Source organism: Saimiri boliviensis, chromosome 2, assembly GCF_048565385.1.
Source record: "Saimiri boliviensis isolate mSaiBol1 chromosome 2, mSaiBol1.pri, whole genome shotgun sequence".
Classification (NCBI taxonomy): Eukaryota; Metazoa; Chordata; class Mammalia; order Primates; family Cebidae; genus Saimiri; species Saimiri boliviensis.
Window position 1 is genome coordinate 91917262 of NC_133450.1, and position 288358 is coordinate 92205619.

General features: G+C 39.0%; 2 protein-coding genes, 1 non-coding gene and 2 pseudogenes across 9 annotated transcripts; 3 read left to right on the forward strand and 2 right to left on the reverse strand.

Moving 5' to 3' along the window:
• Nucleotides 1–6063: 6063 nt before the first annotated feature.
• AP5M1 (adaptor related protein complex 5 subunit mu 1) lies at nucleotides 6064–58578 on the reverse strand. 6 transcript variants are annotated; one of them, XR_012516302.1, is made up of 9 exons: nucleotides 58132–58578; nucleotides 52650–53295; nucleotides 48011–48238; nucleotides 46192–46331; nucleotides 45085–45170; nucleotides 44875–44993; nucleotides 41451–41547; nucleotides 26159–26241; nucleotides 6064–19472 (listed from the first exon to the last, which is right to left on the reverse strand). XR_012516302.1 is itself a non-coding variant. In XM_074393897.1 (8 exons), coding segments are annotated over exons 1-8 (1392 nt in total). In that variant the 5' UTR covers nucleotides 58206–58578; the 3' UTR covers nucleotides 6064–26239. The 6 variants fall into 6 exon arrangements, 2 of the variants coding, with proteins under 2 accessions (XP_074249998.1, XP_010339359.3); XR_012516303.1 differs by having other exon boundaries at nucleotides 6064–9345; nucleotides 19376–26241; XR_012516305.1 differs by having other exon boundaries at nucleotides 6064–17004; nucleotides 19376–26241.
• A 43-nt stretch (nucleotides 58579–58621) lies between these two features.
• On the forward strand, nucleotides 58622–124138 carry EXOC5 (exocyst complex component 5). 2 transcript variants are annotated; one of them, XM_003930489.4, is made up of 18 exons: nucleotides 58622–58895; nucleotides 80596–80690; nucleotides 81801–81948; nucleotides 84290–84484; nucleotides 88937–89001; nucleotides 91399–91427; nucleotides 92948–93057; nucleotides 94559–94603; nucleotides 94708–94848; nucleotides 95892–95974; nucleotides 96861–97070; nucleotides 98593–98740; nucleotides 107657–107765; nucleotides 111251–111371; nucleotides 112898–112984; nucleotides 114881–114989; nucleotides 115161–115376; nucleotides 116128–124138. In XM_003930489.4, the coding sequence occupies exons 1-18, from the start codon at nucleotides 58869–58871 to the stop codon at nucleotides 116314–116316; spliced, it is 2127 nt and encodes a 708-aa protein (XP_003930538.1). In that variant the 5' UTR covers nucleotides 58622–58868; the 3' UTR covers nucleotides 116317–124138. The 2 variants fall into 2 exon arrangements, with proteins under 2 accessions (XP_003930538.1, XP_010339357.1); XM_010341055.3 differs by lacking the exon at nucleotides 58622–58895 and adding an exon at nucleotides 69550–69653.
• Nucleotides 124139–240084: 115946 nt separating this feature from the next.
• Nucleotides 240085–240635, forward strand: LOC101029361 (NADH dehydrogenase [ubiquinone] 1 alpha subcomplex subunit 12 pseudogene; annotated as a pseudogene).
• A 31908-nt stretch (nucleotides 240636–272543) lies between these two features.
• Nucleotides 272544–272671, reverse strand: LOC120364160 (small nucleolar RNA SNORA25). Its single transcript, XR_005579503.1, has one exon. It is a non-coding gene; the product is annotated as a small nucleolar RNA SNORA25 (small nucleolar RNA).
• Nucleotides 272672–276068: 3397 nt separating this feature from the next.
• LOC101036865 (heterogeneous nuclear ribonucleoprotein A1-like) lies at nucleotides 276069–279062 on the forward strand (annotated as a pseudogene).
• The last annotated feature ends 9296 nt before the right edge of the window (nucleotides 279063–288358 follow it).

Below are 288358 nucleotides of genomic sequence, written 5' to 3' on the forward strand. Positions count from 1 at the left end.
TTACATGAGGAAATGGCTCAACTGCAAATGGATCCCCACTCCTGCCACCCTGCCTTCTCTCCCCCAGCCTTCAACAATGGCCTCAGGGAGAGTTCCCTATGAGAAGTTGACAGAGGAAGAGAAGACTAGGGCCTGGTTCACAGACAGTTCTGCACGATATGCAGGCATCACCTGAAAGCAGACAGCTACAGCATGACAGCCTCTTTCTAGGACACCCCTGGAGGAAATCCGTGAAGGGAAATCTTCTCAGTGGGCAGAACTTCAAGCAGTGCACCTGGTTGTGCACTTTGCATGGAAAAGAGAAATGGCCAGCTGTGTGATTATGTACGGATTCATGGGCTGTAGCCAATAATTTGGCAGGATGGTCAGGGACTTGGAAGAAGCCTGATTGGAAAATTGGTGACAAAGAAACTTGGGGAAGAAGTATGTGGATGGACCTCTCTGAGTGGTAAAAAACTGTGAAGACATTTGTATCCTATGTGAGTGATTTTAATAGTCATGTGGATAGGGTGACCTGTTTTGTGGACACCTCTCAGCCTCTTTCCCCAGTCCCCCCTGTCATCACCTAATGTGCCCATGAACAAAGGGGCCATGGTGGCCAGAATGGAGGTTACACATGGGCTCAGCAACACGGACTTCCACTCTCCAAGGCTGACCCGGCTATGGCCACTGCTGAGTGCCCAATTTGCCAGCAGTAGAGACCAATATTGAGCCCTCAATATGGCAACATTTCTCAGGGTGACCAGCCAGCAACCTGGTGGTGGGTGGATTATATTGGACCTCTTCAATCATGGAAACAGCAGGGGTTTGTCCTCACTGGAAGTGATGCTTACTGCTGATCTGGGTTTGTCTATCCTGCACACACAACTTCGGCCAAGACTACCATCTGTGGACTCACAGAATGCCTTATCCACCGTCACGGTATTCCATATAGCATCGCCTGTGACCAAGGCACTAACTTTACAGCTAAAGAAGTGCAGCAGTGGGCTCATGCTTATGGACTCCACCGGTCTTACCACGCTTCCTATTATCCTAAAACAGCTGGATTGATAGAGCAGCGGAATGGCCTTTTGAAGTCACAATTATAATGACCATAGGTGACAATATTTTGCAGGCTGGGGTAAAGTTCTCCAGAAGGCTGCATATGCTCTGAATTAGCATCCAGTATATGGTACTGTTTCTCCCATAGCCAGGATTCACAGGTGCAGGAATCAAGAGGTGGAAGTGAAAGTGGCACGACTCACCATCACCCCTAGTGATCCACTAGCAAAATTTTTGCTTTCTGTTCCCACGACATTACATTCTGCTGGCCTAGAGGACTTAGTTCCAGAGGGAGAAATGCTGCCACCAGGAGACACAACAACGATTCCATTAAACTGGAAGTTAAGATAGCCACCTGGACACTTTGGGCTCCCCCTGCCTTTAAGTCAATTGGCAAAGAAGGGAGTTACAGTGGTGGCTGGCGTGACTGACCTGGACTATCAAGATGAAATCAGTCTACTGCTCCGCAACGGAGGGAAGGAAAAGTGTGCATGGAATACAAGAGATCCATTAGGGTGTCTCTTAGTATTACCATGCCCTGTGATTAAGGTCAATGGGAAACTACCACATTGAGTAGGACTACCCAATCCAGGCAGGACTACAAATGACCCAGACCTTTCAGGAATGAAGGTTTGGGTCACTCCACCAGGAAAAAAACACGACCTGCTGAGGTGCTTGCTGAAGGCAAAGGGAATACAGAATGGGTAGAAGAAGGTAGTCATCAGTACCAGCTACTACCACGTGACCAGCTGCAGAAACGAGGCCTATGTTGTCACGAATATTTCCTTCTCCTTTTGTTAAAAACATTTGTGCATGTATACACTTGTACTAAGAAAATGTATTCATTTCTTTTCTTTCTTCTTTACCATGTAACATAAGATTTATTGACTTCACATCAGCATTTAAGTATTGTTAACTTTATGTAATAGTATTTGTGTTGCAGATTGGTGCATTTCTGGTTGTGCGAAGGATACTTATAGTATGTTAGGCGTAATTTTGACTTTATTATTGTCTTTATTTGAAGATTATGTATGATATCAGGAGATGCGTATGGATTCAAATTAACAAGGGTTGGACTTGTGATGGTTAATAATGAGTGCCGCCTTGATCGAATTGAAGGATACAAAGTATTGATCCTGGGTGTGTCTGTGAGGGTGCTACCAAAGGAGATTAACATTTGAGTCAGCAGGCTGGGGAAGGCAGACCCACCCTTAATCTGCATAGGCAGAATCTAATCAGCTGCCTAATCTAATCAGCGAGGCTAGAGTATAAGCAGACAGAAAAATATGAAAAGAGAGACTAGCCTAGCCTCTCAGCCTACATTTTTCTCCCATGCTGGATGTTTCCTGCCCTCAACATCGGACTCCAAGTTCTTCCGTTTTGGAACTTGGACTGGCTCTGCTTGCTCCTCAACCTGCAGATGGTCTACTGTGGGACCCTGCAATGGTGTGAGTTAACACTTAACAAACTCACATATATATACATATATATATACCCCGTTAGTTCCGTCCCTCTAGAGAACCCTAATACATTGGGTTTGGCATTAGTTGATTGTTTATTCTCTTGAGAATTGATCCAATATTCAAGGTTGTTTATATATCAAGTAACTTTGGGTTATATCCTTAACATTTTAAATATTATGTTGTGAGTCTCTGAGTCCTGTTTAAAATTCTCTGGAGAATATTCATTTTGTTTGTTTCAGCGGGCAAAAACCACATAGGTTTAGATTACAAATTCTGTCTTTGGGTAGTATTTCGAGATGGGGTTCATTAAGAGTTTTGACCTATGTGCTAATGAAATCTCCAGTTCCATACAACTGGGCCCACTCTCAGGGGGTGAGTGAGAGAGAAGTGGAGAGGAAAAATAATGGAGACCCGTCTTCACCCTTCACCACATGCATGCCATGCCAGGGAGACGCATGACTGGCCTCAGGTCAGGGCAGGGAGCGGAAAAAGAGGAAGATGAAAAACAGGGACTTCCTCCACACTCTTCCGTTTGCAGTGGTTTTTTCTTCTCAGTCTTCTGGCCAGAAAGTTTTTTTGTTGTCTGAATCTGCTGAGCAGTTTTCTGATCTGACCCACCCTCCAGTAAAAGCAAAAAGCAAAAAAAAAAAAAAAGCCCCAAATAAAAAATTGCCCACCCCCAAAGAAAGAAAGATCACCATTACTAACACCATTGCAGTTTTTCTTCAAGTTTTTGTTTTGTTTTCTTTTGTTTTGTTTGCGATAGGGGTCTCCCCTTGTTATCCAGGCTGAAATGCAACGGTGCTGTCAATGGCTCACTGCAGTCTAGACCTCCTGAGCTCAAGCTCAGCATTCCGTCTCAGCATCCCAAGCAGCTGGGACCACAAGCTCGTGCTACCAGGCCCACCTAATTAAAAAAATTTTTTTTTTTTTTTTTTTTGTAAAGACAAGATGTCTCTATGTTGCCCAGGTTGGTCTCAAACTCCTGGGCTCAAGCAATCCTCCCACCTCAACCTTCCAACATGGTGGCACTTGGAAGGTGTGAGCCACTTTGCACAGCTGTTCTTTGAGTTTCTTCCTCAAACTGTTTTGTTATATTTCTCAGAGTTCCCAGGCAGTTGCTTCTTGAATTTTGTAGTTTTTATTTATGTTCAGTGGGAGAGGTAAAGTTAAACATGTATGTGATTACTTACATGTAAAAATATGTGCAGTTATATATAATTTTTTTTAAAGACTAGGAGGTCAAAATTATCATCCTGGTTATTGTGGACTGGTGTCATTTTTTTCTCCCATTTCCTATTTTCTAAACATTTTATAACACACCTTCCTCAAACCTTCATCTTTACTCCTACTTCCAAATCTTTGGTTAGCCGAGTCTTTTCTGAAGGAGCTTACAGTTTGTAATCATTAGAAAACTATTAATATCTGTGGCCAGGCATGGTGGCTCGTGCCTGTAATCCCAGCACTTTGGGAGGCCGGGACAGATAGATCACCCGAGGTCAGGAGTTGAAGACCAGCCTGGGCAACATGGCAAAAGCCCGGCTCTCCTAAAAATACAGAAAAAAAAAGAAATTATCTTCATGTGGTGGCACACATCTGTAGTCTCAGCTACTCAGGGAGCTGAGGCAGGAGAATTACTTGAACCCGGGAGGGGGAGGTTGCAGTGAGCCGAGATTGCACCACTGCACTCCAGCCTGGGCGACAGAGTGAGACTCTGCCTAACAAAAACAAAGAAACTATTACTGTCCGTAACAACTAGAGTGCCTTCAGCTGCAAGAAACAGAAATGATCAACCCAATGGCTTAAACAATACCGAGGTATATTTTCTCACATAATAAGACATCCTCAGGAAGGGGATTGCAGGACTGACGCTCGCTGTGTGTCGTCCCTGACACCTTATGTTTGACATTGGCCTTGGGCTGGTTTTTCTCATGCTGACAAAATGGATGCAGCATTCCAGACATAACTTCTAGATCCAACAACATTTAGAGACTGAAAATGGACCATCTTTTTCTTTGTATTCGTTAGTATAACATTTGACTACAAATAACAGGAAATCTAAAATAACAGCCACTTTAGTGTGGCTTTTTTTTTTTTTTTTTTGGTTCCGCATACAGTCTTCCTTCCCAAGGTCATCCATGATCCAAGGCAGTTGTTCTACCTCCAACTACTACATCTACACAGCAGAATTTTTTAAAAAATTTTAAAAAAAACAACAAAAAAAACGGGAGTCTGGGTGTGGTGGCTCACGTCTGTAATCTCAGTGCTTTGGGAGACCAAAGCAGGAGGATCACTTGAGGCCAGGAGTTCAAGACCAGTTTGGGAAACAGCAAAACCCTGTCTCTATAAGAAATAAAATAAAAATTAGTCAAGTGTGGTGGTGCATGTCTGTAGTCCCAGCTACACAGGAGGCTGCAGAGAAGGACGGCTTGAGCCCAGGACTTCAAGGCTGTACTAAGCTTTGATCACGCCCCTGCACTCCAGCCTGGACAACAACATGAGACCTTGTCAGGAAAAAAAGTAGGTAAAAAGCGGCCGGGCACGGTGGCTCATGCCTGTAATCCCAGCATTTTGGGAGGCCGAGACGGGTGGATCACGAGGTCAAGAGATCGAGACCATCCTGGTCAACATGGTGAAACCCTGTCTCTACTAAAAATACAAAAAAATTAGCTGGGCATGGTGGCACATGCCTGTAATCCCAGCTACTCAGGAGGCTGAGGCAGGAGAATTGCCTGAACCCAGGAGGCGGAGGTTGTGGTGAGCCAAGATCGCGCCATTGCACTCCAGCCTGGGTAACAAGAGCGAAACTCAGTCTCAAAAAAAAAAAAAAAAAAAAAAAATGTAGGTAAAAAGCACCTGTCAGCTGTGTCTCAGAAGCTGCCACACTACACTTCTGCTTCCATCTCATTAGCCAGAACTTATCAGGCAACAGAAGAGGCTGAGAAATGCAGCCTTTATTCTGGACATCCATGTACCCAGCTAAACTTTCTGCTATTGTGAAATAGGTGGAACATGTATAGTGGGAACCACTATTCTTGAGGCTCTCAAGAAGCCACTGTCAGACTTCTCTCTTATGTCCTATTGGCCAGAAAAGTACTGCATACCCATTCATAAGCCAGCCTTGGCAAGGGAATGGTAGGTATCATCATGGTTAGCTTACATCAAGACTCTCAGTCTAAGCTTGGAATTAGGACTAGTCTCTCCTGAAGGATATAACTTCCAGTAAAAGGGAAGATACCTGAGTGAAGTCAGAATTCTTAGGAATACATAAAGGACATAGAAAAAAACAGGAAGGTACATATACACCATGGAATATTACGCAGCCATCAAAAACGATGAGTTCACGTCCTTTGTAGGGACATGGATGAACCTGGAAACCATCATTCTCAGCAAACTGACACAAGAGCAGAAAATCAAACACCGTATATTCTCACTCATAGGCGGGTGTTGAACAATGAGAACATATGGACACAGGGAGGGGAGCACTACACACTGGGGTCCGTTGGGGGGAAATGGGGGAGGGGCGGGGGGTGGGGAGGTGGGAAGAGAGAGCATGGGGAGAAATGACAGATACAGGTGCGGGGACGGAAGGCAGCAAACCACACTGCTATGTGTGTACCTATGCAACAATCTTGCATGTTCCTCACATGTACCCCAAAACCTAAAATGCAATTTAAAAAAAAAAGAAAAGAAAAAAAAAAAAACAGGAAGGAAGATGCTAAATCAGGCGTCCCCGAACTACGGCCGCCCACGGGCCACATGCGGCCCCCTGAGGCCATTTATCCGGTCCCCCGCCGCACTTCAGGAAGGGGCACCTCTTTCATTGGTGGTCAGTGAGAGGAGCACAGTATGTGGCGGCCCTCCAACCGTCTGAGGGACAGTGAACTGGCCCCCTGTGTAAAAAGTTTGGGGACGCCTGGTGTAGAGTGTCCTCGGTAGGCGCGGTCATGCACAGTGCTGTATGAAGTGCAACAGTGTCCAGGTCCCTGATTGCATGAAGGGCAACTGAGATGCTTACCTCTGATGGCTCCTGTTACCGTCCCATCTCTCCACACTGCCAGAACCAATCGTGGATTTAGTGTGTATACGTGTGGGAAGATGAGAAAAGGGAAGTTGCCCAATAAAATGCAGTTACTTCTGGTGGCTCCCCCAGTATGCACTCTTTCCTTCCGTGTAAAAGCTCATTTGAATTAAGTTCTGAGTATTGAAATTATTTGTATTCAAAAGTACTGATTCGAGAAATTTCCCAGGGAAAAATGTAACTGCTCCTTATCTATGGTTGACTAGAAAGAGTCTTGAAGAGTACAAAACAGAAAAAAGAAATGGCATTTCAAATTTAGGGTGTTACGATTAGTAATAGACACTCTTTTTTTTCTTTTTTTTCTTTTTCTTTTGCCACACATAAACTTTTTTGGGAAGAAGAAAGCCAATATAGGAAAAAGGATAAAAAATATAGATGGAGGAAAATGGCGATGAATGAAAACAGGTGAAAGAGAAACAGTAGCAGGGCATATGTGTGAGGGGCAGAAGGAGCGCTGTGCTTTTGTCATTATTATGTTGCTATGGTAATGAAGGAAAGCTGGGCTGATACTGCTCTATGGGTTTGCTTTGAATGAGAGGCCAAACATACATGTGCAAGCACACTGACCAATTAACTCTTTGGTAAACCAAAGGGACAATTTAATTGTACTTCATCTAAAAATTCAATGTAATTTTTTTAAGAACACCACATTCCATTGAAATAATAAGACCCAAAGAAGACTCGAAGACACACAATAATTTTGGAGTTTCTTTTTGTGAATTAGCAGTGAATGAAAACTTCTCAGTTATAAAGTACATATTCAGTGCACAAAACGTGTGAATATATAAAAGAACAAAACCGATGATGAAAAAGACACTCGATTCTGTCTGTTAACTTTTTGATGTGTAACTTTTTAGTCTTTGCATGGATGTGTTTTTACCAGGTGAGATCCCCCCTTACTATTGTATTTGTATGTTTAGGCTAATTTCAGTTTTCCACTGTTATAAATAAGATTGTTTTTCTTTTTTTTTTTTCAAAAGAGCATCAATTGCTCAAAATAAGATTTTAAGGAAAAGATTTTACATACTTTTGGTTGAACCTAGAGCTATTCTTGACACATTGTAGCCATTTGACAAATAAGAATTATTGTGATTACTGACAATCACTCATATGTACAGCAAAGTCAATAACTTTTTGTTGACTATCAATTGGCGTTGCCATTCAAATATTACAGAAGGTGCTCTGTAGGGTCACATTCAGGTATATGGCTGGAGGGGTTAGCAAGCCTTCTGCCAGAGAGTATCACAAAGCGGAATTTATTTTTCTCTGGCTTTCAAACCTTAGAGTTTGCAGAACGTGCATCCACCTACATAGTCAGGATTTGGAGATAGCAACTCATATAACTAAACCTGGTAGAGATGGCTGAATTAATACAAATTTATTAATTGGCAATGTGATATATTAATTTGCAATGTGTACCATGCCAGGAAGATGGTACATTTCCATCTGTACAACGAATATATCCTCTTCTGTAGTCAAACAGCTAGCAAAAAGAAAATCAGAAGTTTACAAACAGACAGAATCAGAGAGGATTTAAACATGTATGCAGCCTTGTCGTTCAGATGGGTTACGCTCTTTCCAGGACAGTTCACACAGTCTATCTTGGGATGATATAATTAGCTATATAAGATTTTCCTTTCTAAACATTTTTTCCGGGTCACCTTGATTGGGATTGTGTGGGTTCCCAATTGTAAGGGTTTAGGTCATAAATTTATAAATGATGTATTGGTTTACTTCCTCAGATGGCTGTTCATGTTCATTATATGTGGATACCGACAGTTTAACTCCAGGGGTAACTGGGTACCTTTATTTCTCTTTCTCATCACATTTATCAGTGGTCTCTGTGGGTCTGGTATTTTGGCAGAGAGCTAAAAGGTTTAAGTATTTTATTATTAAAATATTTAGAGAATAATTTTTAAAAATAGGGACAAGGTCTCACCAGCTTGCCCAGGTTGGTCTTGAACTCCTGAGCTCAAGCGATTCTCCTATCTCAGCTTCCCAAAGTGCTGCGATTACAGGCATAAGCCACCATTTCCAGCCTAGAATCAAATTTTAAAGGCTACAGGCATGCCTTGAAAATACCATTTGCTTAGCACATATTTACTGAGTACTGACTGAAAGAATAAACAATAACTCATCAAGTCTAGCAACTGTGAGATTTGTCTAATGGCTCAGAGAAGCTGCCATTTTAAAATTGTGGTGATCTTCCCTGGCAGCTTCTGAATTGTCTAAAGGGAGAGGATTTGGCCCACGAATGCAGTCTCGGGCAACTTTAAAACATACTTGGCGGTGGCTCACGCCTGTAATCCCTGCACTTTGGGAGGCCGAGGCAGGGGGATCACCTGAGGTCAGGAGTTTGACACCAGCCTGGCCAACATGGTGAAACCCCATCTCTACTAAAAATAAAAAAAATTAGCCAGGTGTGCATGCCTGTAATCCCAGCTACTCGGAAAGCTGAGGCTGGAGAATTGCTTGAACCTGGGAGGTGGAGGTTGCAGTGAGCTGAGATCTCATGCTGCACTCCAGCCTGGGCGACAAGAGCGAAACTCTGTCTTAAAACAAAACAAAACAAAACAAAACAAAAAACAAACATACCTGGTTGGGACGATGCAGAGGTAGTTGTGTGGAAGTTAGTGGGGCATCATCTAAACGCTGGCTTTTTCGGGGAAGACGTGTTGGCGACCGTGTGAATATTGAGGTCTGAGTCTAAGATCTTTCTGTATGGTCATGGTGAGTGTCTCCTATGTGTTTCTCGTGATCCTGGATGGTATCAAATAAGACCAAATATGATTTCCTTCTACAGAAAGGGAAGAAAGTACAGCTGGGAGGAACCTGGTAGGTGGGAAAATGTGCAGCAACCTGCAAACTGGAGTCCTGGATGAAGTTGAAGGTTAGGTAAAGTGAGTATGAGACTGGGAGTTTTGGAGACAGGGGCAAGATGACAGAAGGCTGTGTTTAGAACTGCAAGAACAGTGGAGGAGTTCCAGAATAATACACTTTCATGATGTGGTCATGAGAATGAGTTCTTATTAAGAAGATAATGGCTGGTATGCAGAAGGGTGTTTAGAATATTTTGTTTTGCTCTAAACTCTTTTATCCTCCAGAAACCCTAAGGACATCTTCATCCTATTGTCTCATTCATCCTCAGCCCAGGCAGAATTCTGCATCTTTCCCCACCCAATCTGATCTCCGTTCTGTATTGCTGGTCTCAGCACCAGCCATCCAAGCCAGAAATCTGAAAGTAAGTCATCGTCAACATCTCCCTCCTCCTCACTCAAACACAATCAATCACTGAACCATGTCAATTCTATTTTATAAACATTTTGCGGTTTTGTTTCCAACTCTGTATTTCCACTGCTGTGGCCTCGGTGCATATTATTATCGCAACTGTCACTGGTGCTCTTCTTGCCACCAGTCTTCAAAGCCTCCAGTCTGTTCTATCCTGTTCCCACCCCCACGCTGGGTAGAATGAGCTTTTTCCTTCAGCCCTTCAGCCTCCACGTGCTCTCCCTCTACAGCAGCTTCTCCGGACACACCCTGATCTCAAGCCACACTGAACTGCTTGAAGTTGCCAGAATCTTCTGCATTTTCTCCCTGGTCTAGGCTTTAGTTCAAAGACTAAAATGCCCCTGCTTTCTTTTTTCTTCCCGGCAAACTCCTGTTCATGCTTTAAGGTCAGGCTTATGGTTGCCTCCTCCATGCATTCCTTAGTGACAGCTTTCACCCTTTCCTCCCTGTTTGAGATCCTCCAGACAGGCTCCCCAGTACCCAGCATACTCTAGGAGAGAACTCTCTATTCTCTATTGTGAATACAGATTGATTTGTCTTTCTTCCCCATTAAGTTGCGAGTTCTTTGAGAGAAGAGACACGAGTCTTATTCAAATTGGTATTCTATTGCCTGGTTTGGAGCCTGACACATAATAGACCTTTAATAAACACCCACGGAAGAATACATGAATGAGTGAATCCAGGGAAGATCCATCACAACTATAATTCTTTCACCCTGTGAAGCCCACTCCCTTTTTGCACCACGATCGTTTTATGAAGCAATGTTAGATTGTGTCTTGTCTGAACACTAAATCCTCATTAAAACTTATTTATCGTCAAAGACTGAGATAGAAATGTAGTCAAGTGTCTTCATTCTTACAGAAGAAGAAACTAAGGCACAGAGCGGTGGAATGACATGCAGGAGCACACAGTAGGGCCAAACTGGGACAGGATCCTGGGCTCCTGTGTCCTGACTCCATGCTTTTTCCAACTACTATGCAGAAATACTTTTCATTGTGTTTCTTTGAGGAATGCATAAAGTGCTGCTACTTTTTTTTTTTTTTTGAGCTGGGGTCTCACTCTGTCACTCAGGCTACAGTTCACTGACATGAGCTCAGCTCACTATGACCTCTGCCTCCTGGGTTCAACCGTTCCTTCCCCTTCAGCTTCCTGAGTGGGTGGGACCACAGGTGCATGCCACCAATCCCGACTAATTTTTTGTATTTTTGCTAGAGATGGGGTTTTGCCATGTTGCTGAGGCTGGTCTGGAACTCTGTGCTAAAGTGATCTGCTTGACTCAGCTTCCCAAAGTGTTGGGATTACAGGCACGGGCCACTGTGCCTGGCTCGTGATGTGCTTCTAACCTCGGGAAACAAACACTCCCACCTGCAGACAACTTTGAGTAGATGTTCACCCTCTTTCTGAAATGATTTTACTCTGTATTTCAACCAAGAGGGTTAAACAGAATGCCTTCCAATTTGGCTGCCCCTGGCCTCCTTGGTGCACTTCAAAACTTCCGAGGAAGAAAAAGAAAGTCAGCTTTTCCTCTCAGTTAGCTAGGAGAGTGAACATGGTCTGAGATTGGATCGCCTTCGTTGGGTACTGTGCCTCCTTGGTGTATTTTTATAAATATCACTCACATGAAACTCACGAAACTAAAGCATTTGGTGCTGGAGGTGGCGGGGTGGGTGTTCATAAAGTAAAATGCAAAGCTCAGAGCTGTTCCCATCTTTTTTCACAGTAATATGGACTTCTTTTCAAGCCCAATTTGGTTTTAAGGGTTGCTTCTATTTTCCTCTTCCTTCCATTCTCTCTACAGATCTGCACCATCTGTTAAAAAATGATCCCTCCTGATTTTTTTCTTTAGTTTATTTCTCTGATCACTGAGCTTACTGCTTGTGGCATGTACACATGTTGAGTAAGTCAGCTTGACTGAGGTTTCCTTTAGTAACAGCACATAACCCAGTTTAGAGATTTGATTTATTTAATTGCTGCATTCAGAACACTGTTGGGCATTTCATATTAATACTGTTTTCAGTCTAGAGATCACCTATGCATACATTAATATTTTTTAAATGGTGTTTTATAGATCTGGCTAGTCTGTTTGTCAAATTACTGCCTTTTATCATCTCTCAGAAGTTTTCATATTTCTCTTGTAAGTCATTGTTAAGGATACGTACTCACCCAAATAATAGAGAAAAAAGCCATAAACCTGAACACTGGAGGGTAAACTGATGGCAAAGACTTTCCATTTTACTGAAGCTTCTAGGCGCTATGTTGCTCCGTTTTGAACCACAGTTGCACCTTGTGTGTATATGGTGTGTGTGTATGTGTGTGTGTTTGTATGTATATTTGCATATAAATGTGTAAGTATAGCCACCATGCATGCTTATTGAGGTTTCAGAACAAAGCACCCTCAGAAATATATTATCTACTAAGAAAAGAAACAATTTTGAGCACTGTGGGAGAATTCCAAGGAAGTCTAATCGAGATCACTGCATGACCAGATATCTCTTTTTTTTAATTGTCAGGTATTTATCATGGAATTTTAGCTTTCTCAAATAAAAAGACATACCAAATATTCACTTAAAAAACATTCTGAATCAATTTCTTGCCCACTTACAGTTGAGGGAACAATGAACGTTCTAGGTGATGAACCTGAAGTCTGTGGCTATGCAATAGAAAAGAAATGATTCTAACACTGATGATGCACTTGAATTCCATGGTGGCTCCACCTGCCAGGTGGAGGTTTGAGCAGCCTCACAGATTCCGTTTCCCCGGCCCATCAGTCCCTGGAGACTCAAGCTTCCGGTAGGGGGTGCTATTGTCTAATATAAGGCCTATACTTTGCAAAAGAATTTGGTTATTACTTCAGATCATTTCTAATCTTTACCCTTTCCCAAGATTTAATGTGTTTAAATTGATATTGGCCATTTGCTCTTCAGTTTACTGTGAATTTAATCTTATGCTGCTGTTTGATACATTAAACTGCCGTTTTGCTTGCTGCCACTGCACTGATTAGCATTTATTTCCCCCAGAATGTGTTCTGAATATCAGCGAGCTTGTTCAGGAAAATGAATAATTTTGTTGTTTTTAAAACAATGAAATATTTGACTACTTTGTAAAAAATGCATGAACTTTGATGAGAACGGCTTGGGAATTGGGAATCAAACTAAGACTTTTAGAGGAATTGAATATACAAGTTTTGCCTTTAAACTTTTATTTTTCTGCTGGTAGAGATGTGTTATATTTGCACTTTTGAGCCTGAATAATTTTAATTCCATTTTTATTGTACAAACCCAAGAGGAACATTTGCTTTGTTTTCACTGATTAGTTATACAATTATTCTCTTCAGATACTACATGAACCATGAACCGTAATATTATATTTCTTGTTAATAAATTTTTGGCAAAAGTATTTACATGACAACACAATACATAAATGTAATGACTTTCTCAAATGAGTACATTGTTGCCATGAAGCAATCACCTTTAATACAAGTAAAATTCATTAAAAATTTTCTCAATTAGCAAAGCGACTTCTCCAAATGAACTAGTGAAGGAAAAACATTTCCTGTTTTATCCTAGCCCAGCTGATTTGCTTTTTATTACCAGATGTCTATTTGGGAAGAAGAGGAAAAAAGAGGAGTGTTTAATTTTAATAAACTCGATGCAATGCTGACTCCTGGGGGATTAGGTATGGTTCTGATACACTTAGTTTCTTTTCAGTTAGTTTCAAAGTAAAAGTTAAATTTGAAAGCAAAAGCCTCTGAAGCAAAGATACTACTTTCAAGACTCTCTCATGTTGAAAGGTAAAAGTTGGAGAATCAAATGAACAAATCCTTCGAACTGCAAACTTAATTTAAACAAAAGAATATTTTATTTTTCTCCTCTCACTAAAATGTTTAAATCCCATCATAAGTCTAATAACCAGATTATGTCATTTGACACAGACAGTTGAGTTGAGCCCCGTATCTGTAAGTGCAAATGTAGCTTTTTGGAAAAAAATATAATTAACTTTGAATTTGCATTTACATTGGATAGATTTCAGATTAATTTAACTTAACTGTTCCTTTAGGAAGTAATTGTTTAGGCCTAGTATTTTTTATTCATTTTATGTGTAGAATGAAGATATCTTTTTTTTTCCTTAAGCTGCGTTTAAAAAATAAATGACAATAGCTGTGTACAGACTTAATGACTCAGAGTATGGAATTTGTAATGTATGTTAAATGTTCTTTTCTTTTCTTTCTTTCTTTCTTTCTTTTTTTTTTTTTTTTGAGACAAGATCTTGCTTTGTCACCCAGGTTGGAGTGCAGTGGTGCAATCTCACCTCACTGAAACCCCCACCTCCTGGGTTCAAGCAACTCTCCTATGTCTTCCCAAGTAGCTGAAACTAAAGGCACCTGCCACCATGCCTGGCAAATTTTTGTATTTTTAGCAAAGATGAGGTTTAACCATGTTGGCCAGGCTAGTCTGTTAGCTATTTTTAATAAAAATGTGAAGACTAAGAGTATTAATTATCCTATATGTTTATGTGGCCCTTGCTTTTAAGATACTTAGTAATACAGAATCTGACTCTTATAATACCTGGATAGTATTCTTCAGATGGATTATAAACTGCTAGTTAAATAATATTTCTAAGGGAATAAGGTTAAGAATGAAAATTTCAACTTTAGTAATGTTTCCCTAGGATAAGTGACAATTAATGTTGTCTCTGTCTTGTAGGAAGCCAGATTAAGATGTTAAAGTAAATTATACATTAATCATGAAGAAAGTAATTAGTATGTTTCTCCTTCCCTGATCTTCCAATATAGCTCTTAACGTTACAGAAGGAGTTGAGCCTTAAAAGAAATCACAGCAATAAACAAGAGGCATATGACAGACTCCCGTTAAAGGAGCCAAGTGCCTTAGAAAAATGGCTGATAATAGAGCTGATGCAGGGAATATACAAGATGGAACCTAGAGCATCTTGTAAAACTAGAGGGTAAAGAAGTGCTCAAAACACCAAACAAAAGAAATGAGGCATGTCAGAGGAACATAGGAGCCAAACTAAAGCTGCCAGTGGACAAATCTGGAATAATTTGGGCAACAAAATAAATACGGTAGTATTAGTATTACATCATAACCCAAAATATAAAATAAATATTCATGAGTCAAAGCTTGAATAAACAAATAGGAGAGAAGAGATAAATCTTTCTATATAAAAGAATTGCAAATAATTTACATAGAAACTCAACACCACCTCTCAAGTAGGCAGGATTTAACTCTCCTCCCCTTGAGTTTGAGCTGTGCTTAGTGACTTACTTGTGAGAAGTAGAATGTGGATAGAGAAAAATATGTAACAACAGTGGAGAAATGTATCACCTGGCTCCAAAACATCATCAGTGCAAAGTCATGTTGATAGCATGTTCTCTTTATTTGATGAGAACTGCACTTTACTTCCATTGTCTTCCTCCCAAATACTCATAACCCCAGTTGAACTGATACGGTTTTGCTCTGTGTCCCCACCCAAATCTTGTGTTGAATTGTAATCCCCAATATTGGAGGTAGGGCCTGGTGAGAGGTGATTGGGTCACTGGGATGATTTCTAGTGGTTTAGCACCATCCCCCTCATGCTGTCTCATGATAGAGTTCTCATGAGATCTGGTTGTTTAAAACTGTGTGGTGCCTCCCTGCTTCTCTCTTCCTCCTGCTCTGGCCATGTAAGACATGCCCGCCTCCCCTTCACTTTCCACCGTGATCGTAAGTTTCCTGAGGCCTCCCCAACCACAATTCCTGTATAGCCTGTGGAGCTGTGAGCCAATTAAACCTCTTTTCTTATAAATTACCTAGTCTCAGGTATTTCTTTATAGTAGTATGAGAACAAACTAATACATTAACCATGATTTAAAAAAAAAAAGGCAGACAAACCCAAATTGAAAGACATTCTACAAAATGTCTAACCAGGAGAATCTGAGAAATTGTCATAGACAGAGGAGGTTAAAAAAGACACGATGAGTATGTATGATGCGATCTCCTGGAAATACGATACTGGAATAGAAAAAAAATTAGTGAAACTGAAGAAACTGAAATTTCGTTGATAGTAGTGTACTGGCATTGGTTCCCTAGCTGTGATAAATGAACCAGGAGAAACTGGGTGAGGGGTATAATAAGGGAACTCTGTACTATTATTGCAACTTTTTTGTGAGTCGAAAACTGTTCTAAAATTTAAACATTTATTTAAAAAAGAAAAGACATTTAAGATTTCATTTCTATTACATAGATCTTGATAGGTTTGGGGGAAAATTCAGGATGTAGTATAGGAAAATGTGATACAAGAACTAACTCTCTCTCCAAAAAGCATACATGATTCGTGAAAAATGCCTCCCCCTACCCCCACATCCAAAGCTTTTCACCCTTCTGGATATTAGTAATCATATTGTAAGTTGGGTTTGAAGAAGTCCATGTTTTGTATTAAGCTGATGGTTAATGAGAAGGATTTGCCTAATCTAGCACAGGCTGGAACTGTGATTCTGATATAACCTGAATTGATCTTGTCATGCTATATAGCTGTATACAGGACTAAAGAAGCTCTCTATCCATTAATAGGAAAGGACTGACAATATATATTCTGAGATAAACAAAAATCAAGGTGAGGAACAATGTCTAATATGCACTTTTTGTGTTAAAATAGAGGAAATAGAGACATATTTGTCCATTTGCTTGTATATGGTTGCAGAAAATCTAAAAGTTTACATTTCAAAAATTAGAACCCGTGGGGTAGAAACTGGGCAGATAGGAATAAACTGGAGAGAAGGCATTCATTATATACCTTTTTCTTGAGTTATGATATCATATTTTTAAAAAGTTAGATTAAAAATTATTTTATTTTAGCCAGGGTGCAGTGGCTTATGCCTGTAATCCCAGCACTTTAGGAGGCTGAGGCAGGCAGGTCACTTGAGGTCAGGAGTTCGAGACCAGCCTGGCCAACATGGTGAAACCCTGTCTCTACTGAAAATACAAAAAATTACCTGGGCACGGTGATGCATGCTTGTAATCCCAGCTACTTGGGAGGCTGAGGCAAGAGAATCATGTGAACCCGGAAGGTGGAGGTTTCAGTGAGCCAAGATGGCACCATTGCACTCCAGCCTGGGCAACAAGAGTGAAACTTTGCCTAAAAACAAACAAACAAACAAACAAACAAACAAAACCCAAAAAACAAAAACCGTGAAACTATTCTATTGTAATCACAAATCCATATCAAACTAACTTAAGTTTGAAAAGGGTGTTGTATTGGCCTGTGTACCTGAAGAGTCCGAGAGCAGGACTAGCTGCATAAGGCATGGCTGGATAAATTAGGACTTTCTTTTGTTCTCTTTCCTCTCTAACTCTTGACTCTCAGCTTGAGGGTGTTGGCTGCATTCTCCTACAGCAGATGGCTGCCCCCTAAGATTCTGGAAATATGGCTGCAAGATGCATGAGTCACATGCCTACAGTGGCTACAAGCTATTACTATGGATTGCTAAGGAGGAAGAGAAAATATCTTTTTTCTCTGGTAGTAAAGTCCAAAAAAGAACTCTGGATCATCTTGGGCTACATACCCATCCTTGATCTCTGAACCAATCATTATGGTCAGAAGGTAGAATACTTTGATTGGCTAGGCTTAGGTCACATGGGGATATTTAGCTTGTCTTCACTTGTACCAGATAGAAAGGGGAGGGAATTCCCTTAAGCTAGGGGTGATGAGCCATGAACACATATCTATTGTAGAGCCAAATAGGCTCAAAGTTAAAACAGCCTTCCTAAATCCCTGTGGCTCAGATCGTTATCACAGACCCACTGTAGAACTCAGTGAAATGCAAGATGCCAGGTACATGGAAAATGACCATTAATTATCCAAAAATACACTCTCAATTTACATAGGCTGCAAAGTTGAGAATAGTATATGAAATCTTCTTTTAAGGCCCTGCCTGATTAAAGTTGCTATTTTGCATATCAGGAAACACAGTAAGCCCCTTTCCCTCACAAACTGTTTATTTCACTCAGGTATAAACTCAGCTCAAACTAAAACTGATGAGAGAAAAGGAGCATTACAGCAAGCTCTGATTTCAGAAATGCTGAATTCATCTTCACCAACTTGACAGATTTTTTAAAAAATAAAAACTCAGCTAAATTCATTAAAAAGTCATCTATTGGTCTGATGACTGAAGACAAAAGAATGAATATCCTGTAAGTCAGCTAATTTATGCATTCTGCAGCTTTTTCAGACCTAGGTAAAGTCAATTTACTTCAAGAGAGAATTCAGGTACACTCAAAAATTGCCAAACCTTATGCATTGTGTGATTCTTTGAAGGCTGAATCAAGCCACTTGAATCCGTTGAAATATCAGTTATGAAAATCAGTTTGAAATATCAGTTTCTCCACCTTTAAAACTGAGATGATAGTTTGGTTTCATAAAACTGTTGGGAGCTACATTAGTGTCTGCTATAAACTGAAGGTTTATATCCCTCCACAAAGTTCGTACATTGAAATCCTAACCTCCAGTGTGATGATGGTGTTGGGAGCTGGGACCTTTGCATGAGTGGAATTAGTGTCCTTATAAAATGGACTCCCAGAGAGCTCCTCTTTCCTCTGCCACATGATGTTACGTGAAAAGACGTCTGTCTGTGGACCAGGAAGCTGGCCCTCACTAGAGGCCAAATCTGTTGGCTTGATTAATGCTTATTTTAGGTTTCTAAGTTTTATCAATTCAGCAAGGTGTCAACCTTGCTCTTGGACTTCCCAGCCTCCAAAACTGTGAGAAATAAATTTGTGTTGTTTGTAAGCCACTATAGTAGTTTGTTACAGCCACCCGAGTGGATTAAGACAGTAACCTACTTAGTCCATCGGGTGGCTTGCAAATTACCACAAACATAGTAGCTTAAAACACCACAAAATTATTATCCACAGTTCTGGAGGTCAGGTGTCCAAAATGGGGTGGCAGAGCTGGATTATTTCTGGAGGCTGTAGAGGCAGAAGCCATTTCCTTGCCCTTTCCAGTTTCTAGAGCCTGCCTGCATTCCTTGGCTCATGGTCATGTCACTGACTTCTCTCATGCTTATATCTTCTTTTCTGACTCTGACTTTTGTGCCTTCCTTTTATAATGACCCTTATGATGACACTGGCCCACCCAGGTAATCGAGGATAATCTCACTCACATCAAATCCTTAATAACATCTGCACGGTCCCTTCTGCCATGTAAGGTAACATATTGACAGTTTTTGGTGATTAGGATATGAACATCTTTGAGGGACCCTTATTCTACCACCAGAGTATAAAATAAAATAATATCTGTGAAGGTTCTTAGCAATGTGCTTGCCACATAATAGATACTTGATTAATACTGATTTTAAGTTTCTAAGTTTTATCAATTCAGATGTTTGACCATGCATCCAGTCTAGCATTATATTTTTGGATGTTTAATATCCCGGGAGAGCAGAATATATCACAGTATATTCCGTGAATACCAACCTAAGTTTTCACACTTATGAGCTCTTTGTACTTACCTTGAAAGAGATTGTCAATCCAAAAATAAAGGGCAGTTCTTGGATGGAACTATTTTAAGCAGCAAAATTGCCACCATGCACATCCTTTCCAGTTACTCTGTAAAGGAAGACCAAATATAACCATGGGTTGTGGAGAATTTTCAAAGAATATTCCATGTTCTAAAGAATGCTCCATCTTATAGATAGTAATAAAAAGGTTATTTCAACATACACTGCAGGAGGTCAGGATTTGGGAGTATGGGAGTTTGTACCTTAGCAACTCCCCATTTGTGTGTAGGTTAACAGGCTTCGAGGGCATCTCAGTGTCCTTTTTTAGGGGGAGGCTTCTGCTGGCCAAAATCTGCTGGCCACTCAGCTGGCCGAGTGGCTCTGATTTAGGGGTGGAATGCTGAATTTTGATGTTTTTCTCCTGGCCTATTATACTCTAAGGCAGGCGTCCCCAAACTTTTTACACAGGGAGCCAGTTCACTGTCCCTTAGACTGTTGGAGGTCCGCCACATACTGTGCTCCTCCCACTGACCACCAATGAAAGAGGTGCCCCTTCCCGAAGTGTGGCGGGGGCCTGGATAAATGGCCTCAGGGGGCCGCGTGTGGCCTGTGGGCCGTAGTTTGGGGACGCCTGCTCTAAGGACTTTAATGGCCAAACAGAACACCCTACCATATTGAAAATGGTGCAGTGGACTTTGAGAGCCTCCCAAAATAATTCATGAAGCCTAGTCATATATCTAAAAAAGGTAAAGTTTAAGGCTTTATTAATTCTAGCGGAAAAAAATGAACGCCAAGAGGGGTCGATGTTTGTAGTAATGAAGTTTATATTTGGAATGATGGGCCATCCGTAGTATGTGTTCTTTTGGTTAATAATTGTCTCCTAGGAGGCAATGCTAATGCAATACTCACTGAGTTTTCTGCTGCTGGCTGGGAATTATCAATAGGTCATAAACTACCATCGCATAGAAAAGACAATAAGATTATATATACTACTACTACCTCCAATTACCATAAGAGTGACAATTACAAGGTTGTACTCCTACAGCCACCCTAGGGAGAAAATAAGGAAAATGTTCCATTAGCTTAATGAAGAGAGCAGGGCAGAGCCACAGTCACATTTCCTCACTATTAGCACCTATGGTGTGCCCCAGCACATGAGGGAAGCTCAAGTTTCAGGGTAACAATTAAACTTTCTGACAATTAGCCCCTGCAAGGTATGGTCTCTGAACCTGAAGGAGACATCGCAAGGAACGCCATTTACGTTTTTCTCACCTCTTGCCTCTGGAATTGGAGTGAGTCATTTGCTTGTGGAAATGGAGGGTGTCAGGGCGGAAAGTTCTTTTACAGATGACTACAAAGCATCATTGGCAGGCTTGCTAGAGAGCACACATCAACTGAATGCCCCCATTAGTAAAAGGGAGGGTTAAGAAAGGTGAACGATCTGCAGAGAAATGTTCACACCAACCCAATTAAGGAAAATATGAACTGGATCAATGTGAGTAATTTAGCTTCAGTGTTATTTGCGTTAGAAAGAAGATCACTGAAGAATAAAAATAGATGTTAAGGTCTGGCATTGCAATTGCCAAAGAGTCAGGCTTGCTCCTGGCAGGACTTGTATTAGAGGGAGAACAAGTCAGGCTCCCCTGTATTCACATTTTGGCTCTACCATTTACCCTCATCAAACCCCAATTCTTCTCCTCTGCAAAATGGAGGTACCAATAGAACAACCTTCCACAGGTTTGGGGAGGATAAAAAGAGAAAATCTACAGGGATTAATCACTAGTAAGTGCTTGACAAATGTTAGGTATTATCTATGTTCAGAATTAGCTTACGACACAATGCATTTGTACAGCATAAGTAACACGTGTGATGATGAAGACTCTCAACATTTCCTTTGCCAAAATTTCCATGTTCAAACTTTACTTGGGTGTTAGTAATTAAATATTTAAGATCCTCTTTGTTTAAGAAGAAGTACAGAATATTTATACAATTTGGAGATGTAATATGTCTGATCTGTTCTCCAAATTGTTCATAAATATATGGCTAGATATGGGGAAATAATGGGCTTTTCTCCCCATTTAGCCAAGACACAAGGGGCTTTTGTTTGTCCCAACTTTTCCACCCAGTTGAATGGAATACTGATGTTGACCATACCAGTCCACTACTGCTCTTGGTCCTTATTGCAGCCCAGAGTCTGTTTGAAAAGTGGGTGGTCTACTGCCTACCTTTCTGGTCAAGAGAAAGCGGTTCTTAGACAAATCCCAACTTCTTTTCCTTGGAACTGACTTTGACCAAGGTACAGTGCAGCTCTAATGTACACCCCTTTCTCTTTTATACCCCACATCCTCCAGGATACCAGTTGGCCTCAGCAAATTTGGATCAGTCACCTCATGATTACAGCTCCCTCTCCCCACAGTTTTGCTCAAAACACTCTCAACAGATTTCCTGAATTGAAAATTTCCAACCTCTGACTTCCAATTATAGCTAGCAATAGAAAGCTTAAAAAAAAAAAAAAAAAGTCAAATAGCAGACTCTCTTATTGAGAAACAGTCTTGCTTAGGATACAGGATTTCAAGCAGTATCCTTTATACCTGCGGATTTTACACTGGTGTTTCAGAAGGTAGCTGGCAATTGCAATTAGGCTGTAGGTGTTTTGTGAAATTACAACAGGATTTTTTTTTTTTTTTTTTAAGACAGAGTTTCACTCTTGTTACCCAGGGGAGTGCAATGGCACGATCTTGGCTCACCGCAGCCTCTGCCTCCTGGGTTCAAGCAATTCTCCTGCCTCAGCCTCCCGAGTAGCTGAGACTACAGGTGTGTGCCACCATACCCAGCTAATTTTTGCATTTTTTAGTAGAGATGGGGTTTTGTCTTGTTGACCAGGATGGTCTCCATCTCTTGACCTTGTAATCCACCTGCCTCGGCCTCCCAAAGTGCTGGGATTAGAGGCTTGAGCCACCGCGCCTGGCCTGCAACAGTTGTTTTTTTAAAAAAATCTTTTGAAATAGCAAGATATTGAGTTTGAGAAGTAGAAGTACTTCTCAATGATGCGTTCACCTGTCCTGTGATGCCTAGAGGTCCTTGTGGTGATTAAGCTGGGGTCACTTCTCTTTCCTGGTGTGTGGATTTTGCCTTCCCCAGTACTTGCCTCTCTTTTCTCAATCATTAGAGGGTTCACTTTTGCCCCCTGCCACCTGTCTCTCCCCCATTTTATGACCATTATACATTATGTTGTAAAAATTGTACCCCACCTTTGAAGGGACTTGGATGAATCTGGAAACCATCATTCCCAGCAAACTGACATAAGAACAGAAAGACAAACACCGTATGTTCTTATTCATAGGTGGATGTTAAACAATGAGAACACGGGACTCAGGGAGAGGAGCCTCACACACTGGGGGCAGTTGGGGAGGTAGGGGAGAGACAGCCGGCGGGGAGGTGGAGAGGGAGGGGAGGGTTGGGGGGGATAACAATGGGGAGAAATGCCAGATACAGTATGCACCTAAAGTAAAATACATAAATTAAAAAAAAAAATTGTACCCACTTCCACTCCTGGGACTCTGTCCTGATTCCCTCTCCCCCCTTTTTTTTTAACTCCAAAGAATTTATCACCACCTGATATACTATGTATTTTACTCATTTACATCTTTATTTTTTAGCTCCTCTTACTGTACTTAAGCTCCTTGAGATCAGGGGATTTTGTTTTATTCATTGCTGGTCTCCAGTGACTAGAATAATGCCTGGTACATAGTAGATGCTCAACAAATAGTTATGTATAGATAAAATTTATTAATTTTTAAAACTTGTGACCCAACCCCCAAAATTATACAAGGTGAAGATTTTTATAACTCGGCTTCTTTTCTTAACTATGAGCCCTATCATCATCACCATTACTTTCTGCTCATTAATTTATCTCATCTCTCAAAATTACATGGCTACTAACAACTAAATTTGATACCTCACTAATTTAAAGAGACCCAATTAAAAAAAAGGAAATTGACTTTATTTAAAAAGATGGATAAAAAACAGATCATCTGATCATCTTGCCTTGGTTCCACATATTTCAGATTTAGACACTGAAAACAGATGTAATTGTGATTGCACAGCTACTTGCACTATGTGGATCTTGGGGAGTGTTGTTTTCATTTTAAGATAGAAAAGCCACGTGACTTTATAAAGATTTGATAACCTGTCCTCATGAGGATAGAAGCTCCCATAAGCTCATGAGCCCTAACTCCCTGTTTGCAATCACAAGTAATAAGTTTGACTGTCCCTTTATCGAGGTGGACCACATGAGTAGGATGAATAAGGAGCTACAGATGCAGTGTAGTTTGAAAGGTATCTAACAGTATGGAGGCCCTATCGTCCAAAATATAAAACCCTCCCAATGTCAGAAACTGCGCCATTGGCCTTTTTGCTCGGCTTTACACACTTTGCAATTTTATCTGAAAAGCAAATCCTCTGATACTAGAATGTGTAAAGTCCCTAATACTTTAGTGGGGACACAGAGACTTGGAAGTAATTCCCAAAATCTAGGCACACACAAGTAATGAGATGTTAGGTATGAAGAAGGGGCAGAGTGGATACTAGTAATGCACTCAAAGAGAAAGCAAAAATGCTGAGGGCCAACTGCCCACCTAAGGCCTGCTCTGAATTTCCTCTCCAGTAAAATGGGTCAAAGGAACCTGCATAGTGTTAACGGTGGGATATGATGCAGAACTAATCAGGTTGTGTAGAGGCCCTGGGAAGCATATGGTTGACACACAATTATCTGAGAATTGTTAATTTACTAACAGCACCCTTGGATCTTCTTCTCACTAAGTGAATATTGATGAATTGACAATGTTCGAGATTGGTGCAGCACATCTTTGAGTGTTTTCTGCAGTTGGATGTCCCTGGCAAAAAACAAAGCATATTTTTGTTGGCAGAGATGAAATGCAGGTATGTAGTAAAGTGTTGGAGGGCACGGTTGTCCCCTCCTGATGCAGGCAAAGGGGATGCAATGTCTTTAGAGAAGTACATAGTAATAAAACTGACCAAAAATCTGTCTGCTTTTCAATAAAAGACCATTTTCAGTATCTGCACTCCTTTTTCAGCCATCTTTCTTGTTCCTTTCCTGATTATTACTGAAAATAATTTTGTTCTGCGGAGGTGGGTATTTTAAAAATCCACTTTAGGTGTCAAATACTCTAGATATGACACTAATACCCACAACATTGGTAATACAATGAGATCTACTCAGATCTCTTAATTAGCTGCAGCTTTGCAAATATACTTTGTACCTTCGCTGGCTGATTTTTCTAGTGATTGCTAAAGCAAGGAGCTACTTAAGACCAATGTGAGTTCCATTTAATTTTGGTTAAAAGATAAGAATTATTATTGCAGTTACTTTGTCTTGATTGGTTAAATTAGCATTCAGTTATTGGAGTTGCTGTGCAATATACGATATTATTTTACCTACTGTGTGTTCAAAGTAGTCTTGTCACAGTAACAGCATGCCAGCATAAGAAGCATTATAACAAATAGGTAAACACATGTCTTTTGTGAATTAAAGGGGGTAATTATGTCAGCCTTACTGCATTTGTGGGTGAATAGCTAACAATAATTAAAATTTTAAAAATGCCAAAAAATATTTAAGTACAAATAACCGTAAGATTGCCATAAGAATGAGAATGACCTGTAAATCATAATTTTTAGTTTCTCTTGATAGAGTATTTCAAATTAGAAAAGGAAAACATATACACAAATATTTTTATTTTCCCTTCATTTAAAGCAGTCCCAGTGCTAGACTATACACTACAGGCACAATTGCTGTAATTTTCCTGTCAAAATAGATATTTGCTATAAAAGCCTTACAAATAATTATTTTATTTTTACAATTTATCTTTATGCTTTGTACAAACAGAACCCAAAAAATATTAGTATTTAGAATATTTTGGCTTCCTAGAAACATGAAGGATTATGCTGTATGGGGTGTCCCTACTACTGAGATTCATTTAAAAACAAATACACCAGAACATGCAACTGAGCTTCAAAGTAGTCTTTGGTTAACTACACACTTATTCCAATGATTCTGCCATTGTGCCAAATCTTTCTGGGAATTTCTTTTCCTTTGTGAATGGCCTTTAAACCATGTGGCACATTCTTCCAAATATTTGATTTATTGAGCCTCATGAATATAAGGTGGTTTAATTATGTAAGATAAAATGGTTTTTATTTAAACAGAAGAGGAAATTATGAGGTTCATTTTTCTTTTGTAGCTTCTAAATTAGCTTCGAAGGCTTTTGCAAGAGAGGTCCCCTGAATATTGTTCTAGCTATGATACACCGGAATCATCTCTGGAGAAGGGTAATTTGAAAGACATGTATTTGAACTGGTAGAGTTGTTAATGATGCGAGTCCTCCTTTTCCTTTTAATAATCAAATAGATTTTAATGGCTATTGTTCTAAAGCAGCAACCAGTGGCATAACACAGATGTGTGTGAGCAAGAATGAAACGCTTAAATTTAGAAACCACCAGGGTATTATCTGACATCAGTTTTAGGATCACATGACATTTTTCCCAATCTTTTTTTTCTTAAATTTGGCTTAGGATATTACTCAGCAGTGGACTGACATTATTTTTGCATATATAATTAACCTCAGCCTCACTCCAAAAATTATTTGAGAAAACTATAAAGGATATAGTAGTATAACATTAATAAAGATCAGTACAATAGGATAGGGTAGTAGTACAATAGGATGCAATATAAAAAATAGATTGAGGGTGGGAGAGGTGACTCACACCTGTACTCACAGCGCTTTGGGAGGCTGAAGTGGGAGGACTGCTAAAGGCTAGGAGTTTCAGATCAGCCTGGGCAACATAGCAAGACCCCATCTCTAAAAAAAAAAAAAAAAAAAAAAACTTTTAAAGATTTGCTGGGCATGGTGTGGTGCACTTACAGTCCCAGATACTTGGGTGGCTGAGGCAGGAGGAATGCTGAGCCTGGAAGGTTGAGGCTGCAGCGAGCCATGATCACACCACTGCACTCCAGCCTAGGTGACAGAGCGAGACCCTCGCTAAAAAAAAAAAAAAAATTAAGACATTACAAAGCTATTAACAAAGCATGTACATCAAAACGCTTTGCAGACCTCTAATAAAGGAATTCAGCTCTCAGTTTCCTACTTACCAAACCAGAGAGGAAAATAATCTGTCAAGCATATATATATTAATGTGTGTGTGTGTGTGTGTGTGTGTGTGTGTGTGTGTGCAGGGAAGGTGGCACTGTTTAGCTTAACTAGATGAAAATCTAAACCTGACTTTGCCATTGACACAAACTTTTGATTTCTATGTGTTGTGGTAAACATGAGGATTTAATACTTGGCTTTTCCCGATTTTACTAGAACATTATAAACAATAATTGGAATGTAAATAATTGTGACCTATTTTCAGTTCATAAGTCATTAATTGAAACAGCTGACATTGATATTTGAGGGGAGTCAAAGGGAATGAATGAGTATGACCTATATAGCATTCACTTATGTGCTGCGTCATTTAATTCACACACCAATTTGAAGAGGTAAGGTTCCTATCTTATGAGGTCCCTGGGCCCCAGGAGATCTCTTTAAGCAGATATGGCATTTGAAACGTGGCCCATCTAATGCTAGAGCCAGAGTATATTCTCCACTGACTACACTGCTTACTAAGTCCTCCAAAGGCTTTACTGAAAAACTGCCTTAGGTAGCATAATAAAAAGTTATCTTTCTTTTGGATTCCCTAAGCATCAAGCTTTAGTTTTCACAAAGGCCCAAGATTACTGTGCACTCATTTGAGTTTTATCCTTTATGTTAGTTATACTCCACCAAAAACATTTGTTTTTTAATATGAATTCATTTAAAATTTATCTAAAGAGAACTTTAAATCACTATTAAAAATGTAAAACCAACGTGTCTGTCAGACATAGAAAACACAAAGAGAAGTAACTATTAAAGGATGGGAATAAATGTAGTTCCTACGATGCTCTGAGGCACCACCAACTGTGCCTCCCTGGAGGGTGGGGGGCCTGCTACGCAGGACTGGGATGTCAGGAAGCTCGGAGTGTAGTAGGGGAGTGGTCTCCGGGAGTTTCTGAGGGGTCAAATCCAGGCTTCAATGTCCTTCAATTTACTTTCCTACTTTCAAACATGAGAGAAACTTGGCATTGCAGCAGAGATGCAGCCCTAGGGAAGATGGAAAGAATATATCCACTGCCATCAGTAATCTGTAGCTGCAGCTTAGGATACCTTACTCAGTGGAGCAAATTTGGGCAAAATGCTGGTAGAATAAAACAAAATGTGTCTTTTTTTGTGAGAAGAAAACAACTTATCTTCCATTTCTTTTAGCATTACTGAAATTTAAGTGCCCTTGTTTTGAAACTTCAGATTTTCAGGAAGCTAAATTTGACAACTCAAATGTTTCACCACATGAATAAATCAAGCAATCTGACACTAGAAAACTTTATGTTGTCAATTAATATTTTTCTATTTTTTTATGAAAAAAGTCAAGAAATTCCAAGAGATTACAGCTGGTACTCAAAGCATTTCTACATCTTTTAGACTGTAAATTTTAGGAAAGCAGATACTTATTCTAATTGTACATTCCCTCACCCGCCCCCCGCAACCAGGCCCTGGTACATTATGTAATAATACATGTGTTAGAATATTCTGAACATATTCATCTCTTTACCAGACATCCAACTCAGGTTTGATCATGGTTCATCTTAAAAAGAAATGACTTCCACAAACAGGCAATTTGTTATAAATGGTACACAGACCATACGTTAGACAATGTAAAAGACTCCCAGAAGTTAATTGAGCTCTATCAATAGTCCCTGCATTATTACCACATTTGTTCAGTGTTCCGGTGGATGAATTTTATTTTCCCTCAATCCCACTTTTGGTAGAAGAGAACTGTTTTCTTATAATTTGTGAATTTTGAGTAAATGTCTTTCCATGAATAATGATGAATTGTTAACTTCAGTAAACTTTATAAAACACTTACACCCCCTCAATTCTACAGCCATTTTATTAACTCCAAAGATCCACTCAAGCAACTGAGTAGGCATTTCTGCAATACAGAGGTGAACATTCAAAACCAAGGGCACATGGACAATTCATATAATTTTGATAATCTGAAGGCACAGTCACAAAATTATAGGTAGAGACAGTTCCATGAAAAGGCCATTATAAATCTTTGCTATAGAAGGGAATGAACACCAATTGAATACCTGTGCACTTAGAACTTGGTATCATTCAATACTCACAGTAACCCTATGAAGTTGGGAGGAAACTAAAGACCACAGAGGTTAAATAATTTATCCAGGACCACCCAGCTTGCAAATGGCAGAGCTGGGATTTGAAATCAGGCCTGTGTGACTTCAAAGACTATTATTTTCTCTATACTACTATGCCTTTATGGTTAATGGAAATGTTCTAAATAATCACTTGGAATTTTTGGATACTGGCAACTCCATTTCATCAGTATACAAGGATCACTGAAAGCTGTGGCTTGGTCGGATAGGGAGAGTCATAGCATATCAGGTCATATTATACCAAACAAAATCAGGATTGACTCTGGTAAATAGCAGGGAGCCCACACAGCTATTGTAGAGTGTTTCAGAATGACATTTCTAAGACATGAGTGCCAAGTGCTTTAAGGTTCACTGAAGCATAACTGCAAGGAATGTGCCCTGTGATGGGCAGCCTCAGCTGTTGCCAGTCTGACAGTTTAAGCCAAGGCTCTACACAGTGTGTCTGAATATCAGTGTCATAAATGTCAACAAATTCTCTGAAAAGTGTTAAAGATGGCAATCACAGGGCAGAATTCACCTGTGCCCAATACAGATTGAACCACTGTTTGCACAATGGCTTTTGTATACACATGCAAAACCCTAATTACTCAAACATCACTAATTTGTTTTAGGTGACAGGACAATCTGCTTTATTATGCATTTAACATTTTGCTACTTTATTAAATCAACACTAAGCTGCTTTTGTGTTTCTAGTGGTACCAGAAATACAAAAATATGAAAATGAATGTCACTGTCCACAAGAAGTTTGAAATATTACGGAGGTAGGGGAAAGACTGGCACACTAATATAATCAATGTGAGGCCGCTACTCAGAGCTTGTATTTTTCTTGTTTTCCATACATGTACACACACACATATTCAAAATAAACAAGGCTAAGAATCTGTTCCAAGGTAGACATTCTGGGTGTGAATGTTGTGCCCGAGTCAAGGAATGTGCCACACTCTTGAGATTGAATTATGAGTCCTTTATTATGCCGGTGACCGAGAGGTGGCTAATGCCCAAAACTCTCCCGGCCCCTAAAAAAAAAGTTAGGTGGTCTTTTTCACCCTAGTTTTGAAGGGGAGGGGGAACCCAGCTGAAGCAAATTTTTCACAAAAGCAGAGTAGGTAAAAAAGTTAAAAGATAAACTGGTACATGAGAAATAAAACAGTACCAGGTGTGAGGGGTAAAGCTGTCATGAAAGACATACAAGTTACAGATAATGGGGGCTCTGGGCGCTCAACAGCACCTGCATTCCTAGGCTCTGCTGATACCACTTAACTTCTTATCAACAAATGCATTCCTGGAGGTGCCCAGTGCAGCCTGCCCTAGCTACATACTGTAGTTACATACTTAATGGTGGGAAAATAACTAAAATGAAGATGCTAAGATGGAGTCTGTCTGGTTAAAGAAGCTATCATGAAGCCAGAACAGCTTTTAGTCTGAGAAAGAGAGAGTTAGTTTTAGTTGGCAAAAAGCAGGTTGTTATCACATGAATTATCCTAAAAAAAATTTAGTTTATCAATTGACTACACATTAGGATAGTTGGTAAATTCAAGACACAATAGCATACAGATGTTAGATTACATAACATTTCTTCACATATATATTTTCTTCTAATTCTATATAGACATATTTTCTTTATTGATAAGGCAGCGGTAAATCTCATACTAGCAAATTGAGAACACATTCAAAATCAGTGAAGAAGGCAGAAGGGGAATCAGTGGGAGACATGTATACTTAGTATGTAGGAGTGTTTTTCTATTTAACTTAGTATTTCAGTATTAATAAATTAAGTATCAAATATAATAGTAATCACTTTCATTAGACATGTATATTTACCCTACATATCCAAACCACACATATCTGGAGGCAAAAAAAACCAAAACAAAACAACAAAAAACAAAAAAAACTCTCTCATGAATATACTTACTATAATCTTTATCTCCTGCTCTATCAGATGCTCAGGTTTGTGGGATTCTGTTTGCTAGAGATAGACCCATAGAGATATGCTGCCCCCACATCGTGCCCTTTAACTGGCTGGGGAACTTCAACCATCACCTTTTGGACAGTTTCTGTACTAAAAACATACAGAAATAGTCTTCTACACTACAATGCTAATATATTGCAGGAGGTACAATGTATCATTCAGAATATGGGACTGTTTTTTGTCTTTGTGTCTAATCCCAGAAGGGCATATAGTGAGCACAAAGCTTAACATTAATTATGAATTTTTATTCGCCAAAATACGGTCTCCCTCTCAACTATACTGCTCAGTAGTTTTAAATTCCAAGCTATACCTTATGTTCAATTGTGTTTAGACCTTCAATATTTAATAAAATAATGTGCTATTTTAATATGAGGGAAGTACTTACGGCACAAGACCACTGTTACTGATATTAAAAAGTCCTCTTGCTCCAGTCAGTTAACAAGCTACAAATATCACTAACCACTTCTACTAATTATTGCCTTAGCAAAAGCAGAATTAGAGGCATGGCATTCACTTTATTTTAAACATTTTTTGATTACAAAGATATAACTTTTTATTGTTTCTAGACTTAGAAATGGTAAGTCATGAAGTAACAGGCTGAGTTTCTTAAGAGCCTTTAGCAAGTGCTAATCTTTGATAACTGTGATGGACACCATGTTTAGGGTGAAATGTGGGAAAAGGCCGATAACTTGTCCTGCTGGTAAATCTAAGAAGATAGTTCTTCAAAAATCAGACAATCCATAAGGGATTACAGAATACTAAACTTGTATTCAATAATACTAACAGACAGAGTACTATATAGTATTTTAATCCCTGTTAAATACTATATTCCAACTTCTAAAGTATAAGTGATTTAAACTGTTGATTTTAGAAAGGTAAAAGCTAAAATTCTTTCTAAATTTTTAATTATTAACTTTCCCATTTATCAATGCACATAATAAAGATTGAAATTTAAAGGTCAGATTGGTACATGTATTGTTCAACGGCTTTTTCGTTTTCAATGTAGTCTTTATGAGGTAGTTCAAAATAACTGTAGCTCTCAAAAGTTATCATCATCAACTGAAATTTCTCCAATGCATATATTACATACTCAATTACATGCTCATTTCAGTAATTTCACAATTGTTTTCCTATTTTGATTATTTTCAGCTTATTATTTCTTATGTATTGTAGCTTCCAGGAGGAAAGTTAATAAAGCATCTGGAAGTAACTGGAAGGTATATTCAAATAAATGAGTTTCTTTTTTCTTTCTTTCTTTTCTTTTTTTTTCCTATGGGCTATATTTCCTAGAGACAAGTCTTTAGCAGGGAAGGTAACATTAACTTTAGCACTTAAATATTCTGAAGTAACATAGTTGAGAAATACTACATTAAAAGTTATTTATTTTTTCGGACTCATTTTTATTATCACTCATGCACTGTAATAGTCTGGAGAGGAGCAGGTTGCTTGAAGATGCAACAAATATTCTTTCAACACTTCAATAAACACAATGTAAACATTCACTTTAATAATGTTTCCTTTGTTAATGCAAAACTGAGTGCATTTTTTCCTTCCCTCTGGCTGAGCTATGACTAGCTGAGTAGCAACAGCAGAGTGCTGAAAGAATTTTTCAACAGCAATTTGCTTGTTCTAATTTACTTTTCAAGGTTGATGATCAGAATCATTATGTTGCTTGCAAAAAGATCTATTTCTATTAATTTGATCCAGTCATTCCTCTTGTTCTCATCATATTTAGTTTCCCTGGCAGCTTCACCAAGTAAGTTAATTGAATCAGAAGTGCCATTAGTACTTCAGTTCTAGTTTCACATACAAAATGAACTCCTATATCCTTTAGAAACAAATCTGCTACATCTGTTGAGAACGTATGGATGTACTGAAATGAGTAACTCATGTATTTCCACAGGATGGTGAGGAAACCTTTGCCATTTGCTCTTCAAATAATCTTGCTAGTTTAGTAGACCTATGTCTGCAACAGGCAGTACCAAAGCATTATCTGTTTCATATTCACTTTTTAAAAAATAAGAAATTCTAAGAAGGTCTGTTTTTTGAGCTAGAACACAATCATCACCATCATCATCAAGATCAAGAAAGAGAAATCTTGTGTAATTTTTGAACTATTTTCTTTCATGTAATTTTACATGATGCATGTTGAAAAGCAAGGCTTATTCCAAATGTGTAATATTCTACCAACATAAAGGGAAACAAGCTATTCCCTACATCTGCAATACATTTCAAAATAGCTGTTTTCCTAATCTCCTTTCTGTGAGGGAATGTGTGTTACTGTAGTTAAAATTTAAAGAGCACCAGCTAAGTAGTCTGGAAGTTCAGTGGTATCACATTCCTCACACTAAACACACCTATAAAACCAGTGGAGAAAAGAAACTCCAAAATCAACTACTGGCAATAGAGTCAATATAAATAAATTAGCTCACACTCTCTTTGAAATTGGATGTAAGCAGGCTATGTGTATGAAAGGGGAAAAAAAAATCACAGCGTTTAAAAATAGATATGGTCGTTAATTATCTCATTATAACCTGCAGAGGGCACCCAAGTCCCTTGAAGGAAAAAGGAAAAATTTAAGAGAAATAACTAATTTTTAATTTTTCATTATAATAAAATTTATAAACATAAACTATCATTTAAAAGAGGCCATTTAAAGCAAACAGACATGCAAATTTTCACACCCTACTGAAAAAAAAATTTAGCAGGTGGTTTTTATTGCGGAGCATTCGTCCGACTGTAAACACTTACGCATCATACATCAACATTACACTGATGTCAACGATACAGATCAGCCAGGGAATTAGAGAAATCAACCAGACCTTGCAGTAACCTGCTTATAAGGCAAGAAACTAGTGATACAGGTACAGCATTGTATTGTTCCAGGCTAAACACAAACACTAACGTTATATCAAGGAAAGTTAGCAGCTCGCTGAAAAACCTTCAGCTCCGAAGCGTTTTAATCACTTTGTTAAGAGTAATCTCACAAGTTTCTTGGCAATTTTCATTTTAATGAATCCTTTCACAACTATTAACTGGGTTTGGAAGAAAGATATTTGAATATTTGACCTTAAAATATGCCTCGTCTTACATTATACTAACATATTTCACAGGGAAACCAACCAAGTCAGACACTAGTGTTGTATACATTTACATAAATTCATATACTTGTATATATATGTTGTGGGTATATATATTCTGTGATGGTGAATTTTGATATATATTCTGTTTTGTTGAATAAATAGAACTGCATGAAATGTAATGATTAAAAACACTAGTTTCTTAGCAACAGAGCCATGGGAACCTGCCCTCCATCTTTATAGACCTGCCATAACTTGTATTTCCCCTGATCCTCAATTTTGCTGCAGTTTAGAAACTTGCTTTCAAAATGTATTTTGAAACTAGTTATTACATTGAAACTAGAGGAAGCTGGCTTAGCACAGACATAAGTTAAAGATATGCACTTCTTTGAGTAATTGTTTCAATTTATAAATTAGATCACAAAAAGTCTGAGCTAAAAAAAGTATAATAATCTAAATACATCACTTGTATTGCAAAATGCTACTAGAATTGTAATTACTAAGGATTAAAATGCTTTGTCTATAACTAAATCATTAATCAAAATCTAATCTTTAAAAACAGATTTTATAACAAATCATACTTTTTTAAAAAGGTCTTAAAATATAGTAGAGGAATAAATCCTCTAATCTGACACATTACAATGTAAACACTGACATCACTATTCAGTTTTAAACAGCAAATTGAGAAACCTAGCATGAAACATTAAATTTTTTTCCCTCAAAATATTGTGCAAAATTCCATATAATATTTCAAAGTTTAAAATTATGGAAGAAGAGCTACTCAGACAACTGAGAGAAAGGCAGGCAGAAAAAATTTAATTACTCGAGTATTTTGGTAATGCTGTCATTTTCTTTTGAAAAAAAAGTATTCTGAAAATGAATGCAATTATTCTTATAATGGAAATCTAAGAAGCTCCTTTGCCTCAAGAAAAGAAAGAGTTAACAAACAAAGTTTCGAAATCAGAAGTCTCAAAGTGGGTAACTGTGTACTGCAACACGTTTTCCTCAACTGGATTTCTTTATCACACAGTATGGCATTTTCAAACGGTGGTGGTAGGGGGAAAGGTGAGAAGAAACCATGCAGCTTAATAAAACAGAGGCATTTTCTTAGCCTAAGTTGTAGCCACTGGTTTGATTTTTGGGTTATCTCAGGACCAGTTAAGTATACTCTAGTGCATGAAACAAAACTAGAAGCAATACTTAGAATGTAGTCTTTGTTTCTGCTTTCTTCAAAGCCTGTGTTTCCTAATATCATTGTTAGGCAAAGCAAAAAGAAATGTTTGTTCTATTACGTAAGAAATAAACTTCATTTGGTATTCAATTGACTTTCTAACTTAGCAGACAGGACTTTACATCTTCAAATACTGAAAATAAATTGCATTCTTGGCCCTTGCTTTAAAAGGTTATAGAGAATAAACGCACACCCTGGTAGTGTTCTAGTGATCTCCCTAATCTCAGTTGCACTTTGTCAGAACGAGGTAACTGGTAGTTAAGTGAAATACCCTAGATCAAAGGGGGATTAATCACCAACTGAATCCTTGCTGAATAAACCTGTCATTCAAGAAAATTATTTCCACTGAACTTAGCAGAGGATTGAAGGTATTTGCATAACAGGGACCAACGTACTTCAGCCAGGTTAAAAGGTTCAGAATTCATCCCATGTTTAGCTTTTTGCCTCCTTTTCCTTTCAGCAGCCTGGTACAATGGTTTCTAATCTGATAATACAGCTAACTATCTAAATGATGTCAGAACAGGAAAGTATTGCAAAGTTTGGATGAGGGATGGATCAATTTCACTTTCAGTAACTCCTAAATCTGATTTGTTGGAATTTAAGATGTAATCCTAAAAAAGTCCCTTAAACCTGAGGACTGTTTATTAACACCCCTTTTTTGACCTTTGTCTTAGGAACAACCATTCTGTTGTGGCAGCAGTCCCTACAGAGGTCCTGGATGATAATTCCACCCACCTAGCTCCCAGGGGTAGTGTAGGAGTCTATGAATGTCTGTAAACTATTTTGAAATACTGTAACAAAAACCAGAAGAAAAACATTGGCAATTGTTACTAAGTATAAATGTCTGCCTTGAAAGATCTTAAATTATACCATGTATAAAACACCATAATTTTAATCCAGTAGAAATATTGAATTGGTGTGAATAAATTATTTTATGGGACACGCTAATGTTTAACAAAAAAATTTTTTGAACAAATAATTGTTATCAGAATTCCTGACAAAACTACTTCAAACTTCACATTTGAATCAATTACTTAAAAAGTTAAAAAAACAATTGCCACCACTGTAAGGGTATTGCCTAAGTACTATATTGCTGGCTTTAAAATTTTTTTTAATATTGTTTAGTAAAAAATGGAGAAAAGAAGTGGTTTACCAAAAGAGAAACCATCTTTTCTGTAGTTCATTCTAAAAAATTTAACACTTTTTTTAACCTTTTGAGTTTACTGAAGAATAATTACCTATGTGATAGACATCAGATTTCATAATCATATTTTGGCACTAAAAGGGAATTTAGCAATTTTGCATCTAGAGAAGGTCTACTTCACTGGTAGTAGTTGCTCACATTCACTGCAAATGCAAAGCATCTTTCAAGTTAAAAAATGCAAAGAATAGTTATCAAAGAAAATGAATAAAATCCATAGTGAGATAATTTTTTAGAAAATGATTGAAGTTTTAACCCAAGAAAGGACTCTTAGAGTGTCTTATAGCTTAGAATAAGAACATGTCAATCACGATTAAGCTTCTGGAATCGGAATCCCTTTGAAATGCAGCTGTTTCTTCTTTAATTGTGGCAGCGGACTCTGAAGAAAAGAAAGGTCCAGCCTTAAGGATGAGTAAGGAATACAAAATAGCTCAGGATTAGTTGTGGAGTTCAAAGGTCGCTAATTACACTAAGGAGTTCCCAGACACAGAGAAAACATTAAACAGGTCACCTACCAAACGGGAAACAGACTTTGTCTTCAGAAATTATCCTGAAGTGACAGGTTTCTAGACAAAATCAAAAGCATCACAGTGTGCCCAGCTGATCTCAATGGGATGAAAACCTAAGTTGGTTTAGTTCTGTAGCACTATGTTAGAATGGAATGGCAACAGATGGCATCAGGTTCCCCAACACCTCACCACTTTTCCAGGACACCCTAGATTTTCCTCCAGTTTCTAGAAATGTCAGATTGAAGATTCACTGATTTTTCTAACTACTTATGAAGTTTTGCCTATGGGATTATTATATTAACTCTTTGCCTACTCACTAGATAAATGCCTCTTGCTCACCTTAGTGTATTTGGTAAACATACAATCAAGATTCCAAATGACTCCATTATCATTAACTTATTAACATAAGTGAAATGTTAAGCTTTATTTGAGTTTAAGAGAGATCAAATAACTTACAGGGAATGGTATCTTCTTTCAAAAGGAAAGTTTTTACTGCTGATTACCTATGATTAAGCTAGAATAACAAGTTAAAGTCTTGGTCAGGCAGTTATTCTCTTTTCTTTGTTACCTGGGATGATTCTGAACAGAGAACCTTATGCCATGATAATGCTTTGCAGAAAATGAGTTTATAATGATTAGGACTGACCTTAATTAAAAAATCATATTTCAAATCCTAAATTTATATGCACTATCCCTTTAAACTATCATGCTCTCTTTTGAGGAGTTAGCAGCTTTTCTAAGCCTTCCCTTAGAAGACTCATTAAAAAACAGAACCAAAGACATAATTAAAATGAATATTAATCTTTAATGCATATATTTTTCTCATCTGTAAAAAGAACCTTGACATGAATATAGTTTCAAGGTTCTTGAGATATCATCTTTTCTTGCATGGTCACTTAAAGTCCAACTTGACAATGAACTGCTCTGAAAACAGAATATGACACATAATTGCAGAAGCAGGTAGAGAATAAAGATGATGACTAGATGGTTTCTGAAGAAATCAAGAGAATGGTAAGAAAGTGAGAGTGACAGCTTTAAGGAGATATGTACTACATGTGACTAAAATAAGCTTAAATCATACTCTCTACCCACAGAGTGCCTTTTGAATTTTTACCTGAATTCACTAATTTTAACCTAATAAAACACAGAAAGAGGAATATTATACCTAAATTATCTTTAAAAAATTTGGCTGCAGACATTAAACGATTACAAAACACTATGATCATCTTCTGAAGGTATCCCACACATCTTAATATGGCTATTGACATCCTAAGCAAAATGTCAACATGGCAGATTAACAAGCTTACTTAAAAACTAACTCTAGAACAGAGATTACACACTTTAAATAGAATTATGCAGATTCTTTATTAGTCAATAGGATAGTTCTGATTAAGAAGAACAGGTTACTATTTAAAAAATCTTCCTTTGTCTCGGTTGGCTGCTTTTGAAGAGGTAGTTGTTTCTAACACAGTCTCTGGTATTCTATAACAACACCTTATACTAGGAGCTTAGTATTTAGATATGGAAGAGAAAATAGTTTTTATCTTGCACAGAACTAAAAAAGAGGCTGACCCTTTAATCAAGGCTCAGTATAGAAAAGGAGCTGTAATTGATTGGCAATGTTTGCCACGGAAACGTTAGGAAACAAGTGTGGCAGGGTGACCCAGAACTAGTCTAAAATGAGCCCAAGAGAATAATTACTTTTAACATTCTGAATTATACTGGCATAAAATCAAAGGGTAACAAAATTGGAGACAATAGCTTTCAAAACATCCCTTCAAACTCTATCAGACTACAAACACTAAATAAGAGTAGTTTTACAACTGAATCATTCAACGGTTTTTCACTCATAGGTTATATGCATCCACATTAGAAATATAAGATTATGATTTCCTTTAAACTGTTATTATATAATCCAATTTAAAGATGAGAATATTACAGTAATAATGATCCATAAGTTACTGGAGCAGGGGCTTTAGAATTCCAGATGTAATAATCAGAAGAAATTAGTTTCCGGCCTAAAGAAGAGAGAAACAAATTAATGATAAGACTATTTTATCTTAGCAAAAATTCAATGAAAGCAAAGTTATGGTTTTTAGAAATTGTGAAATGCAGTTATCCAAGGCAATACTTTGAATTATTCATTTTAATTTGACATTGTCGAGGCTTTAACTTTTACCATTTTACAAATATGGACTCATTAAATATCTGAACAATCCATCTTTAACCTTATATGAAATATCTCTCATTTATGCCAAATCTGCCAATTTTATCCTCACGTTTTCTTTAAAATCTTTTTCTTATGGACTATTACTCTGACTGCAAAAACATTAAAAATTTTTCATTGGTTCCTTTTCAATAACCTTATCACCATGGCCCTGATTCAGGTCTTGCTATTCTTTACCCAAACTGTCAGAGATATAAAATAATACCCAACTTCATGGCAACATTCTAAACAGTTTGCTTCACTGGTTTCTTATTATAGTTATGATCAATTTAAGCCTTTTAAAGAATAGCTTTGAAACTCTAAAAAAATGGCAACCTATTTAAACTAAAGTTTTTTGATATGTAAAGTTGAGATAATAATGCTCATTCGCATTACACATGTAAATTCACACACACACACACACAAACACACACACACACACAAATATCCGATTCAGCCTTTTCTTTCTTCTTCGTGCCCTTCTTCAAAATGAAAAGAATATAGACTATATTGTCTTTTTGTTTTCTTCAAAGTTTGAGAACTCAGTAATAATGAGAGGCAAGACAGCATACTGTTAAGTAGACAGGTTCCAGAGCCAGACTGCTTGAGGATTTGACTCCCAGTTCTGCCATTTGCTAGCTACGGGACTTTAATCTCTCAGTTCCATCAATGACCTCATCTGTAAAATGGAGCTAACACTTACATAGGGTGCTGTGAGGATTAATGAGGTAATATGCATAAAACACTTAGAACTTTGTCTGGCATACAGAAAGCAATAAATATTAGTCACTATTTAAATTAGTATTATTACTAAACTATTTTTAAACTAAGTTGTATATTTTAAAAATAGATTTTATTGTCAAGATGACGGTAAAATAAAGGTTTTACATAATTGCACAAACTAGCAGTCACATTTTGAAAGTAACAGAGGAAAGAAACAATGGGTCACAATATTAATTTAAAATGAGTTATTTCATTCAATATATTTTGTATTAAGAAGCAGGTATATTTCCATCATGTATTATGCACTCTGGAAATTACTGCAATATGTTTTTTTTTTTTTTGAGACGGAGTTTCGCTCGTTACCCAGGCTGGAGTGCAATGGCGCGATCTCAGCTCACCGCAACCTCCGCCTCCTGGGTTCAGGCAATTCTCCTGCCTCAGCCTCTTGAGTAGCTGGGATTACAGGCACGCGCCACCATGCCCAGCTAATGTTTTGTATTTTTAGTAGAGACGGGGTTTCACCATATTGACCAGGATGGTCTCAATCTCTTGACCTCGTGATCCACCCGCCTCGGCCTCCCAAAGTGCTGGGATTACAGGCTTGAGCCACCGCGCCCGGCCAATATGTTTAATTAACATAAATAAGTTAAAATATTTTCCCATAGGCAACCTAAACTATTGGTCTGTTTGCTTTCAGTCTCCCATATACAAAACAAAAAATGATGTAACAGAATAGACAGGGTAAGCCTAGGGAAGTAAAGAATACTGATTTATTCTGGTTACATCACACAGACGTTATATTGTCATGCACAAGTAATTGCTTAGAATTCTGTAGTTCTGAGTTCTCTTAAGCCTCTTGAAATGTTCAGGTAGAGTCTTTTCCTATTCTTCTTAGAATCCTAATCCTTAGTTTAAGAAATATTTCTCTAACTATAATAATAAAACTGTGTGTAAATTAGGATTCTTTTCCACATATATAACAGCTTTATTCTCCTTAATGTATGAGGTAAAAAGATTCTGCTTAAGTTTAGATAATTCTACCTCATTCTAGCTACTTTTTTGTTACATATTTCTATTTTATCTGAATTAAATAATTTTGATTCATTTATAAATTGCTTTTTGTCTCATCATATTTTCCTGTGTTTCGTGTGTGTGTGCTTGTGTGTGTGCGTATACACAGAAAGATCCGTACTTTACCAACCATTAAACATACTAAAGACAGGAAGCATCTTTTTTTATTGTCTTCCTATTGATAGAATACAGAAGGTGTTAGATAATGCTTATTGACTGTAACATTTGCTAAAGATATTTAAAATTTTTAAATAAGAATCATCCCTAGTATCTACTAAATCTATACTATATGCTAAGCATCATACCAAGTCAATATAATCTTATTTAAACCTCATAACAATACTGAGGTAAATTGCACTATTATTTCCATTTTATAGACAAGAAAATTAGAACTTCAAGAAGTTCACTAACTTGCCCTAAGTTATACAGTTAATGAAATGGCTGAGCCAGGCTTAAGCTTTGTCTGTCCAACATCACAGTCTCTGTGAACCATCTCTGAATAAAATAACCAGAGAAAAACAAATCGAATTTTATACTAAAGTTCACCTCTATCCCAATCTTTGCTCAGTCAGACCACTTTATAAACAAGAGAAGGCAGAGGGCAGCATAAAGTATACAAACTGTTATATGGGGTAGGATCAGCCCAGAATTTTATAAATTGGGACTATTCTCCAATGTCTAAGTTCTGTTACATTCAAATTTTACCTTAGGTAATAACTCCAAACACCATTTTAATTCCCTTAAGTTAGTTTGAATCTGTATAACTTACATGCACTTATTTTTGGTTTTCCTGACGCAAAAACTTGAACCGAATGCTGATCTGCATAACACCCAGTAAGTGTGTAATCCAAGATCCTAAAGTGAAGCTAGAAAGGAGAGAGAAATGTACCAAATTAAGGTGATTATTAGGTAAAATAGATGGTTACATTTTTTCCCTTGACCCAATTTTAGGGAATTTATTTTACACAGTTCACAAAATAAAAAGCCTAAGTATTAAACTTGAATTGTGTATGCGAGTGTGTATGTGCATGCACATGTGTATACAAACACACAAATTTTTTTTTTTCCCTTTGCATTAGGGCCATTTCTTTGTAGGGCTGTCATAATGAAGTACTTAACATATAATATGCACTTCACTAACAGCTCTAATACATACTCCAAGGTATGCTGAGTGAACTGAGGTTCAAAGATGCAAGGAACTGGCATCCAGCAGAGGTGACATTTGAACTCACACCTCACTGACTCCAAAAGCTGGTGCTGTCTCCCCCTACGCTGCTGTCTTGTATACTGTATATTCTCTTCTATCCCTAGGGCTAAGTGGTTAGGATATATTCTAGATCATGTCTTTTATAGGCAGGAAAGTATACACCTTCTAGCAAAATAAAATGTAATTACAAAAACAGGAACGTCAGTTTAGCTTGTGTTTAAGGGGAATGAGCTGCTCTACTTAATTTTCCAGAAGGGTGGAATTTAACTTTTATAGAACTAAGCTTAGGAATTACCTTTTCCCTCACCTAGAAAATCTTTCTAAAACATACTCCATAATTCCTGGATTTCACTGACAATGTGGGGCTATCACTACAAATGTCAATTATCATACTGTGCCATAAGAGAGTGAATCATTAGTACCTCCTCTGAAGACATCGTACCAGGGTACCTCTAAGTTACAATGACATTCACATGGCCTACGAAAAAATATGTTTCATGGAGCTCTAATTCTCCTTTGCTGTGATTCTCCTCATCTCTGCTGCTAAACGCTCCAGATTTTTGCAGTATGCTGATACCTTTCTATGTATTTTTCTCCTATCTCTATTTCCTGCAAATTTCTCCAGTTTCCTTTCTCCATTAATTATCAAACTAACTGATCACATGCATAAGATGTGATTTAGAATGTAATGCAATTTTCAGATCTTCTCAGCAATTTTTTTCCTGTTGCAACTCAAATGATCACTGATAATAAAGGGCTTTTGCTTGCTTTTTTGGTATAATTCTGAATGCTAGAAGTTATGACAAGACTGACTTCCACACAACTAAGATATTGTAAAACACACTTAGATCATTCAGTGAACACAAATATGTACTACATGATTTCAGTGTGAGTGAGCAACTGGTTAGAGATGGGAATGAACAGAAAAATTATAATTCCTTTGAAGGACATACAATGTGTGGTAACATTCCACATGTTCTGAAAGGTATCTGAAGTAGGAATTTTTATAATAATCCTTAAAACAAAGCTTCTGGACATAGGTAAAGCCAAGATAGAAGAAATGAATTATCACCAGAATACTTCTGACTTCACGACTTCACCTAATCACCTGTACTTCTTGTCTTTGATTTCTTTACTCCATTTTATTTAGGTTTTCTTGCTACCTTTCTAATCACTCCTTCAATTCCTTCATTTGTTCTGAATCTTCCTGTATTATCTTACCTTTTTCTGATCTTATTTATTTCCACTGCCTCAACTATTTCTTCTCTGTGGATCATTCCTAAATCCTTGTATACAGCTGAGCCTTCTCTTAAGAATCAAGCTTTAGATTTTTAGCTATCCACTGAACATTTACAATGGGCTATGTCGCTATTACCAGCAAGAAATATGATATGAAACCCATTCCTTCCCAATTTTCAAGTATGTTCATCCAGTCAGCAAATATTTATGTGCTAGGTCCTGGATTAGACATTTGGAATAAAACAATGAATGAATGAATTCATGCCTCTACCCTCCTAAAAAGTGTCCAGTTTGGTTTAAGTTCCATATTATTTTGAACAATATCATTTCTTGTATCGGTATTTAATTAGTGGTCAAGGTTTTACTTTTACCATGGCTTTTACAGCACTCTTCACTTTTCTCTCTTCCTTTCTCTTTCTGTTGACACTACACTAACTCAGCATTATTCATTCATTATAATATTAACCTTTCATATGGAATACTAATATGCTATAGAATGACTTGTCTCTAGATTTTTACTTACCTTCCTTACATCCATTCCAGATTAACATTCATGAGGTATCACTTGTGAAGGACTACCCCCCCACTTAAAAAAATACACCATCAGCCAAAAGAATAAAAGTCAGATTCAAACCCCCTATAATTTGAATCTAAATTATGTATTCGGTCTCATATAGTACTACTATTTTTAGCATTGGTTTCTAAGCATGCCTTGTTTATCTTCACTCTTTCAAATAATTTCATTACCTAAACAAATGTTCGTCAACCTTCAAGTCTTCATATTCATGCATATTGAGGCCTCAGAGTTTGGCTTAAACCTCACCTCCACTGTAAAGCTTTCCACGACAACTTCAGCTATATGTAGCACTTTTTTGCTGAAATACCAAAGCTGCTGGCACTGATAAATAGTTGACATGCAACACTGAAAAATTCCTGGAGGGCAAGGACTACATCTTTTATTTTTTTATATATAAATCTCCATTTTGTTGTTGTTGTTGAGACAGAGTTTTACTCTGTCACCCAGGCCAGAATGCAGTGGCACAATCATGGCTCACTGCAGCCTCAAACTCCTCAGGCTTAGGTGATTCTCTTATCTGAGCATCCCAAAAATCTGTAACTAAAGGTGTGTACCACCATGCCCAGCTCAGTTTTCTATTTTTTGTAGAGGCAGGGTCTCACGATGTTGGCCAGGCTGGTCTTAAAATCCTGGGCTCAAGCAACCCACCCACCTTGGCCTCCCAAAGTGCTGAGATTACAGGTGACAGCCACCATGCCTGGCCCAAATCTCAAATTTGATAACCGAGAGCTGAGCAGAATTAGGTTAAGTTAGGGTATTTAGGTTAAATGCCTTTTTTTTTTAAAAAAAAACAAAGAACTCCTTTTTAAAAGAGACCTGGTCTCACTCTGCTGTCCAGATTGCAGTGCAGTGGCACAATTTAGCTCACTGTAACCCTGAACTCCTGGGCTTCAGTGATCCTCCTGCCTCAGTCTCCCCAATAGCTGGGACTACAGACACCCACCACCATGCCTAGCTCCTTAAAATGTTCAAGTATTAAGTGAAGTAGAATGATTAATACTAAACAATAACAACAAAAATCAAACAAAAATCCAAAAGAGAACTTAGCCCAGACAAAAAGAACAGAATTCTAAAATAATTGGTGGAAAATATAAAAAAATCAACTAGAAATATGCAATTTAGAAACAAAGGAAGGGGCTCTACTGTAGTGAGCCATATAAATATGTTTACCTTTAAATATGCTGTTTCTCCAATACAAATTGGGTCAAATGGCTGCTTCTCATGGCTCTTGGCTCCAAAAGTTACAGTTCCAGAAAGACTAATTTCCATTGATTTTGGGAACTTCTGGCCTAAAACACAAATTTATCAATCAACTATTCTAAATTAAGTAGATTCTACTGTAAATGATAAGAAAAAAATCAATAAACAAAACTTGCTCACCAATAATCCAGATCAATAAGCTTTTCTCTCGAAATACTTCAAGCTGGCCAAAACTAGTTTTGTATTCCAAATGTGTAATTGGACCTCTTTAAAAAGAAAAGGACAAAACAGAGAAAGATCACAGATAAAACAGTTTTAAGAGATCTAAGTCAAACTTGGCCACTGTTATTTAATACAAGGACATCATAAAAGCAGATCTGGGGCCGGGTGCGGTGGCTCACGCCTGTAATCCCAGCACTTTGGGAGGCCGAGGCGGGTGGATAACGAGGTCAAGAGATTGAGACCATCCTGGTCAACATGGTGAAACCCCGTCTCTACTAAAAAAAAATACAAAAAATTAGCTGGGCATGGTGGTGCGTGCCTGTAATCCCAGCTACTCAGGAGGCTGAGGCAGGAGAATTGCCTGAACCCAGGAGGCGGAGGTTGCGGTGAGCTGAGATCGCGCCATTGCACTCCAGCCTGGGTAACAAGAGCGAAACTCCGTCTCAAAAAAAAAAAAAAAAGCAGATCTGTATTTAAGTTTGCCGAATAGAACAAATAATGAATATTAAATATTGAAAAACACCAAAACCCACAGAAATATTTTTGGTGATAATATGTATTTCATTATTAATCATTAAGACAACTATGAAATCATACGAAATGTATTAACATAGTCACATGGGTTGCTATAACATTAAAACTATGATTTTACTACACATGTAGATATATTTTGACAAAAAAAAAACTATGCTGCAGAATAAATTTAAAAGTAGAACTGATAAGAAAGTAATATTATAACTGGCTAATTCACCAGATGTTGACAGTTTGGTTTGACTTGTATACAGAAAAACTGCTAGAAATAAAGCCAGTAGAAAAATAATCCCTGAGAAAGCTACAATGGCTTAAGAGTATAATCTACTGGTAAGTTTAACTAGAAAGATAAAGACATACTTAAAAGTAAACAGATTATTTTTATGACTGTAACATCAAAATCGGCATTCGTTTGAATAAAATAAAATTCTTTAGGCCTTAAAAATAAGCTAAAAGACAAAGACAATGTATTATGGGGCAGTGGGAATGTATTAAAAAAGGTAGAAATTATGGCAGTATGTATTTTATTCCTACCTATTGAAAAAAGGTATATGAGCTTCACAGAATTCAAAATTATTTTTCACACTTTCATGAAGTTTTAAATTAACAGTTATTCTTAGTTGTACTTCTTCCTCCTTCATTTGATAAAAACCCAAAATTGGTGGGACAGGGACCTAAAAAGAAACATAAATGTCTATATAATTCTCAGGTTAATGGGTCTAAACACCAAAAGTAACTGAGAAAATAATTACTTTTAATGACTTAGAGGTTATTCCAAATTGTTTTGGTAAGAACAATGATGAATCTATATTCGTTATAAGGATAATGATTCTTCTATCTCTTTCTGTTTTCAGAGGTGAGAAAACTGCTTTACAAAAGTGTCCAATGCATTCTTGTTCCTATACTTGCTTGTCCAGGCTCCCGTCTCCATGTTCTCTGACCTGCAGCATAGGGCATGCAGTAGGCATACTATACTGATCACTGCCAACCTGCCCATAGCTCCTGTTGCTCCAAATGAATCCCATAAATTCTCCAATCCCATAGTTCAGCAGTAACTTAACTTGGTTGGTCATGAATAACAGACTGAAGGGGAAACAACTTGTAGCCTAGGGTGAGCCAATCATGACTTCTAGTGCATTTGAAGTAAGACACAGAAAGACTACTTTTACAGTGCAAGTCCTAGAGCTGTAAGGTCATGTGTAAACAGAGAAAGCCAGCTGAAGGAGAAGACTAGAAGCGGAGATGTGAAGGGGTGGACTCTGAGTACAGAGTGGTATTGATATTAATTTTCTAGTTCTAGTCCCATTAGGAGTGGGTCTGCTTCTTTTCTTATCCTTAAATGGCAATGAGATTGCCTGTTGCATTCTCAAAATAAATTCGCTCTACTTAAGCTAGCTTGAGTAGGTTTTTCTAACTTATTCCTTCACAACTAGGACAAGAGATAAACGGTATAGTAGAAAAGGATTTTGGGAGTCTGAAAAATTTGGGTTCAAATACGGGTAGTGACATTTATTAATTATATGACCTGGTGCAAGTCATTTCACTTCGAGACTCTCTTCAGCTGTAAAATGGGGATAATGTCTACTCTAAAGACTATTAACAGTACTAGAGAAAATACATGTAAAGTGCTTAGGACAATGTCTGACACAGAAGCAGTTATTCAATAAACAATAAATAGCTATTAATAATAATATGTATCTGTAATTCAGGTTGCCTGCAATGAGAGGTTATTTTATGTTCATGGTTAAAACCATGACTAAATCGTACCAAAATCTATCCTATGACCATGAACTCCTTTTTAGGGAACATTAAAAAAAAAAAAATCAATATATTTTGAAAGCCATTTACAAACAATTACAGACACCAAAGAGGTAGCTTATTCAAAGAAGTGAATCTTCATCTTATTTTTTATTTTTATTTTTTTGAGACAGTCTCACTCTGTCGCCCAGGCTGGAACGCAGTTGTGTATTCTCTGCTCACTGCATCCTCTGCCTCCCAGGTTCAAGCAATTCTCTTGCCTCAACTGCCTAAGTAACTGGGATTACAGGCACGCGACATCATGCCTGGCTAATTATTTTGTATTTTTAGTAGAGACAGAGTTTCACCATGTTGGTCAGGCTCGTCTCAAACTCCTAACCTCAAGTGATCCACCCGCCTCAGCCTCACAAAGTGCTGGGATTACAGACATGAGCCACTCCACCCGGCCTGAATCTTCATCTTCATCCATCAATTATTGCCTGATAAACAGAACTTTTTCTAAGTTTTCATAACCAAGAGTATGAATTATTTACTTATCAAGAGTATTTATGAATATAAAGATGAGTAAACTCTCAATGATTCTAAGGTTGTTTACCTGGGAAGTGTAGTAGCATAAGTTGAATGACTCTAAAGGTGGAGTGAATGGAAATTTGTAAGGCCCACTAAATGCAGAGTCATCCACTGCATCAATGCTACTAGAAGTCAGAATTGCAGAGTCAAGAGAAGTTACACAAGGATGAACTAGAATATCTTGAAGTGGAGATCCATTGGTGGGGAGACTCAAGCTGATGGTAACATTTGGCATGATTCCTTCCAAATCGCACTGAAATGCAAACAGAAAGATTATCACCAAAATCTTAGAAGCAAATCTGTTTGAGGCTTTTCTAAATTTATCAGTCATTTTCCTCAATTTAACACACTTTTCTCTAGGTACTGTTTTCTTTGCTTTCTGTGTTATTAATGGTTTTATCGTGTTCTCAGACACCCAAGCCGCAGACCAGAAGAGCCCTCATATACTCCTTTGCTTATCTCTAAAACTCTGTTACAAAGATAATTTAAATCTTCTGACTTCTCTCCATTCCTGTTGAACCACATTGATATAGGCCTTTACAATTTCTGCCATAGCCCTCTACGTATTTCTGGATTTGCTTTCCCTTAATCAGTCCTCGAATCCTCCATCAATGCCAGAGCTATCTTAACAAAACACAATTTTTATTGTATTTTTTCCATGCTCAAATCCTTTCAGTGATTCTATTTCAATTCTGTATTACTTGTAAAGCCTTTCAATGTTTGGCTTTCATCTACCTCCTTTTTATTTCCCTTCAACTTTTATTTTAAGTGCTGGGGACATGTGCAGGTGTGTTACATTGGTGAACGTGTGCCATGGTGTTTTGCTGCACAGATCATCCTATCATCTAGGTATTAAACCGAGAATCCATTTGTTATTCTTCCTGATGCTCTCCGTCTCCCAGCCCCTACAACTGACAGGCCCCAGTGTGGTTGTTTCCCGCTTGTGATCATGTGTTCTCATTATTTGGCTCCCACTTATAAGTGACAACACGCAGTGTTTGGTTTTCTGTGCCTGCACTAGTTTGTTGAGGATAATGGCTTTCAACTCCATACATGTCCATGCAAAGGACATGATCTTGTTCCTTTTCATGGCTGCATAGTATTCCATGGTGCATATGTAACACATTTTCTTTATCCAGTCTATCACTGATGGGCACTTATGTTGATTCCATGTCTTTACTATTGTGAATAGTGCTGTAATGGACATACATGTGTATGTATCTTTATAACAGAATAATTTATATTCCTTTGAGTATATACCCAGTAATGGAGTAAGTGGGTCAAATGGTATTTCTGCCTCTATGTATTTAAGGAATCGCCAGTCTTCCACAACGGTTAAACTAATTTATACTCCTACCAATACTGTAAAAGTGTTCCCTTTTTTCTGCAATTTTGCCGGCATCTGTTGTTTTTTAACTTTTTAATAATAGCCATTCTGACTGGTGTGGGATGGTATCTCATTGCAGTTTTGATTTGCATGTCTTGAATGATCAGTGATGTTGAGCTTTTTTTCATATTTGTTGGCTGCATGTATGTCTTCTTTTAAGAAGTGTCTAGGCCGGGCATGGTGGCTCAAGCCTGTAATCCCAGCACTTTGGGAGGCCGAGGCAGGTGGATCACAAGGTCAAGAGATCGAGACCATCTTGGTCAACATGGTGAAACCCCGTCTCTACTAAAAATACAAAAAATTAGCTGGGCATGGTGGTGCGTGCCTGTAATCCCAGCTACTCGGGAGGCTGAGGCAGGAGAATTGCCTGAACCCAGGAGGCGGAGGTTGCGGTGAGCCGAGATCGCGCCATTGCACTCCAGCCTGGGTAACAAGAGCGAAACTCCGTCTCAAAAAAAAAAAAAAAAAAAAAGAAGTGTCTGCTCATGCCTTTTGCCTACTTTTTAATGTTTTTTTTTTTTTTTTTTTCCATCTACCTCCTTAATCATTTTCTACCGTGCAACTCACACGTAGTCATATTGGACTCTTACATTTCCATAACTAAATCATACTGTCTTATACCTCCATATGCACCTTTTCATGTGCTATTCCTTCCACCTGCAATGTTTTCTCCCTGTAAATGCTTTCATTCTTCAGGTCTTAGTTCATTTGATGCTTTGTGTGAATAAGCATTCTGTATCACCTCTACAGCCTACCTTTGCTATGCAGAGAAGCCCAGGATCTTCCCTATGTAGTGTGGGTTAGTTTGCCAATGAGAGGGGTACTTATGAGGGATTCACAAGGGAAAAGAAAAAAGGAAGTAATTATTCTGGAAAGGTCTTTAAAGCCAGATAAGATAGCTTCTCACACCTGTCCTTGAGCTCCTACTTTGAGGCCAAAGTGGCCAGATGCTGTGTTTCTGCAGACCTTTCTTTGAATTTCCACTGTGAGGTAGTAACAGAAATTTCTCAGACTTCTTTATGAACTTTTGCTCCTCCAGTCTCCAGACTAAAGTCTTTAGTGACTGTTTCTGAAAGGCTACAACTAGAGGACCAAAGACTTATTCCCTCAATGTCTCTTGAATAAGCCCTGATTTCTCTATTAAACATCTTTACTCCCATAAATCTTATAGTCGCTTTTTCTGGCCCAACCAGACTGACACACTTCACTTGCATTTGTGTAGGTAGTCAGGGTCTTTGTACCTCAACTCTAAATTCACCTCTATTAAAGCCTAAATCAAACTGACCAACTGAGCCCTATAAGAATTATTGATGTCTTCTGTTTCACCATAACTACACAATATTTTAAGAGTTAGTGAACTCTGAAAGCATAATACTTAGCTCCAAATGCACCATCATATATATAGATTACACCATACATTAACTGTTCATTATCTACAGGTATCTGTGTCCATTTCTCTCTTCAAGGTGTAAATTCTCTGAAAGCAAGAATCTTTACATTTTTCTTAGTATCTCTAGTGCCTGACACATTTCTGTGCATAGGAAACAATAATGAAAAACATTTGCTGAGTGGCTATCTTTTTCTAATTTCTAATATGAAATGTCTCACCTTTTAATGTTTTATCTACTGTTCAACATGTATGGGAATTCACTATGTATCTGCTATACATTGTAAGTACTTAAACAGCAGGCAGGCATTACAAAGAGTACTATATATAATAGGTGCCTTTTTAAGGTCTCTCAGTGACAATTACAATAATGTCAGTCACATTAAAAATAAATATGCCAAATAATCTTACTTTATGTGGTTTTTTTTTTAGACAGAGTCTCCCTCTGTCACCCAGGCTAGAGTGCAATGGTGCCATCTCAGTTCACTGCAACCTCTGCTTCCCGGGCTTAGCCTCCCAAGTAGCTGGGATAATAGGTGCATGTTGCCACACCCGGCTAATTTTTTTGTTTTGTATTTTTAGTAGAGATGGGGTTTTTACCATGTTCCCCAGGCTGGTCTCAAACTACTGAGCTCCGGCAATCCAACTGCCTCCACCTCCCAAAGTGCTAGGATTACAGGAGTAAGCCACTGTGCCGGGCCCTATTTTTCTATTCTCATTTCACTGAACTTATGAGAAAAAAGATTCAACTACTATAAAATTTAAGAATGACATCATCCATGAACACCTCAATTTTGGAGCCATTTGCAATAGTTATTTCTAATAAAGTGAAAAATTGGAATGTATTTTTGACCATGATAAATGTGAGTTTAAAACAGACACAAAAACTTTTAGGTAATTTTAACATTAAACAGGAACATAATAGACCTAATTTTTGTGTCAGGACTGTTCTAATTCTCTCCTCTTGAAATCTAGTTTTATTGATAAGATTTATATATGGCCACACAACATTAAATTTGATATATAAAAAGTGTACGTAACTACAGAGAATAAAGGAAGATAGAAAAATAAAGAAAGGAGAATACTATTAATATAAACTTGTAGAAAGTTTACTTGGAGGTTTTTTTTTTTAATGGATTTTATTTTTGATCATTATTCAACATGGCATTAATCACTGCTAACTGTATTGTTATTTCCATTGTCTTGAAGTTATTTGACACTACTCTTTTCATAGGTGGAGCCTAATTTCATGCCCCTTGAATATGGAGCACTTAGTGACTTGCTTCTAATAAACAGAAAGTAATGGAAATGCTATTATATAATCTCTCAGGCTAGGTAATAAAAAGAATAACTTCTGCCTACCTGTCTCTCTGTCTCTCTCTCAGATCTTCTGGTCTGAGGGAAGCCAATCACCAAGTGTGAGGACACTTAAGCAGCCAGTTGAGACGTGCATGTGGAAAGGAACTAAAGCCTTCTTCCGATAACTAGGACCAATTTGGTTAGCCATGTGAATGAGTCACCTTGCAAGTCAATCTTCCAGCCTCAGTCAGACCTTCAGATGACTATGGCCTCAACCAAAAACCTGACTGCAACTTCATGAGTAAGGCTATAGTGAAAGTTTCCAGCTAAGCAAATCCCCACAGAAACTATGAAAATAATAAATGTCTATTTTGGGGATAATGAGACAATTCATTACACAGTCACAGATAACTAATATAATTGGTAAGGAATATAAAAAGGTAACATTATAAAGTTCTATATTACTCTGCCATTTAACAACTGCTGCTTAAGATAAAAATAAAAAGTGTTATTTAAAACACAACTAGCAAATTTTACTTTTCTCTATATGTTAAATAAAATGACAAAGCAAACATTAGAGAAAAATCTCACCTTGCAAGTCACTGTTCCAACAACTTGCCAGGTATCTGCTACATCCTGTTTATCATATTGCATGGATTTTACTTTCTCGGTGATAGAAATAGAAACTTGTGGTTTTCCTTTGTAAGTTCCAGGTTTCCAAGCTGGCTGTTTCTGTGGCTGAGTCACAGATGCAAAATTGGTATTATCTAATGAATTCTGTAAGTTGGCATCTAATACAGTACCGAATGGACAGGCCTGCAGAAGCAAGTCAGGCAACTGGCTCAATTTTGTATTTAGCTCATTGTCATTTTTTTGACCTAAATAGAGAAAATCCTGTATTCCAAAAAGAAGTTCAAAGCCTTGTGAAACTCCACTAACACTAATTAATGGTGGACGAGGGGACAGAGTTTGTTCCACTAGTGGAACACAAGCATATATCATGTCATTCTTCAGAAAAGCAACAACTGGCCAGAGTTCTTCACCTCCTACCAGGAGTCCATAGATGGATGTTTTATTGATGCGTGAACAGCTATCACGACTCTCCACGAAGTCCTTATCATCATCCAATAATCTAAGTTCAAAGAGCAGTGCTTTAAGAAAGGGACCATCTTCAGGAATAGGCACATAACTTGCTCCGTTGAAGACTCTGGCTCGTTTTTCAACGGTTGGATACCGTCTACATTATGGAAACAGAAACATAAATAATTCTTCCAAGTAAAATGAAGATGAAAGAATTTTTTAAAACTCCCAAATATAAGGGAAACTGAAATAACAATAAAATACACAAGAAACAAATATATACACACATCCACAAAAGCCAACAACCAAAAAATTATAATGCTCATTAAGTTACTACTAGAGTAACTGTTTCATACTTGGTATAGAATCTATTATTTAAAATGCTTAAATCAGTTTAGTTATATAGCTTAAGTAGAGTACATGATTCTAATTCAAAATCCTTGTTTCTCAGCCACTCAGATTTCATCTTGGTCAGCAAGGAGCATATACTTGAACCATTTTAGGCACCTATAAGATTTTTTTTTTCCTTCTGATTCTATCTTAGAGTAGGACTAACAAAGTGGTTCAATTTAACCCTCCACAATTTTGGATTCATTAGTTGAGATAGTACAATTTTAAAAGGAATGTTCTATTCTACTCAATCTACAGTGAATGACAGGTATCCTGTGTCTTGCCAATCCCTACAAAAACATAAAAGATCATTTTAGTAATAATGGTTTATCTCTATGACCCTGGAAAAAACTTTTAGCAATAAAAAAGAATAAAATCAGAATGTTTTTGCATGCTCTGAGTTGCACAGTAAGCAGTTACGAATTTATCTTTCCTCTGGTTGGAAACGGAATAGAAGGTGCTTTTGCTCATTTACAGAAATCTGTTAAATCATAGTTTCTTAGTTCCAAAACATGTACTTTGCCTCATTCCTTCTCCCTCCACTCAAAGTCCAGAATAATGTCATTTTATCAGCTATTAACTTTTGAGTATAAATCACTTAACTTCCCTTAGCCTATTTTCTTGTTTGTAAAATAAAGGGGTAGCAACAAATCAGCAGTTTTTACGAAGAATCAAAAACATACCTGGCTAAAACAGTTTTTTACTAATAAAATATTGATGTTTACTAATATTTTTTAAAAACATAAATAAGAATGTATTCGAAGTTATCCATATGTAGGCTGGGTGCGGTAGCTCACTCTTGTGATCCTAGCACTTCGGGAGGTCCAGGTGGGCAGATCACTTGAGGCCAGGAGTTTGAGACTGGCCAACATGGTGAAACCCTGTCTTTACTAAAAATGCAAAAATTAGCTAGGTGTGGTGGTGCATGCCTGCGATCCCAGCTACTTGGAAGCCTGAATCAGGAGAAACTTGAACCCAGGAGGCTGCAGTGAGTCGAGATCATGTCACTGTACTCCAGACTGGGAGACAGAGAGGGACTCCATCTCAACACACACACACACACACACACACACACACAAACACATATACACACACACCAAAAACAAACAAAAAAACCAACCAGCCAATCAACCAACCAAACAAAAAACTCCCCAAAGAACAAAGTTATTCACGTGTAGGTAAATCTCACCTACATTCTGATGCATTTTCTTGACTGAGAAAGGGGAAGCATTAGTTAGCACACCAGTAATGGCATAGCAGGTAAATGCCATTTTTTTTCTCTAAGTCTCTGTATATGAATAGTAGAGATCTCTGAATGAAACTCTAGTCCAATCTCTTATTACCTAGTTTTCTAGAGGATAATTAAAGTTCTTAAGTATAAAAATTTCATGATTGACTGGGACCTTATACAATGCCTTAACATGTGTTAAATAAATATTTTGTTGGATGACTCAACCTATCATTTCAAATTTATTATATGCTTTTTCTAAAACAGAACTCAAAGTTTAAATGTCCCTACAACTACGGGGTATGATATCAACCTAAGCCAGATGTAAGCTGATGCTATTATTATCTGGACAGCAAATCTTTAAACCAGCATCTGAACCAAGTTTTGTTATGGGAAATAAGTACATAGATAAAGATCATTTGCCTTCTTAAATCTTTTTTTCTTTCTTCTTCTTCTTTTTTTTTTTTTTTTTTTTGAGACAGAGTTTTGCTCTTGTTGTCCAGTCTGGAGTGCAATGGCGCGATCTAGGTTCACCTCAACCTCGGCCTCCTGGGTTTAAGCGATTCTCCTGCCTCAGCCTTCCGAGTAGCTGGGATTACAGACATGTGCCACCATGCCCAGCTAATTTTGTATTTTTAGTAGAGATGGAGTTTCTCCATGTTGGTCAGGTTCGTCTCAAACTCCTGACCTCAGGTGATCCGCCCACCTCAGCTTTCCAAAGTGCTGGGATTACAGGCATGAACCACCGCGCCCAGCCTTAAATCTTAAATCCTGGCCACTTCCCTTTGGCATATATGTGGATGATGTGTCAGTGCATATCTATTTAGCCCTAACACCAGCCCCAACAGGTCAGAAAACTGAAAATATAATGAAATTTAACTAATTCATTAAATGATACTGGATTAAATTATTTGAACCAACTTGATACCTCCATAAACATGTTGAAAAGCCCATCCAAACATATCTGACTTTTTATTCTGAAATCATAGCCTCAGCACAGTGGAAATATATTCTGAAAACTTGGATTTAAGAAACTTATTTTTTTAAGCAGTAAAAAGGTCACCTCTGTGAGATATTAAGATAAGCTACAAAGCAACAGACATGGTATTGGCACAGGACAAAGTAGTAGAACTCAGACCAACATTTATATGAAGGGACATAATTAACATTACCAATAGCCCCACAAATTAATGAAGAAATGACATACTGCTTAAAAGGTGATGCCAGAAAAACTGGCCCACAGTACAAAGAGAAACAAAATGGGATTCCTATTTAACACCATATCCAAAGATGGACTACATATAGGTCAAAGACCTAAAGGTAACAGATGAAATTATAAAGTTAAGAGAAGATAATGTAGGAAGACATTTTTGGGAAATACGGACACAGAAAAACTTCAACCAATTCCTAAAAGTCATTAACTATTCTGATTGTATCAAAATCAGTGATTTCTGTTTAACCAAGTGCAACATAAAGTTAATTGACAATGGCAAATTAAAGAAAATATCTGGTTCGGACCCACCCAGGGACGCCAAAAAACCAAACTAAAACAAAACAAAACAAAACAGCAAGTATCTGTGCTATTGAAAAATGACATGGGACTAATGCCCAGAATACAAAACAAACTCCTATAAATTCACAGGAAAAAACAAGCAATTTTGAAAGAAAAAAAAAGGACAAGATGTGCACAGGTAATTCACAGTGGAGGAAACTTAAAGGACTAACAATAATTACTACATACAGAAATGGAAACGCAAATAAGATGTCCTTTACTGGCAAAAATTAAATGTTAGGAAAGAATGGAGATAGAGGAACCCCTTCTTGCTCAGGTGGCTGAAAGCATTCTGTGGAGCAGATTATTTGGCAGTACTTAATCAAACTCGGCATAGACATGGAAAGCGGATGGGTAAAATGTGAAGGATGTGAACCATGGAGTACTAAAGAGCAAGAAGAAACCATGGCTTAGATCTGCACTGTCCAACATAGTAGAACTAGCCACACGTGGCTATTAAAGTTAAATAAAAATAAATTAACATTACTAAAAGTTAACAATTGAGTTCCTTAGTTATGCTACTACAGTTCAAAAGCTAAACAGTTACTTGTGGCTAGTGGCTACAGTGTTAGCCTGTACAGATTAAGAACATTTCTCCTTTCGATCATCATAGAGCATAGGACATGCTGCTCTAGATGAACACAAAGTATCATGGATGTTTCTTTAAAATAATACTGAGAATTCTGACAAACTTAACATTAGGAAGTGAAGTATAAAGCACATTTAATGATGTAATCTGTAAAATGCATACAATGAAAAAGGGTAACATTGAACATGGAAGAGTTACCTGTGAGGGGAAGGGGAACAGCAGTTAGATATAGGTAACCAAAGGGAATGTAAGTAAAATGAGAGGTACTATGGATGGACTGATACGCCTGATAAAACCACAGACTAAAGAATGTTAATCTCCTGGATTTGAGGTCCAAGAAGAAATGATGGAGTTAGGGTTAGCCAGAAATCCTGGGGGAGAAGAGTAAACACCAACTCTGATGCCCTCAGGAACAAAAGCTTTTTAGGCTGCAATAAAGGACTTTTTCATATCTCTATTGCCAACCAATTTTCATTTAAAATTACAATCTTTTTTGGCCTCAATCTCAATTCTACTATGCTAACACTTCACTATAAGCTTTCTTCAGGGAAGAACGAATTGTGACAAAAAAAGAACTATAAATGGCTAGAGAATAAAAGGTGAAACAGATTACTCGATTGCCACCAACATTTTATAATTAGTTATTGTATAGTTTTCTTAACAGAGCTATTTTGATCACACAGGGCAAATTCTACAAGTGGGACCAGGACAACTTAACACAATCTATGAAAAACTGAATACAATTAAATTTTTTGTGTCTCTATTTTCTTCAACAATTAGGAACTGTAAACTGATGATTTCTACCAAATGACACACATTAACAAGATAAAAATAAAAGCCTGGTATAACTTATCAGTAGAGTAAGTTAAAATGTTCTAGAATGATTTTGTCAATGCAAGTTGAAAAATCTGAAACCTGTTCAGTGCTCAGTAAATTTTCTTTCTTTCCTTTAGTCATCTCCGCATCAATCCTAAGCAGACGGAGGTCATTTTAAAACACAAGACCAGTAGAAGACATATATCGTAATACTGAACAGGTAAGAGTCATCAACTCAATTCGCACAACACTGTAAGGCAGGACTATCAAAATCTCCATTTAACAGACGAAACAGAGGTCTGTTAACCCGCAAGACCAAGGTCACGCAGCTGTCCGTGGAGGATCTGGGCCACGAAGCATCCCAAAACTAAGCTACTTCATCGATCCATCACCCCCGAGGATTCAGATTTGCATTTACCTGGAGAATCTCACAGCGCCACGAAGTGGAGTTCCCGGTTCGTGGCTTATGAGCCACACTGCCCGCTGAGCCATGGTAAGCCTGAGATAAACTTTAGCTTATCTCAGAACTAAGGTGGCCACCAAGGAAAAGCGCAGACCGGCTTTCTCAGATGGACTCTTAGCAGAAGCCCCGGGGCTCCTCCTGCGCCACATCCCAGTCGCTCTCAGCAGAGAGGGTAGCTCCTTTAGAGGAGATGACTAACACTTCTAAGTTGCTACAGACCAACATATACCGCAGAAAGTTCTAAGAGCCCCCGCCTAAAACCTCGAAACATGTATCGCCCGCAACTCCAGGACTTTCTTCCTCTAAAGGCCACTTCCGGGATGGTGGCCCGCAAGGATCACAGTTCCTCACGCACCGCAGCGTCGGTCCTCTCTGCGGTTCGCCCGGCGCTCGTTTTCTTCGCCGGCCCCTCCCGACAACCTCTCGGGCGCGCGCAGTTCCACTTCCGGCGTACGAGGCGGTGACAATGGGAGCAGCGCGGGCGGCGCCGGGAGGCAGCTGACAGGCGTCTGCGGCTTCGCTTCATGGCCGCTCTGCCGGCCCGCCTGGGATCTGTGGGGAGTCGAGGAGCCCGCGGCGGCCTGGAACCGGAGCTGGCGAGCCGAGCGGAGACCTGTGCACCGCGCCTCTGAGGCGCAGCATGTGAAGCGGAGACGGCATCCAGTGCCGGGCGAGCCTCTCAGCCGGCCGGGATGGCTACCACGGCCGAGCTCTTCGAGGTGGGCCCCGGCGGCTCTTCAGGGAGTGGCAGGCCCGGGGTTTGCAGGCAGTTGGGTGGGCGGGCCGAGGAGCGGGCGTTCGCTGGCTGCCCAGGAGGAGCCCTCGGGAGAGAGGTGCCAAACCGAGGGGTTGGGGTGGCGGATCCGAGTCCGCGCGGGCGGAGCGTGAAATGGGGGAGGGGTGGCTCGGGGCCGAGGTGGGCTGGGAGGCCGTGCGGCAGAGAGGGGACCCCGGGCGTCCCAAGGGAGGAAGGTTGGTTTTGTCTGCGGGGGCAAGGGAGGGGGGGCGTCTGGAAGGTTCGGGTGTTGGAAGATGTCTACTCGGGATGAGGAGTGGGAAGAGCTGACTCAGGACGTGGAAAGAGCCAGGAGCCTCAGGTTGGGCGAGCCTTGTCTTGTCGCTGGGATCCTCGCGGCAGTAATAGGAGGAAGCCACTTGAGATCGGGACTCTTGGGGGCTTCTCCTTTTGAATAATTATTCCATTAGTGAGGTTGCAAGTGGCGTTCATATGCCTGCGAGTTTAACCTTGCATTTTTGAAAAGGCTGGGACTTTTTTTTTTTTTTTTTTTTTTGGACAATAGGACTACTTACCCCTTTCGACTGAAGGAAGGCAAACTTCAAGTGAACACTTTATTTCATGTAATAAACTCCAGGCAATTGCGTGTATTATAAAATAAAACCAAAATGAACACTATAAAACTAACGTTTCCTGTATATAATACACCTTAAGTGTATTATATGCATTTACGTGTATTGTAAAATCACCTAACTGCAAGCTAGAGAATCCTTAACACTTAATAATGCAAATACTAGTGTCTTTCCTTGAGCTTTTTCAGTATGTAAACCTTAAAATTTAATTTCGTGAAGTCCGCTGTAAGAAGCTGTGATAAAAGTTTGAGATAATAGAATAGGAAAACTCTTAATTGGACTACCAAACAATGAAACCTATAAAGCATCTCCTTGTGTGAAAGAAATGAAAACAGATAAAAAAGGAAAGACCCCTTTTTGGTGTGTGCTTGTGTTTCACATTGAGTAACAAAAGTGTAATAATTAAGACTAATCTACAGTAAATGAAAATGGTATCCTTTTTCTGCCTAAGATTCAGCAGTTTTTGTGGCTTACAATTTGCCACAATTTTAATAACAAATGGAACTTTACATTTGTTATTGTTACTGTATTTTGCATATCAGTCGTCTTCTGGATAGATAACACTTTTTTTGAGAGGAGTAACATGTTATTGTTATAATAAAAGACAGTAATTTGTGAATGAAGGATTGTAATTACAAGAAAGACTTAAGACATACTGGCCGGGCGCGGTGGCTCAAGCCTGTAATCCCAGCACTTTGGGAGGCCGAGGCGGGTGGATCACGAGGTTAAGAGGTCGAGACCATCCTGGTCAACATGGTGAAACCCCGTCTCTACTAAAAATACAAAAAATTAGCTGGGCATGGTGGCACGTGCCTGTAATCCCAGCTACTCGGAAGGCTGAGGCAGGAGAATTGCCTGAACCCAGGAGGCGGAGGTTGCGGTGAGCCAAGATCGCGCCATTGCACTCCAGCCTGGGTAACAAGAGCAAAACTCCGTCGCCAAAAAAAAAAAAAAAAAAAAAAAAAAAAAAGACATACTGTACTTTCTCAGATAAATGTTGAGAGATATGCTGCATTCATTTTTTGTAATTCCAAAATTGTGTCATCTGTTTATTGACACAAGGACGAAGAGACATTTTTCCTGTTAAGAACTTTTACTGAGTCTCTGGGCAAAGTACTAAGTAGTGCTGTGGTTCTTTGTTTTATTTTTCACATCTTATAAAGGGAGAAAACGATGAACTTGTTTGAGATCTTTAATTGATACTTTTGCTAACAAGCCAGATCTTACCAGAAAACTAGCCTGCTTGACAGTTTCAGTTGTGCCTTGGACCATCTTATGTATATTTTTATTTAAATGCTTTACCTTGTTTCAGTAACTTATTTGGAAATATGTTTCATTACCCCCCTCCCCCAGAGGGGAAGGGAAGGAGATGGGGATATACATATTTTACCGTTCTGGGGTCCTGCCATTAGGTTAAGTAGTGAAACCAGATTAGGATTTAACATAATTCAGTGACTTCAGTTACATGGTAGCCAGAAAGATTCAATGATAATAGAGACAGTAGTCCTTAGACTACCCTTAGGCCAGAGGATTTTTAGAACAAATTTAAATATATTTATAGCTCTTAAAACTTATGTGATTTTTTTCCCTGACTGTATGTAGCCTGTTGCTTCCTCAAAATTAAAAAGTAATAGTTACAATTAAGTTTTAATACTTACAATTAAGAAGTGCATCTATCTTTTCTGATAGGGCTATGAATCCAGCCCTCCAGTGGACTCGACTCTTGTGTAAGTTTTCAGCCCCAAGTGAAAAGTTGATCTCTTTGCTTTGGAGGGAAGAGGAAAAAAAAATCCTATCACTGCTCAGTTTCCTGCCATAGCATCTAAGTTGTAGTACAAGTCACAGGAAGTATCTTTTTCTCCTGCTTGCCTTTCTTAGTCACAGCTGGAGAGCTGTGGGAAACAGAAGGCAGGGTGTAGTCAAGGATATTTGGTTTTTATGCATCCTGATTTTCATGCACTATTATATAGAATTGTGCTTTCATTTTTCGTGTTAAAAGAAGTTAAATGAAAACAAAATAAAGCTTTTGAATCCATGAAATTTAATTGTGCTAACTATTCTTTTAAAATCTTGTTGGTCCCATGACTCTTAACAAAAACAACTTCATGTAACAAAATCAAACTGTAATGTTTTCTCAGTTGACCGAAATGATTTAGTAATAGATGATTTGGCTATTGTAATAGTGTATATCGTGGAAGTTTCTCGGAATACCTTCTTAGTTTCAACCTTTGTTGACAGATCTTTCTGAAAATATCCATCTACAGTGTTTTTAAATCTCAGGATGGACATTCTAAATAGGGATTCTTATGTGGTATGTTTAAATTATATCTTCTACATATACTAAGTGGCTGGACTCAGAAATTTTCAATTTTTTTCTCTTTTCTTTGTGTTTGAGACAGGGTCTCACTCTGTTACGAAGGCTGGAGTGCAGTTATGTGATCACTGCTTACTGCAGCCTCTACCCTCCAGGCATAATCCATCCTCCCACTTTAGCCTCCAGAGTAGCTGAGACTACAGGTGACTGCCACCACACCCAGCTAATTTTTAAAAACTTTTTATAGAAACAGGGTTTTACCATGTTGCCCAGGCTGGTCTTGATCTCCTGGACTCAAGCAGTCTACTCACCTTGGCCTCCCAAGGTGCTGGGATTACAGGCGTGAGTCACCGTGCCCCACTAGTTCTTTTTATGTTGTTGCTAATGTTCCTCTCTTGTTTTATTATACTACTGAGGACCTTCTTTTCTCATTTGCTTATTTTTTCCCCCATGATTCTTCAAGAATCTTCCCTTTTCTCTGTGTAGGCGACCATTATGGGAGAGTTCCTAGTTAGTAACTAGGGTTAATTATTCATTCATTCTACAAATATTTGTTGAGTAGCTATTAAGTTCAAGATAAGGTTCTGAACTTAACGAGGCTGCATGTCTCAAAGGGCATGTCACAGAAATATTAATCCTACGAGATGTGCTGCAGAAACTAAAAAGGGTTCAGTGACCAAATTAGTTATGGAACTGAGCACAGTCTGTTTCGTTGGAGATTTATAGTGTACCTTAATAGGTTAAAGATTCTGAGAAGTCCATTTTCAGAACTTTTTTCACAGTGAGACTGTTTTCTTTTTTTTTAGAGACTTTTATTTTTTATTGCCTGTTAATTTTGTGAATTACATGCTTTGGAAAATATTAAGTATAGAACCTGCCCTTATTATCAAATAGAGGGAGAGAAGGTAGCTAGATATTTGATTCCTTACTCTAACAATAAGGTTATAAATGGTTTCAGAGAGGTCGGGATAAAGTGCCATAGGTATTGAGAGGATGGGAAGATTACCTCTAGAAGAAGGAAAGGATCAGAAGGTGTCATTTGAATTATCTGCAGAGGATAAGTTAGATTTGAGTTTGTGGAACTGGGTGGAGGGACCTTTCAGTAAAGCAGACAATAAAAGCCAAAACAAAGGGAGGGTTTTGGCCCTGGAGTTAAGGGGAGTGTTCATTTTGGCTGGAGTATAGCACATATAAGGAGGAAGAGTGGCATGTAAGGTAAATTGGGGTTTAATTGTGGAGGTCCTAAATGTCAGGATTAAAAATTCATTTTTTTTTTTTTCTTTCTGTAACTATAGGTTCTTTGATAATAGTGCTTGAGGTCAGGTAATTTTGCTATGATAGCAATGGTTGTTGGACTTCCAAATTAAAGTTTGAATATTGAAGAACGCATTTTCCCACATTTATTTGTCTCAGTTCTTCAAACTAAATTAACAAAGCTATTTAAACAGACTTGTTGAAAATCATGTCTCTTGTTCAATTAGCTAGCCAGGTATATACTATTTAACATGAGATATACAAGGAAGGTGCACCCCATTACTGTCAGGGTGCTGAAATGCTATTTATTTTAACCATATTAGTTGTTAAGTAAGTGTTTATAGAACTTGGTTACCAATTGTAGTACCTTGTATATGATAAAATGTATTCATTCTGCAAACACTGAATGAACGTCTAGGCCAGACATCATTCCAGGTACTAGAGTTAAAAGAGGAAGACAGACATGTTAATACATTAATACAGTGGGAGTACAGAATCTTTTCCAGGTATTATTAGGAAATGTTTCATTTAATAATGTCATATAGAAATTGGATGTTCATGGATGACTAGAAACTTAAGGAGATGGGTATTCCAAGGCAGGGACACAAGGTGACTCCAGTTTGTTGTAAGGTGAGGCAGTTGAGAACAGTTAGGATGTGAATGTGCATGTTTTAAGAATAGGAGAGGTGGCAAGGCATTGAGACCATCAGTTTTTCTGATTTTTGAGGCAAGGTTTTACTGTCACCCAGGCTGGAATGCAGTAGTGTAATCACAGCTTACGGCAGTGTCGACTTCCCAGGCTCAAGCGATCTTCCCACCTCAGCCTCCTGAATAGCTGGGACTACAGGCATGTGCCACCATGCTTAGCTAATATTTTATTTTTTATAGGGACAGAATGTCCCTATATTGCCCAGGCTAATCTCAAACTCCAGGACACAAGTGATCCTTCCACCTCGGGCCTCCCAAGGTGTTGGGATTACAGGCTTGAACCACTGTGCCGGGCCTGGGGGTAGGGGGGAGTTTTAAGAAGGCCTTTTATACATCATGCAAGAGGGCTGACCTTACTTTTTTTGGGTAGGGTCAGTGAGACAAACAATTTTAATGTTAGTGTGAAGAAGAGCCTTCGATGGGGAAGAAATTGTTAGCTGGGAAAATAGGGATCATGGGCAACTTCACATAGTTTCTGTCATTTGGTAATGACAGTTCTTGTCATTTGCTAGTGTATCTATTGACTGATTAGGCAAGTGAAAGTCTAACCTAATTCAATGGAGGCAGAGAAGAAATTTGAAAAGACATTTCAGAGGAAGAATCAAAAGAATTTGATTACTGAGCAGTTAAAATTCCAAATTTGTGAACTTTGGAAAGTAAGTAGTTGGCGATTCATTAACTGTGACAGAGAAAATTAGAAGGACCCTTTCGGGGGAAGAAATAACACGTTCATTAAGAATATGTACATATTTACACTGAGTTTTTAGCAAGACTTTCGGGTAAAGAAGTCCACAAGGCAGATGGAAATATGAGTTAGTAACTCAAAAAGAGATCACAGTTAGAGATAGCAGTTTAGGAAGTATCATTTTATATGGATGGTAATTTAGCTGGGAGGTGGATGACATCTATCAGCTCTGTCCCTTACTAGTTGTGTGATCTTGGGCAAGTTACCCACCTCTTTGTGCTTCAGTTTTCTCATCTGTAAAATGGGGAAAATAATAATATCTACTTCAGAAGTTTATTTGATTACTAAATTGAGTTGAGAAATTTAAATTGCTTAGGAGAATACCATTAAAAGAGGAGTATCCATTTTGAAAAATTAAGTGGCAGCCTCTTTCAATTTAAGTGGATTCACATGAGAAATAGATTGAAGCTCTATTAGGGAGGGAAAGCGTTCAGTCTTCTCAGTCTAAGCTGACTCAGAGTAATTGATCTAAGAGGTAGGAGATTATAGTACGAGAGGGTTACAAAAAGGGGCTGTGGAAGGTTATATTTTTCAGGATGGCCCCAAGATCTGCCATTCTACATTGTGATGTTTATGCCCCTCCCATAGGAAAGTAGGGTCTATGCTCACTTCTTGAATCTGTACAGGTCTATGACTACAGTAGAAGTGATGCTTATAGGGATTTACAAAGGTAGGCCCCATAAACGGCCAGATGGATCACCTTTGATGACCTAACCCAGGCGTCCCCAAACTACGGCGCATGCGGCCCCCTGAGGCCATTTATCTGGCCCCCTGCCACACTTCAGAAAGGGGCACCTCTTTCATTGGTGGTCAATGAGAGAGCACAGTATGTGGTGGCCCTCCAACGGTCTGAGGGACAGTGAACTGGCCCCCTGTGTAAAGAGTTTGGGGACGCCTGACCTAACTTCTTGGACTCGAGCAGCTATACCAAGAGAAAGCCCAAGCAGCCCTTTGAAAGAACCAAGGCCCTTCATGCTTGGCTCTGGCTGAACTCCCAGCTAACAGTAAACATCAACTTGCCATCTTGGAAGAGTATCTTCTAGCCAAGTTGAGCAGCCCCAGTTGATTTCACCTGGAGCAGAGACCACATTTCCCTGCTGAGCCCCTCCCAAATCACAGGTTTGTGAACCATGTAATTATTGCTGTTATAAGCTGCTAAGTAAGTATTCGAGTGGTTGTTAGGCATCAATAGATAACTGGAACGGAGGCTGATTAATTTCTTATTTACACCGATATCTAATAACCTTATTCTGGTCCTAGTGGAGAGAGTGATAGAGGTAGAGGTCGATGCTTAACAATAATAGAATTCCTTTTAAGTATTTTATGCTTTGGAGTGGTACAGTCAAACCAACTTGGAAGTGAACTCTTGGAATAAGCAAGTCATTAAATTGAGGACAGTATTATAGAATGCATGTGTGTAATTAATCTAAGATCCTGAATTCCTGTTGTTCTCAGGAAATTAGATAGTTGAGGGGTGTGTGAGAGATTTGAATGAGTGATTGCCTTATTCTTTTAAAAGTCGATTGCAATTTAATGTAACACCCTGCAAATATAAAACATACAAGTTAAATGAAAGTTCTGGTTGACTGATATATGATTTAAAAGTTTGATTGTTAATAGTTTATATATATATATATATATATATATATATATAAAACTTCACAAACTTTTCTGATGCTATTTCCTTGAAGCTGAAATATGAAAATAATAAGAGAATATAGTTGTTTATATATCTTTGTTCAGGATGTAGTAAACCAAAGAAGCAAATGTTTCCTTGCTTCTCTTGTTTAATTTCATCTCAAAGGTGTTTATTAAATGGATGTGAAAATATTTAATGTGTAAATTTGTAAATATACTTAATTTTATTTGAAATGCTAATGGCAGATTAAATATTTTAAGTAATAATTTACACAGTCTATATAATGCTAAAGGCACTGTAATAGAGTGGGAAAAATCTCTGGGTTAGAATACTGGTTTAGTACCTTTTTGGACTTAAATTTCATTTCCTCAGTTTCCTTATATGTAAAAATGAGGTGAAAGAGCTGGGCTATGATGGTATTTAAATATTCTTGCACTACAAATTTTAAACCTAGTTATATGATTCTGCTGAGACCAGTATAAAAGGAATTGTAACATTTTGTTACCTCTCCCTTTTGGACATAGACATCAGATATATTACTTTATTGTTCAAAATGAGATGTAGACTAGCCTGGAAAAATATTTTGCTTAAGAGAATCTAAAACATTTTGTAGGACTCTAAACTACCATCATTTAGATAGTCTTCAAAACAATTTTGATAACATGGTTAATTGGCTGATTTCATAGTTTACAGGGCTTCAAGATTGGATGTTAAAATTGAGTTTAATTTTAAAAGGTAAAATTATTTATCTTGTAGTGTCACAAGTAGTTTTCAAATGTACTGTTTCAAAATTTGTCTTATATTTGTGTCTTAGTGTGTGTTATTTTTCTACCTTTTCATGCTATTTTTGAAATCCATTTTGCTAGCCTGAGACAAAACATTTTGTGGTGCTTTTTAAAAAATCAGTAGTCAATAAATTTGTTATTTGTTAAAATGCAGAAAACATGTAAAGAATCTCATTGAAAATCAAAGAAAATGGGGTTAGAAAGTAGAGGTCAAATGTAAAATTATTTTAGTTATTTGTTGTGCCAGAATTGTATTAGGCTCATATTTAGTTTCTGTTAGAATCTTGGATTGATAGTAGCGTGTAATGTCTGTTCTTTATTTCTGGGTTGTGGGATGGTGGTTTTGCCTTTTTGGTTTTGGATATATGGATCAGGAGCATGTCTTTCAAGACCTGCTGCAGTGGTTCCAGCCATGGCCCCCAACTAACTAGTGTTTTGGTGTGCTCAGCATTGTTCTATTGACTACAGCTGAAAAGCAAGAGAAATGTGTGACACAGCTCCCCTTGTTTTCAATTTAAGTATAGAGAAAAGAGTGAAACTTATGAAAATGATTATGTCAATAAATGACAAAATGACAATTAGTAATATTCTTTGTTGGGATTTGAACTTTTAAGCTTCATAGGGGTTTAAGAGTGGAGAAATCAGTGGAGACCATGTAGGGAAGGAACCCTTCAAAGAAGAAATGGGAATGAATCCAAGTTTTGAGTAATGGTTTAGCAGCATTTGAATTGTTGGAGGAGAAAGGGCATACTTGGTGAGGTGAGTTACCTAGCCACAGGAGTAGCATGGGCTTGGAAAGAAGACTCGAATAGTCTGATAGAAGTGTGGCTATTCGTTTTGAGGTACAGAGCAATTTGGGTGGGTGGTATAAGTTAAGAACCCTAAAGAGTAGGCATAAGAGTGTGACCTTGGCTGCCTGTGGTGGCTCACACCTGTAAGCTGAGCACTTTCAGAGACTGAAGCGGCTAGATCAGTTGAGGCCAGTAGTTAGGGACCAGCCTGGCCAACATGGCAAAACCCCGTCTCTACTAAAAGTGCAAAAATTTGCTAGGCGTGATGGTGCACACTTGTAATCCCAGCTATTCAAGAAGCTGAGACATGAGAAATGCGGAGTTTGTAGTGAGCTGAGATTATACCACTGCATTGCAGACTGGGTAATAGAGTGAGATTCTGTCTAAAGAAAAAAAAAAAAAAAAAGTGTGTGTGAACTTGATAGTATAGTAGCAATTATAAAGGGAAGTTTCTGACTAAAAGGAGGTAGTGTTTTAATGATTTGTTAGACAGTTGTATCCATAATAAATTTAAGGAAAATATATGATAGGTAGTATTTTTGAACCGATGGGTTAGTTGGTTTAACAGGATACAGAAATATCTCTCTGAAATGACCTGAGACTTATTTTTTTTTTTTTCTAGGATAGGGGAAAATACTCTAGTTTCTTTTGAGTTTGTGGATGGTTCTAACACAATCTATTGGATCTACTTTTGGGAATGGAGATAGAAGAAAATATAAAAGTTGGGTTTTTGTCAAGGAAGCAACATTGTTTAAATTAGGGATTAATTAATGACCAAGGGATTGACATCCAGGGGATTTTTCTGTAGAAATGACCACAAACACCATTTAAAAAAATACTTAAACTTCTGAGATACATGTGCAGATCATGCAGGTTTGTTACATAGGTATACATGTGCCATGGTGGTTTGCTGTACCAATCAACCCATCATCTACATTAGGTATTTCTCCTAATGCTGTCCTTCCCCTAGCCCCTTATCGTCTTGACAGGTCATGGTCTGTAATGTTCCCCTCCCTGTGTCCATGTATCTCATTGTTCAACTCCCACTTATGAGTGACAGCATGTGGTGTTTGGTTTTCTTTTCCTGTGTTAGTTTGTTGAGAATGATGGTTTCCAGCTTCATCCATGTTCCTATAAAGGACATGAACTTTCCCTTTTTTATGGCTGCATAGTATTCCATGGTGTATATATGCCACATTTTCTTTATTCAGTCTATCATTGACGGGCATTTGGGTTAGTTCCAAGTCTTTGTTATTGTGAACAGTGCTGCAGTAAACATATGTGTGGATGTGTCTTTATGGTAGAATGATTTATAATCCTTTGGATATATACAGAGTAATAGGATTGCTGGGTCAAATGATATTTCTTGTTCTAGATCCTTGAGGAATCACCACATTGTCTTCCACAGTGACAAACACCATATTTTAATCTTATATTTGGTAACATTTGTAAAGCATATAAAATCATATATAACAACCAATTACGTAAAGCTAAATTTCATGTGATAGTATTTTAGTGCACTTAGATTTTTGTTTTGGCTTGGTAATTTTTGCTTTTGATTACTGTAGTAAAACAAAGTGAAGCTATACCTTTGTCAGGCTTACAGTATTTTAAAATTGTAACCACTGCTACAGCTGGTCTCAGAGTTGCAACCGATATTCACTGTCCCTCACCTCTACTATGGATTCTAACTTTGCCTTACCTTCAGCCAGTACCTCTGATGTTCTTGATGTCTTAACTGGATTTTAAAAATTGTTTTACAGGTGTTTGTATTACAGGGAATTGTTTGAGCAGTCTCTTCGGAGGATTTGGTCATTTGGAGGTCTTAGGATGTGTTAATTTGGCTTTTTCTCGTAAGCACCTTTGCAGCAAGGTAAAGTATTAAAAAGCAAGGCATTAGGATTTATTTACTTTTATAAGCAGAATTTTAAATTTTTTTTTTGCTTTTTTAGAACTTCCATCCCTTAGGGATCAATTGCTGATTTCTCTTAAACCCTTGTGATCATTTGTCTCTGAGGATAACATGCACTTTACTTCCAGGACACTGGATCTCTAATTTTCTTTGGTGCTTTCCTTTGTTGGATTGTTTTTCTCCTCTCCAAATGTTTACGACTTTCTTCTTCCTAGATGATCTCATCCAGTCCTTAGGTAACCATCTATATGTTGATGATTCAAATTTTATCAAGCTCCAGCTTCTTCTGTATAGTACAAACTTGTTTTTCCATCTACGTGCTCTATGTTTTTCTTATATATCTAATAGGCATCTACAGTATAACATATGTGGAACAAAACTCTTGTTTCACTGCTCCCTCATTCATCTCCTTCACTGATCTTCCTCATCTCAGTAATTAGCACCACCATTCACAAAGTTGTTATGGCTGCAAACCTCTACCTCTATGAGTAATCTTTAATTTCTTATTTTTCTTAACATATCCAATCTATTAGCAACTTATATGAATGCATGCCTTCAAACCTCTTGAACCTGACTGTCAGCACCTTGGCCACTGCTACTTTCATCTGAGTCACTGCCATCTGTTGACTGGACTACTAAGGTGTTGCAGGTTGGATATTTTGGGAAGCAGACTTTGAGACAGTTTAGTGTGCAGAATATTTATTAGGAAGTAACCATTGATAAACATTTATGAGGGGGCAGAGCAAGGATGCAAGATTGGGCACGTGGAGAAGTAGAGTTACAGTATTGGTCCAATGGCAGTGTTGATGACTCCTGTGGGGAGGTCTGAAACTAAAATGACCTGTCAGAGTTGTCTCGCTTTGGGCCAAAGTGGTCTCGCCCTTATACTCCCATCTTAATCGGTCATTGGATATGGACTACATTGGGAAAGGCATGACATTGGGTGAAGTGGCTCTTTGCATCTGACGAGGTCCCTGAAAATACTGCCGGTGAAGGCTTTTTGTTGACAGCACTATTAGCAGTTAGGAAAGTCGCTTCTTGAAGGGCGATCTGGGTAACAGATCATTGTGTTCACCACAAACCACCCTTGTTCAACTGCTAAACTTCACTTCTTCATATGCATTTGAAGAGCAGCTCTTCCAACATTCTGATTGGGTCTTATCCTGGAGGAAAATTAGAAGAAGGCTAGTGAGATGAACTGTGGTCCCCACTGCTACAGCTGGTCTCAGAGTTGCAACTGATATTCACTGTCCCTCACCTCTACTATAGATTCTAACTTTGCCTTACCTTCAGCCAGTACCTCTGATGTTCTTGGTGTCTTAACTGGTTACAATACTGTTTTTAGGCCAGGGTTGTAATGCTTGTCCATACGTTTTCAGAATTGGTTGAGGGAGTGTTAAGAGATCCCCAAGAGGATCACCTGTGTGCCAAACATGCTGTTCTCTGCCCCCATTGTGTATTAGCAGCCCTGTCTCGTCCTGATCATCATGGGTGATTGCCCTGGCCAAAGGTGATCACTCATCTTCTTTTCCTTTATTCCCTGGATATAAGGAGCCAGTATGACAAACCAGTATTTATAGTTACAGTTTAATGACACTCTGTGTTCATAGGCTAAAGTATTCCTTCTTTGGGGACCAAGAATTCTAATCCTGAAGAACCTAGAGTCACAGGGATCCCAAGCACAAATTGGGAGTCATGATAAGTTAACCCACTTTCTGCTTTTACCCTTTGTTGCCGGACTGCTGTTTTTCCTATGGGAGTCACAACATCATATAAGGGTTTTTATTTCAGAATATACGCTGCATCTTGGAGGATAGTGCTTCATCTTAATAGAGTACCCCCTCTGAACTGGTGCTTCAGCTGTTTCTTCATCAGGCTGTTGCAGTGCTCTTTTAGTCTGCCTACCTTTGGTTGGTGTGGTTTATGATATGAGCAGTGAATCCCGTGATTACCTCCTTTGCTGTAAACTGGGTACCTGGGTCCTTTAGTCTGATGTGATATGTGGAGTCCTGTGCCAGAGGAACAAACACTCCCTCCGAAGAAAGGCAAACCCAACTCAAATGTTTCCCTTCTTACCAAAGTAAGATATTCTTTCTTGTGTAGAAAGGGCCCCGTGTAGTCAACTTGCCAACCATGTGGTTAGTCTTGAATGGGGCTGTTTTAGAGGCTTAGAGTTGGTCTCTGTCACTGTTAAGCTAGATACTTGGTTTCACAGTAGCTGGATCAGCTTTAGGAAGTAGGACCCCATGCACTTGGGGCCATATTCTATCTGACCTGTGTCTGCTTTGTTCATGTGCTCAATGTGATAATGCCAAGCAAAGTTATTTTTTTCTGCTTGGTTGCTTAGTTCCTCTTTCATGGTACGTATTCTCTGGTGCTGTTATACAAAGAATTTCATACTTTGCACCCAATCTCATATATCTGTGTGTCTTAGTCAGCTCAGGCTGCCATAACAAAATGCCATGGACTGGATGGCTTCAACAACAGAAATTTATTTCTCAGTGTTCTGGGGGATGGGAAGTCCGAGATTAAGGTGCCAGTAGTTGTCATGCTGAGGCCTCTTCTCTTAGCTTATAGGCACCACCATCTCACTTTGTGCTGATGTAATCTCTTTGTGTGTGCAGAGAGAGATTGCTTTTTCCTGTAAGAACATAAATCCCATCATGTGGGCCCCTACCTCATGACCTCATCTAACAATGATTACCTCCCAAAGGTCCCATTTCCAGATACCATCACTTTGGGAGTTAGGACTTCAACATAAGAGTTTTGGGAGGACAGTTCTTTCCATATTTTCATCCATATGCCTCTACTCTAGACATCCTTGTCCTTGGTCTTACAATCTTTCTTACTCCTCTGATAGCTACGCCATTTGCCATTTCCTGTGTAAGGTGGTATCTCATGGTAGTTTTGATTTGCATTTCCCTAAATATTAGTAATGTTGAGCATCTTTTTTTTTTTTTCTTTGAGACAGAGTCACTCACACTGTCACCCAGGCTGGAGTGCGGTAGAGTGATCTTGGTTCGCTGCAACCTCCTCCCGGGTTCAGGTGATTCTCCTGCCTCAGTCTCCCAAAATGCTAAGGTTACAGGTGTGAACTACTGCACCCAGCCAATGTTGGGCATCTTTTCATGTGCTTATTGAGCATTTATATATCTTTGGAGAAATATCTATTCAGTCCGTTCCCTATTTTTGAATCAGATTACTTGTTTTTGTTGTTGAATGCTTTTGCATTTGAATATCCCGTTTTCCTGTCATTGCTGAAAAGACTGCCATTTCTCTCTTGAATGGTCTTGGCACCCTTGTCAAAAATTATTTGACCAAGTATGTAAGGATGTTTTTTTCTAGGCTTCTTTCTTTTTCTTTTCTTTTCTTTCTTTTTTTTCTTTTTTTTTTTTTTTTTGAAGTTTTAAAGGTTTTCATGTTTATTTATAGTTACAATTTACATTACTCCAACAGAGGAGCCCCATTGCTGTGTTCTCATTCTTAGCCATGAAGTCCTACAAAAATAAACCCAAGCTTTGACAGTAACTTAATCAATACAGAACTGAAGCCTTTGTAGCTATTAGAAGGGTTTAGTTACCAGATGCTTATGTTCAACAAAATGACCTGTCACTCAGGACACATGCATATATTAAAGTTCTGACGCATCGAGTCATGTAACAAATGTAGACCCCAAATGTAGACCCTGCCCTCCCTCCACCCACCTTTAAAAGAAAAACTCAAAAGAACAATGTACAACAGAGGGGAAATATGCTCTTGGTCAGCTAACCTTGCAAAAAAGACTAGCTCATTTCCAAGTAGATGAGAACACCAAAGTGTGTGGCCAGAGTCCAGGAATGACTGACTGGCACAGGTCAGAGCCTGGCAGGGACCACCGAAGGGCCAAGGCGCCACAGGGGCTCATCCCAAGCTTCACCTCCGACCTGGAAGGTTATGGACACCAGGCTCTGTGCAGCAGCTCCATGGCAGGCATCCAGGGCCGCTGGCCACTATTCCCAAGTGCTTCTAATCCACCCACCCCTTGTCAGTCCCAACCTTGACAACATTACTGTGGGTGTCATCAGGGTGGTCTGGTGCACTTATGCAACATGATACATAGCACAACCCCTTCCGTGCCGATCACCCACCCTCCCCCCTTCCACACCTGTGCTTGCCCTGCCTGACTCCTGAGACCCCACCCTTGGCAGTGGGGGTGCCAGGCCAGCAGCACTAGGGGCCATGGTTACAGATATGCACTTGGCTGCCACATCTGCCAAATGAGATTTGGTTTCACTTTTAAAAGTCAAAGTTGTCATTAAAAAAAGTCACAAGTAAGGATTCAGCTTTAGCTATAGAAACCTTTTTGCAAAATACCAAAACCTTAGAATTAGGTTATGGGCAACTAAGGGAAACATAGGTAAAGATGCCTCAAAGAGGTTACTCATGAAATGTCGTGGACTGTCCGGGACGGGTAGGCACATCTGCCCGGGGGGTCTCTCGACCTGCAAGAGGGTCCCAATACCTGGAAGTGGGAGTGCGCCTGGAAAATTAATAAAGACAGAGAGAAAGCGAGGAGTCTGGAGGGCTGATAGGCTGTGCCTAAACAGCAAATTTTATTTTTCAAAGGCCAGGAATAAATACACTTTCTTGGCTCTGGTTTACATCATAGTAAGAGGAAATGCAAATGTATGCCTCACATGGCCTATACAATAGAGAAGTCAGATACACAATCAATGGTTGTAAAAAGTAACAGAATTTCCTACAATCACAAAATTTGTTTGCATCCAAACATTACTCACAAAGCTTGTTTACATCCAAACATTATTCACAAAGCTTGTTTACATACAAACATTATTCCTCCTGGCTGCAGGTATCTCTGGTTTTACCTTGTTTTAGAACTGAGATGTGAAAAGGTTTTTTGGTTTTGCTCATCAGAATATCTTTTAATCGGATTTTCCTTTGTCTACTCCTGACTCAACTTAACTCAACTTCCCCATTCAGGAATCTCTGAGTCAGGAATCAAAGCCATCCCTTATGGTGGCATTTGCTTTGCAAATATTGACAGTTAAACCATTATCTAGGGTACAAGACAGTCAGGTAAGGTTTAAGGCTTATTCTTGAAGAGTCATAAAAAGGTTAAAAGCAGGAACTGGTTGCTGGTAGGGGGTCACTCGTCTAGCAGCAACGCATAATTTTAGGCCCAAAACGATATTGTGGTTGATATTAGAAACTGATCATTCATCTTTCAGTTCCTATATTTCCGGATAGCTCGACCGCCTCCAGTAGGAAACTGTGTTTGGGATCAAACTCACCGTATAGTGAGACTCACGCCTTTTAGGGGTCTCACACGGGAGTGTTCCCCACAATGAAAGCCTTACCTAGGTTTTCTACTCTGTTTCGTTGTTCTGTGTGTCTGTCTTTATGCCAGTATCATAAACTGTTTGGATCAATGTAGCTTTGTAGTAAGTTTTGAAGTCAGGAAGTGTGAGCCCTGCTGCTCTGTTCTTTTCCAAGATTGTTTTGGGCTTTTTGGGGTTTCTTGTCTATTTTTTGAATAAAAGGAAAAAAGTCATTGGGATATTGACAAGGATTGAGTTGAATCTCTAGATCACTCTGGGTAATATTGACATTGTAACAACATTAAGTCTTCAAGTCTGTAAACATAGGATGTGTTTCCATTTCTTTGTGTCTTCTTTGATTTCTCTCAAAGTTTTACAGTTTGCATTGTACAAGTATTTAACCTCCTTGGTTAATCCTTATTTTATTCCTAAGTACTTAATTCTTTTTGATGCTATTGTAAATGGAATTGTTTACAAATTTCATTATTTTTTAGATTATTCATTGTTAGTATATAGAGATGCCAACTGATTTTTTCAGTTTTTCTTTCATCTAACTGTGTATTTGTATCTATTAACCAGCCTCTCTTCTTCTGTTCCCCCACTTTGCCTTTCCCAGCCTTTGGTAATCACCAATCTACTCTTATTTCTATGAGAGCAACATTTTAAAGTTTCACATATGAGTGAGATCATGTGGTATTTGTCTTTCTATTCCTGGCTTATTTTACTTAATATAATGTTCTCCTGGTTCATCGTATTTTTCAAATGACAAGATTTCCTTCTTTTTAATGGCTGAGTAGTATTCTGTTGTGAGTATATGCCTTATTTTCTTTATTCATTCATCCATTGATGGACACTTAGATTGATTCTGTGTCTCAGCTATTGTGAATAATGCTGCAATAAACATGGTGGTGAAGATAACTCTTTGATATACTGATTTCATTTCCTTTGGATATGTATTTGGTAGTATGATTGCTGGATCTTTACGGTATTTCTATTTTTAATTTTTTCAGGAACCTCAATAACGTTTTTCATAATGGCTGTGCTAATTTACATTCCCATCAACAGTGTGCAAGGGTTTCCTTTTCTCCACATTCTTACCAACACTTACCTTTGTCTGTTTGATAATGGCCATTTTAATAGGTGTGAGGTGATACCTTACTGAGGTTTTAATTTGCGTTTCCCTGATGATTAATGGTGTTAAGCATTTTTTCATATACTTGTTGGCTATTTGTATATCTTTTGAGAAATGTCTGTTCGTGCCCTTTGTACATTTTTAAAAATCAGATAATTTGTTTTCTTCCTATTGAGTTGCTTGAGTTCCTTATATACTTTAATTTAAACCCCTTACCAGATGTATAGTTTGCAGATATTTTCTCCTGTTCTGTAGGTTGTATATAATCACGTTAGTAATGCTGTTGAATTTGGTTTGCTGATATTTCATTGATGATTTTTGCATGAGTGTTTATAAAGGGATATTGGTCGGTAGTTTCCTTGTACAGTCTTTGTATGGCTTTGCCAGAGTAATGCTGGCCTCATAGAGTGAGTTAGGAAGTCTTTCTCAATTTTTTTTGGAAAAGTTTGAGAAGGCTTGATATTAGCTTTATAAAATGTTTAGCAGAATTAAACAGTGAAGCCATCAGTTCCAGGGCTTTTCTCTGTCCGGAGATTTTTGATTACTGATTTAGTCCCCTTACTGGTTATAGGTCTATTATTTTCTATTTTTTCAGGTAGATTTTATGTTTCTAGGAGTTTTTCTATTTCATCTAGGTTATCAAATTCATTGGCATATAATTGTTTATAATGCTGTCTTATAAGCCTTTTTGTTTCTACAAAATTGATAGTAATGTCTTCACTTTCATTTGTGATTTTAGTAATTTGAGCCTTCTCTTTCTTCTTGGTCTTTTTAGCTAAAGGCTTTTCAGTTTTGCTGATCTTTTCAAAAAACCAACTTTTGGTTTCATTGATTTTTTTTTTTTCTTTTTTTTCTTTTCTTTTTTTTTTTTTTTTTTTCTATTTCCCTGTTTTCTAATTCAGGCGTCCCCAAACTACGGCCCTCAGGCTGCATGCGGCCCCTTGAGGCCATTTATCCGGCTCCCCCGCCGTACTTCAGGAAGGGGCACCTCTTTCATTGGTGGTCAGTGAGAGGAGCACAGTGTATGACGGCCCTCCCACGGTGTGAGGGACAGTGAACTGGCCCCCTGTGTAAAAAGTTTGGGGACGCCTGCTCTAATTTAATTTCTGCTCCAATCTTTATTATTTCCTTCCTTCTGCTAGCTTCAGGTTTAGTTTTTCTTATTGTTATCGTTACTTAAGTTTTTCTTTTTCTAGTGACTTAAGTTTTAAAGTTATGTTGATTTGAGATATTTTTATTTTTTAATATAAATATTTCTAATTGTGAATTTACTCCTTAGCACTGCTTTCACTGTGTTTTACATTTTTGTATGTTGTGTTTTTATTTTCATTCATCTATTTTAAGTATTTTCTAATTTGCCTTGTAATTCCTTCTTTGATCCATTGGCTTAAATCCTCTGGCAGTCACTTTATCCAGAAGGAGAGGGGCTTGCAAAAATGGGGAAGGTCCAACAACAAAGGCCACCCGCCTCTTTATGCCTCTGCCGGCTGAAGCAGCAATTAGCCCTCAGAGAAGGGATCCCAGATATTTGGAGGACAGGGTCCTTTTTCCCCATGCTGGCTCCTACAAGCTGTGTGCAGGTTCCAGGAATATGTGCACAGCACTCTGCCACAGGGCTGGGGTGGGACCTGAGTAGCTACTATAGTGCTAAGAGCTGAAATTGACCAAAATTACCATGTTTTCTTGTCTTAGCCTCCCCCTGGGAAGATATAAGCCTTCATTATCCTACAGAGTTCCAAAACAGAAAGATTCTGTCAGTGCAGTTGCTACCTAGATGGGGAGACAGATTTACTCTGCCATCTTCCCAGAATCCTGTTTTGTTAATACATAATTGTGCTCATTTATGTGTTGTGTATGTTTGCATTTGTACCACAGTGGCAGAGTTGAATGGTTCTAACAGAGACTCTATGGTCTGCAAGCCTAAAATACTTGCTATCTGATCTTTTAAGAAACAAATTGTACATCTTACTTTAGATTTTTTTTTTTCCTGAACAGCGTCTCACTCTGTCACCAGGCTGGAGTGCAGTGGCACAGTCTCCACTTACTGCAATCTCCACCTCCTGGGTTCAAGTGATTCTCCTGCCTCAGCCTCCCGAGTAGTTGGGACGACAGGCATGTGCCACCATGCCCAGCAAATTTTTGTATTTTTAGTAGAGATGGGGTTTCACCATGTTGGCCAGGATGGTCTTTATATCTTGACCTTGTGATCCACCCACTTGAGCATGCCAAAGTGCTGGGATTACAGGTGTGAGCCACTGTGCCTAGCCTACTTTAGATTCTTAAGGGTGGCATGAATTTTTGCCACCCCACATGATTAACTACCTTGGCTGGACAGGGGCAATTTTAGAGATTTTTTACTTGGGCTTCCTCATTATAATAGTTCTTATTCTGTAGACCAGGGACCCAAATGTTGGAGTCATATCAGCTATTAAGTGTGTCTGTCACTGTTAAACATTTGTAGACTGCAGAAATGACCACTAGGTGTGCACATGGATATATTGGTTTGATTCTGCTAGATCTTGGACAGGAATCTATTACCTGGCCCGCATATGTTCTCTCTCTGACGTGGTCCATGATGCTTTTAGGGCCTATATCCAACAGATTTCAAAATATTTGCGTGTTTTCCTTTCCTTGTTAAAGTAAATGGCTGTTGCTCCTTTTGTGAGAAGGAATAGGATAGGAGAGTTATTGTGTATAGGCAGGAAGAAGGTAGGCAAGAACTGTGACTTTGTCACACTGGTCCTGCCACTCTTGGCACAGTGACTGCTGCAAAGTCAGGGTTCTCAAATTATTGGCTGAAGAAAATAAATATGTATAGCCATCTCTCTAGAGTAGTACTAGCATCAGTCAAAATGTGCTTTGAACCATGGTTACCCTTCACATAAGGCACTTTAGTGTGCATTAGGAAAAGACTCCCCCTCTGAGTAGGTGCACTGCAAAAAGGCCAGTCTTCTGGGCAGACCAGTTGGGAAAAGGCACATAAGAACTGATTACTAAGAATTTACACAAATATGTGTGACAGTAAAATGATAGGGAAAAGGAACATGATTACTATATGAAGTTTTTTAATGAAAGTATTATAGATTTTTGGAAGGGCTGACTACTTCCTCAAGTAATTTCACAACTGTAAAATGAATTGGTATTAGTAGAACCTACCTTGTAGACTTACTACTTACCATAATACATATTGAGTGTGATAAAAAATACTAGGCAGTACCTGGCACTTAGTAAGTACTTAAAAACTTTAGCCGTCACCACCATTTCATTATATAGGGCGTTTCATTTGATGGCCAGATTTTCTAAAATTTTGAAGTAGCTTAGTTTCTAAAGTTTTAAGTACTGTAAATATAAATTCATCTTGAGTCAATATTTCTCATTTAGATGTACATTAAACATTATTAGATTTACATCAATTCTTGTTTCATCGGAAGTGAGGCAGACTAGAGGCTGATTATCTAAATGATGATATGTTGCCAAATGAGTTCGTTGTATTTCAGGGTGCCATATTTTTTACTTTGCAAGGATATTAATTCATCCTTAGGACTTAATTCTAAAACATGTCAGTACTTTATATCTTTAAAAGTTGATGAAAAAACTTTGTAGATATAAAAGTTCAAATTGGAATCACTAGCAAATGCTGATCACTAGTTTAAGTTACATGCTAGGTAGGAGGCAATATGTGATATTCATTTACATGAAAGAGTAGATGAAAAGTATGTAAATTAGTGTGTATTAGTCTAAAAGTATATTATGTGCTGATGGTGAATATTCAAATTTCTATTTTCTTGATGGAACCTTCTCCAATAACCTTTTGAAAAACTTGGTTTTTTTTTTTTTTTAAGAAAATTGTAAGATATTGTATCTTGCTTTTTTCATCAGCCTTCACGTGTTAGACTTTGTTCTCATTTCTGAACTTTGTACATGATCATGATTTTAATAGGAACATTGTTTTTCATCCTGTAAGTTTACCCTAATTTGTCAGTTATGGCTTTGTGAATATTATTTATGTAAACAATTTCTTAGTATTATACATAATGCTCAATGAACATTCTGCAGAAATGTTTGCATTCATATATGCTTTTTCCTTAGATTTTGAAAGTAGAGTTACTGTTAGGGTGTGCAAGCATTTGTAACACTGTTGATGTTACCTAATACTTACCAGTGGCCTCCAAAAGATTATACCTGTTGATATTTCTAACAATAATGAGAGTGTAAATTTCAGTTTATCCTTTCCTGCCTTCCTCATTATAATTAAAATAAGAAAACTTTGTCAGAAGATTTTTAATTGAAAAAAAAAAAAAAAACCCTGCACATTTTAATAGTATAGATGTATTTAAATAGTAATTTAATTTCATTTTAAGATTGTACCTCGTAGAAGGTGTTTTAATTTTATAGGTAATATTAAGTACTTGTATATGAAACTTTGTTAAAGTGTATTTATTTTGTAAACTAGGAGCCTTTTGTGGCAGATGAATATATTGAACGTCTTGTTTGGAGAACCCCAGGAGGAGGCTCTAGAGGTGGACCTGAAGCTTTTGATCCTAAAAGGTGAAGTGAAAAAAGATTTTTCCCCATAGATCTAATCGAGTACACATGAGTGTTAGAATGGAGATGAGTATTGAGATTGATAACAAGGATTTTAGTTAACAATTGGCCAATAAAAGATATAATACAACAGAGCATTAAAAGCTTGAGGTTTTGTTTTTTCTTTGACATTCTTTTAAAGAAGCAGTTTAACTGGTATGCAGAAGGAATTTTATTGAGGATAAGAATTTAACATTTCTCCTAATGAGTCATAAAGTAGAAATGGTTGGTAATACTTCTAAAATAAAAACATTAAATATATTGTTTTAAATATAGTTGTACATTGGGGAACAGAAAGTCACTGAACTCTGGAATGTATATTTTTATATGGTACATTTACCTTCTTGACTATTTTAAAACAGCTATAAAATGTCATTCTATTCTCGGGGTTTACTGGGGATTCTGGGTGAGGTTTTCATTCACCTCTTGAGTTATTTCATCAAAAAGTCAATGAAGTCTGCCTATATTTTCTTTTCTTTCTTTCCTTTCATTCTTCCCTTCTTTCCTTTCTTTTCCCATCTTCTTTCCCTTCTTTCTTCTTGCTCTTGTTGCCTAGGCTGCAGTTCATTGGCACAATCTCGGCCACCACAACTTCCGCCTCCCAGGTTCAAGTGATTCTCCTGCCACAGCCTCCCAAGTAGCTAGGATTACAAGCATGCGCCACCATGCCCAGCTAATTTTGTATTTTCAGTAGAGACAGGGTTTCTCCATGTTGGTCAGGCTGGTGTTGAACTCTCGACCTCAGGTGATCCGCCCACCTCAGCCTCTCAGAGTGCTCGGATTACAGGCGTGAGCCACCGTGCTCAGCAAAGCCTGGCTGTATTTTCAAATGTCATGTTTGCTTGAAAGCCATGTGGCCTGGACAAAACTATGAGGACGTTATGAAGTTACAGAACAACTTTATCTTTTGATGAAGAAATTTCTAACAAGATGCTATAGAGAAAGTTAACATGATCATTCCAAGCTCTAGGAACTCTTCTTATTAAGACCTTCTTTATGATTATAAATGAACTCATCAGTTCCTAAGGATTAATAATAGTTAGATTGATACATATTCAAACTTTCCTCTATTAGATTATTAGAAGAATTTGTAAATCATATTCAGGAACTCCAGATAATGGATGAAAGGATTCAAAGGAAAGTAGAGAAACTAGAGCAACAATGTCAGAAAGAAGCCAAGGAATTTGCCAAGAAGGTACAAGAGCTCCAGAAAAGCAATCAGGTAAACATTTTGTTAAGAAATGAGTATTTTATATATGCTATAATATCTTCATTTCCTTCCAGTGTTAAGCTCTTTAAAAAAGTCTAGTCAGATGATAGTAACTGTCGAGATTTCTCTCTACTGCTTCAGTCCTATGGATTGAAATATTAATGAATTGTTACCAGGTACTCTTGGCATTCGCTTTCTATGGAGTGTTGGTTTAGGATCACAGTCCTCTTTTCTCAGGATGGAGTTGTATCCAGTTGAGTGTGGTCCTTGATTCTCCTCCAACAATGCAAACTTTCAAGAATGACACTTCAGTAGACTTCTAGTTTTAGGGACTCTATTAGCTTGGATATTTAGGTAGTCATTTGCATTCTCTTTAATCATGAAGTAATATGAAATAAGCTATTGTCTGGATTAAGTTTTCCCTAAAGAAAACCTGGTCTGGGAAGTTTCACAGAAGTCATGAGAGATAAACGTCAGTGAGAAGCATCAGGAAAAGTGTAACTATAGGAAAAACTGCCTCCATTTGTTTTGGAGTAAAACCAAATCACTAGATTGGTCCTGGGGCTAAGCAGGCCAAACTTCTTAGTCATCCTTAGGTCCTAGACTTAATGAGAACCTCCGAATCCCATTTACAGGCTGGGCTTTATCTGGAATTTGATTACCTACCCCCCCTCCTTTTTTTTTTTTTTTTTTTTTTTGAGACAGAGTTTTACTCTGCGCCCAGGCTGGAGTGCAGTGATGTAATCTTGGCTTACTGCAACCTCCACCTCCCAAGTTCAAGTGATTCTCCTGCCTCAGCCTCCTGAGTAGCTGGGACTATAGGTGCACACTACCACACGCAGCTAATTTCTTTGCATTTTTAGTAGAGGTTTTGCTATGTTGGCTAGGCTTGTCTTGAACTCCTGACCTCAGGTTATCTGCCTGTCTTGGCCTCCCAAAGTGCTAAGATTACAGGTGTGAGCTACTGCTTTTGGCCTTAGTCTAGTTTTGAAGATTCTTTAGCTTTGCTGCCTCCCAGGGATTAGCAAACTGATTTCTGCTAAAGTTTCAATGTTTTAGAGTCCATCACTTAAACATATGTGGCTATGAGAAATAAGGAAGTCAGTAATTTAAGATAAGGAATGCATTTTAAAGTAGTTAAGGTGACAGTTTCCAAGTACTTCTAATGCAGTTTTCCCTTGGTAATAATAATAATATTAATAGTTAAGCTAATAAACTCTGGAGCCAATCTGCGTGAGTTTGAGTTTTAGCTCTGCCACTTATCATCTGTGTAATCTCAAGCAATTTAACCTTTTCATGCCTCATTTTTTTTAAAATCTGTAAAATGTGTTGTTGAGAGGATTATATAAGTAACTACATATAATATGCTTAGAACAGTGTCTAGTCTGGCACAGAGAAAGTCCTCAATAAACGTTTACAGCTCTCCACCTCAATTTAAGGTTAGAACAAAAGTCCCACATTAGATTATCAGCAGTTCTTCTCTTGCACACAATTTCCATATGCCACAGGCCAATGAGTATACCCCATGAGAAGGGAAAGAATATTCTAGAAAGTAAAATATACTTTTGCCTTAGTAGTATAATTACTACTTTTCTGTTTTCAAAACTGGGAAAGAGCTATTTTACTTTATATGTAAACATCACTTTGTAAATATTTAAAATAAATTGGTATATTTTACTACTGACTTCTTTTTTTTTTTTTTTTTCTTTTTGAGGCTGAGCTTTGCTCTGTTGCCCAGGCTGGAGTGCAGTGGCACGATCTTGGCTCACTGCAACCTCTGCTTCCTGAGTTCAAGTGCTTCTCCTGCCTCAGCCTCCTGACCAGCTGGGGTTACAGGTGCCCACCTCCACACATGCTCAGCTAATTTTTGTATTTTTAGTAGAGATGGGGTTTCACCATTTTGGCCAGTCTGGTCTCGAACTCCTGACCTCAAGTGATCTGCCTGCCTTGGCCTCCTACTGACATATTTTTTATTCTTTTCACTTCAGTAGCAAGAGAGCTCTGTAGATGTGTGATCCTATTGATACTTAACTAATTGTTTTCAGAATCATTATTTGGGGCTAAATGGTGTTGAATTTTTTGTTAAAACAGGAAGAGGAGTAAATAACTGTTTTTGTTTGCTTTTTTGTTGATTAGTAAGTGTACTCATGATAAATATGATTATTTTTAATAGTTTGCAAACAGGTTTTCGGATCATATCACTCTAATGAGCATGAATTTTGTAGATTATCTCATATATAACTTCTATTATCATTAGTTAGTAGCAATGAGATTAGTGGTTTGGTTTTGATGTGTATTTACTTTCAAACTGAGTACACTGATTATATTTTATGCTTATGCACATTTTTCCTAGGTTGCCTTCCTACATTTCCAAGAACTGGATGAGCACATTAGTTATGTAGCAACTAAAGTGTGTCACCTTGGAGACCAGTTGGAGGGGGTAAACACACCCAGACAACGGGCAGTGGAGGCTCAGAAATTGATGAAATACTTTAATGAGTTTCTAGATGGAGAATTGAAATCTGATGTTTTTATAAATTCTGAAAAGGTAAGTGCTGTCAAAGGATAAAACCAATCACAACATTAATAACAGTGCCTTAATTATGAGCTGCAATAATAACTTTCGAGAGTTAGACTTCAAATCACTGAGTAGCTGACTTATTAAAAGCTTTTATTGTTCTGGTGTTTTTTGATGAAATTTCCTGGCTTTTTTGACAAAATTTTTTTGTGGCTTAAAATTGCTGTGGTAACTGTGTTCATAAGTATCTCACAGATGTCTTTCAATAATAACAGAATTTCTGTGGTCTTTAAATAGTTACAGTCCCGGCCGGGCGCGGTGGCTCAAGCCTGTAATCCCAGCACTTTGGGAGGCTGAGGCGGGTGGATCACGAGGTCAAGAGATCGAGACCATCCTGGTCAACATGGTGAAACCTCGTCTCTACTAAAGGTGCAAAAAAAATTAGCTGGGCATGGTGGCGCGTGCCTGTAATCCCAGCTACTCAAGAGGCTGAGGCAGGAGAATTGCCTGAACCCAGGAGGCGGAGGTTGCAGTGAGCCGAGATCGCGCCATTGCACTCCAGCCTGGGTAACAGGAGCGAAACTCCGTCTCAAAAAAAAAAAAAAAAAATAGTTACAGTCCATTGGGTGGTGATGTGGTGGTCTGACATAAATCATTGATAAGCTGAAATGCCATTTTGTAAAGGAATAAGGAATTCGAACTTCTACTTTTTATTACTTGAATAAAGATCTCTTATAAAGAATTAAAGCAGTTTGGACCAGGATGAATTGAAAAAAATTCTGAATTGTTTGTTAATCCTTTTCATAGCACTAGTCTCTTGCTCCTGGTCTAAGGGTACATGGTATTGGCTGCTCTACAATCTTGAAAGAAGATAATATAGCTCACTTTCTTCCCCTCAGGGGAAAAAAAATCAAAATGCGGAGAAAATGGACATTCTTATGGATCGTATATGTGCGTTGCAACATTGTCCACTCATGTATTGAATAGTCTTTCGGAATTATTCTAGATTTACTCCATAGAATATTTCAGATAGTGGAATGTAAAGGCTAATTATTACTGACAATAAGTTTGAATTAAGCAACACATTTTAAAAAAATAGAACTCTATAGGGTTATAGAATATATAATTTTTAGAGTTCTTTGAAAAATAGTTATGTGTGTCCTGATAATTCCTCTAAATAAAAGGTGTTTTTGAAAAATTTAGTAGTTTTTGGAGTACAGGTGGTTTTTTGGTTATAAGGATAAGTTCTTTAGCGGTAAATTCTGAGATTTAGTGCACCTTTCACCCAAACATTGTACGCTGTACCCAGTATGTAGTCTGTTATCCCTTATTCCCCACTCAGCTTCCCCACTTAGAGTTCCCAAAGTTCATTATATCACTCTGTATGTTTTTGTGTCCTCATAGCTTAGCTCTCGCTTATAAGTGAGAACATATGGTATCTGGTTTTCCATTCCTGAGTAACTTCATTTAGATTAATAGCCTCCAGCTCCGTTCATGTTGCTTCAAAAGACATTATTTAGTTCCTGTTTGTGGCTGAGTAGTTTTCCATGGTATAAATATACCATATTTATCTTTATCTGCTCATGGCTTGATGGGCACTTAGATTTTTTCCATATCTTTGCAGTTGAATTCATTTTTGGCCTCGTTCTACCACTTAGCCATCCTTAAGAACTCATATTGTATTAGATTGCCAATTATTAGATAAACTCTTAGCTATCTCAATTTCTGGACTCTGTACCAGTCACCTTTCCAATGGAAAGAAAAGGAAAGCACCCACAGAGCTAGACCAATGTGTGATTGTGGGAGGAATTAGAATGGGATAAGATATCAACACATCATGTTATTTTTCTTCTTGCCCCCTAGTCATTTTTGTTTTTTTAATGTTCCTTTTTATAATCTTGTCTGAGTATGGTGGCCCATGCCTACAATTCCAGCACTTTAGGAGGCCAAGGCAGGACAATTGCTTGGGCTTAGGAGTTTGAGACGAGCCCAGGCAGCATGGTGAAACCCTGTCTCTACAAAACATATATATATGTTAGCTGGTTGTTGTGGCACATGTCCATAGTCCTGGCACTCAGGAGGCTGAGGGAGGTGGATTACTTGAGCCCGGAAGGTTGAGGCTGCAGTGAGCTTTGATTGCAATACTGCACTCCAGCCTGGGTGACAGATAGACCTTGTTTCAAGGAAAAAAAAAAAAAGGGACTCTTCTCATCTGAAAAAAAAACCTTACTATATGTTTACCTCTCTTACATGTATGATGGGTTTTCTTTTTTTTTAACCTAGAGTGTCAGCTTACTGTTTTATTATGTGAATAATACTTGATGACTGTGATTATCTTTAACACTATTAGCAAGGGTAGTCTCTTACCTCACCCAAATAACAGTAACCACTAGATTATAGTTTTTGACAGCTTTTGTTACTTATTGTTGTAGTATGTTTTAACTGACTAAATGTGTCATACTATTGTAACCTTAAGAGCTACCTGTGCTTTACACAATTTTTTTTTTTTTTTTTGAGACGGAGTTTCGCTCTTGTTATCCAGGCTGGAGTGCAATGGTGCGATCTCAGCTCACTGCAACCTCCGCCTCCTGGGTTCAGGCAATTCTCCTGCCTCAGCCTCCTGAGTAGCTGGGATTACAGGCACGCGCCACCATGCCCAGCTAATTTTTTTTTGTATTTTTAGTGGAGACGGGGTTTCACCATGTTGACCAGATGGTCTCGATCTCTTGACCTCGTGATCCACTCATCTGGGCCTCCCAAAGTGCTGGGATTAACAGGCTTGAACCACCGCGCGCAACTACACAATTTTTATAAAATAATTTTATAAAATAATTATTTTAAAAAATTCAATAAAAACAAGTGCCATTTACCTCTATACTAGTTAGTACATTAAACAAAGTTTGCAAATAGCACGTAATGATGACTTCTTGAAATAACAAAAACAAACTCCTGATAGAAACATAGAGCAGGCTGTGTGCCAAGCATATTATTTCTGAAGGGGATATTGGTGAGGAGAAAATTATGGACTTTGCTAATACAACTAAATGGCATGGTGAGGACAGATACTGCAGTGGTATCTGCCCATATACAGCAGGACAGAGACTCTGTCTCAAAAAAAAACCTCTTTAAAATGTTATCCTAGTTAATTTAGGCTTTATCATAAAAACAGAAAACCATTGAAAATTAAGTAAGTGAATGACATGAACAATTTTGTGTTTTAGAAGAAGATAACTAGGACTGGGCGCGGTGGCTCAAGCCTGTAATCCCAGCACTTTGGGAGGCCGAGGCGAGTGGATCACGAGGTCAAGAGATCAAGGCCATCCTGGTCAACATGATGAAACCCCATCTCTACTAAAAATACAAAAAATTAGCTGGGCATGCTGGTGTGTGCCTGTAATCCCAGCTACTCAGGAGGCTGAGGGAGGAGAATTGCCTGAACCCAGGAGGTGGGCGGAGATTGCGGTGAGCCGAGATCGCGCCATTGCACTCCAGCCTGGGTAACAAGAGTGAAACTCCGTCTCAAAAAAAAAAAACAAAATTTAGCCGAGTGTGGTGGCACACACCTTTAATCCCAGTTACTTGGTAGGCTGAGGCATGGGCATAGCTTGAACGTGGGACATGGAGATTGTAGTGAGCCGAGATCACACCACTGCACTCCAGTCTGGGCCACTAAGGGAGACTCTCTCCAAAAACAAAACAAAAAAAAAGAAAAAAAAAATCTATATTGATGTTCTTAGCTCTTCTTTCATGTTATTGAGTCACTGTTTTTTCAAATGTAAAATAAAATGAATCTTCATAAAATCAGCTTTAAAATTGTGTCAAAGTAAAACTAAGAACTAATTTGAAATTTAAAGAATAAATGAACATTATAGAGCTCCCCTATACTATTGTGTAAATAAGCTCAGATACCTGCATTAAAGAATTTTAAAACTCTTGCCCAAGTTCCTTAGTTCCACAACTTGAATAAATACACACATTTCTGTATTATATTTCATCCAGGGGCTTTACATTAAACTTTATCTTTGCTTTTACAAGTGTTATAAATTCATATGATTATTAAATAATAGGCATTTAGCTTAATGTAGGATGTATGTGGCAGTATGCCCTAAATCATTTTTATAAATCTTGTTGATCCTTTTTGGATTCATCAACTGAAGAGATTTACATTTGGTTTCTAAAATTTCTTCAGAATAAACTTGAACTTCAGGTTTTTTGGGGAAGGGATTGTGGCATCAAAAAAATCACAGAATTTCAGTACCAGAAAGATAAATGTTTATGTTTTATTGACTCGTTATTGGTAACACCCCAAATGTATTCTTGTTGCTCATGAAGTTTTATTTGTTGTGGATTTTTAAAGGAAACTTTTTAAGGGAAGGGACTGTGGACAGATACAGGGAGATATTACTAATTTTAAATATATAATTATTTTTTGATATGATATGCCTAAAAGTTTTTTAATTGTTTTTATTTATTTTTTAATAGATAAAGGAAGCAGCAGACATCATTCAGAAGTTGCACCTAATTGCCCAAGAGTTACCCTTTGATAGGCAAGTACATTTCTCAAGAGTTAATTTGAATGTATAGTATAATTTATAAAATAAAATTGTGGTTTTTTCCTGTACAATTTTCTTTGCTCATTAATTAAACAAGAATTTATTGAGCACTTACTGGATCATTTACTTGCTAGTTCATTCACTTTGTACAAGGTGCAGTATAAAATAGTTTATTGAAATAATATAGTCTGTTCTTAATATCTAAATTTAATGATAGGCCTTGAAATAATTTCAATCTCTGTTTTTTTTAAAAAAAATTGGATGGAGGATTTTGAAATCGACTAAGGTAAAATTTGGATTTTCATATTTTGGACTTTGAGAACCAGGTAGGGGATAGAGAGACCACTTTTTCTATTTCTTGATGAAGGTTCTTATGCTTTTGGGGGAAGCTATCACCTTTCTTCAGGAAATTAAGATACTCAGGTTATTGTTTACAATTTCATGGAGTTTTAGACTCTATCCACAGAACTGTTCCTAGGGACTTCAGGTTAAGAACCCCTTTTTCAAAAATGCAGAGCCCCAGAGCCATTGCTAAGTTAGATTTCATCCTAAAATAAATTATCCACTGAGAAGGAGATTTTTTCATGATTTCTTCTAGTCTATGGAATGTCAGACTTTTTTTTTTTTTTTGAGACAAGAGTTTCGCTCTTGTTACCCAGGCTGGAGTGCAATGGCGCGATCTCGGCCCACCGCAACCTCCGCCTCCTGGGTTCAAGCAATTCTCCTGCCTCAGCCTCCTGAGTAGCTGGGATTACAGGCACGCACCACCATGCCCAGCTAATGTTTTGTATTTTTAGTAGAGACGGGGTTTCACCATGTTGACCAGGATGATCTCGATCTCTTGACCTCGTGATCCACCCGCCTCGGCCTCCCAAAGTGCTGGGATTACAGGCTTGAGCCACCGTGCCCAGCCTTGGAATGTCAGACTCTTTAATAAACTCTTGGTAAAATAGTGCGTCTTCCATGTGAATATTTGAAGGAAATATGATTTACTGTATTTCAAATAATATATATTAATAAACAGTTATTTTTTGATGATACTTGAAAATCTTAGGAACAGATAAAATACGATATATTGCTATACTTAAAGCTTAACCATTATCTCCCAAACATGCAGTGGAATTCCCCCAAAAATGTATCTGTTTTATTATCAAGTCTGATAACCATGAAAAATTAGCAATAATGATCATCTCTCATTCTTAATAATAATATGGTAGTTGCCCAGCTTTATGATTTAACTTACTGTAGTAATTTTTAAAGTCACCCACCAACACTTAACACTTCTCTTTAACTTTATCTCATTTCAGAATTGGACTATTTACTTAAATGGATAAAATGTCTAGCTCATAATAGGTTCATGATAATTATTGACTGCACCCCCCCCCATACTCTCTTCATTCTGTTTTTCCACTCCAGAACACACATGCATACACACACACACTCTCTCTCCCCCAACCCCGCTCTCTCTCTCATACTCGTATTCATCACTCAGGTACATACTTCTCTTATGGTTTTGTTTTAGCCTCTTCACCAAGCCTTGGAGTTGAATATATATCTTATTTCGACTCAATTTTTTCACACAGATTAAGATGGCCTTATATGCGATCTGATCTGCTATGACTTTAATACATCATTGTATAACACTCTAGATTTTTATTTCCTTCTTCATTTGTCTTTGGTGTCTCTTTTGGTAGCTACTCTCCTTTCTTCAAACAATTGCACAAGATCTTAAAAGATTTCTTTTTCATGCTGTGCATTTCACTTTGACATTTAATATATGAAAAAATCCTAATGTGTGGTATTTTAGCTTTTTAATTTGTAAAGGTTGAATGGCAACTCTGCTAGGCACATTGCTGGGTCCTTTTATCATTTGTCATTAATATTTCATTATAATATAGTATATTATTTGATCATCGATCATCTTTTTCTTTTAAATAATAGTGATAGAACTTTATTTTTAAAAATACCAACCATGGGGAGGAAGACAAATAATCAAGTGCATTTAAAATGCCAGCAAATATAAGAATAGTAACTCAGTTTCGGGACTGGCTATTAGTGCCTTATGCAGAGCAGTTGATTCTTTTAAAAGGGAATCAAATTTCAATGTGTGAATTTCCTAAATGAGAACCAGCTACCCCATCTGAATTACCTACATTCAGTTTTATCACCTGGCGTGCTTCCTATCAGTATTTTCTCTTCTGACTTTGTCTTTTTTCTTTTTACAATAACCATTTAACTTTATAATGGTTTTGGATTTACAGAAACATTGCAAAAATAGTACGGATGGTTCTCATATAACCTGCACTCAGTTTTCCCTTTTGTTAACATCTTAAATTGGGGTAGGATGTTTGTCACAACTAACGAACCTCATCGTTGGTTTTTGTCTTTCAGATTTTCAGAAGTTAAATCGAAAATTGCAAGTAAGTGATGTTGTATTTATTTTACTTTTCTATAATAAGTAAAAAAAAAAAAAAAAAACTACTTGGGTAAAAATAAAACAGCAAAAGGAGAAAAAGTGGGAATAATGTCATCTTCCTACCCGATCTCTCAGTTTGATTTCTCTTCCCTGAAAACAACTATTACCATTTTTTTTTTATATTCTTGCAGAATAATCTATGGATATACAGGCATAAGACATAAATTCTATATATATCTGTGTGCATATATGTGTGTATGTATAGACATTTATATGTACTTCTATCCTTATTTATTTTTACATAATTGCTACCATACTATGTGCATTTTTAATTTAACAGTGTATTTTGGAAATTGTATGCTTTCCATACATGTATCTCTGAATAAGATTCTCTCTCTTTTGTTTAAGATTATGTAAGCATTTTGGTATCTGTTTAACTCCTTGCATGATTAGTTTGGTTTTTGCCAGTCTTGTCTTTTATTTTAGATCATTCTAGGTTTTTGAAAATACGACTAAATTTGCAGGTTCCATGGTAGCCAGGGTGACTGTTTAGAGTGGGCCACTGCATAGAAGATTCAAAGATTCATGTATTTTCTCAAAAAAGTCTTAGAATAAGGATGACATAGCTAGTTAGACTTGCTGAGAATATTTTTTATCACAATAGATTAGTTTGAAGTTCAAGTGTTCATTAAGAACTATACCAACCTCAAGAATATAGTGAATAGGGCTGGACACGGTGGCTTACACCTGTAATTCAAGCACTTTGGGAGGCTGAGGCGGGCAGATCTTCTGAAGTTAGGAGTTTGAGACCAGCCTGGCCAACATGGTGAAACTCCGTCTCTACTAAAAATACAAAAAGTAGCCAGGTAGGGTAGAGGGCACCTGTAATCCCAGCTACTTGGGAGGCTGAGGCAGGAGAATCACTTGAACTCGACAGGTGGAGGGTGAGACAGGAGAATCGCTTGAACTCGGCAGGTGGAGGTTGCAGTGAGCTAAGATCACGTCACTGCACTTCAGACTGGGTGACAGAGCGAAACTCTCTCACAAAGAAAAAGGAAAAAAATATGAATACTGCATATTATCAGGATGAGATTTGGTGTTCAGTCATTGGTCCACTATTGTTCATGGTAGAGGCATCAGAACTCTGTAAAAAGAGTTCCGTAGTCCTTTTCACCCTTTCCATAGCTTCATGAGTAAGATTTTTTGTATATATTGCTATCAGAAATAGCATCTGGAGGATTTTTTCCAGTCAGCTGCTGGTTTAAGTAACAGTGGCAAATGATAGTCAGACTCCGGAAATCTCAGCAGTTTTACCAGTTTGGAAGTCTTTTGTTTTGAAATTGTAGATTCGTATGCTGAAGTATATAACGGGCTAGGTTCACTGCCTGTAATCTCATGTTGTTTTTGTGATTCCTTCAAAAGAAAGCTATATTCATAGTTACTGTATTTGTAAATAATGTAGATACTCTTAAAAAACTTGGATACCTTGTATGCCTCAGTGTAACTGAATGACTTTATTTTTAGGTAAATACCATGATTTAGAATGCCAGCTGATTCAGGAATTTACCAGTGCTCAAAGAAGAGGTGAAATCTCCAGAATGAGAGAAGTAGCAGCAGTTTTACTTCATTTTAAGGTAAATAGTAAGAATTATAAATGAAGACTAGTTTTCAAGGTTACGGAAATTTTCCAAGTTCTATGTATGATAGCCTCTAATTTTCCCCCATTCGTTATGTAACTATATCACAGTGGTAATTTTTATTGTTTTTGATAATTTGTACATTTTACACTCTGTAAGAGGTATTAAATGTTGGATATTTAAGATTTTATATTAAATAATACTAATTGAATTAAAATTGATTTATCAATTAAATATTTTTATAGTTTGATAAAGAAAATCATATTTTTTGCCTTTTTGCTTTTTGTTGGTTTTTTGTTTTTTTATTTTTGTTTTTTTGAGACAGAGTCTTGCTCTGTTTCCCAGGCTAGAATGCAGTGGCACAATCTTGGCTTACTGCAACCTCCACCTCCTGAGTTCAAGCAGTTTTCCTGCCTCAGCCTCCCAAAGTGCTGGGATTACAGGCATGAGCCACTGTGCCCAGCTTGCTTTTTTGCTTTTATGTATTATGATATAGGTGAAAAGAAAGAAATCTTAACCGTAAATATCTGGTAGAATATAGGAACCAGAGAGCAGGTGGAATATGACTAGTAAAAGACTTAAATCCAGGGGATGTCAGGAGGTAATACAAAAGAATGTTGTATTATGGAATTGTTTTCCTAGAATGTGAACTTGGGAGAGAATTCCTGTATAGGCATATATTTCTGCAAAAAAGTGCTTGAAGAAATGATTCATCCTTCAATTTGTTTATTTGATTTGTATCAGATTGGGGAAAGGGAAGCTATTTTTGTTGGACTTTTCGTTTTGATGCAGTCTCAATGAGTACTGAGAATGGCTCTTGAGACAGTAGTGCACTTCTTATGTTGCTCATGTTGCACATGGAGGCGTGTTCCTGTAGCCTCAGCTACTTGGGAGGCTGTGGCAGGAGGACCACTTGAGCCTGGGAGGCAGAAGTTGTAGTAAGCCAAGATCACACCATTGCATTCCAGCCTGGGTGATGGAGTGAATCCCTGTATACATACTTTTTAATTTATATATATGTACACACACACACACACACTTTTAAATACATAAATATTTTTATATGTATATAAAATACACACACACACACACACACACACACATATATGTAAAACCTTTCCCACTCATTGTGTGTGTTTGTGTGTATGCATTTTGGTAGGTGTGTGTGAGTGGGTTTGTTTTGTAGTGGAAGGAGATGGCTAGATGATTACAGGACAAAAATTAAAGAACTCAGTTATATACTTCAGCTTTCTTGTTTCAGTCTAAGGTTCAACAAGGATATGTACCAACTGATAAATTTCATCATAGAAGTCACTAGGGAGAAGATGCCTTTGTTAAGTTACTGGTTTTCTACAGTTAATTTTATTTAAGTCCAATAGCTGTTGCTATTGGCCATTTATTAGTAAATAGATATAGCTTTATGACATGTAACGCTTTTATTGAAATAATAATTATTATAATTGAATCAGAATAATAACAATATGTTTCTTCCTTGTAGGGTTATTCCCATTGTGTTGATGTTTATATAAAGCAGTGCCAGGAGGTAACATAACAGTACATTTTATTGGATTTTACTTTATGCTAATTGGTCTTTTAATATCATTTAGAAATTATATATTCACTGTGTAAAATAACTCTGCTGTTTAGGGTGCTTATTTAAGGAACGATATATTTGAAGATGCTGCAGTACTCTGTCAAAGAGTGAACAAACAAGTTGGAGATATCTTCAGTAATCCAGAAACAGTACTGGCCAAACTTATTCAAAATGTATTTGAAATCAAACTACAGGTAATTTTAAATAGTAACAAATAGTTCTTAAAGCAGTGTGTAATTTTTTTCCCCTATATTTTAAAAGTATCCTTAAAATTTAGTTTACTTATATAGTGACCTTAGAAATAGTAATGTAGTTAAGGAGAAAGGAATCCTCCTACTTTTAAAAAAAGTTTTGTTATTCACTAAGAGAAAAGTGCTAATCAATAAGTATCATCAGAGAACACGCTTGAAATTTGTGTTTCATTGTAGTAGTAATATAACATATTGTGGTAAGATAGCCTTGGGGATTTTTCTTTTTTTTTGGTCCCTGCCTTCACCAATAGATGTCATTTGTGAAACTGAATAAGAATTACAAGAGTTGTCTGTAGAATTTTTAATAATATGGTACTAATGTGAAAAGGGAAAACACAGAAATTTAATTTATCCCCCATATCACGGTACTTTTAGACAACATTTTCTAAACTATGTTTACCACTGGATTAAACAACATTCAATAAATTTTTGCTTTTTTATTTTTATTTTTTAACACAATTCAGGACTTTTGATAGTCTTTTAATGTACTAATGTGTGTTGTAATTCTCTAGAAATGGGGTTGTAATATACAGCATTTAACACATTTCCTGTCCAAAAAAGCCTATTTTAAAGCATGCCTGTGGATGTCTGAACACTATTGTTGCCTGGAGCTCAGTTTGGGAAATGCTGCTTTAAGGAATTCACTCTATTGTTTGTACTCTCAGTTTTGTTTTTTGTTTTTGTTTTTTTGATATACCTCACAGAGCAGAATAGGCCAGTTTAAAAGAAAAGGTATTTCTGAATTCTTAATACTTACTCCTAAGACTGATATAGATCCTCTACAGGTAAATATGAGAAGTGATAAATTTTTAAAACCTGTTTGAAAATTTTTTCTGATTGGTCTGTTTTCTGTACATTGCCTTTTTGATTGGATTGTAAGTCAGAAAAGTTCAATACTGTGGAGTGAATTTTAAAGAAAAATATCTTGAAAAGTTATAGAATTTAATATTTACCTAATTAACATACTGTTCACCTTTTTCTTTTAGAGTTTTGTGAAAGAGCAGTTAGAAGAATGCAGGAAGTCTGATGCAGAGCAGTATCTCAAAAATCTCTATGATCTGTATACAAGGTAAAATTTTTAATGATTAGAAAATAATATCAGATTTTTACTTTGATAAAAATGAAGTATTCAGGTATTTTGTCAGCAGTTTACCTTTTAGCATTAAATGCTTGGCTGTAGAGACTAGTATTGTACGATAATGTATTGTAGAACATTCTTAATACATTGAGGAGTTGGATATGCTTTATCTTGTCTCTAATTATTAATGTAATTACATTTATATGCAATCAGAACTTTAGAAACTGCAAAAGGAAGTGATGTAATCTTAACAAATGACAATTTCAGCTGTAGGAATTTGTCTTGTGCTTGTAAATGTCAATGTTACTCTTAGAGGTTGTCTCAGAAGCTTCATACATAGTTTTGTTTGTTTTTATTCCTTGACTTTTCCCAATCCTATTACTATTCTTCAGTGTCTTCATTTTGGGAGAAGGTTTTTCCAAATGAGGAAGTCCATGTCAATAGCAACACTGTTATGACCCTATTTTCGGTAATGGGAAATAGAAAATTAGAGGAAAGTCCACAGGGACAAAGACAAAAGAGGGTGGAGAGTAGACCTCTTAGTACTCTGTTTTGGGTACCATGTGATAAATAATGGCATTAGACAGACTTGAGGCCAGTCTGCCACTGCCACTATTTCTGGAGTGGTATACTGCCTCACATTTTCTTTTCCTAGGAATTTATAACAGTTCTCAAAACCATAAAGTTGCTCATAATATTACACTCTATATGTAACCCCGTAGAGTTGATTTCTGCATCCTAAGTACTCTCCGATAGTTTAAGAAATGGTGGCTTAACACAAGTCATTAAAGTCACATTGTAAAAATTTGTATTCCTTAGTATTGTTACTATACCTAAAGCATGTGTTAATGTTTTTCTTCCTCTTTTCCATGAAAAGAACCAGCAGTCTTTCCAGCAAGTTGATGGAGTTTAATTTAGGTACTGATAAACAGACTTTCTTGTCTAAGCTTATCAAATCCATTTTCATTTCCTATTTGGAGAACTATATTGAGGTGGAGACTGGATATTTGAAAAGCAGAAGTGCTATGATCCTACAGCGCTATTATGATTCGAAAAACCATCAAAAGAGATCCATTGGCACAGGAGGGTGAGTGTCTTTGTTAAATATTACCATTAAAACTAAAGACTTTAGTAACTTTATTATATTTGGGCAAGTTTATCAAATGTTGACTATCATTAGAATTTTCTATGAAGAGTTCTTTTAATTCAGATTGTTATGTTATCGATCAAATCTTGCTCTTAAACCACATGTTGAAATGATCTAACATAACATGATTAAAATGTAGGCTGGGCGAGGTCGCCCACACCTGTAATCCCAGCACTTTGGGAGGTTGAGATAGGTGGATCATCTGAGATTTCGAGTTTGAGAGACCTGCCTGGCCAGCATGGTGAAACTCCATCTCTACTAAAAACAAAAATTTAGCCGGATGTGGTGGCGGGCACCTGTAATCCCAGCTACTTGGGAGGCTGAGGCAGGAGAATCACTTGAACTCAGGAGGTGGAGCTTGCAGTGAACTGAGATTGAGCCATTGCACTCCAGCCTGTCTCAAAAGTAAAACAGAACATGGTAATATAAAAGATTCCATAGTTTTCTTTCATTTTTTTTTCTAGATAGAATAAATTCCAGGTTATTGACCAGGAAACACATCATTTTTTGGTTATTGTTGCAGGTGTGAAAAAAATAGAAAATAGTTTGCAGTTTAAGTATCTTGAATTGATGAGTTTTGTTCAGAGACTTTAGCGTAAAAAACTGTTAAATTAATACCTTAAAGCCTCAGTTGTTCACAGACTAGAAGAAAATAACTTGCTGTAAGAATAGTTGGCATCTCAGCTGCCAGGCTTTAACTGCCTAGAACCCAGTTGATTCTAAAAGGAGACAGAAGGACAGTGGAGTCACACATAGTCCAGAATCCCCACACATATGTATCCAAACCAGTTTCTTATTTCCCATTTTGTTGTGTATTAAATAATGATTAGAGGGAGTTAAAATTAGTAGTAAGAGATAATACCTGGTAGTAGCAAGGAAGGGAAAAGAAAAACTAATGAGTAATAGGAATTTTTTTTTTTTTAGTGAGTTTACGGTAGTCTGGAATTACACATCCTAGGAGCAAAAAAAGGTCTAACATTCCAAAGATACCCCATGTAAGTGTTTCAGGTGACCCTCAGTAATTAAGAATAGCTAAATTATGTTTAATACATCTTGTTTAATATCATGAATAAATGTGAAAAATCTTAAAATGACTATTAAAATTATGAAGTTTCCTTTTTAAACAGAATTATTTAGTTATTTAGAATGCTAATCTATTTGGAATAGCTGACTTCCTAAAGAAACCCAGCAAGTTTTGCTATTGAGTCAGAATTGTAAGGCTGAATTGTAAAGTGACTTCAGAATTAGAAGTCCAAATTTACTCATTTATCAGATGCAAATCTTCTGTTTAGAGATCAAGGCTTGCTTTATTTCACAAAACTAGTTACTGGAATTAGAACTGCAGTCTCTTGGCCATTGGTCCATTTTTGTTGTTGTTGATGTATATTAAGTTTAGAAGTACTTGAAGTTGAAATCTAAGTAAAGTGTTTTCTTTTTTTCATTTGTCTTTATGATGTACTAGTATTCAAGATTTAAAGGAGAGAATTAGGCAACGTACCAACCTACCACTTGGGCCAAGTATCGATACTCATGGGGAAACTTTTCTTTCCCAAGAAGTGGTGGTTAATCTTCTACAAGAAACCAAACAAGCCTTTGAAAGATGTCATAGGGTAAGAGTGATTGTAAATTTATTGAATATTTTTGATCTGTGGCTGGTTGAATCTGCTAGTGCAGAATCCACAGATAAGGACCTTACAGATATGGAGAATTGACTGTATGTAGTTGTGTGTTTTAAGTCTTACCTTGTTTTGCTAAGATATAAATTTACCCTCTGATTAGGAACAGCTATGTTTTGTAATAAAAGATAGGATTTTGTTTTGGAGAACAGAATAATTTTAATATTAGGGATAAATGTGAATATAACTTGAAAGTTGAGCAGATCAGATTTTTGTCCTGTAAGATTAAATGAAGATGTGAAAGTGTCAGACTTTTCTTACGAAGAAATGGTACATCAGGGAAAAGAATAGTGTTTCAAGAACATCGACATCAAAGAGAAAGAATGAACATATGGCTCTAGTAAAACTTAGAATTTCCTCTTTAATAAACACATTTTAAACAAAATAAACATGTTGGGTACCAGCCCCAACTGGGTATGTGGGTGAAGAGGGACTGAAAAAAGGAAATAAAGACAGAGACACAAGAGTAGAATTTATAGCATGGGTCCCGGGGACCAATGCAAGCCTGGGAACCCAAGCACTTTTTTTATGTGCATAATTTCATTGATCTTATGGGCGTGGAAGTAGAGGGTGAAGGGGTAGGTAAGATGGGGAGGGGAGCACTTGAGATCTTTCTAAAACATGCTAAGCTGGTGTTCTGAGCAATTAACAGTACTTGAGACCTTCTAAGATGTGCTAAACTAGTGCTCTTGAGTTTATCACCGATTGTTATCAGGGTGTGGCTGCATCAGAATCACAGGGGATGGCATCCTGTCTGAGGACACCCAGTGCATCAAGGGGCTTTTGTCTCCAGAGCATTGAGGACACAGAGCAATTAAAATCACTCCATATTCCAAGAACCTAGGCTGAGCCTGAGGTGTTCTGTGATCTCTGCCCTACAAGGGTTTTCTCCTTACCAGCTCCCATCTGCAAAGACCCTCCCGGATCTTGTGAGCAGAGGTAGCCTCCCTTCTCAGAGATCTTTGCATAAGCCTTCTTTACGAGACCCTCATGCAGTCTCCATGTTGAAAAGGTGTTCATGGGACCAGAGCAGTATTGCCTGCTCTGCAGCCACCCCTGTATTCCCCGGTATTACTGAGCTCTCACATGGTCTTTACCTTAGACCTCCTGTTGCTGCTTGATTTCTAATTAACTGCACTAATAATACAGTTTAGTGCGGTGTATAAACTTCGGTCTACTCTGAGCCAAGCAAGCTTATAATTATTTAGCTAGAATTAACATAGGTCTCCCCCTGGCCATCTTGACCCACAAAACAGTTAAGTCAGAATGAGAAAGTATTTGTGTGACATGGTAAAAGCCACATAAAACTGCATACCTCAACCATACCTCGGCTTTCTGTTGAAACTGCTCCCCATAACCCCTAATGTGACAGGCAAGCAGTCCAAACCCACGCCATCTTGGCCGCTGCGACTTGTAATAAGTAATTAAGGTCTGTGATTTCCACCCTACCCAGACAACATGTAAACTAACACTTATCTTGACTTTTATGAACCACTTAAGTAACAATCAGAATGTCAAAAGTCCCCTGGCCCTCAGAATGTCTGGAGCCCCTCACCCTAGTCTTCACCCAGGAGGTGATTTACAGAATCCACTAGCCCTCGGAATGTCTGAAGCCCCTCACCCCCACCCCTGCCCCTCACCCGCACCCCTGAGGTGGTTTTACGGGTATAAAATGTCTCGACACCCTCCTTTCAGGGCCACGGATTGGAGAGATGCGAGTCCTCCGTGGCTACCGGCAATAAAGACCCTGCAATTTGGCATACTTTTGTCTTGGTGTTGACTTTCTATGCTCGGGCCAGTACAACATTTGTAAATGATACTACTAGCAAAAGACTGTATGAAACAATAATAGCTAATAATTGTATAGTACATAATATGTTCCAGACACTCTTATTTTTGTTTTTGGTTTTTTTTCATTATACTTTAAGTTCTGGGATACATGTACAGAGCATGCAGGTTTGTTACATAGGTTTACACGTGCCATGGTGGTTTGCTGCACCCATCAATCCCTCATCTACATTAGGATTTCTCCTAATGCTATCCCTCCCTTAACCCCCCTAGCCCCCGACAGGCCCCGGTCTGTGATGTTCCCCTCCCTGTGTCCATGTGTTCTTATTGGTCAACTCCCACTCATGAGGGAGAACATGCAGTATTCGTTTTCTGTTCCTGTGTTAGTTTGCTGAGAATGATGGTTTCCAGCTTTATCCATGTCCCAGAAAAGGACATGAACTCAGTCTTTTTTATGGCTGTATAGTATTCTATGGTGTGTCTGTGCCGCATTTTTTTTTTTTATCCAGTCTATTGTTGATGGGCATTTAGGTTAGTTCCAGATCTTTGCTATTGTGAGCAGTGCTGCAATAAACATACACGTAGATGTGTCTTTATAGTGGAATGATTTATAATCCTTTGGGTATACACCCAGTAATGGGATTGTTGGGTCAAATGGTAATTCTGAGTCTAGATTCTTGAGGAATCACCACACTGGCTTCCACAATGGTTGAACTAATTTACAATTTAACTAACAGTGTTAAAGCATTCCTATTTCTCTGCATCCTCTCCAGCATCTGTTGTTTCCTGACTTTTTAATGATTGCCATTCTAACTGGCATGAGAGGGTATCTCATTGTGGTTTTGATTTGCATTTCCCTAACGACGAGTGATGATGAACTTTTTTTCGTATGTTTGTAGGCTGCATAAATGTCTTCTTTTGAAAAGTGCCAGACACTCTTCTAAGCACTTGAAGTGTACGCGTGTGTGTATGTATATATATCTTGCTTGTATGTAGATTACATACCTCACAGGGTGGTTATATGATAAAATAAGCCTACATGTGTGTATATATATAAATATATGGTTATACGATGAAATAATATATTCATAATATATATTACGTGTGTATTTACATCATACAGGCTTATCTCATCATATAACCATATAACCACTCTGTGAGGTTGTTATTTTGTAGATAAAGAACTGAGATACATGGCTCTTAAGTAGTGGATTGAGAGTTGAGACAGTCTTAATTATTTATGTTGGCATATATAATCTGTAAGTATTGAGACAATAAATTAAATTATACATGTGAATGTAAATCAATGGAAAACAAGTCAAAGCAAACACATAAGCAGTTTACAAAAAAGAAAATGTAAATCACCAGTACAATACTCAGTCTCAATAATAGGGAAATGCAACTTAGAGAAATACCATCCCATTTTCATTAGGTTGGGTTAAATTAAGAACTCTGATGACCAAGTATTGTTAAGGAAGTGGAGCAATAGCAGTTGTTGCACACCACCAATGGGAGTGAATTTAGTATGGTTACTTTGAGGACTACTTTGGCAATTTCTTAGAGAAACTTCATAGGTTCTTAATGATATGTCTAACATCATAACAGCATTTTTTGTCATGGTGAAAAATTGAAAGCAAACTCAGTGTCCATCAAAAAGAGAACTGTTAAACTGGTATAGTTCATACAGTAGAAGACTATACAATTTAAGTGAGTGAAGTAGAGTTACATGTATCAACATGAATAAATCTCAAAAAGACTATGTAGTGATATAACTGAATCATATGCTATTTCAAGAAACTGCCAAACTAATAGTGTGTAGTGATACCTCATTATAGTTGTAGTTTTCATTTTCCTAATGCAATGATGATTGATGTTGAGCATCTTTTCATGTGCTATTTGCCATCAATATATACTCTCTGGTGAAGTGTTCAGATGTTTTGTGCATTTTTAAATAAAATTGTCTGGGTTTTTTTTTTTTTTGAGCACTCTATTGTTAAAATTCATCAGATGTGATTTGCACTTTTTTTTCTGTCTGTGGCTCATCTTTTTATTCTAATCAGTATTTCAAAGGATAGATGTTCTTAATTTTGATGACATCCAATTTAATAATACTTTTCTGTTCTGGATGCTGATTTTGGTATCATATGTAAGAAATCTTTGCCTAACCAAAGATTACAAAGATTTCTTCCTACGTTTTCTTATAGCAGTTTTATAGTTTGAGGCTTTACATTAAGACATGTAGTCAATTTTGAGTTAAGTTGTACATATTGTGGATGAAAGTTCATAATTTTACAATTAGGCATCCAGTTGTTTCAGTTTCATTTATTGAAAAGACTGTCCTTTCTCCACTGAATTACTCTAGAACCTTTGTCAAAAATCAGTTGACCATTTATATGTGGTTCTGTTTCTGGACCCTTCTCTTTCATTGGTCTGTCTTCTTATATGCCTGTAGTATACCATCTTAATTGCTGTAACTTTATAATAAGTCTTAAATCGGGTAGTATAAGTCCTCTAACATTTTCATATAAATCATGTTGTATTATGTTTTATAGTAGCTTGTCAGTTTCTGGAAAAGTCTGAGTTTTTCATTGGAATTACATTGACTCTATAGTTCTACTTGGGGAAAGTTGACATATTTAGATGCTATTATAGTGTAATGTAAGTGGTCTTTTGAAAATTTATATTTAATTTCTAGTTTAACTTAGTTGTTAGTATATAGAAATACAGTTGATTTCTGTATGTTGCTCCTGTATTCTGTGTTAAAGGAAAATAAATCCCTGGACCCCAGAATCAATAAGCCAAAGGGAAAAACTCAAGCTGGGAAATATATCAGGCAGACCTGCCTCCCATTTTATTTCTAAATAAGATATCTATAAAGATAAAAAAAAAAAAAAAGCTACATATGTTCCTCACAGTTTGCCTATAAGGAAATTCCTGAGGGCCTCAAGATCTTTCCCCTAAAACAGTTTTATTGAATCACACCTTGGCAATGTAAATTGGTAGCTTATCTTCACAGTTGCAGGACAAAGAAGAGAACTTAAGTTATCCTTCAGTTCACCTAAGACAAATGCATATCTGATTGCTTCCTCTGTCCTATTGTTTATGTAAAAATATAGGTTCACTAATCCAGATTAAGGCATAAGTGATTATTCCTCTACCCAGGTGACGAACAAATTGTATATTCAGTGAAAGGGTGATCAAAGACTCAAAAGAATACAACTGTTTGTCTCTTGTCTACCTGTGACCTGGAAGCACCTCCTAGCCCTTCTAGTTGTTCCACCTTTATGGATGGAACCCGTGAACATCACACATAATGATTGATGTTTCATGTCTCCCTGAAGTGTGTAAAACCAAGCTGCACCCCAACCAACTTAGATGGGCACATGTCGGCAGAACTCCTGAGGCTGTGTGACAGGAATGGTCTTAATCTTGGCAAAATAAACTTTCTAAATTGATTGAAACCTGTCTCATACTTTTAGGTTCAGACCTGCAACATAACTAAATTCACTTGGTTCTATTTGCTTTTTTTTTTGTTTTTTTGTTTTTTTTTTTAAATCCACTGGCTTTTCTGTATAGATCATATTATCAGCCCACAAAGACAGTTCCAGTATGTATATTTTTTATTTTGTTCTTTTGCCTTATTGCACTAGCCACACTTCTGTTACAGTGCTGAATAGAAGTGGTGAGAGTAAATACTTTGCATTGTTTCTGATCTTAAGAATAAACCATTTAGTCTTTCACCATTAAGTATATTACTAATTGGGTTTTTCATAGATATTCTTCAGATTGAGAAAATTCTTTTTTTTTTTTTTTTTTTTTTTTGAGATGGAGTTTCGCTCTTGTTACCCAGGCTGGAGTGCAGTGGCGTGATCTCGGCTCACCGCAACCTCCGCCTCCTGGGTTCAGGCAATTCTCCTGCCTCAGCCTCCTGAGTAGCTGGGATTACAGGCACGTGCCACCATGCCCAGCTAATTTTTTGTATTTTTAGTAGAGACGGGGTTTCACCAGGTTGACCAGGATGGTCTCGATCTTTTGACCTCGTGATCCACCCGCCTCGGCCTCCCAAAGTGCTGGGATTACAGGCTTGAGCCACTGCGCCCGGCCAATTCTTTTATCCTACTTAGCTGAGTGTTTGCATGAGGATTAGATGTTAGATTTTGTGCAAAATTTTTTATTCCCTCTAATTACAGTGATTGATTTTCAAATGTTGGCCTTGCATTCCTTCTTTGATAAACTGCAATTGGTCATCAATTGACCTTTTGTCATATTTATATATTGTTGGATTAGGTTTACTAAGTTTTTGTAAAAAAAAAAAATTTAACATCTGTGTTCGTACGATACTGACTTTTTTTTTCCCCTTTAAAGTTTTTGTCTGGTTTTAGTATCAGGGTAATGTTGGCCTCATAGGATTATGTTGGGAAATATATCTATCTACCACTCCTCCTTCAATTTTCTGGAAGAGTTTGTTTAGAATTGGTATTCTTTCTTTAAGTGTTTGGTAAAATTCACAAGTGACGTCATTTGGGAGTGATTTTTTGTGTGTGTGAAGATTTTAAACTACAAATTCAACTTCTTTAGTAGATACAGAACAATTCAGGATATCTACTTCTTTTTAAGTCATCTTTGGTAGTTTGTATGTTTTAAGAATTTGTGTAGTTCACATAAATTGTTGAATTTATCGGAATAAAATTGTGATATTTTCTTGTCCTTTTAATATCCGTGGAATTCATAGTGATGTCACCTCTTTCCTAATATTAGTAATTTGTGTCATTTTTTTTTCTTATCATTTGGCTAGAGGTTTATTCATTTTACTGATTTATTTCCCCCGCAAGGAATCAGCTTTTGGTTTCATTAATTTTTCCCTATTGTTTTTCTGTTTTAAATTTTATCAGTTTCTATTCTTTATTACTTCTGTTATTTTGCTTAGTTGGGTTTTATTACCCCTGCCCCCATCCCCTGTTTTTTTAGTTTTCTAAGGTGGAAGCTTTGAGAAATTTCTTCTTTCCTTATCTAATACAGGTGTTTTGTCTTATAAATTTTCCTGTAAATACTACTTTAGCTGCATCCCCAGAATTTTTGTATGTTGTGTTTTATTTTCATTCAGTTCAAATCCTTTTAATTTTGCTTTTGCTTTGTTTTGGCCCAAACATGATTGAGACATGTTATTTAGTTTCTAAATATTTAGGAATTTGTTAGATATCTTTCTGTTACTGATTTTAAATTTGATTCCGTTGTGGTCGTGAAGCAGGAGCAGCCTTGAGAAACAGACCTCTTGGACACGGAACTAGAAAGAAAGGGGTTTTATTATTATGGCCTGGGAGCAAGGCCTTATGTTTTGTCCAAATGGCCAAGCTCCCCTAACAAAGAGAAGCTCTGCCTTTATATAGGCCTACACTCTACATATTACACGTGAAAGGATCTTAGGTTTACAGCTTTAATGGTCTTGGGTGTTTACACCTTTAGAAGTCATATATGAAAGGGTCTTGTGTTTAGGAATTACATGTGAAAGGTTTCTGGTTTCCAATGGAGGAGTGGGGTGGGGATTTGATCTTAAGTAAAAACGGTGTCTTCTGAGAGATTCCCCCATATCACTTCTGCTGTCTTATAGGAAGGTGATTCAAGAGGCACTGCCAGTCGGCCAGCCTTTTCTTCTATTGAAATGCAGTGTGGAGGTCAAGGGGGAGGTCCTAGATGCCTGGGTCTCCTTCCTCAGTCAGAGGACATACTTCGTATGATGTAAACCCATTTTAAATTTATTAAGACTTTCTTTTTTTTTTTTTTTTGGCCCAGAATATGGTCCATCTTTTTTCTCTGCACTTGAAAAAAATATATATTGTGACGTTGGATGGAGTATTGTATACATGTCAGTTAGGCTTAGTTGATTATGGTGTTCAAGTCTTCTATATCCTTACCAATTTTCCATCTGCCCCTTCTGTCTGTTACACATGGATGTTTGGATGTAAATAGGTGGAGTGTAAGAATGGCTTGTGAAGAAGATAATAGCATTTTTGAGCATCAGTGATTAGAGAGGGAGGGTGAATGTTGGAGTAGAAAGGCTGATGAGGGAGGGGTAATGGTTGAGGTAGTTATTAATAAGACCGCAAAGGAAGCTGAGTAATACCAAATCAGTATTTATAGTCAGTGGGAATTCAAAGTGGGTTATAGAATTCTTTATCAACTTCAAATTGAATGCATCAGATAATAAATAGTAACCCCAAGAGGGTACATTAATGAAGACTACAAATAGGTTTGACAGAAGCAAAAAGCAATGTATAAATAATATAGAAAGCAATTGTAAAAAGTCGAGTAATTTTCTGACTGTTAAAAAAGTATTTTATTTTCCCAGCATAACTAATAATTGTTTTATGAAATAGCTAGGTTAGTAGCAACAGCAGCACCAAAATGAATATTGTAAGCTCACTATGTGCAAATACTGTGCTGAAAACACTTCATGCTTTTTTTTTGTATTTTGTTCTCACCTCAAGGCTAGAATGTAAGTACTGCTAATATTCTCATTTTACAAATGAAGAAATTGAGGCACTAGTGGGGTTAAATTTCAAAGATTCACTTAATCAGGAAATGATAAAACTATTATTTGAGCCAGTCATATTTTATGGTGCATCTGTTATTAATTTCTCCATCTTTACTCCGCAATAAAACAAAGCATTCTTTTTGTTCTGAGTTTTACTAGACTGTTCTTTGCTCAGTCAGTTGCTCTCAAACCTCTTCGATCCACAGTAAGAAATGCATTTTACATGCTAGCCCCATGTATACATATATATTGGGGGGGGGATGTATTTTATGATAGTATACTTGGATTTTACTAATGGATTGTAATGCAAATTTGAAAAACATTACTCTTAAGTCAGGAGAGTTACAAACACATATGGAGTATTATAATTGTTTGTATGTGTGTGTGTGTAGGGGGGGTCTGGAGAGACCTATGAGTTATTTTGATACCTGAAATACTGACTGTATCTTATAAAAAATGGATTGCTTAAAAAATTGGTGTTTTAAAAAAGTAGACTTGAGGAGTGATATTGCTTGATTTTTGTTTTTAAGCTCTCTGATCCTTCTGACTTACCAAGGAATGCCTTCAGAATTTTTACCATCCTTGTGGAATTTTTATGTATTGAGCATATTGATTATGCTTTGGAAACAGGACTTGCTGGTGAGTGTATTTGTGTTACACTTTGTGTTAAATTCCTTTGATCCTGCTTGTTTAAACTGTATACAAAATGTTGTTTTGCATATAATCTCTGTATGTCAAATTCAGTTCAGTATAATGAAGTTTGAGCTTTTATAATGCAAGGATTTGCCAGGTGCTGAAAGCTATACAGAACAGTTCTCTGATATTGTTTACATATAGCATAATAGGATAATGAGCTACCTAAGTCACTACAATGTATGACACAATGTCTTACAATGCTGTAAGTTGGAAAATATCAAGGAAGAAAATGAAGGCAAAAACAATTGTGGTTGGGGAATTGAGCAATATAAGATTTAGAAAGAGGAGTATTCAAAACTAAGTCTGGAAAAAAATAGATTCAAATTAAAATTCTTATTTTGCTTTTGGTCTTTTGGGATTATTAGTTTGTAGTGTAATAATGACCTGTGTCCAGTCTCATTAATTCAGTTGTCTGGGGCCGGGCACGGTGGCTCAAGCCTGTAATCCCAGCCCTTTGGGAGGCCCAGGCGGGTGGATCACGAGGTCAAGAGATCGAGACCATCCTGGTCAACATGGTGAAACCCCGTCTCTACTAAAAATACAAAAAATTAGCTGGGCATGGTGGTGTGTGCCTGTAATCCCAGCTACTCAGGAGGCTGAGGCAGGAGAATTGCCTGAACCCAGAAGGCGGAGGTTGCAGTGAGCCGAGATTGCGCCATGGCACTCCAGCCTAAGTAACAAGAGCGAAACTCTGTCTCAAAAAAAAAAAAAAAAAAAAAAATTCAATTGTCTGTTTCATCTATTCAGTGGTCATCTCAAACTTAACATAGCCAAAGTGAAACTCTTTATTTTCCCTCTAAACCTGTTCTTTCTCATTCTTCCTGTGTCATTAAAAGGCATTACCAATATGCATGATTATTATATTTCAGGTTTTTTTAAAGGGCATTACCATTTTACCAGTTGCTCAATGACCCAAGAAAACTGAGGAGTTTCTTAATTCCTCCTTTTCAGAAATCAATTCTGATAGCCAGTCCATCAGCAAATCCTCTCAATATACTTCCAAGCATAAGTCAGATTCATATACTTTTCTCCATCTTCACTGATGTCATTCCTAATTTAAACACCATTTATCTCTGTCTGCTTGTTATTTATCTCCCTGCATCCATTCTTGCCTCTCCACGTTACTGACTCATGTAACAGCAAGTTTAATTTCATCTCCTTATTTAAAAATCTTTAATAGTTCCCTGTTACTCTTAAGGGGAAAACAACAGCAAACTCTAGAAAAACGTGACTTTTCATCTGGCCTAGTATGCATTGATCATCTCTCATTGCATTTCTTCTCACTGCCCCAGTCACTCTGACCCTCATTGTTTTTCCTTGCTTAGTCTTTTCGAAGTTGGTGTTTCCCTATCCCCAAAATTTTTTTGCCTCCACTCTTCTCTTGGCTGACTTTTTCAGCCATCTGATCTCAACAAAGATGTTATCTTCTCAGAGAAGCCCTTGCTGATCACCATAGATAAAGTAGCCCTCTTTTCCTAGCCTGGTTATCCTCATTATCTTATCATTGCATTAACTTTATTTATAGCACTTATAACAATGAAATTTTTATCTGTTAATGTCTGCCTCCACTCACCAAATTTCATTCATTTAACACGCTTATTAAATGCCTACTCCTTAACCTGTGGAGTTTACATTCTTGTGGAAAAGATAGCCAAATGATTAGAAAGTACAATGAAGAAAAATAAAACTGAGAAAAAAATGGGAAAAAAAAAGTGTAATAATTTTGATATACCCTTATTTTTATTTTGGAGACAGGGTCTCACTCTGTCACCCAGGCTAGAGTGCAGTGGCACCGTCATGGCTCATGGCAACTTTGAACTCTTGGGTTCAAGCAATACTCCTACCTCAGCCTCCTGAGTAGCTGGAACTACAAGTCCATGCCACTACACCCAGCTAATTTTCTTTTTTTTTTTTTTTGTAGAGATGGAGTCTCTCTTTGTTCCCTAGGCTGGTCTTGAACTCCTGGCTCCAAGTAATTGTCCTTCCACAGCCTTCCAAGATTTTGTTTTGATTTAAACTATTTTCCTAAAGGTTTCATTTCCTGCCAACTTATGCTGCTGCTGGACTATTTGTGTGTGCCAGTTTCTCTGTAATTATTGAATATTCTTTAAAATTTTTAATAATTTTGTGGTTAAAATCATACATTGTAGCTGAATTCCGATGCCTACAAAGAAAAAATACATCAATATTGCCTTAATTTTATGTCTTTTATTAATAACAAGGATTCATATTTTCTACATATATATTTTATTTTTTTCTCTTATAAAGTTGGAGCCTTCAATTTTCTTACAAGTTGGTAATCTTGGCTTTTATTGGGTGGGGGGGGGGAACACCTTTGTTTTCCTTTTTAAAATTTTTTTATTTTTTATTTTATTTTATTCTGAGACAGAGTCTCACTCTGTCACCCAGGCTGGAGTGTAGTGGTGCTATCTCAGTCCACTACAATCTCTGTCTCCCAGATTCAAGCGATCCTTCCACCTCAGCCTCCTGAGTAGCTGGGACTATAGGCGTGCACTACCACGCCCAACTAATTTTTTTGTGTGTATTTTTAGTAGAGACAGGATTTCTCCATTTGGCCAAGCTGGTCTCGAACTCCTGACCTCAAGTGATCCGCCTGCCTTGGCCACCCAAAGTTCTGGGATTACAGGCATGACCTACCGTGCCCAGCCCTGTTTTCCATTTTTAAGACCAAAAAAAAATCATTATAGAACAAAGAACTTTAGGTATCAAGCTTGTATTTTCTCCTTAGCTATGCATATCTTCCTTAGTCTAAGTCTTTTAATTTTAGCTAGAAACATAAACATTTAGGACCTTAGAGTTCATCTGTTATTCTTTACAAAGGAGGACTTGGAAATCCAGAGAGATCAGCTGACATTTGAGGTCAGAATATGGAGTAGCTTGATTCTCTTTTTATTTTATTCTGAACAAATTCCAGAATAAAATCAGAAATTTATTTTGTAATCAGTGAGGACATTTTGAGTATTGTTTGAGGAATTAGTGGAGAGTACAGTAAGGGAAATGTGTCAGTTTGGGCATATTACTATGGCAGCAGTATCTAGGATAAAAGATAAAGAGACTTGAATGAGGAAGACTAATGAGAAGATTATTTGAACCATTATCAGATATTTAAAAAAAAAAAGGCCTGTTTATAAGAAAAATGGTACAAGTGTATTCATGGCTCATGTGAATCATGAAGGCTAAGAAGATGGTGAAAATTGGGCATAAAAATAACTTCGGATGAGTTTTACTAATATATTAATAAGCTTAAGTTTGATTTTCCTCTTCTGTCCACAGAAGTCATTATCAATGTATTAAAACAGTGGTTACATTTATTTATGTTATAGATTTAAAAAAAAACATTTATTTTCTGTTGCCAAAATGAATTTCTTTAAGGATAATTCTAACATACGTGTGCCTTCCAATTTTAGGAATTCCCTCTTCAGATTCTAGGAATGCAAATCTTTATTTTTTGGATGTTGTGCAACAGGCCAATACTATTTTTCATCTTTTTGACAAGCAGTTTAATGATCACCTTATGCCACTAATAAGGTTAGTCAAATTATATTTATTAATATTTCAGTGAATAATACAGTATTCTACATAATTTTCTACATATATTTTTACTAAATTTAAAAAGTACATGTTCACAAAAATGTCAAATTGGACAAGTGGTATGAAATAAAAATATAAAAGTTCTTAGGAAATAAAATATTGTTTCTTCTTGCATTTCTGTTTCTCTTTCCACTATATTATTAATTTTGGTGTATTTCAAAAGATTTAATCTGTCACCTAAAACCGAAATGTGAAAGAGGACCTCCAGCTTAGTGAAACTCAGCAAATTTCACATCTTTTAAAAGAGCTGATAAACACAGTTCGTGTACCCACTTGATGTAAAGACATACAAATAATTTTCCGAGATTAATAGGACAGATTTTAATGAGGCATTAAGTAAGGTTTGGTTTGCATCTTTATATTAATTTATGTGAACTTACAAAGCTTATGAGAATTGAATAAGACGGTGTACATGTGAACATGCTTTACAAAACTATCCCTTTAGTGTTTTTATGGAAGAAAAATGCATAAGTTTTTTTGACATTTTGTTGTAGATATTGATATGCCAAGACAAGTCCAGAAACAGTCTCAAAGATAAGAGTCACATGTAAACCCTGAATCATATTTTGGAAGGAAATTTACTTTTTAAGAGCTGTTATACCACAAAGCAGAGAATTCACATAATTATTAGGGTTGCATATTTCTTGGTATTTTGGGTCTTTTGACATTCCGATAGCATTCAAAAGGCAAATATGTTTGTTAGGGTTTTAAACATTTAAAAATACAACTGGATTGGCTGTTACCCTCCAAATTTTATATTATGATTTACTGTGTTATTAAAACCCTGCTGATAGTCTATAACTTTTCTTATTATTACACTAGATAATTGTTTATAAAGAAAACCAAATAATTACAAAATTTTAAAGTCACATATTCTTGAGAGATGTCTTCTCAGAGATCAGAATAACAAATTTAAGTAGTCATTGTCTTTCCCTTTTTTGAGACAGAGTCTTGCTGTGTCGCCCAGGCTGGAGTGCAGTGGTACAATCTCAGCTCACTGTAATCTCCCTCCGCCTCCTGGGTTCAGGTGATTCTTCTGCCTCACTCTTCCGAGTAGCTGAGACTGCAGGCACACGTCACAATACCTGGCTAATTTTTGTATTTTTAGTAGAAACAGGGTGTCACCATATTGGTCAGGCTGTTCTCGAACTCCTGACCTCAGGTGATTTGCCCACCTCGGCCTCCCAAAGTGCTGGGATTACAGGGGTGAGCCACCATGCCTGACCCTTTCTTCCCTTTTAATTGGTTGTTTTTAGTCTTAACTAGTATAATGAATTGTGCATAGTGAATGCTAAGTAATTACTTTGCTTGTTATATGTGTCTTGGGTTTGTTAACAGTATTAATCTGTATATATGGATGTATTTATAAATATATATAATGTAATACCCACAGATACATGAAAAACTTACAGAAAATACTGGATTATTAATATGATTCCTTTTCCCTTTTAAATATACAATAGCTCTTCTCCTAAGTTATCTGAATGCCTTCAAAAGAAAAAAGAAATAATTGAACAAATGGAGATGAAATTGGATACTGGCATCGATAGGCAAGTTGTTGGTTTTGTCTCTCGCATTTTTTTAAATTATAAAAGCACCATATCATCACAGCATGAAAATACTTCTTAGAGGAGAAAAATAATTTGTCTTAATTCTACCATCTTGCTACAACATTTGATTTTATTTGTACTTACTGCCTTCATCCTTATTAGAATGTTGTTTTTATTGAATCCTGAAGTTTTTTACTTTGGCCTATCTTGACATTTAACATGCCTTCCTCACTAAACTTAATCATTAATAGCTTTTGATTTAAAGTGAGAAATATGTGATGTTTCTCAGTTGAACACTTAGAGGCCATTATAGGATTATTAATTGTCCTAATATCAATTTTGTTGTGTTTCAAGGAATAGGGAGCCCCAAGAAGAGGGAGAGAGACAGGGAAACAGCCATTAACTGGAGTAGTCAGAACACACACTATATTTATCACTTAGGTTCACTGTCTTATATGTGTATGGTTTGTGGTACCCAAAACAATTAAAACATCACAAGATCACTGATAACAGATCAGCATAACAGATTTAGCAGTAATGAAGAAGTTTGAAATACTGTAAGAATTATCAAAATGTGACACAGAAACATAAGGTGTGCACATTCTGTTGGAAAAATGGCACTAATAGACTTGCTTGACACAGGGTTGCCAGAAGCTTTCAACTTGTAAAAATAAAACAAGCCACAGTATCTAAAACACAATGAAACAAAGCAGAATAAAACAAGGTATGCCTGGTTATCCAGAAGTGGGGTTGTTGGATCATGTAGTAGCTCTGCTTTTAATTTTTTGAGGAATTTATGTACTTTTCCATAATGGCTGTACCAATTTACATCCCCATCAACAGTGTACAAATGTCTGTATGCACTCTTGACAACACTTGTTATCTGTTGCCTTTTTGAAAATAGCCATCCCAACAGGTGTGAAGTGATGACTGCATTTTCCTGATGACTAATGGTGTTGAGCACCTTTTCATATATGTGTTAACCATCTATATGTCTTCTTTCAGAAATTTTTATTCAGGTTCTTTGCCTCTTAAACTTTGGCTTGTTTTTTTGCTATTGTTTAAGTTCCTTTTATATTTGGGGTGTTCTTGTGTCTGTTTTATTGTTTGTTGTTTAACAGGCAATACGGGTATTCTGGTGATGTTACTGTGCTGTTTAGTTACCTTGAGCATTATTTTTTCTCTGTATTAATGACATGTTATCTTTTTTACTGTTAAGTACTTGTGTCAATAAGTGTAAGAAAATGATTGTTTATTAGTAGCATGTAAATTCAGTGTCAGGAATGATGGTGATGCCAGATAGCCATGGATTGTCCACATAGGTGGCTGAGTGACATCTTTGTTTTCCGATTGGCTCAATGAATGGGTTTCATGTACAAAACTATTAAAATATTTTAGTAAATTTCCCTCAGGCTACATGTATATGATGTATATTAAACATAGATGAATTTTATTTAGAATGGGTCCCATCCCCAAGGTATCTTATGTATATACAGATATTTTCTAAATTCTGAAAAATTCCAAAATCCAAAACACTTCTGGTCCCAAGAATTCTGGGAAAGGGATACTCAACTTGTATATAGTTTTGCTTTGAAGGTCCTTGGTTGTTAAGGAATTGAATTAGTGACAGGCTTCTAAGATTTTAGGATTTCCTTGAAATACTGCACAAAGAATCTTTGCTCTCTGTTTTGAGCAGAAAGATAATAAAACCAAGAGCTCTTTCATATTAAGACCTAGAGCTTAATTTTTCTAGTATCTAAAGTTTATCAATTGTAAAAGAGTTTTATGGTGATAGGAAATCAAATAACTAATTTAATTTAGTATAAATAATATAATTAAACAGAAACCTAGAATAAGTTAGATGGGTTAACTAATGTTGTGTTCTCAATTCTCTAGGACGTTAAATTGTATGATTGGACAGATGAAGCACATTTTGGCTGCAGAACAAAAGAAAACAGATTTTAAGCCAGAAGATGAAAACAATGTTTTGATTCAATATACTAATGTGAGTAAAATGACGGAATTTGTTAATATTTGTTAACATTTTTATTGATGTATCCTACTATGCCCTGGATGTTTTTCTTTTATACTTACAGATTAATGAGAAACTATATATTTCCTCTTTAGCTAAGCTGGTATATATTCCTATGTAATGAGTATAGAAAAACTTTTATAGGCCTGTGTAAAAGTCTGTGCTTATGTAAGAAAACAAGTGGAGAAGATTAAAAATTCCATGGATGGGAAGAATGTGGATACAGTTTTGATGGAACTTGGAGTACGTTTTCATCGACTTATCTATGAGCATCTTCAACAATATTCCTACAGTTGTATGGGTGGCATGTTGGCAATTTGTGATGTAGCTGAATATAGGAAGTGTGCCAAAGACTTCAAGGTATGTATACACAAAAACATCAAACTTGCAAATAGGCCTAGGAACATAAGTCGGATCATTAAAAATTGATATTTACTTATAATTAGTAAAAGGTTTATAAGTTTTGTTGATATTATATGAGATAGATTAACACATTCTACCTGAAAAAGTGTTGTTCCAATCATTTTTTTTTTTAATTTTAAATTTTTATTTTCTATTTTTTTCAGATGAGTCAGGATATCACAATGTTGCCCAGGCTAGTCTCATACTCCTGGGCTCAAGTGATCTGCTGCTTCAGCCTCCAAAGTGCTGGTGTTACAGGCATGAGCCACCACGCCTGACTCATCTATCACGCCTGACTCATCTATTCAATATTAAACACATTTTTGCTTCATGCTGCATTTTCAGTTCTACAGTCTCTGACTTACTGACACCCATGACTAATGCTGTATATGTCGTACATTAGGAAAATAATGTTCTGTCTTCATTTATGTCTTGAATTTTTCTGTAACATTTAAATTTTAGTCCACTGCAGTATATATAATTCTTACTATTGAAGAAAATTGACATATGAATCTTTTCGAAATATTACAGCAAGTTTATGTAGCTACTGAAATCTAAGTTTTAATGCTTTGCGATCTTTAAAAGTTCTAACATGTTGAACCCCTCCCACACTATTAAGTCCCACCTGACTATGTAAGAAGTTACAAGCTAATTGTAAAACTGGAAATTGTTTTGTTTCAATGTTACTTTCTTTATTCTCTCAATTCAGATTCCAATGGTATTACATCTTTTTGATACTCTGCATGCTCTTTGCAATCTTCTGGTAGTTGCCCCAGATAATTTAAAGCAAGTCTGCTCAGGAGAACAACTTGCTAATCTGGACAAGAACATACTTCACTCCTTCGTACAACTTCGTGCTGATTATAGATCTGCCCGCCTTGCTCGACACTTCAGCTGAGATTGAAGGAATTCAATGTCAATTCCTTTACACAGGAATGGCTTGTTCTTCAGTAGGCCTCGGTTGATAGAAAGCACAGGAGATCCCTTATGACACAGCCAACATTTTGTGAAACAATGACTGGAACAAAACAGCAGCCATACTTACCTTTGAGGTTTTATTTTAAGTTTGAATGCCGCTAGCTATATTTTGTTTTTTACCCCTTAAGTTGAATTTTAATTCCATTCTTGAATGTAGAAATTTCAGATTTTGTAAAACTACATGTCACTGTTTTCATCCCAGAAAATGTTGCTGTCAGAAGGCAAAGGAAATGTTACCAGTGTTTTCCCTTCTTGTACTTTAACATATTCCATTTAGAAATGTTGCCATTCTGTTTTGCATTAATAACAGTTGAAATGCAGGAAAACTATATTTATTAATCTTCAGTTTTTAATGACCTTTTCAGCATCAGTTGTTAATCAGATTATTTTAGGTTTTCCTAAATAATTTTTTGCCTCTTTCAAAAGGTTAACAATTAAGCATACTTTCTGTAGTTGGTTGTCCGGATTTTTTTTTCCTGAGGTACAACATTAATACTAGTCCAAGAAAAATGTCATAAACTAAACTGAAATGATGAAAAGTTTTATGTAGACATTAGGAGTGGATCAGAATACTTCTGCTTTCTGGGTAAAACTTAAAAGTTTACGATTTCTTATTTGGTAAATAGATTTTAAGCCAATTCTAGTAAGAAATTAATAAAACTACCTTATTTATATTTCACTTAAGATGGAGGACCTTAACTAAAGGACCATATTTATTCATTATTTTAATATAAGGGAAGTAAAAAAAAAATGAGGTATAGTCTAAATGGTGCATATAAGAAATATTGACAGTGTTTAGCAACAATGCAGCCCTTTAAGATTTCTATCATAATGCTAAACTTTAATAAGATGGAATGGCTGAACATATGGTTAGTCTTTTATATGTAGTGTTTCAGCTCTTATTGTGTTGTTCATAGTCTTCTAGGAACAGATAAGTACTCAATTCACTCTTGGCATTTTTTCTTTAATATAGTCTTTTTAGCCTATTTTTGGAAAACTGCTTTTCTTCCGAGATCCTTATTCTGAATGTCATCAACTTTACCAAACTTTCTAAGTCCAGAGCTAACTTAGTACTGTTTAAGTTACTATTGACTGAATTTTCTTCATTTTCTGTTTAGTTCACTGTTACCAAGGTAAGCAAGGGAATGAAGTATACCAACTTCTTTCAAAGCATTTTAGGACATTAAGGCAGCTTTAGAAGGCTGTCTTGTTTTCTAGCCAAGGGAGAGCCAGAACAGGTTTTGGATACTAGAGAAAGTCATATGCTTGTACTGTTGCCATTTTAGAAAGCTCTGATGTGAATTCAAATTTTACCTCTGTTATTTAAAGCCAACAATTTTAAGGCAGTAGTTTTACTGGCCACTTAAGTACTCTTTGTACAGTGTCAATTTGTAAAAAAGAAAAAAAGAAAAAAAATCTCAAATAAAACATGAGATAACATTTTAAGACTTCCAAATCAGAGAAGTGCTTCAAATTATTTTGTTTGGATTAATTTTTAAAATGTAAAGCATATACTTGTTGCTTATTTTGTTAATTATTTTCATGTTTGAATTCTGTGCAATATTTTCTATTATGTCCAATGATAGGACAGTGACAAAATTCATAAGTGAATACTTAATTTAGAAGTGTTAACATTAATGCTCAATAAACAAATTCCCTGCAGTTGTTTTTTTTTTATTTCACTCTTTTTATATTTTAGAGCCATCCATCCTGAATTTTATAAATGATTTTTTATTTAAAAATTTAAGATTTAAAAGATTTTTCACAGCATAGGTCTTCTCACTTTCCTAAACAAGACTAGAAATTTAGCCTAAACAGAGATGGTCTTCCTCTAAAGGGGTAAAAAAAAAAAAGTGTCATGTGAAGCAATATGCATTCTTTGTTTTCTGATTTTTAAAATATTTTTATATTTATAGCCATAACAAAATTTTACCCAAAGTTCATGGCTCAGAAGAGATGATCAATAAGTAAAATGTTTTTCATTTGCACATGGTAGAATTTTAGGTAGAGAATGGAGCTTTGTATATTGGTAACTTTAACCAACATTTAAATAAGTGCAATCTTTGCAATATTCCACAGTATCACATAAGCTAATATGCAATATTTAGGTAATGCATTGAATGAAGTTGAAAATAACACTCTAACACACTGCACATTGTTCTTCTAAAATTTAAGAAATATCTGAATTACAGAATACGAGTTTAATAAAGGAAGCCTACCTTATGTAAATTATGATGTTGAAAATGACAGTCAGCGCCGGGCGCGGTGGCTCAAGCCTGTAATCCCGGCACTTTGGGAGGCCCAGGTGGGTGGATCACGAGGTCAAGAGATCGAGACCATCCTGGTCAACATAGTGAAACCCCGTCTCTACTGAAAATAAAAAAAATTAGCTAGGCATGGTGGCACGTGCCTGTAATCCCAGCTACTCAGGAGGCTGAGGCAGGAGAATTGCCTGAACCCAGGAGGCGGCGGTTGCGGAGATCGCGCCATTGCACTCCAGCCTGGGTAACAGGAGCGAAACTCCATCTCAAAAAAAAAAAAAAAGAAAATGACAGTCAACCAGAGTAGATGAAGTGTCCTTATGAAGAATTATTAAATAATAGCTAGAAGGATCTTTAGACAGATGACCACCTGACCATTCCAAGACAATTTTTGGTCCCATTTTGAGGATTGCCATAGTTGCAAGTCCTTAGGATCTTGTTTTAAAAAGAACTGTCAAAGTAGGTTAAATTAAAATCTAATTTAAATTAGGTTAATTTATATTAAATTTTAGATTGTTTTTTTTCTCCTTTCACTTCTAAAAATTTTGCTTTTTAAATACTAGCCTTCTGGTTCACAGTGAAATAATTTAATTATCAGTCAGTAGATTAATTCTAAGTGGAGATTTCACTGCTTTCCTAAAATGCCTTTTTCTTACCTGTGATGGTACATATTTACAAGGATCTGGATAAAGAGATTTTGATTTTTGAAATGCCACAAAACCCCTTAAAGTGGTTAGATTCCTAAGGTAGTGGCTAAGGTATGCTTGAACTGCGCTGGAGAGACATCAGGGTTCAGTGAGTACATAATTTGTTACTAACAAAGCTCACATCTGGAAGATTTAACTTTTTTTAATTCAAAAATATTCTGCACATTACCCATATATTGTTGAATTTTACATACAAAGCATTTTGTGCTTTCATTCAATTAGTTTATATTCAGTTTCTGTATTATTTCTCTCTGATCTGCCCTGTAATGCATTATTATGTAATTTAGAAGAAAAAATCAGTCCATATTGTTAGACTGAATAATTATACATAAAGTTAAAAGTTAGGAACTTAAAAAATTTTACTGCATAATAAAGATAATTATAGTTACATGTATTAATTTAAGTCTCACACACTGTGCTAAGTCCTTTGCATATATTATTTGATTCTAGAGCAACCATAGGATTTGGATACAATTACTTTCATTTGACAGATGAAAAACCTAATGCATAGAAAGGTAAGTAGACCACTCAAGGTCTACAGCTAGTAAAATCCTCAGATTGAAACCTAAATCTTTTCTCACTCACTTTTAGGTTCTATATGCTATTCTACTTATGTAACATTAAATTGATCCTTTAGTTGGATAGGTTCATTAGTTTTGCTTAATCTTTTCATCCAATGTGAGTCTTCCTGTAGCATTTATATTATGTGTTCGCATACAGGGTCAGGATCTAATTTTTTGTTGTGTTTTTCTTAATATGTTCAATGTGTGGTCATACTTTTTAAATCTGAAATTTAAAATTTTATAAGTGGTCATGAAGCTTTAATACTAAGTTTGTACCTAATAGAAATATGTCTATCACAGATTTTATTGCTATTATTTTATATACTTTTCCAGCTTGATAATTTTCACAATAGAAAGAGACCAAATATTTTGTACTATATTTGTGACATAGAAGTAAATGACAACTCTACCTTGAAGATGTGAAGAAATCAGTGTTTTTATGTTCCAAAACTATTTTAAATGTCATAGGCTTGCCAATTGCGTTAACTATTTAGTGCATTGGTAATTTCTAAATAGCTAATGCTGCAGTGAAAATATAAGGCAAAACATTTAGTATATTAACAGTAGGTAGTTATTTTTATGTAACCAAAATTGCATGCTAAGGGTTTTAAAGGCTGTCATGATTCCTATTCCTACCACTGATTATTCTCTTTACAAATTTAGGGAGGAAACAACTGTTCAAATGTATATGGGAAGGAAACCTGACATTTAGAGAAAAGAAATTTTAATTGCCGAATTAGAGCAGCTAGGTTACTCCTGGGCTTAACAAAATTCCTATTTTTGAACTAGGCATTATGTATTTTATCATTATTATTTGATAGGTACCATTAACTTTTGTTTTTATGATTACTTTTGGGGGGAAAGATGAGTAATTAAACACACTTGCTCATTTTCTAAGTGGCTTAGAAGGTTGCAGTCTGCTTCACCATACAAAGCCAGTTTAAATATGAATACATCACATACTTCAAATAGCAGTCAACCTAGAGGAAAGTCATTTATTCAGAAGGCATAGATTTGTGCTAGACAGCAGTGATGCATTACAAATATATAATTATTTGCACTAATATTTGAGCAGGTGGAATGGATTAGAACATGGTCAACATTATGCTGCTGATAACATGTATTTTTCTATATTAATATGTACTGTGCAACATGTATTAAATTGTCAATAATTCATTTTAGCCAAGATACTAATATTTATATTACTGTGTTTAAGAGACAGTATCCAACTGAGCCACTTTTAATTTAAAAGTCTGAAACTGGAATTAAGTTTACTTTCAAAAACCACTTAAATTATTTTATAATCAGTGAAAGGTCAGTAAAACATAGAATTGTGCCTAGTGACTTAATAGGAGGAAATATGGAGGTTTAAGAAAGGAAGCAGGAATCTGGAATAAGAAAGTTAAGTTTCATTTTTGGCTCAGATGAGTGACTTTTTTTGTTTTCACCGTTGGGAATCTTAAATGAAGAAAATGTCATATCCCTTCTAGCGTATCTTTATATTAATAAACTAAGTGAAGGTTGGATAGAACTAACAAAGGAATTAATCCCCAATGATGGACTTTCAGAGTTTTGAGATTAAGCTTTGAGAGGTGAGAATCCTTCCTGATGCCGCTGTACATCAATTGGCAGATGCCTTTGAGTAAGGCCATCCTTCTTTGCCTGCCTATCATTTTAATCTTTATGCTGTAACTGGTTCCTTTCAACTCTGGCCTTTAATTGTAGCAATTTTATCAAGTCTACAGCTTCCCAGCTACTTGGGAGGCCTAGGTGGGAAGAACACTTGAGACTAGAAGTTCAAGAACAGTCCTGGGCAACATAGTGAGTCCGTGTCTTTAGAAAAATAATTAACTCTTAGCTTTTTCCTGTAGAAAATCTCCAAATAGAGTCTGGACAATGCTGGATGTAAAGAAAACTGTCAAGCTACCTCTAAATATATTGTTTGTAAATACTATGTACCATTTAGAGGTTAACATGGGGGATTCACATGAAATTATGTGAAAATATTTTATGAGGAATAATACCTAAGTGCCTCTATTACAGTTCTCCAGTAGAATGTATTTTCATTTTTTGCCACAAGAGGGAGAAGTTATTTTTATAGTAATATGTACATTTTTAAATTTTAAAAATAGAATTCACATAACTACAGCATCTAGGAACATTCTGCTATCCTAATTGCATGTGTGTGCATATTTGTGTGTATGTGTGTTTAAACAAGATTCAAAAAGTCATGCATGACAAAAATTTCTAAGGAAATTAATAACAAAACCAAAATAGTTTTGAAGAACATGTGCACAATGGACACAGGAACTGAACAAAGTTTACCATGATTAAAATTATGTTTTCTTAGTTATATATCACGTTGAAACATCATCTGAGACTTACAGAAGGGTTGTAAATACTGTACAAATAAAATTACTCCCTTTTGAGAATAAGTCGCTGTCATGATGCTGTACCACCCTCAAGTACTTTTGTATTTCCAAGAAGAAAGAATGCTCCAGTATAACTACAACACATGAAAATTAGGAAGTTCACATTGACATATTACTATTATCTAATTCTCAGACCCCAATCAAGTTTTACTAGCGGTCCTGATTCCTTTTAAGGATCTCAGTTCAAAATCATGTGTTGCTTTAGGTTGTAGTGTTTCTAGTCTCCTTCATTGTGACACAGTTCCTCAATCTTTCCTTGACTTTTGTGACTCTGGACATTTTTACAGATTATAGAGAAGCTACTTTGTAAAATACCCCACATTTGGATTTCTGTTTCCTCGTAACTAGATTCCATTTGTGCTTTTTGGCAGGAGTACCACAGATGCAATTCTGTTTACTTGTTGCATCCTGTCGCGTAGTACACAATTTCAGTTTGCCCCATTTCTGTTGATGTTCAGTTTTCTTAAAGTACTGTTTACCAGGCTTCTCCATTGTAAAACTATTACTTTTCCCTGTGTGAGTATTTTGGAGGTAGATAGATATTAATCGATACATTTATTTATTTATTTAGAGACAGTCTTGCTCTGTCGACCAAGCTGGCATCCAGTGGCGCTATCTCAGCTCACTGCAGCCTCTGCCTCCTTGGTTCAAGTGATTCTCCCACTTCAGCCTCCCAGATAGCTAGGACTACAGGTGCACACCACTATACCTGGCCAATTTTTGTATTTGTAGTAGAAGTGGCATTTTGCCATGTTGGTCTCAAACTCCTAGCCTTAAGTGATCTGGCCACCTCGGCCTCCCAAAGTGCTGGGATTACAGGTGTGAGCCACCTTAACCAGCCATCATATGTGTGTGTGCGTGTGTATGTATGTGTGTGTGTATATAAATATATATATTCTTCTAATCAGAATTCTCAGTATCACTATGTATTCATAGTTTTTTGTTTGATTATCTGTTATTTTACCAAATCTCAAATTATCCCAACTTTAGTAAGTAGGAGCCTCTTCAGGTTGTCTCCTGTGTTTTTGGCATGTTCCCATTTTTATAGCACTTTCTTTTAGGCACAACAGGATTTTCCAAGTTCATCTTGTACTTGCCTTGCCCCAGCTCCGTAATCAGCGATTGTACCTTTTAGTGAAACTGGCAATTAGAAACCGATAATTGTGCATGAGATGTGGTTATTATTATTGAGTCTGACCCTATTCTTTCTCAGTAGATAGTGCTAGAGGACTTTATGTGTGTATGTACACACATATTTTAAACCTGCACACACACTCTCCTCTGCAACGTCTTCCTCACCTCACTTGAACTTCAGTACCCCATACTGGGCTTCCCCTCTCCCTACTCAGGAGGAGACCATCCTCATCTCATTTAGCTCTTGAAGCTTTTTTGGCTTTAGGACCAAATTGAGGGAGTAAGAATGGTCATTCTAGAAATTATGTAAGGATTTTAAAATAATAAATTTAAAAATCACTAAAAATTTTATCACTCAGAAACAACTGTATTTTTGGTGGGTTTTTTGTTTTGTTTTTAATGTACTGAGCAAATTAGTAAAGCTGAATTGAGGAGGGTCAAGTGTTATGCCAAAGACACAGACCTTACATTTTGAAATAAATTTGAAATGCATACCATATGTTTTTCTATTATATAATCTCCTTGCTACTGTAATTGCTATTTAATATAAGAGTGCATCAGAGAAACTGTATGAATGGAAACCTGACCATTAAGCACTGAATACCAATAGGATATTTTTACTAATAAAGTTCAAAGGAAAAATGATCATACAATTGTTGTTTTTGTAGGCCACTAAAAAATGTATGTTAAGTAAGATTTCATGTGAGAAAGGAGTCTCTATCTGGGCTGGATCTATTACAGTACATGTTACAATAAACTTAATGTGAAGTAGGAGTCAAATGGAGGCACAAATAAGTTAAATTCTTCAAAGTTACATATCTAAAAAGTAGTAGAGTCTGAATTCAAACTCATATCCTTAGGCTTCCATAGCCTATGTTTTAACCACCTTGTTACCTCTGAAGAAGATTTCACAAAGGAAATAACGTTTTAGCTGTGCTTTAAAAAGGCAAGTAGCATTTCATAAGTGGGGAAGGAGAAGGAGAATTCTAGACAGAAGTAACTTATACTTGCAAGGAGTGGAGGCACGAGTCACTGGTATATTGTCTGAATGGGAAAACTGCTGTGTGAGTAGAGCTCAATGTGTGGGGTCCATCAAAAGGGCAAGTAAAACAAATATTTGGGTTGGGTTTAGCTTATTAAGAGTCTTTAGGCCTGGTGCGATGGCTCACGCCTGTAATCCCCAGCACTTTGGGAGGCCGAGGTGGGCGAATCACCTGAGGTGAGGAGTTGGAGACCAGCCTAGCCAACATGGTGAAACCCCCTCTCTACAAAAATACTAAAATTAGCTGGGCATGATGGTGGGTGCCTGTAATCCCAGCTACTCGGGAGGCTGAGGCGAGAGAATCGCTTGAAGCCAGGAGGCAGAGGTTGCAGTGAGTCATGATCACGCCACTGCACTCCAGCCTGGGCTAGAGAACGAGACTCTGTCTCAAAAAAAAAAAACTCTTTAAAATGTTATCCTAGTTAATTTAGGCTTTATCATAAAAACAGAAAACCATTGAAAAGTAAGTAAGTGAATGACATGAACAATTCTGTGTTTTAGAAGAAGATAACTAGGGCCGGGCGCGGTAGCTCAAGCCTGTAATCCCAGCACTTCGGGAGGCCGAGGCGGGTGGATCACGAGGTCAAGAGATCGAGACCATCCTGGTCAACATGATGAAACCCTGTCTCTACTAAAAATACAAAAAATTAGCTGGGCATGCTGGTGTGTGCCTGTAATCCCAGCTACTCAGGAGGCTGATGCAGGAGAATTGCCTGAACCCAGGAGGCGGGGGTTGCAGTGAGCCGAGATCGCGCCATTGTACTCCAGCCTGGGTAACAAGCGAAATTCCATCTCAAAAAAAAAAAAAAGAAGATAACTAGTCAGAATGTATGCAGTGGACTACAGGAGAGAAGAGAGCAGAAACCAGGCTACTGTATTAATCTGGTGAAGGCCTGAACTAGGGGAGTAGCACAGGAATAAGGAGGAGGTGATGGATTCAGGAAATATTTGGAAGATTAAACCAATAGGACTTACTAATTTTTGCTTTATTAGATGTGCGGGGGTGGGACGCAAGAAAAGGAATCAACGATGATTCCAAGATTCTTAGTTTACGTGTCTTGGTGAATACCAACACTATAGACTTAAGAGTATATACATTGGGAAAAGTAGGTCTAGCAGGAATGTCAGTGACTGCTGAAAGAACATCTCTTTTGCTAGAACTTGTTTCAGGCCATGCAAAAAATTTAAACTTCATAATCTGTTAGAAGTTGTGGCAGGAGAAAAAAATCCATCTATGGCTTTGAAATAGGAGAATTATTTTGAAATTTTAATAATATATGATTTGATAAATGTATAACTGCTTGTTTTTTACTGAAAGCAAGAAAAAAATTTAAAAGCTTTCTAGCAATTTAGTGCTCATATATAATGGGTAGACTCAAATGGAATAACACCTGTTGCCCCTTTTGATGTCAGTCCTTCAGAGAGTGTACACTGGAAGGTCTAAAGATGATTTTCTCTGGTTGGATTGTTGACATGTTAGGAATGCTTTACACTGTGATTCAAATTCTAAGCCAGAATCTTCCACTTCAACACTTAGGACGTCAAGTATTCTCTTCCAGGAAGATACTGCAGACCTTGAGACCCTGCAGATCTATAACACAATTATCAACCATCAACTATAATCTCATAGGTTGCATGTTTATCTTAGTAAGGTCAACAAAATGACTCCTTGGCAATATTGTGTGGAAAGTGTAATTACAAATTATGGATATACCACAAACTAATTTTCTTTGACTTCATGGATTTCAGATAGGTGTTTTGAAAGTACACTTAAAAAAAATTTTCACGCCTGTAATCCCAGCACTTTGGGAGGCTGAGGTGGGAGGATCATGGGATCAGGAGTTCAAGACCAGCCTGGCTACGATGGCAAAACCCCATCTTTACTAAAAATACAAAAATTAGCCCGGTGTGGTGACAGGCACCCGTAATCCTAGCTACTCCGGAGGCTGAGGCAGGAGACTTGCTGGCCCTGGGTGGCAGAGATTGCAGTGAGCCGAGATAACGCCACTGCACTCCAGCCTGGGCAACAGAGCAAGAGTCCTTCTCAAAAAAAAAAAAAAAAAAAAAAAAAAAAAAAAAAATCATTTAGAGGTTTAACATAATCAGGTTATTTAAAGCAGGCTACTAGTTAACCAAAGGATTAGATTACTTTGGGGGTAATTTTATTGTCATTCTTACATTGCAGATGCTTTCTATTCTACTTTAAGAATTATATTAATGCAACAAAATGAAATTACTTTTAGTGTGATTACTAATGGCTTCAACCAAAAGAACATTTACAGAATATTGAATATTTTAATAGCTAAAAATTTATAGCTATAAACCACTAAAATTCTGAAAATACGTTTAGTCAATATTTTAATTTTAATGCATATTTAACTTTCGTTAGTAAAAAGAAATGTGTGTTTAAAGTAAAAGTTTTAATTTTTCTATTAAGGAGATGATATAAAACTAAAAATGTCACATAACCACAGAGTACACATTCATTTCAAGTGTACATGGAAATTTACAAAATTATGTGCCGGACCGTAGTCTCCTAATAATTTGTAAAAACTTGAAATTATTCAGAGTATGTCCAGTGACTACAGTGGAATTAAGCCAAAAATAACAAAAAGCTTACTAAAGTTTTTTATACATTAGGGAATTGATGCAATTTTAAATAATGTAGAAGTGAAAAAAATTACAATGGAAATTTTAAAATTTTTTATTGAATTATACAATTTATCAAAACTTGTGGGATGCAAAATGCTCTACTAGGAAAAAAGGAAAACTGAAAACAATTATTTAAATCTCTTAAACTTTCAAATTAAACATTAAGGAAGGAACGAAGGAAGGCAACAAAAATTAGAACAAAATAATAAAATATCAACAAGTAAGAAAGGAGAAACAAAAGTTTATTTTTTTTGGTGAAGACTAATAAAACTAATAAACCTCTGGCAAGACTGATCGAGAAAAGAAAAAGAGAAACCACAATCAACCAATATCAAAAATGAGAAGGGAAACTTCCATTTGTTCTACAGATACTAAAAAGAAAAAAGGTTATCACCAACTCTGGCCAACAAACATAAAAAAAAAAATTTACCCACATTGATATAAGATAAAATAGAAAATATTAACAGTCATATCAAAAATAGTGAATCCATAATTAAAGACTTTCCTGTGAAGACAACTTAAGCTCCAATGACTTTCCTGATAAATTCCTCCAAACGTTAAAGGGAGAAATAATACCAATATTGTTAAACCCTTTCAGAAAGTAGTAAGGGAGAGAGAACATCCCAGCACGTTTTATGAAGCCAGCATAACCTTGATGTGAAAAATTAACAAGAGAGAACATCCCAACACGTTTTATGAAGCCAGCATAACCTCGATGTGAAAAATTAACAAAAGACATTATAAGAAAGGAAAATTACAGAACAGTCTCTCAGGAACATAGATGCAAACATCCTTAACAAAATATTAGTGACCTAAACCCAGTAGTATATAAATTAGAGAATAAATTGCAACCATATCAGACTTATTTCAAAAGCAGGTTGATTAGATATTTGGAAGTTAATGAAATTTACCTTATTTAAAGAATTAAGAAAAAAATCATCTCAATAAGAAGAAAAAACAGCTAGTGAAGTTCTATGCCCATTAATTATTTTTTAAAGAAACACAGCAAATCAGGAATCAAAAGGAATTTTCTTAATATGCCAGAGTATCTGCAAAAAATATATGGCAAACATTACAATAATGGTGAAATACTGAAAGCTTTCTTCCAGAAGTCAGCAATTAAGCAAGGATCTTTGCTATCACTTCTGGTTAGCAATGTGCTGGAGATCCTCACCAATGCAATAAGGCAGAAAGGAAGAAATAAAACTCACTATTTGCAGGTATAACTGTCTACATAGAAAGTTCATATAAGATAAACTGTTAAATGAATTTAGCAAGGTTGCTGGATACAGAGTCAATATACAAGAAACTAAATATTTCTTTACACCAGCAATAAACAATCTGAAGACAAAATTTTAAAAAGCACCAAAACATCAAATATATAAGTTTGTGAGAAACTATAAAACGTTATTGAGAGAAACTAAGGGAGTGAAAGACCATATTCATGAATTAAAAGACTCAGTGTTATGAGTCAGTTCTCTACTAAGTGATCCATACATTTAATAAAATCCTAATCAAAGTCAGAAGATTTGTTGTGGAAATTGTCAAGCTGATTCTAAAATAAGAAAATGCAAAGGTCCAATAATAGCCACTGGATACCAACACTTATTTTAAAGTTACAACAATTAAGACAGTTTGATGTTGGCCAAAGATAGATAAATAGAACTATTGAGCAAAATAGGAAGTCCAGAAATAGACTGACAAAGGCACAGATAATTGGCACTGCAGTGTAGTGAGGAAGAGACGGTTTTTTAAAAATCGTCTACTGTTTCTCATTCTAGATCTTGAGCCCTACTTAATAGTATACACAAAAATAAATTCTAGGTGAATAATGTACCCAAATGTGAAAGATGAAACAATAAAGCTTCTAGAAGATGACTTCTAGAAAATATTCATATAAAGCTTCATGATGGTGTAGGCAAAGATATCTTCATAGGTAACAAAACAACAAAACTCAAAATTAGGAACTTCTGCTTAGATCAACTTGTGGACTCATCTGGACTTTGAGAAGTCCCTTCTACTATGGTAGAATTTTACCGATTGGATTGTGGGAATCAGATCCCCCTGTGAATGGGTGGGTGGCTTTCATCTGGAAGGAAAAAAAGTATTCCCACTCCCAGTTATCCTAAGGTAGAAAATGAATAGACTTTGGAATTAAGGGTGAAGAAGTGGGATTAAAAAGGGCCTCTGAATTTTTGGGACCAAGAGGTTAGGGAACTGGATTTAGAGGTATAAAGATTCGTGAAAAGTTTTGTTGATAGGAGTTTAAGAATTGAAAAGGCAAACAAATATTTGCAATATAAAATATAGTTGACAAAATATTCATATCCAAAACATGTGAAAAACATATAAATCATTAAGAAGAAGACAATCCAATAGAAAGATGGGCAAAACATTTGAGACTCAATCCGCAGAAGAGAATATCCAATGCCCAATGGACATATGAAAAGGTGCTCCACCTCACTGGTCATCAGAGAATTACAAATTAAAACCACAATGAGATGCCATTGCACATCCCCGGAATGGCAAAAATTAAGAAGCCCTAACAATTCCATGTGTTCGTAAATGTGAAGAAAGTGGAACTCATTTATGTTTCTGGTGAGAATAGACAGATATAGCACTATTTGGATAACTATGTTCCACTCTTTGAAAAGAAGGATGGTGTCTGAAGAGGGCAAGAGGGTAGCTTCTAGGATGTTTTATTTCTTGATTTGAGCAGAGTTACATGATTATGTTCACTTGGTAATAATTCACGGAGAATACATTTACAATTTGTTCACTTATGAATTTAAGTTACATTCTAATAAAAAGTTTATTTTAAAAATAATTGAAACATAACTACTTCAGTTTTTTATTCATAGCCATTAATGGTGCTGTAAAAAATACTGTAGAACCTAAAGGCACATTTTCTAGAACTTTCTGGATAGAATACAACTCCTAGCTTGTACGGCTTGTTAATAATTAACATAATTTGTCCTTAAAGCATAAGAGCTATTGTAGTAATTCCTGTAGATGGATTAAAACACATGTATATATAATATTTTTATATTAACAATATATTTTTTCCTGTTATCCTTTCATTGTACATGCTATAAATACTCCACACATTATAGAAATATACAGTATAGTATAACCAGAAATAGATAGTATAGTGTATTCCTGCTTTATTGGCTTGGCCTATGAAAGTCCAATTTTTATTAAATATTAAAATTGTGACAACTCCAATCCAACACCCTGAATTCTCCTTAAACCTAAGGTTTTAGTGGTTAATAAAGTTTTACTGCATGCTTGGGGTATAGCTCCAAAGTGATTTACTTTGCCATTGGCAGTGATTTTTCTTCATTTCAACAGCCCCAAATTTAATATCAGGGACCCTCTGGAGTTTCCAGATGTTGAGATCAACTTAATGCCCATCAACAAAACTCTCCAAGAACTTTCATGCTCCAAATCCAGACTCAGAGAAGCTCTTTCTGCCCCACCCTGTCAGTCCTGATTTCAAGGCCCGTTCATTGTTCTGCCTTGAAATGACTGAGAGTGGGCCCAGAAGGTCAGTCACAATAGAGTGGGTCTCTCATATCTTGATATTAAAATCAAGTTAGTTCATTTTAATATCACCACATAGGAACACTGAGAGTCCTCTGGAGAGGAAAGCACATCTCCAGAGCTTCAGCAGCCCAGCACGGCCAGCTCCATATCCAGGTACGATACAGAACTCCTCATGATGACCACTAACACTCATGGAGTATGCTCTGTGCCAGACGCTAGTGTAATGATTTCATATTCGATCTACACAAAAATTATATGAGGTAGATGCAAATACTGTTATCATGAGTAGAGACATGGAGAAACCCAATGTGAATCCACCCAGGTAGAGGATTGAACATAGGCAGTCAGACATTGGCACCTGTTCTATTGTACACTTTGCTGCATTTGCAAAATAAGTTGCTCACATTATAATTTCGGGATTTGGATTTTCTATGACTTCACATGTTCCTTCAAGATCAACTAATGAATTAATAAACTTATTTTGTATAACAAAAGAGCCTATTCTGAATAAATTTCCTCAAACAAACTGAACTTCTCAGAATTTAATAGCTGTATCTATTATCAGAAGCCCAAACTATCCAGCAATACCCTAAAAAGCAGATCACTTAAACAAAATTTAAAAAATAGAAAATCCCAATAATCCTGCCCCTCATAGCTGAGCCCTGTTAATACTCATGCCACAAATTTTGATTGACATAACTTCCAAGACTCTTCTTTACTCTTGGAAAATCCATGCTTTTCATGCTTAAATATGGAGCAAGTTTAATATCGATGTGGCCCTTCATAGCATGAGCAGAGGTTAGAAACATCTGCACAAACAGGTAGAGGTTAGGGAATAAGGCTTTTCTTACTCCTGTTACTTAGAGAGTAAGCTCCTTTCTAAGACACTGGGTGAAAATTAATGGGCCAGTAGGTAATAAAGTTGCCTGGATGTTGAACTAGGCTAGCCCCAGAGCCTCTTCTGGAGTTTGGTTTATTAGTTTGCCAGATCCTCAAGCTTGGTCCGGGTTTAAAGATGAGCAATAATGACAACTTGGGCCTAATATAAGGCTTTTACTCAGTTGTCTGACAAACCAGCAAATGAGCAACAAAACAAGTGGGGGCGGGGGGATGGAAGAGTTCCCCAGTGTCTCCTTTGCTCTCCATGGAAGGGTGCCCAAAGTTCAGAAGTCCATGCACACATTTCCATTAAAGCATCACCACAAGACTCTACCTCACAGGGTCTTATGATCCTAGGATAGATGCCCAATTAGCATTCAAGGGTTTATCTTATCAGTTGTTCAATTCAGTAAACGTTTATTGAGCACCTCCTACGCACTGTCCTAGGCATGTGAGGTACGTCAGTGAACAAGGCTGCACACATTGCTGAGCTTACATCCTAGCAGCTGGAACCAGACAATCAACATAATTAGTAAAGCAATTCTACAATACGTTAGAAAGTGGTAAGTGTTTTGGGAGGGAAAAGTAGATCAAGGTACAGGGAAAAAGAAGAGTTGGTGGGGAAGAGTTTCAATTTTAAATATGGCAGCCAGAATAGCAGGGTAAGCTTTATATGTGTGCGACCTGCATGGTTGCCCAGGGCTCACTAGCCTCCAGAAGAGTCTATACTGGGTGTAATGCCCTGCTGTCATCGTCCTGAAATTCTTGATGATTTTATCTTGGAAACTATGTTCTGCTAACTTAAGTCTGAGCAAGCAGAGGACATACACACAATATGCATGTCTGCTATGGTTTGTTGACATTCTAATTGAAACTACGCTGCAGTGGTATATTAATTTGGAGGAGATTGGTATTTTCATAATATTTAGTTCTTTCCGTCATAGAATATAGTACATCTCTTCATCTGGTTTTATGTTCTTTAGTGATATTATTTATATATTTTTTAAATTTAACATTAGCACATTTTAAACTTATTTGAATTTAAATTCTACTTGGGCCTGGGTGCAGTGACTCATGCCTGTAATCCTAGCACTTTAGGAGGCCAAGGTGGGTGGGTCACCTGAGGTCAGGAGTTCAAAACCAGCCTGGCCAACATGGTGAAACCCTGTATCTATTAAAAATACAAAAATTAGCCAGGCACCTTAGTGTGCACCTGTAGTCCCAGCTGCTCAGAAGACGGAGGCAGGAGAATTGCTTAAACTCAGAAGGTGGAGTTTGCAGTGGGTGGGGATCACACTGCTGTACTCCCGTCTGGGTGGCAGAGTGAGACTCCATCTCAAAAAAAAATCTATTTGGGTTTATTCCTAGGACTTTGAGAAACAGTTGTTTCAATGCAAACCCCATCTTTTTCATATTAAAAACAGACATTTTGTCCTTTGACATATAATCATAGAAGAAGAAAGTTTTGGAGAAAAGATTGGAAACATGCCTGTTCCCTGGCATGTTGTCTTTCTAATTAACCTTTGCTTGCAAGTTTTTTTTTTTGTTTTTTGTTCTTTGTTATAATGAAAACCTTTCAGAAGACAGATCAGCAAGTTTCACAGAGTAGCAATGGGCAAGACAAAGCCAGTGCTGACCATGAGAACAGATTGCCCTGTGTGGTTATTTCTTGTTATAGTCATGGTTGTCAGTAAGGCCAAAGAGAAGTAACCAGCGAGGTCATTGACCTTCTGACTTCTTGGGTGGGGTTTACATATGTACTTTTGACACTGATGGCCAGTGAGGAGTGAATGCTAAGAGCAGCACAAGCAGGGGCCACAGGGGCTGATGTGATGTGTGGTCCAGACATGATCTGTGCAAACCAGAGGAAATGGAGCTCACGCCAGATCAAGCCTGTAAACCTTACTGTAAACCACAACAGACACATTAACTTGGCAGAATATTTTGCTTCAGCAATGTGGAATGTGCCGGGGCACAGAGATGGGAAAGCTAGATGAAAAATAAGAGAAACAGCATCATGGCAGAAAGACGTGGACATTCTAGACTAAAAGTAAGAGGATACAGAAATGTTTAGTATGCTGCTACAGCCCTCCGGCACAGTGATTCACGAAAGCAATCAGCCAGGCTAGGGCAAGCAGGGACACAAGAGGAGGAAAGTCACAGAGAGGAAGCACAAGACTAGGTCCGAGACTGATTCTGTCTACTCTGGGCTAGAAGATAATACCTAGCCTTAGGGAAAATGTATGGAAAACAGTGTATTCGTGGTCCCTAAACCAAGTACCTTAGTGAACCCACCTGTCATTTACTCATACAGATATCATTTCGTACCAATTTATTTCTTTGTTTACAGTGACCAAAATCTTCATTCAGAGGTTAGAATAGAAACAAAGAAATGTTCCATCCCAACTAACTTTCAAGCCATAATATTTATTCCAACCAGGACGTTTAATTATCAGGCCCCAGTTTTGCAGACCACTGCAGATTTGAGGTTATGGAAAGGTAGAATGGGAGGGTGTTATTCAGATACAGGAATGCCAACACTACTCTTACGTATTCATTTTTCAGCTGAGCAGTGAGTGAGCCACAGGCAGGAAAAGAATTAAGTATGTCAAACTGCTTATGTGAAATAACAAAAAGGGAGAAAGAAATGTTACCAGCATATCTGTAAACAAAAGACAGGAAAATGGCGACTCTTCTGGTTATGGAAAAAATTTTTCTTTTCCTACGTATGGAGAGCTAGAGGGGGTTATAATTGAAAATACGGGTAAAGTTACTGCCAGTTTCTGCTGGTACTCATGTTTAAAAAGAAACTATGGAAACCAGGAGAAGGAATATTAATTAAGTTCAAATTTGGAATGTCTTTGCCAGGAGCAGATGAATGAATTCAATGAAGCAACCTGTTGGGTTGTAATTCAGTGTTTTGTTAGCATTTTAATAGAATGCTGAACTTTTCATAAATTAATACTTTGTTTTAGTAATCTTATTAAAAGGTTATTTCTTGATAAGATTAATCCCGGAATGTGATTTTTTTAAACTTAAAGAACCAGTATATATTTTTTCTTCTTCACAATTTTAAATATTCATAATTTACTGAAAAATTGTTGTAACTAAGAAAAAGTTTAATGCATTTAAAAATATTGACACATTTACATGTCAAAAAAAGGACAAAATAATAATAGACAAATAAAATGTCTTTCCCCCTCTAAACTTTCAGTCTCCTCCTACCTCTAGAGGAAGAAATCTGTTATCAGTTTCTTGGGGATACTTTGGAAAAGTTATTTGCACTTACTCTTGGTCTACATGGGCTTCAACTACTTTGAGGCCCTTTGATAATTACATCTTTTGAGTATTATTTGCTAAGAACACATGCTTTTTAAGAGAATATTTTCTAGTAGTGAAAGTAATATGGATGGCTGGAGAAGGTAATGCTAATGAGAAAATACAAAATGGGGAAATTATTCACCTGAATAAACCTGGAGAGTTTACAAGTAAAGCTTCGCTGGTCACTGCAGGGTTTAAAGGAAGTTTCCACTTTACAATGTAAATATGTTGTGGTCGTCTTAGTTCTTAGACTAATTTGCTTCTTTCTGGTGGGGAGGATAGCAATGTTGAGAAAATACTGACTAAACTGAAAATCGGCTCCATTTAAACGTGAAGCTGCGTTCTAAACACAAGCATAGTCTGCTGAAGGGCTCAGAACATTAAGCTGCATGCCTTGCTGAGTTTTATTCCAAACAGACAACAGCAGATGGTAACAATGCACTTCTCATAGATGGTAGGAGGGAGGCAGTCTTGTTTCAAGTAATACTATTTCTGGGCGATAATCCAAAATGCGCAGTAGGCAGAAGTTAAAAGGAAGCGCTTGCTTTTAGGTTTTAAAAATATATCCCTTAATCCTGGGTGATGATTGACAATCATGATTTAGAGTATGAGGGGCCTCTCTTTAATCCGTCAAGTTTGATGTTATTTGCGTATCTAGTAGGGCTTTTATTCAACTAAAACTAAGTGGAAGCCTGTGCAATTGATGCTGCATTTCAGAATTGATTCTTGGCCTGGTACTCTATTTACAGATTAGTAAGTACACAGGATCTGTCCTCCTCCTCATCTTTTTGAAATTTAAAGGTTCTAAAAGGCACATTTACAATTAAAATATTTCTTGCTGTGTAAGAGTATGACCAGGAGATGACTTTTTTCTGTATAATTTAATTTCTTGAGAAAAGCAGTCTATAAGATTATATTAATCCTGATTTGATTATCAAAATATGATATTAGCTATTGGTATTAATAAATGATTAAAATGTTGTCATTACTGGCTTCATGTGGTTTGTTTGTTACAAGTTCTTTGGAGAAATTTTAATGAATTACCTCCAATCCTCTTGCTCCTATTATGTTTCTAGCAAAGCTTTTCTAAGGAATAGATCGATGTTCAGCCATTATATTACAATTGTTTTATTAGCTGTAACAATAATGTGATTTAAAATCACATATTGAAATAAAAGTAGTTAAACTGTAAACTCCAAAACAAGATATCATTAAGAAAGGAAAATATACAGGAATGAAAGTTAACAGATGAATTTTACAGCAGTTAACTGGAGTGATTTTTTTTTTTTTTTGAGTTATTTAAGCACTGCGGTCAATGTCTTTGTCACAGTTCCATTCAGTAAAGTGAAAGATACTACATGTGAAGCCCAAGTGATACAGTGTCTTTCCTGTATTCTCATGATGTCTTAAATTATGTAGTTTTTGGAAAATTTTTAAGAAGTTAAATGGATTCATTACAGAAAAATTGGAAAATACTAAAAAGAAAGTAAACATTACCTTCATTCCCAGCAGTCGCTATTGTGCATCATCTTTTATTTTTGATGTTTTTATATTTTGTTGCAAGGTTTTAGATTTAAGGGCTGAAATATGCTTTCCAGGAGTCATCCTGGCTGCTTGGAGTGTGTGGAAGCGTTCCGAAAGGGTTCCTCTGGAGTGGGGGTGAGTGACACAAAGTGCTATAGGTTTGGTCTGTGTTTTGTAAGCTGCATCAGCAGAGCTACTAAACCCCAGTGATGGGATCTTATGTGTTTAGAATATACTCTAACCTAATAACTTTAGGTTGATAATAACTCTTTCCGTTAACATTCCAAAAGCCCGTTTTGTTGTAGCATCATGCGTTTGATATTAAATGCATTTGATATTTAAAAGCTAATCAAACAAATCCAAGTGATAGAAAAATACTAGGAAAATTCTAGTTGTATATTCATTGCAGAATAGTTATTTAAACCAATTTTCTTTTTGCCTTTGGACTCATAGTTTCTTGCCAGGAAATTATTGAGTGATTGCTACAATGAAAACACTGCTTGCCTACAGCTTTGCTCAATTAATTCCTAAGGACTACATAGGTAATTCATTAAATCTTAATGAAGATTTGGATATAGGAAAGTATAGTAGTTGGATCTAAATCTACAGGCTCAAAAATTAAATCCCAACCCCTTAGACTGCCACACCCAGAGACAAGTCCAGGCCCTTTCTCTCCAGCCAGCAATGGCTATCACCCTAGAAAGCTAAACTGTGGCATGGTGTTTCCTCTGCTTGGAATGCCCTTCTCCTACCTGCTTCCCACCCTCACGTCTCGCACTGCAGCCCTTCCTTCCAGAAACTGCCCAAGTGTCTCCATGAAGCTTTTGGCTACTGCCCCCCTCCTTAAGGTCCTGGCTCCGTCCTCTCCACTGCCAGGGGACCATAACACACACACAGACACACACACACACACAGACACACACACACACACACACACCCTCCACGCAGCTCTCATCACCTCTGGTTTCCATTATTTGTTTACTGTCCGTCTGTCTCCTTACCTGTGAGCTCTCACCATCTAGCACAACATTAAAAAAATGGTTTGTTGACTGAATGACTTACTAAAATAGATGAATAAACAAGTGGATGGTTGAATTTGCTCATGAGATAAGGGTACCCACCACCCAGCATGTGTCTAGCACATAGTACACATAGGAGCAATGACAATCTCTGATGCTATTACTCTCACTGAATAGTTATCAGACATTGCATTCAGTGCTTTAATGACTTGCTCATTTATGGTAATCTTATTGCTGTCCATATTTTCCAGAAGAGGCAAGTCCAAAGTTTAGAAGTAGTAAATCACGTGTCCAAAGGCAATACAACCAATAGCTCACAGGGCGGGCACTCAAACTCATGCTGTCCCATTCCAAAGTCTGTGTACTTGCCAATATTAAATACTGTATCACTGCACTGCTTTTTTCTACAGCAGGCAGTCAATACTCGAATGACTGAGTGGATGGATGCTTCCCCTCTATGAAAGAAGCGATGGTAAGAAGTGACAGTAAGCACGTAGCACGAGGTGCGCAGCAAGTGCCTCGCAAACGGCGGTGCTATTGGCTTTGTTATTTTATCATACGGCCTCCCTCAGAACCACCGGTCCAGATAGCATCACTGAAAATCAGACATGGTATTAGGGCTACATTGAGATATCTAAGCACCAAGTATGTTGAAAATCATGGTTCAGCATCTGTTTAGTGAGGAGCGAGCCATACTGGCAAGGATGTTTTGTCTTGCTTTGTTTTCTTTCCCTTCTCTCTTTTAATCTCTTCTGAAAGGTCATCTACTTTAGTAGAAATGGGACCATGATACATTTTATCCTTTATGTTAGGATGCATATATAAAGAACTGACTTCACTGGCAACATAATTCCATTCTTGTTTTTGTTGTTGTTGTTGTTGTTGTTGTTGTTGTTTTTGAGACGGAGTTTCGCTCTTGTTACCCAGGCTGGAGTGCAATGGCGCGATCTCGGCTCACCGCAACCTCCGCCTCCTGGGTTCAGGCAATTCTCCTGCCTCAGCCTCCTGAGTAGCTGGGATTACAGGCACGCGCCACCATGCCCAGCTAATTTTTTGTATTTTTGGTAGAGACGGGGTTTCACCATGTGGACCAGGATGGTCTCGATCTCTTGACCTCGTGATCCACCTGCCTCGGCCTCCCATAGTGCTGGGATTACAGGCTTGAGCCACCGCGCCCAGCCCTTGTTTTGTTTTTTTAGCATTTCTAATACATAAGCGTGGGAGGCATTTGTCTGATTGACCCACTCTATAATCTGGCCTTGAATAAAGAATGATGTTATGACAAGTGCCAAAAAAGTTCTCAAATGTCAGGTGTTCTAGCTGGCTCAGAGTTTCTCAGCCCTAGTTTTGAATCAGCTCATTTGGGAAATTTAAAAAATCTTCAGATTCCCAGCGCCCAATCTCAGAGTTTCCGATTAAGGAGAACTGCAGGGTTATGGTTGACACATGTACTTTAAAGTAGCTCAGTCCTGTGAATTGGGATGAGCAGACTGTGTCCAGAACTAAGGAGACAAAGTACATAGAGGCCTCTTCCATGTCTGGCATGTAAATACAAATACAAACCTTCCTTGCCTGAAACGCTGTAAGTAGAATGGCAGACAGAAAAAGACAGTAAGGATTTATATCCAGCCTTGACGGGGGAAGAGGGCAATTTGACTGTGGCTATGCAAATCATTTGCACAGACATAGTTCAATTGGAAGGACCCTCTAATTGCTGAGGTTTCACAAACTTGTCTTTTTATTGGAATCACCTGTGATAGTTTAAAAATTAATCTGCAAAAACCATAATCTGAGTTCATTGGCAACACGTTTCTGTAGTATTTTTAGCATTCCTAAGATACAGATGCCATGGGCTCCCATCCCTGGGGATTCTGACCCAATTGTTCCAGGGTGTGGCCCAGGTATCAGGATTCTTGAATGCTCCCAGGTGATTCGAATGTGCAGAAGATTTTAAGAACCACTGGTCTGGTGGAGGAGACTGCAGCAGACATGGAGTCACTGACTCCTTTCGGCAGTTTCCTTTCAATGAAGATATCCTCTCGGATTATTCTTTCCGCCACTCTTGAAGCATACCTCTCAGAAAGCAGGCCTCCGTTTCAAAGGTAAGAAAGGAGTGCAGTAAGTATGGCTAAAATGTCGGACTCTCTGGTTTCCTACAAGTTCTAGACGGGACTTCTGGAAGCATTTTTGTGGAGGCATTTCTTTGATATGTATCTTTGCTCCATCTTTATCCTCACAAAGAGAGCTCCCGACTTTGTAAGCTAAGGTGTTAGGCTGGCCAAGAGGAGGAGTCCATTTTGCAGTCAGAGATATCAGTAAAAGTGAGTACGGTAGGGTTGTGACTTGTGTGGTAGATTAGTATGAGCCAGCTCACGAGGGCCTGATCACCCTCTGGTAAAATAATAAAACTGTGGATCAGAGCCTGCAAAACTGAGAACCAGACTTTGCTTTCTCAGTGATCCTAACAAATTGCCATCCCATGGAGCTTGTCAAGAAAACGACAGCCGTCCCAGGTCACCTCTTCTAGAGAATGACCTGGGAACCATCTCCAAAGCATTTACTGGTTAAATAAATCATGGCACTTTGCTCTCTTAGCTGAATGCTTTAAGCTTTAGACAGGGATTTGGTCAAACCTAAGAAGGAAAACAACCTGCCATCATGGGGAGAAAAAAGAAATAGCTGAAGGTTCTATTTGCCACCAACATGAACACCAGTGAAAGGATGGTGTGCCTGAGAGGGAAATCATGAGATGGAGTGATTCTAAGCCAAATGCAGGTGTCTGAATGATCCTCTAATTGCTGAACCCATGAAGCTCACTAATTAAGATGACATCCACCTCTGCAGGGAGCAATTTCTTTTGTTTTTAGGGGTGTGTGTGTGTTTTATTTATTTATTTTTTTGAGATGGAGTTTTGCTCTTTTTGCCCAGGCTGGATGCGATCTCAGCTCACTGCAACCTCTGCCTCCGGGGTTCAAGTGATTCTCTTGCCTCAGCCTCCTGAGTAGCTGAGATTACAGGCAGGAGCCACCATGCCCAGCTAATTTTCTATTTTTCAGTAGAGGCGAGTTTTCTACATGTTGGTCAGGCTGGTCTCGAACCCCCGACCTCAGGTGACCCACGAGGCCTCCCAAAGTACTGGGATTACCGGCATGAGGCACTGCACCTGGCCAAAAGGGAGCAATTTCAACAAATGAGTCTTCTCTAACTCTTCCTCTTTTTCATCAATCATGTAGCCTGCCTAAAAAGCCACTAAGACTTCGTTATGATATAAAATACAAATATTTTAGGAAAGAGTAATAAGCCTTCTCATTAATGTATGTACAGAGATTTCCAACCCTGGCAGCAGGTTAGACTCGCTTGGAGGAGAGGAATTGGTTTCGTTTGTTTGTTTGTTTTTATATACTGATGCTAGAGCGTGGCTGTCGGAGATTGTGATTTCACTAGTCTGGGGTGGAGCCTGGACATTGTCTTGTTGTTGTTAAGGTGATTTTAAATATGCAGCCAAAGTCGGGACCCATTGGTCTAGAGCGTGAAAAACATCATATTCTTTCTGGAGGGCAGATTTTGACTGGGAAGGAAAGAAAACTGAGTCTTTAGCCAAAAGGACGTAGGAAGAAGTACCTGGGGTTTTTATAGAGGATGGAGGAAGTGGAGATTAGGAAGAGAGGTAGTGCTGAAAATAAACTTTTTTTTTTGTCAGTTTTGCCTAGGGCTGGCTCTAACTCAGGACATAATAGTGATAAGAAGCACAGAGGAGAAAGAGCTTATGAGAAACGTGCATCTTAATGAATACACATTTTTTCTTTTTAGAGATGGAGTCTCACTCTGTTGCTTAGGCTGGAGTGCACTGGTGCAATCTTGGCTCACACCAACCTCTGCATCCCAGGTTCAAGTGATGCTCCTGCCTCAGCCTCCTGAGTAGCTGGGATTGCAGGCACCTGCCAACACACCCAAATAATTTTTGTATTTTTTAATAGAGACTGGGTTTCACCAAGTTGGCCAGGCTGGTCTCGAACTACTGACGTCAGGTGATCCACAAGCCTTGGACCCCAAAGTGGTGGGATTACAGGCGTGAGCCACATTGCCCAGCCATGAATACATATTTAAAGCGGTCTCAATAAGTATTCTTTGAGTTTCTATCACTGGAAACTGACCACCTTCAACAAAAGCAGTTTTAGTTCCTATAGAACTTGTTCTTCCTGGATAACCCTAAAACAAAAATTTTGGCAAAATTGAGAATTAAAATATGTCTCCTGGAGAGTGGTGAGTGTTCTGCTTAAGCATCTCTCAGGACAGTTTATGCAAGAACCTTTAAATGTGCGCTCAGAGAAATAAGTCTCAATCTGTCATTGTGAAATCACAGTGCAAATGTCTGTCTTTTTTTTTTTTATGTCTTTTTTTAAAAATTCCAAGTATATCTTGTTTTTGTTTGCTTCTCCATCATTTTCTGGCCAAACTGCTTGCCCCTTGGCCTGTTGTCTTGTTACTTGGCCAGGCATGAAGAATTTTAATTAGTTTTTTTGGTTGACTTTTGTTCGGAACCATTTCTCAGGGCTGCTGTTGTACGTCTGTTCCTCGGCCTCTGAGAGGCAGTGTGGCATCATGCATCGAGCTTGTACGGTCTGGGTTTGAATCTCGGTTCTCTGACCTTGGGCAAACTTTGTTGGATTTCTATTTCCTCATCTGTAAAATGGGAATGATACTCACACTAACACTCACAGAATTGTGAGAACTGAATGAGAATACATGTGAAAATTGCTTTGTCAACCATAGCATGCTGTGCAAGGGATTTTTCTCCCCCTTCATTTCACCATCCCACAGGGAAGAATATTCAAGTTCTTCAGAAGCAGATAAAAGAAGGACAGTCTATTTGGGTTATTTTTAAGGTATCAGCTCTTGATCTGTGCATCACTTCAGAACAGAATAACTGAGATCATCCTGTAGCCTGTCTGAGGTCACGACTCAAGGGTCTTCGGCAGCAGCCTCTGGGAACATCATCCATTGGATGCTCTGCCCCAGAATCTGGCATCAGATTTGTATGGGCTACTGGGTTTGTTAATATGACTTTGGGTAGGGCTGTAGATCGAGTCACTCTAGCTTTTGTTAATCAGACAGTGAGCTGTGGAGCTTTTGAGGATGTCAGACCAGAGTTTCCTCTTAGAATCAACATCTTAGCTGTGGTTCTACCCGTCTCTCAGCTCTTAAAGGACCCCATTCTTGATCCATAACTTCCTGGGGTTATGAGGGTCTACCAAGGCATCAATGCAAGGCAAGCTTGAAGCAAAAGCTTTATTGTTAGGATTTGTGGTTGTTCATCAATATTATGTGATGGAATCTGACATCTAAGTACAATTCAGGAGGAAACAGGGGTTTATCTGTTCGCATTCCAAGGCTTTCCTAGTGTTGATCTAGAACAGCCATGATTCTCAAAGTTCGATGCCCAGGCCAGCAGTATCAGCACCAATATCAAGAGAACGTGTTAGAAATGCAAATAAATCACTGGCCCCACCCCAAGTCTCTTGAATTACAAACACTGAGGGTGAGGCCCAGCTGCCTGTGTTCAGCAAGCCATCCAGATGATTCTGATGCTCTTTAATGAAGTATTGATCTAAAAGCTGTGGCCACCTGTGTTTTCTCTTGGTTCTTTAGACGTAGAGATGATGAGCTTCGGGGGATTCTCTCCGGTACCTTCATTGTAGTCACCTGCTTGGGGAATTGAGCTTTATTTGAAATGTTGCTGTCTACCATATTGACACAAAGTTGTAAACTACTTGAATTTGCAAACTATGTCTTTTCTTATAGTATACCTCAATTCTTTCAAAACAGTGAATCCTGGGGCAGAACTCTTAGCCTGGTTGGTAGTAGTGGGAGAAGATGGGATTAGGCGGGAAAAATAAAGCATTGTCTGGAATTCTGTTGTTCAGGTATGAATCCACTGAGGAGCGGGAGGAGGACTGGGATGTCAAAGAAGCAGTAAGAAGTTGTAGGTCCTGTTTACCTGGATAATTGGCTGTGACAAAGGACAGGTTTGATTAGAGTCATAAATTGTTTTTTAGGCTGGGCGTGGTGGCTCAGGCCTGTAATCCCAGCACTTTGGGAGACCGAGGCAGACGGATCACCTGAGGTCAGGAGTTTGACCAGCCTGGCCAACATGGCAAAACCCTGTCTCTACTGAAAATACAAAAATTAGCTGGGCATGGTGGCATGCACCTGTAATCCTAACTACTTGGGAGGCTGAGGCAGGAGAATCGCTTGAACCCAGGAGGGACAGAGCTAGACTGTCTCAAAAATTGGTTTTTTTAAAAGTTGATTTATTTTTGTTATAGACGGATCCAGTTTTTAATTGTATATGGTACAAAGTGATGCTGTGATTTATGAATACAATGTGGAATCACTAAGTGAAGCTAAGTAACATATCCACCACTTCCAATACTTACCATTTTTGTGATGAGAACATTTGAAATTTACTCTGAGCAGTTTTGAAATTCATCATACTGTGCAATAGATCTCAAAAGAAAATAACTTATTCATCATATCTCCCTGAGGCTTTGTACCCTTTAACCATCATCTCCTCATTCCCCCACCTCCTTACCCCTGGTAACCACCATTCTACTCTCTGCGTCTTTGAGTTTGTTTTAGATTCCACGTGTAAGTGAGAACGTGTGGCATTTAGCTTTCTGTGCCTGGCTTTTTTCACTTAGCATAATGTTCTCCAATTTTGTCTATTTTGTTGCAAATAATAAAATTTCCCTTTTTTAAGGCTGAAGAGCATTACACTGCATATACATGCCACGTTTTCTTTATTCATCTGTTGATGGGCACTTAGGTTCTTCCATAACTTGGCTGTTGTGAGCAGTGCTACACTGAACATGGGATGCAGGCGTCTCTTCCACATTACCAATTTAAAATCTTTTGGGGAAATGTTTATTGGGATTGCTGGATCACATGATAATTCTATTTTTAAGTTTTTGAGGAATCGTTATACACTTTTCCATGACGGCTGTAGTAATTTACATTCCGACCAATAGAGTCATAATTTCGATTCAGTTCCAAGGTTTAGACATGTAAAGAACAGAGACCAGGACAGCCTGCCTAGTTAAGTTTAATTTCCGATCATAATGTTATATCCATGGAAAGCATTTCCTTTCTTTTTCAAGTCAATTTAAGCTCCCTGAACTAGAGACAATATAATTGAGTAGAGAGAGAACTGACCTGGGTACAGAGCCATGTGTTCTAGTCTTGCCTCCCCACCAGCTTGCTGTGTATCGTGGGCAAGGCAGCTCTCTGGAGTCTGTCAAAAGGGATTTGACTCCATGATCCCTCAGGTCGCTCTTCCAGCTCTGAGATTCATGGATTAATTTCTCCGTATCCCAAAAGCTCTTTGTACTAATCTCAGTTGTCTGCTTCCCTCTTAATGGCACAAACCATTTGATCCCACCTTTTCACCACCTATTTTTTCTTAAAATGAATCGTGTTTAAATGTGATGAGAGGAGCACAAAGACTCCCCAGTCCTGTGTGGTGGCTCCAAGGGTGGCTTGTCACAGCAGCCTTCAGTGGCCCAGCAGTGGGTATCCATTGCAAAGCCCCACACAGCTTGGCTGCCAGAACCCTAATGGCTGATGAAGGAGCTGTGATCAATGCCCTGTGCTCTGAAAGCAGCCTGACCGGCTGCCACGGTATTCTCCAACTCAGGAGCTGTTCTGTGAGTGTCGCTTCATCAACTTCCTAGGTTCAGCTGCTTTGACTTTCAGGACTCACAATTTTGGGAAGAAAGGCCTATGATTTCTCTTCCTGGGTAAATGTGCATTTTGTTATCTGACCTCCAGAAATAGCATGAAATTAACTTATTTCCCCTACCCTTGGTTAAAAGAAATGTAATTTTGTTCTGTGGCTCTTCACACGTTTGGTAATATCTGACCATAAATAGTTTTAGGAGTAGAGAGGGTCAAGCAAATAAAACAGCCTTGCCCATAGCCTGGGAAAAAAATTCTGCCCAACAAATTTAAATTGCCTTTCCTTTGATCATAACGCATATTGCTGGCCTGAAGGGGGATAGTGCCAGTGTGCTGAAGGCTAAAATTTCCATTTCTATCACTTTCTCTTTACTCATTGCAGTGGCTATCTGAAGGACTGCTGGTCATACTCTAAGTAGGGCTCTGTGTCAGTTTCTGCTTTCAGAATGTGCTAGAGATCTGTGTAAAATGGCACTTTTCAGCGACAGCTAGTAATGTATATTTTCTTGTTTTGCATATGATCACCCCTCTGATATTAATGACTGACTAGTCACATTTGGCATAGAAAAAACACATTTCTTCCTTTATTATTGTTCTTGAGCCCTAAAAGATAGTTTCTCAGGTTCCAATTGATAAGACAAAGAGATATTCAGGACCTAAAATTCAAAGGTGGTTTCTGAATGTTATTCAACTCTAAGATTCTATGAGATAAGTCGAAGACTAAGTAAGATTTTCCTCTCCATTTAATAATGAATTCAAGATTATACCGTGTGGTATGAGCCCTGTATCAAAGCTTTAATGCTAACATGAAAATACTAGATTCTTTCATTTCCTTGCCAACAAATACTTAAGGGAGAGACAGTGATTTCTGGCTTTCGCCCCATTTGAAGCCTTTCTTTTGTCATTACCCATCATAATGTGACAAGTGGGGGTTGAAAAAAATAAATTGGCTGAAATATGGGTCACAGGGTTATAAGAAAATGGCCAGAGCAAGCTTGTTCAACTAGCTGCTGGGTGCTGAAAATGAACCATCCAGATCCATCCCTTTGCCAGCTTGCGTTGGCACCACCCATGATTTTTTTACTCTGGCTTATGTTATCAGTAGGAATAATTCTAGGTCTGGTGGCTGTCTAGGACTGACAGGAAAATGACAATTCCAAAATTCTCCCGATAGTTGCCTCTTCTCTCTTTGGCCAGTGCTGAGATTGGCCTAGGAAGATCACGGAAGCTGGGGTCCCACTCTCTTAAGTCCCTGCTTCCCAGAGTTTTTCCCTGAGGCCCTGCCCTCTTCCTAGGGAAGATAAGAACTTTGCCCAGCCCCATCTGAGCATGAGAGCTGGGGGAAGACAGGACCAGTTGCCAATCCTGGTATATTTGAACTAATGAGGGTTTCCTGTATTTAGACTGCTAGCACAACAGGAGGTAAGAAAATGCTCAATTTATGTTTACACTGAAGTTGAGTTATGTTTAAGTTGAGTGGCAAAAATAAGTAACATACTCCTGAAAGAAAAATTCTAATTTTAATTAAACATTTAATTTATTCTCCCTCATTTTCTTTTACATGATGGTAGGGTGCTGCTGCTTTTGTGATCTTTTTTTCAGATGAGAAACCTGAGGCACAGAGTAGGCAAATGGCTTGTCTGAGATCACACAGCAAGACAGCAGTGGAGATGAGATAAGAGTCATTGCTGGTGATTAGCCCAAGTCCTTCTCTACCTGTACCTTGAAGCAATGAACATCAGGCAGCATGTCAGTTGTATACCTGAGATGCTGAACATTTTTTTTTCCTCCTCCCCACACAAAGAAGTTATCCACACAATGGTCTAGCATTAATAAAAATAGACACACCTTGTTAAAATAACAAATGTGCATTGGACTCAAAAGATGACATATTTTTATATATGTTCCGAAAGTTTCAGAGATGGTTTTATTCACGGCCGTGAGCCCAGCACATGCTTTTATAACTTCCCAAGCTCTGCTTCTGCAGCCCCAGTACACTGCAGCCTCTGCAAGCCCCCTGGTTACCTTCTTTAAGTTCATAGGTAAAGCTGTGTTTCATTTTGTTTATTGAGAATGTTTTGAAATTAATTTGTATCTAGGAGAGATTGCAATGGATTGGAAACCATTAACCTGTCTCATTACATAGCCAAATGCTATTTAAATGAGCAATTATTTAAAGTAGTACAAAGCAGTATTTTTTTTTTCCTCTAAGGAAGATTCAATTTTATCGCTATTTCTTTTCCCAACTCTTTTATCTTCACCTTCAAAGAAATGAAGTGTTTTTTTTTTTTTTTTTGAGATGGAGTGTCACTCCTAGGCTGAAGTCACCCGGACTGGAGTACAGTGGCATGGCCAGGGCTCACTGCAGCCTTGACCTCCCAGGCTCAAGCAATCTTGCCACCTCAGCCTCCTGAATAGTTGGGACTACAGGCATGTATTATTTTGCCTGGCTAATGTTTTTTCTTTTTCTTAGAGACTGGGTCTCACTATGTTGCCTAGGCTTGTCTTGATCTCCTGGGCTCAAATGATCCTCCCACCTCGGCCTCCCAAAGTACCTGGATTATAGTCTACTGCATCTGGCCAAGATTTTGTATTAACCAGTTAATTCCTTTTCTTCTGTTAATCCTTTTTATTTAAATCAACCAGGCAAATATTAATCTTTCTAGTCTGAGACTATGGGAATAAAGAATGAATGATTTGATCTTACTACTTGGTACACTCTGGAGAAAGTAAACTGGTAAAAATATCTTAGTTCAAGGTTGAGATTTCAATGATTTGACTTTAAAGTGTATGGATAGAAAATCAACTGTTCAGAAGAGTGTATCCTGAGTTCTGTGCTTCAGGTGTGGTGTTTTTGTTAGGCTTAGAGCAGACCTACCAAGAAGCTTCTTTTTCATAATAAAAATCTGTGTTGCAAGCTGTGTCCCATATTTTTCATCTAGGACAGGGGTCAGCAAACTTTTCTAGAAAAGGCCGGATAGTAAATATATTAGGTTTTGTGGGCCATAAGGTCTCTGTCACAACTGTTCAACTCAGGCACTGTGATGCAAAAGTAGCTGCAGACAATCTATAAATAAAGGAGCATGGCTGTGTTCCAATAAAACATTATTTACAAAGAAAAGCAGTGGACTAGGTTTTGGCCCATGGGCCATGGTTTGCTGACATCTAATCAACAGTTTCTTAAGATAAATTTGTTGTATTATTCTGTATCCGAGGAAAACTATGAAGGTCAGTCAGCTGTAGACAAGGAGTTATCACTTCACAACTCTAACTCCTATGATTCAGTCTCCAGAACTCTACTTTCCAAAGAGGGACTTCCTGCCTTGAATTAGGAATTAGAATGAGTGATTAAGAGAATTTTAAGGGATTCATTTAAATATACAATGTTTAAATGGGGTTGTTTCTCATAAAAAATGCATTACATATGTGCGTGTTTATGTGTCTATCTCTGTTGTATATGGTTGTTTATACATCTAAAGTATACCTGTTTAATATGCTGGAAACTCTATAATGACTTTTGCAAACTTTATTTGTGTTAGCTACATTCACAAATAGCAAGACTGGGTCCCTCCTTGTCCTTCTCTAGGCACCAAGTGAAACAAACATCCCAAATCCACCATATGTCTGTCTGTGATTCTGGGATTGGTCTGTTCCAGGTGAGAGCTGTCCACAGGGCAGAATGTGGGTATCTGTGGGGCTAAGACTGCTCCCTGCCAAAGTGGTTGTTTGCTAGGTTGTTTGATCAAGGTAAAGAGAGAGTAATCAGAGCCCAGGTCATGAATGCAAGAACTGCAGTCTGGTAATGGCTATCAAATGGACAAGTTAGATGGATGGGTAAGAGAGGCTTAGCAAACTGAAAGAAGAAAGAGGGAACAAGGTATAATACTGATGAGACAGCCGTTCAGAGGCAAATTCTGTGAACTCTGAATTTCACATCTTTTAAGATATAGCTTTGCAAAGGTGATCTGGCACCATTTCCTGGCTATCCTGAGAGTTATGCAGTGACCCATTCTAGAGATTTGTAGGTTCCTGAGGGATCCAGTTCACCTTGGAGTCGATAGAAATAAAGTTGACTGGCCAGAATGAAGACTGGTAAAACTGCCATCAAACCAGTATGAAGCACAGAATCTCCTTGAATTGTTTGTCAGTGGCATTTTCAACTGCGTTAGGGGTGGAGGCATCCCTGGAGGCAGTCAGGGTTAAAAGCAAGAGCTCTTATCATTTGGCACTCAGGGTTCAAATGGCAGCTCCACCACTTATCAAGTGTGTAATGGTAATGTATAAAATAACCCATCTTTCTAAAATCATCTACCCTGTAAGGTAGTCTATTCTTCGTAAAATGCTGTGCATGCCTGCTGACCCATCTACTGCCCCATCTCCCCACCCCAACTATTTGGCTGCCACAAATTGCTGGGTGGAATCATATGAATTCTAAATTACTTTTAAAAACTGACATTGCTTTGCTGCAAGCCAACTACTTCATAAGCTGTGTCAGCTAAAGGTCTCCCCACCAGTTAGTCTGAAGAAGTTTTTGCTGTCATATCTGTCCTGTTAATTTAAGCAGAAACTGTAATTAGATGTAAGTGGTCTTGTTCCCACAGAAATGAATGGCAGCATCTGTAGAGAGACAACCGTTCCAAAACCTTTTGGCTACTGGTGCTCTACAAGTTAGCAGTATGGAGCGAGGCCCAGATCCAGACTTCTGTCGGCCTAATTTTATATCTGTGGACACACAACACTAAATCCAATATTTCTAACGCCTTGCTGTGATGGGTGCAAAGCCAAGCACATTCCAGACTTCTACGCTGGTGGCTCCCCCTGAGAAGGACACATTACTAGTGTGTGTGGGGGGGGGGATGGGGTGGGAGATGTTCCAGTTCCCTAGTCCCTTAGCATAGACAGGAAAAAGAGAGATTTCGTAAGTAGCTATGTGGAAAACCAGGTCATCAGAAAAAGTGAATGCCTGTATTTGTAACCGAGCAATTGAATCACAAAGATATTTTGTACTTTTGTTTACTTCTCTGATGAAGGAATGTACTACTCGCATTTCTGAAAGTCTGGCCAATAGCAGAGTCAAGTTGCAAGAGTCTCCTGTGTATATGGGGGTATATTCCAGGGAGGAGTATCTGTGGCAGACAGGTTTACTTCCAGGCAGTTACAGAAATCTGTGTTGAGATACTGCAGAGTGCTCTAAAGCTTCACCAAGGAATGAAACCAGCAGCTGATGGTTTCATCCACACCACACTAGTTGCTGTGGGATTGGGTTATGCAAGAGCCATAAAAAACATGATTCTTCCTCTCAGCAAACTTGCAATTAGGTTGAGAGTTGAAACAGACAAATTTAAAAATACTACTATATAGAATTGAGAAGAACTAGAGTAAATAATAATCCAGAAAATTCACTTGCTTAAAACCTGGTGTTATATTGCAAGATTAATGAAATAACCAGAGTGAGATTGCACAACTAGCCAACCATCTGGGAGCTGCAGTGGTCTGTGGCATCTAAAGCCATCCTGGTCCTGGCCACAGTGTGGTGTTACCCGGTGGCACTTGTCCATTCCAGCTTAAAGATACATGGAAAGCTTCTGGGTCCTGTGGTGGGCAAGACTTCTGGGAAAGATGCAGTGATTTCAGGAATTTCGCAGATAGTTGGAACCCATTTTGTCAGCTTGATCCGGGGATTTTGGAGACACAGGGACCACTCTTGGCTTGCTCCTTCCTGATGGGATAGCTGCAGAGCTCCCTTTGCCCTTCTAAGCTCCCCTTCTTCCCACCCACTAATGTGTTTGAGAACCACACTTGTAGGCAAATAGCAGCCAATTATTAATTTTGTTGTATTCAAATTTGCCTTTTGTGAGAGAGACTTTTTTTTTTTTTAACTTTATGAACTTGGGGAGGGGTTATTCCCGTGTAGGTTGTAGCAGCAACACTTTCTTAAAACAAGTTAGGCCTTAGTGAAAAAGGCAGTCCAGGAAAGGCACACTTTATAATATCAAATAAAAAATATTCTTCTAGCCAAATTTGCAGTTTTCTAGAAAGCATGCACACCTGACTTAGCATGTGTTTGACCAAGATAGAGTACATCTGGGGAACTTTAGAATCATTTCGGGTAGTGGCAAGGGACAAGAGTCTATATTAGTACCTGATAGTGTTTTCTAGCATTTTGGTGGTAGAGGAAAAGCTTTTCACAGGTAAACATTGAGCTGTATCCATCCATGACATAAGATGCCATCAAATGTGATGTGTTTGGATGTGAGGCTCAACAATGACAGAAAGACACACACACACACACACACACACAACACAGAGAGAGAGGGAGAGACGTACACACACACACACACACACACACACACACACACGGAGAGAGAGAGCCCCAATATTTACCCAAGAACTGACTTATCTTGGATTTTTTAATTTAAAAAAATGGGCTTTTCCTTTTATATAAACACAACAGCTTTGCCTGGAATTTTGATTTCAGTAAAGTCTCAATCAGGCAAACTACAGATACTCAAGGGATCAAGACAGGAAATCTAAGTTTATAGCAATCGTGTAGCTCATTTTTAGTAAAGGCTTACCGTCTGGTTGATTCACTTGTTATTACCTCTTCCCTTGGTGATTTTGTCTATTCCTCCCTATGGTTAATGCTTTGCTTTTTTAATGCAGTGCATTTTAATCTTTAAAGTGCCATGCAGGCAAGAATTAATCTCTGGTGGAATTTTTCCATTTTGTCGATGGAGGAGATAACAGAGAAGGTGTAGATAGATTTTCTGGGACTCCAAAGTGGAAATATTTTCAGAGCTAGGATTCGGTGAGCAGTCCCAGTCCTAGAAATCCCAAGGCAGCGTTCACATTGCTGTTGGCTTCTGTATTATAAATCCTCTTGAACCAAGTTCGTGGGTATGTGTGTGTATGGTATATATGTTTGTATGGTGATGAGAGATGACGGGTGGACAGAGTTCAAATGATGTGTTTTCACTTGGTCCAATGAAAAAACACAAACAGGCCGGTCATGGTGGCTCACTGCCTGTAATCCCAGCACTTTGGGAGACCAAGGCTGGTGCATCACTTGAGGCCAGGAGTTTGAAACCAGCCTGGCCAACATGGTGAAACCCCATTTCTACTAAAAACACAAAATTTGAATGGGTGTGAGGGCGCATTCCTGTAATCCCAGCTGCTTGAGAGGCTGAGGCATGATAATTGCTTGAAAGCAAGGAGGCGGAGGCTGCAGTGAGCCGAGATTGCGCCACTGAAACTCCAGCCTGTATGACAGAGGGAGACTCTGTCAAAAACACCACCACCAAAAAACAAAAACAAAAACTCAGCCCCTGAACCAGAGACTGCTGACAGCATCAGTAGTAATAGAAAGAGCTCCGGAAAATTACTTTACCCCTTTGGGGAATAGTGCCCATCTGTAAAAACAGAAACAGGGACCATGCATTGCCGTATGCCCTAAATTTGATGCCTTTTATAATGGTCACTAAATGTCTCAAAAGTCCAAAAAAAAAAAAAAAAAAAAAAAAAAAGAGAGAGAGAGACATCAGGACTTGTCATCGCTCATTTAAATAAAAGGCGGAAGAGTGACCCAGATCCAGGGCTTTTTGCGGCACGTCATAGCTACTTCAAAAGAGAGGGCAAGATGAAGTGATCTTTCCGATCTTGGATGGCTCTAATGTCACATGATCCTGTGATGTCTGAAAGGGACAGTTCTGTGAGTTAGAATGGAAGACAAGTAACGATTAAGGAGTAGATCCTGACAGGGATTGCTTGTTGAGGTAAGAGCAGTGGTTCTCAATCTTGATTCCACATCAGCATCACCTCGGGAACTTAAGCAAAGTCCTGATGCTCTAGCCCATCTCCGGACACCGTTAAACATGGAGGAGGGGCCAGACATCAGCCTTTTAAAACCTCCCCTGGTGATTCCAATGCGCAGCCACGGTAGAGTACAACTGCTTTAAACTTAGGAATTCATGCCAATGGACTTCCTTTCTGGAGGTTATTGGATACAGCCTCCTCTCCTTCTCCCAGACTTCATCTCCCTGTGTTCTTGCAAGCAGTTGGAAAGGACAGCAATCTTCAGCCTCCTTGCCTTTTCTTCCCCTTTACAACAGAACGTGATTGCTATAGGGGTGGGGAAGAAAGAAAATTAATAACAACAGGCATGAACAACAAACATTGGCAACAGGTTTATTCCTGACAAAGACTTAGCAGTGCATAATCATGACATGCCAAAACATTAGCAAGGAGACTACTCACGCGTGACTTGCTCGGGTAGCTTTGCCAGCAGATATCAACGGGCTCTTGGGAGTACTTTCCACCCAGCGCAGCTCCTCAGACAGAGGATGTTGTGGCTTTACTTTAGGGAGAGAAACAAAAGCGACGTGCAATGTCAAAGCATTCCCATGTTCAAAATGACCCAACACCATATGGGATTCTATGAGCTAGAAAATAGTTGATTAAAATTTCCACCCTTTTCACAGACCCAAAGGGATTTTGTCCCTAAATCTGGCATACTTCAATGTGGCTACTTCTCAGGTAGATTATATCCTCATGAAAAATGAACGGTTCTTGTTCAGAGTTAGGTTCCTTGTTTTGGGACCCAATTTCAAACTCTCTGATGGGTGGAAATCCACATTTCTTGGAACAATAAGCATGGCAGAATTATGAGCACATATCTAGATGGCATTATGTTTAAAATGTAAATACATTTCAATAGTAACGTGAGGAGCACGGTAGTGTTTGGTCAATCATTTCCACGACTTCCCTAAATTCAAAATGTGTAAAAAGTAGCTTTTAAATGAGTCAGTCTTTTCTTAATGGGTGAGACAGGAACAGTGAATGTGCAAATCTAGATGCTTCCAAATTTAGGAGCTGTTCCCCAACTCTGAGACTATCAAAAAGAATAAAAGATGGTTTCACACCTTTCCCAACATTTTGAGTTTCAGTTACTAGTGAACGACACAGCAGAAAGTCATGCTTTTAATAACTTTTTTCTTCTCAGAAAAACGTAAAAATAAAAAATATTTAGCTCAGTGATCTATCACAACGAACATTTGTGGGTCCACCACCAGGCTAAGAAACAGAACGTTGCAAGCCTTTCTATAGTCAATTTTTCATGTAGGAAAAGGCCATCATTTTGAAATTCTCTCTTTCCACTTGGAAAAGTAAGAAAATAAACATTTGAAGCTGGCTCTGAAAGATTGGTAAGAGGAAAAACGAAGAAAGGCCTGTCAATGGGAAACGCTGGGTTTACCTGAGGTGTGCAGGACCCAGCTCTAGGACAATTCATGTTTTCACTGCTGCCTGCAGGCATTCCTGTGCGCTCTCTATTGGGAGAGACTTCATCCTGGGGGATTTAATAAAACTTGATAATCTCTTGCTAACCGGAGGCTTATATAATTATGTAACTTAAATATAAACTAAGGCCCAATGGCCCTGTTTGTGTGGAGTCATATTCTGAAAAGTCCAGCAACCACTAGAAATGTATCTGTGTCACTTACAGAACACTTTGGGGGTATATTTTATCTCCCCCAATGACAGCAATCCCCATCTTCCCCTCTCACTTCTTCACATGCTGCAGTGCTTCTAGAGACTGACTTACAAATCCTACCCCAAAAATAATCCTCTAGACACCTCACACTGATTTTTTCTACTGTCTCCTCTTCCCCTTTCCTCTATTCTTTATTGTGTAGACCAAGTAAATAGCTCAGGACCTTTTTTTTCCTTTAATTTCCTTTTCAGCTTTACCTATCTCCTCAATTTTTAACAACAAAGGAGAGCAATGGAAGTGGCTCAGCCCGCAAGACTTTTTCCCGTTTTTCTCTTTCTCATGTCTCTTTTCTCTCTACTCATTCCTCAAAGTCTGTCTCACAAAGAGCCCAAACTGGTTTGGCAAATGCGAAAATGTGCTTAGAGGATGAGAGAGTGGGAAGAAATGGACACCATCATCTTAGCTGGTGAGGGGGCGGCGTGTGTGTGTGGATGGGTTGGGGGTTGGTGATGAATGGAGATTGGGAATATGTTAATACGTCTTATCCTATGCATGATTACTTGACTTGAACTGAATTTTAAAGATAGCATAAATTGAATGTGGGTAGGGGTGAGTGCTGCTGCATCTTAACCTCATAAAATGAGTAAGACAGTCTACAAAATGTTTAAGTGTACTGAAAGACTTTTTGAAAGTCTTTTTTTTTTTTTTTTTTGAGACAGAGTCTTGCTCTGTCTCCCAGGTTAGAGTGCAGTGGCATGATCTTGGCTCACTGCAACATCTACCTCTTGGGTTCAAGCAACTCTCCTACTTCAGCCTCCTGAGTAGCTGGGATTACAGACATGCACCACCACACCTAGCTAATTTTTATATTTTTAGTAGAGATGGGCTTTCACCATGTTGGCTAGGCTGGTCTCAAACTCCTGACCTCAGGTGATTTGCCCACCTCAGCCTCCCAAAGTGCTGGGATTACAGGCATGAGCCACCACGCCACGCCTGAAAGTCTTATTTAAAGACTCCTTGTGGGTCAGTTATGGAAAGCATTGCTTTGACCCGGGAAGATTCCTCATGCTTTAGGTGGTGGTAGTGGCTGAGGCAGAGGGGAAAGAACTTGAACGGAAGGAAAAGCTGAAATCATCTGTTAGGGTGGGGGTAGCCTTCCGCGTGGCTCTTTGCTCAGATCCTCTTTTTCCTCTTCACTCAAACCTGGGAGGCTTATGTTCAGACCTGCCCCATGAAGGCAGAGCCAGAGGCGACTGAGATGAATCCGACCAGTCAGACTAGGCCATGAGAAGGGTCAGTGTGCTGCCCCTGCTGCCACTGGCTGTGCCCACCTGGGTGATGAACTTGACAAGGAGGAAAAAGTAGCCTGAGACCGAATGGACAGAGTGGTTGGTCCTTTAAAGTGTTAGATGACCTGAAAGATAAATGTAGCCTTGCCACAAAGCCTAAGGAATGGAAGGTAAGGCCAGCAGCGGACCACATAGTGTGAGGCAATGCCCAGGTGTGAGGGCCAGCTGAGCAAGAAGGAAGTGATTTTTTTAGAGAACAGTAACAGAAAAGATCTCGAGATTTTATTTAATAAAATTCGCTTCTGGCAACCTTATAATGTGATTGGGTATTCTGAAATAATGCCCGTTTCTGAAATCTCAGTGAAACATCCACTCTGGGATTGTCCATAGTAGAAACACTGAAATCTGATTCCATCCAACAGAGCACTGTCCACTCCCCACACCACGCCCAGGGACGGCTCCACAGCTGCTGTTCTCACAGGGCTGGGTCAGATGTGGGTCCAGGATGCCAAGTTCACCCTCCTACTCCTGACTGACACTATTGCTTCTGAGTTCGTGGTTCCTCAGCTGAGGCCTGAGGTTTATGACTGGTGACAACCACGCGTACTCACCAGGCTTTCCGAAAGGACAGGTGGATTCAAACTGCCCTCTCCAAGTTCCCTCCTCCTTTCAGTGGGGGCACCAGATTAATAATCGTATTATCCTTAATGCTATCACTTTCTTTTCTCCTATGTCCTTTATTGGACATTTCTTTTTAATGTCTCTTGAATCCAGGACTGCCTGTGTCACCTCAGAGGCCTAGGGCAGGAATAGAATACTGGCATGGATATTCCATATCCAAATACTTGAAAATTATAAAAACCAAGCTTACAAACCATTGACTAAATTACATTCCTTTTTCCCTTGAAAAATACCTTCATGATAACACAGTTTGGGCAAAGCTATAATTTACATATGACTAAAAGTTGGCCAAATGTCAAAGGCAATAGAATTTAATTATAATTATGCATGTTTGGGTGTTCTGTTGACGGGTTGGCACTGTTTAGATGAGTGGTGAAATAAAGATACACATATTTCATAAGTTGCTATGTATGAATTTAATACGATTTATTTGTCTTGGCTTCTTTTCAGTCGAATCACCAATTATGTTGTTAAAATCAAGAGTTTCATGCAACTTATATAAATGGTAACTATCTGAAAGATTAAAAATAAAAATGTAATTCAAGTATACATTTGAATGTATTTTTAGGAAAAATATAACTTGAGGTAAACATTGACAAATTAAGATTTTTTACCAAAAATAAATGTTAGTGCTCAAAAAGGTTTTTTCTAAAATATTTAAATTTACCTATTAAAGTTCAAAGCTAAAATACAAATAAATATAAACATTTTAAAGCAAAATTATTTAGATAAAGATGATAGTTTAATTCAATTTTAAATTTCTAACAATTAAACAAGATGAAACTATGCACAAAATCTTTAGTGTCTTATATAGATGTTATATCTAGATCCTCAAATGAGAGAATAATAAAGATTATTTAATATTACAAAATATTCCTCCGCTCTCACTAATTTGTGAGGACTCTGAAGCCATGGATGGAAATACAAAGAGAGGCATGAACATGGACGCACAACACTCCTGAGAAAAAATGTTTTGTTAGGCAAAAATCTGTTTCTTTATGTGGAGAAGAAGTGATTGCATTTTGTTGATCCCAAGCACTAGTGCTGCTCAGGCCCTCCTGAAATGCAAAGCAGTATGTTTCCAACGTAGGTTGGACCACAGACAGCAAACCTTCATGGCTGATGTCCGAACATTTCTGCATTTCATTTACCTTAAGGGCATAGGCCAAGAAAGGTGGAAAAGCATTTCTCTGAGGCCTACAGAGTGGGTTTTTAGAGAACATTCAACCCAGAAAGGCATGTCCATTGTACTCCTTACTAAATTTAATTGTTTGAATTTTTGCAGTACGTGAAGGCTTCTAAAACCCTGCATCCCAAGCGGGGGCCTTCCTGCCTGGGCTAAGGGTGGAGCTGTTCTGAGATGGCTCTTCCCCTCCATTCCCCACGTCTCTACCTTAGTCCCGGTTTTTAAGCCTCGGTTTTGAAATAGCCCTACCTACCTATGGATTTGTCTCTTGCCAATCTGTGTAAATCGCCTATAAGATGAATTTGAAAATATTCTGTGTCCTACATGTTATTTCTTTGCTTTAGAACTTAGTTATCTGCCTTTTACTGGACCATACCCTACACTGTGAACCTGCTATTCAGGGTCCTTCATTAACAGAATATCATTACCTCACCAAGTTCATTTTGCTGGTTTTCTAATATATATCTTTTGTTTAACTTAAGCCCTTTCCTTTGTGCCTCCAAACCTGTAGCTGTCATTCTTCACTCAGTAACTTTACTCAAGTGTGCCCTACTATTTTGAGTCGCGTAATCTTGGCTAAGACAGTATCAACCATCCTTTGGTTTGCATACTCAAGTTCTGTTTGGTGGTTTGTGAATTCTTCTAGCTGATTTGAATTTTGTTTTTCTCAATATTAGTTGTCTAAAGATAGCATAATTTTCTTATCCTTTCACTCTCTCTTTTTTTTTTTTTTTTTTTTGAGATGAAGTCTCTTACCCTGACGTCCAGGCTGGAGTGCAGTAGCCCAGTCTTGGCTCACTGCAACATCCAGCCTTCTGGGTTCAGGCGATTCTTCTGCCTCAGCCTCCCGAGTAGCTGGAATTACAGGCGCCTGCCACCATGCCTGGCTAATTTTTGCATTTTTAGAAGAGATGAATTTTCATCATATTGGCCGGACTGGTCTCGGAACTCCTGACCTCAAGTGATCTGCCGCTTCAAACTCCTAAAGTGCCGGGATTACAGGCGTGAGCCACCCCGCCCAGACACTGTTCTTTTACAAACATAGTATTTTAATTACAAGAGTCAATATAAAACATCGAGAACTAACACGTAAAACTCTCTATCACTTCTACTCTTCTTTCCCAGAAGGCCCTATGAAGAATCTGAATTTTTGTTCAGACCTGTTTAAATGCACAAATGCTTACATTTCTGTGCACATGTTTAAAAAAAAAAACAAACAAAAAAAACAATTAGCTGAAATACTGTGTTTTGTGATTTGCTTTATCATGGGCATCCATGCCAGTGTATCAGAATCTCAAGCTTTAAAAGCTGGACATAATGAATATTACATGTCTCTAATATCTCATTTGTAAATGAGGCTAATAATAGTATATATTTCAAAAAATTATGGTGGAGATGAAAAGATGAAGATACTTCAAGTACTGAGAACTATGTCTAGCACTTAAGAACCAATGAATGTTATCTATTTACTAATAACAATTATAATATTTATAGGGATTGTCCGTTTCCTTGCTGGTAGACATTTGTTTTCTACAGTTTGTTACTTTTCCAATAATGCTACAACAAACATCCTTGCATGTATCTTTGTACACTCATTGATGATACTAATTCAGCCTTCCACCAACAGTGTGAAAGAATCTGGTTTGGTAATTTAAAAAAAAATGTGGCCAGGAGGTGGTGGCTCATGCCTGTAACCCCAACAGTTCAGGAGGCTGAGTCAGGAGGATCACTTGAGGCCAGGAGTTTGAAATCAGCCTTGGCAACAGGGCACCCATCTCTACAAAAAGTCTAAAAATTAGCAAGGCATGATGGTGCACACCTGTGGGGCTAGCCACTCTGGAGGCTGAGATGGAAGGCTCACTTTACCCAGGAGATGGAGGCTATAGTGAGCTGTTACTGCACTCCAGCTTGGACAAGAGTGAGATCCTAGCTCAAAAAAATAAACAAACAAAAAACCAGAAGTGTTCTGTTTCTGATCATAAAGTAGTACATGCTTATTATAAAGAGTTTGAAAAACATAAGAAATGACCAAAAAAGCTAAATCCTATCCTAACCCTACCCTTTAGAAATAAAATCATTGCTAACAATTTAATGTGTTTCATTGGGGATCATTTTACTTGATACACTTATATTTTTAAATATAATAATAGAGAAAGCACTTGCCCATGACCTTAAATATTTTATCACAGAAATATACCATCATTTACCGTGTTCCATTTGTCAGTTATTTAAGTTATTCCGAATTTTTCATCATAAACAGATGTCTTTATCTAATTTTTGAACATAAGATTTTGCTCACGTTTCAGTTCTACTTAACACTGGAATAATAGACACTTTTGATGCTGTGGAGCTTTCCAGGAAGATTGTCAGCAACATCAGAGAGCGCCCATTCCAGGAATGGCCTGCAGAAGTCAGCCCGCTTTTGGCATCTGGAAACATCCCACCATCACTGCTTGCCCACCCTCTCCCCATGCCCTCAGCCGCAGATGAGATAGTAGACATTCTGCCATGAAGGCTCCAGTGGCCCATATGCTAGACTCCCTCCGTATTCACAGCTTATCACATCATATCATTTCCTGATCTTCACAATCTTCTTTTCAAATGCTTTCAGGCAGTACTTCATTCTTTTTTCAGACATCTCAGTGAACTGTGTAAGATTAACATCTCAGTGAATCTAAATTCTCTTTTTCGCCCAGGCAAGCACTAGCATGTGACATTGGGCAAGCAATGTATCCCCTGTATGTGACAGTGTCCTACTCAATGAACTGGAAATATGTGTGAGAAGCCTTTTTGCAATATGGTACTTGATACCAACAAATGGAATAAAATCACCACAAAATAAATTTGGAAAATAGAAATTCACACGTGGCTGGGCGCGGTGGCTCACGCCTGTAATCACAGCACTTTGGGAGGCTGAGGTGATTGGATCACGAGGTCAGGAGTTCTAGAACAGCCTGGCCAACATGGTGAAACCCTGTCTCTACTAAAAATACAAAAATTAGCTGGGCATGGTGGCACATGCCTGTAATCCCAGCTGCTCAGGAGGCTGAGACAGGAGAACTGCTTGAACTTGGGAGGGAAATGTTGCAGTGAGCCAAGATTGTGCCACTGCACTCCAGCCTGGGCGACAGAGCGAGACTCTGTCTCAAAAAAAAAAAAAAAAAAAAAAAAAACAAAAAACAAAAGAAGAAACAAGAAAGAAATTTACATGTAAGTGTGCCTGCGATACTCATAATTCTGTTGCCTGGATTGAAAGGGTGGTCTAGGTTGTCGACCAAGCCGATTTTAACATTTTCTTCGGGTCTGAACACTGCCTTTATTCTGTAGTGTAACCTTAGAATAAGGTAGGCAGTGAGAAGGGGGTTAAAGAAGAGAAGCAGCCAGCAGGTAATGACTGAAGAAACCTGAAGCATATTCTACCCATCAGGTGTGTTGATGGTTTTGGCCAAGAATTCACATACAAGGAAGTCAGGTACAAAATACCGCAATTTCTTTAGCTGCAGGCGGAGAGTTTGTGTCAGTTCCTTTTTCCCCCCTGCTTTCATCCATATGCAAGCAAGTGATAACATGTACTAAGTTAAATAATGCATGGTACTTCAACTATTCTTACTTTCTATCCTTTGGTTATTGTAATTACATGTAATTTTGTGACGGATTTTCTATTTTTTAAGAAATCGCACTTTTGTACTTGATCCAGCTAACAGGATTTTCTTACATTACTTCATAAAGAGACCATCTTTTAAACTTCTAATGTTATTTCTTATTCATTAGTACATTTGCCTGTGGGGTATGTTCATAAATGGGTTAAAGTTACAAAGTTATGCTTATAAAAGCTCATGGTAATTTGGAGTATCAGGAGGATTTATTAATTTTGAAATCTTAAAAGAGCAAAAGCTAAAATGAGATTGGATTAAATATATTCTTGCACGCAGTTATTCTAAACACCCTTAAGGACCAAAGACTAACTTACAGAGGACATTATGCAAATGTGAATATATCTCTAAGTGCCTTGTAGGCTTGCTGATGTAATATTTTACATGGTTAGTTAAGTACATCAAGTAAAAGGTTTGACCTTGATAGAGTATAAAGGTGCTTATTTCAAAATAACTCAGTTATTTTCCAGGCCATTGCAGAATAATCAACATAAGGTAAATGAAATCAAGAATCTCATCATCAGCGTTTTAGTCGGCCAAGCATCTGCTCCACAGGAAACCAAACAGATTCTTTATAACACGTCGGTATCTTTCGTTTTGTATTTGTCATCCAAATATCCCATAGGCTTGAATGCTCCTAGGGACCACACTGCTGCAATGGGAAGAAACAACTCCCAGGCGTGGCTGATCCCAAGAATTCTCTGGGGGAGTTTTAAAAAATATAGATGTCTACGTTTCATGAAGACTCACTTAATCAGGTTTTGTTGGGGATAGCCCCAAGAATGATGAGTTGCTTTAAAAAAAAAAAAAAAAAAAAAAAGCTTTCCCACATGAATCTGACCATCTGGTTTAGGAACCATCAGAGGCCTTACTCACTGCAATTTGATAACCTGATGTGATATGATTGCATCTTTCCTTTGGCCATGACATTATCTCAATAGGATAAGGATATGCTTTTCTGAGATTTACAATTTCTATATCAATATGAGAAGAACAAAGTATTAATGTGGGTATTATGACTTAAATTCTAGAAACTCAAAACAGGGAGGCCATTCTGGTGATCTTCAACTCACTCGTTATAAATTGTCATCTACTTTGGCACCCATGTTTAGGGTTGGCTGAAAGTAGGGAAAGCGTTTAGGTAGGAGGAAACAGGAAAGCTAAACATTCCCTACCTTACTTCTGCCTCAAGTGGAATATATTGCCCCTCAAAAAGAACTTAAATACATCCATTAATTAGTCAGTAATCACTAATTGATCACTAATTTATGGAATCATTCACTTTAAAAATATTTACTCACCCATATGTATGGAGTACTTACAGGGATCAGAGTTCTGTGTCTGCCAAGGGGTCGGTGGTTTTAGTAACTTTCTCCATCCTACTCATTAGCAATGGGGCGAGGAGAAAGAAGAACATAAATCTGATGGCAAACTTACTTTAGAAGAAATGCTTCTGAGTGTGTGGGGCCAGGAGGCATACAAATTCCTCATTTTGAACCAACTGCATTCTTCCCCATCCTTAAGAGGAAATGTTGGTATTTCTTTTTGATCATTTTAAGCATTCCTGATGCCCCAGCAGACTGAAGGAGGGACCACTGGCAGGTGGAGAAAACTGATGATGGTGGAAACGAAATGTAATTTCTTCTACTGTAATCTCCACAAGCTGTGTAAACTCTCCGTAGTTAAATAAACACTTTTAAAGACAAAGATTTTACATTTTCATCCAAACACTGCTGGTAACAACTGCTCACTTTCACTCTTTTGGAGCTTTCCCAAACAGCCAGGAGATTTGCATTTTCTCTAATAGTCTCAGCAGTATGCTTCCTTCCAAAAAGAGAGAGAAAATGAAAACCTTGCATTTCCCTGAATACTGAGTAGAATCACACAACTATGTTCCAGGTGGCCTACTGGATAAATATGCAATTACTATTATTATTGATTGATTGATTCGGCAAACTTCCCAAGCATTTGAACTTCATACACTACCAGGTAAAATGACATCATTACCTGCATACCAATAGGAGACCTTCAGTTGATTTTTTTCATAATAGCCAGGGGACCACTGAGCATTTCCTTAAATTGGAGTCAGTGAGAGGAAATCCTATACCTAGAGCCAGTGAACATGTGAAAGAATTGTACATGCGCAGAATGTGGATTTTCATTTCTGGAGGGCTCTGGGCCTCTAAATTTTACAATTGTGTTAGGAAGTTAGAGCATCTAAAGACAATACGTGTGAATGTTTAGTTCCTACATCAATCATATTCCTAAAATGAAGCCCTAAAGTGAGCAAAATGTAGGGGAGACATATGGATTATGAGTGACAGTGAATCTGTTGGCATCTTAATCTCGGGATTTCCAGCCTCCAGAACTGTGAAAAATAAATGTTTGTTGTTTAAGCCACATAGTCTATGACATATTTGCTATAGCAACCTGAGCCAACTAAGACAAGTTTGATTGTATACAAGGCATCACGGCGGCTGGAAGGAAGAACCCAGCAAGTCTGCTCTGGGAGTTGGCCTTGGCAGGCGCACCAAAGAGCAAACAGTTGAAAAACATCTCATGGAGGGCAGGACATTCAGGTAGAAATGGCTGTGCAAAGCACAGAAAGGTTGAAATAGGGAGTTCTAGGCAATTTGATCCCCAGAGCATGGGGCAGAGAGGAAGCTGGAGACTCTCACTGGACCGTTTATTCTCCAGGCAGTCCCGGTAAAGGATTCTGATCATGGCCCAACGCGATCTGATTGGCAATTGTGAAGAATGCATTGGGGTGTGGTGCAGTCTGAGGCAGAACAATGGTAAAGATCAGCTAAGATCTGATTCTCTGACCTGAAAACAAATTGTGTAACCCAGGGTGGAAGGAGAAGAGTGGCCATCAAACTTTGCTGCGTGTTACGAAGCTGACCTATAAGTCTACAGGTTTCGAGTAGTAAATCTTAGCATTTACTATGGCCTTACTTAGGGCTTTATCTCTGATCTGAGCAACTGATGAGTTCTCAAGTGTGTGAGTGATCTCTTTAAGACCCACCTCCAGAGCCACCTCTGCCTCCGTAAAGCCTGCCTTGGGCTGAATTGATTTCCATATCCACAGAGCCTCCCGTGGTACCGGTACCCGGCAGGCACACCTCGGTCACAGCCCTTGACTTCCTAGTCTCTCCATTGCTGGCTTCTCAGTTAGCACACAAGCTCCGTGAGATCAGGGGCTACAACTTATCTCTGCATACCCAAAGCTGAACAGTGGTACCCAGGACATAGCAGGGACTCTGAGGCTTATTGATGGAATGAAAGCAGCCCCAATTAATCAGCAATGTACATCCATGTGACTGTGTACTCATCAAGGAAGGCCAGGATGAAGAACTGCAGAAAGGACCTCTGTTTTACCAGCGTTATTTGCTATATTGATGACGGGGAGATGAGGTGAAGGCAAAGTCTTACGTGCAGAAGAGGAGAAACAAGCAGACTCGCCAAGAAAGAAAACAGATTTTCAAGCATTTCGGATTCAATAGGTAGCCTCCGGTTGAGTGAAACAAGAGAAAGAAACCAGGGGAGAACCAGAAACAAGATACTTGACAGATTTCCTTTAATGTTTTTCCTGTCCCTTGATGTAGTGTCTTCTCGTGGAAGTGTCAGTATTGTGTGCATACAGTGGGAAAAGCATCATCTTCAAATTGTAATGAATCTAAAATGAAAACAAGCCACATAGTTGGCCAACACTGCTTCAAAATTGCACATCAAGAACACTCCCAGTGACAAACACTTTCAAGGCAAACCAAACAGAAATTGAAAAATCTCTGTGGGGTATAAGCATGTAATTACACTCACACAAGGAGCATTTTATCAGGTAAACCATCCCACTTTGTTAATTGAAATGCTCTAGCACTGGGCTTTTTTTGACAAAGCGTCTGAATATGCATGTGTATGGTGTAGACACGCTGTTTCACCGCAGCTCTTCCTAGCTGGAGTGAACTGCCTCAAAGCCATTTTTCCGTGCAGCTGGGAGGTCAGTTCTCTAAGCCTTCCTTTTGTTTGTTTGCTTCTATTTCCATCTAGCTGAATGTCACCGGGATGCAAACTGGTTTGGAATTCTAAATATCCGTGCAAAACATGGCTAGTTTTAAAATTGGAACTAATGCTTGACTTTTATATAACTCATTTAAAATACATAGATAAGCAATCCTCTTTGGTGATTTTAACATGTTAGAACAACCAAAGAGAGAGATGTTCTGAGAACGTGCATTAGTTCAGCAAGGTGGAAGAATGTCCAGAATTTGACTTCAGACTTCACCTCTGACTAGACATATGGCCACAGGTCACACTAAAACATTGCCGCCTTAGTTTTCTCATCTAAAATGAGAGTTATTCCGTGATTGCTAAAAATTCCTTTTTACTCCAGCAAATGCTACATTATCTAGTAGTACTGCATTTGCACGAGAGTTTTTCGAGCAGGTGGATCATGAATTCAAGGGCGTGTTTGTTAAGCGTTTGGAAAGTTGCTCAAACGTGGCTCCGTCTCCCTCCTCTGGAGTGTCTGGGGCTCTGGCCTTTCTCCAGGGCCTGGCGTGGCCAGTGCTGTGCCACAGGCCCCAGAGTGACTACTGCCGACTTACTGGGTGATCTCAGTGTCCTACCTATGAACATACTGCATAGGTCTAGACATTCTGCAATGGGAGAGACACGGGGTGGTGTCTGGAAGGTGTCAGAGTAGAAATCCAGTCCCAACCTGTGGATCGCACAGTATAGGTAGAACTCACTCTGTGGATTCTCCAGTTCCCCAGACCTAATGTTTCCTAGGGCTTGTAAACGACCACAAACTGGATGGCATAGAAACTTATTCTTTCTCAACTCTGGAGGCTGAAGTCAAGGGGCCAGCAGGTCGTGCTTTCTTTAAAAGCTCTAGGTGAGATTCTGTTTCTTGCCTCTCCCAGCTTCCGTGGCTCAGGCATTCTGCGGCTTACAGCTGTATCACTCATCTCTGCCGTGGTCACTCACTGCCTCCTCTTATGCTTTTCTGTGTTTCTCTTCCATTTCTTATAAGAATACTTACTACTGGATTTAGGGCTCACCTTGGTAATCTCATTGATCTCATCTCAAGATCTTTAACTTAATTACACCTGCAAAGATCTCTTTTTCAAATCTTACCTTCCAAGTAAAGTAAGATTCACAGGTTCCAGGGGTTTAGTTGTGGACATATCTGTTCAGGGACATCGTTCAACTCACTACACTTAACCTCTGTCCCAAGACTTCTAAACAGTAGTATAGAATGTCTGGGTCTAGTTATTAAAGGCAAATATAAATTATTCCGATATGATTTATCATTGACTCACCTTAGCATGTACCTTGTTTATGAGGAACCATTGGAAGTGGCAGGAATAAGACATGAATGCCTCTGGGATTTAGTAAGGTGAGAGATCACATGAGTACTGAGTCCGGTGCTGAGCACTTCTGATGTCCGCTAGCCACCATGGGTACCACGAAGATGTCTAAGAGATGGCCCTGTCCTTGAGCAACTCACGATGCGGTAGAATGAAAAGGCATCAGAACCAGAGATATGAGGGAAAAGCGAATGAGATATATTTCTAATGGGGTAAGCCAGCAAATAGGCCTCTCCATATCCCAATTGTCAAATATTTCTTCTCAAACACATTCTTCCCGGATTGAGGCAGTGAAGAGGCAGCTAAAACATCTTCTGAAGATAATTCCATCAGATCCTGCCCCAAGTAAGGTTCTCTGAGGAGCAGACTCTGAAATGGAGATGAGCACCTGGTATGCTTAGCAGGAGTGCTTTGGGGATCAGTAGCTGTGGAAAGGGACAAGTGGGAGAAGTGAGGCTATGCTGCTGTCTCCATCAATGTCTCAGGTGACCTCCTAGGAGCTCTGGAGTGAGGATGGTTCTTCGGAGTTGAACTTAGATGGGCCAGGACCTATGAACCACACCTCAGTCAATTTGACATGGGGTATCCTGTGTGGAGAAGCTTTCTTCAGCCAGGATCTTCCCAGAGAGGCTGACAGCCGAGGGCACTCTACCAATAACACCCCCAGCAGCCAGGGGAGAAGGTTCTTCAGTGCCGAAGGAGGATCTGTGCTGGCACATCACAGTATCCAATTCAGACCCTTGCTCAGGCTGAACCAAACTCCATGTCACTCTTCTAGGAACTTCACAGTTTTTGAAGGTGAATCCTACCCAAAAGATTAAACCTATCCAGATAGGTTCCTCTGTCAGGTTACATATGTGAATTTATTAAATGAGAAGACAGCATGACCTGTGCTCTGTAGAACAGGGCTGTGACCAGCCAAAGGGATTCAAGGCAAAAGGAAACTTGGTCTTTAAACATTCCCATGGCACACATCCGCGGCAATGCCAGGCCTGCTGGGTGGGGCGATGGGACAATGCCTCCAGGTGTCTCCACAGTTGGGCATCACTTTCACTGCATTTCCCTCTAGACAAATGTACACACAACTGGAAAATTCCTTCAAGCTGGAAAGGAGGAGGGAAATGTGAGTAAGTAGTTCTGTCTCTATGTCAGTTTAGTGGAAGGAACATGTGGTTTAAGATCAGGTAGACACTCAGTAAATGTTCAGCTCTTTTACTCATACCTCTTTTTTTTTTTTTTTTTTTTTTTTTTTTTTTTGAGACAGAGTCTCACTCTGTCGCCAGGCGCCAAGCTGGAGTGCAGTGGCACAATCTCGGCTCACCGCAACCTCCGCCTCCGGGGTTCAGGCAATTCTCCTGCCTCAGCCTCCCGAGTAGCTGGGACTACAGGCGCACGCCACCACGCCCAGCTAATTTTTGTATTTTTAGGAGAGACGGGGTTTCACCATGTTGGCCAGGATGATCTCAAACCCTTGACCTCGTGATCCGCCCACCTCGGCCTCCCAAAGTGCTGGGATTACAGGCTTGAGCCACCACGCCCGGCCCTACTCACTACCTCTTATCTTCATTTTGTGGAAGCTAATTTTCCTTCTTCTCCCAGTTTTCCAATTTAAGCCCCGAGGACTTGATGTTTCTAGTTTGTTTGTTTAGAGACGAGGTCTCACTCTGTCTCCCACAGCTGGAGTGCAGTGACACGATCATAGCTCACTGCAGCTTTAAACGCTTGGGTGCAAGCAATCCTCCAGCCTCAGCCTCCCAAGCAGCTGGGGTTACAGAAGTGAGCCACCATGCCCTGCTAGTTTTTTATTTTGTGACATATCTGGCTTCAGAGTCTGCAGTCTTCCAGGATGATCTGTGTACTTATTGCCTACCAGACTACTGGACTCCATATGCTGGCTGGAGGATTTATATACCAAGTGCTCCTGGGCAAACTACCTCACCCCTCTGTAGTATGGTTTCTTCTTGTAAAATGATCATAATAATAATTGTGTATAATATCTACAACTGACATATACATGATGTATCTATAATGTATATATTGATATTTACACACATGAAATATATATGTGTATATAGATATAGTTATATGTATTAATGGAACTTAATATGCTGTTAAACAGCACTATTCGTGACTCAAATTAAGTGCCCAATGTTAGCCATTAGTAATATTATTTCATTTTCATAATCACCAAGGTGTCCTTAGGTGTCCTCTGTGAGGCTGACAGTGATGGTTCCTGCCTTCTCATCTTTGCTCATTCTTTCTCATGACCTCTCCTTGGGCTCTGTCTTCCACCCCCCTTGGTGGAGACCCCCCTGACCTCACCACCATACAGCCATCCTTCCCACCTCTGCACTCCTGCGGACTTTTGTCCTGGATGCCAGAGCTTGCCTCCTACGTTACATCATTACTCATCACGCCATATGTGTGTTTTTAGGCTACCCAGTATAAGATAAGTTGCTCATTGTCAGGTTGAAAATTGAGATCAAACATTGTCAATGAAAAGCTGAGACCCATAATTCTGGGGTGAGTATGAAACAATAGATGGCTGTTTGCAATAAGTTCAAGTCCCCCAGCCTGGATGAATTCTGTGTCAATTGCTCTGTTTTCTCTGTCATTTTCTTCCTTGCGTTTCTCACCATAGTGCCCTACCTGCTGCACAAAATTCCCCAAAATCCTTCATTTTCCCCCTCTTTTCCTCCCTCATTCTTTAGGCTCCTTTCTGCTCCTGCCCCTCCATCCTTCCTTCATTTCTTTCTTTTGTAAATATTTATTATTCAGCTTTCATGCGCAGAGCACTGGAGATAATTTTGTGAGCAAGCTGAGTAGGGTCCGGGTCCTCCTGACATTTATGGTTCAACAGGGAAGACAAAAGTAGGCAGGTGTGGTATGATGTAGATGTTGATAAGGAAGTTTGCGAAGCCACAGACGTACACAACTGGGAAACTTACTGCTCCTCCCAGGGGAGGGAGAATTCCTTAGGAAAAACCTTGGGCTGTATAATGTAAACAAGAAATTGGAAAAACTAGAGGCCTCGTAGGTGGAGATAAAAGATTCCTCCAACATCTTCCCCAGAATCTGTTTTCCTATTCTTGACCTTTTTTTTTCTACAGCTTTGAGCTAAGCGGTACCTGCTTTTAGCACATTCAACAAATATCCACTGAACGACTGTTGTATGTCAGACACTACAGGGGGAGCAGAGACACAGCAGTGAAAAAGACAGAAACAGCTCCGCGCCTGACCAGTAAAGCTATTTGACTGCAAACATACTTTATCCTTCAAGAGAAGAGTGGAATGACCCCAAAAGTGATCATCATGGCTGCCACTGTCACCACAGACCCATGGGGCAAGAGTGCTTCCTCCACGGTTTCAGAGGGGGAGGCCCCTCCATTTCAGCAGGCCAGATGGCCCTCACAGATAGCCTCAGGGGTGGGAGCAGAACCCTGCCTGGGGCCGTGAGGGTGATGCCACTACCCCAGTGGTCCTGGAAGGCAGAGGATCCAGCCAGAGACGATTGTGTTCTCCAGCCCGAATACCTAATGAGATTTGCCCTCCTAAATTTTACACTTACTTGGGACCTGTCACCCCTCCCTTCTTTTCAATTTCTCCCTTTTAGAATGGAAATGGCTATATTCTAACTCTCCTACCATTGTATTGGAAAGCACATAACTTACCTGGTTTCACCTGCTGGCTCGAATTTGGTGATGTATAGGACGGTGTATCAGTTCTAAGCATGTATTATGTCATTTAATCCTTGTGATAGCCCTATGTGGTAAGTACTATCATTGTCTTTGTTTTATTGATAAGAATAGTGTGGCACAGAGGAGATGTATAACTTACTCCAGGTTCAGTAGCTAGTTCGAACCTGGACTGTGCCACTAATAGCTGTGCAGCCTTTGCCAAGTTGCTTAATCTCTACAACAACCTTATAAGGTAGGGACTATTCTTGTCACCCACATTTTGTAGGTGAGACCACTGAGGCACAGAGAGATCAACCCAGCAGAACACTTAGCATGGCACCCAATGATGGCTGCTGTTATTATGACTGTTGTCGAGGGAAAAAGGTAGGGGAATGGAGAGGTTCCAGAAGCCTGGAGATGAGCACATTTGGTTCCATTTTTAATAAGTGTATGATTCTACCACTGTTACCTGATGACCTGACATAGGTAGTGGGTAAGATTCTATTACAGGTGGTTGAAAGAATTATTTGTGAGTCATTAAAAAGGTAGTTTTTAGTACTTGCATTCCCAAAGAGCAAGTCTCTCCTCTCTCTTTCTCAAGTTGCATTAAGTATGTTAGATAGACATGTCTCAACAGCAATGTGTCAAGAAAAACATAGGGGTTTTGTTGGACGATAGGCACAATGTATTTAGTCTGCTTGGCTTGTCGTAAAAAAAAAAAAAAAAATCACAGCCTGGGTGACTTAAATGACAGACATTTATTTTCTCACAGTTCTAGAAGTCCATCATCAGGGTGTTGGAGAGTTTGGTTTCCGGCAAGGGCTATGCTCTTGGCTCTCAGACGGCCACCTTCTTGATGCATCCTAACATGGCCTTTCCTCGGTGCACATGTAGAGAGAAAAAGAAAGAGAGCTTCTTTTTATAAGAATATCAATCCTATTTGATTATGGCCCAACCATAATGTCTTTATTTAATCTTGATCACCTTCTTGTAGAACGTATCTCAAAATTCAGTGACGTTGGGAGACAGAACTTCAACCTATGAATTTTGCTGGGACATCATGTAGTCCATTGCTAGTCCCACAAAACTCATGTCCTGCTCACATGCAAAATACAGCCACTCATCCCAACAGCCCCTCAGACTCTTAACCCATTCTGACATCGATTCCAAGTCCAAAGTGTTATCTAGAGATCATCTAAATCAGGTATGGGTAAGACTTGAGGTATGATCAATCCTGAGACAAAATTTCTCTCCAGATATAAACCTGTGAAACCAGGTATGTGCTTTCCAATACAGTGGTAGGAGAGTTAGAATATAGCCATTTCCATTCTAAAAGGGAGAAATTGAAAAGAAGGGAGGGGTGACAGGTCCCAAGTAAGTGTAAAATTTAGGAGGGCAAATCTCATTAGGTATTCGGGCTGGAGAACACAATCGTCTCTGGCTGGATCCTCTGCCTTCCAGGACCACTGGGGTAGTGGCATCACCCTCACGGCCCCAGGCAGGGTTCTGCTCCCACCCCTGAGGCTATCTGTGAGGGCCATCTGGCCTGCTGAAATGGAGGGGCCTCCCCCTCTGAAACCGTGGAGGAAGCACTCTTGCCCCATGGGCCTGTGGTGACAGTGGCAGCCATGATGATGTCTGCATCACTTTTGGGGTCATTCCTCTCTTCTCTTGGAGGATAAAGTATGTTTGCAGTCAAATAGCTTTATTGGCCAGGCATGGTGGCTCATGCCTGTAATCCCAGCACTTTGGGAGGCCAAGGTGGGCAGGTCAGCAGTTCGAGATCAGCCTAACCAACGTAGTGAAACCCTGTCTCCATTAAAAATATAAAAATTGGCCGGGCATGGTGGCTCAAGCCTGTAATCCCAGCACTTTGGGAGGCCGAGGCGGGTGGATCACGAGGTCAAGAGATCGAGACCATCCTGGTCAACATGGTGAAACCCCGTCTCTACTAAAAATACAAAAAAATTAGCTGGGCATGGCGGCACGTGCCTGTAATCCCAGCTACTCAGGAGGCTGAGGCAGGAGAATTGCCTGAACCCAGGAGACGGAGGTTGCGGTGAGCCGAGATGGCGCCATTGCACTCCAGCCTGGGTAACAAGAGGGAAACTCCGTCTCAAAAAAAAAAAAAAAAAAAAAAAAATATATATATATATATATATATATATATATATATATATATATATATAAATTAGCCGGGTTTGGTGGCACATGCCTGTAATTCCTGAGAGGCAGAGGCAGAAGAATTGCATGAACCTGGGAAGGAGGCAGAGGTTACAGTGAGCTGAGATCGCGCCCCGGCACTCCAGCCTGGATGACAGCGCAAGACTCTGTCTCAAAACAAAGCAAAACAAACACACAAACAAAAACCCAAGTAGCTTTATTGTCTCATCCTGTAGAATCCCAGAAGTCCAACAGCCTTCCTTTGTTCCATTTTTTTTTTTTCTCTCTGTCCCCTTTAGTCCCAGTCTGCAGTATTTCTGCTGGTATCATCCCACCACATCTCTGGCTTTTGCTGGGATGACTGATTAAATCTGTGCTTTACAACCATACTAATTTCCTATCAGAAGGGTTATTCAGCCTCACTTGCAATGTCCTCTTCCAAAGTTATCTTCTCTTCAGAAATTCTCCTTTTTTTTTTTTTTTTTTTCAGTATGGATAGGCTAAGAATTTTCCAAATCTCCAAGTCTGGTTTCTTTTTGCTTAAAAATTCCTTCAATGTATCTCTCCCCTCTCACATTTTACTGAAAGTGATCAGGAGAAACCGTGCCGCTCCTTCGGCACTTTGCTTAGACATCTTAGTTAAGTATCGGTTTCATTGCTCACAAGTTCTGCTTCCCAGAACAACAGTCCCTGACGTTTTTGGCACTAGAAACCAGTTTCGTGGAAGACAATTTTTCCACTGACGGGGCGGGCGGCGGGGGGTGGCAGTCAGAGTGGGTTTGGGATGAAACTGTTTCACCTCAGATCATCAGGCATGCATTAGATTCTCATAAGGAGTGTACAGTCTAGATCCCTCACAGGTGCACGTCACGATAGGGTCTGTGCTCCTATCAGAATCTGATGTCACTGCTGATCGGACCAGAGGCAGAGCTCACGCAGTAATGCTTACTCGCCGGTCACTCACCCCCTGCTGTGCGGCCCGGTTCCTAACAGGCCATGGACTGGTTACCAGTCTGCAGCTCAGGGGCCGAGGACTCCTACCCTAGAACTCATTCAGCCAAGTTCTTTTACACTTTATTATTATTATTATTATTTTTGAGAAGGAGTTTCGCTCTTGTTACCCAGGCTGGAGTGCAATGGCGCGATCTCGGCTCACCGCAACCTGCGCCTCCTGGGTTCAGGCAATTCTCCTGCCTCAGCCTCCTGAGTAGCTGGGATTACAGGCACGTGCCACCATGCCCAGCTAATTTTTTTGTATTTTTAGTAGAGACGGGGTTTCACCATGTTGACCAGGATGGTCTCGATCTCTTGGCCTCGTGATCCACCCGCCTCGGCCTCCCAAAGTGCTGGGATTACAGGCTTGAGCCACCGTGCCCAGCCCTTTTACACTTTATAACAACAATCACCTTTTCTCAGTTTCCAATAACCTATTTTTCATTTTGGTCTGAGGCCTCACCAGCATGGCCTTAAACATCCCTATTTCTACCAACATGCTGTTTATAATGATACATGTAAAGCTGCATGAACCTCGAACCATGCAGGGTTTGGGGCACCGAACCCCACCCCTCCATGCAATCAAAACTCTGTGTATAACTTTTCACTCTCCCAAAACTTTACTAAGAGCCTACTGTTGATGAGAAGCCTTACCAATAACATAAATATTTGACTGATACATACTTTGTAAGTTAAATGTGTCATATGCTTGTATTCTTATAATAATATAGATAAAATGTTATTAAGAAAATCGTAAGGATGAGAAACTATATTTCCTATTCATTAAGTGGAAATGGGTCATCACGAAAGTCTTCATCCTCATCATCTTCATACTGAGTAGGCTGCGGAAGACGAGGAGAGGAGGGGTTGGTCTTACTTCTCAGGAGTGGCAGAGGCAGAAGAAAATCTGCACATCAGTGGACACGAATGATTAAAACCTGTGTTATTTGGGGGTCAGCTGTACTTTCTAAGGTAACAGAGGATTTTCCTGTAGCTCTCCTCTTTTCTTTCTGAGGCCTTATCAAAAGCCTGTAATATCACCTTTAATCTATATTATCTCTATCTATCTATCTATCTATCTATCTATCTATCTATCTATCTATCTAATTTATCTATCTATCTGATCCCTTCAAGCATTCTAGCCTTTTTCTAACACCACCTCAAAGCTCTTTGATAAATTCCCATAACCCAGTTCCAAAGGCACTTCCATATATTCAGGTTTTTGCTATAGTAGTCCCCATACTTCACAGTATCGCACTCTGAATCAAGCCTGCTCACCCTGCCATTACCAAATAACACAGACTGGATGACTTAAACAGCAGACATTTATTTTCTCACAGTTCTGGAGGCTAGAAGTCTATAACCAGGAGGCCAGAAAATCGGTTTCTGGTAGTGGCTCTCTTCCTGGCTTGCAGAGTGCCACGCCTTCTTCCTGAGTGCATTATGCACATGCAGACAGAGGGAAAGCTCTGATCTCTCTTCCTCTCCTTCCAAAGGCACCAATCCTATTAAGTTAGGGCCCCACCCTTATAACCTCATTTAACCTTAATCCTTCTTGTAGGGCCCATCTCAGAATCAGTCACATTAGATGTTAGAGCTTCGACAAGGATATACCCTTGGAGGGGGACACAATTCCATTCATAACACACATTATAGTCATCAGCGTAACACAGCTACAGAAAACGCAAACTGACATTTAAAACATTGGTATATTGTTATGTTAATAGAAAGATGGTACTCCGAACACCGTTATCTTGTGTCATTTGGTTATGCTGACCCACTTTCAAATGGGATGGGAAAATGAACATTGAGCATATCCTGCCTATGATACCTTATTTAATCTTCATGATAACCCTGTACATTGTTGGTATTACAAGGTCCCATTTGAGAAGCTTAATGAGCAGTCTATCACCTAAAATCACCCTGGGTATCTTGCCAGGTGAGCCAGCTAACTGAGTACAGAAGCTAGGGAGTGGCAGGGAAGGATTCTGCCCCGATCTCAGAGGAAGCATGGCCTTGCCAGCACCTAGATTTTGGACCTGCAGCTTCCAGCACTGTGAGACAATACATCGCTGCTACTGTCAGCCACACAGCTTGTGTTGGTTACAGCAGCCCCAGGAAGCGAATATGCAGTTGGTCTTTTGTGTCCATGGGTTCCACATCTGGGAGTTCAACCAACCATGGATCAAGAACATCAGGGGGAAATCAATGAAAAATAACAACACCCTGCAGATATTGAGGGATGCCTGTGTAAAAATTTGCTAAAATTTCCAACTCTCCAAAATAGAGCAGATCTTTTAGGCAGTGTATTACACCGCTCACTATTGGAGGTATTCAAAAGTTTTGTACTTTTGGTGGGGAGATACTACAGTGAAAATAAGCATCAAATGAACTGAAACAGATAATGAGCTTAAATGTTCTCCATTTTTCCAAGTTTTATGAAATTTTCTTTCTTTTTTTTTGAGATGGAGTCTTGCTCTGTGGGCAGTGTGGTAATCTCAGCTCACTGCAACTTCTGCCTCCCGGGTTCAAGCGATTCTTCTGCCTCAGCCTCCCAAGCAGCTGGGACCACAGGTGCGTGCCACCACACCTGGCTAATTTTTTGTATTTTTAGTAGAGTTGGGGTTTCACCGTGTTGGCCAGGATGGTCTCGATCTCTTGACCTCATGATCCGCCTGCCTCGGCCTCCCAAAGTGCTGGGATTATAGGCGTGAGCCACTGTGCCCGGCTGAAATTTTCTGTTATTATAGAAGGAATTTCACAAGAGCAAATTTTGGAACATGAAATTCTGAATATTTTAACCTCTGGACAATAGATTAGTTCAAAAATTTATCTGATGCATAATTGTTGCTAATTGGCTTCTAAATATTTTCTCATGTGAAGATGCAGTCAATTCAGTGGGACTCTATTTGAATTAAGTTACTATAATAAAAAACCCATAAGAGCCATCTCTATTTATGACAGCTGGAAACTCTCTCCCAAGTATGCCCTTGTAATTACATTTGGAGTTGCTTATCTAGGGCACATCAAAGAATTAGATGCAAGTGGTCATTGCACTAATGAAATGCTTATCTTCCTCTGCTCATCATGCTGAAGAGCTTTTAGAAATGTCTATTTGGACTCTTCTTCCATTATTAATTAATTGAATGGATATCAGGGCTCCCAAGCGCTATTAAATGAAAAGGGAGACCTGATTAATTCTGTTTCTATGTAATAAATATGTTTGAAAGCAGAAAAAACAATTTTCAACGTAGTCACAAATAGATCCAGGTTGAGAGGCATGAAAGAACAATATTCCTTCTTCCGAAGATGTTTATTTTCAATTAAAAAAGAAAAACAAAAATAAGGGCTTGAGATCTTCTTTTCTGGGTAACCTGAAATTAAACCTGCATCATTGCTCTTCCAATAAGCATCTTGTATAGATTTAAGACATGTGGATTGTGACAATTCTCTAGATGTGCTTGCACTCCACTGTTTGGATTTTGAATGTGTTTGGGCCTGACAGCTCTTAGTTAAAATCTCTTGTGAGCCAAAAATACTTTTGGCTGCCGTGCCCATCCCACCCATCCAAATGTTTCTGGCAAATACGCTCAATGGGCAAAAGCTAAAATTCCCCCAAGAACTCCTGGCCTGGGAAAACTTTTGCCAATACTTTATTCATCCTTAGCATCAAAATAAATGCTGGCTTTAAAAAAGAAAGATCACAGCACACTTCTCCAGTTGGAGAAGGCTAGCAAGTAAAATAAAATTTTAATGAAAATGGAAGGTGGCTGGACCACTAAAAGACACGCAGATGGAGTAAAACATTTTAATTATTCAGAGGAACTTTTGACTGCCTGTGGCGTTTCAGGGTGCCTGGGACCTTGAGGCCAACTTTTGCTTTTCTTAGCCCTGCTTTTTAATATGGCTGAAAAATTCTAGCTTCCTTTCTCACCTTGAATCTCAAGCCTCCTCTCTCTGCCCAACAGCCCATTTCTTTATCCGAAAGAAGGCTTCAAGCAACTAGTCTAGGAAAACACTCTGCAGGGATTGCTCTGCATGGGTACTAATTATTTTATGCCACGTTTATTTGTTATGTTTTACCTGCTGGGGTGAGCCTCACTTCCCACGCAAGTTGCCACAGGCCAGCTTTTGCCCGGAACCCAAACACGTGTTGATTCCACCACGACATGAAGACTTAGGGAGACGAGCATGTTGGGCTGTTTAGTGTTGCCCCTGCATTCCAAACCAAGCATGATGTCAGCTTTCGACGATCTCCTTTGAAGAACTTAGCCTCTGACTGAACGTGGAGGGAAAAATTTATACACAATTGAGTAACTCGGTGCTCACTAGAGTGCTGAGAATATCATTGACATGTGAAGAATTTGAATGACGCTGGAGGGCTCTATGTTTTCCTTTCAGAAACTCTCAGGTTGGGTCAAGTACACGAGATGATTACTACCCAGCCAGGAGGCCAGGAAACCTCATCTATACGCATGTCTACAATTTGTTAGGGAGACCCCAGGCATAGTCTTTGCAAGCAAATTGCTTCTTCAAAACTGCTATGTGAAACGGCTTTTGTCTGCTTTTCTTTGGGGACGATGGACTGAGTGATAAATCAGTAATCACGCAGTTCTGTGTTGGATGAAGTCCATGAAAGAAGCAGCTGTGTTGTGACTATTGAGGGGCTCTGAAACTTCCTTTTGGCTCCCAGTCCCCGCAAAACATCTTCCTTGCTAATCCCGTGAGGCTCTGAAATACTTGGACTGACAACTCTCAGGGCTGGAAGGAACCGCCAAGGTCACGTCCTTTCACTTTCTTCTCAGAGAAGGGAATCTTCTACAACATTTTCATGCAGTTACCCGAATTTCTTACGCTGTAGTTATCTAAAAGAGGAATCATACAAGGACGTCAAATGTTCCAAGCAGTCGCTGTTACTGTCCCCTCATTTGCTCATGACAGACATTATCAATGAATCTTGATCCTCTTTCTAGCTGAGCCCAGCTCCAGGGCTTCAGAAACCTTTCCCAGACTGTGCTCCATGAAGCCACCATCTATCCTTTAGCGGTGAGCAACAGAAGAGATCCATTTTCCCACTCCTGCGTTACGACATCAAGTCCTTCACCTACGTCAATTCAATTAGCCATGCATCTAACAGGCCTAGAGAGAAGGTTCACAGGACATGTGGATTTTCCGCTCAGTATTTTTTCTGACTAAAGTTTTTGTTTCTGTTTTACATAGTTGTGGTATGTACGCACCAATTTTAATTAAACATGAGAAGTATCTTTCTATATTACAAGCACTTGATACACCTAATGTTAAAGGCATGTGTATCATGCCTTTTAGGCAAGTTATATTACATATAATTTGACTATTATTTACTTAACTATTTCCTCATTTTCAATGTTTAGTTTACTTTAGATTCTTTTCTATTGTAAATAATGTTATAAATATGATGAAATTAAAATTTAGAGATTTCTTTATATTTGGGATTATTTCCTTAGGCTAGATTATGAGAATTAAAATTTAGAGATTTTTTTTCATATTTGGGATTATTTCCTTAGGCTAGATTATGAGAATTAAAATTTAGAGTTTTTTTTTTCATATTTGGGATTATTTCCTTAGGCTAGATTATGAGAAGTGGATTTATTGGGTCATGAGCATTTTAAGACCCTTAATAGATTACCCAGCTGTTTTCTGATGGATTATATCAATTTGCACTCCAACCATGTATTAAATTACCTATTTCATCTACCCCTTGCCAATTTCACATATATCTTAAAAAGTATAGGCAACAGTGTTCAGAGTTGAAGCTGCTTTTCTGGGATTCTTGACGTCTGTTATTTGGTGTGGTGTGCTTACCCCTCTGAGCCATGCTGTCTTCTGCTAGGGAGCTCTCAGGTCTCTGGGGCATTTAGAAGCCTTCCCTAATTTTCTAGGCATTGACCTGTGAATTTCCCTGATGTTAGGCCAGAGATTACAGTTCTCTTTGCCATCTTTATAAATTAATAGCTTGCCTCTCTGCTCCCAACATCTTCTGTCCTCACCACTAATAGTAAGAACAACAACTATTACTGCTGCTACAAGTACTACTTACTGAGCTGTAGTTCTGTACTGAGTGCGATGCTAAGTACTCCACAGGTAACATTTCATTTAGATCTTACTGCCACCCATTGGAATAAGTGCTACAATCCCCAATCCACAAATAAGTATTGTTAAGTGAAACTTAGAGAAGCTCAGTAACTTCCCCAAGGATATTCAACTGCAAAGTAGTAGAGCTGAGAACGGAATTGAGGCTCTACTTGATTTCCTGTCCCAGGTTTTAAACCATTCTGTGTTATGCCTCTATGTCCCTCAGCTACTCACTTCTAGCTCAGTCTGTTCTTTGGCTCTGGAGCTAATCCAGTTCTGAGTTAGGGAAAATTCAGGCACTCTAGCCCAGCATCTGAAGTCACTCTCGTTGCTAGACCAACTCTGATTTTGTGCTCAATTCACACTAAATGGACTTTTGCCCAGTGATGTAGCTGAGAGGACACTATGGGGACTATGGTTGATGAGAACATTCACTAGAAGGCAGCCTTTGCAAACATGAACGAAGGTTATCCCAGGGCGGTCACATAGTTTGTGTTTCCTCTCTCTAAAATTTAGCCATACTTCAGCGTCTGCTTCTACCTTTTTCTTATGAGCAAATCCGCACCTGATTCACAATTCCAGTGACTGTGCTTTTTCTTTAGTCTTGATAACTTCTTAGTAGCTTAGTTCCTCCAAGATCTGCAAAGGAATCATAAGATCTGGTTATTATATAGTGGCAGGAAAAGGGGGAGAGGGGAGCAAAAGTAGAAAAAGCCTTGAGAGCTTTTGACTGTGAGGTGAGATATAAGGCTACATTCATTCACATGGTGATACTCACTCATGGATCCGGACTCAGAATTATGTCAGGTACTTATGGAGCTAGTCTAAGAGCTCACTGGGATAGTTCCTTAACACCTGAATTTGAAGATGGCTTCTGAAATAATAGGAAGATATCAGAACTCCCCTGGCATACAAGAAGGGGTCAGAAGGCTCAAGGGTGTGAGAATGTTACAATAGATTTATGATGTATAAACTCACAGCTAATCACCTGACTATATGCCCTAGCAGAAGCCAGAGAACACTTTTCATTTTGGTAAAACTAAATGCACTGGTTGGTGAGCCACTCACACTTTTGACAAACTTGGTAGTAGCTGCATTGTGTAAGCTGAGGCTCAGGGGAATACTGCCATGACACTGGATTCTTTAATGTCAAATAGGGATAATGGGACTGAGGAATGGCAGAGATCAAGTGGCAACTCTGAACTGGGTATAATGGGTACCCTGGTACTTTGCCCAGATCCTTTGCCCAGGGCCAATGCACCTTGCTGTTGAGAATATTGGTTAACAGCCCACAGATGTGTCTTTCCCTGGAAAATGCCTCACACAGTTCCCTAGGTATTGGTCTGAGGCTGATAACTGGAAGATGTGGATGTACAAAGGCCTGTCCCCATTGCCTTAATTTTGTGCAACTCTGAAGGGCCATGTTGGTTCTAGAGCTCTCTGTTGAATTAACTGAGGCCTCAGTGACAACTGCATTGTGAGTCAGCTTCATCCTCACCCAGGTCTTCTGCATGTAGTTTTCATCACGGAGTGTGCTTCCGGGAGGGGTGGACCCAATAGAAAACAATTGGTTCCACAAGAACCATATTCTAACGTGAGATTTGGGGGCTGGATCACTCGCCAGCCACATGGCAATGAGAACACCATCACTGATAATAGGTGGTGTATGGTTAGGCCCTAGTATGCTGCCACAATGCTATTTTTTTTTTTTTTTTTTGGAGACGGAGTTTTGCTCTTGTTACCCAGGCTGGAGTGCAATGGTGCGATCTCGGCTTACTACAACCTGCGCCTCCTGGGTTCAGGCAATTCTCCTGCTTCAGCCTCCTGAGTAGCTGGGATTACAGGCATGCGCCACCATGCCCAGCTAATTTTTTATATATTTTTTTTTAGTGGAGACGGGGTTTCACCATGTTGACCAGGATGGTCTCAAACTCTTGACCTCGTGATCCACCCGCCTCTGCCTCCCAAAGCCCTGGGATTACAGGCGTGAGCCACCGCGCCCGGCCATACAATGCAATTTTTAAAAACTTTGCCAGTGGTAAGCTGGGAAGGGAGACAGGGGGGTGGGGATACACTGTCCGGTGTAGTTTCTCTGTTGCCTAGAAGGTATGAGAGAAATTATTCTATGAGGACAATGGAGTTGTGGGGCTACTGTGGAGTGTTACTGATTAGTTGAAGAGAAAATGTCAGGCCTGAGCAATTAATGACCAATTCAAGGCAAAGTATGAAAGCCAGAGGGCCTGCTTGCTAGCTCTGAAGGGGACCGTAATGTCTTGCAGCCAAAGCCCAAACAGAATAGAGGAGCAGTTTCAAGAGTTAATCATAAAAGCAGTGGAACTTCAAGTCATGGTTAGTGTGGAGCCCCATAATTTGGGATGGGGCTATCTGGGTATATGTAGTTGAAAACCTTGAAGTCCCCATTTCCCTGAAGCCGTTGGATCTATAGAAGGAATCCCTCCTTTTTGTCAGAAGACAATGAAACCCCTTTATTGAAGGGCATGAAGAAAACTTAGATTATGCAGGTGCTTTTAAAGACCAAGCTCATCTCTCCCTTATCTGCCCACCTACTCCTCCCTCAACCTCCCCTCCTGTAACCACACCAATAATAAAGATCAAATCTCAGCATTGCCCAACTGGGGATGTGCTAGGCCCGCAAAGGAAGGAGGTATGGCTTGGAGAGTACACTTGGGATTGGTTCCTGAGGGTGCTAAGTCAAGGGGCTAGAACACAAAGTGGAACAACAGTTTGTTGAAATGGTAGTAATCTCTTTGTGATACAGGATTTAATAGCCTGGAAAAAGTGATGGCCACACTAAGTGAAAAGTACCAGAGCTGCCATGGTAGGTAGTAGAGGAAAGAACTGAAGGGCATACATAAGGGAGAATGCTGAAATGGGTTTACTACATATGTTTAAAAACTCCCACTCACATATTTATGTTACCTTCTGCAGGAAGTTAAGGAGCACCAGCATCCTTGTGATAGTCAGTGGTGACTATCCTCTTATCCAGCTTAGGTCAGGGATGATGGTGGAGATGCTATTACAGAACTGGGCTCTCTGTAAGCAATGCAGTTACAGTTAGCAGTGCTTAAACACCAGAAGCAAGGGAGGTGCACTTACTGAAATTAGCAGGCAGGACAGAGTTATGCCAAGGGAGGTCTAACTTGCAGGAAGCTATGAGATGGCTAAGAAGCATGAGCAGGTCGCACTGTTGCACACAACGGTGGCAGGGAAGAATATGGTTAGTGCTCAGTATAACCACTGGTGTGGTTGTGGATTTTTTTTTTTTTTTTTCTGAGATGGGGTCTCACTCCATCACTCAGGCTGGAGTGCAGTGGCGCAATCTCAGTGCAATCAGGTGATCCTCTCACTTCAGCCTCCCAAGTAGCTGAGACCAGGGTGGGGAGCCACCACGCTCAGCTAATTTTTTGTATTTTGGTAGAATCTGGGGTCTCCCCATGTGGCTCAGACTGGTTTCGAACTCCTGGGCTCAAGCGATACACCACCTTGGTCTCCCAAAGTGCTAGATTATAGGCATGAGTCACCATGCCCAACCCTGGATGCTTCTATGCCCGATTTTAACAATAAATAGAAAAATACAGTAGTTATAGCCTTAGAGATGAGAGCTGGGATTATCCCACAGGACAAGCTGCCTATATCAGCAGAATTGGTGAGGGGTGAGGTGTGCCTAGACCAACAGAAAGGTGAAGGGAATTTGAAATGGGTGGTAGAAGAAGGGGAAGACGAGTGTTAGTTACAGCCTCCTAATTGCACTTGAATTGTCCATTCTGCGTGGAGGGAGGAGTAACCTGACATATGTTCAGGGTGTGTACATAGGCTAATGGGCCCTGGCAAATAGTTTGGTTGGCTAGGGCGTGATCCAGAAGGAGCAAGACTGGAAGACTGGCAATAGGTCAGTCTGAGTAGGAGGTACATGAAACTCTGGGGGAGTGGCACAAAGTGTGTGTATCTTTGAGCCCTTGTGAATATCATCCAGAGGGAACCTATCATGGAGGAGGCTCTTCACAAACAGGCGAGGAGTCTGACTCATCCAGTAGATGCCAACTAGCCCTTTCCCCTAGCCATCTTCATGCTTGCTTAGTGGTCCCATGAATACAGTGGCCATCATAGAAGGGATTGAAATTTTACCTGGGCCCAATACCATGGGTCTCTCTAATTATGGCTCATTTTGCAGCTGCCATTGCTAAGTCCAGACTGCCAGCAACGGAGACAGACATTGAGCCCTCCGTCTGCCACTCTTCCTCAGAGAAACCCGCCAGCCACTTGGTGGTGAGTTACGTGCGTTTTACCTCTTTACCTGGGGGAGGTGGAATTCAGCCTTATTGTAATCAGTATATACTTTGAATGTTGGTCTGCCTTGCCTGCCTATAGGACCTCCACTAGCATCACCATCTGACCCATCCATACCATTTTTCCCACAAATGGTTTCAGGCCAAGTGACCCATTTTCTGGCAAACGAGATATGAAAATAGACTAATGACCAGAGAATAACAGTGTGCTTCATCACCCAGAAATACGGAAGTAGCCTGTGATCAAATGGTAGCTGAGTCTTTGGAAGGTTCAGCTAAGGCGTGGGTTGACTGGGGATATTTGCACGGTTGCAGCACTGTCTTCTGGGAAATAGTATACGCACTGAACCATTGGATGGTATATGGTACTTTATCTCCAATAGCGAGAATGGATGAGAAGAGTGGAGGAGGAGCATTTCCACTATCACACTGAATGACCCTCTTGTAGAATTTGAGCTTCTCGTTACCAGAACACACGACATATACAGCTGTCCCTCAGTTCCAGGATGCCCAAGGATACCAAAATCCACAGGTGCTCATCCCTCACACAAAATGGCATAGTATTTGTAGATAACCTCCTCACCTCTTCCTGCATGCTTTAAGTCATGTCTAGCTTACTTCCAATGCCTAATACTATGTAAACAGTTATTATACTGTATTTTTAAGTTTGTATTATTTTCATTATTGTATTGTTATGTTTTATTGCTTTTTGTCTGAACACTTTGGAACCACGGTTGAATCTGCACATATAGAAACTGTGGATACAGAGGATTGACTGTATTACATGTTATATATAATTTATACATGTAATATGTGTATGTGTATGTAATTATATCTTCATATATATATATATATATATATATATATATATATAAAGGATATGATGGCCATGCTGTAAAGCATACATTCAAGACCCTAAAGATTGAAAATATGCCTTTCATTTAAAGCAATATGTTATATTTATGCCAATTTAATCATTAACATTAGTAAGAGGCCAATTATACTCTTCAGGAGTAAGATGTTTTACGAGAAAATGACAAAAAGATACATGTAATCATTGCGATGCGAGTTTGCCATCAGATAGGACGTGCAATAATCCTTTTAGCAAGCTTAAGCTTTTACATATTAATGGCAACATTGGAGAGTGGGGAGATGCCTTTTACAGCATCGCTGAGGTTCTTACAATGCAGAAATGTCTCTGCTGCTTGGCCTGATTATTGGCATGTGCTGGGGAGAATAATGCTGTTTTGTGGGCTCTTCCCTCCTCGCTACTGAGACCTGGGGTGGTTTTTTAAAAGCAATGCTGTACAGAGATTAATAATGAGGAGGGAAAAAATTCATTTAGACATTTGACAACATCTCTGTGACACTCAGTATGCGTCTCATATGGAGTAGATTTGCCCTGCAGAGAAAAGATGGCAACACTTTATTCTTAAACATACGATTAAGCAGCTGCCAGAGACAACAGAACATTTAAAACCTGGCCAAGTTACCATCTATAGGTCTCAGAGCTACTAAAATGTATTTCAAAGTGAGCTGCAAGACAAAATGTGTGTTTCCTGATGTGTAAGACACAGGGCGTGGACCAGATGAGAGCCTTGATGATCCCTTTCTGAACTGCAGCTTCACAGTGTAAAGGCAAAGAAGGTAGCAGAGAAAAGCAACTCGTTGACCAAGGGAAGTGAATAACAAACAAAATAAATTAATGGTAAGTCCAAACACAAATTCTTTTCATGGCGGAATAATTAAGGCTGCTCTCATCATTTCTGAAGGCCGAGCTAAGGAGCCATCTGAAGATATTCATTCCTGAATATATGCTGGAGGAAACATCTGCCTTTCTTTAAACTTGAAAATTGCGGAGAAGACAACTCAAATGTCAGTGAAGAGAGGAAGGATATTGAAATGTGAAAATCTATTTGGTGATGAAAATGAGTAGGAAATGACAAAGATAAATCTCACAAACACAATGTTGAACAAAAGAAAGACACAAAAGGATACAGACACATACACACACGCGCACGCACACACACACACACACACACACACACACACACACACACACTATATGGGCCAAACACAGCAGCTCATGACAGTAATCCTAGAACTTTCAGAGGCTGAGGAGGGCTGATCTTTTGAGCCCAAGAGTTCAAGATGAGCCTGAGCAACTTGGTGAAATCCCATTTCTGCAAAAAATACAAAATTAGTTGGGTACAGTGGTATACACCTGTAGTCCCAGATACTCAGGTGGCTAAGATGGGCGGATCAATTGAGCACGAGAAGTTGAGGCTTCAGTGAGCTTTGTTCACCCAGCTGCACTCCAGCCTGAGTGACAGGGTGAGATCCTGTCTCAAAATACTAATAATACTAAAAAGAATACACACATGCATATTATATGGGCTTCCTTTGGTGGCTCATGCTTGTAATTTTAGCACTTTGGGAGCTGAGGTGGTCGGATTATCCGAGGTCGGGAGTTTGAGACCAGCCTGACCAACATGGAGAAACCCCGTCTCTACTAAAAATACAAAATTAGCCAGGCGTGGTGGCACGTGCCTGTATTCCAGCTACGCAGGAGGCTGAGGCAGGAGAATCACTTGAACCGAGGAGGTGGAGTTTGCAGACAGCTGAGTTTGTTCCACCGTACTCCAGCCTGAGTGACAGAGCGAGACTCCATCTCAAACAGACAAGAAACAAACAAGCATAAAATAGAATAAAATAAATGGGCTTCTACAGATGCAACGAGTTATTCTATGTGCATTTCCTTGGCCCCTCCTCGTTCCCTCTCATTTGAAGCAACTACAGCATGAACTTAGCATGTATTCTTCCTGTTCTTGTTTTTCTAATTTCACTATACATGGATATACATGAATAGCATATTTTCTTGCGGATTTTTGAAATTTACGTAAATTCTGTGACACATATATTACTCTGACAGCATGTTTATGAGACCTATCCATGTTGCATACATCAAAGGGCTTGGCTTCTCTGTGTCTCAGTTTCTTCATCAACACATATGATGAAAATAATAGTCTCCACCACGCTGAGCTGTTAAGAGGTTGAAATGAGTTAGTATTTATAAAGTTTCTGATGCATCGTAAGGGATATATGTTCCTAAGTAAATAGTCTGACTAACTTCACCTGCTGTATAAAGTGCCATCCAGTGAGTTTTTCCTCATCCATTTCTCCACTGATGAACATTCAGGGGCTTCCAATATTTAGAATTATAAACAAGGCTGTAATAAATAGCTGTATAATCCTGCCTTTTAAAGCCATTTATCTGGCATCTCCTGCAGACCTGCAGGGCCCAGCATAGTTTTTGGCTCTGACTTTGATAAGAACCCGAACTGGAAGGAGCCCCAGACAAGGACCATTTCAAGCGTCCACCACATGCTGCACGTGAGCAGGGCCTCGGATCTTTGAGAGCTCAAGGGCAGAAGTTAAAGCTCGAGGCTTTTAAGGATGAAGCTCAAGAGGAGGTGGAGGAGAAAGGGAATCATCAACATATACTGGGCACTTAGTGTTAAGTATTTTGTCTACTTTATCTCATTGCTATACAGGCCACCTAGTTTCTTGATTTGTCACATGAGAAAATCGAGGCTTGAAAAGTTAAAGAATAGGCCAGGCACGGTGGCTCACAAGTGTAATCCCAGCCCTCGGGGAGGCAGAGGTGGGAGGATGGCTTGAACCCAGGAGTTTGAGACCTCTCTAATACAGCGAGAACTTGTTCTCCACAAGAAGAAAAAAAAAAAGAAGATGAAGAATGCACACAGAGAAAAAAGGTAAAGAACATAATTAAGATCACACAGACTGTAAGGGGAGGAGCTGGAATTCAAAATTACTGATAAAAAAAATGGAAGGATTTAAGGTCAGGAAAACATGGGTTAACAGGTTACCTCAGAGGCAATAGGTATGTTAAATAGCTTCATTTAGCCATTCCACAATGTAGACATATTTTGAAACATCACGTTGTACACCATAAACATACACAATTTATTTTTGTCAAACAAAATCATAATAAAAATTTAATCCCTCTGCAAGAAAAAAAAAAGATAGAACACAGATATAAATATCCTGGGTGCATGTCATAAATAGAGAGAATGAGGAGGAGGAGGAGGATAGTTAATACCATTTCCACAAAGTGAAAATCTGTGTCACCAACGGATTGTGTTTGGCTGCAAAATAAACCTCAAGGAATATGGGCATAAGTAAAAATAAAATAAAAAGCAAAAACCAAACAACAAAACCAGTTTGCCTCAAAACGGGGACTAAAAACGATGCAGGGCTTTGGGGCGGATCCAATTATTCTTTGTAAGTCCCCCTTTTGCAGCCACACTTAGGCTGAAGCCCAGGCAGGGCTCCTCCCTCCAGATGATGCTGAGCCTTCATCAGCACCTTTGCCTAACTCTGCCCTTTGCAAAAAGCCCAAATGGTGCTGGGGTTCTTACGGCGGTGGGGAGCGAGGGAAGAACCAGGGTGAGAGAACAGAAAGGGATATGCTACAGAGATGATTATTGAAAGTTGACAGCTGCCAAACACACTGTGTCCCTGGCAACACCTGTTGAGTGTGCCACGGTGGCGGGGAGAGTGAGATGAAGAAAGACAGCTGTCTCCATGCCAACAGCAGCAGGATGCTGTGCTGTGCTCGTGCTCTGCCAGCAGAAGAGGAGCCAAACTCGCTGGCCCAGATTCAAATGGCTGGGTGTCCACTGACTTTGCCAGTGAATAAGCCCAGGGAATACATTTGCATCAACACCGCTCTGCCACCTCCCCTGCTCCTGTCTCCCGTCCCTCCCCCGCTGCATGCAACATCGGTCTTCTTCCCAGAATGTCATCTTCAGGCTGCTTTTCAGAACCTGTATTTCAGTGAAACATGAGGTTAGGCAGATGCTGTCCTGAATTGCCTCGGAGGAAGCCAGCATCAGCAGTCGAGAGCAAGACAAAAACCTCCATCTCAGGTTTTTGGCAGTTGACTAGTAAAATACGCTAGGTAATTTTAATTTTTTTGTGTATGTGAAAAGAAAGAATAGATGGGAATTTTCATTTTATCTTCTGCAAACATAATTCTCACCCAGACCCTTCCTTTATTTGAACACCTGGAAATCTGGGGAATTCTCAGCTAAGCTGGGAGAGTTTTACGATGGCAGTGGAATGTTACCGGGAAAGTTTGGTTCTGCCTGCAAAATTGCTTCCTAAGATGGAGAAGTGTCAGATGTGTCTAATTTCTTATCTTTTTTGAGGGCTCCAGGGAGACTCTCAAGGAATAAGAAGTCTCATATCTGGATGAGGGAGTTTTTTTTCTGCACAGACCACTGTTTGTGATTTGGAAAAGAAATCTCTCTCTATATATATTATGGTGTATATCATTTTCCTGCTCCATGCCAGAATGTATTAGAGGTGGTGAGAGAGATAAAGCCTTAAGGAAGAGAGCAGCTTTGTGGATTACTGTTCTGATAGCCTTTCTCCCAGAGGTCTTAATGAGTGACTACATCTCAAATGATAGAAATTATCCCATTCTTCTTTGTGACCTTCCAATATTGCCCATGAAAAAACCCCAAAACCAAACAGCTGCATTTCTTGGAAAAGGCTTTCATTTCCTTTCCATGTTGTCCCATTGAAGGAAGATAATCAACACTTACTCTTCGTTCCTTTCCTTCTAAATGTAAATCTTTTTTTGAGTAGCTTTTAGTTGAAATAAGTAATTTTAGAAATTATCAGTTAAACAATGTGCTTTGAGTAAAATATTTTAGGAATTTATCTTACAAATACACATATATGTACATAAAGACACATGATGAAGAATATTGACTACAGTATTTTTTTCAAGTTCACTACAGAAAAAGTCTAAAGAATAACCTATGGCCCATCCATAGAGTGTATTTTCTCACCGATAGAGCAGCCATGCAAATACTATTATGAAACTGGTTAAAAGGGGTGAGTTGGTTTCATATGCCTAGACATGGGCTAACCTTCAAGACATATTAAGGGCAAAATGCAAGGTGTAGAATAATGGGTACAGCATTCTATCAAATTTATGTAAAAGAAAATAGACATCTATGCATATCCACATTGACTCATTCGGAAAGAATGAACAAGAAGCTCCTAACAGGCAGTTAACTCTGAGAATGGGAGCCCAGTGACGGGAGATGGGAGACCAAGATTTTGCTGTATGTTTTTGTACTGTTTGAACTTTTTTTTATTATCATATACATGTATCACATTTTCAAAAACATTTTAGAAAGCAAACTAATACAATGTATTTCTAAGCTCTAAATTGAATATTAGAATTTTAAGTTACAAGTTCTTATTTTTTTTTTTTTTTTGAGACGGAGTTTCGCTCTTGTTACCCAGGCTGGAGTGCAATGGCGCGATCTCGGCTCACCGCAACCTCCGCCTCCTGGGCTCAGGCGATTCTCCTGCCTCAGCCTCCTGAGTAGCTGGGATTACAGGCACGCGCCACCACGCCCAGCTAATGTTTTGTATTTTTAGTAGAGACGGGGTTTCACCATGTTGACCAGGATGGTCTCGATCTCTCGACCCCGTGATCCACCCGCCTCGGCCTCCCAAAGTGCTGGGATTACAGGCTTGAGCCACCGCGCCCAGCAAGTTCTAAGTTCTTTTGTTTTGAAACTAGTTGTGTGTGATGTCACACACCATTGCCTATTACTACATATTAGTAACTTGATTCATTGAATTTACCTGGTTAGTGACTGATTAGAAAATACGAACCAATGTAGTGAAAAGTTCCATTATGGGTATAAATTGAGATGAATTAGTTTTCTTCCTTTATGTATATGAGTCACATGAATCAGCTCATACACATTGTTGCTATCCGTGAAATAAGATAGCATTTAAGGACTTAATTGCCATAATTCTGCAATAGCATTTAGGAGCTGAATTAGTCCATTCTCATACTGCTACACATACATACCTGAGACTGCATAATGTGTAAGGAAAGAGGTTTTAATCAACTCATGGATCTGTGGGCTGTACAGGCTTCTGCTTCTGGGGAGGCCTCAGAAAACTTACAATCAGGGTTGAAAGGGAAGGGGAAGTAGGTGTATGTTCACGTGGCCGGCAGGAGAGAGAGAGAGAAAGAGAGTGAAGAGGAAGCGCTACACACTTTCACACAACCCGATCTTGTGATAACTCACTGTCATGAGAACAGCAAAGGGAAGTCCACCTTCATGACCCAGTCACCTCCCACCAGATTCTTTCCCAACATTAAGAATTACAATTCAGGCCAGGCGCAGTGGCTCACGCCTATAATCCCAGCACTTTGGGAGGCCGAGGCAGGTGGATCACGAGGTCAAGAGATGGAGACCATCCTGGTCAACATGGTGAAACCCCGTCTCTACTAAAAATACAAAAATTAGCTGGGCATGGTGGCGCATGCCTGTAGTCCCAGTTACTCGGGAGGCTGAGACAGGAGAATTGCTTGAACCCAGGAGATGAAGGTTGCGGTGAGCCGAGATCATGCCATTGCACTCCAGCCTGGGTAACAAGAGCGAAACTCCGTCTCAAAAACAACAACAACAACAACAAAAAAAAAAAAAAAAAAAAAGAATTACAATTCAGCATGAGATTTGGGTTGAGATGTGGAGCCAAACCATACCAAGCCTCCAAGTCCTTATACTGAATTTTGAAAGCATTTTGACGCTTTGAGCTTGTCTTATTCTTGTATATATATACTCACCTGACTCCATTTATAATAAATAATGAGAGGAACTGGTAAAAATTTTCATGGACTCAGAAACACACTTGACATATTTATCTACCTTCCCAGCAAAATGCTCTCTTTCATCTCCGTCTCTCTTCCACCTTTCTCTCCACAGAAAGCAAGTTGAATAAATGCATTGAGAGAGGGGAAGTTTTGCCCATAGAGTTAATGTTAATAAGATATCAAAATGATGATGCTGTTCTTGAATCAAAGTATGTGGAACTTTAATTCAGAGGTGAGCTTGTTCCCTTTAGGGATTTGAGGGTCAGAAAATCTGAATTTCTGTCAAATTAACCTCCTACCTCTCCTAGTCTCAGTCTCTAATATAGTGGTGTCTGTCCATCTGTGGGACTGATGAGAGGATCAAATGAGCTAATTGCTAATAACAGAGCCCTTAGGAACTGTAATTCTCTATTAGTTATTTTTACTGGATATCACCAACATATTGGGTAAAGAATGAATTGTTTCTAAGTTCCTCTGCTGAATCCAATTTCTGTCCAATGCTTAGAATGAAATGTCTCAGTATTTTCAACTTAATCTGTATGTCTGCCATTGATAAGGGTCTTCTCCTAAGAAAACTGGTACTGTGACAACATCCAATCAGACCGAGCCTGAAAAGTGAAACACAATGCACATGTTTGACAGAGACAACTCTTAGAAAACTGGACTGAGCTCGTGGTGGATTTACATGTGCACTAGGGTACAATCCTGGGAAGTACAAATAAGTTTGATGAGGTGACAATTTTACGCTTTCATAATCTTAAATGCATGCAAACAGTTTTGATTTAGACAAGTTGAGTAAGTTGTAAGGATCAAGGAGTCCCTTGATCACCTTTTATCTTTCTCAGAAATAAAAGATTAAGGCTTATGTCCCATTATACACCACCCTTTAATTTCATTTGTTTTACATTTTACTTGATAAACCACCAATTCCTAATTTATATTTCTCTCATTTTCTATACAGTATTTTTCTGTCTAACATTTGACTTTTTTTTTGGAGATAGGGTCTTGCTTTGTTGTCCAGGCTTGATCTTGGCTCACTGCAGCCTCAACTTCCTGGGCTCAAGCAATCCTCCTGCCCCAGCCTCCTGAGTAGCTGGTACTATAGGCACACACCACCACACCTGGGTAGTTTTTGTATTTTAGTAGAGATGGAGTTTTGCCATATTTCCCAGGCTGGTCTCGAACTCCTGGACTCAAGTGATCTGCCAGCTTTGCCCTCCCAAAGTGCTGGGATTCCAGGCATGAGCCACCATTCCTGGCCACATTTGACTTTAAATGCAGTGGTTTTAAGTTAGGATGCTTCTAAGTCTTTATACCCCATCTTTCAGAGCAATGCTTTTAAAAAATATTTTCTTAATACTTTGTTCAAAGGAAGTAACATACAAATATCCAGTATGTGACAAAGGGTAAAAGTGGAGCTGGAGTAAGTGAGGGAGGGTGTGTGTGTGTGTGTGTGTGTGTGTGTGTGTGTGTGTGTCTGTTTCTTTAAAGGGTGTGGAGCTTAGACCCTTGGGCTGATCCTTCTCCACTGCTCACTTGTGACTGTTTCTGTTAATGACCAGTGAAATCAGATGAGTATTCTCATGACATGCGATCCTTATGCTGAGGTTGCACTATAATGAGTTAGATTCACCTCTCTATCTTACACAGATATTAAAAAAAGAGCTGAGGGGAAATTCAGTAGGCAGAAATGTATCCTGTGGGATTTATTTTACAGCTATCTGGTCATTATGAATCATGCCAGGATTACAAAGTTTGGGATTTGAAGACATTTATAATAGAAAATATAAGAGAATTTGCAATGACTGGGTTGAGAGACAGGCTCACAGAAAAAAAAAAACGAAAGAAAAAAAAAGCAGGTGGCTGTTACAGTAGTTAATTTCTGAACTTCTATGTACAAAGGCGAAGTAAAAGCCGCTCTATATTGAAAAACACTATGATATGTTCAGTTTCTTCTGTAGTTAAAGGAAGCTATTTTATATTGTATGTTTCCATTTTATTTGTGTGTCATTATATAATGACATTTCCATCTCTGGCCATAAGTCATCCAACTTTTTATTTGATATAATATAATAGAATTAATAGCTGTTTATCCTAAAATGCATATTAAGATTTTTTTTATGTCCGTGCTCATCTGCTCAAGTACATTCAAATGTGTATAGAATGAAAGGCAATTTACATATGGCATTGTTAGTCTGCAATGTCTAAGAAAAGCATTGGAATATTTATTTCACAAAGAGAAACCAAGAACTATTGAAAGTCTTTTCTGCTTGCTAAAGGAAAAGCAGAGTTCACTATGTAATTCCTCTGATAGGGGACCATGTATGTCTCCTCATATATTTAACACAAAAAAAATCAAGTGGCAATCTTTATTTAACTTAGACTAGGTGTTAGGAATTATCTTTCATAAGCTTTTCATCCTAGGAAGGTGTCATATAAACTTGATTCAAAAATCTTCACATACTAGTTATATCTTCATTCGAATTATTCTATTTGTTGCATATACTTAAAACTTTTATACTTATATTTTATATTTTATCTTTTTTGTTTTTCTTAATATGTTGCCTCAAAAATGTAAAGTATTTTAAACGTGTGTATTCTGTCTCTATAACTAGACCATTAATTCCATGAGGGCTGGGACTTTTTCAGTATCCACAAGGAATACCAAGTCGTCTTCTGCACTAAATAATCTATGCAGGAAGTGTGTGTTTATTTTCACTTGGCACATTCATACTTCTGAATGTTTGAACGCTCCTCGACTAGCTCCACTGGTTTGCACTCAGGACAAACAAACTGATTTACTAGTCTGAATAAGCAACAGTCAATAGGAAGGTAAATCTGTTGCTACAAAAATAACAAAATGTACATTAAAGGAAATAGAAGTGATTTTCTGCATTATCCATTATCTGCTGTTCCAGAATAGAAATCATTACATTCATTATGAAGAAGCAATATTTCTCAATAGATTCCGAACATCCATGACTTTAGAAATGTTAAATAGATTACTTGAGCCCAAGACTTCAAGACTGTAGTGAGCTATGATTGTGCCACTGCACTCTGGCCTGGGTGACAGAATGAGACCCTGTCTCGAAGGAAAAAAAAAAGAAAACCAATTGTCTTGTCTCACAGGAGAAATTGGTTGGTTTGGTATAGCTTTATGCATTTTAATAAAGGGCTTTAATTCTTTTCATTGCACTCTGGCAAATCCAGAGGAATTTTTGACATTGTTTTGTAGCTGTTTTTGAAACGGAGTGTCCCTCTGTTGCCCAAGCTGGAGTACAATGGTGTGATCTCAGCTCACTGCAACCTCTGCCTCCTGGGTTCAAGCAGTTCTCCTACCTCAGCCTCCCGAGTAGCTGGAACTACAGGTATGCACTACCACATCTGTCCAGTTTTTGTGTTTTTAGTAGAGATGGGGTTTTGCCATGTTGGCCAGGCTAGTCTCGAACTCCTGACCTCAGGTGATTCTTGCACCTTGGCCTCCCAAAGTGCCGAGATTACAGGCGTGAGCCACCGTGCCTGGCCCAGAGGGTGTTAAAGCAGCTAGATGTAGATTTATAATAGGCACGATTTTTATTGTTATTTTCAAGGTATATTTCGCTTTTAGTATTATTACTTTTGGCTACAATGTATAAGGAAGTTGTCCCATCTTCCTTTTTTGAAGTTTGTCAGATTTTGCGGCTTCTTCTCAGCCTCCCTTCCAGCAACAGGTTTCAACAAGGATGTACAATGGCCCGGGGAGTCAGACCTGGGTTTGAGTCCTTTGCGACCCAGCTATGTGACCACATAACCCTGGGCAAGTTTCTTAACGTCTTTTTCTTCAATTTCCTCATCTATAAAATGAGGATAATAGAAATCATCAGGATTAGGTTAGATCATGAATGTCCAATACTTACTACAGTTCCAGAGGCACAGGAAGCACTTGATAAATGTTAGCTGGGCTGGTTGTGGTGGCTCAGGCCTGTAATCCTAGTATGTTGGGAGGGTGAGGAAGGAGGATCACTTGAAGCCAGAAGTTTGAGACCATGCTGAGTAGAATAGTAAGACCACATCTCTACAAAATAATGATAATAATAATAATAATAATAAATTAACTGGTCCTGGTGCTGTGTACCGGTAGTCTTAGCTACTCGGGAGGCTGAGGCAGAGGGGGCACTTTGGTCCAGGAGTTCAAGGCTGCAGTGAGCACCACTGCACTCCAGCCTGGGCCACAAAGTGCAACCCTGTCTCTAATTAAAAATAATAATAATAGGCCAGGCATGATGGGTCACACCTGTAATCCCAGCACTTTGGGAGGCAGAGGCGGGTGAATCAGGAGATCAGGAGATCGAGCCCATTCTGGCCAACATGGTGAAGTCCCTGATATAAAATGGTGTAGTGTTTGCATGTCATCTACTGCACATCCTCCCATGCACTCTAGATTACGTTGTTGTTGTTGTTTGAAGCAGGGTTTTGCTCTGTCACCCAGGCTAAAGTGCAGTGGCATGATCTTGGCTCACTGCAAGCTCTGCTTTCCAGGTTCAAGCGATTCTAGTGCCTCAGCCCCCAGAGTAGCTGTGATTACAAGTATGCGCCGTCCGGCTAATTTTTTGTACTTTTTGGTAGAGTTGGGTTTCACCATGTTGGTCAGGCTTCTAGATTACTTATAATACACAATGCAATGTAAGTGCTATGTAAATAGTTGTTATACTGTATTCTTTTCAAATTTGTATTTTGTTGTTGTTGTATTTATAAATTGTGTTCCCCAGTGTTTTTGATACACCGTTGGGTGGATCCGCAGTTGCGGGCTGGCAGATGCAAGCGGCCAACTGTGTTTGCAAGAAATCTAACAGTGGGTTGTGTTTGGGTAGCAACAGCATTTCACAGGAGGCTCGTTATAACGTGGTGCTTGGGTTTCAAGCCATGGGACTTTTTATGGAAATCAGAACATTTTACACCAACGGGCTTTGATGACTACTCCCCTTACGTGATGTCTGAGGTAAATTTTCTTGCCCTGAATCCATCTCAAATCATTTTTCTCTAGTAATATCTCCATACTTTCAGCTTTTCCCACATCTTCTTCCTCATCTCCCAGTCCTGGAGGGACTTCCACTTGGATGGGAGATCTGCCCAGGCCTTCTCCAGGGCATGAAGTGATGATGTGTGAACTGAAGCACTCACAGATATCCCCTCAAATCTACAGAGTTGAAAAACTCTCCAGCAGCACATCACTTGTTGAAAATCCAGATCATTGAGATGGTAGTCATGAGGTCAGTTTGCCAGCATGAAGGTCTGACTACTGCGAAATGAAAAATGTTAAGCGATTTGGAGCAGTGCAGAGAAAAATCTTAAAAATGGGTCCCAGGGCTTCTTCATCTTCTCGTCCACCTCAGTCATTGTTCCTTGCCCTTAATTTCAATGTTCAATTTTAGATATTGAAAATCTTCCATTGCTTCTCACTTCCTTCTCGTGCTTTTAAAAACTAAAATTGTATTTATTTTTGAAAATTAAAAAATATTAAAGTACCTATATATATATATATAAATTCACTGCCTAGAAATAGCCATTGTTGACTTAGTGGCATGTTTACTATTGATATTTTATTTTAAATAAGAAAAAAATTCTGGATATATAAAAATTACCCTGAATTCAATGACCCAAGAATAGTAGTGTTAAGATTATGTTGGATAGCTAGGTGCGGTGGCTCACGCTTGTAATCCCAGCACTTTGGGAGGCCAAGGCAGGTGGATCACGAGGTCAAGAGATCGAGACCATCCTGGCCAACATAGTAAAACCCTGTCTCTACCAAAAATACAAAAATTAGCTGGGCGTGGTGGCACGTGCCTGTAGTCCCAGTTACTCAGGAGGCTGAGGCAGGAGAATTGATTCAAACTGTGAGGTGGAGGTTGCGGTGAGCAGAGATCGTGACACTGCACTCCAGCCTGGCAACAGAGCAAGATTCTGTCTCAAAAAAAATAAATAAATAAACATTTTCAGGTATCTTTCTGTATATAAACACAACATACAGAGAGAGAGAGAGAGAGAGAGAGAGAGAGAGAGAGAGTAATGCTTTCAGAAAACTAGGACCATATCTAGAATTTATTTTAAATAAAACAAAAACAAACTACATGCAAATTCCCCTTTATATGAAATAAAAAAAGACTTTAGGAATTATTGAACTTGTTTTACCACTTTAAGATGTAACATATTCCGGCCAGGCGCGGTGGCTCATGCCTATTATCTCAGCACTTTGGGAGGCTGAGGCAGGTGGGTCATTTGAGGTCAGAAGTTCAAGACCAGCCTGGCCAACAGGGTAAAACCTTATCTCTACTAAAAATACAAAAATTATCTGGGTGTGCTGGTGCACACCTAGGCAGAATTGCTTGAACCTGGAGGGTGGAAGTTGCAGTGAGCTGAGATCACACCACTATGCTCCTGCCTGGGCGACAGAGCAAAACTCTGTCTCCAAAAAAAAAAAAAAAATTAATATTTTCCAAATGCTATCTCTAATCTTCAGAAATAATTGTAACAAAGTTATGTGTATTTTAGTGTCACTTGTTATCAATTAGCTTTGCTATGAAATTAGAGGACGTTAGCACGCTTATATGTGCTCTCATCTCTTCTTTCACCTCCTAATGTTTATGCTATTATCAGTACAAAGCCCATTTTTATAATATTGAGATTCTGATCTTTGAAAATGCATTATATTAATTTAATATATGCAAATAAATATTATGCTCACTGCAGTCCTTTTACAACAAATTCTCCAGTCTACATTATACATTTTGATTAATCTCATAATAGATTTAATTTTCAACTAGTATTTCTCTAACAAGGGTACATAAATGCTGCATTTCTGAGGATTTTTTTTCTAGTTTGAGAATATCTACTGGTAGCTTTCATACAAGAACAACATTTGGCTTCTCGGAGATTATTTTCTTAGGTTGCATTTTCTTTTCTTCAGAACTTTGATCTGTAGAGCAGATTTGTGTAACCCCCACAATCAAGATACGGAACTGCATTACCATCAAATGTCCCCTTTGTGCTGGCTCTTTATGGTCATACCCACCTTCCTCTTCCACCTCCATCCCTAACCCCCGACAGCCACTAGTCTATTCTCCATCTCAATAATTTTGTCCTTTTGAGAATAAATTTCAAAAATTTATATAAATGGAATCACACAGTATGTAAGCTTTCAGACTGACTTTTTTTTTCTTTTTATTCAGTATAATGTCTTTAAGAGCCAGTTAGGGCCTTTTTTTTTTTTTTTTTTTCCAATTGTGCAGTAGACATTCACTGGTTTTCCTTCTCCTTCTGATAAGAGCATCCTAATTTTCCTCTGGAGGACTCCTCTTATTCCATTCTCAGTCTACTCATGAACATAACCCACAACCCATTCTCCTGGGGTGGTCACATGACCAAGACATGTTCTCAATTTCCTCTCCAGGTGAAGGGGCAGAGGCAGCACTGGAGTTAGGTATTATATTCACTACCATATACTGTGTTAAGTCTTCTAGTGGTGACCGTAAAAAGAATGAGAGTGAAAATAATAAGATTCTGACAAGGAATTTGGAAAGCCTTCCTGAGAAGGTGATATTTAGATTGATTCTTGAAGGCTGAGTAATTACTTCTAGCAGAGAAAGTGGAGAGGACAGTAAGTCATCATTTCTGCCAGTGAAAGAACCGATATCCACACCTGTATGTTAAAAGACATATGGAAAAACATGAAGATTTTGTGTGCCGTGGTCTGCAAGTATCCTGCAAGTCAGAAAAATCCATCAATTAACCATCTAGTGCTACTCAACTTAGAAAGATAATTATTTGGCTGGTATAGTGGCTCATGCCTATAATCCCAGCACTTTGGGAAGTGGGTGGATCACCTGAGGTCAGGAGTTCGAGACAGCCTGGCCAACATGGTAAAATCCTGTCTCTACTAAAAATACAAAAATTAGCCTGGAGCAGTGGCATACACCTGTAATCCCAACTACTTGGGAGGCTGAGGCAGGAGAATTGCGAGATAGCTGAGATAGTGCCGTTGCGCTCCAGCCTGGGTGACAAGAGTGAAACTCTATTTCCAAAAAATAAAAAAAATAAAAAAAGAAAAAGAATTATTTAGCTAAGAATACTCACTTTGATTAAAGGCTATTAACAAATGAAATTGTGTTTGAATTTGAAAAGTATGTTTGAATTTTATGAAATATACATATTGTGTTAAGGAGTTTAAATTACTTTTAAAAACGCATTAAAACTTAAAGACTTATATAAACAAACTGAAGTATAAAGAGAAAGATAATTAGTGAATTTATCAACTCTTCTTTCTGACCTATTTGGTTTTTAGACATATGCAGTCCACCATGTTTCTTTCCCTCTATTAGACTCAGTATGTGAAAGGCTAGAAATTCTGCAGAAAGAGTTTACAACGGTCAGGTAGCAACATAATAGTAGGAATCTCTCAAAAACACTGAGTAACATTCTCCTCAGTTGCAGAGCCTGTACTTTGAATCGTCCCACTCCATCTTCAACCTCATTCTTGTGTGTTTTCCTGTATTACAGAAACTAAACATCTGAAAGCTATGCATTTCCTAGACTCTCTTTAAGCTAGAGACCGAAATGTAATTTAGTTTCACCAATCGGATCTGTTTGCCAAAGACATTAAATGTACAACTGAGTTAAGAAGAAGAGCTCTGCTGCTTTGGGATGTTCCCAGGAATTCCACCTAGAATCTGTTTCCTTGGCCATTCCATTCTATAGGCCATTCTGTACAGTGTAATAAATCCGTTTCTACCTCAATCAACCAGAGTAGATTCTGTTCTCTGTACCTGAACTCTGACCATCATAGCTACCTTTGGACAAAGTTTCTGGATTTTATTTTTTCAATGCAATAATATCACTTAAATATAAATTTATGTAGGAAACACAGAACGGGGTACTAAGTGCTCAAAAAATATAATTTATTACTTTTTGTTCAAAATGGAAATAGTTTTATAGCTTGTGTTTTTGAAATGAACTTAGGCTTATAATAAAAATGTCAATAAAAGGAATAAGAAACAAGGAAAAAGTTTATTTACAAACAGCTTACCTGAGATAATCTCCATTCTTTTTCTATGCCTGGACATGTATAATGCACATATTTTAGAAAATAAAAACATTGCACTGCAATTTGCTTTTCACCTGATATTATGAATATATCACAAGTATATTTATAGCGTATCCCCTATATTGAATCTGCAAGTTGTTTAAAATTTCAGCTGGTATGAACAAAGCCAAAATAAGCATTTTTATAAATACTCATTTTTTTCTATTTGTTAGTGTAAATTTATAGTAGCAGAATTTCTAAGTCCACTTTAAAGGTTTTTGGTATGTATTACCAGATTGTCCTTGGCAAAGATTGTGTGTGTGTTCAAGGTCACCAGCAGCTATGCTAGTGCGCCTTATACGGCATATCACCAACTCTGCATGTCAAATGGTTCTAATAATCGTGTTGGGGAAACGCAGTATCTTATTTTGTCTTGATGTTCTCTTCCTCTCCTCTTCCTTCTCACTAAAATAAGCAAACAAACTGCTATGATTTGAATGTTTGCCCCCTCCAAAACTCAGGTTAAAATTTAATTGCCATTGAAACAGTAGGAAGGTGGTTCAACCTTGTGGGTGAGATTGATGCCATCGTTAAGGGAGGAGTTTGGCCCTCTCTCCCTCTCTCCCACCCTTTCACCTTCTACCATGGGATGACACAGCAAGAAGGCCCTCACCAAATTCTGGCTCTTTGAACTTAGATTTTCCAGTCTGCAAAACAGTGAGCCAGTAAATTTCTTTTTTTTTCTTTCTTTTTTTTTTTTTTTTGAGACAGAGTTTCACTCTTTTACCCAGGCTGGAGTGCAATGGCGCGATCTCGGCTCACCGCAACCTCCGCCTCCTGGGTTCGGGCCATTCTCCTGCCTCAGCCTCCTGAGTAGCTGGGATTACAGGCACGCCCCACCACGTCCAGCTAATTTTTGTATTTTTAGTAGAGACAGGGTTTCACCATGTTGACCAGGATGGTCTCGATCTCCTGACCTCGTGATCCACCCGCCCCGGCCTCCCAAAGTGTTGGGATTACAGGCTTGAGCCACCGCGCCCGGCCGGTAAATTTCTATTTTTTTATAAATTACCCAGTCTCAGGTATTCTATTACAACAACAAAAACGAATGAAGACACAAACAAAATAAACCAAAACAACAAGAAAACAAAACAAAAAATTCTTCTCAAACTATTGTTTTAGATATATATAGATATACACAAATATATATGTATATAATCTTCTCCCTAAAGATTACTACTTTATTCTTTTGGTTTTTTTAGTTCGAGATTATTATCCACACATGTTCCTTATCATGATGTTAAATGTAAATATGGGCATAAAGCTGTCGTTAGCCTTAATAAAAGAACAAAGCCATGTCCTTCACAGCAACATGGATGCAGCTGGAGGCCATTATCCTAAGTGAACTAACACAGAAACAATATACCACATGTTCTCACTTGTAAGTGGGAGCTCAATAGTGGCTACACGTGGGACACAAAGATGGAAACAATAGACACTGGGGTTTCCAAAAAAATTGGGGGAAAACTACCTCTTGGGTACTATGTTCACTACTTGGTTCTTTGCAGGGACATGGATGGAGCTGGGATGAGATCAGTAGAACCCCAAACCTCAGCATCATACAATGTATCCATGTAACAAACACAAAAAGTTCAAGCTGTAGCTATTTTTCAAGTGTTTTGAAATGTTTCTGAAGCTGAAACTGAATCAGATGGTATGTTTCATATGTGTTTTGACTGTAATTTCTGTAGCATTAGCTATAGTGACACTCTTAGAAATAGAAAGGGCTGGCATCCCAGCCTTAAACCAGGCCCACGGATGGCTGCCCCCTGGCAGTCTGTATATGGTCTGTTTCTGTGCTATAAATTATCAGAGCTTATTTGATTGCTACATCTGGATACACGAAGTCTCTCTTCAAACAACCACAGGGCTCATTGCTATTATTAATCTGTCTCTGTTGCCAGATTCATAGCTCCAGAGTAAGAAAATATTATCTGAGCAAATATTTAAGCAGAATTCTCTACACTGTTATGCTTCATTAAAGAAGAGTTTTCATTCAGTTTGTTCTGGAGTAAAGTAAAATGCTCCAAATAAATGTACCCTCCAGTTTTCCCCAGCGTTATTTTTTTTCCGCAGTAGGGAGACAAGGGCTTCTCAGGAAGAAAAGTTTTATGATGATAAGTTCTCATTTCTTATCCATGCCCCTCGATCAGGATTTGGTCTGTGGCAGTAAAACACTGACTGAAATGTACCATAACAGAATAGTTTGTATACACACTTACACAAAGTGTTAATTATGAGTGACATTATTCTACCAATTGCCAAAGCATATACCTTGGATTGGTCATACAACATTCGACTTCCACTTTACATGCTTTCGTATGCTGCAGACATATTTGACTATTTGGCTGGATTAGTAAGCATAAAAGTACAGTCTGTCTGTGCAGTATTCTATGGCAATATGGTGCCAAGACTCCGATACTAAGTCATAGAGTCTTTCCTTCTATCTACCTTGGTTGTTCCTACTTACTCCTTGGTTGAATGTATGTGGTACGTGTATGTGACATACAGAGCACCAGGTATAAAAAGACTGCAAAAAAAGTTTGGCTGTTGAAATTACTGGTATGAATAAGCTGTGTTGGTCTAATAAACTGGTGTGAATTAATACAAAAACTCTAGGAAGAAATGTTCCTAAGGTATTTAATCACTAATTTTTATTTTTTACTTTTATTTTAAGTTTGGAAGTACAAGTAAGTGCAGATTTGTTACATAGGTAAACGTGTGTCATGGGGGTTTGTTGTAAAGATTGTTTCATCACCCAGGTATTAAGCCTAGTACCCATTATTTTGTTTTTCTTGATCCTCTCCCTCCTCTCGCCCTCCTCCCTCCAAAAGGCCCCAGTGTGTGCGGTTCCCCTCCATGTGTTCATGTCTTCTCATCATTTAGCTCCCACTTATAAGCAAGAATGTGTGGTATTTGGTTTTCTGTTCCTGTGTTAGTTTGCTAAGGATCATGGCCTCAGCTTCATCCATGTCCCTGAAAAGAACATGATCGCATGCTTTTTATGGCTGCATAGTATTCCATAGTATATACATTTTCTTCGTCTAGACTATCACTGATGAGTATTTAGGTTGATTTCATGTCTTTGCTATTGTGAATAGTGCTGCAGTGAACATATGCATGCATGGTATGCAATCGCTAACATTTTTAAGGGTAATGTCTTTCTGATGTGTTTGGATAACATGTCTTTCTGATGTGTTTGACATTGGCATAGGTGTTATTAGGACATTTTCATGTTTTTTTCTTTCTTTTCCACGGACTTTTCAGAGGTGAATAATGTTTTTTCTTAAAAGCAGTTGTTTGAGGAGCAGTATCTTTCAGCTGATCTTGTTCATGTCAGTAAATGCCTGTTGTTCATGTTATTGTTGGTAATAATCTGATCAGTGGAAGAAATGTCAATCAGCAAATAAAGAGTCCTGGAATGGTAAACCTTTCAACCTCTGATTTGGTCCCTCTCAGGTAAGGAAAATTTGGAGGAGATAAACCAGATTATTTCTCTCTTGAGAACTTTCTCCTTCCATTTTAAAATCCATGCTAACTGTAAAAATGATCGTTGACAGCCCCTCCCACCATATTTTATATTACAGCTTTGTGGAATAAAGGCCATGGAATTCTGTTCTAAGTCTCTAGAAAGGCTACATTATCAGTGTCTTCAGGCAGATGAATCAGTCCTATCGTTTAGTAACTTCAGTGAAAGTCGCAGCATGTTTTTGTCATGGATTTCTCAAGAATCTGTTGGAGGCAAGTCGTGTGTGTTATTTTTCAACACACATATTAAAGGAAAGCTACAATTTATTATTTTGGATCCAAAAATTGTGCTTAGAACTACAGATAAAAATATCAAACTTTTATCTTATATTTAAAAATAGACATTTTATTATATTAAGAAAAAAACATCTAGCTCCATCTTGTTATTTCTTTATCACAAAGAAGAGAGAAGTGAAATCCGTATTTAAAAGGCCGTGGAACATTGTGCATTTAAAGTACTCAGCAAGTTATTCCCTAAAGCACTCCATATGATATGTAAATCTTTTGATCTTTCACATAATACATGACTACTATAAAGAATAATGAGTACAAGCTTGGAAAATACAATATTGACTGTCGATGTAGCACACTTAGCCACAATTATTATTTGCATGCCTTTGCAACATAACTAGAGGGGATACTTCTGTGAATATGTTAAGAACATGCCAGTCTCTGCTAAAGAAGATTTTTTTTTTTTTTTTTTTTTTTTTGAGATGGAGTTTCGCTCTTGTTACCCAGGCTGGAGTGCAATGGCGCGATCTCGGCTCACCGCAACCTCCGCCTCCTGGGTTCAGGCAATTCTCCTGTCTCAGCCTCCTGAGTAGCTGGGATTACAGGCATGAGCCACCATGCCCAGCTAATTTTTTGTATTTTTAGTAGAGACGGGGTTTCACCTTGTTGACCAAGATGGTCTCGATCTCTTGACCTTGTGATCCACCCGCCTCAGCCTCCCAAAGTGCTGGGATTACAGGCTTGAGCCACCGAGCCCGGCCCCTAAAGAAGATTTAATTGTGTAAGACTTTTGCCTCCCCTTTCCCCTACCTCTAGTTATTCTGTTTCCAAAAACCATTTTCTCAAGATAGAAAAAACTCTTTGGGAAAGGGTAGAATTGACTAGAATTTAAAAAGAGAAGCCCTGCTATCCCTTTGCTATTAATTACCATGGGATGAGTAAAATAACTTGGCTTTGCAAAATATCACCCTATGATAGCCATCAGAAAGAATGTTTAAATCATGGTAGGCTGTTCTTTATAAAAATCTTTATTTAAAACTCAATTCGGCAATCTAAACACAATTTTGTTTTGAAGGTTTAGTTCAGAGAATAGTTGAATCAATGTTTTTGAACGTTTTAGAAATTACAAATACTGCTTGAATGTGTTCAGTAGCATTTATTTGAAATAAGCCATCATTTTTTATATGGCAGTGAAATTTTGATATTTGGTTATTTCACTTGGTTTTAGTCAAAAGAATGAGCTATTTTGTTGTGGCTGTTTGTGTTTATGATATGATGGGATCCAGTTAGTTAATCCAGTCCTAAGAGTGCAGACCTGCTAGCTAAGAATAAATGGCTTACTGGTAGAGGCAATATAACATGTGATTTAAAGTAGTTGTACAAATGGGAAGAAAAATTGATTTCCACGATGGGATGTGCGATCCCAAGAAATTAATATCTCAATCTGCACAGGGACGTGAATACATAAAATTCTGCTAAGACACATAAAATTCTACTTTGCTGTATGGCTATATTAAACCATTTAAATTTCAGGTTTTAAGAGTATATGAAGAGATTTTGATTCTATCATTTGTACAAAAATGGAAAAAACCTAGAATATGTGATAAGATCTTGAAAAGGTAGAACAAATTTGTAGGACTTTGTCATCTGTTTTCATGACTTATTACAAAGTGACAGTGATCAAGACAGTATAGTATTGGCATTTGGACAGATAAATAGGCAATGAAACAGAAGAGAGGGCCTCACATTTATGGACCTTTGATTATTGATAAAGGCACCAAAGCAGTCCAATGGGAAAAAGAAAGTCTTCTCAACAAGTGGGGTTGAAATAACTGGATATTCATATTGGAGAAAAATAAGAACCTTGATTCTACATCACACCATACACAAAAATCAATTCAAGATAAAGAGTAAACTTGATTGTAAAAGTTAGAACTTTTAAAAATGTCAAGAATTATAGGATAATATTTTTGCAACCTCAGTGTAGGCAAAAGTTTCTTAGATAAACAGAATTTTTAGCAATGTAACACTTTCTTATTTAAGGACAAGTGATAATTTCCTTATTTAAGCCAACAAATGACAATGGAATGATTTAGTCTTAGAAAATTGTGCAAAAATCATTGCAAAAGTTGGTAGTATTCAAACAGTTTCTGAGACTGTCCTATGAACATAAAGATTGTAATTTCAAAAATGATGCAGCAAAATCCTTCCAGTGCTTGAAACATATCACCATTGAGCAATGATTCAGTTCAAAGATGTTCACACTGAAAAGTAGCTAATTGGCAAAATAAAAACAAGAATTTCTTTTTCAGATTGGCAAAATCACCATTAATAACAGTAAGGCCCTTCTAATGACTATGTTTATTTCAATGGTGAGTGTAAATTGCAAGATGAGATGTTGTTCGTAAAATCTTTAGAAACTAATTGTATTAGAGCATCTGTTTTTGCTACTCTAAAAATTTGGTATGATGAAATACAAGTACTGTTGGAGAATTAGGTGTCTTGTGCAGAAGCAAATCCCATGACTGGAAAATGTAAAGGTTTATAGATAACCTTAAAAAAAGGATGTCCTGAAGTTTTTGCAATAAACTGCTTTGTGCATCACATAGACATAAACTGGCTTCAAAAATATTTATTAGTTCAGCATTTGTCACTGTTTCATTATAGTAATGAAAACAATCAATAAAATGAAGTCAAATAATAAATAGAATCATCTTCAGAAACTTGTTTTGATAAAGAACAGTATGTCAGGCTTCTTCTATATACAAAAGTCAGATGGCTTTTTAAAGAAAACTAACAAGATATGTAGACTTTTTGATGTAATAATACATTTAATAGAAAGCAAGGGAGGCAGATTTAACAATGTCTCTCAGCATGGCTTGAGTTACTCTGAAATTTAAAGAACTATGACTTCAAGAGAAATAATTAAAGTAATAGACTGCAATACATGTTAGTTGTTACTAAAAAAACTAGAACTATCTGAAAACAATTTAACCAGATAATATTACGGTATGCAAAAGTTAGCTGAAGTCAATGAATCACTCACTAAGAATAATCTTAAGAATTATTCAGATAATTTTTGCTCTTTAAAGATGAACTGAAAAATAGATTTTTAGATTTATTTTCTTTGGAAGTGAAGCCATGTATGTTAGATCCAGCTGGAAGCGATGCTCAGCCAACTGTGGAGGAAATTCAAATAGAACTCATTGAATCAAAATATAATGAGGAATGCAAATATAAATTTTTAAAAAGTGAAATAGTTGAGTGTGGGGATCAAAATAACTAAGTTTCTTTTTTCAACAATGTGATCTGAAATGGCAAAAGTACTTCTTTGTTTTCTAACATCTTATATAGTTAAAAGTGGTTTTGGTTCAGTAAGTAGTATATTAGCAAAGTAAAGAAACAGAATTGATATGTTCAAGCAGAGACATTAGTATTAAACTTACTAACATCACACTCAATACTGGATTTTTAGTTACACATCAGGCTTGGGTATCCCATTGATACATTCTTGGGTATATTAATTTCTTTTGTAAACTAGTCAATTTAAATGTTTTTTTCCTCCCATCAAGTAAAAGGTAGAAGTTAAATTTAGAACCAAAAACAACTTTTTAAATTAATTCAATTTTTCCAGTTTCTTAATTTTTCCTAGAAAAATCAGTTTTAAGTAACTTTTAAAATGTATTACATTGCTATTATTATATGTTAATAAATTGGTAACATTCATATATAGGTTATGAGTAAATACATAGAATAAAAATTACTCCAAAAAGAAAATTATAAGGTTAAATACCAATATCTATACAATTTTAAATTTTATTTTTAACTTGAAAATTCTTAGTCATTTTTAACCTTGAATTGAATAAGAAGAGTAAGTTTTATACTTACTCTTTTTATGTGGAAAGCACAGATATATATACAACACATAAATATACAATACATCTGTTACTAAGATTTCTTAGAGTGAAGTAAGTAGAAAAAAAGGGTCTGAAAAGACTCCCTGGAAGGCCAATAATGTAAAAAAGATAGAGAAACATCATACTAAGATGTTATAAAAGTGTTTTGAAAAATATTTGTTCAAAGTCAAACCATTAAAAAACAGAAAGTAATTGAGGTAAATGTTTACTATATTGCTGTCTCACCCCCAAATCAACAGTTAGGTAATTGTCTCTTTCTAAATGGAACTTATTGTTAATCCCCATAAGGGCCTGAATTATGATTAATATATTAAATATTCAGATTATTCCAATGGGATCCTATTCATAAACACTAATTTTAAAACCCTCATCCTTTATTTTAAAAAATTTAACATTGGTTGGATGTGGTGGCTCATGCCTGTAATCCCTGTGCTTTGGGAGGCGGGCAGATCACCTGAGGTCAGGAGTTTGAGACCAGCCTGGCCAACATAGCGAAAACCCATCTCCACTAAAAATACAAAAATTATCCTGGAATGGTGATGCACACCTGTAACCCCAGCTACTCAGGAGGCTGAGGCAGGAGAATCACTTGAACTCAGGAGGCAAAGATTGCAGTGAGCCAAGATTGTGTCACTGCACTTCAGCCGGGGTGACAGACAGTGACTCCATCTCAAACAAAAAAAAAAGAAAGAAAGAAAAAGAAAATTTCAACATTTTCCACCACTGATTAATTTCATATAAATGATTCATTCATAAAAAATAAATTGTATATGTTTCCCTTACAACAAATTATACCTTTTGAAACCTGTTTTCACTCTATGTTTTATATACCGACTGATTATGTTTTAGTAACTTATTGTAACAGGCTACAATTTCCACACTTCTATTTTTTTCATCTTTCTTATGGCTGCATAGTATTCCATGGTGTATCTGTGCCACCTTTCCTTTATCCAGTCTATCATTGATGGGCATTTGGGTTCATTCCAAGTCTTTGCTTTTGTGAACAGTGCTGCAATAAACATACATTTGGATGTGTCTTTACAGCAGAATGATTTATAATCCTTTGGGTATATACCCAGTAATGAGACTGTGGGGTCAAATGGGATTTCTTGTTCTAGATCCTTGAGGAATTGCCACAGTGTCTTCTATAATGGTTGAACGAATTTACACTTCCATCAACTAGCCAGTTTTCTCAACACTGTTTATTAAATAGGAAATCTTTTCCCCATTGTTTGTTTTTGACAGATTTGTCAAAGATCAGATGGTTGTAGATGTGTGGTGTTATTTCTGATGCCTCTGTTCTGTTCCATTGGTTATTAATTGTTTGGAATAGTTTCAGAAGGCATGGTATCAGCTCCTCTTTGTACTTCTCATAGAATTCAGCTATGAATCCATCTGCTCCTGAGCCTTTTTTTTTTTTTTTTTTGATTGGTAGGTATTAACTATTGCCTCAATTTCAGAACTTGTTATTGTTCTGTTCAGGAATTTGACTTCTTCCTGGTTTAGTCTTGGGAGAGTATATATGTCAGGAATTTATCCATTTCTTCTAGATTTTCTAGTTTATTTGCATAGAGGTGTTTAAGTATTCTCTGATGGTAGCTTGTATTTCTGTGGGATCAGTGGTGATATACCCTTTATCATTTTTTATTCTATCTATTTGATTCTTCTCTTTTCTTCTTTATTAACCTGGTCAGTGATCTATCTATTTGGTAATCTTTTTAAAAAAAAAAAACAAAAAAAAAACAGCTCCTGGATTCTTCAATTTTTTTTTTTTTTTTTTTAGACAGAGTTTCACTCTTGTTACCCAGACTGGAGTGCAATGGCGTGATCTTGGCTCGCCGCAACCTCTGCCTCCTGGGTTCAGGCAATTCTTCTGCCTCAGCCTCCTGAGTAGCTGGGATTACAGGCATGTGCCACCATGCCCAGCTAATTTTTTGTATTTTTTTTTTAGTAGAGACGGGGTTTCACCATATTGACCAATATGGTCTCAATGTCTTGACCTCGTGATCCACCCACCTCGGCCTCCCAAAGTGCTGGGATTACAGGCTTGAGCCACTGTGCCCGGCCCCTTCAATTTTTTTTTGAAAGTTTTTTTTTCTCTGTCTTCTTCAGTCCTGTCCTGATCTTAGTTATTTCTTGTCTTTTGCAACCTTTTGAATTTGTTTGCTCTTACTTCTATGGTTTTTAGTTGTGATGTTAGGGTGTCGATTTTAGATCATTCCTGCTTTCTCCTGTGGGCATTTAGTGCTATAAATTTCCCTCTAAACACTGCTTTAGCTGTGTCCAAGAGATTTGGGTATGTTGTATCTTTCTTCTCACTGGTTTCAAAGAACTTATTTATTTCTGCCTTAATTTTGTTATTTACCCAGTAGTAAATCAGGAGCAGGTAGTTTTGAGTGAGTTTTTAAATCCTAAGTTCTAATTTGATTGCACTGTGGTATGAGAGACTGTTATGGTTTCCATTCTTTTGTATTTGCTGAGGAGTGTTTTACTTCCAATCATGTGATTAATTTTAGAATAAGTGGTACTGAGAAGAATGTATATTCTATTCATTTGAGGTGGAGAGTTCCGTAAATGTCTTTTAGGTCCACTTGGCCCAGAGCTGGGTTCAAGTGCTGAATATCCTTGTCAATTTTCTATCTTGTTGATCTAATATTGACAGTGGGGTGTTAAAGTCTCCACTATTATTGTGTGGAAGTCTAAGTCTCTTTGTAGGTCTCTAAGCACTTGCTTTATAAATCTTGGTGCTCTTGTCTTGGGTGCATATATATTTGGAATACTTAGCCCTTTTGTTGCATTGATCCCTTTACCATTATGTAATGCCTTTCTTTGTCTTTTTTTATCTTTGTTGGTTTCAAGTTTATTTTATCAGAGACTAGGATTGCAACCCCTGCTTTTTTTTTTTTTCTTTTTATTTGCTTGGTACATCTTCTCCCACCCCTTTATTTTGAGCCTATGTGTTTCTTTGTATATGAGATGGGTCTCCTGAATACAACACACTGATGGGTCTTGACTCTTTATCCAGTTTGCCAGTCTGTGTCTTCTAATTGGGACATTTAACCCATTTACATTTAAGTTTAATATTGTTATGTGTGAAATTGATTCTGTCATTATGATGCTAGCTGTTAGTTGATGCAGTTTCTTCATGGTGTCAATGGTCTTTACAATTTGGTATGTTTTTGCAGTGGCTAGTACCAGTTTTTCCTTTCCATATTTAGTGCTTCCTTCAGGAGATCTTGTAAGGCAGGCCTGGAAGTGACAAAATCTCTCAGCATTTGCTTGTCCGTAAAGAATTTATTTCTCCTTCACTTATGAAGCTTAGTTTGGTTGGATATGAAATTCTGGGTTGAAAATTCTTTTCTTTAAGAATGTTTAATATTGGCCCCCACTCTCTTCTGGCTTCTAGTGCTTCTGCAGAGAGATCCACTGTTAGGCTGATGGGCTTCCCTTTGAGGGTAACCCGGCCTTTCTCTCTGGCTTTCCTTAACATTTTTTCTTTTATTTCAACCTTGGTGAATCTGACAATGATGTGTCTTGGGGTTGCTCTTCTTGAGGAGTATCTTTGTGGTGTTCTTTGCATTTCCTGAATTTGAATGTTGGCCTGTCTTGCTAGGTTGGGGAAGTTCTCCTGGATAATATCCTGAAGAGTGTTTTCCAACTTGGTTCCATTCTCCCTGTCACTTTCAGGTATACCAGTCAAGATGTAGATTTGGTCTTTTCACATTGTTCCATATTTTTTGGAGGATTTGTTTGTTCCTTTTCATTTTTTTTCCTGGTCTTGACTTATCCTTTATTTCATTAAGTTCATCTTCCATCTCTGATAGTCTTCCTTCTGCTTGATTGATTTGGCTATTGACACTTGTGTTTGCTTCATGAAGTTCTCATGCTGTATTTTTCAGCTCCATCAGGACATTTACGTTCTTTTCTAAACTAGTAATTCTAGTTAGCAATTTCTTTAACCTTTTTTCAAAGTTCTTAGCTTCCTTGCATTGGGAACCTTTTTTCAAAGTTCTTAGCTTCCTTGCATTGGGTTAAAACATGCTGTTTTATTTTGGAGGAGTTTGTTATTATCCACCTTCTGAAACCTACTTCTGTCAATTTGTCAAACTCATTCTCCATCCAGTTTTGTTCCCTTGCTGGTGAGAAGTTGTGATCCTTTGGAGGAGAAGAGGCATTATGGCTTTTGGTATTTTCAGCCTTTTGTGCTGGTTTTTCCTCATCTTCGTAGATGCATCTACCTTTGGTCTTTGATGTTAGTGGCCTTCAGATGGGGTTTTTGTGTGGATGTCCTTTTCGTTGATGATGATGCTATTGCTTTCTGTTTGTTAGTTTTTGTTCTAACAGTCAGGCCCCTCTGCTGCAGCTCTGTTGGAATTTGCTGGAGGTCCACTCCAGACCCTGTTTGCCTGGGTATTACCAGCAGAAGCTGCACAACAGCAAAGATTTCTACCTGTTCCTTCCTTTGGAAGTTTTGTCCCAGAGGGGCACCTACCAGATGCCAACCAGAGCATTCCTGTATGAGGTGCCTGTTGAACCCTGCTGCGAGGTGTCTCCCAGTCAAGAGGCACAGGGATCAGGGACCCATTCGAGGAGGCAATCTGTCCCTTAGCAGAGCTTGAGCTCTGTGCTTGGAGATCCACAGCTCTCTTCAGAGCCAGCAGGCAGGAACGTTTAAGTCTGCTGAAGCTGCGCCCACAGCTGCCCCTTCCATCAAGTGCTCTGTCCAAGGGAGATGGGAGTTTTATCTATAAGCCCCTGACTGGGGCTGCTGCCTTTCTTTCAGAGATGGCCTGCCCAGAGAGGAGGAATCTAGAGAGTCAGTATGGCTATAGTGGCTTTTCTGAGCTGTGGTGTGGTCTGCTCAGTCTAAACTTCCTGGTGGCTTTGTTTACACTGTGAGGGGAAACTGCCTACTCAAGCCTCGGTAATGGCGGATGCCCCTCTCCCCACCAAGCTGTAGTGTCCCAGGTCAACTTCCGACTGATGTGCTGGCAGCGAGAATTTCAAGCTAGTGGATCTTAGCTTGCTGGGCTCTGTAGGGGAGGGGTCCACTTAGCTAGACCACTTGGCTCCTTGGCTTCAGCCTACTTTCCAGGGGAGTGAACAGTTCCGTCTCACTGGCATTCCAGGCACCACTGGGGTACAAGAAAAACTCCTGCTCTAGCTCAGTATCTGGCCAAACAGCCACTGGCCAAACAGTTTTGTGCTTTAAACCCTGGGTCCTGGTAGTGTAGGCACCTGAGAGAATCTCCTGGTCTGTGGGTTGCGAAGACCCTGGAAAAAGCATAGTATCTGGGCCGGAGTGTACCATCCCTTCAGGCACAGACCCTCACGGCTTCCTTTGGCTATAGGGGAGGGAGTTCCCAGCCCCTTGCATTTTCTGTGTGAGATGACACCCCACCCTGCTTCATCTTACCCTCCGTGGGCTGCACCCACTGTCTTACCAGTCTCTATGAGATGAGCCAGGTACCTCAGTTGGAAATGCAGAAATCGCCTGCCTTCTGCATTGATCTCGCTGGGAGCTGCAGACCAGAGCTGTTCCTATTCTGCTGTCTTGCCGGCCACCTCACAAAACTTTTTGATATACAAGGCAGGTTTTTTTGTTGTTGTTTTTCTTTTTTTTTTTTTTTTCAGATGGAGTTTCACTCGTTACCCAGGCTGGAGTGCAATGGCGTGATCTTGGCTCACCGCAACCTCCGCCTCCTGGGTTCAGGCAATTCTCCTGCCTCAGCCTCCTGAGTTGAGTAGCCTGGATTACAGGCAAGCACCACCATGCCCAGCTAATTTTTTGTATTTTTTTTTTTTTTTTTTAGTAGAGACGCGGTTTCGCTATGTTGATCAGGATGGTCTCGATCTCTTGACCTTGTGATCCACCCACCTTGACCTCCCAAAGTGCTGGGATTACAGGCTTCAGCCACCGCGCCCGGCCACAAAACTTTTTATACTGTGGTTTTTTAAGCCAGAAAGTGTAGACAAAAGGCAAGTGCATATACATGTTTTCTCATTCCTAAGCGTTTATAATTTCTCTTCTCTTTGATGGTATATTAGATAAGAGTGTCTGTGAGGGAGGATAACACAATACTATGCTATTCTTCTAAAAAGTCCAATTCATTCAATTCTACCTTTTATGTTACCCTTAAAGAGATTTTTTATAATAGCAAGATTAGCTAACTTCCCCCTTCATTCTCTTAAAGTCAGGACTTTTATAGCTATTAATTTTTATCAGGACTTTACTATATACTATAATGCCATCAGATTTCCTGTCAGTACTATTTTCTTTTGTAAAATCAAGTGGTCACTGGGTGAACTTTTTTGGTAACTTTTATGTTAGGTTCAGGAGTATACCTACAGATTTTTTATATAGGTAAACTCATGTCACAGGGGTTTGTTGTACAGATTATTTAAGCACCCAGGTACTAAGCCTAGTACCCAAGAGTTATTTTGCTGATCCTCTCCCTCTTCCCACCCTCCATCCTCAAGCAGGCCCCAGTGTCTGTTGTTCCCCTTCTTGTGTCACGTGTTCTCTTCATTTAGCTCCCACTATAAGTGAAACCATGCTGTATTTGGTTTCTGTTCCTGCGTTAGTTTGCTAAGGATAATGGTTTCTAGCTCCAACCACGTTCCTGCAAAGGATGTGATCTCGCTCTCTTTTAATGGCTGCATAGTATCGCATGGTGTGTATGTACTACATTTTCTTTATCCAATCAGCCACTGATGGGCGTTTAGGTTGATTCCGTGTCTTTGCTATTGTAAATAGTGCTGCAATTAACATACATGTGCATGTCTTTTTATGGAAGAATGATTTATATTACTTTAGGCACGTGCCAAGTCATGCAATTACTGGGTGGAATGGTAGTTCTGTTTTTAGCTCTGTGAGGAATCACCACTGCTTTCTACAATAGTTGAACCAATTTATACTCCCACAAACAGTGTATCAGCATTTCCTTTGGCAAAGTTTTGCTGAGTCACTGAAAACCTAGAAGGCTAAAGAATAATGTGAATCTCTAAGCAAACTTTCAGTTATGTTTCAATCATTGAAAACATTCAGATGCCGCTGCTGACCCAAGGCCTTAATATTAACTTGAGACACATCTAGCAAATAACTAAAAACACATGCAGAGAAAGTTTGTGCAAGAACGTTGGCACTAACATTGGTTCCTCCTCAATCTAGCTTTAGTCCTCATCTGAGAAAAAACAAACAAACAAACAGTTCATTTATAAAATGTGACCTTTGTTCAATACAACAAACTTATTTTGATTCATCTCAGAGTTGTATTCTGAAAATTTTTCTAAATAGAAATTAGAAAGAAAAGATTCAGAGTCATGAAGCCATCTTTTGAGGAACTTCTTGGACCATGTATTTGAAACAGTATCTCCCAACTCTTTCAGCTGCTATACCCTTGAAACTGGGAGCCGTAGAAAAATGTAAACAGTAAGCTTTAAGGCCCAGGTCACATGTCTGGGGTTTAGCTTCTAGATTCGCTTGCCGCAGTGATGGAATTTCTTCTTTTTAAAATATCCAGTTGCAAGACCCTGAGGCCGGATCTCATAAAGGAAGACACCTAAGGTCAGCAGCATATACCAGTCCTCTGTGCTTGTCTTGTATATTCTATTACAAGGGTCCATTTTTGTGTGTTTTTGTACCTAGAAAACACCAGAAAAGTGTTTTGCACTTTTCTGACCCCCAAATCTGAAAGACTATTTAGAGCATATTTATATCAAATCACTTGAACGTTTAGAAAAATTAAAATGTATCTATTGCTACAAACTTTGGGCATGAGAAAACACTCATTCTGGTTTGTCCTGCTAATTGTAAAATGTCTTGTTATCATAGCAAATGTCACGTTGTAAATTCTTTATAGTATTAGTAAGATGCAGAACGCTTTCTAGAAGAATTACAAACAAATCATATGCATGTTTATATATCACAGTGTTTTCAGGACTCGGCTTCCTTTGGAGAAGACTTTTTTTGATTTGTTTTGAATCGACTCATAATTACACCAACAAACACTACTTTCACTGTAGCAACCAAACAGATGGATATCCAGATGCACCCGCTGGAAAATTAAAAGAAAAAAAAATCATCAACATTTCTCTGTGTTTTTGTTTGTTGGCTTGAAAAAAGACAAGGTGTTGGAAAGTTGAGAATAGGAAGTGTACATTAGGTCGCGTCAAGGTTAGGAAGGAAGATATTCTGGCTGAGTCTATGCTTTGCTCGTACAAACAGAAAAATTAAGAAAAAATGATATTCCAGCTTGGAACTGGTTATACTTTGATCTAATCTCATCTTTTCTGACATATTTGAAAAGTTCAGCTCATCTGACAACTGTATTGGGTAAAAGTTAAGTTGCTTTAACAAAGAAATCTTAAACACAGCAGCTTAAAAAAGAGTGTTCTGGACAGAGTATTCCAAGGTGGTCAGATAGTTTCTATTCCATAAGGTCATTCAGGCACCCATGTTGTTCTGCTATCCCTTAGCGTCCTTGTCTGCACAATCAAAGCTGGCTCGTCATTTCAGCTTATAGGAGTGGGAGAGGCATACTGGGTCAAGTGGCTTGTCTTTAAAGTTGGAAATCTCAGACATTGCACACCTCTTATTGGCCTGAACTTAGTCACATAGCCACGCCCACATGCAAGGGAGGCTGACAATATAGTCTCTGGCTGGGCACGTACCTGCTTGGTTTAAACATTAGTTCTGTAGAAGAATGGGCGAACAGAATTGTGTGGACAACCAGCAATTTTTTAGTCTTTGTGGGATACCCTGATACAAATACTATATTGCTGAGCTTGAACTCATGGCTTAAGCCATGTGAAACTGTACTAATCATCATATTGCAGAATAAAGGAAATAGAATACGATATATTCCAAATGAATCTTCTTTAGAAATGCAGCAATATGGAAAGATAGTAAAAAACCTAGAGTTCAAATAAACACGTTTGTATAGAAGGTGATGTGTTGCAAGGCAAATGAAAGTCAGTTGCTTTACCATGCCTCTATCCAAATGAAAATAAGGTCACCCTTGGTTCTGCGAAGTTTATACAGGAAAGGGAAAGAATTCTAATTAGGATTAAGAACATTATCTCTCTTCAAATGTCTGCAAGCATACACTATTGGTTCTGTCTATGGCTATACCTATAATTTTGCAATATGACTTTTTTAAAAGGAGGAGACAATTTGGTAAACTGATAACTAATTTAGATAATGCTAATTGTATTGGGTAGAAGATGATTAGGAAAGTTATAAAAGAAACCTCAAGTGTGCTCTGCATGGGATAGTATTGAAAACATGAATATTGTGTAAAGCTGTTATCCCTTCCCCAAAAGAGAGATGATTCTTGGATGTGTATGTGTTACACAAGATCTGAAGAAACGGAGCTGGGGCAGGGGTGGAGGACAAAGTGGTTATACTGATGGGGATACTTTGGAACCCCTCTTTAATTCCCTTCTGTGAATGGTGCATGTGTGCTCGTACACACATGTGACCTAATTGTGTAACATCGTCATCTAGCTTTATATCAAAACTCATACTCTGCATGTGAGTTACCAGTATAAATTTACTTCCTTCTTAGTGAAATACAGACAGCCTTGCATGCTAAGTAAACCCTCTCGATTTTAGCAATGCCCACAGTTTGCTGCCTTAGAATATCGTGGGACTCACATACCCCTTGTTGTGGAAGGGTTGCTATTATCAGTCAGGTTTTGGAGGTTTCGTCCAATATTTGTTTCCCATTAGGTAAGCACAATGTACATGATGGTTAATTTCACATGTCAAATTAACTTAATCCAGTCAATTTTACTTGACTGGATTAAGAGATACCTAGGTAGCTGGTACTATGGCTTGAGTGTCACTGCCAAAACTCATGCTGAAATTCAGTTGCCACTGTGACAGTATTGGGAGATGGGTTTGGTTTTGTTTTGTTTTTTAACTTTTATTTTAGTTCAGAGATACATGTGCAGGCTTGTTACATAGGTAAATTTGTGTCATGGGGATTTGTCGAACAGCTTATTTCCTCACCCACATGTTAAGCATAGTACCCATTAGTTGTTTTTCTTGATCCACTCTCTCCTCCCACCCTCCCCTCTCCAGTATGCCCCAGTCTCTGTTGTCTGTTCTTTCCCTCTGTGTGACCATGTGTTCTCATCATTTGCCCCTCACTTGTGGGAACATGCAGTAATTGGTTTTCTGTTCCCGCATTAGTTTGATAATAATGACCTCCAGCTCTGTCCACATCCTGGCAAAGGATGTGATCTCATTCTTTTTGATGGCTGCGTAGTATTCCGTGGTAGATATGTACCACATTTCTTTATCCAGTCTGTCACTGATAGGCATTTAGGTTGATTTCGTGTCTTTGCTATTGCGAGTCGTGTTTCAGTTGACATTCATGCGCATGTGTCTTTATAATAGAACAATTTCTATTCCTTTGGGTGTGTATTCAGTGATGGGATTGCTGGGTTGAATGGTGTTTCTGTCTCTAGGTCTTATCATCACACTGTTTTCCACCATGGTGGAACTAATTTACACTCAGAGATGGAGTTTTTAAGGAGTGATCAGATCACGGGGGCACTACCCTCATGAATGGATCAATGCCTTTATTGTGGGAGTGGGTTAGTTGTCATGGGAGTGGCTTTGTTACACGAGTGTGTTCTTTCACATGTGTGCCCTCTTTACTCTTCCTCCCCTTCCACCATGTTTTGATGCAGCAAAAAGGCCTTCACCAAATGCCAAGCAGAGGTCACTGCCATGCTCTTGGACTTTTCAGCCTCCAGAACTAAACTTATTTTACTTATACATTATTCAGTCTGTGGTATTCTATTATAGCAACAGAAAATTGGCTAAGACTGCTGCTATAGCATTGTGTGTGTGTGTGTGTGTGTGTGTGTGTGTGCACGCGTGCATGCAGCTATTTCTGGAGGAGACTGGGGTATTAATTGGTAGACTGAGTGGGAAAGACCTGTCCTTAATGTAGGTGCCACCATCCAATCAGCTGAGGACCTGTATAAAACAGAAAGGCAGCAGAAAGATAAATTCTCTCTCTCTCCTGGAACTGGGACACCCTTTGTCTCCTGACCTTTGATGTAAGAACTCCAGATGGTATTCCTGCCACACCATGACAGGGAAGGTAGCAGACAAGCTTTTGTGTTGATCTCCATTCAACAGGTTCTGAAAAGAGTTGTCCATGCTCACGCTGTCTAGTTTCCTTTTTTTTTTTTTAGAGAATTGCACCAGAGGCCACCAGGGTTTTAAGGCCTTTGGCCACTCAGACTGAGAGTTACACCACTGGCTTTCCTAAATCTGAGGCCTTTGGACTTGGCCTGAGCCACACTATTGGCCTCCCTGGTTCTCCAGCTTGCAGATGAAGTCCCTTGTTGAGGGACTTCTTAGCCACTGTAGTCACGTGAGCCCACTCCCCTAATAAATGCCCTCTCGTCCTATCGATTTATCTATGTATTCTATTGATTTTTGTCTCTGACTAATGCAGTGTGGTAATCTCCAGAAGTACGGTATGCTATACACACTCTGTCTGGTATTATTTGGGGTAATGACATTTTCTTCACGTCATGTTATAGTCAACAGTGAAGATATGGTAACTGTCCCATGAGCACTCAATCGAGCAAAAGATATGTCATTTCACTTCTAAAATTCAAATCAATCCCTCTGAACTAGTTATTTTATGTTCCTCCCCTCCTCACATGCTGAGCATTTTCTACTCTTTCCTGCCTCGCTTTGTGCCATGGGAGGATCGTATCTCCCAAGCTCCCTTGCTCACGGGCTCCTGGTTAGACTTGGGTAATCTTTGGAGCTCAGAAGATGAGAGTCACAGTTTGGGGTAGTTCTTTCTGGCTCTCTCTGTCTTTCCATGCTCTATCTCGGGCTACAGCTGGTTCTCTCTGTGACCACAGCTCCCACTGGGTGTCCCTTTTCTGCCATTTCATCTCTCATTGTGTCTTTGTAACATTATTTCTTCTCTTTGTCCCTTCAGTTTTGAGGTGGGAACAGCTTTCCACTGTCGCAAGTGTCTGAGTACCTCACAATCTGTTTTTAATCCTGTAAACTAGCCCACACCTCTATAAGTAATACTCTTTTTAAGGTTTCTTTATTTGAACCACTTGGGGTGAATTTTATGCCACACCATGACAGGGAAGGTAGCATTTGTGTTGATGTCCATTCAGCAGATTCTAGAAAGAGCTATCCGTGCTCACTCTGTCTAATTTTCTTTTTTTATTTCTCTCTTGAACTCATTCCAACAAGTCACTGGCCCATCACTTCACTGAATCTGCCCTTGTCATAGTCACCAAACACATTGATTAGTAAAATCCGGTGGTCATTTCTCAGCCCTCCTCTTACTTGATCTTTCAGCGGCACTGGGCACAGTTAACCATTCCATTCTCCTTGAAATCTTCTTTTCACTTGGCTTTCTGAACTTCACACTCTAGTGACTTTTCCAGCACCTCATTAGCCAGTCTTCTCAGTATCCTGTGCTGGATCCTTCTTGTGACAGAGCTTGGAAACCTATTCAACAAGCCTGCTTTCTACTTTTTTTATGGACACTTATTTAGGCTGCATTTCTGAATCTCCCTTGCAGTTTAGAGAGGCCATAGAGGTACCACTTTCAGACATGGCCCCTAAACTCTAAACTCTTCTATGCTCTTTTCGCCTCTCCTCACACAATGCAAATGTTCACGGAGACCTTGAAAACCACGGATTGAGGATGGAGGAGTCGCAAAACAGAAGGAGAGTCACCCACCAATCAGGAACACGCATTTTGAACTTTATGTGAGTTGGAAATAAACTACGATGACGTTTCAATCATTATTCCTTTTTTGTTTTGTTTGTTACAGCAGGCAGTATTCCCACACTCATCTACTCCTTAGCTCTTTGCCCTCTTAATGCTGAGTGCCTAGGGCTCAGTCCTTGAGTCTCTTCTCTTTCTGTGCCCTTTCCTTTGTGACCACACCCAGTCTCATGGCTTTAAATACCATCAATAATTTTGTCAGCCTCACCCTTCCAGTTGCTCAGGCTAAAAACGGTGTTTGAATCTCACATCTGATCTGCCGATAAATCCCACTGGCTCTGACTTCTGACTACATTCAACATCTTTTCCCTTCTTACCGTCTCCACGGTGATCACACTGGATATCTGCACTTGGAATACTGGAATAGCCTTTGACTGGACTCCCAGCTTCTGTCCTTGGCTTTCCAGTCTGTCCTTAACATAGTCACCAAAATGACTTATGGTGAAATCAGATCATGTTAATCCTCCCTCAGAAAGTTTGTAGTTTTGCCTCCTACTCTGAAAAAGCACAGGAGCCCTATGCAAGCAGCTGTTGTTAGTTAACTCTTTGACCTTATTTTCTGCCACTGTCTACTTCACTGCTCCGGCCACGCCAGTCTCTCGCTGCTCCTCCTTTCACATTCTGCATGGCATTTCTTCTTCCGATTTTCTCCCCCGCCAATGGTCCCTGAGATCTGACTTGGGTCCCTGACCTTCTTGACTCAACGCGACTCAGATCTTACCTCATCAACAAGGTTTCCCTGACCATCCACTTAAATTGCAACCCCTTAGCACACACTCAAGAGCAGGGCTTGGTACACATAGGAGTGTTTGAGAACTATTTGTGAAATGAATGAAGGAAGGAATGAATGAAGGAAGGAAGGAGTGAATGTGTTTTCTCCATTGCTTTTTTTAAGCCAGATAGAAAAATCCAAGTTTTAAAGTTCTCCTTAAAATGCAGAGCACAAAATTAATTCATTAATTAATTAATTACAATAATAATTAAAAAATAATAAAATGCAGAACGCACGTCACTACCCCATAGGAGAAGCAGCGCGGAGGAGATGGGCATGACCTGAGAGCACAGCCGTCACCCCAGCCTCCTCGGCAAGCCCCAAAGAGAGAGCTGGCACAGAAGGCGCAGCAGAAACGGAGGAATGAGGACTTCAACAGGGGCCACGCTCCGCGCTCCCCCAGTGGGTCAGTCACAACACCCCAGTGCTCTTTAACTGCCGCAACAACAGGAAGTGCCTGGACTGCCGGGTCTTCCACAGACACTGCAACATGGTGCCGAAGGATGTGAAAAAGATGAGGGCCTAAGTTCCCAAGAACGAGAAGGCAAGGAAAACTCCAAGCCAGTCAACAATGACCGCTGCCTCTCCAAAGGGTTCCGGGGCGGGGACTCAGTCATCGTGGGTCATCGTGGTCCGGCCGAAAGAACCTGCTCATCTCTAGCAAGTGGGCACCTTCTCCTCGCAGTCAGAACTCACTCTCCTGGCCTGCAAAGAATACGGCTTTTATGATGGAAACAATAAAGTCCTGCGTTTTTTGTTACAAAAAAGAAGGCAGACCGTACATTAAAGGAAGGAAGCGAGGAGAGAAGAAAGGAAGGAAGGAAGGAAGGAGGGAGGGAAGGAGGAAGAAAAGAAAGATGAAAGAAGGAAGAAATTAAGATAGGAAGGAAGGAAAGAGAAGGAGGACCGATGATGGTTTCTCACTGTGACAGAAAATACTCGGCACCATACCGAAAAGTATTGTCACAGCCCTCAGAATCGAACCCATCCCAATAATCCTGCTGACAGAGCCCTTAGGAGATTGAGGTCCTCTGACCAGCATTCTAAGAACTGTGGCAAGCAGGCATTTGAAGCTGGTGTTGGCAGATTTAACATAGCAACATGTTAACCGAGTGTGTCTTTATGAAATAACAATGGTTATAACTTTACTGCTTTTAAAAATGTATCTAAATTTTTCTTTGTAAAAATAGCATATGCTCAATATACGTAAATTGGAAAATGTACAAAAAGAATAAAAGAAAAAATAGTGGGAAAGGAAGAAATGATAGAAAGGAAAGATGGAAGGAATATTCATTGTCACAAAGACATAAACAATTAACGTACTACCGCAAGACCTACAATCTTTTTTATTACCCTTACACTGAAAAAACATCCTCTTTCAATGGCCTTCATAAGTTGAACCACATCGAATCCTGAACCAGAGCTGTTCTTGTTTCTTGCTGCATACACTTGGCAATCAGTTCAATCATCATAATTATCCTGTCATCAGCAGCATTTAAAGACAGATGAGGCCGTTCAGACATTAGAAACAGCCCAATGTGCAGATTTCAGTTACCTGTTTTCTCCATGTGAAATAACCATTCAAGTTATGTGGCAGTAATGAAACATTTCTTACCGAACAACCATGAGAGATTAAAAATGGTTTTGGCCTTGCCTGTGAGTAATGATGTCCAATGATGTAGAGGGGTAATTATGGTGAAGACTTAATTCCTGTGTCATCAGGTATTTATAGATATACTAAGCATTCTACTGATTAAACAGCATCCAAGGTGACTAAACATTAACTGTGATTGACAGTTTACAGCTCAGACAGACTAAAAAGATTAAATAACATTAGAAAGTGGCAGGTGCCTTATTTCCCCTCAGGGCATTTTGCCCTGTGAGGAAAACGATTGAGACTTCTAATAATATTGCTAACAAGTAAGTTCTGAACGGTTTGCTTGCAGCGGTCATATGCCAGTAAGGAATGCAAATCCTGTTATTCATCTTTTTCATCTTGGTGAGGTTGCAGTGGCTATAAAAGTTAGATAGAAGGTAAAGGAAAGTATAACTTCCCTTGACTAAAAATACCCTGAAACATGTCCAACTTCTAGGGGCGGATAATGTTTCAAAGCTGTTAGCCAAGATCAATTTGTTTTATATCTGATACATTCTCTCTTAGAAATAGAGCCAAGATTATCCCAAATTCAGTTATTCATAATTTCAGGTAACCAACATAGCTTCTCTATAAAATGTCCCCTGTAGCTGAGCCTTCAGTTATTTTACATGATTCCTAATTACATACCTAGGCATGCCTCTATCTTTTTCTTTTTCTAGAAGGATCGGAGATTTTTTTGTTTGTTTGTTTTTACCATCTCCTCTTTCAGCTAGATGCTACTGCTTCCTACAAAACCATAATCATGAAAACTTACATACTTGTGGTTCTTTGAACTTTATGAAATATTTCTTCTTTTTTCTTTTATCTTCTGGCAGTGGTAGTACCTAGGAATAGGGCTATCATGAATGCAGAGGAAAGAATGCATGCAGTGTTTAGCAAAGTGCTGGCCCCATATCATGTGCCAAATACTGTAAGTCATTCTAACGAATTAATTTGCAGTATTTCATCCCTACTATAGCCTCATAAATTGGATAAGGTAAGCAGTGTTGTTTTTGTTTAATGGATGAAGAATCTAAGGCACAAAGGCTGAGTGGGTTTCCTGAAGTAAAAAGACTTTTGAAGACCTGAGTCAAAATTAGAATCCAAACCTGCTGGTTTCCCAACTAAGTGTGTTCCCTAGAGTCTAATCGGAGATCCCCAACCTTTTGGACACCAGGAACTGGTTTCATGGAAGACATTTTTCCCATGGACCTGGGGAGGGAGGGATGGTTTGGGGATGATTCAAGTATATTACATTTATTGTGCATCTTATCTATTTTTCTTTTCTTTTTTTTTTTTTTTTTTTGAGATGGAGTCCCACTTTGTTGTCCAGGATGAAGTGTGCAGTGGTGCAATCTCAGCTCTCTGCAACCTCCGCCTCCCAGGTTCAAGCAATTCCCCTGCCTCAGCCTCCTGAGTAGCTGGGATTACAGGCGTGCACCACCATGCCCAGCTCTTTTTTTTTTTTTTTTTTTTTTTTTTAAAGTAGGGATGGGGTTTCACCATGTTGGTCAGGCTGGTCTCGAACTCCTGATCTCATGATCTGCCCACTTTGGCCTCCCAAAGTGCTGGGATTACGGGAATGAGCCACTGCACCTGTGGACCTTATTTCTATTATTGTTACATTGTAATATATAATGAAATAATTTTATAATTCACCATCATGCAGAATCAGTGGGAGCCCTGAGCTTGTTTTTCTGCAAGTAGACAGTGCCATCTGAAGATGATGGGAGATAGTGACAGATCATCAGGCATTAGATTCTCATAAAGAGCACACAACCCAGCTCCTTCATGTGTGCAGTTCACAATAGGGTTTGTGCTCCTATGAGAACCTAATGCCTCTGCCCATCCGAGAGAAGGCAGAGCTCAGGCACTAACGTGAGTGATGGGCAGTGGCTATAAATACAGATGAAGCTTCGCTCTCTGGCCCACCACTCACCTCCTGCTTTGTGGCCTGGTTCCTGACAGGCCACAGACTGACCGATATGGGGAGGTTGAGGACTTCTGTTGCAGACCACGCTATTGCTCTGGAGTGAAAGATGCCCTGTATTTATTTCTCCACGTCTTATCCCTGAAGGCTTTGCTAGTAGCACAATGCTTCCCACCGGTGCTCCCACCAACCCCCTTTTCCCCCTTCCATTTTTCTCAACTTAAGACTTTTGTGCTCATTAAGAGCATAAGCTTTGCTCCATGGCAGATCTGGTTTGAATTCTGGTTCTAGCTCTTTATAGCTGCATATAAAATGAACACAGGATAGTTGTGAGGATTAAAGAAAGTGAGATACTGCTTACGTAGTACCTGGCTCATGGAAAGCACCCCGTGCATTATTTTCATTGTTATTACTATTATTCCTAGATAAACTACAGAGCTGTGCTGCTGTACCTGCTGCCATATCCACCTCTCCACACCAGCTGTCTCCTTGGGCTCCAGCCAACCTGGCTCATGGCCTCAATGTTCCACTGCAACTCCTGATCTCTGTGTCAATGAATACCTTCTTCTGACCTATCTCTCCTTCCTGGGATGCTGTGGATTCATCCTTCTCTACTGGAAATTTTTCAGTCTTGGCCTCAGGGCACCCTGCCTTGGTGGTTTTCCTGATACACGGCTCCCTCTTCTTCTGATAGCAATGCTTCTCCCGTCTCATCCTGAGCTCTGCTTCTCCCATCTCATCCTGAGCTCTGCTTGTCCCTGCAGACAAAGTCTTGGACTTACTGTTCTCCTCGTCAGCTATATCCTACAAGGCTCATGATTTTATTTACCGTCTTGTATTCATGATCTCTGCTTCCAGAATAATTAATTGGCTTATTCCTACAGCATATATAATTATGAATATAATTTTTCTCTATCTCTGAAGGCTAGAAGAGAACAACTGAAGAAATATGATTAGCACTGTTGGCAGGATGCAAAATGAAAAAATTCCTAAGCATCGTCCACATCATTTTAACTACCCTTTGCAAACCTTCAGAGGTGTAGACCCCTGTGGGTCTCACCCCTTTAATGAAGGCGTCCAGTAGCAGTAGAAGGAAACACTTCCCCCACGTCCTTCCATGCAGAGTCTTAGCAATCTCTTAAAAGGTTGGAAACTTAGGAGTAAACAAGGCATGACTCTAGTGCTGGTGTCCTGTTTGGAGTCTCACGGAAGTGGCAGTAAATTAAAATACATATAAATGCTCCAGTCCTGCTGGGCACCCCTGGAACAGGTGAGCCACAGGCCTGTGTGTATACCCAATCTTGCTGCCACCCTCTCAGCCCCGGAAATCATTCTTAGAGCTTGCTCTGTAGAATCCTACAGTACTAAAAACCCCCTTACAATTTCAGAACCACCCTCCCCATCCTGTGGGTCTCCCTCCCACACGTGTGCCACGTGGTATCTCACTGTACACCATGCTCTATGATGTGTCATTCCTTAGGGATGGTGTTGTTTGCCCCCAGGCATTCTGGATACCTTGTTCCAAAGACAGAGACACAGAAAAACTGTGACCATCGACACAAAGTGGTTCCAACGAGGAAGAAATTTAGGGTCAAAAGGTTGGAACTCTTGGTCCTCTTCCTGCTTCTCCAGTTTGGTGCCTGGAGAGACCCTAAGTATGGTATAGACAAGCATGTCAATGCCCTTTTACATGGAAAATAGGAAATGAATTCCAAACAATACTGGAAACAGCTGACCCTTTTAGCACAATGCTTAAATATGCTAGTGCTGAGCCAAGGCAGCATGTGCAGAGTAAATATTTTAATCCCTAATTAATCACTTTGGTTAGATTGGTAAAACACAAGTCTAATGAAAATAATTTGAAATTTCCTTCATGAATAATTGCCTTGTTTGGGGAATTGTGGGAAGAGTCAACTGACTGACCTTCCATTCTTAGTCAGCTGTACTGCTCTGAGACTTAATTTGTGTCCCTCAACCCCTTCCAGTCACCGTCATGAGATTAGAAATACCTCTCGTGCAGTTTAGCAGCAACTATGCAATATGACAGTTAAGTCAGCAGAGAGGTAAAGAACCAAGCAATTCCTTGCTTTCTCACTGTGGAGCCTTACAGCACCCAGTAGAGGGGAGAGTGTCTTCGCGACCCTGCATTCTTGTGTTAGGTTGTGAGCATGATAGATTGCTCCAGGTTATTGAACTGTTCCTGTTTCTTTTTAATTAGAAACGTGAATAATAAGGTGCCCAGGGTTTGGGCATTTACAAAGGGGAGAGAAAGAATTTTCCAGCTCTGAGTGCTGAATGCTATCCTGATTAGCACTGTGCCACCAGATTTAATTACTTCTTTGAGTAAATCAAATCTTGCTCAGAGGGCAATGTTCCCGGGTGTGCAGAGAACAAAGGTTAAGCCACCTTACTAGTTACCTGTTCAGACATGTTGGAACCTGTTAGATTTGCATTGTGGGTATGCTCTATTCCATCCCGCTTGCCTGCATGGTCTTCTTAACTTTCTCCCCAGTTCCCCCCAGTCCCCTTCCAGCAATGAATGTATTGCTTATCTGGTTGGAATGTCACTAGGAGTGATGATTGGCAGTGTGCCATATGGCTGGTGCACTCTGGCTCACACTGCAATCATTGCTAAAAATTGCCTGGTCCACCAGTCAGTTTGGCCAGTTCTGTGGACTGTCAAAGTCCACCTGGTGGACCATCTGCCACCTCCCCCTGGAGGTTCCTTCTCTCTTTTGTTTTCCAGTCTGGTCTTCCTCCTCAATCTTGCTCTTTTATTTGGGAGATTCAAATATTTGGGGGAATTTTGCTTTTGTTTCTCAGCAATCAGGAGGCCATGATGTTCTTGGGTTGCTGGAATGCATTTGGATAATAACACCTTAACTCTTTGTTGTCCTGCCGTTACCTTGCATAATAGCTAATAACTGGCTCAAGAAGCTTGGTTGCAGCATAGAAAAACACTGCTCAAATGCAAAAGCAAAGAGGTAGGCAACTTGTAACCCAGGTGATAATTGAGCCAAAATTTGAGGCAGTTTTGGTGTCTCTATTCACAAAGGGAATTAACCACCTTCCATGCCAAAAGGGCTATGGAAGTCCTCCCATTTTACAGGGTCAGAGGTGTAGAGAATTGGAAGCCAAACCACTGGTATTCACTACGTTTTTGACCATCATGGGTGTGCGGAGGGATAACTGAATCCAACAGCACGATATGTGGTTAAGTAAGACTAGCTGATTGTAGCATTGTCTTAATGATCATTTTTAAAAAATACCTCTAAAGGATTACTGCCCAGAATTCCCACTGCCGGATCTCCGAATTAAAGGGTTGCCAGCAACAAGTCTAGTTCAGGAAGAAATGGCAGAAAGAGGAGACTGGGCTGCAGGAGAAAAACTCTGACTGCTTTATCGCTGTCTACGGGGTGGGTCCTGCTGATGCCATCTAGAGTGTGTGCCCTCTCTGGCCAGAGTATGTGTGCTAGGAAAAGAGCAAGAGTGACTGCTTCCTCTTCCAGGCTGGCCTGTGCGGCTGGGCTGCCTTTCATCCTAGTCACACTAGCTTATGTGGGAGGTCTCCATCAAGCAGGTCTGGGACTATTTTCGGAATCATATGTCTGCTCTCTTGTGTTTCCGACTTAAATGAATTAGGTCAAAGGTATGAATAGAAAAATGTCTTTTGTGGTCATCTGGCGCTTTGTTTCCAGAGTCATTGGATAGGATTTGAACTATTGAAGTTTCCCCCTGCAACTTAACCCTACACTGGAGCATGTTCTCTCACCTGCAAGTCCTCATTTATAAGTGTTTTCATTTATTGGTCACCTACTGGACACCACCTTGTGCTGGGCGCTGCCTTAACCAAACACGGCCGCTATTCGACTTCCGTTTTCCTCAACATTACAGTTTAATTTTTTCTTCCAGCCTCTTCAGTTATTTTAAGACTTACCATTCAGTAGGTCGTTCATACATTTCTGCCTTCTCTCCAACAATGACACTTAAGTCTAAAGTCCTTTGCTGGTTGTACCTGGAAACACAGTGAAACTGAGACCACACCGCACCACTTCACAGAGAGACAAATAGGTTTGGGTATGGATGTATAAATAGATAGGTAGATACATTGTTTTTGTTTTTGAAACAGTGTCTCTCGCTTTGTCCTCTAGGCTGGAGTGCAGTGGTGCGATCTAGGCTCACTGCAAGCTCCACCCCCCAGGTTCAAGTGATTCTCCTGCCTCAGCCTCCCCAGTAGCTGGGACTATAGGTGCACACCACAACGCCCGGCTGATTTTTGTATTTTTAGTAGAGATCGGGTTTCACCATGTTGCCCAGGTTGGTCTCAACTCCTGAGCTCAGGTGATATACCTGCCTCAGCCTCCCAAAGTGCTGGGATTAGAGGCATGAGCCACTGCGCCCGGCCTAGATAGATCAGTCTTAGGGTGTGAGTTGTTACCTGACATGGCAAAATTTAATTAGAAGACATGTAAGAGGTCTTGAAGTCCTTCTCTCACAGAAGTTCATGGGCTTAAGTGACTTGCTCAAGGTCGCAGCTAATTGTGTTCAAGTTGAGACGTGAAAACTGACTTCTAACTCCTAGTCATTGCTTTTTCTAACACACCACAATCTTAAACCTGGATAACTTAAGGTCTATGTGCTGATCACTTCTGCGATCCAATCATTTAAAAAATGGGTAAAATATCAAGAATCAAAATTAAAAGAATAATAAAACATGTATGAAATCTGATTTAATCTCTCCTCAGCATACCCAAAATATATTCACAAAACGTTGGAACTTTTTACTGATTTTTCCTTGGGATAGCCATTCTAGGCAACGGCCCAAAACTTGGCTGTCATCGACACTGGAGAGAATCCAGCCCTTCTCGTCTCTTCTCCTATCCTGTTTTAATTACTTGAGCCATGCTTATTCATCAGCTGAGTTTGTACATAAGGCTGAAGACATGGCCCAGGGCCAGGGCTACCTCTTGAACTGGGTAAAACCCTGAGTCTGAGTTTGGAGGCTAAGTGGTGAGTCCTTCTTGCTGTCCTCTCAGCCTTTCATAATGACAGTTTCAGGAGGAATGAAATCTTCCTCCCTTAATAAACTTACCTAGTTTCCAGAAAACAGCTTATCAAACTTGAAACACAGTAGACTTGCTTTTTTGACCAGATATCTCATTCATAGTATGTTTCTTTTCTTTATTCATATCTTTTTTTTTTATTGCATTTTACGTTTTGGGGTACATGTGAAGAACATGCAAGATTGTTGCATAGGTACACACTATTCATATCTTAAAGGCAATTTCTTTCTGTCTTTTTCTTTCTTTCTTTCTTTCTTTCTTTGAGATGGAGTCTCCCTCTGTCACCCAGGCTGGAGTGCAGTGGCACGACCTCGGTTTCCTGCAATCTCCACCTCCCAGGTTCAAATGATTCTTCTGCCTCAGCCTCCTGAGTAGCTGGGACTACAGACACCCACCACCATGCCCAGCTAATTTTTGTATTTTTAGTAGAGACAAAGCTTCATCATATTAGTCAGGCTGGTCTCGAACTCCTGACCTCATGAGCTGCCCATGAAAGGCAGTTTCTTATTGATTTGCTGTTTGTTTTCATCAGAGTGGCTAACATTTTCTTTCAGTACAGCCATGAGTTCTGAAACATAATCACATCTCGCAAACTTCAAATCATCTGAGTTTGTGAAATCAGGTCACCATTATCAAAATGTACACACCACAGCACTTGATGCATGAATCCCACTTTGCTGTTTTTTTGATTCATTGTTAGAAGTCAGGATCGGGGAGCAGTAGATAACAGGGAAAGATGTTGGAAAGATCAAATAATTTAGGCTGTGCATTGAGGAATGAAAGGCAGGCTGGCTGTCGGGTGGTTTGGAAGATGAAATGACTAGCCCCCAGAATTAGGCTCCCTAACTACGTAATTGCTGTGGACAATGGTAAAAACTGGTAACAATTTCATCCTCAGAGCTACTGATGGTGGGACTGGCCTCTTGGGGTTTTAAATCCTTGTGTTCCCTCTCATCCACGTTAGTGCCCTTGAGGGTATCATTTTATTTGGGAAGGTCTGAGGACCACGGAGGAAAGCAGCTCTCCTGTGTTTGTCTTAGCCTCCATGCAGATGGGACTTACAGGAAAGGCAGGTTTGCATTCAATAGAAATAAGAACATTTTAACAATTAGTGAAGATCAGTCAGCTGAGGCGTACAATGAGCTCTCTGGCATTGGAAGTAAGAGGCTTAAAGACTATCTTTCAAGGATTCGGAAAGAGACATCCTGCTAGGGTAAGAAGTTGGATTACGTGACTGAAGATTCATATAACTAAGAGAACTGGGATTCCCTGCATATCTTAACTCTTACCAACTACTCGTTACAGATTTATGAATATTATTTAATTCCATCTCCAAACTGACTCATTAGTGTACATGAGAGCCAATTGCAACTGCTTCCACGACTGGGTTTGGGGGGCCTCAGAGAAACACACACAATTACAGCCTTGCTCTTTTGTTTAAGGGTACTTCCTTAGTCAAATGCAACCACCCTGGGAGAAGCAATCCACTGAGTGTTAACAGCCATCTAATATCCGTACACTAAGACATAATTATAGAGTTGTATGATTAAGAGAGCACTTTTTTTATGAGACTTCCTGGGTTGGAATCCTTGTGTGAATTCTGGCAAATCACAAGCCTGGTCTTTAAAATATGCATAAGAATAACGCCTACCTTATGTAAGGTTTCTGTGAGAATCAAATGACAATCCATATAAAGTGCTTAGACTGGTGACTGGCAGAAATCAGGAGATAGTAAGCATTAGTTACTGTTTACTCCTTGGTTTGAATGGTTTGATCCAACTCGTTCTTGAGAGTAAGGTTGGCTTTGTGCAGGTGATGGAGGAGGGAGGATTTTTTTGCGTTAGGGAGAAAGGTTATCTGAAGAGTAAGAGATGGGAACCAACGAGGAAGAAAACTGAAGAGGGCAGAAACAGACAGCAGTGGAGACAAACACCCGCTCCACGCTTTGGTCCAGCAAGTCCAGCCCCATCTAGTTTTCTGACTTTCCGTTTTGATGAGGAAACCCCAGATTAAAAGTTTTGAGAACTCGGTTGCCCATCATCTCTGCAGACTTGAAATGCATAGGAAACACACCAGTTTTTCAATCATTAGGCTTTTCCCCCTCTCAAGTTAAACAAGTCAGAGAATTAAAGTCTCTTAACAGAACGCATTCACCATAAAGGTTTAATCTACTTCCTGGAAAATTATCCATGGATTTTAATTAAGTTTCCCTAAATGCCAGTGAACCCAGAGGGTTCCAAACAAAGGAAGAGAAGCAGCCTGCCAGGCTGTGTTCTCCCTCGCCTTTCACCAGCTTCTCAGAGATAAGTTAGGGGGAGCCGTATGTACTTTTGTCTTTCTCATAACTGGGCCCAGCTTTATCACAACATAAAGAAAATTCATGTCATGGTACGAAGAAAGTCTTTGAAGATTCCTTCAGTAGTTGTTTGAATGACACAGGACACAGCCTTGCTTTTAGCGCCTCCCCACTCCCAACCCCGCCTCACTCTCTGCTTATGTGTGGTTTAAAAATTAATTTAGAATGTAGTGAGATCAGCAAAACAAGGGCATTAGACGGTGTCCCCCAGAAATAGAGTTCTTGTACTCCAACAGTGTTCTTAGAAACACATGTGAGTTTCTTTGCTCTCAAATTAAGGAGGATTAAAGCAGCTAGACAGTTGTTGCTCAGTTCCTTTGGATCATGTGGCCAAAGCTGAAAAGCCTTAAGTTGCTGGCATGAGCCTAAGTCAGTTGCCTGATCTCCGAATTAATTTTTGAATTAAATGATTGTCCCCCCCCCCCACCTTTTTTCTTCTAATTGAGACTTCCATTGAAAAATGCTTAGCAAACAGATGGAAAAACCCAGAACAAAAGACCGTTGTGAAATGATAAAATGAAGGTCATTTGAAACAGTTTTAGGTTAGCACTGGAAGTACAATGAACCCTTACTTTTAATTATACTTTTATTAACTATTAAAATATTTAAAAATTAATAATCAGCACTGTAGGTAGAAATTAAAAAATGATTGGAAATAGTTTAGATCAGTTAATAGTTTACTTTTGTGAGCTTCTCATCTTCCCAGAGACTTAGAACAAAGGCTCTTTGGCAAAATACTTTCATATTTAATTTTAGAATAACAATGACATTATCTTACAGATCTTAGTGTTTTAACTATCCGAGTACTTGTAAAATGTTTCAGTACAGTGATGTAAAAAGAGAGGTAATTTTAAGATTCAAAAATGAGAAAGATCTACAGACTTAACAGTAAGGACAGGCAAGTGTTAGAATAAAGAAGTGATATTCTAAAAGTAAAGGCTTATTTAAGACAAATAAGCCAACTTGAAGGATGTGCAAAAATCTGAATCGTGCCAAAGGTTTAGATTCAAAATGTCCAGGATAAAGCTTCACGCTGAAAAACAAAATGCAATATTGGGTAGATAAGCATATCTCAAAATGTTAAAAAGTCAACTCGATCAGTAAAACAGCCCTGAAGCCCCTGATATTGGCTGATAGTGAAATAAAAATGGTTTGCCCAATCAAGTTTATTTAGATCAGTCACATTTCATCAGACCCATGACAAGACTTACTGCATGGGAAGAGTTTGGAGTTTTATGATTTTTGTCATCCCAAGACCTCCTTATGGATTGAGAAAAGAGAATGGAATAGATGTGAATAAACATCATTTCTTCCTTAGGTACTGGAAAACCTTCCTGTGGCTCCATGAACTGTAAAAAAATTTTCAGAGCTCCTCAGATATGGTGGTTATACTAATGTAGGGTTAAGTTATAGCAATTTTATTAACAGAGAGTCATGGGTTGGGGCAGGGGACAGACAAGTGGAAGAGCAATTGAAAAATAGAGTTGTTGAGGCCGGGTGCGGTGGCTCAAGCCTGTAATCCCAGCACTTTGGGAGGCCGAGGCGGGTGGATCATGAGGTCAAGAGATCGAGACCATCCTGGTCAACATGGTGAAACCCCGTCTCTACTAAAAATACAAAAAATTAGCTGGGCATGGTGGCTCGTGCCTGTAGTCCCAGCTACTCAGGAGGCTGAGGCAGGAGAATTGCCTGAATCCAGGAGGCGGAGGTTGCGGTGAGCCGAGATCGCGCCATTGCACTCCAGCCTGGGTAACAAGGGCGAAACTCTGTCTGAAAAAAAAAAAAAGAAAGAAAGAAAAACACAGTTGTTACCTGGAATCTCCAGACATGGCTCTTCCAAGGTTCTTTAATGTCAGTTTTGAAAACGTTGACTAAAGACCCCTTGGTGATTAACTTGTATGCAAATTCTAATAGAACTTTAATGATTCACTCTTTTTTTTTTTTTTTTTTTTTTTTTGCCGTATTGAAGTTCTCTTTGCTGATTCAATTGCAGAGATAATTCTTTACCTGCTCTCCCTGCTTGCAGATGACTGTCAAGAGGACCCGAGATGAGTGAAGAGACGCCAAGAGAGTAGCCAGTTGCTCTAAATGAGTTAGCGTCTTGACCTTCATTCATTTTTTAAAAATGCCTATGTATCGCATGCCTATCATTTGCCTCGCATTGTTCTGGGTGCTAGAGATACGTTCGTTGACAAACAAGACAAAAACCCTACCTGCCCTGAAGTTTACATTCTAGTGGGAGTTGAAGGAGCAGACAGTAAGCAAATATTGTGTCAGAAGGCGCAAGTGCTTTGGAGAAGAGTAAAACAGAGACGGTTTTGAGTGAATGCTACGGGGAAAGTGCGGTGATGGCAATTTTGAATAGGAAAGTCAGGAAAAGCTCACTGAGAAGTGTTACTTCAGCAGAGAAGTTTGGGAGCCGTTCATGGGGATATCTGGGACAAGAGCTGGCCAGGCAAAGAGAGCACTAAGTGCAAAGACCCCGAGGTGGGTTGCGCCTGCTGTGTCCTAGGAGTTAGTAGGAAAGGGAATCGGAACCTGCAAATATTTCAATGGACCAACCCAAACAAGAAGGAGTCTCATAGGAGTGAGTAAGGGTAAGGGGTTGGTAATGAGGTTAAAGAAGTAATGAGGGGCCTGTTTGTGTAGGTCTTTATAGGCCATTGTGGGAACATCTTCAGGTCTCCCAGGGAGAAAGCAAGCAATATTAATCAACCATGGCCTTAGTCAGTTCGGGTTGCTATAACGAATTATCATAAACTGGGTGGCTTAAGCAACAAACGTCTTTTTTTCACAATTGTGGAGGCTGAAAGCCTGAGATCAGGGTGTCAGCATGATCGGGTTCTTGGTAAAAGCCTCTTTCCTGCTTGCAGATGGTCATCCTGTATGCTCACAGAGGGGAGGGAGACAGAGAGGAAGCAAACTCTCTCGTGTCCCCTCTTACAAAGGCGCTCATCTCATTTACGAGGGCTCTGCCTTCATGACCTCATCACCCCTCAAAAGCCTCAGCTATTGGGGATTAGGATTTCAACATGTCAGTTTTGGAGGCACACAAACATTCAGTCCATAACAGCCACGACTGACCACAATAGAAGTAGAATGGAAAACAGGAGAGGCGCAGAAAGAGCGGAGATGAGAAAGGTCTGCTGTTTAAATGGAGCCTGCAAGTATAGACCAAGGCTTGGCTTTTTCTGTAAAGGACCAGCTAATAGATATTTTAGGCCTTGTAGGCCATATGGTCTCTGTCACAATGACTCAACTCTGCCTTTACAGTGTGAAAGCAGCCATAGACAATGTATAAATGAATATGTCTCTGTTCAATGGACTTTATCAATGATGAGCTAGATTTGGCCTATAGGCTATGGTTTGCTAACCTGCGCATGCAGAATAATAATTTGTGTAGACTTAGATGAGAAAGTAAAGAATGACTAAAACTTAGTTATGACAGAGTAGTCTTATCGCTTCATTTAGTGGGACTATCAATCTGCTAGATTAAGTTAAATAGGGTCAATAGTATGGATTTGGACTTCACGAGAACACCTAAGAAATTCTTTCCTTATTTTCTTTTTCTTTTCTTTTCTTTTTTTTTTTTTTTTGAGTCAGAGTTTCGCTCTTGTTACCCAGGCTGGAGTGCAATGGCGCAATCTCGGCTCACCGCAACCTCTGCCTCCTGGGTTCAGGCAATTCTCCTCCCTCAGCCTCCTGAGTAGCTGGGATTACAGGCACGCGCCACCACGCCCAGCTAATTTTTTGTATTTTTAGTAGAGACGGGGTTTCACCATGTTGACCAGGATGGTCTCGATCTCTTGACCTCGTGATCCACCCGCCTCGGCCTCCCAAAGTGCTGGGATTACAGGCTTGAGCCACCGCGCCCAGCCTCTTTCCTTATTTTCTTACAAACAAGATGGAGAAATCATCTTGAATTCAAGAACAATCCATTAGTAACTGATTCAACAACCCTGCCCAAAAAGGGCTCTGGCAGTCCTGGGAGTGTGTGAACACAAATCTACTTCTGATCTTTCTGCTCCTCTGTTCTTTATCTCTGGGGCTGACCTAAGCAGGCTGTGTTTCCCCAACTCCTTCATCAGTGGCTTTCGGCTAAGTTAGGTGACCAGAGAGAAGGCCAGCTTGGCTGCAACTCAGCCTTGGCTCTGAACTTTTGCTGATGGGTTCATCTAACATTGCCCCCTTGGTTATGCCAAGGGTTATGACAGTGGTTTCCACTCTTGCTGCTGTCTGGGTTGCCTTATCATTCCCTGGTTGGCTTCTCAGATCTTCCATTGTTTGGGAAACAGCTCCCCTGTATTAAATTCTCTCTGTTTAAAATACTGTGGGTGGTTTCTGTTTTCCTGGTTAGACCGCGACTGACACAGGAACTAACTTGAATGTTACCCTGCAGGGAAGTTTAGGCTCTCGTGGTGCTAGGCTCTCTTGTCGGCTCTTACCATTTTTATCAATAACTTGGATGGTAATGTAGCTGGGATGCTAATCACATTTGCAAATGGCCTGCAGCTCATTGGAATAGCTATCAGCTAGATGGCAGAATCAGAATTTTAAAATATCTCAATGGACCAAATCTAACAAGAAGGAAAATGTGAAGTCCTGTACTTGTGTCCAAAAAATAATATCAAGTATAGGCTGGGGAAATTGTGACAGAATTGCACATGAGTGTTTCAGATGTTTGTATTGACATCAGAATGAAGCAAAGGTTTACAATAAAGTGAACAACAGAGAAAGCACTGGTTGCAATAATACTTTAGTGCAGATTAAAAAGGAGGCACCTGGAGCTATGCTCCTCTTTCTCGGTCAGGCCACTCTTGGAGTCTTCTGTTCACTTTGGGACACAGTTTGGAAGTAATATAGACAATGTACTTTGGGGCACAGGGGGATGTCAGAGCAATAAGAGGAAGTGAAGAAACTGGTAAGAAGCAGTCAGAGAGACAAGTGGGAATAAAATACTTCCATGTCCAAACGCATGGAAAGGGTATCACATCAGCAGTGGTTCTCTGGAATGAATACGGCAGCTGATACTTCTGAAAAGGCGGAGGGTGCATTTCCTCCCTCGGTAGCACACTCTACCATCTTACATATTCATGTTAGAAAAGCTTTTCTTAGGTCTGCACCAAAATTGTCTCGTGCTAGTGAAAGTCCTGATGCAATCATTGTTGAAATGAGAAATCAATTTCGCACTTAATCAATGGCTCAGGAATCTGAGATTTATTCTTATTCCAGATGCTTATTCCTTTTGCAGCCTTAGACAACTTACTGTTCAATTGCGTCCATTTCCTCGCCAAAAGAAACTGCTAAGGAGGCTCTGTTATGCGTTTAGCAAATACTGGACTTCCTGAGCTTGGTGAAGGTTTTGGGCTTTCTTGCTTTTTCTGCTTCTTACTATTTGTATGTTATGCAGAAATCAGAGGCACAGGCAGCATGGGGTTTCTCTGCAGATGTGTTGAGAAGAAATGAATAAGATAAAACTAGAACGATATTAAGAATGTTTGCCTTGATGCTCCGTGCAGGAGCTGACACCCAGCCCCGTTAGAGCTGCCATTACTGCTGTTTGTCATGTATGTTCTTCTTTTGTTTCTTGAGTTGGGAGACTTTTATAGGCTGGATATTTAGTCTGTATTGTGCTCTAACAGAAACTTCAGGTTCCATTTTTGTGTAATTTGTACATCAAGCTGTTTTTTCTTTGAACTTTGATTTTTAGCTGTGGGACACCTTTGGTCTGGTCTGCTTACTGGGTAAGCACTTCCTTCTCTCGCTTCTTTGGGAAGAAATTAAGAAATTGACTCTTTTCTGTACAGACAAAAATCAACCTACTGAACAAACAACCTTGAGTCAAGAGTCAGCGTTTCCTGATGTGGCTCAATAATGTTAAACTCATTAACACACTGGATATTTCAGTGTGTTGAGCACAGACAGGTTGAAAAGAAATTTCGAATAACGTTTAACCTGATATTTTGTGCTATTTTGATGTATTTAGGAAAAACCATGGGTGTTGCTGGCTTTAATACACTTTTCTTTTAATGTTTTGGGATAACATGAATTATTACATTTTCTGTGTGATAGAGTTATCATACTTAACACATTCTAATATAATTTATGGAGTTCTAGGGTAAGAACACTAGGTTTTTATAGTATGTATATTACATTGTTAGTTTTTAAAATTTTATAACCAGATAAGATCTTAGTGATTGTTCAATTTCTGTTACAGATAAGCTTAGGTAAAGCCCAGAGAGGTTAAGTGAATTCCCTATAATTTTCAGCTAGAGTTAGGCTTGAAATTCAGGAATCTTGGGATCTTTCTCTCAGGTCTGCATGCTTTCCACAATACCATCCTGAGGAAACTTTTATCTCCTTACCCACAATTTCGTGCATAAATAAAATAAAATGAAAATCATAAAAAGTATTATAATGACACGAAACAATACTTCTGTCGGCTTAGAATCGGGACTTGTCTGCAATTCTGTTCTAGTGAACAGGAAATGGATGTGATCTGTAGACATCACTTCCTTTGTGCTAAGATGCATCATTATGAAATTTTGTATTTACTGAAAGTGCTCTCTTAGACTTACAGTGACACCAGTTTCTATAGCATCTTACCCTCATGTATAAGTAAAAAGAAAATGTAAGCAAAACTAATGGTACTTCTAACACTGCTTTCCAGCAGTATTCAATTCTGAATTATGTTTGGACTTGCTGTTGCTGTTACACCTGTTTTTCCACCCAATATTCTCATCAAGATTATCAGCGATGAAATATTTCTGAGAAGAGTATAACAGTCTCTGGGGTTTTTTTCCTAAGCCACGGCATCCGTTCTGCAGGTTCTGAAGAACATGTTCAGGTAAAGACGATGTGTTCGGGGAAAGAACATGTTTGGGGGGCCTGCGGGGCAACATGGTGTTAGTGGAGGTTCTGAAGCGCGGGCTACAGCAGGTCAGCGGCCACGGCGGTCTCCGAGGCTATCCACGGATGTTATTCAGGGTAAATGATGTGAAAATTGGTACATTAGTCGGGGAAGACAAATATGGAAACAAATGCTGTGAAGACAAGAAGCAATTTTTTTGGCCGTCACCGATGGGTGATATATACTACTGAAATGAACGGCAAAAACACATTCTGGGATGTGGATGGAAGCACAGTGCCTCCTGAATGGCATCGTTGGCTTCACAGTATGACTGATGATCCTCCAACAGTAAAACCACTTACTCCTCATAAATTCATCTGGACAACCCATAAATTCAACGTGACTGGCACCCCAGACCAATATGTATCTTATTCCACCGCTAGAAAGAAGATTCAGGAGTGGATCCCACCTTCAGCACCTTACAAGTAAAGACAAAGAACAGTATAAACATGCAAAATAGGGAGCTTTCCATGTAATTACACTTTTACTGTTTACCATTAACTAGAATAAAATTGTTTGACTGAAAAAAAAAAAAAAGAACGTTTGGATAATGTCTCCGCTGCCATCGGTGACAGCAAGTTTGACACACATTCTGATTGCAGAGATGCTAAATGCTGAAAAAATTTAAAGAAAAGAAGAAAGGATGGAATGAAGGAAAAACGAAAAGAAAGAAGGAGAAATAAGGAAGATAAGAAGGAAGACGTCCTAGAATGCATAAAATATGACATGTCATTTGGCAATTCTAGCATTTCTTTGCCATTTAGTGTGTGAACATGTATGTGTGTATGTTTGGGAACTGCTGTCAGCCATCTTCCCCAGGCCCTTTGAGGAAGGATATTTGCAAAACAAGAGAATGAATGAGGCCCACAGATAGTGAAAGGTAAATCTGAGAGACAGAGAATTTAAATGACATTTGCTCCTGGATTTAGCTGTACCTGAAGTTACTTCAGTGAGAAGTGGGACTTCTCACTTAAGAGAGCAGATCAAGCCGGGTGCAGTGGCTGACACCTGTAATCCTAGCACTTTGGGAGGCTGAGGTGGGTGGATCACCTGAGGTCAGGAGTTCAAGACCAGCCTGGCCATTATGGTGAAACCCCATCTTTAAAAAAAAAAAAAAAAAGAGCAGATCAAATATATTTTAAGGCTTACACTAGCTTGACCTGGTTCTCTTTCACTAGCACACAACAAATCTTGACTAATACATTAGGAAATCTGATGTATATTAAAGGAATATCCTGTAGACTTCAACATATACAGGATAGTAAAAGAATAAAAAATTGTCTGGTTGCAATGTTAGATAATTGTCCTCACGAACAAGGACCAAAAAAATAGTGGGGAAACATATTAGTCCTTTCTTGGAAAAATGACAAGGTTTGTTAAATAAAGCTGAAGTTTTGAAATGTAGTATGGTAAGTATACTCTTGAAACCTAGACCGTCTTTGCCAATAGAACTAAGCTGGTTCTCCTTCCTCATACAGACTGCTGATGTGCTGGGGTGGGTCGCTGTGGCACTGTGCAACTGAGCATGAGCAGAGGCTTACCCTCTTCCACAGGAGGCTTCCATGGACATTGCCACTTGCTGGGGATGATCATCCAGTGGAAACTTATTTGTCATCCCTGGCTAACACAAAGGAGGTAATGAAAAAGGAAATAAAAAGAAAAGTAACACATGCCTTCTCCCACTCCTTTCACTGTGCGTGATGTCCGAGGAAAGATTAGAATTTATTCACTCCTTTTGCCTTGCCCAGAAACATCTATGTCCTGCCCGGCGTTGTTTGGAAGGCATTTCTTTAAGGAAAGCTAGAGTTTTGCTGACAGCGATGTGTGTGTGCTTAAGACTGTCATCGGATCGAGATTTTTGAGCCGGTGAAAACAGGATCAAGGCACTAGTAAGAGGCAAATAGAGATGTGTGGAGGGAGTCTGGGCTTTGGACTCTGACTTCTTTGTGACTTTCCTTTAAAGGCCAGGAGGCTGGCTGGGTTGCTTTTAGGCTGAAATTGAACAATGTTGGGAAGATTCGGAGAAGGAAAAGATGAGGAAGCACAATTTAGAAGCAGGTGATGTTTCTTCTTGCAGCCCTCATATCCACATTGGGAAATCTCTTTATAACATTTCCAGGTATTCATTAGCATAGGTGACCTTGGCTGTTAAGACTGTTTCATATCCTACCTAGGCCTGCCCTTCTAGGTGAGGGTCTTGCTCAAAGCTCGCCTCTCAGTCCTGCCCCTCCTTCCTCTCATTCCTCCAGCCAGTGTCATCTGCTGGGTAGCCAGAATGTCAGTCAAGTTCATTTGTATACTAATCAGTGTTCTTCATGTTTGAAGGTATGGCTCTCCAAATGATATTATGTGAAACATAAGATACTTGGTACTAAAACAGTAGGAACATTGGAGTCCCATCAACCTGGGTTCAAATCCTCATGCTCACTATATTGTTCTGGGAACACTATCTAACCTCTCAGATTCTGCATCTGTGTAATGGGAAAACTAAAGTCTATTTCCCACAACATTGTGTGTAAATTGCTTAGGCTAGTTCCTGGCTCCAAGTGGATGCTAAGCAATTATGTTTCTCTCTGTCTCTTTCAAATTCCTCAAAATCATAGATCATTATTTCCTATTTAATGACTCGTAGGCAGTTCCTCTCGTTTGGCTGGAATTCACGTCAAGGAATGGGGTAAAGTAATTTTAAACATCAGCTTAATTTAAAAAATCAACTTATTGGCAATTCTGCTTCAAATTACATTATATTGGTTATTTGGAGTAAAACAGGAATTCATATTTACACTTTTCACTCATAGGACAAAACATGGAATATTGTACCTGCTTCTAATAATGTTTAATATTAAAACAGTGATTAACTATGTCCTAGCATTACAAAAGGGCCAGCTGGCTGCTCTGTAGCAAAAGCTACCAGGAAAACGAGGACAGCAGTGGATTTCTATGGTTTTGTTCTTTACAGAATGGAGGTAGAGCATGAATAGGGGTCACAGTTTAAAGTTGTTAGAAAGTTAAAGATAGGAATAAAAAGGGATGTTTAGCCATTTATTTAAAAAATGCAGTACCGAAATTATTCAGGCACGTGGCAACAGACATAGGCCCGTGGGTTGTGCACCTACCAGCCCAAGGCATCTCGGCAGAACTTGATTTTTTTTGTTTGTTTGTATTCACTTTATACAAGTGGATGTTAAGTAACTGTGTTTCAATCAATAGGAATATAATGTAATTGTATTAATAAGAACAGGGCTAAGTAATCATTTCCCTAGAGAATTGTTCGGTTTGCTTCTGGTTCATTTCTGAGAGTGGAGAGAATCCAAGGAAAAGAAAGGAGCCAGAAACGGTTCTAGGAGGGCTTGAAGGGAGGAAGCTTTTCTCCTGCCTCTCGGCCGCAGCCCTCCCCAGATGAGGAGAAGAGAAAAGCCAATTCACTGATGAGGAAATGTTTAATGAACTTCTCAGAATACCCACCACTGCCTGAATTAACCAAATGTGCACCAAGCTGATAATAGACAAACAACCCGCTTCGGCTTCGAGAAGCCTGGTTCTTGCCCCCCTCGTGTAAAACGGTTTCTTTCTCCCTTAACACAATTTCTTCCTGGAGAATGTTTTCAGTGGGAGATAATGCACAGAAGGTGTACAATACCACTGGTTGTCAAAGAAAAGGGGCTGGGGTCCCTTCTAGTGGGTGGTAGGTAAGAATTACTAATCCAATCTGCTTGAGTTAACTCAAAACAAGGATTAGTGTAAAGTTCCAGAATATGTTAATCTTCCTTTATAGAAGTAAACTTCGGCACTGCCACCAACCCCATGGTTTATAGTTCCAGGGAACAATGAGCCAATTAAACTTGAGAGGGAAAAAGAATCTTGCCCAAGTTTACTGATTGTTACCTTATACTTGGAGTTGCTTTGATTCTTGATTATTTGGCTTTGTGTCTAAGACACAGGAAATAAAACATCATTTATTATTCATTAGAACGTTCCTAAATACAGTATACCTCCTAATTAAACACATACTCTTGTGTGCTGGTATTTTTCTTCTCCTACCTTATTAAAGAGGCTGTTTAAAATGGCTTTTGTGTATAGCTGATCTTGCTTTACCAAATGCGTCCATCAATATTAATATACTTTTTTCAAAAACACATCTTTAGAGCTTACATGATTAATGAATGGAACAAATTGTTAGTTATTTGGATTTGATCCACTTGGTAGAGATTTTCAAATGGAAAAATAAGTTCTTTTTTTTCAGCGTAAAAACACAGGAAAGGCTAGCAAAATATCTCACCTTCTCCCCGTCCATTTGACGCTCATTTTGGGGAATGTTTTGCAACTAAAATTGTTGACATTAACTTAATTTTAATTATGCTTTTGAGATCTGAAAAAATTGAAGTTATTTGCTGTCATTTATTTATTTATTTCCTTTACATAAGTAATGACTGGCTTACTTTATTGAAATATTGGATCAGGAATAAAAGTGGTAGAATATCAATAACTTTGATCATTAGTGGTCAGATATTTATCTAAAAACTACTCAAATAACTCAATAACAACAACCAACATAATAAATACTTACTAGGTACAAGAACATCTTACATATTTCCTTAGTTAAACAATTTAAAATCACTTTTAAGTCTTACTTTGTGCTGCTTAAAACTTATCAGGACATACACATATAACAGCTCAAGATATCATGTTAGTATATATGTTAAAATACCTTTTATGGAGATTTTTTTTAAAGCTTACTGAGAAATTCTAATTTTTCAATTAATGAAATTTGCAGTGAAATCACTATATTTTGAAATTCTATATCTTCCAAAGAATATATTTTCATTATTAATTTAAATTTCAGTGCCAGAATCATTCATTAAAATATTGTATTTAAATTTACTTATACTATTCAGATTGAGTAACAACTTGATAACAAGCCAAATTTCATTTTCTATCAGCAGGTTTTTAGTTTTGTTCTATTTTTCAACATCAGAAAATTAGAGAAATGAAATGAACATTGGAAAAGTTGCAAATTAAAGTTCAAGATGTCGATTCCGTTTTCTCATCAGTGCCCACATATAAACTCCCCACACATCATCGGGAGCAGTCTCCCACGAACAGGCTAACACAAATGCACTTCGAGAACTTGGGTTTTGTGGTGTAGAGAGTCTAGCAATGTTCTCGAAGATCTGGACATGGTTTACATTCCAAGTATGTGAAAATGTCCATGTGTTGTTGTTGAGTGTGTGTGTGTAATTTTTGGATTTTATTTGCAGTATCAGTATGCAAATATATTTATTATAAGTGGAATCTCACTGAAATGAAAATGAAAAGGCAATACTATTCTTTTAATATGGTTCACTAACCTTGTTCACACTGAGTTACTGATGCTCAGTAGGAGTTTGCCAACACCAGCTCTACTCAACCCTTGATGAATATGGAGGATTTAATTAAAATTGAAAATGTAAAAGAAAAAAAGAGAGAGAGACTAAATCTAATCCAAAAATCAATTTTGCATAGAATTTAATAACAGATAAAAGCTTAAAATTCTATAACTAACAAATGAGAAATGTCAGCACTAGGAAATAAGACTATAGTTTCCAGGATCAATCCCACTACCTGTGTAGATGCATCCTGACCTGGCTTGTTTCATCAACTCATGACAAAGACATTGGTCTCACACTGTGATATGGTAAATACATTATAAAGTAAAGCCAGACATTTTAAACGGGACAAACCCTGAGAGGCAAAGGCACAAACAAAGCTATAAGCAAACAGTTTCTCCCTCTCTTGCATTTAGGCAGAATTCCCTGGAACCAGAGTCACTAGTTTTTCGATTCTTGCTCTTCCCCACCCCCCCGAGACGGAGTCTTGCTCTGTCGTCTGGGCTGGAGGGCAGGGTCACAATCTTGGCTCACTGCAACCTCCGCCTCCAGGGTTAAGCCATTCTCCTGCCTCAGCCTCCCGAGTAGCTGGGATTACAGGCATGCACCACCACACTGAGTGATTTTTGTATTCTTAGTAGAGACAAGGTTTTACCATGTTGTCCAGGCTGGTCTTTAACTCTTGCCCTCGTGATCTGCCCACCTTGGCCTCCCAAAGTGCTGGGATTACAAGTGTGAGCATGCCCAACGCAGATTCTTGCTCTTGTGCGTGCTGAGAAATGTATGGGTAACAGCCTTTAGTGGTTGCCCATGAAGTTAAAACAGCTCAGGAATGGTTTATTTCTCAGATGGTTCTTCTGTATTTGCCATGCACACCAACAGAAAAACCACAGGAAAGAGTCAGTGAAGTTTTCTGCATTTCCTTGTTTAGCTTGAATCCCTGCAGTTGCAGGCTCAGGAGCATGGACCTGCCCTCTGTTTTATTCATATAATATGAACCTCCTGATACAGCAAAAGTTAGCAAATATTGTTTACAATGTGGTGTGTGTTGCCATTATATTTTCTTGATGCAGCAATCCAGGTTCTGAGAAAGCTGACTTTTTAGCTGTTTTTTTTTAAGCATGGACAGTGATAACATATCAAGATTTATGAAAAGGTATCGACTTCAAGAAAGTTACTACTACAATTTTAAAGGATGACTGTTGAAATTGCTGGTATGTCCTTAATATTGAACCAAATTTTCCCATTAGGAGGCCATTAGGATTTTGAGGACAACTTCGATGTTCCCCAGCCAGGCCTCCTTACTAGGTTCTTCTGCGAATAAATAAACCGTCTTCGTTCCCAGTGTCCTGGCTCTCCCCAGGGGAGGGGCCCCTGGCTGGTGTGCAGGGTATCTGACTCCCTCTGCTCTGGGTAACACTAGTAATAATGTAACTGTATTACGGTCCCGGACGGAAGGGAGCAGCGGATCATTTGCTTGAAAACGCGACCTTTTAATTTAAACAAAAGCCTTGAAAAAATAAAAGTGGGTCTTAAATGCAGTTTAATCAGTCAGGCGAGAGATGTCTAATGAAGCTGCCAGACGGATTTGTAGCCAGGCTGTCACTTCGGCCATCATGTTTACAGCTCCGGGAGCGAGATTAGCACTGTGTGAAGGCACAAACTCGGTCAAAATTTCCCGTGTCTGGGATGGCTGTAAATGTTGACAATTTGACAAATTATTTTGTTGCAGTGATGATGCTTTGGAAAACCTGACATGTAAAAATTTAGTTCTTTGATCTTCGCTTCTTTCCACTGGCCCCAGAGAGCTTTATATCATTGCAACAAAAAGTTAACAACCAAAACCAAAACATTGGTAAATGGATTTTTAGATTTTTTACATATAATATTATTTCATCTAGTGCTTTCAAGGAAAACTTGCCATTTTGGCCCATTCTTCAGCTAAAAGTTTTTTCCAAAGTTGTCTTTTTTTTTTTTTTTATGAAGGAAAATCACCTATGTGTCAGTATGACAATATCATGTCATAGTTATTAAATAGTTCTACAATTTGAATTTTCATTGCACCGTACCTTTTGCCTTCAGGAAAAATCTGAGTCTAAGTTTCAAAAATGCCATCCTGTCTTGGAGGTGTTTAAGTAAGTGTGGAGAATTTAAGTCAGTATCTTACCGTATTAGTATTCTTTCTTAGCACTGTTAGACAAGCCAGATCGTAATTCTCTTTTGAAATCAGTGTGTGCTCAGTGTGTACTTGAAAACATGCAATCAAAAGGAGTGGTCAGAAAACTTAAGAAGAATAGAAACTTTTAAATTATTGTTTTCCAGTAATTCAAAAAATATTTGCCTTCAATTAGTTTTGAAAATTAAAGGAAAGGGAATAATCGCCGTAGGAAAAAAGAACGCTTGAGGCTTTTTATTTCTTTGCTTCTTTTTCGAGTTTGCCATATTTATTTGCTGCAAATGGCATGCAGTTGTGCATAAACATTAATATTACCCACTTTGTTTCCTTTTAATAATCCAGGGAAGCCTCAGCTTAATCTGTCACTCATTTCATGCCTAAAGCACAAATGTATTGCTTTTGTTTTACTACGTGTTTCATTCCATCTGTTGGGAGCCTAGTAAGTCAATATTTATCACATTTATAGATTCTGAATACTAGGGAGAAAAAAATCACTTCTGGGAAAAAAAAACAAAACAAAACATGTGCATCAATCGTTCTTTCTCGACCATTTTAAAGTTTAAAAGTGTTGTCTCTGTGATGTTAACTTTGCTCCTTTGAGCTAAAATAATGCAGCTTGCATTATTTTTTAATTAAAGCAATTTTTTAACTCCATGTTTTCAAAGTTTTTCATTTTCCCCAAACCTCTCTGTAATTGCCTTGTCATGATTACCGTTTTCCTTTCACTGTTGCTTTCTCGGGAAGCCCCAGGAAAGAGTTACTAAAAATTAAATTTCATGCTTGCATGTGTTTCTGTGATCTGCAGCGTGTATGATCTCTGAGTGGAAAACTTCTCTGAAAATAAATGGATTACCCTTTTTACTACACTGTCTGATGTCTCTTCAGCAGATAGCATTGCTTCCCTCTGATCTCTAACCCACCACAATTGAAATGACAAGCGTTGAAATGGGGGCCTCACGGTGGCGCCCTCTGCCTTCGCGGGCTCCTTCTGCAGCACGGAGCGGTTCACGCTGCAGAGCACCGGTTCTCAAACTTGAATAATGCCTGGACCCCCTTGGAAAGGACAGAATCATCTTCAGAAACCCCACAATCTATTTGTGGATTCTACTTTGAGAAATGCTGACCTAAAAATTAGAATCTTATTCTATTAAAATGGACTTCATTTGAGCGTTATCACTGCAACGAAAAGGTCTGTCTTTAGAACTGCTGAAAGGCTGAGTTTTTAACGTCTTTACTCTGCTAGTGAAACAAAACAATTAAAATTATTTTAAGTATCCTGAAAGTCTCAAACTCCTGAAAACGGGTCCATGGATCCCCGCTTGAAAAACCTGCCAGAGTACCTGCTTTTCCTTGCATTTGTTGCAGAAGATGAGTGTTTGACCTTTTACAAACTGCTCTGTAAATATCATCATTGCTTAGTTTGTGAAAGACTAATGTGTTTCCACTAACAAAACTGTCTTTCCAGGGTTGCTGCTTTCTAGAATAATGCTTGTGTTCCTACTGGGCTTTCTGTTGCTGGTGTTTTTTTTTTTTAAAGGCAACCAAATTTGTCTAAGGGATTGCACTTTGAGGCAATCCAGAGACTCTTAATGAAGAACTGATGAGAAAGCCAAAGTCTCTGGTTGAAATAAAAAATGTGACAAAGTAGCAGATCTCAAAAATATTAACCATGCAGATTCGCTAATATTCGATACTTTAAATGCAAACTGTTTTCTAAACAATGTAAGCAAATGTTAAAGTATTTTTTTTTCTGTGATAACTGCCTCTATATTAAACAGATAATATGAACAAACAATAGAGCAATCTACAAATGTGGACTTTATGAAAGAAGAAACACCCAAATAAATGATTCCTCTAAAGGATCTAACCTTCCAAAAATGGTGAATAAGGAAATGATGAAGACACGAAGTTTAGAACACTGGCATTTCCATAACATAACTCATATGTTCTTGTTTGTACCAGAGGAACAAACAAACCAGTTAATAGTACTATTCATAACAGAGCTTTGAATTAAAGTCTTTGACTAGGAAAATCAAGCCATGTTGATCAAAGGTACTAGGTTTCCTTTAGTTCTTCATGGCTCTTGGAATTCCGGTGAGCTTACAACCACAGGTGAAACTGGCAGAAGTTGTCTGTCTTTGAGCCAACTCACACACCTCGAAAACAAATACAGAACAGTTATTCATGGGCCATCGTGGGAATGTACCATAAAACCAACAGAAAGAAAAATAATCAACATGTCATACAATAAGCATATGCTATGATGCGTGGCTTCAGATTTTCAATAGCTGAGCTTTATTACAATAACCACAACATGAGCCGCTTTGGGAAACACAGCAATAAGGTCAACATGTAGGCCAAAAGAATCCATCAGTCAAATGGTCTTCTTTCAAAACACAGCTATCTGTGTTGAGCTAGAGTTAAGTGCTTTGTACCAGAAGTCTTTGTTCATCCTAGCAGCTTCATAGATATAAATGAAGCTAGTTTGCCTGGATTGAAATTCATTTTTGACATGTCATTAAAGTTTTGTAAGTGAATTATTTGTTATTAATCTCAGAAATAATTCTATTTTAATTAACCTGATATGTGATCATGCTGTATATTCTAGAAGACCCCAAGTAATCTGTTATGAAAGCCTAAAAACTAGGAAAATGTGCATTTCCCAAGAGTCTCAGCATGCCTTTTGTGTAAAAATTAGGTAGCAGTTCTTTTAGGTGGTTATTATTTGGTGGGCTTAAAATACTGTATCAAAAATATTTTTAAAATTTTATGTGTAATGGAAATTATGTCCTCAATTTCCTACAGCGTTATTTTAAAGTTTAAATATTCAGCAATTATCAAAAAATTTAACCCCTTAGTAATTTCTTACAGTTTACATATATAATTCCGCTGTGCTAATATTATTTTATTAAACCAGAATGTGGTAGCCAGAGACAGGGATTTTGTTTCCTCTTCTCTTGTATCCTTAGCACTTAGATCCGTGCCTGACATGTAGTAGGAATCCAATAAATATTTGTTGAATGAATGAATAAATGAATATTATGTTAAGTAGATAAAGAGCATAAATTTTAGTGGTATTAATTACATGAAGATGGTAATTATGGCAATCAAAGTAAAAACAGATACTGCCTTTTGATGTTTGTACTTTCCTAAGTGTGAACCAGCAGCACCTAGCCTTTTAAAATATTCTTGCATCTAGCAGAGCTGATTTATTCTTCTCTTACTTGGAAAACTTTCTGTTTCCAAAGATTTTTAAAAAATGACTCCTCACCAGGGAAACATCTATTTGTAAGCAAACCATAAGGAATTCCTTAGTTTACATTATTGTTGCTTTGGCTTTTTCCCACAATATCTTTGTTTTTTGTGAAGCCAGGGAGTGTGTTTTCACCTGTGATCTACAGAATTAAAGTGCAGGGTGTGTCTGATGTGTAAGAGCACCTACTTGAATATCACATATCACCTACTGGGCATTAGCTTTTAGGTGTACATGGGAGTCATCTGGCAAAAATAAATAAGTCTCCGTCAGAGTTATAAAGAAGAAGTAAGTATTTATTCTTTCAGAAATTCATTCTATTGAATCTATATGAATTCAGAAATTCATTGCTATGAAATCGTAGCACTTAAAAATGTCAAGCCTTTTATTTTTTTGTGAAGTAGAATGGCATACATACTAGGGACAAAAGAACTATTAGCAATGATTAACACATTTAACAGTGCAGTCTAAGTGGAGGAGAGAGATTTCAACTCTTAAAGTCATGACTGTCCCCAGACTCGTATAAGTCACTCCGGGAATTCAAAGCAGAGAAAAATAAGGAATCTGACTTAGAGGACTTGTAGTGAATTGAGAAAGTAAAGCCCGTGTACATGTGCACACACACACACATACACACAAATTAATAAGAGAATAAAAAATAACACATGAATAATAATAATTGCAAGATGGCAAGATTAAAAGCTTATATCGAAATCCATGAGTACAAAGTGCCTTCCGAGAGTGGGATTCGTCAGGAAAAGCCCTCTGAAGTAGTGGGATTTGAGCAGAGCTTGTTAAATGCAATATTTTATGTTGCCCTTCATTCAACAAACATTTGTGAAGTGCCTCTGTGGGTTGGGTTCCAGGTTTGCAAAAGCCTAGGATGTGAAGATGAACAGGAAAGGTCGGATTCCCAAGTCTTGCTGTTCATTTTGCCACCAGTCCTGGCCATGTTCCTAATTATGTCACAGAATTTTTAGTTCCGTATTTCCAGATCTAGGGACTGATGTTGATTTTCTGGTCACTACAAGAGCAAGAATAATTAGAAGAACAATTGAGGCTGCTATCAAAGGTGGATCATTACAGCTGCTGTGGCAAGAACACCCCAAAATTCTGTACTAAAAGGAGCATAACTGAGGTCACAGTCACATGTGCACTGCTAAAACATATCTAGCAGTTTGACCTATCCTGTCAAAAAGTATCCAGGCCAATTATTTGCTATTTTGCTTACAAGACTTGCTTTATTGAACTTTTTAATTAGTGGAGTGGTTGTTACACAGATGCAGATTTAAAGGTTTCCTCCGATTTTTCACTGATGTTCTCAATCTCTAGTACTTACAATGTTATATTAAACAGTGTTTAATTTGTTTCATGGAGGAAGGTTTTGCTTTTTAGCTTTTTGAATTGTCACATTTTAAGAACAAACATTGCCTGTGACACACAAGTCTTCTTTTTTCTTCTAGCTTCCGTACTCAGTGACCACCCCCTTTCTAGGTATCTTCGGGCCTCTTTTTCCCAAACGTTTTCTGGTTGCTGCCCTCTCACTCCTCTAGTCTTCTATGATCGCATCTAAATGTTGCTGTAGGTCTTTGCCTGTTTCTGCTGATGCGTCTACAGTGTATTTAAAAATCCCTACTTAGTTTATTTAGTTTTTTCACATCTCAAAACCAGTGTATCTGAAATTAGCCAGCGTCATGACACACGCCTATAGTCCCAGCTACTCTGGAGGCTGAGGCATAAGAATTGCTTGAACCCAGGAGGCAGAGGTTGCAATGAGCTGAGATCACATCACTGCATTCCAGCCTGGGCAACAGAGTGACTCTGTCTCAAACAAACAAACAAACAACGAAAAACAACAATCAAAAAACAGTGTATCCAACATGGAATGTACTGTCTTCTCTCCTGAAAGTGCTTTCTTTTCTACTCACCCTGTCTTTGCCAGTATTACCATCTACCAATCTTCCAGCTGAAATGGTGCCACATTTTCCATGTTTTCTGCCTACTTTTCCAATACTTCTTTCTCAGTCTCTTTTGTCAATCTTCTTCTGCAGCTGACTCCCTGAATATGCATGTTAGCTGGAGTTCTGTCCCAGCTTCTTCTTTCTTGTCACCCCTTTGGTTTTCCATGGTGAGCTCTCTCAAACCTGTGTCTCCAGCCCAGATCTCCAAATCTATGTGTCTGACACTGTATTCATCATTTCTCCCCAATGCTACCCTCTCCCCACTCACCACATGTACCTTCTGGTGTATTCAGTGGCTGGAACGCTGAGCCATCCACTCCAGAAATCTGGGCATCACCCTTGACGCCTTCTGCTACTCGCTTTCCACACTTGGTCAGTCCTGTCAATTAGACCTCCTTCGTGTCTCTGGAGCACATACTCTTCTCTCCACTCCTGTTACCAGAGCCTTATTTTAGGCCGTCATCAGATTTCATCTGAATTTCCAAGATATCATCTTGGTTAATGCTCCTATCAGCTCATTTTCCGGAAGAAAAAACTGAAGCTTAATGACATTAATTGTTGCTTATGATGACACTTGCTGGTGCCAGGATTTGAACCCAGGAAGTCCAGTTCTAGGATCCTCACTCTTAAGCACAAATTATACTGCTTCTCTGCTTTGGGGGGGAAAAAAAAGAGGGCAATTAGATGGTATCTTCTATTTCTTTGCTACTCAAGTGTGGGCCAGAGACCTGCAACATCACATTATTAAGGACTTTGCTAGAAATGGTGAATCTCAGAGCCACCCAGGCCTCCTGAATCAGAATCTGCATTTAACAATATGTCCAGGTGTTTCGTGTGCTGGTGAAGCACTGCTCTAGTCCAGGTGTGGAGAGTACTGTGTAAGTGCAAGTAATTAAAACCAATGCTTGCCTTCAGGTCTCCATTCTTTACTTTTTCTCTCAAATAGACTTATCTGTGGTTTGAGGTAAGAATTTTTGTTTTAAGACAGAAGCACTTCTAACCAATAGTAATGCTTCTTTCTAATATGGCTCAAAAACGTTTTGGGGACACATAAGAAAAGAAGTGGGGAAGTGGGGTCACAGCTGTGTGCCCTGAAGAATATTTGCTCACTCCAGGGTGCCAGCTCCACGCCCCATCACACCCTGCACTGTTTTCTAGCAACGCTAACTGGCGAAGGAATACATACATAAAGGCATTTCTAAGAGGATGGGTAATATGGAGGGGAAACATAGCCCCTCCTACAGCTTCATTGCACTGCCTGATGACTCAGTGGTACTCATTTATAGTCATGAAACAGAGGAGGGGAATAACCAAGACTCGAGAGCACAGTGAGTTGGCAATAGATGTAATCACAAGACCTGAGAATTCCTAGCTCTTATTCCCTGGCTCTAGCAATGGGACCACACACGTGAAACCACCTTTTGCACTGATGATCGAGTCCTCCCTTAGAAAAATCTTGCCCTGGAACCGCTTGGCTCCCTCTCGGAGGCCACGCACGGGGAGGAAATCACGAATGCTGCCTCGTCTGCTGTGTAGGGTAAAGATTTGCTTTCCATATTTGCGCTGACATCTACAGTCTGTGTCTATAGTCTTCTTTAATGCCTCAGAACTATATCCAAAGGCTGCCATTGTCTTACATAAGAAAATCCTTATCTCGGCTTTACAATTAACATGGAAGTTCTAAATGGCAGTATTGATGAGTTTGGGAAGAGAATAAGAAGTCTAGGGAAAATGTGAATGATTCTCTATTTTTTTTTAAAGGCAGGCTTAGTGAAATTTATACCACTGGATCCAATCCCATTAAAACGGGTTGTAAAAAAGTAAAGTTTCCATGCTGCTAAGCTGCTTTTATGTGGCCGTGGCATCTCTGCACACAGCGTGTATGTTTGGGGTGCTTCGATTCCAAGTCAAGCTTGTGCGAAGGTAGACCTCAGATCTGCTGTCTGCACTTAGGCATCTTCCAAGAGAAACACCCGCCAACTCAATCATTGTCTGACCAAGAGACACTGGAGCCCTCAGATGGGAAAAAAGGAAAAGTTAAATCAAGCACAGTTTCATAAATACCTGTGACTCATCGTGAAACCCACGCAGCAGAAAACTGACAGCAGGAACAGAGGATTCTGACCTAGTTGGCCAGAACAAAGGTAGGATTTGCTTTTTTGGCTGTGCATTTTTTCTTTATTAAAGGAGAGGAGTTTAATGAACATTAGTTCTTAAGGAAACAGGAGGCAGGTAACTGAGAGTGGAGCCGGGTCTCCTTTATCCTCCATCTTCCCTGCCTGGCCCAGTCACCAGGCCTCAGCTGAAACCTTCCAAACCCTTATCTGCCCACTGAAGTGGCAGACTTCTTTAACCTTTGACCTAGATTGTGTTTGAACTTTCATCTTGAGGAAGCCAAGTTTTAACATTAAGCCACTAAAGACTTCAAAAGCCGTGGATTTATGTCCTGTTCTTTAGCAAGAATCCCAGTAGCCTTGTCTTTGGCCAACAAATAAAGAGAACTTGTTCATCCCAATTCTAGTAGTGATATACCAGGTAAAGAATTAGAATCAGGAGGAGGGTATTTATAGCACTTTTAATAGACAGGTTTCCCAAGAAACAAATCAAAGGAATGATTTCCCTAAACTTTTCGAGACTTTTTGTTTGGAGATCTTACTTCTGTTCACAGAGTAAATGTGAACATGGCTTTCATTTCTGCCTTCATGAGGGTACCTAATGAATTTTAAAGTAAGTCCTGTTAATATTTCGGGGTCCAACCTGAGAAAGTCCAAAAGTCACAATGCAATATCTCACAATCTGTTTAGAACAGGTTGCATCTGAAAAAAAAAAAAAAAAATGACCATTTTAATGGATCGCCCTTTGTATTTTCTTTCCTAAATTCACAAAGGATTTGCATTTAGCCATAAACATACTCAGATGGGGACATGCCTTAAAGGGAATATCTGAAGAGCGAAGTAAGTCTGAGAAGATTAACAGCAGAATAAAACCCAGATTAAATCAGATAACCAAGGAAAAATTAGTAGAAGAACTAGAAACGTTTTCATGTCTGTAACGGGGAAACACCAGCCTCAGTACACTGAAAAAAAAGAGGGATGCCCAACAGTTTTAAATCAAAGTCCAAAACTAACTTGGATTTGTATCTGTAACTCTTATGACTTACTCTTTTTTAAAAAATTTATATCAGTTTTATTTGTCCTGTCAGTTAAAGTAATCGAGGCTGCCAAAACACTGTCATTTCTTATAACTGATTACCCTCCCCTTCCCATGGCTGTCATACGTGTCTCAAGTGTATTTGTCTTTGGAATGTTGCTCCTTTATTGCCTTTTGTGGGACCTGTCCTGCTCTGGCATTTTTACTGTGGTAGACACATTGCTATACTACAGTAAGCCAAAGGTCATCCACACAGCCATCAATTCTAAGAATAATTTTTTGGTTAATAAAAGTAATTTTCTTAGCTGAGGGCTACTTGCTGTGAGAAGGATTCATATTTGCCAGATCACATTTTCTAGAAAGTGACAGAATGCCAACCATTGAACTATAATATAGGATGCTATAATCGTTTGTTAAAAACCAAATTTTCCTTCTTTAACATGTGGCTTTTGAATACAGTAAGAAAGTCGAGTGAGGGTAAGTGACAGGATGAAGCAAAAACGTGTTTTGGGAAAATGGGTAACAAATGTTATTTGCTTCCTGGCTCAGAAAGCACCTAGGCAGAAAGAACAGAGGGGGTGTGTTGATTAAGACCAGGACTTGGAGCTACAGAGATATGGAATGGAACTGTCTCAGCCATCTGCTGTGATGTTAGACAACTTAATTAACTTCTCTCAGCTGGGGCTTTTTCATCTGTAAAATGGGCATGGTAATAGGACCTACCTCCTAGGTTTATTTGGAGAAAGAAATGGGGTATGCATAAAAAGTGTTTGGGTCTGTAAACGTGTGTGTCTGCCAGGCGAGGCTGCTTATACAGCATGGAAACACAGCCCCATAGTCTCAAGGGCTTAAAACACCTGAGCAGCTCTTGTGGATGTGATGTCCTCTGCAGATTTGTGGAGTGCCAGTCGTCATCTGTCCATCGAAGTCATTCAGGAGTCCAGGTGATAGAGCAGCCACCCCTCAGATTTTGTTGGTTCCATGCAGACGAGAGTGCAGTCTGCAGTTTTTGAGCAATTATGAAAAGCTCAGCCTAGAAGTGACACATATCACTTATCATCAAACTCATTGGCCAGAACCAGTCTTATGACCCCACCTACTCACAAGGGGCAAGAAGGCAGATGGCCTGGAGGCAGAGAGCTGGAAATAGATGAACAGGACTAATGGAGATCACAAATGTTTTTTATACATACGTATGTATATACGTATATGGGAGGAGAGAGAGAGAACCCAATTCACTCTCTTTCTATAGATGAAGCGGAGAGAGTTACTCCACATCAGTGTCCAAGTACCATGATCACAGTCAGCCAACCAGACAGCTGCAGGAACAGGAGACACCACACTGAATACCCCAGGCAATTTAAGGAAAAGTGTGGATCAAGCAACAGGGAAGAAGCCCTTCCACCATTCCTACTAGATATTTAGTGGAACAGTATTATTGGAGACATGTTTTTCAGTAAGTCATTGCAGTGCACATACAATATTTGGCATGAAAGAGTCTGTATGAGTGACCTTATCCATCAGCCAAAACAGTGGTGGCAGCTGTTGGGTAAGGGGGCACCCAGATGCAGTTGGGGGTTGGGCAAAATCCACATCTGAGATAACACTGAGAGGGTCACTTTAATCCTTAGATCCTCAATGTCCTCACATGTGAAGTGGGAATAAGACTAGACTGGGCAGGAGGTTTTGGTCAGAGGGAACAGATGAGAGTCTATTCAGAACTCTGGAAGCATGTTGGAGAGCCACTGGCACAAACGGGCACTCAGCAGTGTTCATTCATTCATTCCCTCTCTACCCTCTTTAGAAAATGCAACATTCCTTTCAGTTCTGTTAATGCAGTCATTTTCAGAAATGGAGTTTCCCAGATGAACTCTGCCCAGGTTACATGGCGAGGTACACAGTATGGCAAAAATGCCAAGGACACTCGGGGCACCTGCCTCAGCAGCAGGCACAGCAGGTCTGAGCTTTCAAAGCATCCCTGGACCCTTGGACACAGGTCAAATTTACTGTCCTGACCCAGCTGGTGAATCGGAACTGGTCAGGGGAGGGCCTAGCTAACTGGCAATGATGTCAACTAACCAGGGGCTCTGCAGCCCTGCCGCAGTCTGAGCCATGGGTACGGCCATTTCCCTGGCAAGGTGTTCCACTGAGAGAGCCTTGGGCTGGGTGTCAGCGGGACCTGGGTTCTGGTACTCATTCTGCTGCTGAGTCCCTTGTTCAAGCCACTTAACCTCTCTGGTCCTCAGTTTCCTTTCCAATTCAGTTTCCTGAATTGGGCTGCTGGTTTTTGAAGTTCTTTTTCTCATCTTCAGAACTAAAGGAAATCTTGCAGCTTCCAAGTTAAAACAAACACAAGCAGAGCTGCTCTGAGCTCTGAGCTCCAAGCTCTCTTCCAGAAACCTTCAGCTCCCAGTGTTTCCTTCACGCCTCCCTCTGGTGTCTGAAAATCCAAGAACACTCATTTCCTTATGCAGAGACTCAACAAGCCTTTATTAGGATGTGAGAGGGAGCTCGCGTTAATCCAGTGTCCCCTTCACTGTGAATGAATTGGTCGGTTTGCATTTGGTCACCCCTGTAGAACCAGAGGGAACAGGATACAGACAGAAAAGAGTAGGCAGAAGGAACAAGTGTCCAGGAGTCAGGGGCAGGATGAGAACAGCTTTCCCCTCGGAGGGTCTCACCTGGGTCAGAATCACTTCATGGCCTTAGGGACCAGGAAGTTATGAGCAGAGACCCTTGGAGAGGTCCACATACTACAGTTTTGCCTGAAGACAATCCTTATTTTAGAGAGCCAATTTAAAGTAGGAGGGAAGCAGAAGGAAGGTTACTGGATAGGTGTCAGAGGGGAGGCGGTGTCAGTAAATATCAACTTGCTCTCTTCAGAGCAGGAGCACATCCTTGTTTTCAGCTGCAACTTTCCCTCTTTGCTTTCCGCTCAGAAGTGGCCGGTGAAGGCCACCTGCCAATGGGATACGCGAGACAACTAACAGTTTTTGTACACGTATTTTATACAACCCCTGTGCTTGGCAAAAACACATGGTATAAGTTCACCCTTCCCAACCCTCTGAAGAAGCTTAGAGGCTGTTACTCTATCCATCCTAACATCTCTAGCTGGGAAAACAGGGTTGGAAATTGAGTTGCGAACATTCACACAGAGCCAAAATTTAAACCTCACGTATGTCTGACTCTAACTCCTGTGTTTTTAAATCAGTACACTCTCTTCTCTCTCAGGTTCCCTCTCTCTAGCTTCTCAATTTCATCAGTGCTAGGGAGAAAAATTAACTTCAGGGAAAGAAGAAAGAAGTAAATGTGGAATATCTGGGTTTTTTTTTTCATCAATTTTGCCATATATTAATACGTCTGCTCATGTGTTTTTCCTACTTAAACCCACCTTTGGCTTTGTATTGGAAAGTTCATCCTTTGTAAGGAAAGTTCATCCTCCTTAGTCTTTGTTTTCCGAAACACTTACAGTCTGATACCACATCCATTCTAGATTTATGTCGTGTCACCAAGTACAGCACCAGCCATCTAACGTCTTGCTATTTCCCAAACACACCTGTGAACCGTGATGCTTCTGTGCCTTTGCTCATGCTGTTCCTTTTGCATGAAACTCCCTTTCTTTGTTCATTTGTTTGGTGATTCCACATATATTAAGCTCCTACTTTGTACCAGGCCCTGGAGCCAGAAAGGTGAATAAATCCAGGTCTCTAACATCCAGCTTACAGTCTGGTGGGACACACAAAGAGATAAAAGGGCAATTATAATACAGTGGGAGTGTGTAAGTTATCACAGCTCACGGGAGAGACTTACCCTGGATTTGGGGGTAGGGGACTGAGGTTCAGGGAATGACGACTTCTCGAAGGAGGTGAGGCCTTTGCTGGGACCAGAAAAATGAGAAGGAGGAAGAGGTTTTCCTAGACATGCGAGAGAGAACTGGTGAATATTCAAAACTAATTTAAAACTTTAGAAAGTGTATTAATTGAGAGCAAGTGAGAGGAGGGACAAATGAAGCCGGGAAGGCTTTTGGGTCTGGTTAAAATTTTTTGGATTTTTAAGTTGAGAAAATGGAGAGCTGCTGAAGGATTTCTCTACTTAAATGGGAAAGTGGCATAATCTTATTTGCATCTCTGGTTATACCAATCTGAAAATACGTAGGGAAGATGTCGCAAGCTTAAATGTTTCCCAGCTTTTGGGCAAAGCTGGTCCGGGATAAGAAAACACATAGGAAAATTTTTCATTTCTTCAAAGAAAAATGTATTTCCTCCCAATTTTTAAGAAACAATAGGTCCTATTGATTTGTCTTTTATTTTTTCATTTTTAAGAGATTCAATGAATGATGAAAAGAAATGCCTTACTTTCCTCCTAACTGTAAGAGTCTAACAGAAAATACTTGGATTATAGACAAGTGCTTTACTTGGTCACAGTGTTGGGGGGAATACAAGTAGGGACTGTGGTGAGCTGTGGTGAGCAGGCCCATCTGAGAGGAGCAGCCCCCACTTCATTCCAGCTGTCTGTTTCGTGCAAGAATGTAGGTCAGATCTAGACCTTCTGCTCTTTCAAAGAAATCCAGAGATCAAATCTTAAAGTAAAAATCAACTGATTTTAAAAGTGGACCAAAAAACAAAAACAAGAAGCTTAGGATTGCCAGATTTCGCAAATAAAAGAACAGGATGCCATATGAAATTCGATTATCAGATAAACCAGGAATGCTTCTTAGTAAAAGTATATCCCAACTATTGTATGAGATATATTGAAATATGATTTGCCACTGATCTGAAACTGGAATTCAACAGGGTGTCCTGTATCTTGGCTGGCAACCCTATACCAAACAAAACATGCATGTGAATCACATTAGATGTGTGTGACACATTAGATGTGTCAGCCACCAGCTGGTAACTTGTGGTATTGATTGGTGATTCTTGACTTCATCTGAAGACTCTTGTCTTTTATAACAAATAAGTCAAGTCATCATTTTCATTATGCTAAAACAAAATTAATAGTTCGCACAACCTATTTAATCGTAATATTTTAAAAGTCAACCTAAGGCCTTAATTAGAAAGAACGACAACAAAAAGAAAATTATTTCAATATATGATTACTTTGGTAGCACTCCACTCAGGACTGGCGGGACATCTGAGAGTTGTGCAGGACATCAGAGAGTTGTGCAGGATATCTGGGTGCCCCAGGTACCATAAAGCATCTGTCTTGCACTTGACTCTCAAACGCTCACACTGCTTCACAATCTTTGTGCTAACCAAAAATACTGCCTCCCATTTTCAAAATCTCCCTAGGTGCAGTGCCATCTTCAGTGATTAAGACCAGTTAGTGAAAGGATGCAGAGGGAAAAGGAAGAGACTGGTACTTGAAGTTGGGAAATCAATTTAAAATAGAAATAGAGCCAGGCATGGTGGCTCACAACTGTAATCCCAGCCTTTTGGGAGGCTGAAGCAGGAAGATCACTTGGGGCCAGAAGCACCTTGAAGCCAGATTGCGCCACTGCACTCCAGCCTGGGAACACACCAAGACCTTGTCTCCTGTAGTCCTAGCTACTCGGGAAGCAGGAAAAGGCAGGATCACTTGAGCCAGGGGAAGCTATGATTGCACCACTGCACTCCAGCCTGGATGACAGAGCCAGGCCCTGTCTCTAAATAAATAAGTAGCCAGGCAGAGTGACTCCCACCTGTAATCCCAGCACTTTTGGGAGCCAAGGTGGGTGGATCACTTGAGGTCGGGAGTTTGAAACCAGCCTGGCCAACATGACGAAACCCTGTCTCTACAAAAAATACAAAAGTTAGTTGGGCGCAGTGGTATGTGTCTGTAATCCCAGCTACTCAGAAGGCTCAGGCCAGATAATAGCTTGAAACCTGGGAGCAGAGGCTGCAATGAGTCAGGATCACCTCACTGCACTCGACCCTCGGCAACAGAGTAAGACCCTGTCTCTAAATAAATAAATAAATAAGAAATGGCTGGAGAACCAACCGGAAGTGGGAAAAGAAAGGAGGAGTCAAGTGGGATCATTCAAATAGAGGCAAGACGGGAAGAGAGTTTATCGTGGAGTAAATAAATCCTATTTCTTGAGTTTTAGATTTCAATTTCTGTGGCAGTTCTAAGAGGAGTGGTCTGTTAGTCCATGACATTCATGAGTTCGGTGGTGTGAGATGACCCTAGGACTCTGGGAGTTCACAGCTCCTCGTCTGTATGTGATGGAATCGTGGGAATGGATGAGATTGCTCCCGGGAAGACCATAGGTAGGCAGTGACTATAGGTAGATATCCATGGACACAGCCCAGGGAACACCAACTTTCATGAGATGTCCAGCCATTATCATGGAGAAATGAAGGAATTTTCAGAATGAAAGTGGGAAATTTAGGAAAAAGTGACATAACAGAAAGCATGGGAGGACAAATGGGTGGGACCGACTCTGCGAGAAGGGAAGATAAACAAGTGAAGAGTTGAATAATGTCAGGCCAGGAGCTCCTCGGTGAGCTGAGTGACTCAGTTTCAGTGCAGAGTTAGGTGTGGAATCCTTTTTAGAGTTGAGAAAATGCAGACAGGGAGTGTAGACCACTTAAAAAGCAGCGTGGCCGTGAAGGAGTATGAGATCCTGTCTGCCTTTTAGGGTCCTCCTTACATGAGATTTCTAAAATTTCCTTTACCTTTGGTATCTTTTAGGATGCCTTTGCTAGTAATTAACAGAGAAGTGAACCCATACTGTCTTTAAAAGTAAAATTCAGTAGTGGATTTAGGGTACTGAAAATATCCAGCAATAATGTGTGCTTCAGGCATGATTCGATCAAGGCTTTAGATCCAGTTCTCTGTTGTTTCCTGTGCGTCTCATACTGACTTCCCTATTTTTTAAGTTTATTTCACAAATATTTATTGAGCACCTACTGCATGCCAATAACTGTTTTAGGCCCTTGAGATAAAGCCGTAAAATAAAACTGACAAAGATTCCTGTCCTTGATGCTTGGTGTGGTGACATATACCTGTAGTCCCAGCTTCTTGAGAAGCTAAGGCAAGATGATTGCGTGAGCCCAGGAATTTAAGGCCAACCTTGGCAACTTGGCAAAATTCCATGTCTAAAAATAAAGATTCTTGTCCTTGTGGAGCATATGTTCAAATGGAGAAAGATATACTGTAAAAATGTATATACCTATGTACAAACACATATATAAAATCATAGCATGTGACAGGGTTTGGCTGTGTCCCCACCTAAATCTTGAATTGTAGCTCCCATAATTCCCATATGTTGTGAGAGAGACCTGGTGGGAGGCAACTGAATCATGAGGGCAGGTCTTTCCCATGCTGTTCTCGTCATGTGAATAAGTCTCACGAGAGCTGGTGGTTTTATAGAGAGAGTTCCCCTGCACATGCGCTCTCTTGCCTGCTGCCATGCAAGATGTGACTTTGCTCTTCCTTTGCCTTCTACTATGATGATGAGGCCTCCCCAGCCAGGTGAAACTCTGAGTCCATTAAACCTCTTTTCTTCATGAATTATCCAGTCTCAGGTATGTCTTTATTAGCAGCATGGGAATAGACTAATACAGTATGTTAACTGATGATAAAGTCTACAAAAAAAAAAAAAAAAAACAAAAAAACAAAAAACCGATTCAGGAAGGGGTAGGTTGCAACTTACAGAAGGTGGTCAAAAAAGGCTTCATCAAGAAAGTGGCATCTGAGCAGACATGAGGATATGACAGGGAGAGATGCATGAATACCTTCGGGAAGAGTATTCCAGCCAGAGGAAACAACCAGCAGAAAGGCCCCAGACAGGCGTGTCCAGCACATCTGAACAGCATCAGGGAGGCCAGTGTAGCTGGGGTGGAATGACTTAAGGAGTAGCAGTGGGAGATTAGATCAGGGAAGCAACAGAGGTGCAAATTTATGAGCTGTGGCTTAAAGGGCGTTCCCTTGCACATGCGCTTTTCATCAGCAGGGCATTGAGCCCAAGAGTAAATGATGCAATGCAAAGTGTAAGAGAATCTCTCTGGCTGCTGTGTTGCAAAGGGACTGTAGCGGGGTGAGAGTGGTATCTGGGAAACCACTCGGGAGCTCTCTTTCAATAATCCAGGGGAGAGGTGATAGTGGCAGGAGCTGGGTGGTTGCTGTGGAGGTGATAGACATGGTAGGATTCTGGAAAAGTTTGAACATAGTGCTAACAGGATTTGCTGACAGACTGGATGAAGGAGAGGAAAGAAAAGTCAAGAATGATTCCAGGCATTTCTGCCTAAGTCATTATCTGAGATGGGGAAGGCTGTGGGTAGGAACAGGTTTGGGAGGAAGATCCAGATTTGGGTTTTGGATATGTTGTTACGTTTTAGATGCCTATTCGACATCCTGGGGTAGCTGTTAAGTGAGCAGAGGGCTCCAGAAGTCTGCATCTGGCAGCGAACTCTAGAGGAGTGATATATATTCCAGGCTTGAAAGGATACACATAATATTAAAGTTGCAAGATTGAAGAAATCGCTAAGGAAGCGAGAGTAGCTAGAGAAGAAAGGAAGACCAAAGACTGAGCCATGGATCTCTCAGACACTTGAAGGTCTGGGAGAAGGAGTGGACTGGAAAAACAGACAAGACTCATGGTAGAAAGAAATTAGAGTGGGAGAGATAGGGCCTCTTTCAAACAAAAGTCCCAGATATCCCTCCGACTTGACCGAATTAGGTTCCTTGAATCGGTCCCTGTAGCCAATGGAAAAGAGTAGACAGAGTCCATTATTTAACTAATCATTTGAAAAGGTCTTGCTTTGTGCCGAAGGGCTTATATTTATGAGGCCTTACCCATGGAGCTTACGCCTGGAACTTACCCCTCCCTGGGGGGCAGTGGTCAATTTCTCACAATCCCACCCAAAGGTAAAACTGAATATTGGGAAGCAATGGATAAGGTGAACCCACCATCTTGTCACACATCTTCCAGGGGATCCGTTTTTCTCACATACTCACAGATCCTTCCATTCAGATTGATAGCTGTATACTTATTACATTAAAAAGTAGTTGGCTATCTGTTTACCGATTTCTGCTCAGATTATGAGCGTTTTGAGGAAGAAATGTGTCTTACTCATCTTTGAACCCCAGGACCTAACCTCAGTGAATATTTGTTAAAGTGAGTTAAATGTGAACACGTGAGAGTGTGTAGACATCTGGTTTCTGCGGGACCTCCTGGGTGACTCTAAGCCTCAAAGTTAAAGAAAAAAATTGTAAACTCTTAGAATGGTTTCTGATCCATCTGTAATATATAATATAACTGCATAGACCATCACTTGGTTAAACTGAATGTATAAAGCTGTTTCTGAATAGTTCTGGCGGCAAGAACAATCAGTTCTTAAATAGTTTTGAGACAGAGAAATCTCAAAGAGCCCTTTGGTAATTTGGATGCACACACACAGAGAACTTATAGTTGAGAGTTCATAAAATCACCTAACAGACCTATAGTGTAAGGATTTGTAAACTGATTGAAAATGCTATGGGCTGGATGTTTATGTCCAGCCCTCTCCAGTTCATATGCTGAAACCCTAGCCCCCAGTGTGATGGTCTTCGGAAGTCAGGCCTTTGGGAGATAATCAGGGTAAGATGAGGTCCTGAGGGTGAGGTCCTTATGATCCTTATGATGGGTTAGTGTAGTTATAAAAAGAGGGAAAAGGTGCAAACTTTCAGTTAGTAGGAGGACTAAGTTCTTGTGTTCTGTTGCACAGCACAAAATAATAAATGTATATTTCAAAATAGCTAAAAGAGAAAATTTTAAATATTCCTACAGCAAAGAAATGATAAATATTTGACTTGATAGATGTGTTAATTAGCCTGATTTGAATATACATCATTCCACAATGTATATATGTATCAAAACATCACATTTACTCCATAAATATATGCAATTATAATTTGTCAATTAAAAAGACAGTAACACTTTTTCATGTTTATTTTTTGAGATGGACTTTTGCTCTGTTGAGCAGGTTCTCATGGACATATTAGACTCTATTTATCCACGTGGGTATTTTTGGAAATGTAAGCACTAATGTAACTTCTTTAAATTACAAAAGATTCTGAAGGTTTGTGTGTTTGCTTGTTAGTTTTTAGAAAATGATGGGAATATCATCAAAACGATATTTTTAAACATTTGAAGGCATTTGATACTCAAAATATTTGATTCTTATCAAATAAACTGTCAGCATTTAAACTTTCCCTCTGGAGGCAAGTTATTTAGTTTAGTTTTTACTTATAAAGGATGAAGATAGAAAGAAACACCAGTCACCGCGATGGACTCTCTGAGCTCACCCTGGACAGGCTGCTGAACCGTTCTTGGGTTCTTAAGCAAGTCTGCAATCGTGCTAGGCTAGGCTCTCTTTACACTGAAATAAAAAAGAGGACACATCTGAAAAACCAGATAATATAATGAATAAGGCATTTGGTAAATAAGAGCAATTAAAAATCAAAAACAGCACACATCTGAAAAAACAGATAATAGAGCAGGTAAGACATTAGGTAAATATGACCAAATAATTATGTTGTAAACCTCTACCTGAATCATGCATCCAGGAGGCAATTCCACATCAAGTGCCTTTTTTCCCCTCACTTTACTCGATCTAGTTAGACTTTTGAAAAATTAAGGGAAACTCCAGAGGTCACAAAGAAGTTTCCTTCTTGTGTTCTGTGGACTAGAATGAGGCTGGAAATTCGGTGTGCACTTTAAGTCGGAACTTTCCTTAGTGCACCTCCCTCCTCTATTTCTGAGGGGACCCAACAAAGAAGAAATGGGACAGCAGAGAGTTTAAAGTGTACAAGGCAGATGCCATGGGAGATCACGTGTTCTCCCTGCTGGATAGATAGAAGACATGAGGTGGCCATTTGGTCTGCAGGGTAGCGCTGCTTGGTGGTGAGGAGGACGGGTCTGTTTTATGCTGTTATTATTCTCCATTCGGTTGCAGGGCTTTTGGATTTTTTTTTTTTTTTTTTTTGCCCTTGAAAATGGCATTAAGTGATTCTGTGTGTGTGCATTTGAGAAAGCTAGTGCAATATCCTATTAATCCGCTGAGCAACTTCAACAACTTGAAAATGATCAGAGCATGGTTGGTGACTGCGTTGGTCGGTTTGTGAGAACTTTACTGCTTGTAAATGCAAGTCACTCCGTTTAAGGGATCTCCCCTTTTGTGGTCACCCATGCCTCCTCTGCCCGACAGCTTGGCGGCCTCCATGGGGTCCATTGTAGCCATACTTCCAGGACACTGGGTTGGTTCAGGGGGCAATTGTTGCCTTCTTCTCCCTCCAGGGAGCAACTTCTCTTCGTAAGGATTCTTTTTCCCAGCAAGCAAAGATGACCTGGAAATTCGATAGTGCCAGAGTTACAAACTATACTTTCTCCAGAGAGAAATATTGCCTTATAGAAACTAGCTTTTATCCTGCTGGGAAACTGTACTGTGTTGCAGGGATTGTCTCTTATTAGAGCTGTGTGAGCTGGGGGAAGCATGTAGGGCTATCTTCCGCACACCAAAAAGGCTGCTGGAATCGTGTATGACCCTGAAAAGAAACTGGCATGGTACTTAGTGGGGAGGTGGGGAGAGACAAAAATGTCAACATAAGACAGTTCATTCCTTGTGCAGAATGAGCCTGCATACTCTGAAACACACCAGGAGAAAAGTTCTCAAGGTTTTGAAACTCCTAGCGATGGTGGAGTTCTTGGCTCACTTCCTAGAGCATTATGAGGCATTATAAACGTCCTTCGAATTCACGCAGTCCCATAAGAACGCCAACAAAAAAATTGTTATGGGGATTTTAGTATTTAATCTTCAGGGGGTCTAAAGCCTTTACTGGCCATTTCTCAATAAAAAACAAATCTTTAAATAAGGAATGGGGTAGAGGAAATTGGGAAATAATTTTATAACAAAAAGGCACTACATCAATTAGTCAAATAATTGAGTCAGTTACTCATTGAGCATTTACTATGTGCCAGGCATTGTAGCAAGGGGTGGGGCCATGGGGTGACTGACAAGCCTGGGCCCTATCCTCATGACACTTAGGTGTCAAAGGTACAACTGTGCTGAACTTGTTGTGTAATAGAAGATGGGAAGTTAGCTTATAGCCTCCCAATTCAGAGATCTGCAACATCTTCCTGTTGGATTTAGACATGCAGTATCCCGGAAGAGGACTGCAGCCCTAAAAATGCTCCTGATGGCTGGGCGTAGTGGCTCGTGCCCGTAATCCCAGCACCATGGGAGGCCGAGGCAGGCAGATCACCTGAAGTCAGGAGTTTGAGACCAGCCTGGCCAACATGGAGAAACCCCATCTGTACCAAAAATACAAAAAAATTTAGCCAGGCGTGGTGGCACGCACCTGTAGTCTCAGCTACTTGGGAGGCTGAGGCAAGAGAATCGCTTGAACCCGGGAGGCGGAGGTTGCGGTGAGCCGAGATCGCGCCACTGCCCTCCAGCCTGGGTAACAGAGCAGGACTTGGTTTCAAAAAAGTAAAAAATGCTCCTGACTTATTTCCCACCAAGCTGTTCTTTGGGCATGCAAGACCTTGGGCAACACGTATTTCTTCTTAGGGAATCTGAATGTCTCTGTTATTCTTACAAAATACCTCATTGAGAATGTGTGTTGGCTTAAGAGGCTGTTATATTTTCTTCTCTGGATTTTCAGATATACCTCTTCCCACGATACCTTTTCACAATCTGTTTTTATTCTATGATTTTCTTTATTGTCTCAAAAATCTACGTCTGTCCACAAGTTAAGCTAAGTATCTCCAGATAACCGTCTCATTCAGACACCAGATCTCAACTTCTAAAAAATAGTAAATGTTCATATTAGCAAACTTGGACAATGCCCATTTGTACCAAAAGTATGAGCAGAAACATTTATTATCTTCAGCTGAAAGTCTGTGCTAATAATTTAAGTTTATTTTTACATTTTAGGGATATTTTCAAATATACACAAAAGTGGAGAAGATGGTTTATTGAACCTTAATGTACCCATCACTAAGCTTCAAGAGTGATTAAAATTTTGCCAATTTTATTTCATGATAGAGCTTCCCCCATCAAATACAGATAACTTTTTTCCCTTTTAAATTTTGGATTATCAAAATCAAATTCCAGTCATTATATAATTTCAATCACAAATATCTTAGTAGAGAGATAAGGATACTTTATAACATCCCATTGCTACAACTAACAAAATAAACAAAAAATCCTCTAGTATCATGTAACGTGACCCAAAATCAAGTTCCTCTGACTGACCGAAAATATGAATTTTTATAATTTGTTCAAATCAGGATTCAAAAAAGGACCAAGCATCAAACTTAGTTGTTATTTTTGTTAAATTTCTTTTAATCTGTAATTCATCCCTCTTTCCTTTTTTTCTCACCATTTAATTTTTGTTGTTGTTGTTTTTCCTTTTCTTTCTTTCTTTTTTTTTTTTTAAAGACGGGGTTTCACCATGTTGGTCAGGCTGCTCTTGAACTCCCCACCTCAGGTGATCCGCCTGCCTTGGCCTCCAAAGTGCTCGGATCACAGGTGTGAGCCACCATGCCCGGCCTAACCATTCAATTTTTGAAAGGACTAGTTTTTTATCTTACTGATTTTCTTACATTCTGATGTGTCTGTTAGCTCCCTGGTGGCGTTGTTCAGCTTATTCTTCTATCCCCCTGTATTATTTGTAAACTGTTAAGTCTGTAAGTTTGATCCGATTTAGGTTCCCTCCCCTCCCTTCCTTCCTTCCTTTTCCCTCCCTCCTTCCCTTCTTCCTTCCTTCCTTCCTTTTCTTTCTTTTTCTTCCTTTCCTTCTTCTCTCCTTTCTTTCTTCAAGAATATTCTGTTTTTCTTTCTTCAAGAATATTCACGGGTAGTGCCATGTGCATCCTATTGTATCACAACACAAGACACGTAATGTCTGATTGTCCCATTTTTAGTGGTACTAAAGCTAATCCAGGGAGTCCAGGTGCTGCCATATTGATATGTCCATTAGAAAGTTCCCCATCAACTTTTCACCTCGTGGCTTTCATATTCTTTCATGATCTTTGCATAGAACCATTTTTTAAAATAAGGATTGAGTTTCAATTATAATATTATATTTCATCAACCATCATTTTGAATCTCAAACTATCTTAGTAAACTTTTCTAATAGAAATATCCTACATAGTACTATGTTGATTTTTAATTTAAATGTTTTATAATTATGAAATGTGTTCATTACAGACAATTTGGCATATGTAAAGTATAAATTTGAAATAAAGTCACCCCCAATTTTTGCACTGAAAGATAACCATTTCTGTGGTTTCAATGTATTCATTTTGATCTTTCTTTCAGACAGCGTACTGGAACAAAACTGGAACCACAGTATATTCTGTTTTGCTCACTCTTTTTTGCTCCTAGTAATCTATTTTGGACATCTTTTCATATTTAAAAATGCCAGATTGATATCATTAATTTTAACAGAATATTTTAATCTTCTTGAACATTTAATTTTCAAATGAAAATTTTAATTCATTTTTATTCCTAAAAATGAAAACTTGGAATGAAAGATGCTAAAAATATTTAAGCTTTCAATATTTATTTTCAAGACTCAAACTAGAGAGTTTTCTGTCTAAAATGTGTTATGAGTACTAATTTTTCTACATCTTCGGTAACACTGAATTTTATACTTTTTATAGTTTTTGCTAATTTGATAGAGAAAAATGTTTTCTGCCCAGTTACATGTTTTCGATTAATTGCTAGAGATTAAAGTCATTCATGTTTTTTATTTATTTGTATTATTCCACTATGCATTTTCTATTTATTTATTTTGTAAATTCTTCTATCAACATGCGTTGCTAATTCCTTCTATATGTATATGCTTATACTTTTCTTAGTAAGTTACAATGATGTCACATTAATCTTTTATCTGTCATATTTCAAATATATTTTGCCAGTTTGTCATTTTAAAAATTTTGTTTATGACTTTTTAATGTTCAGCAGTTTTAAATGTTTATGTTGTCTAATAAAAATTGTATCTATTTTTTTCCTTTGTGATTTCTTCCATGGCATTAACATTTAGTATGTCCTTCCCCATCTCAAGATCAGTGTAAATATTTGCCCGTAATTCCTTCACCAGTTTTGGGGTTTTGTTTTTACATTTTACTTTTAATTCCTTAATCTATGTTTAATTTTTTGGTTATAATTCAAAATAAAGAACTGATTGGATTGCACCACCATCCTCCATCCCCCACGTATTCTCATTTTCCCCACCTCCATTGTTGGTTTGAATAATCTACTCCATCTGATATGCTTTTTCTTTCTTTCTCTCTCTCTCTCTCCCTCCCTCTCCCCTCTCCTTCCTTCCTTCCTCCCTCCCTCCCTCCTTCCTTCCTTCCTTCCTTCCCTCCTTTCTTCCTTCCTACCTTCCTTCCTTCCTTCTCTTTCTTGATGCAGTCTCCCTGTTGCCCAGGATGGAGTGCAATGGTGTGCTCTCTGTTCACTGCCACCTCTGCCTCCCGGGCTCAAGTGATTCTCCTGCCTCAGACTCTACAGTAGCTGGAATTACAGGTGCCCACCACCATGCCCGGCTAACTTTTTCTAGGCTTAGTAATGGCTTCATTTTTTTTCTTTGCTTGTTTTTCTTCCCCAACTACTTCATACTAATTCTTCCTCAAACTCTCCGGTTGAGCTGTAAATCGCTTCTCAATGTAACCAGGTGTATAGAATAATCTATAAATTCATTTTCCCCCGGGAAGCATCCTCCTAGCTCCCTTCTTTCTCCGTGATCTGTTACACTACTGTCATTTTGTGAGTCTGCTTCATGATTTTCCTGGAAATTCTGTTGCTTTTTAACCTGTGTTTGCGCCTCTTATCTGGATCTCATGTCTTACTCTCATTTAGCTTAACTACTCATTTTGAAGGAGTACATTTTCCAGTAGCCTTCTGAGGAAGTAGGCATGAACGATGAAATAAAAATATGCTTTTTGGCCGGATTCAGTGGCCCATGGATGTTATCCCAGCACTTTGGGAGGCTAAAAATTAGCGGGCATGGTGGCAGATGCCTGTAGTCCCAGCTACTTGGGAGGCTGATACACGAGACTCCCTTGAACCTGGGAGGCAGAGGTTGCAGTGACCTGAGATTGCACCACTGCTCTCCAGCCTGGGTGACAGAGTGAGACTCTGTCTCAAACAAACAAACAAACAAACAAACAAACAAACAAACAAACAAAAAACACAACAACCACTTGTAATTCTTCATAATTGATGCTTACAATTTATTATAAAATTCTAGGTTGGACATCATTTTGGTTTGAATCATTATTATTGAGCGTTCTGATGTTCTTCCAATTCTTGGTCCTTTATAGCCTTTCTGCTTTTTTATTATGAGTTTTTAGAAGCTTCTGTTTATTCCTGAAATTCTCATATTTTGCAACATTTTCATCCCCCTCAAAGGTTTCTTCATGTTACTAGGTAATTCATTTTTCCTTCTCCCCAGATCCTGTACTTATAGATTTGGGACAAATTTTTAATTCTTTTTAAACTTTGAGACTTGTATTTACTTTCCCATGTCACCAATCAGGGATTACTATGATTATGAGTGGCTAAGTCCTATATCCCTTCGGGAAAACATAGCACTATTGAGTGACTGTGGCATCCTACGAAGAATATCAATCTCTGGTCATAGTCTTAAGAGTTTCTGGCTTCAAGCCCTGCAAGCTCTCTTTGAAATGACCTACTGAATACTTTTATTAAAATAATAAAGCTTCAGCTATTAAATAATCAGATTTTTCTTTGGGAGGCCGAGGCGGGTGGATCACGAGGTCAAGAGATCGAGACCATCCTGGTCAACATGGTGAAACTCCGTCTCTACTAAAAATACAAAAAATTAGCTGGGCATGGTGGTGTGTGCCTGTAATCCCAGCTACTAAGGAGGCTGAGGCAGGAGAATTGCCTGAGCCCAGGAGGCGGAGGTTGCGGTGAGCCGAGATCGCGCCATTGCACTCCAGCCTGGGTAACAAGAGCGAAACTCCGTCTCAAAAAAAAAAAAAAAAATCAGATTTTTTAGTGCCACACCTTCAATTACCTTTGTAATCTTTCATACAGTAATTACTGTTAAAGTTTTTTGTTTCTTCTTGGGTTAATTTTGCTCATTTTGTTAGTAAGTCATTCACTTTTCTAGGTTGTCGAATTGCTGTCATGGAGTTTTACGTGATGTACTCGTAATTATTTTCATCTCTTTTGTTTTGTATTTGTTTTATTTGTAGCTCTGTTCTTCCCTTTCTTAATTTTGCATGTTTCTATTTCTTTTCTCTATTCAGGCAAATCACAGTTTACGTACTTTATTGCTATTTTCCAGCATCAATATTTGGCTTTTTTCTTCTATTTTGGTGTTTTCTATTCTATAATTTTATCTTTTGTGTTTGCTAATACCTACTATACTACTTACTTTATTTGATTTATTTTATTTTTCTGTTACTGATTCTTTGTGTGTGTGTGTGATAGAGTCTCACTGTGTCATACAGGCAGGAGTGTAGTGGCACAATCTTGGCTCACTACAACCTCCGGCTCCCAGGTTCAAAAGAGTCTACTGCCTCAGCCTCCTGAGTAGCTGGGACTACAGTGCTCACCAATACGGCTAGCTAATGTTTTCCATATTTTTAGTAGAGACAGGGTTTTGCAATGTTGGCCGGACTGGTCTCGAACTTTTGACTTCAGGTGATCTGCCTGCCTAGTCCTCCCAAAGTGCTGGTATTAGGCATGAGCCACTGTGTCTGGCCTCTTTTACTAATTCTTAAGATGAGCGGCAGAGCGTGGTGGCTCATGCCTGTAATTCTACCACTTTGGAAGGCTGAGGTGGATGGATTGCCTGAGCTCAGGAGTTCGAGACCAGCCTGGGGAATACAGTGAAACCCCTTTTCTACCAAAAATATAAAACATTAGCCGGGTATGGCGGCGTGCACCTGTAATCCCAGCTACGCAGGAGGCTGAGACAGCAGAATCACTTGAACCCGGGAGGCAGAGGTTGCAGTGAGCCAAGATCTCACCATTGTACTCCAGAATGGGTGACAGAGTAAGACTCCATCACAAAAGTTAAAAAACAGGGATATTCATTTGCTAGAGCTGCAATAAGAGATGCCTTAAACAACAGAAATTTCTTTTCTCAGACTTACAGATGCTCGAGTCCAGGAGGAGGGTCTCAGTAGGTTTCGTTTCTTCTGAGGACTCTCCTCGGCTTCCAGATGGCTGCCTCTGTGCTGTGTCCTCACATGGTGTCATCCCTTGGTCTGTGTGTTGTATGCGTTCTAATCTCCTCTTCTTATAAGAACACCAGTCATATTGGATTAGGCCCTCCTCCGGACCTCATTTTACCTTAATTACCTCTTTAAAGCCCCTATTTCCAAATGCGGTCACTTTCTTAGGTTGTGAGGGTTAGGATTTCAACATGTGATTTTTTGGGAGAGACACCATTCAGCCCCTAACAAGGGGTCTAAATTATTTTATTTTTTATTTTCTTTAAACATGAAGGAATTTAAGGCTATACATTTTTCTCTGACTATAATTAAACTGTTTTAATATAAAATATTCATTGTGAATCATTTCCTTTTCCATGCTTTCTAGATACCATATAATTTCAATTTTAAATTTCTCATTGATGCTAGGGTTATTTAAGAGAGTGTTTCTTAACTTCAAAATATTTTTAGTCAACATTTTATTACTCATTTCTAATTTTGTTGTGGTCTGTGAGTGTTCTATATTTTAACGTTTTTTAAGGGTTTTCTTTGTAGTCAAATATATATATCATCAATATTTGTACTATTTATAGTCCTATAAAAATTCACAATCTGTATGAGTAGGATGGAAATTACACATGATTTTATTAATCTGCTTTATTGTTTATATTATTCAATTCCTCCATGTCCCTACTTTTTGTGTAGTGAGTCTTTCTACTTCTGAAAGATATGTTTTTAAAATTACAACTATAATTTTATTAGGTTTTTGCATTTCTATAAGCTCTTTTTATGTATTCAGTTGCAAAGTTATCTGATGTGTATATGTTCGTGACTATCATATCTCTTCCATAATTTTAATTGTTTTTTAATTGTCTCTATTCTTGAAATGCTCCCTAGTTCCAGTCTATATGATGCTACGGTCTCCTAGTTTGCCTCCATGCGTTTGGCTACTCCTTAAGCAGACCGTGCTCCTCTATATTCTAATCTTCTTCTCCTCCTCCTGTAAGCACAAATAAATCTACATCTCTTACCCAGATCTCTCTTCGGAGCCAAAGACTCAGACAACTAATTTCCACCTAGATTCTTATCCCGGAAGCGGCACACTCAGCTCAAAAGCAAACTTCCCCTACCTCACCCCAAACCTGCCTTTTCTCTCTTTAACAGTTTACTTTTAGATTTTTTTTTCTTATAAACAAAATATTGCTCAGTTTTGTTTTTCCACTAATCTGACGTTACACAATCCAAGCAAACTGCCTAACACGGTACCTGACAGGTTGTGAGGTCTCAGAAACGTTAGCTGCTATTATCAATAGACTCCAAGTTTATATCCACTGTCAATTTCCACTTCATACTGTCAGGAGGTGCTTTTTTGCCACATTACCACAGTAGGGTTGGATCTGTGATCCTTTATGACAAACAATTAAATCTCAACTGGCATACTGTGGGAGGAAATATGTCTTGAACTGTGCTACAGTGGGAATCACGGAATGGACGTGGTTTAGTGCTTCTTTCCAATGGTCTAATAATTTACTTTATTTATTGCATTCTTGAGTTCCAGTGACATGACCAGTTTACAACAGTTTTTGAATGAATCAAATAAAGCTGTAATGAATAGTCTAGATTTTTGTTTCTTCTTTGAATCCTAGTGGATGGCAGAGAGCATGCTTACTCACCGGTTGGGTGGTAGATTTGGCCACTTTTTAAGAATCAGTCCAGGAATCTGATTTTGCAGAAACCTTCTGGATATATTAAGATAAATTCTTCTGTTCACCGGCTTTTCATGTCCTTTAAGAGAAATCTCCACCTGGAAACCATTCGAACACCCACCAAGGCACTTGAGTGAAAACACTAGCATAGAGTATATGGCCCGATTAAAATAGGGCCTGATAGAAACTGGTAACATGAAGACGTAACGCCTCTCATTATGTAAGTCGTCACCTCTCACCCTTACCACCAATCACACACATAGCCACCACCACTGACAACACAGCCTTTCCAACATGGAGCAGACCCTGTGCCTGAGCAGAAACTGCTTTTTAAAATCAACTAGAGATCAATAAATCTGGTCATTGATTAGCCTGGAAGAATCTTTCTCCCTTTTCTCCTGTTTTCTGCCTGTCTCATAACGCTTTTCTGTTTTGTTACCCTCACAGCCCCACTGACCTTGGATGCCAATAGCTCTTCATTTGTTCACATACAAGAAAATTAGAAGGAGGAGGAGGAGAGAAGAAAGCTCTGTCATCAAGTGTTCCCAGGTTGGTCAGCTTTCTATTTAAATTTCAGAACTGGTTTCGTTTATGCTCTGAAACACATAGGCAATTCTTCACCTTCCTCTTACAAGTTTGTGTGTCTCACTGTGACTTTTGATGGAGGGCAATAAAAAGGAATCGTTGTTTTTACCATTTGCCTTAATACAGTTTACCTCACACTAAAAAGAAAACCAGAAGCCTTATTTGTGATTTTGGATTAGAGGGTTCCGTTTTGTGTCAAAAATAAAGGATCCTGATTCTTGTGGAAATCTCTGTAATTAAGTCGTTCCAAGATGAGAACACACGGAGGATCAAATTGTGTTGGGCATCAGTACCTTTTCTGCTTGTTTCTCTCTTACTCCTCACCCTCCCAGTATCTAGTAGTAGTTTATGGTAGAAAGATGGGAACTTTACTTAAAGGGATGTGGTTTTTGTTTCCATGATGTCCATTTGCGTGTGTGTGTCTGGGAAAGGATTTGAATACGTTTTTGTTTAAATTTTGGTAGATTTTTATCTCTACAAATTTAAATAAAATTCTGTTTTGTAAGCCGGAAAAAAAAAAAAAAAAAAAAAGCAGCCTAGTCTAGATTATGTGTTTTCTTTCTCTGAAAAAGAAGAGTGATAGCTTCTGCCTAAGTACGAAAAATTAAATACATAAGCTTTCTACACGGAAGCCTAAACAGCTTATTGAATTAAAAAAAAAATCCTAGAGCTTCAAAGTAAAAACACTCTTTTTCCATTTCTAAAAACGTAATATTAGTAAAAATTATTTGGCCAGAGTCTCTCCGACTGTGCAATTTTAATGTAGTGAATAGAAAATTAAATACGATTTTCCACTGAAACTGACTTTGACAATGAATAAGACATGTCTCCAAATGTATTGAAGACTTCTGCACATATGTATTTAAGTTTTTATTTATCTGTTTCGAGTAGTCCTTCTATTTTGAGGGAATTTGCATTTAAGGGAATATGTGAATATACTCTAGTTTTACATTTAGATTATATTTTAAAATACGTAAAATAGAATTTCTGAATTCAGGAGAGCGCATATCAGTAAACAGGCTGTTTTAAAGGTATTTGCTTGATGATGCTATATAGTTCTTTTTTTTTTTTTTTTTTTTGATGCTATATAGTTCTTAAGATTTTGGGACAGCTTAAGAAGCCAACATTAAGAAACAGGTGTGGGCATGTCATAGTCTGGACTGGGCTGTGTACTGTTAGGGATATCTATTGTCTGGCATACTAAGTAAAGTATTCCTACCAGCATTACATTTAAATGAGCAAACACATTGATTTCAGCAGTGGCTTAGATTAGAGTTCTGGAAACTTCTGTAGAGTGAAATAGTACCTATTTTAAGCTTTGCAGGCCATATGAACTCTGTGACACCTGCTCTACTCTGTCATTGTAGTGCAAAAGGAGCCATAAATGATACATAAATCAAAGAGCATGGCTTTGTTTCAATAAAACTTTATTAGCTGGGTGGGGTGGCACACAGCTGCAGTACCAACTGCTTGGAAGGCTGAGTTGAAAGGATGGCTTGAGCCCAGGTACTTGAGGTTACAGTGAGCATTTTCACTCCACTGCCCTCCAGCACGGGTGACAGATGGAACCCTGTCTCTAAAAAAATAAATTAAAATGTCAAGATCATTAAAGTCTCTCTTCTCCCTGCCATCATGTCTAAGTCAGAGTCTCACACAGCTGAGGAAGCTCTTCATTGGAGGGTTAAGCTTTGAAACAACCGATCAGAGCCTTAGGAGCCATTTTGAGCCATGGGAACGCTCACGGACTGAGTGGTAATGAGAGATCCAAACACCAAGCGCTCCGGGGGCTTTGGGTTCCACACGTATGCAGCTGTGGAGGAGGTGGATGCAGCCATGAATGCAAGGCCACACAAAGTGGATGGAAGAGTTGTGGAACCAAAGAGAGCTGCCTCAAGAGGAGATTCTCAAAGACCAGGTGCCCACTTAACTGTGAAAAAGAAATTCGTTGATGGCATTAAAGAAGATACTGAAGAACATCACCTAATGTTATCTTGAACAGTATGGAAAAACTGAAGTGATTGAAATCATGACTGACAGAGGCAGTGGCAAGAAAAGGGGCTTTACCTTTGTAACCTTTGATGACCATGATTTCGTGGATGAGATTGTCATTCAGAAATACCACACGGTGAATGGTCACAACTGTGAAGTTAGGAAAGCCCTGTCAAAGCAAGAGATGGCTAGTGCTTCATCCAGTCAAAGAGGTCGAAGTGGTCCTGGAAACTCTGGTGGTGGTCGTGGAGGTGGTTTCGGTGGGAATGACAACTTTGGTCACGGAGGAAACTTCAGTGGTCGTGGTGGCTTTGGTGGCAGCCGTGGTGGTGATGGATATATTGTCAGTGGGGATGGCTATAATGGATTTGGTAATGATGGAGGCAATTCTGGAGGTGGTGGAAGCTACAATGATTTTGCCAGTTACAACAATCAGTCTTCAAATTTTGGATCCATGAAGGGAGGAAACTTTGGAGGCAGAAGCTCTGGCCCCTATGGTGGTAGCGGCCAATACTTTGCCCAACCATGAAACCATGGTGGCTATGGCAGTTCCAGTAGCAGCAGTAGCTATGGCAGTGGCAGAAGATTTTAATTAGGAAACAAAGCTTAGCAGGAGGGGAGAGCCGGAGAAGTGACAGGGAAGTTACAGGTTACAACGGATTTACGAACTCAGTCCAGCACGGTGGTAGCAGGGCCTAGCTGCTACAAAGAAGCAATGTTTTAGACAAACACTCCTGTGTATGGGCAAAAATCTCGAGGACTGTATTTGTGACTAATTGTATAACAGGTTATTTTAGTTTCTGTTCTGTGGAGAGTGTAAAGCATTCCGACAAAGGGTTTTAAGGTAGATTTTTTATTTTTTAACCCATGCTGTTGATTGCTAGATGTAATAATCTGTGATACTGATTAAGTGTCTTTTTTTTTTTTTTTTAATGTGCTGTGTAAAGTTAGTCTACTCTGAAGCCATCTTGGCAAATTTCCCCAACAGTGTGAAGTTAGAATTCCTTCAGGGTGATGCCAGGTTCTATTTGGAATTTATATACAACCTACTTGGGTGGAGAAGCCACTGTCTTCAGAAACCTTGGTGTAGTTGAACTGATAGTTACTGTTGTGACCTGAAGTTCACCATTAAAAGGGATTACCCAAGCAAAATCATGGAATTATTGGTTATAAAAATGATTGTTGGCACATCCTATGCAATATATATAAATTGAATAATGGTACCAGATAAAATTACAGATGGGAATGAAGCTTGTGTGTCATCCGTTATCATGCATAATCAAGAAACAATTTAATTCTCCTGAATGAAATGGAAAAAGATAAATCATTTGTTGCAACTGACTGAAGCCCAGCTCAGATGAGCTTAAGAAGAAAAGGAGGTCACTGAAGGAGGTATGGAACTGGATGAACAGCACGGCTGGATTTAGTAGTCCCGGTGAAGCACCGAGGCCCTCACTCACGCTCTCTCCAATTCTCTTCTGCTACTTTCTCCTCTTTTTCTGTCAATCTCATATACTTCCGCTGAAGAAGACAGAACAGGCTGATTTGAAATGGCTAGAAATATGCTGCTGGCTAACCTGCACTGGATATCCTTACACTTTATAAAGATAAGGAAAGAAAAACCTCTTTGTTAACATTCATATAGGCAATTTCAAGCAAGGCGGGCACAGCTAGTTTGTTAACCCCATGAGCAATCACTGTGGCTGGAGAATTGGACAGGATGAAAATCATTATGATTCCCAGCTCTATTAGGATCATATGGTGTAGCCAAAGAGTTCCCCAAAACAGTGGGACTCAATCCTGAGAGCCAACAGTACCCTTTTAAACGGTAAACATTTTGTAATGCCCCCTTTTCTATACTGTGCCTGTAAGGGTTTGATCAGAAGAAAAGCAGAACCACTGGGATATATATATTCTCTCTGTCTCTGTCTCTCTGTTTCTCTGTCTCTGTCTCTCTCTCTCTCACACATACACACACACACATACACACACACACACACACAGAGCACATGTGGAAAATTAGGAATTTATTGACCTTATGAACTATGATATCTGGTGAGAGTTTATAATGAGGCTGTTGCGTCTTTAGTGCTAAAACCTCAAGTCCACAGGGCAAGTAGCTGGGAAGTGAAGATGGATATGAAACAAGGGAAGTGGGGATAAACTAGGATCTATGAGGCTGAGCTGGAAACATGAGGATGGACTAGACTCCACGTTTGCCTTTCACTCCCTCTAACTTCCAGTTCAACCACACAGGGATCCTGCGGAAACTGGTACACTTTATCATGAAGCTAGACATGCACCTGGCCCAGGTACAAGGGAAGCTGAAAGGGGATATGGCAGGAGCTGGAGCTGCTGTGGGCTCGCCAACTTGGCAAGTCAGCAGCTTAGTGACCCAATATGTGAGATGCGAAGCTGCTCCTTTCCCTGCTTCAATCTTCAGAGCATAAAAAAAACATAGCCATTTTTTCACTTCCATTGTTCACATTGTTCACAAAAGTCTTTTTTTTTTTTTTTTTTAACTGATACTAATCTGGAACGTTGCAGAGAAGAGAATTTGGGGAAATTAGTTCTTGCTTAGCTAAACTGACTCAGTTCAAGTCTATCACATATACAGTGCCAGTTACTGTTTTATTCTCGACTCCAAACCCGCCCTTCTTTACTTTGCTTTTGTGGTACTGGATCTGGGACTCTGAAAACCACGTTTCTGCATTACTTGCTGGCTTGATGTTAGAGTCTGCCAATAACAGGCACTAAAAAGAAACAGGAGGTTAAAACATGATGAAGGATGTTTCTCCTTGTGTCCTGTGGGCTTCCTGTCTGCTTGTGTGCACCACCCAGGCTTGCTTCTTCACCTTGACAGTGACGGTTCCTTCCCAAATCAGTGGTTGAACCCTACCTGCTGTTTTTCGTAACTCTTTTTTTTTTTTTTTTTTTTTTTTTTGAGGCGGAGTTTCGCTCTCGCTACCCAGGCTGGAGTACAATGGCGCGATCTCGGCTCACTGCAACCTCCGCCTCCTGGGTTCAGGCAATTCTCCTGCCTCAGCCTCCTGAGTAGCTGGGATTACAGGCACGTGCCACCATGCCCAGCTAATTTTTTGTATTTTTAGTAGAGACGGGGTTTCACCATGTTGACCAGGATGGTCTCGATCTCTTGACCTCGTGATCCACCCACCTCGGCCTCCCAAAGTGCTGGGATTACAGGCGTGAGCCACCGCGCCCGGCCGTTTTTCGTAACTCTTTATTCCACTGCACTCAAAGATGCATGCACCAGCCCATCAGCATCATTTCTTCAGAGGTTCAGTCCTCAACCTCGCAGGCTTCTCCTCCCAATGCCGACACAGCACTAGGCAGGCACTGCTTCTTTCTCAGAGGATGAGTTTCATCTCCATAGGGCCCCACCTCTATGTTCCTAAGTTTTATTAATTCCAACCTCTTCTCTTTGTTTTCCCAGCCCTAGCAGTGGTAACCGCTGCCTAGAGTTGCTGTGTCTGTGAGAGAGTATATGCTTCCCTTTTTAGCCGTTTAGTTACTGAGTTGGTAATTTTGCATAGTTTACCATTCTTCGTAGTAAATTCTTTCTGTCCAAGTAAGTGGTATAGTTTTGTCTTCTGAGTGGACCCTGACTGATACATATCCTGAAATAAAACTCATAGATAATAAGATGTACTTATACATATAATTTCAAAAGTAAAAGATCAATAAAATCCCTAATAGAAAAAAAATGCAGTAGAGTCATCTGTATTTTAAGACTTTAACATGTGACCAAGATGGAATAATGAGATAATGAGGATAGGAGTTGATCTTGCACATGAAATGACTAAAAACAAAAGAAAACAAAAAATCCACCCAGATGAAGTACACAGACTAATTGGATATAAAGACACTGGTCCCTTTCTGCAGATAAGATAGGATAATAAAAGGAAAATGAAACAAAGTATCAGGCAGCAGGTAACAAAAGACAAGGACAGGAAACGAAATAAATGATCTGAACCAGGTGCAGTGGCCACACCTGTAATCCCAAGATTTTAAGAAGCCAAAGTGAGATGATTGCTTGAGCCCAGAAATTCAAGACCAGCCTGGGCAACGCAGCGAGATCCCATCCTTACAAAAAAATAACTAAAAATTAGCCAGGTGTGCACCTATTTCCCCTGCGACTTGGGAGGCTGAAGTGGGAACACCACCCGAGCCAAGAAGGTTGAGGCTGCAGTGAGCCATGAACGCACCACTGCACTCCAGCGTGGGCAACAGAGTGATACCGTCTATCACACACACACTCATACACTCACACGCAAAATGATCCACGTCATGGTCTCAGCTGACTGCTTGGAGAGAGATTTGGACTGTAGTTTAGGATGGGGGACCCAAGCAGAGCCCCACAGTTTCCCTAAATTTGGGAGAAGGAGCTAAAAGTCTGGGGAGGCTAATGTGGCTAGAGTTCACAGGGCTGAGCGCTGGAGAGGGGGAAACTTCAGAGAGAGGGAGGTCAGAAAATCTGCAGGTGGGCTCCCTCAAGCCTCCAGCTGAGAAAGGATCAGCACATAAATGTGAGGAAACTGCTTGAGGCTGAGGGAAGAACCACTCAAAGGGATTTGGGGGAACAATTCTCAGAGCTCGCACAGGGCCTGGAATATGTCCTATTCTCTCCCGCCAGAATGAAAAAAACCTCATAATTCACAGGACGTTGGTATTCAGAAAGGTAGTTGGGAAAACTTAGCCCTACGCTAAATCCTGCTCTGTCCCACCTGCCAAAACTTAAAAGTAAGACCTAAAAGGATCAAACTGTTTCCAAATAACTTCATTCCATCCCATATCAAAGCTCAAAAAACATTTATAAAAGTCAAAGATATCCAGCATCCAACAGGGTAAATTTCAGAATGTCAGACATTTCATAAAAATTACCAGTCATGTAAAGAAGCAGAAAAATATATTAATAACTTATGGGTGGGAAGAAAAGTAATTAATAGAAACTGACCCAGAAATGATACTAATGATGGAATTAAGAGGCAAGGACATTAACACAGCTATTAAAACTCTATTCCATGTGTTCATCTAACTACAAATAAGATTGACATTGACAAACCACAAAAAGGAATGACACAGAGGATATTAAAAAGATTCAAATCAAACTTCCAGAGATGAAAACTGCAATGTTTGAGGTGAAAAATACATTGGAGGTAGAAAGATTAATGAAAGATTGGACACTGCAGAAGAAAAGATTACTGAATATGAAATCATAACAATAGAAACAATCCAAAGTGAAACAGAGGGGAAAGGACTGGTTAGAAAAAGAAAAGAAAGAAAGGAAAGAATGGCATACCAATGAAATATGAGACAACTTAATAAATTTGAAAGGAAGAGCTGAGTGCAGTGGTTCATACCTATAATCCCAACACTTTGGGAGGTCAAGGTGGGAGGATCGCTTGAGCCCAGGAGTTTGAGAGCATCCTGAATAACGTAGTCCAAAGAACTTTGAAGAAAAATAAAGTTAGAAGACTTACAAAAAAAATAAATTGGCCAAGCATGGTGGCACATGCCTGTGGTTCCAGCTCCTGGGGAAGCTGAGGTAGAAAGATCACTGAGCTTAGGAGGTTGAAATATGTTCTCTGATTATGATCAAATTAAACAGATATCAATAACAGAAAGATAACCGGAAAATTGGTGAATATTGAAAAATAATATAACATACTTCTAAATTAGCCCTGGGTATAGAAATCAAATGAAGAACCAAGAGCACTGGCATGTGCCTATAGTCCCAGCTACTTAGGAGGCTGTGGCAGGAATGATCCCTTGAGTCCAGGAGTTTGAGGCTGGAGCATGCTATGTTGTACAAGCCACTGCACTCCAGCTGAGCAACATAACAAGACTCTGTCTCTAAATTAAAAAAAAAAAAAAAGAAAAAAAAAGAAAGAAAAGAAATCAAATGGAAATTTACAAAATGTTTTGAAGTGAATGCAGATGAGAGCACAGTATGTCAACTTTGGTAACATGCAGCTGAGAGAGTACTTAGAAATTTATAGCACTAAAAGTATCAAATCAGTGACTTTTCTTCCAGCTTAAGAAATTTTATAAAGAGGAAAGTTAAACCTAAGTAAGCATAAGAAAGGGAATCATAAAGATAAGAATTAAAATCAGTGAAATCGAAAACAATAGAGAAAAATCAATGAAAGTAAAAGTTAGTTCTTTGAGAAAATCAGTAAAATTGGTTAAGTCCCTAGCCAAACTGATTGTGGGGAGGGGAGAGGTGAGGAGAGAAGACACAGATTATTGATATCAGGAATGAGAAAAGTGACATCTCTAGAGATTTTGCTGGTATTAGAAAGATAGCAGAGGATTACTATAAAGACTTTATGTCAAAAAATTCTAAAATGAACTTATCCCTTGAAAGATACAAACTATTTCTATTAGAAAATTGAATTTAGAGTTAAAAATTTTTTTCACTGAAAAACCTCCGGGCCCAGATGGTTTCACTGATGAATTTAATCAACATTGAAGAGAGAAAAAATACTGACTTTATATAAACTCTTTCTGAAAATTGAAGAAAAGTATTTCCCAATTCATTCCAAGAGGCCAGCATTATACTGATACCAAAACCAAAGATATCATAAGAAAAGAAACTGCAGATCAATATTCTTATTAACATAAATGTAAAAATTTTAATAAAAGTTTAGCAAATCAAGCAGTATATAAAAAGGACAACATATCATGGCCAAAGGGAGTTCATTCTAGAAATGCAAGGTTGCTTTGACTTTCAGAGATCAAGCAATATCTTATCATACTAACAAGCTAAAAAAGAAAAACCATATGATCATCTCAGATGATGCAGAAAAAGCATTTGACAAAAATCTAACATCCATTGCTGATTAAAAAAGAAAAGCACAAAACTCTTAGCAAACTAGAAATAGAAGCTTCCTCAACCTAATAAAAAAAATGTCTGTGAAAAATCTACAGCTAATATCACACTTAGTGAAAGGGTTGTAAATGCTTTTCACATAAGATCAGGAATTAACAGAGATGCCTGCTGTTACCACCTCTGTTCAATATTGTATTAGAGGTTCTAACCAGTGCAAAAGAGAAAAAAAAAAAGAAAGAAAAGGCAGCAAGATTAGAAAAGAAACTGTAAACTTCTGTTTATTCATAAATCATCTATGTAGAGCACGTGATGAAATCCACAAAAAGTTACTAGAATTAAGAAGGGAGTTTAGCAAGATTGGAAGATAAAAGAATAGAATATTTTAAAACATCAAAAAGTAAATAATGATAAATCTGACAAAAGATAGGCAAGACCCATACACTGAAATCTTTAAAATATTGCAGAGAGATATTAAAGAAGACCTAAATAGAGACACCATGTTCGCAGCTCAGAGACACAAAATTGTTAAGCTGTAAATTTGTCTCAAACTGATCTGTAGATTCAAATAACTTTCAATCAAAATCCCCCATGTAATTTTTGTCTCAGAAATTGACATGCTAATTCTGAAATTCCTAGGACCTAAAATAGTCCAAAGAACCTTGAAAAGGAGCAAAGCTGGAGGACCTACATTATTTCAAGACTTTGATTTTAAGGCTATGGTTATCAGGACAGTGTGATATCAATATAAAAATGACACAGAATAGAGAATTTAGAAATAGAACCAATTGATTTGAAAGGTCCAAATGCAATTGTGAAGAAAGGATAGTCTTTTAAACGTGGTATAACAATTGGATATCCACATACACACACAAAAAAGATCCATGCCTTGCACCTTGTGTTATATAAAACATAACTCAAGATGGATCGTAGACCTAAATGTAAAACTACAAAACCGTTAGAAGGAAACAAGGAAGAAAATTTTTGTGATATTAGCTAGGCACAAAGATTTCTTAGATGCGACATTGAAGGCACAATCCAAAAAAGAATACCATGACAAATTTAACTTCAAACTTGAAAACTTCTGTTCTTTGAAAGACATTCTTAAGAGAAAATCTTACTTAAGATTTTCTTAAGGGGCCAGGCACAGTGGCTTACACCTGTAATCCCAGCACTTTGGGAGGCTGAGGTGGGCAGATCAGTTGAGGTCAGGAATTCAAGACCAGCTTGGCCAACATGGTAAAACTCCATTTCTACTAAAAACACAAAAGTTAGCTGGGCATGGTGGTGCACACCTGTAATTCCAGCTATTTGGGAGGCTGAGCAGAAGAATAGCTTGAACCTGGAAGGCAGAGGTTGCAGTGAGCTGAGATTGCACCCCTGCACTCCAGCCTGAAGACAGAGCACAACTTTAAAAAAAAGAAAGAAAGAAAGAAAAATAAGCTAAGTACTTTTGAGAAAGCATTTGCAAATTATACATATGATAAAGGACTTATAGCTGGAATATGAGAATTTTCCAAGTTGAGTCATAGGAAAACAAACACTGTTTAAAGATGAGCAAAGGAGTTTAATAGTCACTTCACTAAAAGACATACAGATAGCGAATTATCACATGGAAAAGGAAATGAAAGTTAAAACCATAATGAGATACCACCACGCACCTATTAAAATGTGGTCGGAGAGATATGACAATGCAAGACTGGTCAGAGAGATGCAGTACTGGTGGTTTGAAGATAGGGGGCAGAGGCCATGATCCAAGTAATGCAGGTGTCCTCTAAAAGAAGGAAGTGAGCCGGGAGAGGTGGCTCCCACCTGTAATCCCAGCACTTTGGGAGGCCGAGGTAGGTGGATCATTTGAGGTCAGGAGTTCGAGACCAGCCTGACCAATATGATGAAATCCTGTCTCTTCTAAAAATACAAAAATTAACCGGATATGGTGCACATACCTGTAATCCCAGCTACTTGGGAGGCTGAGACAGGAGAATTTGTTGAACCCAGGAGGTGGAGGTTGCAGTGAGCCAAGATTGTGCCATTTCACTCCAGGCTCGGTCTCAAAAAAAAAAAAAAAAAAAAAAAAAGAAGAAGAAGAAGCAGAAGAAAATTCTTTTCTTCAGAAGGAACACAGCGTTGATTTTAGCCCAAAGAGACCTGTATCAGACTTTTGACCTCCAGAATTGCAATATAATAAATTTGTGTAGTTTTAAGCTATGAAGCTTGGGGTAATTCGCTGCACCAGCAATAGAAAACTAATACACCAAGAATCCTTAAACATACAAATAAATTGTTCATGTGTGGTTCACTTAAAGTTGGAATAATTTTTCAAAATGCCATTAGAAAGTGGAGTGACTCTAGTTTTTTTTTTTTTTTTTTTTGCTGTTCAATATGGTAGCCACTAGCCACATGTGGTAGCCAAATGTGACTATTGTGACTGAGGAACTGAATTTTTAGGGGTTTTTTTAGACAGGGTTTCCCTCTGTTGACCAGTGGCACAATCATGGCTCACTGCAGGCTTGACCACCCACCTCAGCCTCCCAAGTAGCTGGGACCACAGGCACACACCACCATACTTAGCTAGGTTTTATTTATTTACTTATTTTATAATTTATTTATTTACTGATTTTTTAGACAGAGTCTTGCTCTGTCACCAAGCTGGACAGAGCAGTGGTGTGACCTTGCCTCACTGCAATCTAAACCTCCGGGTTCAAGCAATTTTCCTGCCTCAGCCTCCTGAGTAGCTGGGACTACAGGTGTGCATGATCATGCCTGGCTAATTTGTATATTTTTAGTAGAGATGGGGTTTCACCATGTAGGCCAGGGTGGTCTTAATCTCTTGACCTCATGATCCACCTGCCTTGACCTCCCAAAGTGCTGGGATTACAGGCGTGAGCCACTGTGCCAGGCCTATTTTATTTTTTTATTTTGTAGATATGGAGTCTGTCTTACTGCCCAGGCTTGTTTCAAACAACATGGCTCAAGCAGTCCTCCTGCCTTGGCCTCCCAAAGTGCTAGGATTACAGATGTAAATCCCTATTCCTGGCTTGGAATTTTAGTTTCATTTAAT

Excerpts from the sequence above, each read along its gene's own strand:
- AP5M1 (XM_010341057.3), bottom strand. The coding sequence starts at position 58,205 with ATGGCTCAGCGGGCAGTGTGGCTCATAAGCCACGAACCGGGAACTCCA. Across the intron at positions 53,296-58,131 it reads GGCGCTGTGAGATTCTCCAG|ACGGTATCCAACCGTTGAAA; the intron begins GTAAATGCAAAT and ends TCCATAATGTAG. Across the intron at positions 41,548-44,874 it reads GAGAAACAGCATATTTAAAG|CTTCACTTTAGGATCTTGGA; the intron begins GTAAACATATTT and ends TCTCCTTTCTAG.
- EXOC5 (XM_003930489.4), top strand. The coding sequence starts at position 58,869 with ATGGCTACCACGGCCGAGCTCTTCGAG. Across the intron at positions 91,428-92,947 it reads AGTTAAATCGAAAATTGCAA|GTAAATACCATGATTTAGAA; the intron begins GTAAGTGATGTT and ends CTTTATTTTTAG. Across the intron at positions 107,766-111,250 it reads TTTGGAAACAGGACTTGCTG|GAATTCCCTCTTCAGATTCT; the intron begins GTGAGTGTATTT and ends TTCCAATTTTAG.